This window comes from Gopherus evgoodei, chromosome 7, assembly GCF_007399415.2.
Source record: "Gopherus evgoodei ecotype Sinaloan lineage chromosome 7, rGopEvg1_v1.p, whole genome shotgun sequence".
NCBI classification, from domain to species: Eukaryota; Metazoa; Chordata; order Testudines; family Testudinidae; genus Gopherus; species Gopherus evgoodei.
The window spans coordinates 78,311,695-78,551,169 of NC_044328.1; the positions used below are offsets into that span (position 1 = coordinate 78,311,695).

The window sequence follows — 239,475 nt, forward strand, 5'->3', positions numbered from 1 at the left end:
ACATCACAGGGGCGGCACCGCTGCACTCGCACAGTCAGGAAAGCCGTGTAGGAGTTCTTAAAGATGATTTCCTGCAACTGAGACAACCCAATGTGCAGGTCACAAGCCTGCCCCATGAGGAGAGCCTGTCCTTTGCCGCCTAGACAGGCAGGTACCCACCCGGGGACAACCTGCCCTCTGCCACCTAGAAAGGCAGGTAGCAATCCACTGGGCCTCCTTTGAGTCACATCTTCAATCCACCAGTGAATCCACTCAGTTTGATGGGCAGCAGGAAAGGCATGGGGATGACCAGCCCTGCAGAGCTGGATTCTCCATCCCCAACACTGTTTAAATCCAGACTGGACTGCATTCTAACAGAGCTGCTCTAGGAATTATTCTGGGGACATCCTCTCGCCTGTGCTACGTGGGACATGTGGGTAGATGCGCACAATGGTCCCTTTGGCTTCACAACCTGTTTCTCTCCAAACGCACAACTCCTGGCTCCAGGCTTGACACAGTAAATAGAAATACAGCAGTTGAAAACCTACCTTTCCCTCAGACTCTTCGATACAAGCTGCCCACGCCTAGAAGCCTGCTTCATAGACTCATAGACTTTAGGGTCAGAAGGGACCAATATGATCATCTAGTCTGACCTCCTGCACAAAGCACGCCACAGAATCCACGTTCTGCTATTCCCGTCCGGCAGCACCCCTAGTCCCAGGGAGATGGCTGTGGCTCTGCACTACCTGCCTCTGGCCACTGCTCTGAAATCCAGCCCCTCTGCTACACTCCAGACACTGGACACACAGTGGTGCTCTCCCTCAGCATCTGCATCACTGCCATGGCTCTGGGACAGGCTGGTTCACTGGCTGGGCCTAAAACTGCCCTGCTCCCAACTCTGACCTGGGAAAGGCTAGTTATTAAGTGCTGCATAAGTTGCCCCAAGTGCCCAGCCAGTCCCCGTCCAGCTGGTTGCATGCAGAGCCTTTCCCTTGGTGGAGATGAGGTCCTCAAGTCCTCCCTCCCAGCTACTTCAGGGTGAGGCAAGCAGCATTTTTCCTTCCAAAACCCACGGGAATGTCCTCGAGCCCCAAGTGTACAATAGCTCCCCTGGCATTCAGCCACCAACTGCTGCTTTTTGGCAGGGGACCAGCATGCCCACGTGGCTTTGTTATTCCCTGTCTCTGTGGCAGTGCCCCTTCCTAGCATGCTTTGGACATGTTGCCCTGTCACTGGATGCAGTGGAAGCTGCTCAACCACACACCCAATGGCACCTGGGTCCCCATGTGTCAGATGCCCACCTGGGGTCCATCTGCCCTAAGAACCCTACCCAACCCTAGTGTCCAAATGAGCGTGCTGAGCAAGCCAGGGCTCTGACCTTAGCTTGCTGCTGCATCAGGGCACCCAACAGCATGCAGACTGGCACCCGATGGGGACCAGGGCAGCCCTGCTACTCAGGGTTTCCCCAGAGCTGCCCTATTCCTCCTGAGGGACCCTTCACATCCCAGAGCCACAGCTACCTGCCCCTGTAGACAGCGCAGCAGCTCTCCCTTGCCTTGTGACTGTCACTAAGCTCCCTCTCCCACCATGGTGCACGGGCGACACCCCCACCCCCGTAGCCCCACACGTACATCCAGGGGCTGGGCGGAGGGCAAGGCCACATCGATGACGGCCACACCAGGCCGAGCCAGGTCCGTCTTCACGTCTCCCACCTGCAGCGCCACAGGGCTGCGGACGGTGCACGGGGCTGGGCCGGTCGCCATGGGGCGGCTGTGAGAAGAGAACAGCAGGTCAGGCAGCACCGGGGGGGGGGCTGGCCAGGCCAGGGGCACCGTTCGGGGGGAACTGTGGTCGTTCGGAGGGTGAGGAGGTGTTTGGAGGGGACTGGAAACGGGGAGGGAGCTTGGCTAGCCTGGGGGATTTGGACTGGGGAGGGGCTGGGCTAGCGGGGTGTTTGGAGGGGGGCTGTGGTGGGCGGCAGGGGGACGCTCTCACCCCGCTCGGTGTCCCGCGCTCGGCGCCAGCAGTTCCATCCAACATGGCTCCGGGGCGGGGCTGGCGGAGTACAGGTCCCGCCCCCGCCTGTCTCCATGGAAACAGTTCGCTGGGGACTGCGGTTGCGGGGGTCTGGATGGTGGGGGGCTTTGGCTGGGGAACTGAGAGTCTGGCTGGGGGACGTTGGGGCCGGATGGCCGAGGGGGGGTCTGACTGGCCTGGGAGTCTGGCTGGGGGGGCAGCGGGTCTGGCTGGAGAAGCAATCGGGCTGGAAGGCCTGGGGAGTTGGCTGGGGGGGTATTTGGGCTGGCTAGGGAAGCTGAGGGGCTTGGCTGGGGGACATTGGTGCTGAGCGGGGGATGGCTGGGGGGCATTGGGGCTGGCTGGCAGGTATGGTTGGGGGGCATTGGGGCTGGCTGGGGAGCACTTGGTCTCCCCCTTGCACAGTTTTGACCCAACAAGGGAGCAGAGGCTGATCCCTGCTCGCCAGGGTGCGGGGGTCATGGGCTGCCTGGCCTACCTGCCCGGCTCTCCTCCGTGTCATGATCCCACAGGGCTTTTCTCCAGCCCCTCCCCAACTCCATCTGCTAACCTGATCCCCTTGGAAAGCCTCACACCAGCATAATTCCATTAGGCTTCAGAGTGAACTCCCAACAGCCATGACAAGGGAGTTCCTGTGCCACTTGAGCTGTGCTTGGGTTTTCTTTACAGCCAGTAGGACTAGGATGCTGTAGAGGAAAGCTCAGCTGCTGCCTGGTGTGATCTCCACAGGCGTACTGCCACTGAGCTGGGCAGAAAGAGGGTGGCGAGCAAGGCCCTTGTCAGCGGCTTGGCCTGCGCCCCGAGTACCCCCAGCTCACTACGGCAAGCTTGCCAAGCAGTGCTAGGTCTGTGTCACATGGGCATCCCTTTCTGCTTGAGGGGATTTGCCCCCTGAGGGATTATGCCCATCCAGTCTGGCCTCCTCAATCACCCAGGCCAGAGAACCTCTGGAGAATCCTGCATCCAGCCCAGTGGCTAGTGACTGAGCCAGAAAGGATCTTAGGGATCCAGAGAGCCAGAGAGACCCCTGCAGTCCCCCCACTCTGTCGCCTTCCCTTCACTGTTTCCTTTTCTAGCTGTCCTTTCCCATCTCCTCCCCTTGGCAGATAGATGTTGTGCATTCAGCTCTAAGGTTCATGCCCTGGGAGCAGTGGTTATTGGTAACACACCTGTGTGCAGTTCCTATTCCCGAGATTCTGTCTCCCACTCCCAGGGGATGGCTTGTGCCCAGATGGCCTCTTTATCCCAGATGATGATGAGATTGTGGCTCCAACTTGAGAGTCCTCACTGGGGTTCCCAACTGGAGAGTGAGTGAAGCAATGGGCACCCTCTGGAGCCACATAGAGAGAAACGCCATCTGTGCACTGACTGTGGGGGGGCGTCACAGCTGGTGTTGCATCAGAGACCCCCCACCGGATACAAACCAGCAGTCCTCTGGGCTCACGAGGCCCCGTCCCACCAGACACATTCTGCATCACATGCCGTTTGAGGCATGTGGGGTCAGCTGTGATTTGTGGGCTCGGGAGAAGGGAGCACATTCCTGGGGTGATTAATTGCTTGGGAATCATGTAATGGGAGGCATTGGGGTGAAAACCAGAGAAGAAGGATTCCTGGCTGCAACCCTGGCCTGCTGGGTGACCTTGGGCAAGTCACTGCCCTGCTCTCTGCCTCATTTTCCCTATCAGTAAAATGGAGATAATGTTACTGACCTTTGTAAAACACTTTGCGGTCTCGTGATGAAAAGCACTAGATAAGAGCTGGGTCTTATTATTTCTTTATTGATCATTGCGTAGGTGCCAGTGACTTGACTACATTTGTCATGTGCAAAGAGAATAATGTCCAAACCAGTATAATTATATCTACACTTGTGCTTTAAAAGGGCCAGTTTAACAAAGCTGGAAACAGTGGCTAGTCAAATGAGCTGGGAGAAAGGAATTTAATCAGAAAATTGTGAATGATATTTTGGAGTTGTATAAGAACAACCAAAATTCAAAAAGCCAAAATTCCCAAAGCAAGAAAGAAGGCTACACAGGTGAAAAAAAACCCAACAACCTGGCTTAGAGGAGAAGTGAAAGCAGATATAAAAAATACAGTGTGTAACATATGGGGGGAAATATAAATTAGATTCTAGGAATTGTAGAAAATTGCTAAGGGAAGCAAAAGGACACTAGGAATTATCTATGGCCAGCTGAGTTAAGGACAATAAAAACACATTGGACGGGGCTGGAAAGGGAGAGGGGTTGGGCTGAACAAGGCAGCCATTGAGCGGGGGCGAGGGGTGTTTGAAACGGGGCTGGGCTGGCTGGGGGTGTTTGGAGTGGGGCTGGAAAGGGGGGAGTTTGACACTGGTGTGACTGCTGCTGGAATCCTGTGTACAGTTGTCATGCCCACAGTTCAAGAGGATGTAGAAATACTGGAGAGATTCAGAGAAGAGCTGCCAGAATGCTGCAGATTGGTGGCTGGTCAGTTTGGTGGTGATAAGCCAACCGTCGATGTTGTGATGTTGGAGGTTTGGGAGCTGATTATTCCTGTGGTTTGCCCTCGGGTGGTGGCAATTACTAAGGGCCCTGAAATACTGGCTGGCTTTGAGCAGATGGCCTTCCCGAGTCATGTAGACCAGGGGTAGTCAATTATTTTTTGTCAAGGTCCAAATTTCTTGGTCAAGGTATAGTCAAGGTCCATACTCTAGAGAAAATGTAAAAAAAATATAACAATATTAATGATAAGTAAGTAAGTAGAAAGATTTCAGAGTCCGTTCAAAAGCATCTGACGGTCTGGATTTGGCCAGCGGTCTGCCTATTGACTGCCCCTGGAGTAGGGGCCTTTGCTGGCACTCCTCTTCTCATTGTTTGCCTCGCACAAGGGGCACAGGAATATGGCTGATGGAAAGCATTCTGCTCCCTTGTTACATAGTCTTTGGTCAACCACAGTGGGATTCACGGGCTCAGCATGAGATGCACCAGCCAGGCACATGGTGCCAGAGCATTCCAGAGATCTTGCATTTACTTGTTTGAACAAGAAGGGGCTTTTGTCCCCATCACATGATATGGCTACCGATGGGGTGTCTGTGCCCACTATTGTGTGGGTGGCCAGGACAACCCCCTGCTCTGGCTTATGAAGCTTTCTCTCACCTGGCAGCAGAAGGCTTAGTCACCCCAGCAGTTGCCGGAGGGTGGGGGAGTGCACCTGGGGCAGGCTGAAGGCAAGAGAGTGCTGCCTACAAACCCATTGCTTGTTCCCGAGGGGTGATGTGCACCATACACCAGAATGCAGGCGAGACCTGTCACCAGGGCAGGTTGATGCCTGTGCTGGATTACAGATGCAATGCAGGAAGCCTGACAATGGCCTCTGCTCAGTGGAGCTGGGTCTAGGAGATCAAGGGGTGTGGGGGACACCCTGTGTGCCCTCAGCCTTGCTCTGCAGGAGGAGATGAGATGCCATGGAGACAGTGGCTCACCTATACTGACCATAGGAATGTCTGTATCATTTATCTGAGGCTCTATTAAACTTCCCACCCTTTAGGGGATATTGAAAAGGTGTGTACCTGGAGTAAGGTGCCCTTTCTTCAAAAGAGTGTTGGGCTGGGATGCATCACCAGCCCATCACCCAGGCTCTCACCTCCCTAGGGTTAATGGTTCCTGCCAGGGGCACAATGAAGTGGAGCAGGGCAGCCCCCCTCCTTGGCCCTAGTCTCTACTACACATTCACAGTGCCAGTCTCTCTGGTGGGAGGGGAGATGGGAGACATCCCAGCTGGTCCCAGTCTCTCTGGTGGGAGGGAAGCAGGGAGATGTTTGAGATGGTTCTGGTCTTTCTCGTGGGAGGGGAGGAGGGAGACATCCTGGACGTTTCTGGTCTCTCTCTGGTGGGAGGGGAGGGGGACATATCCCGGCCAGTCCTGTCTCTCTGATGAGAGGGAAGGGGACAGACGTCCTGGCCAGTCCCAGTCTCTCTGGTGGGAGGGAATGGGGGAGACGTCCTGGCCAGTCCTGGTCTGTCTGGTGGGAGGGTGTGACGAAGTGGGAATGTTCTTAACATTTTGTCTGAATAGTGTGCGCACCTCAATTTCCCCTGTATGTTACTCAAGTATCTAGCTGTGGAACAAGGGTGTATGATCGTTGCAGAGATCCCTGGCCAGGAGATGTTACTGCCAGCTGGCTGCCAGAGCACAGACAATGGCTGACACTCTGTATCCTTGCAACAATGGCCCATCCTCTGTGAGAGTCAGCTGGAGGTCTTGGAGAACAAAGTAGGGTGACCACATGTCCCAATTTTATAGAGACAGTCCCTATTTTGGGGTCTTTTTCTTACCCTTCACCCCCTGTCCTGATTTTTCACACTTGCTGTCTGGTCACCCTAGAACAAAGCGACAGGTGGAGGCCAGGGGACCTGCTTGCCCTGGAAAGAGACAGAGGACAGAGGAGGGCAACTGGTTGCAAGTGAGGCTCAGCAGCTGGAAGCTAGTCCATCTGAGGATGGGGAACTCAAAAGGGGAGAGCTCTGGGCTCGGGATTCCCCCCTCTCCTCCCAGGATGGACTTTGTTGAATGTTCCTATTTCCTGTGCTGATGAGCTCTGCTCTACACTGTGTTCTCGACCACTAATAACCTGTCTGTGTTACCTGCTGGATGGGGTCACTGCTGCCTGCAGGGGAGGGGTACACGGCCTCTTCACAGGGGGAGGCTTCCTCAAGTGTCCCATCCACGGGGACTTCCTACGGGGATCTTACAGCATGGAGCAGGGTGCTGAGCATTCCAAGGTCAGACCCAGGAGACTGCTCTAGGCAGACTGAGCACTGAGGGGTGTCACGCTGCAAGAAGGTCCTGCCTGAACCTCATTCAGAGTGATTCTGGAGCCTGTGCACCCGTAACAGAGGGGAGGGGGGAGAGATCCTGGCCTGTGTCTGTCACCTGGGGCTGGTCCTTGGAGATGAGGAAGAACCAGCAATTGAAGCCGCCATAGACCAGCACAGCAGAAATGGGAGCAGTGGCTCCTCTTGGGGCTTCAGCCCCTGGAAGACCCCAGGCCTGGCTCCCCGCTTCCCAGAACTCTGGGTCAACATCTCCTCATACTGCCTCCTCCAGCCCTGCTGCAGCTGGGCCTGCTCTGGGAGAAGAGGCAGTGGCTTGGCAAGAGCATACATGTATCACGTGACAATGCAAAGTGGGGGACCCCTCAGGACATAACACATGCATAAAGCAAGAGCCCGCTGAGGAGATTGGGAACGTAGCACATGCAACCTGGACCTGGTCCCCAGGAAAATTCTGGATGTGCCCTGGTCTTGTTCTGCATCATGTGCCATGAACATTCCTAGGCACACACACTGCCCTCGACAGCATCTCCATGTACAGAAAGCACAGCTGGGAGCATGGAGGGCGCTGTGCCCTGGAGCTGAACTTCCCCGGCCCGGGACTCCTCAGAGGAGCTGGCGAATGCACACTGGAAGTCGGGGCCACTCGGGGAGGCAAGTGGGCCAATTTGCCCCAGGCCCTGGCTCCGCAGGGGCCCCCTAGAGAACGGCTGAGGCTCCCGCCCCAGCCCCGGCCCGACTTTGCCCCTCTCCAGGAGCCTCAGCGCATCCAGGAGCGTTCCTGCGAGCTCCAGTGGGGCCTGAGCTCCCTCCACTCAGCCTGGAGCTGGCAGCCCCGCCCCCTTACCACGCGGATCTGCACCGGGAGGAGCTCAGGCCCCGCCAGAGCCACGCTGCGTTGCTGTTCAGGGACGCTCCTGGATGCGATGCGCTGAGGCTCCGGGTGAGGAGGGAGCTGGGGGTAAGAGGCCAGGGCTGGGGTCAGGGGGGTTGGATAAGAGGCAGGGAGTCCCAGGGACAGGAAGGGGGCAGAGGTTGGGGAGGGTCAGGGGACAGGGAATGGGGGGCTGGATCGTGGGCGTTCTGGGGGTCTGTCAGGACTCAGCAGGAAGGGTGTGGATAGGGGTCGGGGCAGTCAGGGGACAGGGAGCAGGGGTTGGGTCCTGGGGTGGTGGTGGTGGGTCTCTGGGGGACTGTGAGGGGGCAAGGAGCAGGATGGGTCAGGGATTCTGAGGGGGGCAGGCAGTTGGGGGCAGGAAGTGGATGGGGGTCAGATAGGGGGCAGGGCCAGGCTGTTTGGGAGGCACAGCCTTCCCTACCCTAAAGCTCATTCAGCAGTTTGAGGCTTGCAGAAGAGCCAAGCTGTTAGCTTTTCCATTAGGGCTACCATCCCTTTCACTTCTCAAATGCCAAATTATAGTCTATATTTAATTTCAGCACCATAGGGAGATTCATGTCAAGGGAGGGTAGCTTCATTTAAAATTAGCCACTGGGGGAGGGATTACATGAGAAGAGCAATATGGTACACTACCTACCTCCTTCCTAACCCTACCAAGGGAGACCCCTCTCTTCTGCATTTCCTGAGGCTTCAGAGAGGTTAATTCAGTGGTTCTCAAACTTTTATCCTGGTGACCCCTTTCACATAGCAAACCTCCGAGTGCGACCCCCCCCTCCCTTATAAATTGAAAACACTTTTTAATATATTTAACACTATTATAAATGTTGGAGGCAAAGCGGGGTTTGAGGTGGAGGCTGACAGCTTGTGACCCCCAGTAATAACCTTGTGACCCCCTGAGGGGTCCTGACCCCCAGTTTGAGAACCCCTGGGTTAATTTAATTTTAGCACCCTGTGTCCGTTCACATGTATGTGCTATTTTGAGCATTTCAGTTTTCACAACATAGGCTCATCCCAGATTCTGGAACAAGCTCAAATGTTCAGTTCGTGGAGTAGTACATAAGCTATACTAAAGACAAACCGACAGTAACCATCTCCAGTTTGTGAGGGACCCCATGGAGCCAGTCTCTAGGAAACAGATAAATGCATGGAGGGTAAGTCCATTAATGGCTATTAGCCAGGAAGGGTAAGGAATGGTGTCCCTAGCCTTTGTTTGTCCGAGAGTGGAGACGGATGGCAGGAGAGAGATCACTTGATCATTACCTGTTAGGTTCACTCCCTCTGGGGCACTTGGCATTGGCCATTGTCGGTAGACAGGATACTGTGCTGGATGGATCTTTGGTTTGACCCAGTATGGCTGTTTTTATGTTCTAACCTAAATGAACCCAAAGTTAGGGAGATAGAAGGTACATCTTCACTACCGTCCGTATCGGCGGGTAGCTATCGATTTCTCGGGGATCGATATACTGCATCTCATCTAGACGCGATATATCGATCCCCGAATGCGCTCCTGTCGACTCTGGAACTCCATCAATGCGAACGGTGGTAGCGGAGTCGACAGGGGGAGCCGTGGACGTCAATCACGTGCTGTGAGGATGGTAGGTAACTCAGTCTAAGATACTTCAACTTCAGCTACGCTATTCACATAGCTGAAGTTGCATATCTTAGATCGATCCCCTCCCCTAGTGTAGACCAGCCCAGATATGAGTCAAGGAAGCCAGCAAAGTATCAGAAATCTGAAAAATCTCTGACTGGATGGGCTCAGGCATTTGGTCACAAGCTGAGGTGGTTCAAAAGTTTTGGATTTATTTTAAGCAGAATTTTTTTATTGTTTCTTTAAACAATCAAACACAGCAAGCAGCGAATATTTGGCCACACACTTCTGAAACCCCAAACCATATTCAGGTTTTGGCAGACTAATTTCAGCTTTTCAATTAAAAAAACCACAACAAATTTTGAAGGAAAGCAGACATTGTCCGTGATTTTTTTCTGCTTTTTAAAAACCCCTAGTTTTTGATCCAGAAAAAGTTTTGATGGAAAATATTTGTCCAAATGAGCTTTAGTGCCATTTTAATGAGCTTTAGTGCCATTTAGCACTAGCTGATGCTGAGAACCAGTGATACCTTGTAAAGAAGTTTTCTCAAAACTGGGTTTGTGCTGAGATGTGGAAGGTTTATTTTTCCCAGGGCTGCCCATGGGGGTGGGGAGCATGTGGGGCAGTTTGCCCCAGGCCCCGCAGGGGCCCCTACAAGAATATAGTATTGCAATTCTTTTTATGGAAGGGACCTCTGAAAATGCTTTGCCCCAGGCCCCCTGAATCCTCTGGAAGTGGGGGCTGCTGGAGGCAATTGCCCCCTGCACGGGCAGCAGTGCTAGTGTTACCAGATTGCTCTGTAGGGGCTGAGTCCAGGGAGGTCTCAGCACTATGCAGCCCCAGCTCTCTTTGTGGGAGTGACTCAGCAGGGGCTGCCTTTACCCAGGTGCCAGCATGCTGTTGGGTGAGCTGTGCTTCTGGGAGTGCCAAATGCCTGTGGTAGCTCATTGGGCATGATGTAGGAGCCAGAAGTGCCAGCACTACCCAGGGGCAAGGATGGGGCTGGCTCTGCACATTGTGGAGATAAACTAGGGCAGGGATTCTCACAACAAATTATTTTGGTGGCCTCAGAGTGCAGCCACTAACTCTTGCTGGTGGCCACTCTGACAGTTTTTCCAAAAATACTTAATTAATATTTGCAGACTCAATAATACAAATGCGCCGTTGTCTCTATTCTTTTGTGGACCTACACAAAATAGAAAAATAAGGTGTTTTGCATGTTCTTGTCTTTTTTGTTGTTGCTTTTTTGGTTGCCTTTTTTTTAAGACTTGCTGTCTAGTAAGTCTGCTGTGAAAAGTGATATTAACACAGAAGCGGCAAAGAGTTCTGTGACACCTTATACACTAACAAATGTATGAGCCATGCATCCGACGAAGTGGGTATTCACCCACGAAAGCTCATGCTCCAATGTGTTTGTTAGTCTATAAGGTGCCACAGGACTCTTTGCCGCTTTTACAGATCCAGACTAACACAGCTACCCCTCTGATAATTAACATACAAGCATCACTTTTCACAGCAGAAGACTTAGCCCCGGCAAGCCTAGAGACAAATTAAGCCCTGGCTGTGGATGTGAGTAGGAGACAGCGGGGTCCAGGAGCAATAGGAGGACCAGAGGCTGGGGACGGCATCCACTGCTGCATGGCCAAGGCCTGAGCCCAAAGCCTCACAGCCAGATTCCTGGGCCCGAGCCCAGGGCCTAATCCAGAGGCAAGTGTGGGGGTGAGCCTGGGGCCAGAGCCCATTGCTGCATGGCTGCAGGATGGAGCCAGAGCTCGCCACTGCATGGCTGGTGGATGGAGCCGAAAGCCCCAGGCCCAGGAGTGGGGCCCAGGAATGGAGCCCAGAGATGGAGTCTGAAGCCCCACAGCCCAAGGCCTGGGCCCTGTCACCCTAGGGGAGCTGAAGCCCAACTCCACAGGAAGGTGAGGAACTCACTAGCTTTTGACTTCTCCAGCATTTGTGTCTCCAGAGGGGGTGAGGCCCAATCACTGCTGGCAGCAGTGGGGGAGGGGCTGCTGCTTTTCCTCCTCTCCCCCCATCACCACAAAGGAGGTTGTGGTCGCACGAAACACCTGCCCCCTACCTGAGAAATGCAGAACTTGGGGATCATGATCTTTATTGTGTCTGTCAGCCAAGCTCATTGCCTGCACCTTGCACCCCTCCACCCCTTGCCAGGCTCCCGGGGGACTCCTCTGCCATCCACTCTATTTCAGGTGTAAGCAGTCAGGATGAGCGCTACCCTGACATCTGGTGGTGAATTGTAGGGAATGTGAAAAGAATTCCAAGAATTTCAAAGAATGGGGAAAGATTTGCATTGGCATCCACCCTCCACTTAGCATAAGCCCACAGCAGACTGGGATGGTTATTTTAACAGCTCTGGGATCCCCAATTTCTTTGTTATTGGGGCAGGAAAAAAAAGTTTGTCACCCTGATTGTGTGAATGGGGAGCTGTGGGATTGCTTTGTGACAGAGATGACTCAACCTCAGTTGGGTGGTACTTGGTAAACATGAGACATGGGTTCCAAAACCCCATTAAGGGAGAGAGGTTGGGGACTGGTGTGTGTACCTGATGGTATGGGCCCCTTGTGAGGGCCTGGAACACCAATTGCACATCCTCCTCTCTCCACTGTGGAATATCAGAGTTGATTTTTTTATTCCCTTAAGAATCCAGCTACAGGGGACTGAGCTGAACTCACTTTTGGCTAATGGTGCACTGGCACTAGGGGCTCCCCTGCTATGAGCTGAAATCACTAAAGAGCTGAAATTACTGAGCTGAGAGCACTGAGTACTGTGCTAACTAGTGGGGGAGCCTGAAGCTATAGTGTGGAACGGAGCAGTTTGTGGGGATGGCTGGAGTGGATCACGGGACAGCTGGTGGAGCAGAGCGGAGTAGCTGTGGGACGGATGGGGTGGCCCACAGAGGGAGTGGAGCCGAGCAGTTTGCAGGGACAACTGGAGCAGCTCGTGGGACAGCTGGTGGAGCAGAGCAGTTTGTGAGGACAGCTGGAGGAGCAGAGTGGAGCGGCTGGTAAAGCGGAGCAGTTCGTGGAGAAGGCGGGAGCAGAACCCATGGAGAGGCAGGGCAGTTGGCCCTGGACCACGTAAGGTGCCCTTTCTACCCAGGCTGGGGGGAGGGACCTCTGCAGATAGACTCTCGAACTTTGGGGCTGCACTGACCCAGGACAGAGACTTTTGGATTGTTGGTCTTTTGGGACTGTGGGTGATTTGGGGGTTGCTGGACTCAAGAGCCCAGGAAAGAGGACACAGCCCAATTTCCTGGGGTGGGTCTTTGCTCATGGTTTGGTCTATGAACTCTAGTTGAGGTGTTTTCCCAATTTAGTGTTTGTTGTTTATCTCATGTATTAAACCTTTTCTGCTACACCGAGACTCTGTGCTTGCGAGAGGGGAAGCATTGCCTCTTTGAGGTGCCTATGGGTGTGTGTAAGATTTTCCGAGGTCACTGGGTGGGGGCTCGAGCTGGTTTGGCATTGGGTTATTGAAACGGAACCCCTGGATACTGAACCGGCCCTTGTTGCTGCCAACTCAGAGGGGCAGAAGGGTTACACAGGGTTCTGTTGTCGTGACATGATGCTCCAGGGACGTCTTGCAGGATGAACCAAAGTTTCATGGTAAGGCACCCTGTCTATATAGTGATTTTTCTTCATTGGGACAATGAGCTTTGCATCATCATGCTGTATTCAATTGTTGTTTGACAAGTGCTTGTTTCTTAAATTGTTTTCTCATCCTTTATCTTGTTCTTCATAAGGTCTCTCAGGGAGTTATCCCATGGTGTTTTGGTCACAGCTATCCTGTCCCCATTGATAGGTGCTTGTCTCATCTTTAGAGTCGTCAGTTCTGTCCTCCTCTGACATTTCAATAGGGGCATGTTGCAGCCTCCTGGAGCCCTTGTGCCTGTCTTCAATTCCTCTCTAGAACATCTAGTTCGATGTTGGCCTTCATACTTATCTCTTAATACACATATTCCTCATTCACACACAAAACAGAATTGATTACACAGAACATTTTGAACAGGAACATCACGTTGCAATGCAAAAGAAAAACAATCATTGCATTTTTTATTTATTTTAAAATGCTAAGCCTACAACAAAGTAGGTGGCTATCAACAGGAAAGGGAGGGAGAGGGAGTGAAGAAGCTGCCAGGGCTGGTGTGAGACTGAATACACTGGGTTTGCTGTGAATGGGGAGCTGGCTGCTAGAAGGGGATGGTACTGTGAGTGGGGAACATGCACAAGGAGTAAGAAGGCTTTGGCGCAGATGTCACCTCAGAAGACTTCCCAGACTGGATTAGGGATGCTGGTGGCCTCAGCTGGCAGCCCCAAAGAATCATAGAAGATTAGACTGGAAGAGACCTCAGGAGATCATCTAGTCTAACCCCCTATTCAAGCACGACCAACACCAGCTAAATCATCTCAGCCAGGGCTTTGTCAGGCCAAGCCTCAGAAATCTCTACGGATGGAGATTCCAGCACCTCCCTCGGTAACCCATTCCAGTGCCTCACACCCTCCTAGTGAATAGAGTTTCCTAATATCCAACCTAGACCTCTCCCACTGCAACTTGAGACCATTGCTCCTTGTTCTGTCATCTGCCACAACTAAGAACAGCCGAGCTCCATCCTCTTTGGAACCCCCCTTCAGGTAGCTGAAGGCTACTATCAAATCCCCCCTCAATCTTCCCTTCTGCAACTAAACAAGCCCAGTTCCCTCAGCCTCTTCTTGTAAGTCATGTGCCCCATCCCCCTGATCATTTTGTTGCCGCCCGCTGGATTCTCTCCAATTTGTCCACATCCTTTCTGGAGTGGGGAGCCCAAAACTGGACGCAATATTCAGATGTGGCCTTACCAGTGCCGAATAGAGGGAAATAATAATTTCCCTTGATCTGCTGGCAATGCTTCTACTAATGCAGCCCCAATATGCCATTGGCCTTCTTGGCAACAAGGGCACACTACTGACTCATATCCAGCTTCTTATCCACTGTAATCCCCAAGTCCTTTTCTGCAGAACTGCTGCTTAGCCAGCCGGTCCCCAGCCTGTAGCAGTGTATGGGATTCTTCTGTCCTAAGTGCAGGACTCTGCACTTGTCCTTGTTGAACCTCTTTTGGCTCAATTCTCCAATTTGTCTAGGTCACTCTGGACCCTATCCCTACCCTCCAGTATATCTACCTCTCCCCGCAGCTTAGTATCATCCACAAACTTGCTGAGGGTACAATTTATCCCATCATCCAGATCATTAATAAAGATGTTGAATAAAACCGGCCCCTGGGGGTACTCTGATTGATACTGGCTGCCAACTAGACATCGAGCCATTGATCACTACCATTGAGCCCGACAATCTAGCCAGCTTTCTATCTTCCTTATAGTCCATTCATCCAGTCCATACTTTTTTAACTGCTGGCAAGATACTGTGGGAGACCATATCAGAAGATTTGCTAAAGTCAAGATATATTACATCAACTGCATTCCCCATATCCACAGAGCCAGTTACCTCATCATAGAAGGCAATCAGGTTGGTCAAGCATGACTTGACTCTCCTCCAAGTGCTTTAAAATGCTTTCCTTGAGGTCCTGCTCCATGATTTTTCCAGGGATGGAGGTGAAGCTGTAGTTCCCCGAATTTTCCTTCTTCTCTTCTTTAAAGATGGGCACATATTTGCCTTTTCCAGTTGTCCGGGATCTCCCCTAATCGCCATGAGTTTTCAAAGATAATGGCCAATGGCTCTGCAATCACATCAGCCAATTCCTTTAGCACCCTTGGATGCATTAGATCTGGATCCATGGACTTGTGCATGTCCAGCTTTTTAAAATAGTCCTTAACCCGTTCTTTCACCACTGAGGGCTGCTTGCCTCCTCCCCATACTGTGTTGCCCAGGACAGCAGTGTGGGAGCTGATCTTGTCTGTGAAGACTGAGGCAAAAAAAGCACTGAGTACTTCAGCTTTCCACCTCATCTGTGACTAGGTTGCCTCCCCCATTCATTAAAGGTCCCATACTTTCCCTGACCTTTTTCTTCTTGCTAACATACCTGTAGAAACCCTTCTTGTTACCTTTCACATCCCTTGCTAGCTGCAACTCCAGTTGTGTTTTGGCCTTTCTGATTACACGTGGAGGAAGGAATTGGGTGGAATGAATGGACAATGTGTCTCTATCTGAAACCTAGCAAGGGAGGTATGAATGGTAGGAGAATGTGACTCAATTTCCACTTCTGAGTCATGGAAGCAGCAATTGGCTTTTCATTTCCAGATTTATCTAATATTCAGAATGGGAATCTAAGTTCAGGAGTGCTCAAGTTCAATTTGGGCTATGGTCTGTTGTTACTTCATTTCTCCCAAATCAAATACTGGTCCACTGTCATTTTCTGTAGAAAAAGTAGGATAAAATTGAGCAACAAATGCTGGCATCTTCCCAATGCTAACTAGGACTGGAATTGCTATGTTCAATAACCATTACCATTTTTTTTGTTGTTTTTTTTTAAGGAAAATGATAGTAATATTGCATTGGCAGGTTCCCCACAGAAACTAAGAGTGGAACAAAAGAACAACGTCACCTCAACTTTTCCTCGTTATGTGGGACAGTCTTACAATATGGATCCAGAATCCTCTAACCAGGTGCTGTCACCTCCCTGGGCAAAGAACCCCTCCTGTCCCTGAGCTGACACCTTGTATCTGGTTCTCCTGTCCCACTTCTGCTAGAGGGGGGAACACAGAGAATAATACACCCACCCCATCCCATCCTGCAGCCACCAGGGTGATGCTGCAGAGATTCTGGGCCTGATCTAGCTCCTGGAAACCTGCAGAGAGAGGGAGACCAAGCCCAGGCTGCTGTTAGACCCTGGATGGGGGCAGCAGGGACACGGCATGAACTAAAGCAGTTCTTCCTAAACTGGGGTTTGTGAACACCTGGGGTTTCACAAAATGTTACAGGGAGTTCTCAGAAAAAAATTCCCTGATGGTGAACAAAGCTGTCCCTAGGGACCCCGGGCAGCACGGGGCCAGCAGCCCTCAGCCCCTGGACTTCCAAAAGCTAAGTAGATCAATGCAAGCATATCTATCACACTGAGGAGATTTAAACTTCAAGACTCCTTATAAGAAATGGAAAGGCAGGTGGATATTTTTTGCTGTTTTTTAAATTAAATAGGCTGCTAGTGTTTTTTTCAAATTATTATGAAGAACAAGTTTAAGCTTTATTGTAACGTGCATTGTTTGCCTGGATTGCTCAAGACCTGAATGCTTGTGTAGGAGGAACTCTTTGAGTTGGTTTCTTAAATACCTTCATACCGTTTCACATCTGATACTCCTTGATGAAACATAGGAGCCTTGTCTTATAACAGGCTTATTCAAAGTGTTACAAGCTACAAAAGTGAGATCTTGGAAGAGTGTTGCCATTTTCATAATGTAATAAAAATACTGCAATGATAAGTAATTAATAATAAATAGTGTGTAATAAGCATGTCATAAAAACAAATTTTATATTTCCAAGATCACTGCTTTTATCATTTATACTCAGGTAAAGGAGAAAATCCCTGGAAATATTCATTTTTAGGAGGGGGCTTGCAAAACTCGACATTTTAGTGAAAGGGGTTCACAGGTTGTTAAAGTTTGGAAACCACTGATCTAGAGGAGTTTAATGAGTGGAGTGTCATCTTGGGCAGAGGAGCAAATGGTCGTGTCACCACCCTCGGAGAAGCCAGACGTTGTTCCCACGGGGTGGGTCCCAACCCAGGTCCTGCTGGATAGGGGTCCCCATCTTAAAAGCTCCAACCCCACCTGTGTTTACTGCCCATCCTTGGCAGCCTCAGCAAAGCAGCACAGTATGGCCTTCTCCTCTCTGCCCAGAGTGGGTCCTCCAGGCTGGTGAGGGGAACTGGCAGAGGGTGAGGCATGAGATGTTTGATCTGCAATCAGTCCCATCCCTGGAGGTTCATCCATCCGGTGGTACTGGTCCAGTCAAGCACCCCCCTCCTGCCTCCTGCAACCTCTCCCTAGGCTGCTGTCCCAGGTCTTCTGAGCCTGCAGAGTCTGAACAGAGTACACGCTCGGAGTACATAGCCTCTATTCAGCACCCCATCCCAAGAGCTCAGGCCCTCCAGTGTCTAGGACTGTGGTCCCCAAACTTTTGAGGGTCATGCCCTCCCCATCCCCATGTTTGTGCCCCCCCAGAGCCAGGGCCAGGAGCAGGGCCAATGCTCCCAGGGGTGTGGGGGGGGAACAGACACAGACAGGTGTAAGGGGACTGAGACTTGGGGTGAGTCTGGGTCCGGAGCCACAGCCAGGGGCTGAGGCTCGAGACAAGTGCAGGACTAGGAACTGAGTCCGCGGCTGGGGGGCGGGGCTGGAGTAGTGCTGGGGGTGGGGTGAGGTAGGGTAGGCCAGGGCTGGGTGGTGCTCCCTTCCCCCTGGGGGCTTGCCTGGCCTGCTGCACCCCACGAATGTTCCTCTGTGCTCCTTGGGGGTCATGCCCCACAGTTTGGGGACCTCTGCCCTAGAACCTGTGCTGACCCCTCAGGCTGCCCCAGAGCTTAAACACACCCTCTCCCAGGATCCCACTGAAGGTGTGAGCCTGCTGGATGCCAGCTGACCTCTCTCGGGGAACCTGCTCCTCTGCTTGTCCTTCACCAAGTACCGGCTGCTGCGACTGGCTACCTTCCTCCTGGCTTGAGAAGAGCTCCTGGCTGCATGCCTCCTGGGACTCCGGGGTGTCTTCCCCCACCCCAGTACCTTCACTCTCGGTTTCCTCCTCCCGCTCCTTCTCCTCCGACTCCACCTCCCCACCCCCCGCTCTTAAATGTCCATCATGGTCCTCGGATTGGTGGTTGGGTCACCCCCAAGTATCGCGTCCAGCTCTTTGTAAAAATGGCAGGTCGTGGGGTCAGCACCAGAGCAGCAGTTTCCCTCACGGGCTTTGCAATAGGCACTCCGCAGCTCCTTCACTTTAATCCTGCACTGCACCGCATCCCCGTCATGGCCCCTTTCCAGCATGGCCCTTGATATCTGCCCATAGGTATCGTAATTCCTACGGCTGGAGTGCAGCTGTGACTGCACAGCTTCCTCCCCTCAAACTCTGATGAGGTCCAGCAACTCACCATTGCTCCATGCTGGGGCTCGTTTGGCACATGGAGGCATGGTCACCTGGAAAGATTCACTGATTGCACTCCACACCTGGCTGAGAAAACAGGAAGGGGATTTTAAAAATTCCCGGGGCATTTAAAGGGCGGGTCACCTGAGGCCAGGGCAGTAGAGTTTGAACTGATGAGCAGAGTGGCTGAGCAGGCATTCTGGGATACCTCTGAATACCTCTGGAGGACAATAACAGCGCTTTTGGTGGCCACACTGGCGGAGCAGTGCTGCATCACCGGCACAGCAGTCGTTATTCCCCAGGCAGAAGTGGAGTACATGCAGTGCTGTAGCCAGGGAGATACAGCGCTGTATGTGCCTTGCAAGTGTGGACGGTGAGTAAGTTGCAGCGCTGTAAAGTGACCACCAGCGCTCCAACTCTCCAGTGTAGCCAAGGCCTGGTGGAAAGTGATGAGGAAACAAGCTGGGAAAGGAATGTGTCGGCTGCTGGTGCATATGTATTCTCTCTGCTCTAGATGCACAGATATGGTGGAGTGCTGTGCTGGAAGTGGTCGATAATAGATCCCTAATGATATATGTTTATTAGAGAATGAAATTTCTATCCATAGAGATTCTATGGAACATGTGAATTCGCTTAAGATTTTTACTTCATTTGAATCTACATTTTCTTTCACATATAGTGCCACTCCTCCCCCCCACCCGCACGACCTGTTCTGTCCTTCCGATATATTTTGTACCCCGGAATGATTGTGTCCCATTGATTGCTCTCAGTCCACCAGGTTTCTGTGATGCCTATTACATCAATATCCTCCTTTATCACAAGGCACTCTAGTTCACCCATCTTATTATTTAGACTTCTAATCATTTGTGTACAAGCTTAAAAAACTTGTCCCTGTTTATTTGTCTGCCTTTTTCTGATGTGTCAGATTCTTTTTTATGTAACTGTTCATCATCTGATCTGGCCCTTACATTATCCTCTTCCATCCTCTGCTCCTGACTATAACCTGGAGATTCTCTATCATTAGACTCTCCCCTAAGAGATAAGTCTGCATCCGATCCACATGCTCCTCTGCAGCAGTCGGCTTTCCCCCATCTCCTAGTTTAGAAACTGCTCTACAACCTTTTTAATGTTTAGTGCCAGCAGTCTGGTTCCACTTTGATTTAGGTGGAGTCCATTCCTCCTGTATAGGCTCCCCCTATCCCAAAAGTTTCCGCAGTTCCTAATTAATGTAAACCCCTCCTCTCTACACCATCGTCTCATCCACGCATTGAAACGCTGAAGCTCTGCCTGCCTACCTGGACCAGGTAGGAAGAAGGCAAAATTGAGACCTTTCAAAGTTTTGGCCCAAGCAAGGGGACATGGGGGTGTCATTTGAGCGCCTCGCCTCAGGTGCCAAAATGTTGTGGCCTGGCCCTGGACAAAGGGCTCCTTGCTCCAGGCAGGAGTTGATGTCAGGTTTGTGAATGCACATGGGAAAGTCAACAGGTAAGGTCCCAGCCTGTCAAATGCCTCAGCATTCATTGTCCCATTATTTTAACCCCAGCCACCCTTCCCATGCTCACAAGGATGTGGGATCTGCACAGCTGGGGAAATACCATGGAAGCCTTCTATGGAGGGGAAGTGCCTGTGAGGGGAGTTGATGTGCCCCTGTTAATATACCAGCGCCACTGTTAAATGTCAATGGACTGTCTAGCTCCAACTCAGAGGGCTAAATCCAATCCCTGCACTGTGACTACTGTCCCCCCCACCTCTGGGGGCAAGTTACGACTGGGGGGCACAAGCTAACGGGGAGGACATGTGACCACCCCACGTGTCTCCCCTGCTGAATGACACTCACACACACACACCCCCGCCCAGCCTGGGGCCACCACGTTGTCCATGCCCCATGTTACCTGCAGCCTCCCAGCCAGGCTCTCTCAGACAGATGCAGTTCTGTCCTGCTTCCCACCTGGCTGAGCAGCTGATTTAGCCAAACATATGGGGGGGTGGGGAGGAGGCACAGGAAGAGAAGGTAGAGCCCCTCTCTCTCCCCACCCCCAGCAGGCCAATGGGGGGGATTTGACCCCCCCCCAATGGATCACCTCTGGGCTTGAGCCACCAACATGCAGGGAGACCAGGGAGGCCAGGCTAACCCTATCTGAGCTGGCTGGACCCAGCCGACAAGGTCACTGGTGCCATACCAACCTTCACCGCCAGATGTCACCCCTGACCAGAGATGCTGGCTGGATGGGGTGGTCTGGGCTGGAATGGCCAAAGCTGAGAGTCACCCACAGCCCTGTCTGGGGAGGGTGGGGGGGTGATGTCGTGAGGACCCCCCAGCCTGACACAGGGAGAAGGAGACTGCACGGTTCCTGCAGGCTGATCCCTAATCATTCAGCTGCTCCCCACCCTGGCTTTTGACGTGTGGCTGGCCTGACTCCCCAGCCCTGGCCAGAGAAATGCCCCCTATCCAGCAGCCTGGGGGGGGGGGGCAGATGCATGGAGCCAAGGCACTGCACCTTTGAGTCTCCCCTCTTCCACCTGCTCTTGCTAGGTGCACAGCAGCCTGGGCAGAACCCAGAACCCCAGTACAGCAACTCCAAGTCTCAGCCATGCTGCCTTCCAGAAAGGGTCTGCTACCACCATGGGCTTAGCTGGCCCATCTCAAACCACTAAACACACTGTCTCCCCACCTCCCAGAGCCAAGCAGCCAAGTATCCTGGTCTCCAGCATTCTAGTTCTGCCTAGCAAGCAGTCATGTAACCTGCTGGCAAGGTGCATGCCACATTCCTCGCTAGGGGCTGGGTCACACTGAGGATAAAAAACAGTTACTCACCTGATTGTAACTATTGTTCTTCGAGATGTGTTGCTCACATTCATTCAAATTAGATGTGTGTGCGCTGTGTGCACAGTTGTTGGGAAGTTTTTCCCTTAACAGCACCCATTGGGTCAGCTCTGGAGCCCCCTGGAGTGGTGCCTTCATGGCGCTCAAAATGGGACCCTGCCAACCTCAGTTCCTTCTTGCCAGCTACTCTGACAGAGGGGAAGGCAGGTGGGGTTGGAATGGACATGAACAATGCTTCTCAAAGAACAAGAGTTACGAGAAGGTGAGTAACATTTTTCTTCTTCGAGTGTTTGCTAATTGAGAGTCCAGTTAGGTGACTCTCAGACCTAGCTAGTGGGGTCGGAGTTATGGAATCCAAGCACACGCGCTCTATGAGGTTTAGCCATGAAGCTTCCAGGCTGTGAGATGGAGGGATCGGCGGTGGGGTGGTGAAGGCAAACCCATGGTATTGGGTGATCAGGTCCGGGAACAGTGGCAATGTAATTGCGCAGCCACCAACAGTTTCCAGCAATGTGGTTTGCTAGTGTTTACAAGCAGCACAGGAATACAGGACGGGCTGCTCCCCTGCGCCAAAGACAGCCGTTGCAACTGCTGCTAGTGGGGTGCATCCATTGCAGGAGTACCTGGCGCAGAAGTCACAGGAGACAGCACTGTCGACTTCAGTCCCTCATAAGGGAGCTGTCAAGTCCGGTGCCCCGCCGACTCTCCTGACCGAGATTGCTAGGCAGAGGAGTGAGAGCTTCCCTCCACCCTGGACACTTTCGAGGCTATGAGGGATCTGATTGCCATGATGGCACCTCAGTCCTCAGCTGGCAGAGGACAGACCTCTGGTGCCGTAGGAAGCGGCACCATCCAGAAGCAAAAGTGCCATGATGAGGCAGTCACCTTTGCTAACACAGCACCACCCCCATAGCACCGCTCCATGACTCCAGTTAAAGGCACTAGCCACTCAGCACCACTCCTCAGAGCAATATCGCTTGACATCAGCCACTTTACCTTCCGCACCTCTGGTTTACGTCTGTGTACCCACACCCCAGAAGTCCTGGCCCTGCTGGGGTTTGCTGCAGCTATGAGCTGGGCATGCCGGGCTCAGGCACATGCTGGGAGCTCTGGCCAGCCTGGCTCGTGCCACAACATCAGCTTCCTCTGGGCATCCCTCAAGAGGTGCTGTCACCCATAAAACCTCCCTGTGCTCCTGGCAGCATGTTCAACACTGCTGCCCCTGTCCGTTGGAGGGCACGGCTGGGCACTGTCCCAGGTATTGGCAGTCCCTCCCCCAGCAGGCCAGAAACATGGCTCCCAACTAGCAGGCAGTAGGGCTGCTCCTGGATTTTGCCCTTGTGATCACAGGGGCAAGGCTGTCTAGGGAGCAGTGATTATGCCAGAGCTGCCCATGCCCTGCACGTAGGCACTCCCCCTCACTGGTGCCAGCTAAGGAGGGAGCACTGGCATGCCCAGCTCTACCCATCTTCTCCCACCGCTCCCTGCCTCTACTTGGCGGGCTGTGGAGCCACCTATCCCAGCTGGGTGCACGAGCCCCAATGCAGATTTGGTAGCCAGCATGGTCCCCCGCAGCACAGCCTGGTGGAGCCTTTTGTACTCCCCCATCTGGCAAGGCGCTCTGAGGAGGGGAGCAGCTGAGATGCTCATACTGTGGCGCCTGCCCCAGGCAGGGGAGGGGAAAGACGGGCACTGGGTTAAGATCCCACCTCCGTCACACTAAGCAGGCCCGTATGGGTGGACACTGCACAGTTTGTAACACCACTTGGGGGACACACCAAGCCTCTGCCCCCTGTAGAGGCCCAGCATGCACCAGCACAGAGCAGGGCAAGCTGGTGTTGGGGGAGGAGAGCCAGGGAATCAGGGCTCCTGGCTCATCACTGCGGTCCCTGGGCCAATGGCATGCTCCTAGCTTCACTCTGGGCAGCTGGGGCAGCACAGTGGGGCCGTGTTCAGGCTCCAGCTCCCAGGGAGTGGCTGGCACTAGCAGCCATTACCCTGGCCCTAGGAAAGTAGTGGAGTTTGGCACCAAGGGCTTGACAGGTGCAAGGCTGCTCAGGGTCTGGCGCTGACAGGGCTCCAGGGAACAGTACAGCTGGTGGCGCTGCCTGAGCAGGCTGAAGCAGGGAGTAACCCTGGGCAGGGAACAGGCCAGTGCTTCTTAATCCAGTGTGGGCTCGCATTCCAGGGAGTGTTTGGCAAGAACGCGGCAGTGGGAAGCACACACCAGATGTACCAGTTCAGGACCAGTTCCAACAGCTCTGCCAATGCTCCTCACTCCTGACCTGCTGGAGAGTGGACTGTGCCTGACCTGTAGCTCCCTTCTGGCCCAGCCATGGGCTCCCCCAGCTCTGCCAGTGCCCCTCACTCCCACCCCACAAACCCTTAGGGCTCAAAGTCACAGCTTGAACACCTAGCCAACCCAGGTATCAGCTCGCACAGGAGGCCTCAGATCCACCCTTCAGACGTTCCCTCACTCCCTCAAACCCAGTGCAACTTGGGGGAAGCCTGTCCCTCCCAGTGTGCAGACCCCAGACACTGGCACCTCAGCCCCCAATGCCATCTGTCCAATGCCATCCTGCCTCCTCCCCAGCTCATGGAGAAGCATTAGCATGTTGCTCGGGGCAGCTCTTGAGGGAGAGAATGGGGATTTGTGGGGGCGGGGAGGTGTTCAGGGCTGCTGATTCAGGAACCATTGGGCAGCTTGGAACAGCAACTGGGCTGAGCCAGCGCCCTGGGACAGTGTTACATGTTCTGTCTGCCAGGAGGTGGTGCTCTTCATAACTGTCCCCATGCACAGCATCTATCTGTGGCACTCCACAGGCACCAGCTATCTAAGCCCATAGCTTGTTCTCTATCTATCCCCAGACATCCCCCCTCTCCCACTTCACTCTCAGCATGCTCACATCTCAGTCAGCGGGGTGGGCTGTCCGTGTGACAAAAAGGCAGGACTGATGGGGCGTACTGTGAAATGTGCGAATGCTGGAGCCCTGGGTGGCAAGGTCAAAGAGCCCATTGTGAACATCCAGCTCAGGCCAGCCCCACCCCTATCCCTGGGGTCCTGCACTCACCCCTGACTCCTGTGGACCCAGTGTGTCCCTCTTCAAGGTTTCCAGGGCTGGGGCCTGCAGGTAATGAACCGACAGATGATTAAAGAATCTCCCTTTAGTCACACAGGGCAGTTTCTGAAAGGCACCCTGCTCAGTGCTGAGGAGATGCTCCAGGGAATGGAGCCCTAAGTCTATCACAGGGGTGTGGTGAGAGCACATCAAACAGTCCGCACGCTTGCCCTGCCTGCCAGGACCCCACAACCCTGCTTGGGGCTGCTTCTCTAGGGGCCACAGGGCAACTAAAGACCAGAATTTCTGGCCTCTCTGCTGAGTCTGCCCTAGTAGCAAGCAGGTAGAGTGGGGAGCTGGAGCTGAGCCCTAAGACACGTGCACTGCTGTTGGGTAGGTAGGCTGTACCACTGGACTGACACACGAATGCTGTGAGATTCCTGTATCAGCTGGTCCCTGGGGAAGGACAGGGGGGGTCATGCCACATATGTACATTTACCTAATATGAAGAATCCTCACACCCACGCAGGGCCCAGAGCCAGGCACTCCAAAGCTAGGCCATGCCTGTGTGATCTTAACTCTTTCCCTGGAGCATCTGTACTGAGGGACTGGTTTTCATGACTGGATCACAGAGTATTTTTTCTCCAAGTAGTTATGCTCAGGGTTTGAGCCCTAAACTTTCAGACCCATAGCACAGTCCCCTTGTTGCAGCAGTGAATATAGGTCCCTGCCGACTCAACACCCTCCTCAGTTCCTTCTTATTGCCAGTGATAGTCATTGGAACTGCAGTCGCTTGCTTCGCAAATGCTTCCCTTAGCTTACTCTGCTTGTTACTTGTTATAGTTTAATAGTTCTTAGTTTTATGGTGTCAAGTTAGTTAATCATAGAATCACAGAATCATAGAATATCAGGGTTGGAAGAGACCTCAGGAGGACATCTAGTCCAACCCCCTGCTCAAAGCAGGACCAATTCCCAACTAAATCATCCCAGCCAGGGCTTTGTCAACCCTGACCTTAAAAACCTCTAAGGAAGGAGATTCTACCACCTCCCTAGGTAACCCATTCCAGTGCTTCACCACTCTCTGAGTGAAAAAGTTTTTTCCTAATATCCAACCTAAACCTCCCCCACTGCAGCTTGAGACCATTACTCCTTGTTCTGTCATCAGGTACCACTGAGAACAGTCTAGATCCATCCTCTTTGGAACCCCCTTTCAGGTAGTGAAAGCAGCTATCAAATCCCCCCTCATTCTTCTTTTCTGCAGACTAAACAATCCCAGTTCCCTCAGCCTCTCCTCATAAGTCATGTGCTCCAGCCCCTAATCATTTTTGTTGCCCTCCGTTGGACTCTTTCCAATTTTTCCACATCCTTCTTGTAATGTGGGGCCCAAAACTGGACACAGTACTCCAGATGAGGCCTTACCAATGTCGAATAGAGGGGAATGATCATATTGCTTGATCTGCTGGCAATGCCCCTACTTATACAGCCCAAAATGCCGTTAGCCTTCTTGGCAACAAAGGCACACTGTTGATTCATATCCAGCTTCTCGTCCACTGTAACCCCTAGGTCTTTTTCTGCAGAACTGCTTCCTAGCCATTCGGTTCCTAGTCTGTAACAGTGAATGGGATGCTTCCATCCTAAGTGCAGGACTCTGCACTTGTCCTTGTTGAACCTCATCAGAATCCTTTTGGCCCAGTCCTCTAATTTGTCTAGGTCCCTCTCTGTATCCTATCCCTACCCTCCAGCGTATCTACTACTCCTCCCAGTTTAGTGTCATCTGCAAACTTGCTGAGAGTTCAGTCTACGCCATCCTCCAGATCATTAATGAAGATATTGAACAAAATGATGAGTAGTTGGAGTGGGGTACTTTCCCCCACCCCCTATCCTTCCCCTGGGTGCCAGGATATGTCTTGGTCTCACGGGTTTAAACCCTGCAGAATCTGCCATTAGCCCATGCCAATGGGCGACCCCCACGACTCTTTCCTTAAGTGTATGGGAAAGGTGTACCAGACAGAGAGGTGCAAGATTTGCAAGGCATTCTGCCTGAGGATAAAGAAAGAGCAGGACTTCAGGCTCAAGCCGCTCTGATGGAGGAGCTCTTTGTCCTCAGCGGCCATGGGCCAGCAGGATCTGGCACTGTCTGTGCGAAGTGCCCCATCCTCTATATGTGACACTGTGCCAAGGAAGGACTCTGGCCAAAGAGACCCTCAGCACTGGCACTCCTCCAGCACCACAAACAATGGAGGCAACCCAGCACTGCTCCCACTCCCCAGTGGTTGGAGCTGGGGTGTGTGCGGGAGAGGGCTGCCCCTCAGTATCTGCACCCTTGGCAGGGCTGGCCCTTTGGTCCTGCAGTGAGACATAGCTGGCCAGGGAGAGCTGTCTATGCCAAAATTCCCCCACTGCCAGCCAGCTCCCCTGAGCTGCAGGGGCCTAGGCAGGGCTTGAACATGGGGCCAACAGCATACCAGCAGTGAAGGGCCCTTTGTGCTCCTAGCACATGGAACAGGAGCACGCACACTGCCATAGCCAGAGGGCTCCCAGCTGAGAGCTGCCTTCACCAGCACCTGTGGGCTTGATCCACAGGCCAGAACTACCCTCAGGCCGGGCTCCGTTGGGCCAGGGCTAGGCACAGACATGATCCCCCGGGAAACAGGATTAAATTCCCACCACTGTACAGAGATGCCCCCCCCCACCCCTAGACCCCTGATACCCCCCACTATAGAGACCCCACAATCCCTAGACCCCAGGTACCCCCTGTATAGATACCCCCATCTCTAGACCCCAGGTAACCCCCACTGTACAGAGATGCCTGCTCCTAGATCCCAGGTACTCCCCACTGTACAGAGATCACCCCATTCCTCCTGCCCATAGAGCCCAGGTACTCCTTGCTATACAGAGACCCCCCTACCAACTCCCCATCTCTAGACTACTGGTACCCCTGTAACAAAGTGGGGATTTTCCCTTGTTATGTTATATGTCAGTTTTATTGTTTTGCATGACTACTGTATGTGCCTCCAGTTTCCCTGTGTGCTGCACCCATACCTCGGTGGTGGGAATAAGGGTGTGTGACTTTAGCTGAGACCACTGGGGCAGGTGAGACTGTTCCAGCTGCCTGCACATATGCTATGACAGGTGCCCTTTGTAACCTGAGACTCAGGATGGGGATGCAACCAGGTGACTCTTTGCTCAGGAAGTGAGACAAAGACAAGGAGGAGAAGCAATGGGGGTGTCTGAGATAGAGTGCTGAAGCTCAAAGTCTGCTGGGGGGGATGACTCAAATAGGGGGAGTCTAAGGCTTCTGGCCCAGGACTCCCTACGATGGACTTGGCTGAAAGTCACTGATTTCTGTGCTAACAAGTTCTGTCCTACGCTGTGTTCCTGTCAACCAATAAACCTGCTGTTTACCAGCTGGCTGTAAGTCACATTTCACTGTGGAGATGGGGTGCAGGGCCCTCTGGCTTCCCCAGGAGCCCCGCCTTGGTAGACTTACTGCAGAAAGCACATGTTGTGGAATAGGATGCTGAATGCTCCAAGGTCAGACCCAGGAAGGTGAAAGATGTGCAAGCTTCTTGGTGTGGAGACAGTATGCTCAGAGACAGGAGGCTCCCCCAGAGTCCTGGCTGGCTTTGTATGCAGTAGTTCCAGAGCATTGCCTGGTGACTCCATGACAATGGGTGGCAGAAGTGGGATAAACTGCAGCCCCACAGAGCATCCTGCAATGAGTGACTGGGGAGCAGAACAAAGGGGAATTAGAGACAGGCATGCTGAAGGCTCAGAGAGGTGCGGTTCTAGGAGGCAGATGAGCCTATGGCTTAACCCTGAGAGAGTGAACCCACAATAAGGGACCATGGGGAGCTGAGAGAGCACAGACCTGTGAGCCTCCTTAAGAAGGACCTGTAGAGCTGTGCAGAGAAAGAGAGCTGCGCCTTGGAAAGCTCACCAGGGGCTTGTCTACATTACCAACTGGATCCATGGGCAGCGATGGATCCAGTGGAGGTTGATTTATCACATTAGTCTAACTCCAATACTCCATCAGGCGAGAGGGCGGGTGGTAGAGTCGGTGGGAGAGCATCAGCAGTAAGTAGATCTAAGTACATTGACTTCAGCTATGTAATTCATGTAGCTGAAGTAGCATAACTTAGATCGATTCCCCCCCCATCCCCCCCCCGAGGCCTAAAAGGCACAGCTGATTGCTCAGTTGGAAGAGGAGGATCACTGTAAGGAGCTGGCGCCTGACCGAGGTAGGGCCGTGAGAGAGGCTGGTAGCAGCTAGGGGTCCTGGAGATCCACGTCGCTGACCAGCAGGGGGTCTCCACCAGGTTCCCTGTCAGTGGATCTGAGACGGATAGAATCGGAGCTGAGATTGAAGGAGTCAGAGGACCATGAGAGACAGAGAAGTCATGAAGCAGAACAGCAGGAGAGACAGCGGCAGCATGAACTGGCGATAGTTGAGCTGAGAGGCAGAAGAACCAGTCCAGGGGTGAGTGGGGATGGATCCCAGGGTACCAATTCTGCAGGGAACCTTGACACTAAATTGCTGACCCAGGTTAAGGAGAGGGGAGAAGTAGATGCCTGTCTTGTGGCCTTTGGGAAGACTGGCAGTTGGAACCAGGCTGGCCCTGTGGAAAGGCTCCAGTGTCTAGCCTGCTTCCTGGGTCCCAAGGCCAAAGAGCCATTTAGCCAGATGGGCAGGGTGGCACATTGACTCTCACTCCTGGCCCCAGCATATGTGTCTGTGTGGACTTTCCTGGGTTCAGGCCCCTCACATCCCCAGTGGGAGTGGAAGGTGGTGGTCAATGGAGAGACATTCCTGGGGTGGCGAGATCCTGGGACAGAGAGAACTGTTGTCAGGACCCAGGTGGTGCAGCCTCACCAGATGCTGAGAGGCCATGTGACCTGGATGAAGGTCCCAGGGATAAAGCCCCTTGCTCTGTTCCCCGCCTATGGGTCAGGTCCCTGTGCAAACACAGGAGGAGTCGGGCTGGATGGTAGTTGTGGTTCTTCAACATATCAGCTGTAACCTCCTGTTGGGGGATGACTGTCTATTTAGAACAGGATCCAGGCCCTGCTCCTGTAACAGCTGAGGATTTGAATTTGAATCCAGGAAACCAATCAGCTGAGACTGAAGTGGTCAGTGAAAATGCAAATGACCTGGCTCACAGGGGGAGGAGCTGCTAAGCTCAGGATACCTGCCTGTCTGTAACCAGAGCCCTGGACAGGGCCAGCTCCAGGCACCAGCATTCCAAGGCAGCAGTCTGGTGTGTTTTTGCCCCCAAGCAGCGTGCTGAACTGCCGCCGCAGACAGAGGGGGCAGTCCGTGTGCCGTCAGGGCAGCTTGCGCGTTTCCGTGGCGGCGGCAATTCGTGCCAGCTTCTATGTTCAGCTGTCCATGGCAGCGCAGCTTCCGTCTTCCAGCTGAAGACAGAAGCTGCCTCCAAATTGCCACCACGGGGAAACGCGCATGCCGCCCTAATGGCACACGGACTGCCCCCGCCGTTCACAGCGTCAATTTGGCACGCTGCTTGGGGCGGCAAAAACAGTAGAGCCAGCCCTGGTCCTGGAGCTGAGTGGGACAGAGAGATACTCCCCACCTCCCTACACATGGGAGAGGTGGCTCACCCTGGCTCTGATGCTGAGAGCAAAGCAGGGGCTTACTGCCTGCCATCACTGGGACAGCAGGGGCAAAGCTGAGCCCAGAGACCCAGCTGAGTGTGGGGAACCACAGCCAGGGCAGGACAGCTGCCATCCAGGGCTGCCTTGTCCAGAGGTGCAAAAGGCCCAGGACAAGGGTCCAGCAGCCTTGAGATACCTGCCTGACATAGAGGAGTCTTTTCAGAAGGTGGCCATGGACATAATGGAGCCCCTCAGCATGGAGATCTGGGCAGGGAAAAAATACATTTTGGTGGGGGTACATTTTGGTACCTGTTACCCAGAGGCAGACACTGTGGTAGATATGCTGCTGACCATTTTCAGCAGAGTAGAGTTCCCCAAGGAGGTCCAGGTGTCCAACTTCAAGTCAACACTGATCCAGTGCCTGTGGGAGGCGTGTGGGGTCCGACACACCTGGTCCTCAGCATATCACCCTCAGTCCAATGGGCTGGTGGAGAGATTTAATGGGACCCTGTAGATGCTGGCCCAGGAGAGTCTTCAGCATCATCTGCAGGACTGGGACAAGTATTTACCCACCTGCTGTCGTGTACAGGGAAGTACCCCAAGAACCCATGGGGTTCTCCCCTTTGCAGTTGCTGTATGGGTAGGGAGTGAAGGGACCCCTGGACCAGGTGAGGGTTCTCATCCCAGTGAGGAAGAAGTTGCTGCCTGGGACAGGCCTTTCAAAGTCATCAAGCAGCTGAATGAGAATGATATGGTGGAACTGCCTACCTGTGCTCACAGCCACCGAGGGGACCAGGTCAACAAGATGGAGCCATACTGTGACAGGGAGAAGCTGGTACTGGCCGTGTGTGGCCAGTGGGAGAAGTGGGAAGATCCCCTAGTTGGTCTTCTCCCTGAGACAGGAGCTGGCCCCTTGCTGGAATCAGTTCTCCTCTCTGACCAGCTAACCCCTGCCCAGCAGGCAGAGATCAGAGAGGTGCTGCACTCCTACCAAGAGCTGTTTTTCAACTGGCCTGGGCTCACTAATCAAGCTGTCCACTGGGTGGAGATGGGAGCCAGCCCTTCCATCAGGTGTTCCCCATTCAGAGTAACTGGGAATACAGCCAAGGCCTTGGAGGGAGAGGTCAGAGACATGTTGGCTTTAGGGGTGATCCAGCCATCCACCAGCCCTGGGACCTCCCCCATGGTGCTGGTCCCCAGGAAAGATAGGTCAATGTGATTCTGTGTGGCCTTTTGCAAGCTCAATGCCATCATCATGTCTGGTGCCTGCCCATACCTAGGCCTGATGAGATCCTAACCAAGTTGGGGGAGACTTGGTACCCCATGACCAGGGATCTCACCAAAGGCTACTGGCAGGTGCCCTTGGATCCAGATGCCAGGTTGAAACCTGCTTTTGTCATTCCTTTGGGGTTGTACAAATCCTTCGTCCTACCTTTCAGCCTCAAGGAGGTGTTGGTCACCTACCAGCGCCAGGCAGATCAGTTACTGAGGGGGATGGAGAATTTTACCCTAGCGGACATTGATGATATTTGTGTTGTTAGCCAGACGTGGGAGGACCATGTGTCCCAGGTGAAAAGAGGAGCGGAGTTGCCTCCAGGATGCAGGGCTGACTGTAAAAGCTGGGACATGCAAGGTGGAGACCACAGAGGTGTTGTACCTGGGCCACAAGGTGGGGACCGGCTGCCTAAAATCAGAGCAGCCAAGGTGGAGGTAATCAGAGATTAACCTGCTCCCCAGACTAAGAAACAGGCCCAGGCCTTTATTGGGATGGTGATGCATTACCAGCAGGCCCTGTCAGAGGTCCAGAGAGGCCTGGGCCACTTCAAGCTTTTGAGGCCCCTAGCCATAATAAAAATAAAAAATGATGACACATGAAAACAAAATAAGACACCAAAAGAGAGACATAATTTGAATATTTTTCTATTTAACAAATACTTCTCTAGCCTTTTTCTGTGCAAATGCACTAAATATTGAGGAAAAAAAAATCTAGCTTTGTGCAATCTCACAGTTGATATTAAGCACGGCGAGCCCGTTCAAATGCTCGTCCCATAGTTGAACAGCGACAATTCTTTACCTGCTTCAACACTTTGAAGGTGCGTTCATCTGAAGCCAGTGATGCAGGCAAACTGACAAAAATACGCATTGCAATTGCGAAATTAGGAAACACCCCAGAGAGTCCAAATTCAAGTATTTCTTGAAGCAATTCCTTTGGCTTGCAATCCAATTTAAAGTTCGTGGAATATATTTGTTTGAGGAAGATGACATCGTCACTGAGCTCTTTTGAGATTTCTTTGTTGTACTGTTGCTGAAATTGTCCAGCTGCAGAAAGCAGATCTTCATTACTCAATCTGTTGAACTGCCAAAGAAACCCAAGAAGGGTACAAATTAGTCGCAGTGACTCAAATCGACATGTAAGACCTGATTGAATAGAGTCAATGATGACAAGGAAGACATTGACCTTATAATGCTGCTCTGCATCCGATTCAGTAGGTAAGTTGCGATTGGTGGAGAACTCAGATGAAATGCCAATATTCTGTGCTATTTATTTGGACTCAGTCAGGATCACATCCCATTGTTCACGAATCCGTTGAATGTCACTGGTAAGACTTTCAATGTTATACCTCTCAACATCAAGTTTACCATGTGTGCTTCAAATACCAGATTAGTTTGGTGGATCAAGTAGCTTCATCCACAAAAATGACATGAGAATGCATTCAAATTTGGACATGTGCTTCTGAATAGACTGAAGTTCAGTTCGAGCCTGTGCAGTGAGATTGAGATTTTCAAGCTCATTTAAAGCCTCCCTCACTGAATTCAAATGCTGTGCAACTGGCTGAACACCATCAATCCATGCAGACCATCTAGATTTGGACATCCCATGCAGTGAAACAGGAAGATATTGCTTCAGAATTTCCCACCTTTGTGGATTGCTACTGAAGAGATTGTACATTTGCTGAACAGTTCCAAAGTAAATAATAGCCTCCTTGAATGATTCAGCACAGTCAAAACCTACAAGGTTTAGTGTGTGGTTTCCACAGCTGGAGAATATACAGTTTGAATTATACTCAAGCAGAACTGCTTGTACAACTTTGTACTTCCCAGCCATATTAGATTAATTGTCATAGGCTTGACCAATGCAGACTTGAAAATCTAACTTAAAACCTTCTAGAATTGCTAGTACTCGAGCAGCAATTTCTTTTCCAGTTTTTCTCATGTAATTATCAAACAAAATAAACCTTTCTTCAATTGAAAATTTTGAGCTGTCTACAATCTTAACATACCTAATAACCATAGCAGACTGTTCCTTGTAAGAACAATCTGGAGTGGCATCAACAGTGATTGAAAAATACTTGGCATTTTGAATCTCATCAAGAATTGTTGTTTGTACAAATGACCCACATAGCTCAATAAACTTGTTTTGTGTGGAAAGAGAATGGACTTGCATGCACTTTTGACTCTCTTGTGATTCTCGAACACATTTAACATGCTCTGATAAAAGTGGGTCGTATTTGCTGAGGAGCTCAACTATGCCTAGAAAGTTTCCATTTGCACGATCACCAGTACGTTGACGGAACCAAAGAAAGCCAATCCCCGCTCAGAAAGAAAAAGGATGACATTCAGGATGCGCTCAAGAAGTTTTTTCCAGTTATTAGTTTCTGTAGAGAGTTCAGTTAAGAGTAAAGTCTCAACTGAACTTTCAGCTGGTGCTGCCCTGCTGGCTGATTTCCATGCAACATAGTTTTCTTTGTGTGATGTTGAACTCTCATGTGATGGTATTGGCTCTTTCAACTTCCTCCAACTTCTGTTGATGCTCCTTCCTGATGCATTTGCAGCACTTTTGTTCAAAATGAAGCAGGGTGCACAGTACAGAGATTGTTTTTCCATACTCCAGCATAACCAGGCTCTTGTGCAAGTCTCACTATTTGGAAGAGTTTTTGCCAGAAGACGAGTAAGGAAAGCGTGGTTATCAGCATCTTGTGGAATGTTACCTGGAATTTCAAAACAACTAATTTGAAGAAAAGATTGCATTTTGGGCAGCATTGCTCTTGTCAATAATTCTAATGTCAGTCACAGTCAAACCTGTAGTACTCATGAATTGCTCTTGCTGCGTAAGATCTACATCTTCCTGTTGCTGTTGAGTTTCTTGATCGTACATAGGATCTGCTGTATCTGTTAATGTTGGCACATCTCCTTCTTGACTACTGTCCCCATGTTCATTTATTGGCATTGGCATATCACCTGTTACAGTTGCAGAGTTTTCACTATCTGTAGCATTGTTTGTTGGGTAAGGTGTGTTTTCCAGTGGTTTGAGAAATGAAGTTATTGGCTTTGAGCTCTTAGCTGCTGCTTCACTCAGTTGTTTTTGCTGTCTCTTGCTTGCACCACTTTCAAATCTCTTCATAGTGATCTATCTGGTCAATATGTAGCCTATCAACACTTGAAATATTCTGCTGTAAATAAGTAGCTTATCTACACTTGAAATCTTCTACTGTAAACATGTACACAAATCCTGAATGGTACACAAATGCTGAAAAAACTTAAAATGAAGGAATACTAATTAAGAACACAAAATGACAGTCAGACAGGTTGTTATCCTTACCACTGAATCAAAACTCAAGCACGCAAAGTATAATATAACAGGCTGAGCTGAAGACAAAGGGATGACATATATATAGTAAACACAGACATGGATACAGACAGAGAGATAATGTGCAAAAATTTCAAACGTGTCCTCACAAAACTCACTGTACAAAATTGTCCTCACAGATTTTCACCTTGAATCTGGGCCTACAAACTATGAAAGCCTATGATGAATCTGATGGCTAAGCTGTGATGAAGTTTGGGATTTTTGTAATGTTTTACATGACTAGTGTATGCACTCCTCAGTTTTCCTGTGTGCTGCATGTTTAACAAGGTGGTGGGAGAGAGTTGTTGTTACAGAGGACCAGGTGTGACCTTGCCTAGTTGCTGGGACCCTAACGGGGAACCCTAACAACTGGTGACATGGAGACTAAGGGGCCCACCCCAAGTTGGCAGTCACCTGGTTCTGGCCAGTAGGAGGACAATGGGCTGAGGAGAGAGGACCCTTGTGACCTGACCAGCTGGTTCCAGACAGAGGGGAACAAAAAACGGGAGAGAGAGGGCCCTAACGACCTGTTTACCTGGGATGGAAGACAAAGGACAGGGGAGGAGCTGTTTGGGCAGGTGATATTCGATGCCAAGCTGGAAAGTGCAGGCTCTCTGGACTGCGGGGAGAGAGAAGCCGGAGCCCGCCTGGATGCAGGGGAGACTTAGTCTTACCGTGCTGAGGGAGGCCAGGCCTAAGGGCCCTGAGAGTTTCCTATGCTGTGTTCAGATGCTCAATAAACCCTCCTGTTTTACACTGGCTGAGAGTCGCTCTGGTCTAGAGAACTGGGTTGCATTATTCCCTCTAGGAGTGGAGGCCCCAGCGGGTCGATAGCTAGTGGACTCCCTGAGGGGGCCCATGGCAACAGACAGGCATGCTAAGGCTCAGAGATGTGCAGTTCCAGGAGGCAGAGGGTCTTAACCCCAGAGAGAGAGAGAGAGAGAGAGAGAGAGGATCCCTCAGAAAGGTTGTCATGCTGAAGAGGGCACAACCCCAGGTACCCCCCCTCCCCCCGTTGTACAGAGACACCCCTAGACCTCAGATATCCCTCACTGTGCACAGACCCCCCATCCCCCACCCCCAGACCGCAGGTATCCTCTGTGATACAGAGACTTCCCCACCCTCCTGCCCCTAGATCCCAGGTAACCTCCACTTCACAGAGATGTCCGCCCCCTGTTTCTAGACTGCGGTTACCCACACTGTACAGTGACCCCACCCCCAGTTTCTAGACCCCAGGAATCCCATAATCCTCCACCACTAGACCCCAGGTACACCCCACTGTGCTGAGACTCCCATCCCCCCATCCCTAGATATCCCCTGCTGTACATAGATCACCCAACCCTCTGCCAGTAGACTGCAGGTATGCCCCACTGTATAGAAATTCCTGGCCTCTGGTCCCTGGAGAACAAAGAGATCAGGTGGCCTCCTGACCCAGAAAAAAAGACAAAAGCCAGAGGAGGGGCTGGAGGGAGTTTGTTTGGAGCTGGTTGGGGAAACAGAGGGAGGCCCAGAACCAGGGTCTGGGCTCCCTACCCCACAAGATGGACCTGACTAAGGCGTCCTTTTCTCTTTACCTACAAGCTCTGTTTTAGACTGTGTTTCTGTTATCTAATAAACCTTCTGTTTTACTGCCTGGCTGAGAATCGCAGTGAATCACAGGAAGTGTGGGGTGCAGGGCCCTGACTCTCCCAAACTCCTTGAAAACTAGTGGTAGTAGTGGGATGTACTGCACCCCATGGATTGTGCTTCCTGCAGTAAGTGATTGGGGAGCAGTAAAATTAAGGGGGATTAACAAGGACCACGTGTGCTGAAGGCTCACAGAGGAGCGGTTTCAGGAGGCAGAGGAGCTATGCTTAACCCCTGGGAGTGTGTGACCAGTGAGAAGGACTGTTGCAGTAATAGGGTCCCCCTGAGGACTGCGGTGAGCGGTTCCAGAGGTGGAGTCATCTGTGGCTTGACCCTGCAAGAGAAATGGTGACCTGGAGAAGGGCTGGCACAGTAGGGGTTCTTCCTGGAAACCATGGGGAGCTGAGAACACACAGGTCTGCGAGTCCACAACAACTTGGGAACAGCTAAGTGATGGTCTATCACTATCTCCTTAAGAAAGGCATTGTAAAGCTGTGCAAAAAGAGAGGGTTACGCATTGGAAAGTTCACCAAAGCACAGTTAATCGTGCAGCTGGAGGACGATGACCACTCTAAGGGGCAGATTCCTGACCCAAATGGGGCTACAAGAGGCTCTGGGAGCAGCTGGAGCGGTAGCCAGGCATCCCCAAGACTCCTGTCCCCAAGCAGATGGGGGTCTTCATGATCGGGTTCCCCATCAAGGGATCGGAGACAGATGGGATTGGAGCTGAGTCAGAGAGAACTGGAGGACAGTGAGAAGGAGCGAGAGGGCCATGAGAGACAGCAAGAGCCTGAGAAAGACCTGCAGGAGAAGCAGCAGCAGCATGAACTGGTGATGGTGGAGTGGAGAGGCATAGGGAACATCCCAGGGGTGAGTGGGGCCTCGATATTAAATTGCTGCCCCTAGGTTAAGGAGGTGGGGATGTGAATGCCCACCTCACTGCCTTTGAGCAGGCTGGTGATTTGAACCAGGGGGACCCTGCGAAAAGGACAGTTACCTGTTCCATAACTGGCATTCTTCAAGATGTGTTGCTCAGGTGTATTCCACAGTAGGTGTGTGTGCTCACCATGTGCAACGGTGCCAGAAGTTTTTCCCTTAGCAGTACCCATATGGGAGGAGCACTGCTGCGACCCCTGGAGTGGCTCCTCTATATCACGCTATAAGGGGAACTGCGCACTCCCCGCCCCCCCTCGATTCCTTCTTGCCAGCAAACTCTGACAGAGGGGAAGGAGGGCAGGATTGGAATACACCTGAGCAACACATCTCGAAGCACGCCAGTTACGGAACAGGTAACTTCAAGTGATTGCTTATGTGTATTCCACAGTAGGTGACTCCAAGCTATATCTGTTGAAGGTGGGTAGGAGTTTAAGGGTTTCCGGGACACAGTACCGCCCTACCAAACCCAGCGTCATCCCATGCTTGGAAGACGATCGCATAATGCGAAGAAAGGGTGTGGACAGAGGACCACGTAGCAGCTCTACATATGTCCTGGATAGGGATGTGAGCTACACAGGCAGCCGATGAGGCCTGAGCCCTCGTAGAATACACCCAAATTACAGGTGGCGGGGGAAGCCCTGCCAGGTCATAACACATACGTATGCACAAGGTGATCCAGCGGGAAAGGCGCTGGGTTGAAATTGGTTGTTCCCTCATATGTTCGGCTGATGCAACAAACAGCTGCGAGGATTTCCTGAATGGCTTGGGGTTCGGCCCTGGTAAAAAGCCATCACTCTACGCATATCTAGCGTGTGTAGGCGGCGCTCCTCGTTGGAGGAATGGGGCTTAGGACAGAGTACTGATAGGAAAATGTCCTGATCCATATGGAAGGCAGAAACCACCTTTGGGAGAAATGCGAGGTGTGGGCGAAACTGGACCTTCTCCTTGTGGAACTGTATATGGGGGTTCCGAGGTCAAGGCCCTAAGCTCCAAGACATGGTGGGCTGATGTGATGGCAACAAGGAATGCTACCTTCCATGACAGGTGAGACCAGGAACACGTGGCCAAAGGTTCAAAAGGAGGACCCATGAGGCAGAACAACACAAGGTTTAGATCCCATTGCGATATGGGGAGCCTAGCATACAGGAATGAACAGTCCAGGCCCTTTAGAAAGCAGGAGGTCATATTGTGGGAAAAGACTAATTGGCCTGTACCAGCGGATGGAAGGCTGATATGGCCACCAAATACATCCTGAAGGAGGCAGGAGCTAGCCCTTGGGTCCTAAGGGACAGGAGGTAATCAAGAACGAGTTGGAGCGATGCGGATGATGGGGAGGTTCCCCACTCTCCCTCCCACCTAGAGAATCTGGACCATTTGGCCAGGTATGTCTGCTGTGTGGATGGCTTTCTGCTTTCCAACAGAATGGAGAACGTCAAACGAGAACACCTCCCCTCCTCCTCATCCAACCACGGATCATCCACACTGTCAGGTGAAGCGCGGCCAAGTTGGGATGGAGGAGGCATCCCCCTTCTTGGGAAAGGAGATCCGGGCGAAGTCGCAGCCTCCCCAGGCGAGCCGCTAAGAGTTGCAGGAGGGTCCCGTACCAGTGTTGATGGGCCCAGTCCGGGGCTATGAGGATGACTCGTGTCCTGTCCGCTTTTACTTTTTGCAGAACCTTGCCCATAAGGGGGAAAGGTGGGAAAGCATAGAAAAGCTGGCCCGACCACAGCAGGAGGAAGGTGTCCGAGATCGCTCCTCCTCCCCACCCCTCCCCTGGAGCAGAACTGGGAGCAGTGTCAGACCTGGTCGGTTGCAAAGAGGTCAACCCGGGGAACTCCCTCACTCTTGGAAGAGCTGTAGGGTGACATCCCAATGGACTGACCACTCGAACTGGTGGGAAAAAACCCTGCTGAGGTGATCGGCTCGCACATTGTAGATGCCGGGTAGGTGGAAGACTTACAGGGAGATATTGTGGGCTATACAGAACTCCCATAGGCTCAGGGCTTCCAGTCACAGGGCCAAGGAGCCTGTTTCCCCTTGCTTGTTGATGTAATACATCACAGCGGTATTGTCTGTGAGGACTCTGACCACCTTCCTGCGAAGGTGCATGCTGAAAGCTACGCACGCCAACTGTATTGCCCTGAGCTCCCTGATGTCTATGTGTAGGAACAATTCCGAGGCCGACTTTCTCCCCTGGGTTTGAATGCTCCCTATGTGGGCTCCCCAGCCCAGGTTCAAGGCATCTAACACCAGGTCTAGTGAGGGGGAGATTTCTCAGAAGGGGAACCCTTGCAGCATGTTGCACGAGAGGGACCACCATTGTAGGGCAGCAACTACCTGGGGCGGTATCATGATAACCTTATCCAGACCGTCCTGGGCCTGGGAATACTGGGAGGCCAGCCACAGCAGGAGAGGCCTCATTCTGAGCCTGGCATGGCAGACCACGTACGTGCATGCCGCCATGTGACCAAGGATCTGAAGTCATGCCCTCACCTTCATCACAGGGAAGGCTGTGACTGAGGCAATGAGACCTTTGAGGGTCTCGAACCTGTCCTGAGGAAGAGAGGCTGTGGCCTCTAATGAGTCCAATAGCGCCCTTATGAATTCTATGCGCTGAATCGGAACTAACGCAGATTTGGTCTCGTTCACCACTAGGCTGAGATCTGCGCACATGGACAGGAGAAGTTCCACATGGGCCTGCATCTGGGACTCGGAGTTGCCCTTGAGAAGCCAGTCGTCCAGGTATGGGAAGACTTGCACCCCTTTCCTTCAGAGGTAGGCTGCTACTACTGCCATGCATTTGGTGAAAACCCTGGGGGCCATGGAAAGGCCAAATGGGAGGACTGTGAACTGGTAGTGTTCCCCCATCCCTGCACCAGGAATCAGAGGAAGCGCCTGTGTCCCTCGAATATATGGATATGGAAATACGCATCCTGGAGGTCCAGGGTCGCATACCAATACCCCAGGTCCGGGGAGGGAATGATAGAGGCCAGGGATACCATGCGGCACTTGTAGCAGACCATAAAACTGTTGAGATCCCGTAGGTCTAGGATGGGTCTGAGCCCGCCTCTTCCCTTCAGGATCAGGAAATACCGAGAGTAGAAGCCCTGGCCCTGGAATTCTACCCGTACCCTTTCCACCGCCCCCAGGCGGAGCAGGTGTGCCATCTCCTGGTCTAGGCTCACCCAGGGTGGGGGATTGTGTGTGGGGGGGTGAGGATTAGGAGAACTGCAACAAGTAGCCCTTGGAGATGGTGTTGAGGACCCACTGGTCCGATGTTATACGGGACCACTCCACTTGGAAGGCACACAAATGGTTGCAGAACAAAAACTTTATTAACTGGGGTTTCCCTGGCAACAGGCCTGGTGGCCCCCCACAAAGAGTCAAAACCTCCTCTTTCCCTGCCTTTTGCCCTTTAAGGGGCCAGACCGCAGGGCCGATCGGGACTGACATTGGAACCGACGCCTCTGTTCCCTCGGTCTCTTGTGGAGGGGCTTGTATCTACTCCTAGCAGGAGAAGCCGAAGTTTGCGGTCTGGGCTTGTCCTTTGCAGGCAGGATGTGCAGGCCCAAGGTTTGCAGGGTGGTGTGGGAATCCTTCATCCCATGCAGGTGGACATCTGTTTGGTCCATGAACAATGCTTTCCCATCAAAGGGAAGGTCCTGCATCAGGGACTGGGACTCCGTGGACAGGAGGAGCCACGATGCCCTGTGCATGGATATGGCAGAGGCCATCAAGCGGGCTGCTGTGTCGGCTGTGTCTGATGCTGCCTGGAGGTTCTGCTTTTGCTGCTGCCACTCCTTCCTCTACCAGAGCCCTGAATTCCTTTTTGTCTCACTCCGGCAGGAGAGGTTCAAATTTTGGTAGGGACCTCCATAAGTTGAAATCATACCGACTCAGTAGGGCTTGATGATTGGCCACCCTGAGCTGGAAACTCGCCTAGGAATAAACTTTCCTGCCAAACATATCCAGTCTCCTGGCATCCTCATCTTTGGGGGTGAGCACAGCCTGACTGTGTCGTTCCCAGTGGTTTACTGATTTCACCACCAGGGAGTTAGGTGCCAGGTGGGAATACAGGTACTAGTGGTCCTTAGCCGGCATGAAGTATTTCCTTTCTGCTTTCTTGGAGATGGGGGTGAAGGAAGCCGGGGTTTGCCATAGGGTAGTCGAGATGTTGGCTACTCCCTGGTGGAGAGGCAGGGTCACGTGGCCCGGTGCAGAGGACGAGAGTACGTTAAAAAGAGAGTCAGACGGCTCCTCCATCTCCTCAGCCTGGAGCTGGAGATTGGACACCATCCACTTAAGGAGCTCTTGGTGTGCCTTGAAGTCCTCCTGTGGGATGGGCGGCAGTGCCGCTATGGCATCCTCCGGTGCTGGCGAGGGGACCGGTAAGGCGCCGAGGGCGTTGGGCAATACCAGTGGGTCGATCCCCAGGTCAGACCTGATCTTGGCTCTGGTGGTACACCCAGGGTGTCCAAAAGGACCATTGGGATGATGGCTGCCACTGCTGCGGCCACAGTGCTAGGTAGGGCTGGTGGCTCCAGTGGGATCTGGACTGCCTACTCCTGGACCTGCTGGAGTGATAGGAGTCCACCTCCAACTCTGAGGTCTCAGAGTATGAGGACCATGAAGAAGCAGTGCCAAGAGGCCAGGGATCAGTGCGGCTCCCTTACGTGGACGGGCTGTGCCAGGGAGAGGTGCGCCGGGGATGGAGATCAGCACACCATCAGTTTTCCCCTAGATTGGAAGTGGGGCTGCGCTAAGTACTTCTTCATCAATACGCAGTGCTCTGGTGCCAACAGTGAGTGAATGGGTGCCAACTTATCCCTCCTCTGTGCGGAGGTTGGCACAGGGAGGCGCATCAAGTCCTTGGCAGCCTCAAAAGCCTCTGGTGTCAATGGGAGCTGGAGGTGGTTGCCCTGGCGATCCGGGGACTGTGGGGGGTTTGGACTAGACTGGACCCCAGCTGGGGCAGGAGTCAACGAGACCCTACAGGGTTGCAGGGAAGAGGCGATCTGTCCCGAGGCACTCATGGACGCCACTGACCCTTTAGGCTTTGGCAGGGGGGACCGACCCCTCTCTGGCCTCTTCTTCTTTAGTGGCACCAGGGATTAAAAGCAGTGCCACACCAAGGACAGCTTCTTATGACCTGAGCCATGATGGTGCCAAGGGGACTTGGGGTCCTTAGTCGGCACCCGTTCACTCACTGTTGGCACCAGAGCACTGCGTACTGACAAAGAGGTACTTAGCACAGGTTCTGCAGATCTGGGGTCAGAGTATAGTCGTAGTGCCACCTCCATTAGCAGGATTTTAAGTCTCTGCTCCCGATCTTTAAGGTTCTGGGTTGGAAACCCTTATAGATCTTGCACCTTTCTTTCTGGTGGCTCTTTCCGAGACACCGCAGACAGGAAGAGTGAGGGTCTCTCTTGGGCATAAGCTTGCCACAGTCCTAACAGAACTTAAACCCTGGAGTCCCAGGCATACCTCAGAGGTGGGGAAACATTGTCATGGGGGGGAAGCCCCCCAAACAGAGCTAAAATACTAACACTGTATCTAACTGTAACCCTTCTGCCCCTCTGAGTTGGCAGCAACAAGAGCCGGGTTCAGTATCCAGGGGTTCCGTTTCAATAGCGCAATGCAAAACCAGCTCTAGCCCCCACCCAGTGACATGGGACAATTACATACCACCCCCCTGGGTGCCTCTAGAAGGCAATACTTCCCTCTCGCAAGCACAGTCAGAGTGTAGCAAAATCTTTTTAATGAAGGAGGGAAACAATGTGGCATCATATTGGGGAAACACCACAAACAGGATTCATAACATAAACCATGAGCAAAAGACCCACCAAGTAAGTTTTGGCAGTGTCCTTTTCCCCTTAGGGTCTTAAGTCCAATCACTCCAAAGTCCAACAACCCAAAAATCTCTGTCCCTGGTCAGTGCCTCCCCAGAGTTCAAAAGTTTATCTACAGAGTTTTACACCCCCAGCCCGGGTGAAAATGTGGGAGGCAGGGGGCACACAGGGTGTTAAGAGGCACCTTACGTGGTCCAAGGCTGACTGCCACGCCTCTCCATGGAGTTCTGCTGCAGCTTTCAGCATGAACAGCTCTGCTCCACCAGCCACTCCACTCCTCCAACCGACCCGTGAGCTGCTCCAGCAGTCCCCGCAAACCGCTCTGCTAGCTCACTGTTCCGTGGCCCGCACCAACCGTCCTGCAAACTGCTCAGCTCTGCGACACTCCAACCGCCCTGCAAACTGCTCTGCTCTGCCAACTGCTTAGTGATATGGCTTCAAGCTCTCCCACTAGTTAACACAGCACTCTTAGTAAGTTCAGCTCTTTAAGTGATTTTAGCTCTTTCAGTTATTTCAGCTTGTAGTAGGGGAGCCCCAGTCCTGGTGCACCATTAGCCCAAAGTAAATTTAGCTCAGTGGCCTCTAGCTAGACTCCTAATGGAATCAGAAACAAAATTAGCTCTACTATTCAATGGCAGAGAGAGAAGGAGGTACAACTGGTATTCCAGGCCCTCAAAAGGAGCCCATCTCATCACGTACACATACCAGTCCCCAGTCTCTCTCAATTCACTGGGTTTTGGAACCCTTGTCTAGCAAGTGCTACTTAGTGGATGGTGAGACCCTCTATCATAAAACAGTTTCATAGTCCTTCATTCACATAATCAGGGTAACAACTCTTTATTCTGCCTGCCCCAATAACAGAGAAATTGGGGATCCTACAGCTGTCAAAGTGACCATTTTGGGCTGCCGTGGAATCATGCTAGGCAGAGTGGGTGTGCCTATGCAAACAAGATCAGTCCCTGAAATTCTTTTCCACACTTGCCATAATTCACCACCAGATGTCAGGGTAGAGCTCATCCTGACTCTGCTTACAGAACTACTAACTAACTAAAGACCTATTTACACCATATGTACATGAAAACTACTGAAGACACTGCCAAAGCGCTTGCCATGAGAGCAAGCAATGTTCCAACTAGCCATTAGCAATAGTAAGAAGGAACTGAGGGAGTAGGGGGTAAGCAGGGCACTATATTGGGCGCCATGAAGGCACAACTCCAGGGGGCTCCCAGGCCAATCCTATGGATGCTGCTAAGGAAAAATCTTCGGGCTGGTGTGCATATGGCACACGCACACCTGGTTAGAATGGACATGAATGATCACTCGAAGAATAGAAGGTTTATTCGTTGACGGGAACACAGCGTAGGACAGAACTTGTTAGCACATAAATCAGTGACTTTCAGCCAATTCCATCTTGGGGGGAGGGGAGCCCAGAGCCAGGGCTCTGGTCCTCCCCGTGTCCCAAGTCAGCTGAGACTGACTCATTTCCAGCTGACTGACCCTTGCCCTGCCCATTGTTCCTACTCTTGCCTTTGTCTCGCTTCCCAGGCCAAGAGTCACCTGGTTGCATCCCTGTCCTGGGTCTCAGGTTATAAAGGAGTGGTCATAGCATTGGTGCAGGCAGCTAAAGCAGTCTCCGCAAAAGTCACACCTTATTTCCACCACCTAGACATTGGTGCAATACTCAGGGAAACTGAGGCACACACAGCCTTCATGCAAATCAGTAAGACTCACATACAACATAACGGGAAAGTCCCCACTTTGTCACATCTCTCCCACCTTCGAGACTGAACTGAGCAAGGTCACTTTAGCAAGTGACCTGAAGAAGCTCTGGCCTCCCTCTCTGGGACAAAGCATCAGCTATAACATTTGAACTCCCCTTAACATGGACCACCTCCACCCCATACTCCAGGAGGGACAGACTCCACCTCAGGGCTTGACATTGGCCCCTCTTATATGGCACAGCCATGGCAGGGTAAGTGGTCTGGGTACACAGTGAAGCACCACTCAAACAGATGTGGCTGCAGCATTTTAAAAGCCCACCCCAAGGCCAGGCATTCCTTCTCTAGGGCTGCATAGCCCTGCTCCTGGGGCAACAGCTTCCTGCTCGGGTACATGATGGGGAGTTTCTCCCACTTTGCATTGGCCTGCCTCGGCACCACGCCCAGCCTTGTATCTGGGGCATCAGTGAACACCATAAAGGGCTTGTCCAAGTGTGAGTTTCCCAGCACTGGGCCCTTAACCAGATCCTCCTTCAGTGCGCAGACAGCCCTCTGGCACTGCCCAGTCCAGACCAGCTTGTCTGGCTCACCCTTCTTGCATAGTTCAGTGATGGGAGCAGATATAGAGCTAAAGTGCGGCACAAACCTCTGGTAGTGCCTCACCATCTCAACAAAGGCCTGGGTCTGTTTCTAAGTCTGAGGAGCAGGCCAGTCTCTGACCGCCCCCACCTTGGTTGACTCTGGCTTTAGGCAGCTGGTCCCCAACTTGTGGCCCAGGTATGACACCTCTGCCATCCCCACCTTGCACGTCCCAGCTTTTAAAGTCAGCCCTGCATCCTCAAGGCAACTCAACCCCCTCCTCACCTGGGACACTTGGTCCTACCAGGCTAATGGCACAAATATCATCAATGTACACTAGAGTAAAAGTCTCCATCTCCCTCAATAACTGATCCACCTGGTGCTGGTAGGCTGAAAGGTAGGACTAGGGACTTGTACAGCCCCAAAGGGGTGACAAAAGCAGGTTTCAACCTGGCATCTTGATCCAAAGGCATCTGCCAGTAGGCTTTGGTGAAATCTCTGGTCATGGGGTACTGAGTCCCCCTGCAACTTGTCTAGGATCTCATCAGGCCTAGGCATGTGTATGCACCAGACATGGTGATGGAATTGAGCTTCTGATAGGCCAGACAGAATTGGATCGACCCATCTTTCCTGGGGACCAGCACCACGGGAGAGGTCCCCAGGACTGGAGGATGGCTGGATTACCCCTAAAGCCAGCATGTCTCTGACCTCTCCCTCCAGAGCCCGTGCTGTGTTCCCCATTACTTTGAATGGGGAACACCTGATGGGAGGGCTGGCTCCCATCTCCACCCATTGGACAGCTCAGTTAGTGAGCCCAGGCCTGTTGGAACACAGCTCTTGGTAGGAATGCAGCACCTCTCTGACCTCTGCCTGCTGGGCAAGGGTTAGCTGGTCAGAGACAGGAACTGATTACAGCAAGGGTCTGGCTCTGGTCTCAGAGAAGAGACCCAACCAGGGATCTTCCCCCTTCTCCCACTGGCCACACACAGCTAGTACCAGCCTCTCCCAGTATCTAGTCCCCTTGAAGCCTGGTTAGGAAGTTCCACCACATCGTTCTCCTCATTCCGCTGTTTGATGATATTAAAGGGCCTGTCCCAGGCAGCTTATTCTCCCTCACCGGGATGAGAACCCTCACCTGGTCCCCAGTGCCATAGGCTGAGTGGTCCGACCAGACTTTCTGACTCACTTGGGCCCTGGCCCAGTTCTCCCTGGCTGGACCCATGAGCTCAGTGAGCTTTTCCCGGAAAGTCAGTACATACTTATCCACTGATTCCCCAGCGGGGGAAGCTTTCTCCTCCCATTCATCCCTCACCAAGTCCACGGCCATCTTCTGAAAAGCTCCTCTATGACAGGCCGGTGTCCCAAGGCTGCTTTACCCTTGTCCCAGGTCTTTTGCACCTCTGGACAAGGCAGCCCTGGTTGGCAGCTGTCCTACCCTGGCTGTGGTTCCTCACACTCAGCAGGGGTCCCCGATCCCCCTGGACTCAGCTTTTCCCCTGCTGTCGCAGTGAGGGCAGGCAGGGAGCCCACTGCTTTGTTCACAGCATCAGAGCCAGCATGAGCCACCTCCCCCCTGTGTATGGGGGTGGGAAGTATCTATCTGCTCCACTCAGCTCCAGGGATCTGGGGCCAGACAGGCAGGTGTCCTGAGCTTAGCAGTTCCTCCCCCCTGCCAGCCAGGTCATTTGCATTTTCACTGACCACTTCAGTCTCAGCTGGTTGGTTCTCTGGATTCAAATTCAAATATTTCAGTTACAGGTGCAGAGCCCGGATCCTCTCCCAAATAGAGAGTTATCCCACAACAGGAGGTCACACCCAATATCTTGGAGAACCCGAACTACCAGCCAGCCCGATCCCTCCTGTGTCTGCACAGGGACCTGACCCATAGGTAGGGCACAGGGTGAGGGGCTTTATCCCTGGGACCTTCACCCAGGTCACATGGCCCCTCGGTATCTGGTGAGGCTGCACCACCCACAGCCTGACAACAGTTCTCTCTGTCCCAAGATCTCGCCACCCAAGGAATGTCTCTGCATTTACCACCACATTCCGCTCCCATTGCAGGTCTAGGGAGCCTGAGCTCAGGAGAGTCCATACAGACATATGCTGGGGCCAGGAGTGAGAGCCAGTGTGCCACCCTGCCCATCTGGCTAAACAGCTCTATGGCCTTGGGACCAAGGAAGGGGGCTAGACACCAGAGCCTTTCTGCAGGGCCAGCCTGGTTCCAATTGCCAGCCTTCCCAAAGGCCACAAGACAGGCATCTATATCTCCCCCCTCCTTAACCTGGGGCAGAAATTTAGTGTAGAGGTTCGCTGCGGAATTGGCACCTGGGGATCCATCCCCACTCACCGGTGGATGGGTCCTTCTGCCTCTCATCTCAGCCTTCACCAGTTCGTGTTGCCTCAGTCTCTCCTGCTGTTCTGCTTCATGCCTTATCTGTCTCTCATGGTCCTCTGACTCATTTGATCTCAGCTCCAATTCCATCCATCTTAGATCCACCATCAGAGAAGCTGGTGGAGAGCCCCGGCTGGTTGGGGACACAGGCCTTCAGGATACCCCGCTGCTCCCAGTCTCTCTATTGGCCCCAGCTAGGTCAGAAACCAGCTCCTTAGAGCGATCCTACTCTTCCAACTGAGCAATCAGTTGTGCCTTAGTGAGCTTTCCAAAGTACAGCCCCCTCTCTCTGAACAGCTCTACAGTGTCCTTCTTGAGATGGTTATAAGCCATCTCCACGCTATTCCCATGTGGTCATGGACTCACAGGCCTGTGCTCTCTCAGCTCCCCACGATCCCTTGGAGGAACCCCTTCAGTGTGACAGCCCTTCTCGGGGGTCCACTGTCTCTCAGGGTTAAGTCGTAGGGTCCTCTGCCTCCTGGAACTGCACCACTCAGAGCCTTCAGCATGTCTATCTCTCGTTAATCCCCCTTCATTTTACTGCTCCCCAGTCACTTTCTGCAGGATGCTCTGCAAGGCCCTGCACCCCAACTCCACAGTCAGATGTGATTCTCAACCAACCAGTAAAACAAAAAGTTTATTAGTCAACAGGAACACAGCGTAGGACAGAACTTGTTAGCACATAAGTCAGTGATTTTCAGCCAAGTCCATCTTTGGGGAATGGGAGCCCAGAGCCAGGACTCTGGTCTGCCCGCTTTGCTCCAAGCCAACTGAGACTGACTTGCTTCCAGCTGCCTGGCCCCTGCCCTGCCCGTTGCTCTTCCTCCGGCCTTTGCCTCGCTTCCCAGGTCAAGAGTCACCTGGTCGCATCCCCCTCCTGGGTCTCAGCTTATAAAGGGGTGTCTACAGCATCAGTGCAGGCAGCTGGAGCAGCCTCCGCAAAAGTCACACCTCCTTAATCCCATCGCATAGACATTGGTGCAACACACAGGGAAATTGAGGCTCACACAGCATTCATGTAGACAACATTCAACATTCACATAGACTCATATACAACATAAGGGAAAATCCTCACTTCATTGCAGTGGCACGCTCAGGTGGGGGGGCCATGAGGCTCCATGTGGCCTAGGCACAGCCCATGGATGCTGCTGTTCACAGGACCTGCAGGCGCACCCACCTTGAGGAGGGTCCCTGCCAAACATCCTGAGGAACCTTTTCTGTCTTTAGAGTGAATGACACGGAGAGCTTTGGATGCTCAACTGAGCTAATCCCACCAGAGGCTTTTGCTAGCTGGCAGTGGTGGAAGGGCACATGCCCAGTTGTGGGAAGTTCACACAAATGGCAGCATGGCCTGAAGCTCCAACAGCTGTGGGCCTTGCCCAGGGAAGCTGCCCACCATTCCTATTGCACCAACACTGTGTTGGCATGGCGTGGCATGAACCGGCCTTTGTGCTGAGCACTCAGCTTGAAGAGCAATCTCCAAGGCCAATGAATTCCTGCAGCCACATGTGAATGCAAAGGGCAGCTTGTTATCCTTCCCATCTCGTAGCAGGAAGGATCTTGGAAGAGATGCCCAGGGGACAGCACAGGCGACATACTCATCTTTCAAAGCCAAGACCAAGGCAGTGGGGGCTGCACAGACAGGACTGAGGAAAGCCAAGCTGAAGCATACAGCAGCAGCCTCTGCAGGGAGCTAGAGAGGGACATTGAGAAGCAGAGAAACTGTATCATTTGCAGTGAGTCACAGATCCCCATGCTAAGCTCTCTCTTTCTAGACCATTTTTCAAGCATGGTTTCCACAGAAGGGCTCAGAACTGGGCTGTGGAGCTAGGACATGGGAGGGGAGCCCAGGCTGGGGCAGCAGTTTTCAGTGAAAAACTCTCCACCCACAGGGCCTAAAAATGGCCTTATTCCTGCCTCTTGCAGCATCCGCCTCCCCGTAACAGGAGCCGGGGTGAGTGCCCGGGGATGCTCTTCCCACAGCCTAGAGAGAGGATTCACTGAACCCAGGGTTCAACTGAACTCAGGGAACAACAAATGAACAAAAAAGGACAGATGTGTGGGTCCCATTAAGGGATTCATAGGGGGCACTGAGCAGAGAGCACCAGACAGCACCCACTGCTCTTTAGAGAGTCCTACAAGGAGACAGTGAATGCAGCCCAGAGGAACAGCCTGGATATGTGATCATAGGGAGGAAGAGCAGTAGGCCTCATGGTCACAGAGAACCTCCCCGTGCAACATCCTCCTCCTGGTGTTATAAATGGGAACCTTGGCCCATGCCAGGAGGAGGTCGACGAGAAGGTCTCATGACTTTGTGTGGCTACGAACAGGGTGTGCAAAAATTAGGAGGTGCAGGGAAAAATGCAGACAGTACCTTAGAAGACTCTTGAGGAGCTGGAAAAGGGGCTGCAGCCTGGCATGCTGAAATGGCAGTTAAGGAACAGCCGAGAAAACTCGGCAGCAAGTTTTAGGCTTTAGAGAATTAACATGATACAATTTGGGCTTTAGGGTTGAGGTGAGGGATGCTATGAGATAGTTAACAGCTCCCAGGCGCTCTTGGACAGTGAAGGACCCTTCCCATGACGCTTCCATCTTACGGGCCCAGAGCACCTTTAAGACCATAACCTGGTCCCCTACTTTGAAGGAATGAGAAATGCTTCTTGTAAAGGATCAATAACTAGGGGAACCCTAGCTAGAATGCACTTTCCTCATGCCCTTGGCTGAGCCTAAGGAGAGGCTGCTGAGCACTGCGGTGGGAAGGCAGGGAGAGAAAGCTGAAGAAGGAAAGGGGGATCGGGCCAGCTGAGTAGTTTGCTTTTTTGAGTCTGTTTCATCCTTTCCCAGTTGTGTAGAGAAAGCTAATGAAGTGGGGCTGGGGGCTCTTAGCAGCAATGCCACCAGCTGCACAAACCACCTTCCCAAAGGAAGTGGGGCAGAAGAGCTGCTCCTCCACCTGGTTGGGCACAACAGGTAGCAGTGTTAGAGGGCTTTCCCTCAACCCTCCTGCTTCCCTGGTTCTTGTCATGCAGACAGCAAGCAGCAAAAGACCAGAAGTCCGAAGTGCAGACAATGAGATGTTTATTGGGGTTAATTTCCAAGCAAACATATTCCGAAGCCCTTCACACCAGTTGAGCTTATCTCTATATGCTGACAGTCTGTTCCCCAGTGTCCCCCTTTCCAGCTCTGATGCAGCAGAGCGTTTACCCTGTCTCCCTTCCCAGTTCTAATGCCGCAGAGCCTTGCCTGTGTCCCTGTTCCCACCTCCCTTAGCAAGCATGATTCCACTTTCCCCTTCCACTTCCTGTTTGACCCGTTTATATAGTAATATTCTCAGCTATACCTTAACCAATCATTTTACTGAAATCTAACCAATCCTAACATATTGTAGCATAATTCTCTAACCAATTATATCCCACTACCCTAATTAACTTACACCTAGCAAAATTAATTATATAGCAGACAATTAGAGAACAAGACAGATTAATAGAAAAGTGGGGATCATAAAGATGAAACCCTCCTTTCTACGTTTTAAAACAACTATTGAGAAGTGATTTCTTGCCAGACAGGATGCTATCAAACTAAGTTTTCTTTAATCATCTTTATCTGGTGGTGATGGGCACTTTTAGGACAGGATCGTATTCCTAACAGCCCAATACCATCTTATTTCAATGTGACTGGTTTGGGATGCGAGGATGCGATCGTACGCTTTCCAGCTTATGGCTGCCTCTGCTGCTTAGCCAAAGGCCTTAGCCTAAGAACCAGGATTCAGACTATCCTAGTGAGAGAAGGCCCATACACAGGTGGACTGTGATTTTGATTCCGTGTTATACCTCTGTAACTAGCTAAGTGATAAAAATACACCTAAGTTCTTAAAGAATAGGCCTTTACAGGCAGCCTTGCATATTTATATTCTAACAAGTGGGGTGCACGCATAGACAGTGGCCCTGGAGCACCCTGCTCACCCCTGTAACAGATGATGCTGAAAAGCTATTTTTTAAGTTTCCATTTTCTCTGTCTCCCTTCCCTTTCTCTGGCTGCCGCATGATTAACAGCCCACTGACCTATTTAGTACCCAGCCTCTGGGGAGAACAGGATCTATACACCTAGGAGAGGAGCAGAAAGATTCAAGCTTGCTGTGGCTCAATACAGTAGGCACCAGCTACTACCCAACTTTCCAGAGTCCATATTGTCCTCACAGGGAACAAACACCACAGGTTAAAGCCTATGTTGTGAGCCAGCTGCCCAGCAGCCAGAGAAACATCAATGCAGTGTCCTTGCAAGGCTGGGAAATTAGGCCCTGCCACAGTCTCTCCAGCTTTAATTAACCTCAACTTGGGAACCTGACAACTTATCTAGTCAGAAGTGATTCTCTCTGCCTGCTCTAATGGCAACAGCTCTCCTTTCCTCACATCTGGCTTCTTCCAGTGAAGTTTTGGGTCTACATTTCCCTGTAGTTCAGGAGAGCTGGTACCATGACACATGCAGTGGGTGGAAGCCATGTTCAGAGTACACAAGGTGGTGGGATAAGAAAAATAATGGGATGCATGGAGCTTTTGCTTCACCTCACTTGTCTGAATATAGGGCAGGGGCAGAGCTGCTCATGTGCTAGGACTTCACTGCCTCGCCAGGGCACAGCCCAGCTGCTCTGATTAGCTGAGTGTTGGGCACGGACTGTCCAGTGCTCTGGGCCTGAGATGCCAGATGCTCAGCAGCTTGAATTAGAGCTGAGTGAGTCCCTGCAAACAGTTGATTGATGCAAAAACTCATCCCCATTTTCTCAAAATTTCATTTGGTCTGTGACTAAGCATTTGAAATCTCATCTGCTTTGCTGTGATTAGTCACACAGTCTTGTTTTTGATAGGACGAGCAAGGTTTGTGCTGTGAGCACACAGGGAAAGCAAATGTACAATTCCCTGTTGAGAGCGAATGACCAACTTTCTGCGAGTGGCTGGGTTAGTGACACCAGCTGCTGTGTGAGCAGAGTCCTGCTGAACTGTGTTCAAACCTCAGCTTCACTGGAACTGGTTAAAATCTCGTTCAAACCCTGGCTAGGATTCCTATCTTCATCTAGTGGAGCCCTCAGGCCAGGGCTAAGGCCCAGCACAGCATGTGGGGAGGGGAACTGCCATCACTGTTGCCAGTGCTCTCAAGTCTCCATGGACTTGCACAGATGGATGAATGGGAGTCACACCTGTGGCTTTAAGGGTGTGTGGGGGGGTCTGATGTGTACCTAGCACCTCTCAGTAGCATGCTGCTGGCAGACTGGGATTCCCTGCAGTAACTCAAGCGCCTGTATTCTGTCTGCTTCACTCTGACCTAGAGAGCACACAAATGGGAGAGGCTCTCATCTAAACAGACAGTTACACACCCCGCCTCCTTACAGCGCCAGCCACAACTGAGGGCAAGCCAGCAGCTCTCAGTAAAAGTCCCCACACATCCCAGAATACCCTCAGAGAGCTACCCCCAAGCCTTGCTGGGCCTGGAGCTCCACCACAGCAGTTGCTCTGCAGCTCTCTGCCCCCAAAAGCCTGCTGGGTGGGTGACGCAGCACGGTTGCGGCCAGCAGCGCAGGAAGAGTGTATGAGCCCATGCTGGTGTAGTAAAGTACACGGGTTTATTTAGTTGATAGGATTCTTTACAGAATGCAGAAAACATCTTTAAAATAATCATACAAGGAATAAAAACACAGCAGTGATTGGTGAACACTTTTTTAATACAAGTCTCTCTCACCATTACAGTGTCTAGTGGCATAAACAAACAGCACTGGTGCTAAGGGGAAGGCGGCCGCTGAGAATGCCATTATTATTATTCTGTTCACTGCCCCTTCGCCTCCAGTTTCTATGGTGACAGGTAGGCCCAGGCCTGACGCATGTGCGCCTGCGCATGGCCAGTATGGAGTGGCTGTGGTTGCTAGGGACAACGACACTGTTTGGGAGCCTGTTCTAACTTGCGTGTGTGGGGATAACTTCAGGCCTGCTGGAGAGGCACCCGAAATGCACCGCTGCCAGTTCAGCACTTGCAATCTACTCCCAGCTGCAACGGGCTTCCAGACACAGCTCTAGGTGCAGCACCAAGCCAACAGAGCATCTGAGTGACGAAACTCCCACTCCCTCCACAGCCAAACAGGACAACATGGGCCAGTGCTCTCCTAGGAAGCCTGCTCAGTTCCAGCACTCCTGCAGGGGGGGGAGGGGGAGTTACAATTGGTGTGTGGGGTAAAGCCAGCACCAATAAAATCCTGCCTGAGGTGCACTTTGCAGCCACCCCAACCTCACTCTTCCCACCCCCTTGCAGATGCAGAAGCAGACCCTACCGAGCTAAGGCCCTAATAAGATTAGGCTAGTGTTTGCTTTTGACAGGCAAACTCCCTTGAAGTCAAGAAAAGGGTTGATGGGAAATGCCACTCTAGCAGTTAAGAGGTGTAGGTCATTTTCTCCAGTCACCTACTGCTGTGTAACTTGGCCACGTCAGCACACAAACATACTTTGCAAAACAGTCAATATGGCTTAAAGTGTCTGCTTGGTGTGCAAAGTCAGCCAGAACCTGCCTAGCCAGCCCCAGCCAGGGCAGGGCCACATTATTGCAAAGGGTTTTTCCTCCCTCTAAATGTACCAAAAATAGTTCTCAAACGGTCCAGAAAAATCCATGCTTAAAATGATTTAGTTCAAAGGAAAAAAGCACAGGAGCAGCCTACAGGGCAACGCCAACCTCGCAGGAGAGAAGATGAAAGTTCATTTTAAAAAGGCAAGAAACCTAGACATGGCTCTAATATTTAACAATGACTAAGAGACAGAACTCAAAGTGAGCAACGCAGTCAGTCCCATGGAGCTGATACTAGGAAGCTAAGCTCGTACAAACTGCTGTCAGCGTTACCATTTTTAATGATTTTTTAATAAAACAATCTGAAGCTGTATCAAAAATTTAGTAAAAAATTAGATTTGAGAGTTTTACTCTGAGCCATTTCTGGCACTTCGGAGGTCCCAACCACCAGTGTAATGTGCACGTGAGCGTGAGGGTAGCACAGCACAAGTGGGTTGGGACAGCAAAAGGGGATGGATGAGAAGTTGTGTCAGTACTATGCTCAAGGAGAAGTGAGGAGATAGCAACATACTACATAAAAATATTGCATCTTCGCCAAAATACCTCAAAGTGCGTCAAACCCCAGCGCGCGCTACTTACATGGAGAATTGAGGCAGTATAAAACCTTCTCCCATTCCTGGCAGAGCCCCCCCACACCGCTGGCCTGCACACACCACAGCCATGCAGCCCACCGTGGAGATACTGCTCCTCTGAGCCTGACTGAGCCCCCCTCGGTTATCCAATGGCTGTTTTCCAGTTCTGAGGCACCTCCGAGTTCTGTTCTCCAGCAGCATGGGGACTGGCAGGGCGATCCTGGCAGGCCAGCAATGGCCTATGCAGGGGCAGGGAGTTTCCTGGGCGCTTGGCAATGGGTGCCCACACTCAGGCTGACGACAATTTTACAATACGTGAAAAATAGGATTCCTCTGATAAAAACACTGGCTAGGTCCATCCTCTAACTGGGTTTGAAACACCTCTGGAGCTGATTTTTTAGCAAGGTACTTCCCCTCCCCCTGTCCCCAAAGCTACACAGACAACTTCAGGTAGACAGCAGATTAAATGTAAAACTCAGCCTTGACTTCAGAAAGTCCCTTGAATGTCATTATTTGTAGCTACCTTTCATATTACGTCCCTGTTGCTAGACACACGTGAATAGAAAAACAGTACAGTTAGTGTTAAAGGCAACAGCAGAGCCTCAGAGTGCCACCCCTAGTGCTGCCTGTACGTCCAGCCATCTCTCTCCCTTTTCACCAGTCCGCGGACGCGTTGAGAAGCCTGCCGTTAGAAATACGTTTGAGCCAAGAATTTTCTATGAATAAATAAAATAAAAGCTGTTAGGCAAAAATAAAATCAGTGTTCCAAGTCTCCCCAGCACTCTGGTGAGCGAACATTTCCGGAGAGGGGCTGGCTGCGGTTTGGGATTCTAAGTGGTGTTTCTGGTTGGCAATGGATTGCAGGCCATCAGTCCCTACAGACAACCCTGGCACGGGACTAGAGGCCCCTACTCCGCAAAGAATCTTTTGTTCATTAAGGGGGAACGTATGGAGGTGGAGATCTGTAGGGGTCATGTTCTTCGGGCGGGAGCCTTTAGCCTCCATGGGTGCTGTGAAAGGTGGGGGAGGCTGGTATGGAGGTGCATTAGGGTCTTCATCCCGCAATGGAGTATATTCCCCGATGGTATCCTGGTTCAAGGGGGTGGTCTCTGGCATGTTCTGGTTTGGGGTACTCTGGAGGGGGAAGAGGGGCTTTCTCCTCCTGAAGGATCAGGGGCATGCTGGAGGAAGGGGGAGGCTTGGAGTCATCCAGCTCATCTGCGAATATGATCGGCACTCCCTTTCTTGATGAAGGTGGCCTGATCTTCAATGGTGAGTTGCCCTTTCTCTTCTTGCGATAACAGATCATGGCGATGATGCCAGCGATCAGCAGGATAGCACAACCACCACAGCAGGGATCAACAGTATGCAGGTACAACGTCATCCTCACTGCTCTTCTCGGGGTCTTTACCTGCCAGCAATGTTGGGGTGGCTTCAGAGATAATCCTGCCATCTCTAGCCGCTGGAATAAATTGAATGTGCCTGCAGCTTCCGGAGCCAACCACAGAAATATTTATGGGCCTGAACTCTGGCTCTAAGGCATTGGAGAAGGCTGGGCTAGGACCACCCGAGTCATCAGAGATTCTTTTGCTTAAGACTCTGATCTGTTCTTTCGGGCATGGGTCCAGAGGCAGAGTGTTGTTTGTCCACTCCACTACAGTGGAGCCCTTGGTGATGTTTTGTAAGGTAATTGTGCTGCTGTTCCGGTCACCAAATGCAAAAGCCAGCTTCTTTACCAACTGAATCTTTTTACTGATGTCATTGGCCACTGCATTGTGGTCTCCATGGAATCTGGCTTGAATTTAACTGGAGACTTATCCCCATGTGGCCGTTTGTGAACATGTATTTCAAAAGCATCCACGGCAGAGAGGCCACCTTTGTCCGGGCGTACATGAAATACTCATGCTTCCCTATGTGGCTGTGATCAGGCATTCCATACATTAGTTGACTAGTGCTATTGAACTGGACCCAGGAGTTTCTTCTCCACCATTTTCTGCTCTTTCAGCTTTAGAGTTAATTGCAGTTTATCGGTGGTGGTGTCTTCTTTGTCATAGAATGTATCAGAAGGTATTTTAACCTCAAAGTAAGTGCCTTCCCATGCATCTACCCTGTCAATGTGGTTTGTCAGCCTTGGTGGCTCATTTGGCTCCCACACATGGGAAGGACCACTAATAGTAGTGCGTATGCGGGTTGGTGGAGAGGGGGTTTCCAACTTAGTGATTGGTGATCTGGTCGTGCAGGGGGCTTGGTAGGTCGAGGAGTTTTGGGTCTTCTGGTAGGCCTTCGAGTTGTAGCTGTAGAGGTAATCTGGTTGTTGATGGTGTGCCTAGTTTCAGAGTGGTCACTCTTGGTTTCTTAGTAGTGGTTGTGGGTGGTGTAACCACAGCAGTAGGCTCTACATATCCAGTCATTGTTGGACGAATTTGCCCAGGGATAGTACTGATGGCTTCTACTACTCTGGTTGGTTGAATTGGTCCTAGAGTTGGTGTCTGAACAATGGCTCCTCTTGTTCTAATAGTAACTGTAGGTTTCCTAGGTAATGGTATGGGCTCTCTTACTGGAGGAGCTGTTGTTTCTGTGGGCGGTGTAATGGCTGGGGATGTGGGGGTGGGAACAATTCTGGTTGGTGGTTCCTGGATAGCAGTTGTAGGTGGCCCAATGGCAGTGACAGGTGTAGGGGTGGCATTGATCTGCCGCCTTATCCTCTTAGGAAGATGAGGTTTCTTGTTAGCAATATGCCAGCCAACAACAGGGTAGCCAAGATGGGCAGACATGGCACCTTCTTTAGCAGGAGCTTCAACATTGCTGATGTTGGGAACACTATTTGGCTCAAAGAACATCCCAATTTCCATGAGAGTAAGGCCCATTTTCCACCACCTTCTTTGCATTTCCTGGCCCAGCCATGAAGGCTGACATGTCAAAGAGTCTATTATTACAAACAGGAACCAACTTCATGTTATGAAGGTCCACCTCTGAAAAACGTTTCATTCGGTTTAAAAGTTCAATCCTTTGCTTTGGTGTCATTTTTGTTAAGTCAGCATCCAAAATTACAGTCAGGATTGTGACTGGTTCCTCTGTGCCACACATGAATGGTGCTGCCTCATTCTGGTCTTGGGAAGCCACTTGTACTGACTGAGGTTCATTGTGGTCTTCAGGGTGAACCTCAATGGAAAAGACATTGGTGGTCTGGGGCACATAACTTCCATTGGGCTCCAGCTGTCCTGCATTCACTGAGATGTAATGCACACCCTTGTCAGTATCCAGGGGCAGACCTTCCAAGGTGCTACTCTTCGGTTCCCAATGCAGCCAAGAAGGCAAGGAGTCTCTCCCCACTTCAGATATCTACGGAAGACAAGGAGAGGTATGGTAAGGTACTGTTGCCTTCTAGAAATTAGTAAAGAGACCAGTCTGATCAGAATTAATGTTGACATTACAGGCTTTCAACAACTGATCTTGCAAGCACAACAGGTGGTAAAAGATAAATTCTAGCCAGAAATACCAAAATTGATTTTTATTGCATGCATCTGCTCCCAAAACATGAGTGGCCTGAACAGAGGAGCAAAGCAAGTGGGTATTTAAAAATACTTTGTCAAAGGGCTCGTCTCCATGATGTAAGCTCCCAAAGACCAGTAGATACCACTATATGGGATAAGTATGATATTCTCTGCTAAGGCACAAGTGCAATTCCAGGGTGTAGTTACACAGAAAGACATCCAGAGCTGGCCCGTGACAATCAACTCGGGCTCATGGGGCTTGGGCTATTCCCTTGCTGTGTAAACTTCTGGGCACAGGCTGGAGCCTGATCATAGAATATTAGGGTTAGAAGAGACCTCAGTCCAATCCCCTGCTCAAAGCAGGACTAACACCAACTAAATCATCCCAGCCAGGGCTTTGTCAAGCTGGGCTTTAAAAAGCTCTAAGGACAGAGATTCCACCACCTCCCTACGTAATCCATGCCAGTGCTTCACCAGCCTCCCAGTGAAATAGTTTTTCCCTAATATCCAACATAGACCTCTCCCACTGCAACTTGAGACCATTGCTTCTTGTTCTGTCATCTGCCACCACTGAGAACAGCCTAGCTCCATCCTCTTTGGAACCCCCCCTTCAGGTAGCTGAAGCCTGCTATCAAATCACACCTCACTCTTCTCTTCTGCAGACTAAATAACCCATTCCCTCAGGCTCTCCTCGTAAGTCATGTGCCCCAGCCCCCTAATCATTTTCATTGCCTTCTGCTGAACTCTCTCCAATTTCTCCACATCCTTTCTGTAGCGGGGGAATCAAACTGGATGCCCAGGTATGGCCTCACCAGTGGCGAATAGAGGGGAATAATCACTTCCCTCGATCTGCTGGCAATGCTCCTATTAATACAGACCAATATGCCGTTGGCCTTCTTGGCAACGAGGGTACACTGTTGACTCATATCCAGCTTCTCGTCCACTATAATCCCCAGGTCCTTTTCTGCAGAACTGCTGCTTAGCCAGTCGGTCCCCAGCCCATAGCGGTGCATGGGAGTCTTTCTTCCTAAGTGCAGGACTCGGCACTTCTCCTTGTTAAACCTCATCAGATTTCTTTTGGCCCAGTCCTCTAATTTGTCTAGGTCCCTCTCTGTATCCTATCCTTACCCTCCAGTGTATCTACCTCTCCTCCCAGTTTAGTGTCATCTCCGAACTTGCTGATGGTGAAATTAATCCCATCATCCAGATCATTAATAAAGATGTTCAACAAAATCTCTGGGACCCTTCCACCTTGCAGAGCCCCGGAGCCTGGAAGTCTACACAGCAATGACACAACCCTGCAGCCCAAGACCAGCAAGCCTGAGTTGGCTGGCAAAGGTCAGCCAAAAGTGTCTAGTTGCTGTGTAGGCATACCCTAAGTCATAAGAACTATGAAGCTGAAATATTTTATTATCCCAGCACTATCTGAGCTACATATACCTACTAGAGCCACAAATTCAGATACCAGCATTTAAGATAAAGATCTTCCTCACAATAGTACTGATTAAGCTAGTAAGTTTTTCTGGCTTTGTCACAATTCATCTTCTTTCTGAAGTCTTCTACAAACCTAAGATGCCCAGAAGGAAATGATGGCATATCCACTTAGCTCAGGCTCTCATCTGAGGCTCATAAGGATCTCCTGTCACTGGGGCGATTAACATGCTAGTTGGCCTTTTCACATTTAGCTCTTGATAACAGCAGAAATGAATCATTAAAGCCATGCTGCTATTTCCAGTGAAAGGGTTCTGCCCTTGGCTTTCCATCCTCCCGAGAGGACCAGAGGCCTGATTCTCCACTGCCTCCCCATACTCCTTGTGTGGCCATTTACACTAGGACAAAGTAAGGGCCACCAGATCAGCATGGCAGCACTTACCTCTGAGGTGCAGAGGCACATGGCAGTGGAGAATGAAACCGGGTGGAATGACTGATCACTGTTAACCTGTACTTGACAATCACTAGCTTGTACAAAAGGTTCAAATCATTTGATAGGAGTCAGTCCTATTCAAAATGAGACCACTGTTCAGGAGTTTGACTTTCCTAGAACAGAAAAAAGGTGTGCTCCAGCCTGGCCCCTTGCACCAAGAATTTGGAATATTTCATTTGTTGCTTTCCTTTAAATTAATATTGGACGTTATTTTGTTATTTGTTGACTGACTTGGGGCCATGGTTAGTGGATCACTAACCTGAGTCTTTCCTTGAAATCCCGTTGTCTAATTTAGGAGTGGAAAGTTAATGTAAGTGAAGATGGAACTGCCATGCGCTGAGAAGGAAGATCAAGTTAAAGGTAAGTGCACCTAATCCCTCCAGCTCTTTTCCAATGTACTTTCAATGTGATTCATACCAGTCTTCCACCCCCATTCTCCCAGCACACACTTGCCCTGCAGCTCTCAGATAACCCTGACCATACACGCATCTCTATGTGGGGCACAGGCGGGGAGGAGACTAAATAAAGCTATTTCCCCCAACCTCTCTCCTAGCCATTTTGGTTCATTTAGTGAGAAGTTCTGAGTTCATTCTGAAATGTCAGCCAGCAGACAGCATGCCTCAATTTGCCAATCATTCTGGTTACAGGGACTTGCTTTCACTGCAAGCTGTTTGTCATCAGCACAGCTGACAGTCCTGGAGAGATGCCAAGGTGCTTTCCCCTCCCCCCACATATAAGAAAAACATGTGAACATGTGCAAAGCCACAGTATCTACTTCTGTGCCCATTCCTGCCTGCTCCGAAGCCCAGGTACTGGATTCCCACTACAGGACACCAACTGCACCTGCCAGGTGGCAGCTGTATGCTTCCAGTGCCCACTTAAGTTGTGGCAGCTCATGTTCTGTGTGTTATGTCCACTTCCCTACATTCACAACAAAGAGCAGGTCTGACATACTGTGACAACACTGTTTTACAAAGCCACTGCCACCACAGCAGGGCTTCCCAGTTTCTGACTATATAGCAAGCCCTGGAGTTCTGCAGCAAAGTGGCAGTTTGCAGTGACTTAGATAAGGAAGTGGCTACTTTGGTGCCATTTCCCTCTCATTTATTTCGATATTAAGTGGATTAAATCCCATAGTTACACTGCAAGCTCTCTGGGCAGTTGAGCACACCATCCCTTCCTATGCTGGTACATAGCCTTGCACGCAATGCTGGCTTTACACTGGCAGTTGTGAAGGAGTCATTCACTTCTGGAAGGACAAGAATGTAGCTTTGAAGATGCCAACACAGATGCTGAAACATGACTCTGCAGTAAGTGGTGGATTCTATTGTTGAAGAACTGAGAACCACATGGGGCCCCCAGCTACAATTCATAGTGGATCCCCTTCCCAAGCAGCACTTAAACACCTCAGCAAAGCTAAAGGTTTGCCCTGTGAAGGGGCCTACACTAGAGCTCAATGAGAACTGGGAGGCAGCAGAGTGATACAAGAATAACTCACAGCTCCCACTGCTCTAGCCTGCAATTTCTAATGCTACAAGCAGCTTCCTCTTGCCACTGCAAGGTGTCCCCATGCACAGGGAGATACTCAGGTTCCCTCAAGCCTGCTGGGTTTGCTGCAGCCTAATGCAGTGCTGTGATTAAGCTCTTTCCAAGAAGGCCATTTTCATATCTCTGCAATTCTGTAGAGCTCAAACAAACATATTTCATAATCTGCCAGACCATTAAGCTGGACAAGGTGGCCTTGACATGGAACCAGACTGTAGGAACGCACATGAGATTTGAGAGCAGTTGAAAAGAGAGGGTTGGAATGCTGGAGCTGCCTACCCAGCACAGGGTCTCTGCTTTAGGATAGCTGAATGAAAAAGCACCAAGATCAGTCATTACTCACTGACTATATTAGGTGCTGCAATCATGGCTTCTGCCTTCTCCAACCTTCTCAGCTCCTCCCCCTCTCATCTGCAGTGGGATTTAGGGTCAGGGCAGACAGAGTTGGCCTAGTCACCAGACCAGAAGGAAGACTTTGTGGCTAAAGCACTGGACTGGAACTCAGGAGGTGTGTTCAATTCAGGGCTTGACCAGACTCACTGTGTGACCTTTGACCACTCTGGGCCTCAGCTCTCCATCTGTATGACAAGGAGAATACCTAGTACCTTACCAGGCCGGTGAGTGACAATTCCCTTTGTGTTTGACAAGAGCAGACATGACATGTACCACAGAAAAATCCTAGAGACTGCAGCAAGCAAAGACTGTAGATGATTAGCAGCTAGACTAACAGAAATCCTTTCCCATTTGCAATTCAAACCAATGGGTCTGACCAGCCACTCTTGCTACCTCTGAGTTTTCGCAGCTCTTTACTCTGCTGCTCAACTAACAGTGAAATTATGCACATTGCTGTGTACCCTACTGTGAGCAGAGAAAGCGCAGTACCCCAGTGACAGTGCTGGGCCTGCTCTAACAGGCCTCGTCTCCTGCTGACCTACATTTTCTACCTAGTTTTAGAATGTGGATACATGTTCTGGTGGCTAGCTGCAAAGTGCCGTCCCCTGAGAGCAGATCTGACATATGAAGTCAAGTCTTCAAATACAAAGCTGAGTCTTAACATAACATTTTATTTGCATGTATTATTTTCCACAGAATTTACCTAGCCAAGATGGGCAGGGATGCCCATGAGAGTCTAGTGGAGGGCAATGAAAATGATTAGGAGGCTGGGGTGCATGACTTACAAGAGAGGCTGAGGGAACTGGACTTACTTAGCCTGCAGAGGGAAGAGTGAGGGGGATTTGACAGCAGCCTTCAACTTCCTGAAGGGGAGTTCCGTGCAGCTTAGTGGGAACTTAGTTCCCAAGCCTGTTCATGCAGACCAACAGGACAGGACTTAAAACCATATAGTGGTCATGCATTGAGAATGCAGAGATACCAGGGTGGGGAGAACAGGCACATCACAACCCTGAGAAGCCTCTCAGGGCTTTCAGTGAGGATGACAAGCAAGCTAGGAAGGCAGAGGCCATCTCACAAACAGGCTTCCTAGTCAAAGGGACAGAGAAGACATTGCTTCTCCATCATAACCACAGCCTGTACCCTGTCTCAATTAATGGGCTGAGCCACAGTTTGGGAGATGGGCTGGAGATAGTATGCTCTACTTTAATGCTCTACTTGCATTAAATCGTTTCAGCAGCCATTAAGTTCCCACTGCTAGAACCTTTTCAAACAATGGATACATTTCCTCACGTAGGTGCAGATTAGATTGCCCCAGGCAAGGTTAGACACCATAGTGATGCTATTGCTCTGTCACCACTAGAGCTCTTCTTATAGACTCAGACTTTAAGGTCAGAAGGGCACATCGCAACCTAGTCTGACCTCCTGCCCACTGCAGGTCACAGATCTCACCCACCCACTCTTGTAATAGACCCCTAACCTCTGGCTGCCTTGAAAAGCAGGTACACAAGCACCCTTGTGCAAGGTGATACCAGCTGACCCAATATAAGGAAGTACACCCGTCTCTGGTCCTTCTCCCTAACCACAGTCGTTCTGAGGCAGACAGGAAGAAGGATGGAGAGCTGGAGTGCAGAGAGTAACTTTACAAGAATAGTTCATAGAGTCACAGAGTTGAAGACCAGAAGGGACCACTGGCTCATCGACTGACTTCCTGTGGGATGTCACCAACTACCCCTAACTGAGCCTGTAACTGTAGGCTAGAGCATCTCTGCCAGACAGGCATACAGTCTGGATTTGAAGTAATCAAGAGATTTAGAATCCATCATCACTTCCCCTGGTAGTTTGTTCCAACGGTCAATCACCCTCTCTATTAAAGTGTAACCAGTGCTGTCTGAGAGCCTTTGTAGATCAGAAGGGACATGGTAATCATCTAATCTAATGTCTAGAATAACAGGCCAAAGAACTGCCCTGAATTGAACTAGAGCCGATCTTTCAGAAAAAACATCCACTCTTGATGTAACAATGGCCAGTGATGGAGAATCCACCACATCCCTTGGTAAATTGTTCCAGTGCTTTATTATCCTCACCGTAAAAAAAGTGCCCCATTTGCAGTCTAAGTTTGTCCAGCTTCAAATTCCAGCCACTGGAATTTGTTATACCTTTGTCTGCTAGATTGGAGAACCCTCTCCAATGTATCAACATCCTTCTTGAACTGTAGACACCAGAACTGTAGACACCCAGGATTCCAGCAGTAGTCTCAGCATTTTCCTGTTTATGGATCTAATGACCGCATTAGCCCTTTTGGCCACAGCATTGTACTGGGAGCTCCTGTTCAGTTGATTATCCACAATGTCTCCCATGTCTTTTTCAGAGGACTATCTTCCCACGATATAGTCCTCCATCCTGTAAGTGTCTTACATTCTTTGTTCCTAGGTGTATACATTTAACCGTATTAAACTGCATACTGATGGCTTGTGTCCAGTTTAGCAAGTTATCCAGATTGCTCTGTATCAGTGACCTGTCCTCTTCATTATCATCTGCAAATTTCATCAGTGATGATTTTGTTTTCTTCAAGATCATTGATAAAACTATTAATTAGCATAAAGCTAAGAACAGATCCCAATCTCTTCAAAGTCCTCACAGCTCAGAGAGTATGAAGGGGGTGGTGGTACTTTTCTTCTGTTAATGCCCTTCTTGTGGGGACATGTGCTTCCTCCTTCTACCCAGACAGACCTCTAAGTGGGTTTGCAGTGCCAAGACAAACCTGGCATCACAGAACAGGTTTGAAGTCTGTGTGAAGGACAATGGCGCCAGGTGAGGTAAGAAGTGCTAAGGTGGGTGCTCCCTGCATCCCCACCAAGGTTACTGAAGCCTCAATAGTCAGTGCTGAGTGAAGAATTCACTCCCAGTATAGGGCAGAGGAGAGTCTGGTCTCCAGGCTGTAATAGAGGATGGCACTAAAGCCAGAGCGGCGCAGTGCATCTTGGTCCTCTGATGCAGGCCTTATGACATGGAGGCTGGTCTTGGTACCATTGACAGACCCAGTATCAGACTGATGAGCCTGGTATCTCAAAGGTTACCAAGTGGGTCTGGCCCCGGCACAGAAGGCACTGAATGTAAGCATCTGTCTTTATGACTGCTGGCAGGAAGTGCAGTTCCTGAAACCTTACAGGCTCCCGACCAGCTCTGTCTCACTAAGTGGCCCAAGGGAAGGGCTATCTATACTAAGCTATCCTGTAGTACTCTGAACTAACCATTTACAAGAAAATCTTAAGCAAGACTAAGAAAAGGTCTAGTATGAGGATATGATGGTGAGTTCTGTTCACAATCTATGAGGGCGTAGAAAGAAGTATGGTTGGGGGTCCCCTTCCTGACACAGAATAGGACAATGTCACTCACATCATAAGAAATCTTATGCACTCTGCCCCAAATGGACCTGGCTCTTCTCGGCAGTTCTACAGCTCCAGGCTGGGGCACCATATCCCACAAATGAAACATGCCCAGAGACCCCCTGGAAAATGAACAAGCTTTCATACAAAAATTCATCCTCTCCCCTCAGATCTACAGATGGCCAAAAGATTTCACCAGTTCTCAGAAGTACACTTCACCTCAGTGTCATAATATAATTCCCAATTCTGAACCTTAGCGTCCAAAATATGGGTACTAGCATGAATTCCCCTAAGCTTAATTACCAGCTTAGATCCTGTAGTGCTGCCATCAATCAGGACTTAGAGTAGAGTGCCTGATAAACTCTGGTCTCCCCCAAAACCTTCCCTGGGGATCCCAAGACCCAAATTCCTTGAGTCTCACACAACAAAGGGGAATAAACCATTTCCCTTCCCTCTCCTTTCTTCCTCCCAGCTCCTTTCCGCCCTGGCTACACTAGGAGATCACCGTGATTCAAACTCCTTGAATTACCACACAGAGAGGAATGATACCTTCCCCCCTCCTCTTTTCCCTCCACCCAGAGGCAATCCAGATTCAAACTCCATGGATCTAAAACAAAGAGGAAATTCACTTTCCCCTTCTCCCCCCTGCTCTCTTTCCTTTCTCCCCACCAATTCCCTGGTGTACACAGACTCAGTTTCTTTGAGCCTTAACTAGGAGAAAAAAATCAGACAGGTCTTAAAGCAAAGCTTTTAATAAAAAGAAAGAAAAAAGGTAAAAGTTTATCTCTGGAATTTAGATGGTAAAAAGTTACAGGGTCTGTCAGCTTATAGAAACTAGAAAGAAGCCTCCCCTCCCAACAAAATACAATTTAAAATACTTCCAGCAAACTACACATTTGCAAATAAAGGAAAACAAATAAAAAGACTATACCGCCTTTCTACCTTTGTACTCACAAAATTGGAATAAAGATTAGAGAGCCTGTAGGTACGTGTGGTCACTCTCAGAGCCCAGAGACAACAAAGCAAAACCCAAAAGACACAAACAAAGGCTTCCCTCCACCAAGATTTGAAAGTATCTTGTCTCCTGATTGGTCCCCTGGTCAGGTGTTTGGTTCCCTGTTTGTTAACCCTTTACAGGTAAAAGAGACATTAACCCTTAACTATCTGTTTATGACACTCAGTCATACAGGCCTTCATCAAACTTTAGGGCTTGACTACCTCTACCCCAGGCTTTCTAGCAGCTCCAGCTAGTGCAGAAGAGTTACTTTTCTTGTGAGTAGGAAGAGCTGGGAGCATCTTCAGATCTGTGCTAGCCATGACAACCCTGAAAGGGCCTCCTTGCTCACTCCACAAACTGAAGTCACGGCCCCATGAAGAAAACCTGCTGGTAAGAAAGCTGAGTTCTCAGAAGCCAAAGGGCTCAAAGAAGACCATCCACCAGTTCTAAGGACCAAATTACTAGCACTGGAACTAGAAGCTTTTTAAGTGAGGGAAGGGACTTCAAATGCAGCAAGTCCCTCATTAACCAAACAATTAAGGCAGCCTAAAGCAACTGCCTTACCTTCACACATTCATGGCAAGATGAAATAGCAGCCACATGCCTGCTATTCAACAACTCACCACCCATGGAAGGGAATCACCCTTTTACAGATGTCAGTGGGACACTTCATTGTGTCCACACCTCTCTTCGGTGTGCAGGGAGCATTGGGTTTTGTTTTTTTGTTTTTTTAAATACAAACTTCCTGTCAGACAGCTCTGCTTCACAATTGAATAGGCAAAATTCTGAAATAGATGTGCCCCAGTGAACGCTATTCTCACCCACTCCCACTAGGACACCTTCATTTTCCAGCTGTGCTCATGTTTCCTGCAAGGGAACTATTCAGAGTACAAAGATTCCCTCTGCCAGGACGGCTGTTTCACAGGGAGGTCACTACGACACACTGAGTGTCCCCAAAAAGACTCCCTTCAGTAGCTCACACTGCCAACTTGAAAAGGGTTTGTTCAGTCGCATTGTTCTGACTGGAACAAGCTGCATGCCTGCGTGAAGTTCAAATCCCTGCCCACACCCTGATTCTTCTCATTCACATAGAAACAGCACAGGAAAAGCCCTGAACAGCTTTCAGAAAGGGAAGTTTGTCTCTCCTCTACTCATGGCCTTTTAATAAGCCAAAGGCCCGAGGTGAGCAGAACTACTCCACAATGCTTGTGCCAAATTCTGTGATCTCACAGCTAACCCCCAGTTACTACAAGCTCAGCAGATATGCAGCAGGCTGATGTGTGAGCTGGCAGTAGGGTTAGCTAAGCCTAAACCAGTGACCTTCAGCCAGCCTGTGTACTAGGACGTTCTACTCCTCACTGGCCACCCTCTCATCCTCCCAAACACTGGAGGAAGGAATCCATAACAGCAGTGCTGAGACAAAACAAGGAACTTCCAGGCCTGCCCAAGAAGCTGGTTATAATTAGACTGAGTCACACTTTCCAGCCCTTCAAATCCAGAGCTCGTTACTGAGAGTTCACTGAAAATGCCCAATTCCCTCACCCTGGCTCACTACAGAAAAACAGACAATGAACCACTATCAACAAATCTTATCTTAGGGATCGCAGCATTAGAGTAAGGCAGATCCCTTCCCAAGAGCTCCTATGACCGGCTCCAACCAGAGACTGCTGTTGAGCCCAAGATATACAGGAGTAAACAGCCATAGGTGCTCTTAAAGCTACTGCAGCACTGCTCTTTACATCTGAGTCAGGGAGAATTATTCCGCTGGTCCCAGGTGTCCCTAACTCTAAAGCCACCATTACTTAGCACAACACCTGCCCAGTGCTCCAACTGGCAATGCTTTTTGTCCTGTACCAAACCTCCTCCAAGAAATGCTGGCTCATGGGTCACATTCAGTTAGCAATCCCTGCACTAGGCTCCTTAGAGGGAAAACAGAATGATTCCAGACTTTTCTTTCAAGGAATTCAGCAGAACTCGCACCCACCAAGTCTAAATGCTTCAGAAGTCTGCCTCTCTCAGTGAAACTGTTATATTACCAGGGACAGGCAAGGGACCTGTGCACACACCACACTTACAGCAGATAATAAATCTAGTATGGTTTCTGCAAATCAGTCCCTATAGATCCTACTTAAGAGAATGAACTCTCTAATATCTGATAAGAACAAACCCGTTACATATAAGTCCTTTCACCAGATGGCAAAGGGAGTGCTCACTGGGCTTGTCAAAAGCAGCCTCCTGTTTAAGGAGCAAAGCTGCTTTGCACACATTTATATCCAAATGCTCCAACAGCCATGAAAACACCATTTAACAGAATCAAGTAAATTAACCCAGGAAATTAAAGGAGACATTGTCATCCTGAGTGACTCACTGGCACGAAGCTGTGAGTGGCTGTCTCAGGGTATGTCTACAATACGGGATTATTCCGATTTTACATAAACCGGTTTTGTAAAAAACAGATTGTATAAAGTCGAGTGCACGCGGCCACACTAAGCACATTAATTCGGCGGTGTGCGTCCATGTACTGAGGCTAGCATCGATTTCCAGAGCATTGCACTGTGGGTAGTTATCCCGTAGCTATCCTATAGTTCCCACAGTCTCCCCCGCCCATTGGAATTCTGGGTTGAGATCCCAATGCAAAAACAGCGTAGTGGGTGGTTCTGGGCAAATGTCGTCACTCAATCCTTCCTCCGTGAAAGCAACGGCAGACAATCATTTCGCGCCCTTTTTCCCTGTATTACCCTGGCAGATGCCATAGCATGGCAATCATGGAGCCCGTTTTGACTTTTGTCACTGTCACCGTATGTGTACTGGATGCTGCTGACAGACGTGGTACTGCAGTGCTACACAGCAGCATTCATTTGCCTTTGCAAGGTAGCAGAGACGGTTACCATCCCTATTGCACCGTCTGCCATGCCACTGTAAATTGGCGATGAGATGACAGTTATCAGTCATTCTGTACCATCTACTGCTGTCATGGGTGCTCCTGGCTGGCCTCACTGAGGTTGGCCGGGGGCGCATGGACAAAAATGGGAATGACTCCCCCGATCATCCCCTTCTTTAGGTTTTGTCTAAAAATAGAGTCAGTACTGCCTAGAATATGGGGAAAGTGTGCTAGAGAACCAGAGAGCACAGCTGCTGTGTCAGAGCCCCGGAGATCCTGCAGAAATGATGAGCTGCACGCCATTCTAGGGGGTGCCCCTGCAACAACTCCACCTGTTGCTTCCCTCCTCCCCCAACCCTCCTGGGCTACTGTGGCAGTGTCCCCCAATTTGTGTGATGAAGTAATAAAGAATGCAGAAATAAGAAACACTGACTTTTTAGTCAGATAAAATGAGGGGGAGGAAGCCTCCAGCTGCTATGATAGTCCAGGCAGGACATTAAAGGGTGGTGGGGGGAGGAGCCCAGCCTCCCGCTGCTATGCATAGTCCAGGCAGTACACAATCTTTTCTTCAGACATGAACTGGTGGGGGGAGGGGGGGCTGATAGAACTCAGCCTCCAGTTGCTATGATGAAGACGGTTACCAGCCGTTCTGTACCATCTGCTGGGAATGACATTTTTACCCAGGCGCCCCCGACCGATCTCACCGAGGCCAGCCAGGAGCACTCACAGGCTGATGATGACAATGGATAGCAGTCATATTGTACCATCTGCCACTGGGAAGGGGATGCTGGTGTTCAGCGCTGCAGCACTGCACCAGCATGCAGTAGACATAGGGTGACATTGAAAAAAGGCGAGAAGTGTTTTTTTTCCCTTTTCTTTCGGGGGGGGGGAAGAGAAGAAGAGGGTGTAAATTGATGACATATACCCTGAAACACCCGGGAAAATGTTTTTGACCCTTCAGGCATTGGGAGCTCAGCCAAGAATGCAAATACTTTTCAGAGACTGCGGGGACTGTGGGATAGCTGGAGTCCTCAGTACCCCCTCCCTCCCTCCATGAGCGTTCATTTGATTCTTTGGCTTTCCGTTACACTTGTCACACAGCACTATGCCGTGGAGTCTGTCTACCATAGCCTGGAGATTTTTTCAAATGCTTTGGCATTTCGTCTTCTGTAACAGAGCTCTGATAGAACAGATTTGACTCATAGACTCATAGACTCTAGGACTGGAAGGGACCTCAAGAGGTCATCGAGTCCAGTCCCCTGCCCTCATGGCAGGACCAAATACTGTCTAGACCATCCCTGATAGACATTTATCTAACCTACTCTTAAATATCTCCAGCGATGGAGATTCCACAACTTCCCTAGGCAATCTATTCCAGTGTTTAACTACCCTGACAGTTAGGAACTTTTTCCTAATGTCCAACCTAAATCTCCCTTGCTGCAGTTTAAGCCCATTGTTTCTTGTTCTGTCATTGGAGGCTAAGGTGAACAAGTTTTCTCCCTCCTCCTGATGACACCCTTTTAGATACCTGAAAACTGCTATCATGTCCCCTCTCAGTCTTCTCTTTTCCAAACTAAACAAACCCAATTCCTTCAGCCTTCCTTCATAGGTCATGTTCTCAAGACCTTTAATCATTCTTGTTGCTCTTCTCTGGACCCTCTCCAATTTCTCCACATCTTTCTTGAAATGCGGTGCCCAGAACTGGACACAATACTCCAGTTGAGGCCTAACCAGCTCAGAGTAAAGCGGAAGAATGACTTCTCGTGTCTTGTTTACAACACACCTGTTAATGCATCCCAGAATCATGTTTGCTTTTTTTGCAACAGTATCACACTGTTCACTCATATTAAACTTGTGGTCCACTATGACCCCTAGATCTCTTTCTGCCATACTCCTTCCTAGACAGTCTCTTCCCATTCTGTATGTGTGAAACTGATTGTTCCTTCCTAAGTGGAGCAATTTGCATTTATCTTTATTGAACTTCATCCTGTTTACCTCAGACCATTTCTCCAATTTGTCCAGATCATTTTGAATTTTGACCCTGTCCTCCAGAGCAGTTGCAATCCCTCCCAGTTTGGTATCGTCCGCAAACTTAGAAAGTATGCTTATTATGCCAACATCTAAATTGTTGATGAAGATATTGAACAGAACCGGTCCCAAACAGACCCCTGCGGAACCCCACTTGTTATACCTTTCCAGCAGGATTGGGAGCCATTAACAACTACTCTCTGAGTACGGTTATCCAGCCAGTTATGCACCCACCTTATAGTAGCCCCATCTAAATTGTACTTTCCTAGCTTATCTATAAGAATATCATGCGAAACTGTATCAAATGCCTTACTAAAGTCTAGGTATATCACATCCACTGCTTCTCCCTTATCCACAAGGCTCGTTATCCTATCAAAGAACGTTATCAGATTAGTTTGACACGATTTGTTCTTTACAAATCCATGCTGGCTATTCCCTATCACCTTACCACCTTCCAAGTGTTTGCAGATGATTTCTTTGATTACCTGCTCCATTATCTTCCCTGGCACAGAAGTTAAACTAACTGGTCTGTAGTTTCCTGGGTTGTTTTTATTTCCCTTTTTATAGATGGGAACTATATTTGCCCCCTTCCAGTCTTCTGGAATCTCCCCCGTCTCCCATGATTTCCCAAAGATAATAGCTAGAGGCTCAGATACCTCTTCCATTAACTCCTTGAGTATTCTAGGATGCATTCCATCAGGCCCTGGTGACTTGCAGGCATCTAACTTTTCTAAGTGATTTTTTACTTGCTCTTTCCTTATTTTCTCTTCTAAACCTACCCTCTTCCCGTAAGCATTCACTATACTAGACATTCCTTCCGACTTCTCAGTGAAGACCGAAACAAAGAAGTCATTAAGCATCTCTGCCATTTCCAAGTCTCCCGTTACTGTTACCCCCTCCTCATTGAGCAGTGGGCCTACCCTGTCCTTAGTCTTCCTCTTGCTTCTAATGTATTGATAAAAAGTCTTCTTGTTTCCCTTTATTCCCATAGCTAGTTTGAGTTCATTTTGTGCCTTTGCTTTTCTAATCTTGCCTCTGCATTCCTGTGTTATTTGCCTATATTCATCCCTTGTGATCTGACCTAGTTTCCATTTTTTATATGACGCCTTTTTATTTTGTAGGTCACGCAAGATCTCAAGGGTAAGCCAACGTGGTCTTTTGCCACATTTTCTATCTTTCCTAACCATCGGAATAACTTGCTTTTGGGCCCTTAATAGCGTCCCTTTGAAAAACTGCCAACTTTCCTCAGTTGTTTTTCCCCTCAGTCTTAATTCCCATGGGACCTTGCCTATCAGCTCTCTGAGCTTACCAAAATCCGCCTTCCTGAAATCCATTGTCTCTATTCTGCTGTACTCCCTTCTACCTTTCCTTAGAATTGCAAATTCTATGATTTCATGATCACTTTCACCAAGCTTCCTTCTACTTTTAAATTCTCAACAAGTTCCTCCCTATTGGTTAAAATCAAGTCTAGAACAGCTTCCCCCCTAGTAGCTTTTTCAACTTTCTGAAATAAAAAGTTGTCTGCAATGCAGTCCAGGAACTTATTGGATAGTCTGTGCCCCGCGGTGTTATTTTCCCAACATATATCTGGATAGTTGAAGTCCCCCATCACCACCAAATCTTGGGCTTTGGATGATTTTGTTAGTTGTTTGAAAAAAGCCTCATCCACTTCTTCCGCCTGATTAGGTGGCCTGTAGTAGACTCCCAGCACGACATCACCTGTGTTTTTTACCCCTTTTAGCCTAACCCAGAGACTCTCCACCATATGACTTTCAGTCTCCCCATACAGCAATCAGATCCAGTATCTCCCGTACGGTCCACGCTGGAGCTCTTTTTGGATTTGGGACTGCATCGCCACCCGTGCTGATCAGAGCTCCACGCTGGACAAACAGGAAATGAAATTCAGAAGTTCGCGGGGCTTTTCCTGTCTAGCTGGCCAGTGCATCCGAGTTCAGATTGCTTTCCAGAGCGGTCACAATGGTGCACTGTGAGATACCGCCCGGAGGCCAATACCGTCTATTTGCGGCCACACTAACCCTAATCCGACATGGCAATACCAATTTCAGCACTACTCCTCTCGTCGGGGAGGAGTACAGAAATTGGTTTAAAAAGCCCTTTATATCGATATAAAGGGCCTCGTCGTGTGGACAGGTTAAATCGGTTTAACGCTAAATTCAGTTTAAATGCGTAGTGTAGACCAGGCCTCACTGTGCACCAATAGGACCCTTCTCAGAGTGCTGCTGATCCTATGCACTTTGGAAAGGACCTTATACCAGGAGCTACAGACTGGGCAACAGAAGATAGAAAAACCAATCCATACTTGTGGTCATTTCCTTTCTACTAATAGGACAGTCTATAGAACCAGAATATTATGCTAGGTCTGCAGTCTCACTGCCATGCCAGAGCCTGCCAGCAAAGACTACCTTGATCAATATTCAGATTATAGTACTAAAGAGATGCAACATTTCTGTTGATAGCAACAAACTGTAGTACACAAACTTGTCTGTTACAGGACCTACAGATTACTTCTCCACCACACTGACTATAGACTATTTCACCCAGCCTATGCTATGCTGTATCTGTGCAACTTCCTACCAGAACATCATTTTGGTTAAGCACAGAAATTCTCCTATTCTGCTGAGAACAAAGGGCCACCAATCTCTGCAGTGGGATTGCGAATCAGCAGCAAATATGACACTGTGGAGATTGTTAAATATTTATCTGTTTAGTCTCACTGCACACAACAGCCTACTGTTGCTCACATGTCCTGCTTGCAGACCTTCATGCTGGTACAGAGAGAAAGCCAGGAAGCTGCCTCACATCTTGTTGTACAAAACATACATGCTTTCAGCCCACATTGTGGACACTGCTCTCAGCAAATGTGCACTGGCATTGGTAGGTTGAGTTAAATCTTGGACTATCCATCCAGCGTGCTCTATCTGATCCATCTTGAATGAGAGGCCTTGAAACCTTCATGTATTTCCCCACAGGGAAGAGTGGAGTTAGGGTATTGCTTTGTCAGAGACAGGTGATCAGGATATCTCTTGGAGATCCTGCGGCATCAGCATCTTTCCAGTAGGTGTAAAGGTTTAGGACAGAATGGGGAAACATAATCTCCCTGCAGTTTGAGGAAGAATCTGTATCTGGAGAACAATGCCAGGTTCATTAGAAGAACCAGCCTTTTCTTTGAAGGACATACAATAGTGGGGTTCAATGTACAGAGCTCCCACCTACAGCTCTTCTGAGGTGGCCACTCATTAAGAATGCCAGAGACTGAAAGAAGAGAATTTCCTCCTTCAGTGACTCAGATGCATGTTTGTGAGAACATTTAACATTCGGATGTGATCCCAGGGCTCTGCTCCACATACTGCAGGGTAAGCTGATGAGTGAGGCTGGTTTACAAAGCCATCTGATGTCCAGCTTTCTCCTATTTACTTCTACCAAAATGTTAGTGAGAATGACCGTTTAGAGCCATCGATAACCCTCCCTGTAGGAGCCCAGGAGGTGTCACATTCTGGCTGAAGAAAGCATTTGAGGGTGGTCTCTACACTAATGCAAAAATCCCAACCAAGTCAGATTAAACACTGGGACATCTTGAAGCTAGACTTGAGTGAATACCCTGTCTTTTGTAAGAAGATTTCCTCTGAAAGCTCAGGTAGCTAGGATCAACTTTCCTGCATTGTGATGGAATACCAGTCCCTGAGAGAGGGCTATAGTCATGCTAACTAGGTCTGAAAGTCATAGCCCCAAACATTGCCAGAGAAGGCCATCCGTATGACTGCTGTCTTCTCCTTGATCTTCTGAACTGTTCTGGACAGCAACGGGACAAGAAAAAACAGTTACCCACTTTTCAGTAACTCTTGTTCTTAGAGATGTGTTGTTCATGTCCATTCCAAGCAGGTGCGCGCGCGCTGCGTGCACACCAGCCGGAAGATTTTCCCCTAGCAGCGTCCGTAGGGTCGGCCCTGGCCCCCCCAGGAGTGGCGCCACTATGGCGCCCTATAAAGGGGCCCGACGACCCTCCACTCCCTCAGTTCCTTCTTGCCAGCACTCCGACAGAAGGCAGGAGGGTGGATATTGGAATGGACATGAACACCACATCTCGAAGAACAACAGTTACTAAAAGGTGGGTAACCGTTTTTTCTTCGAGTGGTTGTTCATGTCCATTCCAAGCAGGTGACTCACAAGCCTAAACCTGGGTGGTGGGGTCGGAGGTCACTGCTGACTGGAGTACTGCACGACTGAAGGCTGCATCATCCCTAGCCTGATGAGTGATGGCATAGTGCGACGTGAATGTGTGGATAGAGGACCACGTAGCAGCTCTACAAATCTCCTGAGCCAGCATCTGAGCCAGGAATGCCGAGGCGGAGGCCTACACCCCGGTGGAGTGGGCCGTGACCGGAGGAATAGGGGTTTTAGCTATACGATAGCATTCCCGGATGCAGGCCACGATCCACGAAGAGATCCGCTGAGAGGAGACCGGGAGTCCCTTCATCCTATCTGCCACCACGATGAAGAGCTGGGTCAACTGTCTACATGGCTTGGTCCGTTCAGTATAAAAGGCTAGGGCCCTGCGGACATCCAGGGAATGCAGCCTCCGCTCAGTACCTGAAGAGTGTGGTTTTGGATAAAACACCGTTAGGAAGATATTTTGTCCCATGTGGAATTGAGAGATGACCTTGAGGAGGAAAGCTGAGTGAGGTCTAAGTTGGACCTTGTCCTTATAGAAGACAGTGTACGGGGGCTCAGATGTCAGCGCCCTGAGCTCCGATACCCTCCTGGCTGAGGTGATCACTATGAGGAAAGCAACCTTGTATGACAGGTACAGCAGAGAGCATGAAGCCAGGGGCTCGAAGGGAGGCCCCGTGAGGGCGGAGAGGACCAGGTAGGAGCTGGTTGATGAATATGCGGAAACAGCCTGTCCATGCCCTTGAGGAAACGACCGATCAGCAGGTTTGCGAACACTGAGGTACCCCTCTCTCCCGGGTGGAAAGCCAAGATGGCCGCTAAGTGAACTCGAACCGAGGAGAGGGAAAGGCCCAGCTGTCTTAGGTGGAGCAAATAGTCTAAGAATAATGGGAATCGGGGCCCGCAATGCTCCTGCCTTTGCTGACCGGACCAGATGGAGAAGAGTTTCCATGACTAGGTAGGTGGCCCTGGTCGATGGTTTCCTACTATCGAGCAGCACTTGTCTGACCTGTTGGGAGCACTGCATCTCCACCGGGTTCAACCATGGAGCATCCAGGCTGTGAGGTGGAGTGATTGCAAGTTCGGGTGGCGGAGACAACCCTGGTTGTGCGTGATCAGGCCCGGCAGCAGGGGCACCGTCAGGGACACTCGAGTGGACATGTGCAGGAGCGATGTGTACCAATGTTGGTGCGGCCATGCCGGAGCTATCAGGATTACACGGGCGCGTTCCCTAAGGATCTTGAGAATTACCCTGTGTATCAAGGGAATCAGAGGAAAGGCGTAGAGCAGTCCTTCCCTCCAGGGCAGAAGGAAGGCATCCAACAGAGACCCCGGACTGTGGCCCTGGAGGGAGCAGAACTGCCGAAACTTCCTGTTTTCCTTTGAAGCGAACAGGTCTAACTGGGGATAGCCCCAGAGCCAGAAGACTGAGCGCACTACGTCCCGACGAAGGGACCATTCGTGACCCAGAAAGAGTGGCTGAGGGCGTCCGCCAGGCCGTTCTGTTCCCCTGGAAGGTAGAACGCCGTCAGGTGAGTAGCATTCTGAACGCAAAAGTCCCACAGCGCGAGGGCTTCCCTGCACAGGGGAGAGGAGCGTGCACCCCCGTTTGTTGATATAGAAGACTGCTGATGTGTTGTCCGTGAGGACTGAGACTTCTGCCGACCAGGTGGGATTGGAAGGTAAGACAAGCCAGGCGTACCGCTCTCAGCTCCCTGACGTTGATATGTAACTTGAGGTCCTCCGGCGACCACAAACCCTGCGTCCTGAGATCCCCCAGGTGCGCTCCCCATCCCCAATCCGAGGCATCCATCACCAGGGAGAGGGAGGGTTGAGGGGTGGCAAAGGGAACACCCATGCACATCTTCTGTGGGTCAAGCCACCACCATAGAGAGCTCAGCATCACCTGGGGAAGAGTCACCACTGAGTCCAGGGGATCCCTGGCCGGGTGGTATACCGTCGCCAACCAGGACTGTAGTGGGCGAAGCCGCAGTCTGGCATGGCTCACCACGTAGGCGCACGTCGCCATGTGGCCCAACAGCTTGAGACAGCTCTGTGCCGCTGCAGACCGAGGATGAGCTGGACATTGATCGGAACCTGGACTCCAAAGATATGCTCTGGCGTGGGTCGAGTCCAGGAACGCTCCTATAAATTCTATCCTCTGAATAGGAGATAGGGTGGACTTGGCCTAGTTCAAGAAGAGGCCAAGCTCGAGGAAGGTCCACCTGACGAAAAGCACCTGAGCCTCCACCTGCTCCTTGGTGCAGCCCTTTTTGAGCCAATCGTCCAAGTAGGGGAATACCTAGATACCCCACCTGCGCAGGAAGGCCACCACACTTAGTGCCACACGCAGGAAGTGCCATGCACTTAGTGAAAACCCTTGGGGCCACTGACAGGCCAAACAGAAGCACTGTGAACTGCAGATGGGCGTCGGCCACAACAAATCTGAGGTACCGACGGTGTGAGGGGATTATGGCAATATGGAAATATGCGTCCTTTAAGTCGAGGGCAGCATACCAATCCCCTGGATCCAACGAGGGAATGATCGAAGACAGGGAAACCATGTGGAACTTGAGCTTTTTCACAAACTTGTTCAGCTGCCACAAGTCCAGGATGGATCTGAGGCCCCCTTTCGCCTTCAGTATTAGGAAATAACGGGAAGAGAAGCCTCTGCCCCTGAGCTCCTGAGGAACTGCCACCACTGCGAGGAGGGACCACATTTCCTCAATTAGAAGTTGCTCGTGAGAGGGGTCTCTGAAGAAGGATGAGGAGGGGGGCTGGTGGGGCGAGAGGGAGGAGAACTGGATAGACTATCCTCTCTCTACTATGTGAAGCACCCAACTGTCCGACGTGATTTGGGACCAGGCATGGCAGAAGGGGGACAGACGTGACCCAGAAGGTAGGAACAGAAGTATCCAGAGTCCTGATCGGTAGGCCGTCCTCGACTGTACCATCAAATAGGGAGCCTAGGCCCTGATGTCGGTCTCGGTTGGCCAGATGCCTGGCTGGAGGGGTGGTGTTGGTGGCGCCTCCTGCGGTTTCTGCCCCACCTGCGCTCAACCTCTTGGTGATTCTGAGGCTGATAAGGGTGCAGGGCCGCCTGGGGCCTAAACTGCCTATGCTGGGTTGCTGGGGTATGCAGGCCCAGCGAGCGAAGCATAGCCCTCGAGTCCTTTAGGCTATTCAGATGCCTGTCCATTTTGTCCGAGAACAGCATCTGCCCCTCGAAGGGGAGGTCCTGGATAGTCTGCTGGATTCCATAGGGAAGGCCCGAGACCTGGAGCCAGGCTCCTCGCCTCATGACCTGGCCTGTTGCCATGGTGCGTAAGACTGAGTCTGCCGCATCCAGGACTGCCTGAAGGAAGGCTTGGGAGATCAGCTTTCCCTCTTCCACCAAGGCCAAAAACTCTGACCTCAAGTCCTGGGGAAGGAGCTCGGTAAACTTCGACATGGCCGAACATGTGTTATCACCGTATCGGCTTACGACAGCCTGTTGGTTGGCTATTCGTAGTTGTAGGCCTGCCGTGGAGTACACTTTTCTACCAAAGAGATTGAGCCTTTTCGCGTCTCTGTTCTTTGAAGTCGACCCTTGAAACCCTTGACGCTCCCTTTGGTTGGCCGCGTCTACCACCAGGAAATCTGGGGAAGGGTGGGTGTACAGATGTTCATGCCCCTTAGAGGGTACAAAATAACTCGTCTCTGATTTCTTGGCAGTAGGGGCCAATGAGGCTGGCGTTTGCCATAAGGTGCAGGACGTGTCCTCTATAGTCTTGATCAACGGTAGGGCCACCCTGGATGGTCCCAAGGGAGCCAGGATGTCCACTACCGGATCTACGTCCACCTCAATTTCCTCAGCCTGGATTGCGAGGCTTTGAGCTGCTCACCGGAGCAGTTGCTGGAAGATCCTAGTGTCTTCCAGGGCCTGTACCGTGACCGTGCCCGAGACTGCCTCATCCGGGGAGGAAGAGGAGGAAATCACTTGAATCGGCCTGTTCTCAGGCACGTCCAGCCCTTCGGGGTCCGGCGGCACACGGTACTGAGGTTGCGGAGCTGGTGCCAGTTCCAAATGCAGCACCGCGACCGGTACCGGGGTCGCCAATGAGCAGCTTGGCATGTCTGGCGGCACCTGCTGAGCCTAAACCGTGGTCACCAGCGGCCGGGGCCATCGATGTCGAGGAGACCGAGGCCGACCTGGAGTGAGAACCAAACGCCTGGCCCACCGACTGGTGGTAGGACCAGGGGGTCCAAAACGGCCACTGGGAGGGCGGTTGCCATTGCTGCTGCAACTATGGTGGGTACCGCTGGTGGTTCACCCGTGAAGCCGACCTCCTGCTCTGCAACCGGCTGGAGCGGTAGGAGTCCGCCTCTGAGTCTGAGGTCTCTGAGTAAGAGGACCTGGGGGGAGTGGCATCCGCTGTCGCCGGAGAGCAGTGCTGAGGCGAGGGGGAGCTGTGTCTCTGGTCCAGTGCTGCCCAGGTGTCACGGGGTAGAGAGGGAGGCAACATCATGGCCGGCTTGTCCCTTGACTGTACTGGGGGATGGGCTATGGTTGGCAACTCCCTGCCACGACGCGGGGAGGCTGGTACTGGGAGTCTCAGCAAGTCTGAGGCCGCCTCGAATGCCTTCGGCATTGAGGGGAGACGCACATCTCCGCTGAGGTTCAGGGATCTTGGTCGCTCTGGACTCGACCACCCTCTCTCCGGTGAGGCAGTAGACAGAGCAGCCAGGGGCTGCAGCCCAGCCTGTCCGCTTGTATCGGCGGACAGCCTGGGCCTCTGGAGCTCCTGGCGGGGTGACTGCTCCCTCACTGGCCTCTCCTTCTTAGAGGGCACCAGGGAGGGCAAGTGGTGCTGCACTGAGGCCGACTTCCTATGACCCGACTCTCTCCAGTGCCGGGTTTTGGAGGATTTGGGCTGGGCCCTAAGACCTGATGCTGGTGCCGGGGCTCTCCGCACTGACGATGATGTGCTGGGCACCGCATCGGCCGGCTCCGGGTCCTAAGGTGGCCACAAGGCAGCCTCCATCAGAAGAACTCTAAGTCTTTGTGCTCTGTCTTTAAGAGTTCTGGGATGGAAGCCCCTGCAAATAGTGCACCCGTCCCTTTGGTGGCTCTCTCCGAGGCACCTCAAACAAGCAGAGTGCGGGTCAATCTTTGGCATGAACTTCCAGCAGACCTTGCAGAGTTTAAACCTGGGAGACCCGGGCATGCCTCAGTAGGGCGACAAGAACATGGGGGGAGACCTCCCCAACAGCTAAAAACTATGTACAACTGATCTAGATAGACTAACTATATACACGGACTATACACACAAGGATGGGACACTGCTAAACTTGCTATCAGCAAGAGAAGTTCCAGCTAGCTGTTACCGGCAGTAAGAAGGAACTGAGGGGGTGGAGGGTTGGCAGGCCCCTTTATAGGGTGCCACAGTGGCACCACTCCAGGGGGCACCAGGGCCAACCCTACAGTCGCTGATAGGGAAAAATCTTCCGGCTGGCGTGCATGTGGCGCGCACAAACTTGCTTGGAATGGATGTGAACAACCACTCGAAGAAGAAGAAGAAAGGTATGCGGGAGGCACTCTGGGTACATTTTCAGGAAAGATCCTTTGGTATTGGTTTGGTCCCTCTCAGGAGAAAGGGAGAGTGTGGGGTCTTACGGTTAAATCGGAGTAAAAGTCCATTGGCGGTTTGCTGAGGTGTGCAGTTAGGTGGGGGAAAGTCTCAAAATAGAGACCCTCCCACCCCCAGCCAGCTCTACTAGTGTCCTGTTAGTCTGCTCCAGTGCTTAGCTCTCCTTTAGCATGAAGTGCACACAGGGATGAGATATTCTCCTGCCTAGGAAAGTAAGACTTGTAAGGAAGGGGATCAGGTCCCGGCATTTAATATTCATCATGGTGGATGTGATGCTCATCATTACTAGGACACTCTTGGTGCATTCAGGGGAGGCTGTGCTTTGAGACCATGTCACATATTCTGCTCCAGCCAGCTGATGCTGTGCTCTCCTCCCTGTGACAATGTTTCCTTGATCACCCTTCTGCTGGTAATGTGTTCCCAGCCCTCTAGACACATGCCTAGAAGTCACTGATTCTTTCCAGTTCAAAAATTCTGCAGCCTGCTCTTCTACTGACCTACACCCATCAGGAGAGAGTGACCTCAACGACAGCACACAAGAGCAGCTTGGAGTGAAGACAGGAGGAAGAGGTTAATCTGAACTTCTTCCTGTGAGTGCTACTGGGACAATGGCTAGCCCAGAGTGTAGGAACAGTGGAAGTATTGACCACAACAAACACAGCTATGGACTATTCAGGGGGAAGGATGGGAAGGCGTAGAACAGGCAGCCCGACCATGGGATTAGGAATGTGTCCGATATCGCCCCTTCGCCCTCTCCCGCCTTGGAGCAGAATCGTGCACATAGGCAATTCTGGACGGTGGCTAACAGATCTACCTGGGGAGTGCCCCACTGTAGGAAGAGCTGCCTGGCCACCTCCCTGTTTAGAGACCACTTGTGTTGTTGGAAGAAGAACCTGCTTAGCCAATCTGCAAGCATATTGTGCCTGCCAGGCAGGTGAAAAACCCTCAGAAGGATGGCGTGGGCTATACAGAACTCCCACAGGAGCTGGGTTTCCTGGCACAAGGCCACGGAAAGCGTGCCCCCTTGCCTGTTGATATAATACATCGTGGTCGTATTGTCTGTGAGGACTCTGACCACCTTCCCCCCTAGGTGCTAGCTGAAGGCTACACATGTCAGGTGTACCGCCCTGAGCTCCCTGACATTTATGTGCAGATACAATTCCGAGGGTGACCATCTGCCCTGGGTTTTGAAGATCCCCATGTGGGCTCCCCATCTCAGGTCCAAGGCATCCGACGCCAGAGCTAGTGAGCGAGGGGGTTCCCAGAAGGGGATGCTCTGAAGCATGTTGCTTGGGAGGGGCCACCATTGCAGGTTGGCTACTACATTGGGTGGCAACATGACAACGCGGTCCAGGTTGTCCCTGGCCTGGGAATACGGGAGGCCAGCCAGAGTTGGAGGGGCCTCATCCTGAGCCTGGCATGTCACACCACGGAGATCCATGCTGCCATATGGCCTAGGATTTGAAGGCACACCCATGTCGTCGTCACTGGGAAAGGCCGTGACCAAGGGTGATGAGACCTTTGAGCGTCTCGAACCTGTCCGGGCGGCGAGGGAGGCCGTGGCTACCAGGGAATCTAACAGCGCCCTAAAGAAGTGTATGTGCTGAACCGGGACTACGTGGACTCTTCCTTGTTCACCACTAGGCCTAGACTCGTGCAGGTATCTAGCAGGAATTCCATCTGCGCCTGCAACCGAGACTTGCCTTGAGCAGCCAGTCGTCCAGGCAGAGGAAGATCTGCAGCCTGTTCCTCCTGAGGTGGGCTGCCACCACCGCCATGCATTTGGTAAAAACCCTGGGGGCCGGGTAAAGGCCAAAGGGAAGGACCGTAAACTAGTAATGGTCTGTCCCTACCAGAAAGCAGAGGAAGCACCTGTGACCCTCGAAAATGTGGCTATAGAAATACGCACCCTGGAGGTCCAGAGATGCGAACCAATCCCCTGGGTCCAGGGACAGAATAATAGAGGTCGGGGACACCACATGGAATTTGCAGAGAACCAGAAACTGGTTGAGATTCCGCAGGTCGAGGATGGGCCTGAGCCTGCCTTTTGCCTTCGGGATCAGGAAATACTGGGAGGTAAAACCCTTTGCCCTGCAATTCCCAAGGTATCCTGTCACCACGCCTAGGGTGAGAAGGTGCGTCACCTCCTGATTAAAAGGAGGGCGTGTTCCGGGTCCCCGGGGACACCCCAGGACGGAGGATGATGTGGTGGGGTTGCACTGAATGGTAGCCTGTACCCACCGGTCCGATGTTATACGGGACCAATGCACTCTGAAGACCCATGAACAGTTGCCAAAAACCAATTCTATTAATTGGGGGGGTTTCCCTGGCAAAAGGCCAGGTGGCCCCCCGCAAAGAGTCAAAAATGCCTCTTCCCTTGCCTCTTTCCCTTTGAGGGGCCGAATGTGCTGTGACCTGCGCTGTGACCTGCGCCTCTGATCCCTAGGCCTTTTAGGCGAGGGCTCGTATCTGCCCCTTACAGGGGGAGACGAGAGCTGCGACCTGGGTTTGTCCTTGGCTGGCAGGATATACAGGCTGAGAGTCTGCAAGATGGTGTGGAAATCTTTCACCCTGTGCAGACGCGTATCCGTTTGGTCCGCAAATAATGTTTTGCTGTCAAACAGCAGGACTGGGATTCCACGGACAGCGAAAGCCACGATGCCCGTCGCATGGAGATAACCGAGGCCATCGAACGTGCTGTTGTGTCAGCTGCATCCGAGGCCACCTGGAGAGCTGCTTTCGCCGCTGCCGCACCCTCAACTAGAGCCTTGAATTCCTTCCTGTCCTTCTGTTGGAGGGAGAGCTCGAAATTAGGCAGAGAGCCCCACACGTTAAAGTCATACCTGTTCAGGAGTGCCTGATGGTTTGCCACCCTGAGCTGGAAACTCGCAGAGGAATAAACCTTTTTCCCAAAGGTATCCAACCTCCTCACATCCTAGTCCTTGGGGGTGGGTGCGGGCTGGCTGTGTCTTTCACGGTGGTTGACCAACTCCACCACCAGTGAGCTCGGGGTAGGGAGAGTGTACAGATACTCATGTCCCCTTGTTGGGGCAAAGTACTTCCACTCTGCCTTCTTAGAAATGGGCAGCAGAGAGGCCGGGGTTTACCACAGAGCGATTGAAATGTTGGTTACCCCTTGGTGAAGCAGTAGGGCCACGCGGACCAGTGCCGAGGAGGACAGGACTTTAAACAAATTGCCCCACGGCTCCTCCATCTCCTCTGCCTGGAGCTGGAGGTTGGTGGCCACATGCCAGAGAAGCTACTGATGAGCTTTGAAATCCTCCTGAGAAGGAGGGGATGGTGCCACTATGGACTCGTCCGGTGCCGACGAGATGACCAGTACCACGCCTAGGGCATCGGGCACTGCCAGTAGGTCGCACTCCATGTCCGGGTCCGGGTGTGGTGCCAGTGGTTTGGCGCCCGAGGACTGCTCTCGGTACCGAGGCAGAGACACTGAGGGCACCTGGGATGCCCCAGCCACGGAGCGGGGCCCCGGCAGTGCAGGCGCCTGGGGCCACGGTGCCCACTGGCACTACTGTTCTTGCCATGGTGCCCCTTGCCATTGCGCCGGCTGAGGCCCAACCAGGGTTACACGTTCCCGAGGGACGGTGCGGCCTGGGGAAGGGCGGCTGGAAGTCAAGGCTGAAGTGACTGAGGATCGCACGGCATCGTAGGAGTGGCTCGATTGGTCTTGTCTATGTCGGATCCAGCCCCGGGATTTAGACCTCGACGACGATGAGACAAACGTCAGAGGTGCTATCTCTGGACTCCCGTCGGTGACCACGGCTACAACGTCAGTGCCGGTGACTGTTGGGATGCACTCCAAGCATGGCGTGCGCCATGGTATGATTGGCGGTGCCGATGGCATCGTGACCTGCTATCATGGCGACTGGACAAGGAGCATCGACACTTTCTGTCCTGGCACCTGCGTCCCCTAGGGGTGGAGGAAGACTCCAGCGACTCGCTCCCAAGCAACCCTGACAATGGAGTGGAAACCTGACGTGGGCTACGGGAGGGCCCCGCAGATCAAGCAGAGACCTCAACATCTGACATGGCCGGTGAGGGCTCGTGGGCACCCGGCGGCAGTTTTCTTCGGGACCGGGACCCCAACTTGGGTGGCCAGCTCAGTACTAGCATGACGAGCATGCTACCTGAGCTGCCTCCAGCATTGACTGAATCCTCATCGTCGCGGAGGCAAGTGCTGACGGGGTCGGACTACTCCGCTCCATGCGAGTCGGAGGTCTGGGTCCCCAGAATGATCGAGGGCTACCCAACTTGGGTCCAGCCTCACCTCTGTTCTTGTCTTGGCGCCGCTAGGTCGTCTTGCTTCTTGGCAGGGGAGCGGTGCCGACTGGTGGATAGGGCTTCGCTCTGCACCGAGGATGCAGTGCCCAGCACCGGGTCGGCGCTGGGGCCAGAGCAGACTCCATAAGCAGAGCCCGGAGTCGGATTTCATATTTGCGTTTAGTCCAGGGCTTGAAGGACTTACAGATTTTACAGCGCTCACTTATATGAGCCTTGCCCAGACAGTGAAGACACTCGGAGTGTGGATCACTTCTGGGCATGGAATTGCAACAGGAGTCGCACGACTTGAAGCCTGGGGCTCGGGGCATGCCCTGAGCCAGGCTACTAACTGGAGAAACTACTAACGGTCGAAGATCATACTACTAAGGAAGACACTACAGCAAAGCTGGAGCACAAGTTCCGTCTACCTTCACTGGCGGCAAGAAGAAACTGAGGGTGGGGGGAGTGCGCAGCCCCCTTTATGGCGTGATATAGAGGCACCGCTCCAGGGGCCGCAGTGGGGCTCCCCACTACGGGTACTGCTAAGGGAAAAACTTCCGGCACCAGTTCACATGGCAAGCACACACACCTACTGTGGAATACACATGAGCAATCACTCGAAGAACAACACGTAATTCTCTCAGGTTTAGACTGGGAAATGGTCCAGCCCCAGCTGTCAGTGAATCTAGAAAAGCATGGGGCACAGGAGCAGTCTTCCCTGCACCCAGCCTGGAGAGGACTCCTCACCAGTAGTGAATAGTGACATCCTCATTGTCTCTCACTATCCTTTCCTAGCCAGTGTCATTTTCACACTTTCATTTCTCACAGCTACAGCACCTGCAAGTTCTGAAGGCAATAGACTCAACACTTGAGGACAAGCAGATAGTTTGATCATAGCTCCTCTCAGACAAGGAGAAGTGTCCCCAGCTTTCCCCATGGGACACAGGGCAAGGGGGAGGACACACTGTGTCAAATGGACTCAAGAGCCACAGCCATAGAACAGAGTCTGGGCTATGGCACCACACCAGCGCTCAATATTTTGTCCCCATGGTAAAACAAGTCACCCCATTGTGCCAGAGGATCAGTCAAGGACTTGGGCTAGGGGAGGCTGAGGGTCACTGTCCTTCAGTGATTCATGTGCCCCTTGCTTGGGCATCTGGGTGCATGACAGGTTAAATGCAGCCAGACATTGAACCAAACTAGCTCCTACAGAGTGGATCAGACCTCCTCTACTCTTCACTCTGGGATAAAGGAGTTCAATTCAGTAAGAAAAACAGTTGTAACCCCCAAGGAGATTACCTAGATTCCTGGGGCTCTGTCTGCTGCAGCTCAGGGAGAGGGAGCCAAGGCAGACTCAGAGTCTGCCCAGCAACCAATAGGGAGTTCAGGAAAGGGGAGAAGCCATTTTTGAGTCAGTTTGAGCCAGACAGGGCAAGGGCAGGATTGGCTGTGTGGGGAGTTGGGGAGTCCCAGGCCTGCATGCAGGGTTCCCCCTGAGAACTAGTCTCTAGAGACCTGAAAGCAAGATAACTCAGCTGGGCTTTCCCCTCTTCACTGATGACTCCCAGTTTGTAGAGTTTTGCTGGGAAACTTCCCCAGCCAGGCTGCGTTAGCCCTCCAGCTCCCTAGGTGAGACCAGTCACCACATGGTCAGCTCTGCTCTGGCTGCTAGTCCAAGGCTGCTGCCTGCTGTGAGTGTGTCTGGATGCTGGGCTACGAAACTACAGTTTGGATTTTAGTATAGTCGTGTAATCTGCACCTTGAGCCCTGCACCCTTTTGTGGTGAGGGGAAATTCTGGGACCAGAAGCAGCCTGACTCCTGTCTGAAGAGGATCCCTGCCAGCGGAGATCTGCCTCTCTGCAGTGACTGAGGAGTCTAGAGTCATCTCTGCATCTGAGGATCATTCATGGAGTTTGTGAGTGCACCATCTTTTAGTCAGTCAGATAACTTGTTTTGGGGACATCCTACTCTCTGGACTGTGTCCTCAAGCCAGGGAGTAAGGGTTTGGGGATTTTATAACCTGATGCATATTAAACCTGTGGAGGGACTTACCACCACCTCCTACTTGTGATTCCTTTGGGCTGTACTGAACCCAGTCAGCCACACTGCTAGACCATTGCAGAGAAGAATTTTGTGGTCATAGATCATCAAGGACCCCAGCAAAGTACATGTACCAATGGGACACTAATCTTATATTTGCTACATCAGGTCATGTGACTGGGGAAAGTCACAGGTATTATCAGTGTGGGCACCGGTGACCCTAACAATAGTGTTTTACCCTGTAATATTTGTCTCCTGTTTAATACAATTATTGTGTTGAATATATTGTATGTATTTGTGTTATTTCTTGGAAGTCTCCAACTACCAGGTAAGTAAGTGGGGATTACCCTGTAATTAGAATTTTCCTCCCAAGCTGCCCTGGTGACCCTGCCAGGAAGGAGGGAGGGAGGGAAGCACCACCAAATACATTTATAGGAAATAATAAAGAAGATACACCCTGCTGAGTGAGTTGCGGCATCCAGAAGAACCCAGACCTGTCCATCAACACCTGTAAGCAGACTGACATTAAAGAAGGTAACTGGGAGGAGAGGGGGTGCTACACAGTGAATTTCCAGAAGAGGGAAATGGAAGTTTCTTCCACCCACCTATCACCAAACCCAACAGCCTTTCCCTTTCTTCCATCTGAATCATGACCACCTATGACCTATCCGTCCAAACCCATGTGTCACACTAGTGCGGAGACAGGCCCAGTCCCTCCCAAGGGCACGCCTGCAAGGAAGGAGATTGTGAGATGAGGCAGGCTGATGCATTTCTCACCTGCACCATTTCTCCATTGGAAGCAATTAAATCTGTGGGGATGGTGACTCTGAAGGAGCGTCCCACCACAGCAGAGCTGTCTGGAATCCCGACCACTGCTGGGACTGTCTCACGGAGATCTGACAGCACAAAATGCATGGAGGCCTCTAACTGGTTTTCCCAGTCCTGTACAACTTCGGAAGGTTCACTGGGCCAATGGCATTGAACAAAGGCAGCCACCACCAGCAGCGTAAGCCAAGTCCTCCCCAGCAGAGGAGGAAGCAGTACAAATCCCACAGTCATTTTTCCTGCAGACTCCAATACTGTATTCCACTCAGAAAGGGAGCCCTGAAAGCCTGTGTGCTGACTCCTCAAGCTTCTCACAGCAGCTTCATCCTGGGAGTCTCCTGAACCTGAGAGAGAAAGAAGAGGCCAGGTCAGCAAATGAAAGATGCCCATTTAAGAGCACTGAAGAATAGCTGAGAAGCCCACTTGCCTAATGCCTCCGCCCTCCCTCCCTTTCAGCTCTGCTGTGCAAATGCAAGAGGCCCATTCCCAGTGGAGAGCAAGTGCCTTTAGCAGCCCATGCTCACACTGGAGTACAACCACTCAATGGAAACAAGGACCTTTCAGCCCTCAGTTGGTGACCCTCAGCCCTCAGTTGGTGACCAACTGCTGGAGCCTGTGCACTCAGTGATTCAGTAAGGAACACCCCAGGGTGTGAGCAGGAGGAACTGATGCAGTGACAAAAGCTACAATGGAACTAGGTGACCTTTCCAGGAAAGCTGCAGTCAAGCTAAGACATCAATGAATTTAAATGCTAATTACACAGAACCAGTCCCTGAAGAGATGTACTCCAGTGTGAGCAGGAAGCTGCCACCTTGACAGCCTGAGGCAGGACAAATGATTCTGCTCCGAAGGCCCATGAGTCCCCTCAACCAGACCTGCCCCCAACTCTAGCTTTCAGTGTTAGGCATGTGTACAGAACAGACCCTCTTGGCTAGCAAGAGGGGGACCTGCCATGAGGGCAGGGGATTGGACTCGATGACCTCTCGAGGTCTCTTCCAGTCCTAGAGTCTATGAGCAATGCACAGCCAAATCTGGTGTGGGGCAATAAGCATGCACTGGGCCCTGCAGCACACCTCCCTACACATGCAGGACACTCCCCTCCCTATCATACCCCCCCCCCCCAGTCCCCACTCCACTCCTCCTCGTATACTGTCCTGCCCCTCTCCCCACATAGGGTGGGCACCACCGCTCTTTCCCAGCACTGTGCCAGGATCAGGTGCTGTCCATTCCTTGTTCATAGACCTGCCTTCAATGTCTCTTATTTAGCTGCTTGTTCTTTCTCCCTCCGCCTCTGCGGTCCCTTCTCTTCCCTTTGGTGCCCCAACTCCCATCTTTTGCTCTCCTCCTCCTTCCTAGTTCATTCCCTCCCTTTGTTCCTTCCCCTTTCCCCTCAGTGCTCATAGCTTGTGTAGGCCCAGAGTGATAGCCAGAGATCTGCAATGCAGCTCCCCATGCCATGAATTGTGTCTATCCAATAAGTTTCTCCACCCAGGGCCGGCTCAAGGCACCAGCTCAGCAAGCAGGAAGATGCATGGTATGCAGCGTGACCCCGTGCTTGATGCACCAGTTCTAGAGGTAGACAGCCACTGCACAGAGAGGGTAACCTGGTGCCACCTTGCTTGTTGATATACACAACTGCCGACATGTCTGACAGCAACTGAAAGTGCCGTGATCTTATGAGTAGGAGGAGCACCTGACAGACAAAGCAGGCAGCTTGGAGTTCCAAGAAGCTGATGTGTATCCTCACCTCTTGTGGTGTGCAGAGGTCCTGGGTCATGTGACCATCCAGATGGACATCCCATCCTATAAGGGAGGTGTCTGTGGTGAGAGCGGAGCAGGGAGCGGGAAGGGTGACTGGAATGCAGACCAAGATGTTGGACAGATCGGACCACCACGTGAAGGAAGCCAGGAAAAATCGGATAAGCAGGACCAACTTGTCCAAACAATCTGTCTGAGGTCTGCAGATTGACTGGAGACAAAGTTGAAAGCACTGCATATGGAGGTGTGCCTGGGGCATTACAGAGGTGCAGGCCAAAATGTGGTCATGGAGGCAAAGGCATTAGCAGATAGGCATGCATGGATTGTGGCGTAGCGGTGTTACGAAAGATGAGGGTGGCAAAGCGGTCCATCAGGAGGAAAGTGCAGCCTATGATAGAGTCCACATGCAACCGAATAGTGATCTCTTGGGTAGGGATGAGGACTGACTTTTCCTTGTTAATACAGATACACAGGCTGGTGAGTAGATCGTGAAGGGTCTAGATAAGTGGAAAGGAGGCAGGTGCATGACGTTGCAATGAGGAGCCAATCATCCAGGTAGGGAAATACCGAGTGGCTGAAGGGTTGCATGTGGGCTGCAACAACAGTGAAAACTTTGGTGAACACGCAGGGAGCGGCGGTGATACCGAAGGAGAGGACCCAGAACTGATAATGGGAATGTCCCACTGTAAAATGGAGAAATTTCTGATGAGCCGTGTGGATGCTGATGCGGAAATATGCATCTTTAATATTGAGAGCCATGAACCACGAGCCCTGGAGGAGGGATGAAATAATGACAGTGAGCATTACCATCCAGAACTGGAATTTGCATATGAACTTGTTGAGCAAGCAGAGGTCCAGAATGAGGTGGCAGCCATCCTCCTTTTTTGGAACAACGAAATAAGAGGAATAGAATCCTTGGACCCGGTAACGGGGGAAACCTACTTTATGGTGCCCTTCCAGAGGAAGGCATCCACTTCCTCTCAGAGAAGATCACAATGAGAGGGATCTCCACATCACCATAGGGTGAGTGATGAAGGAGGAAGGAGAGGAACTCTACTGAGTACCCTGGTGAATGATGTCCAGCGCCCAGCAATCGGTGGTGATCTTGCCCCAAATGTGGGCGAACAGGGTGAGACAGCCCTCAAGACTGACCAGGGGAGGAGGTTTGCAGGTCTCAATGGAAGAGTCAAGTGGCTATTTGGAGTGATGCTGCAGAAGAGTTGAGGGAGCAGAAGTAGTAGCGGTGGGGTAATGAAGTCGGTAAGTGCATGGACATTGGCAAGACTACTCCTGCAGTCATTGAAAACAGGGCTGGTAGGGCACAGGATGACAGTTGCTGCCTGCAGGTCAGGGCCGGAGTGTAGATACCAAGTGACCACAGCGTGATGTGGGAATCCTCAAGGGAGTGGGAAGATCTGTCCACCTTGTCACTGAAGTGTTTCTGATTGTCAAAGGAAAGGTCCTTAAGAGTGGTCTGGACCTCCTTAGGAAATCTGGAGGATTGAAACCAGGAGTCTTGGCAGAGTATGACGCTGGTAACTAGGCAGCAGGACACAGTGTCAGTAGCACCAACCACTTCCTGGAGGATGAGCTTGCCCTCATCCAGCAGCACTTGGAGATTCTGCTGTTTGTCCGCCCAGAGAAAGGTCTGAGAGTCAATAAGCTTAAAGTCTCGTAATTGGCAATATGGAGCTGAAGTCCCACAGAGGAATAAACCTTTTACCCTAAAAGGTCCAGCTTCTTTGCCACCCTGTACAGGAGTGTTGTGTAGCCTTAAGGTGTAGCTGTTGAGCCTGTTCAGTCGCTGGGTGTACCACAAAGACGTTGAGGGGCAGTTGTGTGTAAGCATGAAATCCGTACCCTGGGATGGGACAAAGTACTGCTGCTCAATGTGCTTCAGAGTAGGGGCATAAGAGGCCTGCATGTGCCAGACCAACTATGCCAGTTGTAGGATGGCCGTGTGGATAGGGAGGACAGTTTGGGGGGTGGAGGGGTGGGCAGCGGTTGGAGAATATCAAGTAGCTGGTTTTGCGGGGCCTGGACTTCTTCCACCATGAGGTTGAGAGCCTTTGCTACATGCCTAAGTAGGTTGTGGTACTGCTTATGGTCATCCAGAGGGAAGAGGGAAGGTGGAATTAATGCCTTGTCTGAGATGACAAGGCTGGGACAGGTGTTACTCGCAGTGCTGGCTGCATGATGATCATGGAAGATATGGGTTGGAAGGGACCTCAGGAGATCTAGTCTAATCCCCTGCTCAAAGCAGGACCAACACCAACTAAGTCATCCCAGTCAGGGCTTTGACAAGCCTGGCCTTAAAAACCTCTAAGGATGGAAATTCCACAACCTCCCTAGGTAACCCATTCCAGTGCTTTGTCACTCTCATAGTGTAATAGTATTTCCTAATATCCAACCTCGACCTCCCCCACTGCAACTTGAGACCAATGCTTCTTGTTCTGTCATCTGCCACCACTGAACAGCCTAGCTCCATCCTCTTTGGAACCCCCCTTAAGGTAGTTGAAGGCTGCTATCAAATCCCCCCCTCACTCTTCTCTTCTGCAGACTAAATAACCCCAGTTCCCTCAGCCTCTCCTCGTACATCATGTGCCCCAGCCCCCTGATCATTTTTGTTGCCCTCCACTGGACGCTCTCCAATTTATCCACATCCCTTCTGTAGTGGGGGGACCAAAACTGGACACAATAGTCCAGGTGTGGCCTCACCAGTGCTGAATAGAGGGGAATAATCACTTCCCTCGATCTGCTGGCAATGCTCCTATTAATACAGACCAATATGCCAGTGGCCTTCTTGGCAACAAGGGCACACTGCTGACTCATATCCAGCTTCTCATCCACTATAATCCTCAGGTCCTTTTCTGCAGAACTGCTGCTTAGCCAGTCGGTCCCCAGCCTGTAGTGGTGCATAGAATTCTTCCATCTTAAGTGCAGGACTCTGCACTTGTTCTTGCTGAACTCATCAGATTTCTTTTGGCCCAATCCTCCAATTTGTCTAGATCACTCTGGACCCTGTCCCTACTCTACAGAGTATCTACCTCTCCCCCCAAGTTTAGTGTCATCTGCAAGCTTGCTGAGGGTGTAATCCATCCCATCATCCTGATTATTAATAAAGATGTTGAACAAAACCAGCCCCAGGGCACACCCCTGGGGCACTCCACTTGATACCGGCTGCCAGCTAGACACTGAGCCGCTGATCACTACCTGTTGAGCCCGACAATCTAGCCAGCTTTCTTTCCTCCTTATCGTCCATTCATCCAATTCCTAACTTGCTGGCAAGAATACTGTGGGAGACAGTATCAAAAGCTTTGCTGAAGTCAAGATATATCATGTCCACTGCTTTCCCCATATCCACAGAGCCAATTATCTCATCATAGAAGGCAATCAGGTTGGTCAGGTATGACTTGCCCTTGGTGAATCCATACTGACTGTTCCTGATCACCCTCCTCTTCTCCAAGTGCTTCAAAATGGTTTCCTTGAGGACCTGCTCCAGCGACTGAAGTGAGGCTGACCTATCTGTAGTTCCCCGGCTTCTCCTTTTTTAAAGATGGGCACTATATCTGCCTTTTTTCCAATTGTCCAGGACCTCTCCCAATCATCACAAGTTTTCAAAGATAATGTCCAATGGCTCTGCTATCACATCAGCCAATTCATTCAGCACCCTCGGATGCATTAGATCTGGACCCATGGACTTGGGCATGTCCAGCTTTTCTAAATAGTCCTTAACCTGTTTTCACCACTGAGGGCTGCTCCCCACCTCCCCAAACTGTGTTGCCCAGGAGAGATGTTTTCTTCTGGCTCCTCATATCCAGAAGGGGCACCCCATGATCCTGGCAGAGTCAAATGGAGGCCAGTAGGGCCAGGCGTAGTGGTCACTGGGCATCAGTGGGCTACATGGGGAATGGAACTACAGCTCAGGGTCCTACGTGGGTGGATAGGTTGAGTATTGCCAGGGATATGGACTGCGAGAGAGTGCGGGTGTCAAGGATTGGTCTGGCATGGAAAACTACTTAGACTCAGGACAGGTCTGGCAGAGGCAGAACCGTCGGCACTGGTGGTGCGCAGATGAAAGTTGTTCCACTCCGGGAGTGTAGGAAAGATTCATCTGCCATAGTGGAAAGCAGCAAGGTGTTCAGAGGACTGGAGTGAGGTGGTGAACTGGTGTATGGGACCATCAGCTTTGCCATGGACATCAACTGTATCAGGTGAGCTGGCATGCAGGGAACCGGGCATGACAGTCCGGAGTGCCCCACTGGCGTTGACGGTGGTGGACCAGCAACCGTGATGGTAAGTGGTACCTGTGGCTCACAGCAGTGTTTCACCTTATGCTCCTTCCGGGGATTAGCAGAGCTATGAGCACCAAGGAATAGGGGTTCCGACTCTGGCCATGCAACGGGTAAGAGGACACTGGAAGTGGTGCTGACCTGCTGGCCTCCTATAGCTTCGGACACAGACACGCAGATGAAGCAAATAACGCGGTGTCAACAGACACTGCAAAACTCATTCGGGTCTGGCGCATGGCATGCATGCACACCCATATTTGTAATACATATATGGGGACCGTCCACTGGAAGAACCACGCTGATGCACGCGAGCACCACTCACTTCAACCCACATCTCATTTCGACAGAGATACAAAGAGCCCTGTGCTCTGCAGCAGTATGATAAGCTGGAGAGCAGAACTGCTGAAGGCTACCACATAAATGCCCGCTCACTGCCGTGGAATGGCTTGAGTCAGCCGATGGCCCTGTCAACACGGGGTCTGAACCAGACTAGTTTCCTTGCTGCAGTACTCAGTACAATCCATACATTGCATTGGGAGTGGTTCCACAGCCCTATCAATAAGCTAGCATGGTAGCTTTAAGTTTCTCACAGCCTTGAGCTCTGTAAGCTAGGTCGACCTACCCCCCATGCAGAGCAGGGCTAAGGCCAGAGCTGCCCCAAGAACCTCTTCCCTTGCTACTGACTACATGGCTGTTCCTGCAACACCCAGAGGGTGACAGGCCAGCTCCAGCCCTGCATTCAAACCATTTGCCCAGGTGCAGAATTCACATAAGTGGGCTGCAGTAACTGATAGCTGTCAGCAGATTCACGTCACTGAGCTCGAGGCATAGCACCCCCAGGAGACTGGACCTGAATTCTCTACTCTGAAGAGGAGGCGTGACTGCAGTTGGGATTAGTTCTATACTGAAGCCCAGGGCCGGTGCTTCCATTTAGGCGGCCTAGGCAATCGCCTAGGGCGCCAGGATTATTGGGGGGCGGCATTTTGCCGGGGGAGGGGGACGGTAGGCGGCTCCAGTGGACCAGCCGCAGTCGTGCCTGCGGAGAGTCCCCTGGTCCCGCGGCTCTAGTGGAGCTGCCGCAGGCATTCCTGCGGATGGTCCGCTGCTCCCACGGCTCCGGTGGACCTCCCGCAGGCAAGGCTGCGGCAGCTCCACCGGAAGCCGCAGACCAGCAGACCCTCTCCGCAGGCACGACCTGCGGCAGGTCCACTGGAGCCGAGAGACCAGCGTGCGTGGGGCAGCAAACTGGTCATGCGCCTAGGGCACTAAAAACACTAACGCCAGTCCTGCTGACGTGTGGAGGTGCCAGAATTCCTAGTTACCCCACAAAACTGGCTAAAAGCATTACATGTAGCTGCTACCAGAACTCCTGTGAAATGGCCACCAGCAGTGGCTAAAGGGAGAAGAAGCTTTTGTGTCTGTGAGAAACAACCCTCTGGGGCTCCACAAGAGGACCCTGGCAGACATCTCTTTCTAGCTGAATGGTCAGAACAGCTTAGCTGACCAATCTTAGTCTTACAGCCACACACAGACTACAGGAATCCATGTGGATGGCAGCTCCTCCAGGGTCAGGTGCACTAATATCTACTGCCATGAGCTCTGCATTCTTCTGGGTTGTTTCATTTCTCTGGATTCAAGATCAGCAGGTAGAATCACAGCTGAGTCCAGTGCCATAAAAGTTAGGTTCCATGGATACTCACTCTTGAAATGCAGCGGCAGCTGGGAGCTCAAGAATCCGCCCACCCCAACTGACCAGAGTGAACTGGCTGAGTTTACAAGTTAAACCCTGATTTGTTGTTCTCCAATCATTGCAAGCTCAGCTTGGATCCCGCAAGCCAAGCTGTGCTCTGCCTGCTTCATTTGCCTCCCGTACTGGATTTCAATGTGCTCTTCAACAGCTGTGTGGCTCTGCAGTGCTGACAAAGTACACACCTAGCATCAAACTAAGCAGATATATGCAGTAGTACAAGGTGCCCTTTTCACAGTCACTTCCCTGGTCAAACCACACTTTAGTCATTTCACACTGCTGGATTCCAGCACATCCATACCAACAACAGGAAAATCTGACCGCTGGGAACAAATCTAGAAAGAAAATTACCATCCCGGCTTAATGACATGCCCCAGACAGGTAAACAGGCAGTTACTGAAACCCCTTGCTGCTTATGTGAAACCCAGTCAAACTCTAAATCACTACCTTCTATGCCTAACATTCTGTACACAGCGTGCTAGCAGCATCAGCTTCATGCAAATGTGTGATGACGAAGAAGTGGTCAGACATAAAAGGATATCAGCAGCTCAAAATGGATGTTTACTCCACAAGGACTGAGTTGACTCTTACAGGTTGGCCCTGAAACCATCTCTAACAAACTGTCTAGGTTCTACATCCCTGTGAAGGACAGCAGTAGCCTGGCTGAAGCAGCTCTATTCAGGTTTAACCAAGAAGCAGCAAGGATATAAATCACCACAACAAGGGGTTGCTTGTTGCATTTGCTCTGCACACACCAGCAGCCAAGCTCCCCTCTCCTGGCCTGCTTCTCCCTCCCCCTGCCAAGCACACTGCATCCCTGATCCTCCCCCACCCTCCCTCCACTTCCTGCCCTCCCGCCCCCCCCCAGCTGCCCAACAGCTGTTTGGCTGCGCTTAGGACTTTCCAGGATGGAGGGGGAGGAGCAGGGGTACGCGGCTCGCTCAGGGGAGGAGGCAAAGCGGCAGGGCAGGGGCAGAGGCTTGGGGACAGGAAGTGGGTAGGAAAAGACAGGGTGGAGCAGGGACTTTGGTGAAGGGGTGTAATGGGGGTGGAGTGAGGACGGGGCAGGAAGAGGCAAGCACCCACTGGGCAGAAGGTAAGTTGGTGCCTATGCTTCTAGCTCTGAAAGCTGAAGAAATCTTTCCAACAGGACCAAGTGTGTACTGAAGTCAAGTCTTCCTGAATCTGCAGAGAGACAGCGTCATTCATCACGGCTCTTTGCTGGTGGAATGGGAGCATAAAAGGTCAGCCAAAAGGCAGCTGGGAACTTTGGGCCAAAGCAGCAGGAGCTTTCTTGCCAAACACAGACCAAGGAAAAGGGGTATGGGTTGGAGCACTGCTGTATTTTGGCTTGGTGAGACATTTTGGGTACATATGAGGCTTTGGGTACATTTTCCAAATCCTGATCACGATTCATCACCTTTTACTGCTGTTCCCACACCACAGCTGTGTATAATGTCTTTCACAGGGACTGTATCCTCAAATGCTGTGAGTTAATGAAAAAACACTGCTATTCTCCTCCCAGACTTAGTCTAGGTAGATAAATAAGTCAAACCCTACACACAAATATTTAGATACCTCTCATAACTGTGGGCACTAAGCTTATTCCATGGAGGCCACCACTTCCCTGCCAACTTGCAGGAAGTAGAGAAATTAGGACACAGAAAAACTCATTCTAAACATAGCACTGCACTCAGAATACTATGTTAACGTGAAAGTCTATTCTATTGCCAGACAGTGCAAAAGAACTTCTATTTCTCATGCCTGAGTTCTGTCTGGTAACAAAAGGGAAAAGTTAAACTGAAATACATTTTTCAAAAGTCAAGTTAAATATAGTATTTTTAGAGGATGGCAAGCAGAGGCAAGTATTAAAGTACATCAGTGGACAGCAACAACTATGAGATTCAAATACAAAAATACAAAGTAATTTGGGTATGAGAATTATTCACACAACAGCTCTAAGAACACCACAAATTCAAAGTTAGGACTGAAGGATACAGACTTTCTGGCTTGGAGGCACATGCAAGCCTTGGTGAAAAATCAAATAATCAACAGTGCCCACATAGCAAGAAATATACTTCTAGCCAGTAAGTTTTTCTGTTGTAAGGATGCCTCATACATTACTGAACCTGCTTGATACAAATTAATTCTGAAATAGAAAAACACTGGTGTTTTCCTTCCAATAAAGAGAATTAAAAGGCAAAGGCAAGGAAGGGAAGATTTTTCAGGTGATGTCAGGAACAGTGGTTCCCAAACTTGTTCTGCCGCTTGTGCAATGAAAGTCACCGGGCCGGTTTGTTTACCTGACGGGTCCGCAGGTTCAGCCAATCGCAGCTCCCAGTTGCCGCGGTTCGCTGCTCCAGGCCAATGGGAGCTGCTGCCAGCATGTCCCTTGGCCTGGAGCAGTGAACCGTGGCCACTGGGAGCCGCAATCGGCCGAACCTGCGGACGCAGCAGGTAAACAAACCAGCCCGGCCCGTCAGGGGCTTTCCCTGCACAAGCGGTGGAACAAGTTTGGGAACCACTGGTTTAGAAAAAGGCAAAGAGTCAATAAGCTAGACATATGGGAAGGCTATGCTAGATGCAGTGTGCAGCACAGGAGAAGGCTCTTGCACCCACAGTGCTAAAACTATGAGTGGGCAGAGTGGAGGCCACTGGTATAGACTTCAGTTTTACCTGCACGGCTATGTCAGTTAGAAGTATAAAAAAAAACAGAACCAAAAAAATCATCCCTCCAACTTCTATAGCTTTGCTGGCAAAAGCCTAGTGTAGATGCAGTTATAGTCTTTTGCCAATATCAGCTACATCTCCACTAGGTACACATATCCTAGCAAATCCTTTCTAACGTAGACAGGTGCAAGTCCACTATTCTTAAAAAAAAAAGGAAGGGCAATTTCAAATAGGGTCATGAAGTAATTGGGGAGCCAGCAGTGTTATGGTCTCATGTCCCAGTGCCCAGGAGAAGACAGGCATGCAGAATACTACACATACACTGTAAGCTATAAGCAGTATTTCTAGCATCTAGCGCAAGGTACTGGAGACAGGACTACTGGGTTGTATTCTCAACAACTCAAACTTGCCACATAGGCAACAGTGGCCAAGTCACTTAAGGTGGGTCTACACAGCTGCACCTGTTTAAAGATATTATTTTACACTGATGATGTTAAATCGGTATGGCTTCATGTAGAAACATTCTTAAATCAATTTAAATGTGACTTGTATCCATTTCCTTTGACCGTATCAATTTACAGGGAGTAAACGAGTTCTAAACAAGTATAAATGTCCACACAGGAGTTTGCACTGGTTTAACTAAACCAGAGCATGTTTGTGTGTAGACAAACGCAGAGGTGATGGGTCTTGCTCACTTTATCCATCTGGGAAAAATTAATAGGTCCCTACTCAGCGTGGCTGCAAGGATTAACGTTTAAGTGATTTGAAATCTTCAGATGTCACATTGGTGGTGTTGCTGTGTCGGTTCCAGGATATTAGAGACACAGGGTGGATGAGGGAATAACTTCTATTGGACTAACTCACCAACAGACGAAGATATTATTGAGTTTCTCAAATATGTTTGACAAAGCATTACAGGCAGGAGAGCTGCTTGAGGATGCTGCCAGGGATATGCAACCAGGCAAGGCAAGAGGAGATGAAGATGAAGGCCTGATGGAGAAGAAACCCAAGAACAATATAGCAAGTCACTTATGATTGCTCCTTGAAGGGGCCTGACTGGGGATTACACAACATCAGGGCATGGCTCTTCTAGTCGCCTAGTGCTTCTCACCAGGTAAGTATTTTCCTAAAGCACCTGGACACAACCGCAAGATCAGAAGGCATGGAAATCATTACACTGCAGCTCCTTTCTCCACTACTCCGTAGCCTAAATCCTACCCTTCAGGTGTCTGGGGAGTCAAATGCTGCTTCATGCATGCTGCTCAGGCTGCGCCTGTGCTATGGTCAAAACCAGGTGGTTTCTGAGCCAGGTTACCTGGCCAGTAGAGCCAGGGACTGCATTTACTGTAGTACAGGGGTCGGCAACCTACAGCACGTGAGCCAATTTCTAATGGCACGCTGGAGCCTGCCAGGACTCCAGCATGCCATTAAAAATCCTGCCCAGCCCAGCCCAGCCCACTCTCCTCTGCCCTCCGCTCGGGCAGGGAGCAGAAGCATAGCTGTGTGCACGGGGTGGGCAAGTGGCCCCACTCTCCCGGCGCGGCAAGCCGCGGGGTCCACACTCCCGGGCCGGAGCACTGGCCGAGCGCAGCGCTTTGGGGGTCAGGGCTGCATGCTCTCGCAGGGCAGCGTTTGGCTCTGCGGGGAGACAGAAATGCTCCCACCTCCCCTGGAGCCATGCCGCCCTGTGCGCTCCCGCGGGGCAGTGTTTGGCTCTGCAGGGAGGGAAAAGACGCTCCCTGCTCAACTGGAGCTCTGTCGCCACGTGCGCAGCACTCTGAGTGGCGGGGCTGTGTACTCCCGCGGGGCAGCATATCTGGCTCTGCGTGGAGCCTCATGGTAAGGGGTCCAAGGCTGGGGGGGTTGGATAAGGGGTGGGGGCAGTCAGAGGGGTGGGGAAAGGGTGGGTTGGGATTGCAGGGGGGGTGGTGGTTGGGGCGGGGGGTTTCTGGAGGGGGCAGTAAGGGAGTGGGGGTGAGGTTAGATGGGGCATGGGAGTCCCGGGGTCTGTCAGGGGGCGGGGGACGGATATGGGTCAGGGCAGTCAGGGGACCGGGAGCAAGGAGGGTTGGGGGGGGCAGTATGAGTCGGGAGTTCTGGGGGGGGTGTCAGGAGGCAGGGATGTGGAGATGGGGTGGGGCAGGCAGGGAGCGGGGGTGGGTTGGATGGGTCGGGAGTTCTGGGGGTCCTGTCAGGGGGCAGGGAGTGGTTGGATAGGCATGGGAGTCCTGGGGATATGGCTGGGTGTGGGTGTGTGGATAAGGGTCGGGGCAGTCAGGGGACAGGTACGGGGCAATCAGGGGACAAGCAACAGGGAGGCTTAGATATGGGGTGGGGTCCTGGGAGGCAGTTGGGGGCGCAGTCCCAGGAGGGGGTATTCAGGGAACAAGGAGCAGGGGGGTTGAGAGTTTGCAGGGGGGCAGTCACCTAGCCCTCTCCTCTGAGCCCTGACCCCCCACACACACACTCCCTTCCCTCTGCCCCGCACACCCCCCAGGTCCCTGCCCTGAGCCCCGTACCTCCCTCATACACACCCAGCCCTCTGCTTGACTCCTTCATTCCCCCTCTCCCTCAACAACCCTAGCCCTGACTCTGGCACCCCCCTACATACCCAGCCCCCAGCCCTGACTCCAGCCCTCTGCCCTGACTTGCATCCCCACACATCCCCAGTCCCCCCACACCCCAGTCACTCGCCACATCCCCACCCCCACTCAGAGCACCAAACGGGAGCTTCTGCACTCCACCCCCACATTCTCACCGGCACCCCTCGCATCAAATGGGAGCTGCCCAGGTAAGTGCCCCACACTCGAACCTCCTGCCCCAACCCTGAGCCCCCTCCCTCATTCTATCTCCTGGCCAGACCCTTCACCCCCAGCCCTGTGCTCAGTGCACTCCCACTCTCAGCTCAGTGCAGAGAGAAGAAGAGAATGGGCCAGAACCATGGAGAAGGTAGGTACCCACTGTATGTGGGCAGGGCTGGGACCCCAGACTGGCAGCGGGCTGAGTGGATCTGGCAGCCGGGATCCCAGCTGGCAGGAGCCGGAGGATGGAACCCCTGAGTGGCAGTGGGCTGAGCCGCTCAGCCCACTGCCGGTCTGGGGTCCCAGCTGCTGGCCCGCACAGCCCGCTGCTGGTCTGGGGTTCTGGCTGCCCGACCCTTGCCAGCCGGGGTTCTGGTCACAGGCCTCATTCAGCCCACTACCAGCCTAGATGAACAGAACCCCAGACCAGCAGCAGGCTGAGTGGGGCAGCAGCATAAGATCAACATTTTAATTTCCTTTTAAATTAAGCTTCTTAAACATTTGGAAAATCTTGGTTTAATTTTACAATACAACACTAGTTTAATTAAATAATATATAGAGTTATAGAGAGAGACCTCCTAAAAACATTAAAATGTATTACCAGCACGCAAAACCTTACATTAGGGTGAATAAATGAAGACTCAGCACACCGCTTCTGAAAGGTTGCTGACCCCTGCTGTAGTATTACAGAACCACAGTAGAGACTATGAGAAGCTCCTGAAAGGAGCACTCTTCCAAGTGTCCCCAGAATGTTGGGGAGTGTGGGAGAAGAGGCTGCCAGCAGCAACGACAAGCCATTGCTAGGTGCACGAAGCTGCTATTTGCACTGGCAGTAAGGGCTTGCAGGAGTCAGAAGCAGATAGAGTATCTGGAAGCACAGAGGCATCTTTGTTTAGATAATGTTACTATGGGTATGGCTACACTTACATTTATGCAGTGCTGGGAGTTACAGCTGTGTTCGTACAGCTGTGTAGGGCCAGCGCTGCAGTGTGGCCACACTGACAGCTACCAGTGCTGCAGTGTGGCCACATTTGCAGCGCTGTTGGGAATGGTGCATTGTGGGCAGCTATCCCACAGAGCACCTCGTCCCATTTTGGCGCTGTGACTTGTGGGAAGGGGACGGAAGGGTGCGGGTCTTTCCGCTTCCTGTTCCAACGCCTCGTTGTGCTTTGCTACACATTCCAAGCAGTTTGGCGGCACTGTGAGTCTGCAGTGCAATTTCTGTTACAAATGGAGCCCAAGCTGCTGAGGACCTTGCTGATGAATGTTGCCAGCACATCACACATGGCAGTGGAGCTATTCCTTCAGCTCCAAAGTGACAGTGAGGAGTCAGACGATGATATTGATTCGCCTGACGCTCAAGACACTAAATTGCTTGTGGAAGTAACGGACGTGCTCAGCACCGTGGAACGCCGCCTTTGGGCTCGGGAAACGAGCACTGAGTGGTGGGATCACATCGTCCTGCAAGCCTGGGATGACGAGCAGTGGCTGCAGAACTTTCAGATGAGAAAAGCCACTTTCATGGGACTGTGTGATGAGCTCGACCCTACCCTGCAGCGCAGGGACATGAGATTGAGAGCTGCCCTGCCAGTGGAGAAGCGGGTGGCTATTGCAATCTGGAAGCTGGCAACTCCAGACAGCTACCGATCGGTGGCGAACCAGTTTGGAGTGGGAAAGTCGACCGTTGGAATAGTGTTGATGCAAGTTTGCACAGCCATTAATCACACCCTGCTAAGAAGAACTGTGACTCTTGGGAACGTGCAGGACATTGTGGATGGCTTTGCACAAATGGGTTTCCCTAACTGTGGAGGGGCAATAGATGGGACGCATATTCCTATTCTGGCATATTCCTATTCATATTCCCACCTGGCATCAGAGTACATTAATTGCAAGGGGTATTTCTCTGTGGTTCTCCAAGCGCTTGTGGATCACCGTGGACGTTTCACTGACATTTACTCAGGATGGCCTGGAAAGGTGCATGATGCACGCATCTTTCGGAACAGTGGCCTGTTCAGGAAGCTGATGGCCGGAACTTTTTTCCCAGACCGCAAGATCACAGTAGGGGATGTTGAAATGCCCACTGTGATTCTTGGACACCCCGCTTACTCCTTAATGCCATGGCTCATGAAACCGTATACAGGGAAGCTTGACAGGAGCAAGGACCGGTTCAACTACAGGCTGAGCCGGTGCAGAATGACTGTGGAGTGTGCTTTTGGCCGTTTAAAGGCGCGCTGGAGGTGTCTCTACGGGAAGCTAGATTTGGGGGAAAGCAGCATCTCCGCGTTATATCCGCGTGCTGTACCCTCCATAATATTTGTGAAGGGAAGGGTGAAAGATTCAGTGAGGAATGGGCCTCCGAGGTTCGACGCCTAGAGGCTGAATTTGCACAGCCAGAGAGCAGGGCTACTAGAGAGGCCCAGCAAAGGGCTTCAAGGATTAGGGATGCCTTAAGGGAGCAATTTGATGTTGAAAGCCAACAGTAATGTTTGGTGCCTTTGCTGTGCCCGTTTTTCCCTTGGGGTACAGTAATTATCACTTTCTTCAATAATAAAAAATGTTTTATAAGCCAAGAAATCATTTATTCAAAATACAGTACATAAAAGGGCAGGGGGCTAGGGTGGTGGACTGTACATTCAGAGGTATGAATATGTCCTGCTTGGATTGCTGTTCAAAGCCTGCTGCACTTCAGGATTAATATGCTGCATCGTGATGGGGGTTGAGTGCATAGGGTAAGGGTTGTAGTTATCAGGGCTGGTAGGTGATCGTACAGGTGTTGGGGGCAGCTGGGGGTGGTAAGAAACAGGCTGCTGGAGAAAGGTGTTTTGTGCAAATACTGGGGAACAAGAGAGAAAGAGCTTTGGGAGGGGTGGGGGTTACCACGGTACTGATCTGCCTGCATGGCTACGAGAGACTGCATACGGTCAGTTTAGCGAGCCAGGAGGCTTATCAGCTGCTTCGTGCTTTTCTTGGTAGCCAATTCCTTTCTCCTGCTTTGTGTTTGCCTCCACTCATGCATTTTCTCTCTCCATTCCTGCATCTTCTTACTCTCTCTGGCGTACTGATTCATAACTGCTTTGATCAAATCTTCTTTTGATTTTCAAGGATTTTTCCTCAAGTTCTGTAACCATCGGGCAGGCGGTGATAGTGCTGGATTATTCAAGGTCACTTAAAAAAACAAATAGAAACATTTAATACACAGAGGCTACATTGTTTATTATCACACAGTGAAGGAGTTTGTAGACTTTTTGTAGCATCATTCCCACATACCTAACATAGCACAGAGAGGCCACGGCTGCGAAGGCATGGCAAGCAATGGGGTGAGTGTTTCTTCTGCGACTTCACCTGGGAAGGGGAACTGCCTGAGGGCTCACTGGGGTTTCTGTGCACTGGGGAAAGCAAAGAGCAGGGACCTGGGGACCTGCACTGGGGAAAGCAGAGAGCAGGGACTTTGGGAACTGCACTGGGGAAAGCAGAGAGCAGGGACCTGCACTGAACACTATCCCTACATTCTCAACAGGGTTTTCTACTGCCAGATATATCACTGCTGCGTGTTACCTGGCAAGAGAGGGAGGATCTTCTACAGAAATGTGGATTCTGCCCTGGTCCCTATGCAGCTTCCCTGTGTGCAGCAATGGTCCCCCCACCCCTCGCGGCACAGTGGCGCGGACGAGTTAGCCTGACCGGGACAAGGACCACGGTGGCTCTCCTATAAACTTGCGCTAGCACATTGCCCACACTGGCTGCAACTTTTCAAGAGATTACCGAGGCCGATTACAGAGACGTGATAGACCAAATCAATGGGCTATTCCACATTTAGGCATGCATGCAGGCAGCCGTAACCCCCACCCTCCTCTCCCAAAACATTTCCATCCTAAAAATAAAATCTGCTTACCGGGAACACACTCCTCTGCTTCTTCTTCACCAACAAGTTCCAGCTGCTGCGACTGGCTAGCCTCCTCCTGGCTTGAGAAGAGCTCCTGGCTGCATGACTCCTGGGACTCCGGGGTGTCTCCCTCCACCCCAGTAGCCTCACTCTCGGCTTCCTCTACACCCTCCCCCACTTCTCCCTGCTCTGAACTCTCCATCGTGCTCCTCGGATTGGCAGTGGGGTCACACCCAAGTATGGCATCCAGCTCCTTGTAAAAATGGCAGGTCGTGGGGGCAGCTCCTGAGCGGCGATTTCCCTCATGGGCTTTGCAATAGGCACTGCGCAGCTCTTTTACTTTTACCCTGCACTGCAACCCGTCCCGTTCATGGCCCCTTAGCAGCAAGGACTTCGATATCTGCCCATAGGTATCATTATTTCTACGGCTGGAGCGCAGCTGTGATTGGGGTGAGGAAGCTGTGCAAACACTGATGAGGTCCTGCAGCTCTGAAGTGTTCCATGCTGGGGCTCGTTTGGGGCGTGGAGGCATGGTCACTGATTAATTGATTGCACTCCACACCTGGCTGAGCAAACAGGAAGGGGATTTTTAAAATTCCTGGGGCATTTAAAGGGGGGGGGGGTCACCTGAGCCCAGGGCAGTGGAGTGTGAAATGATGAGCAGAGTGGCTGAAAAGGTATGCTGGGATACCTCCTAATACCCTGGAGGCCAATAAAAGCGCTGTTGGTGTCCACACTTGATGACCAGTGCTGCATCACCAGCGCTGGAATCGCTACACCCGAGGCAGACCAGGTGTACAGCCAGCGCTGCAACCAGGGAGTTGCAGCGCTGGCTGTGCTTTGCAAGTGTGAACACAGACTGAGTTGCAGCGCTGTAACTCCATCACCAGCGCTGCAACTCTACAGTGTAGCCATGGCCTATGTCCCCAGCCAGGACAATCCACTTAGTGAATGGAGCAGTTCTAGCCCTCAGCAAAGCTGAAGGAAGACTCTCCTAGAGTGGAAGAGGTTTAGGCTCTCTTTATAGTCTCTAGAGGGTGTCTGATGCAGATACTACAAGGAATGACAGATCAGGAAGGCGGCTTGGGAAGAAGTTTTGTCCCACGCTTTGTCCCTGGGGATCAAACTCCACTCTGCAGAGCTGTCATGGCTAGAGCCCAGAACAGCGCTCTAAAGCCACGACTGCTAGTGACATCAATACACTCCTTCTGAAACAGCTAGGGACTCTCCTGCCCCTGAAGGGAATGTTTGCTGCTCAAAAACTTCTACCTTTGCCCCAAAGGGAACAACTCAAGCCTTCAGATATCAGCTCCAGCGCTGCCTACAAGCCATCCGTAATGGCTCAACACAAATAACTTTAGCTCTCTTCTGGGTCCAGCCCTCCAGGAACAGATGTAAACAAAGTACTTAAGATTTCCAGACCAGAGTTATGCATCCTGGGAACTGTATACAAAACTTCCCTGGGATGTTTTAGAGCTGGGATCACTGTGCAAACATAAACTTTGCTAATCTTAGTTCTAAGTAAAGTATGAACCTGACCAAAGGAAACAAGAGGACCTGAGGGGGTGAAAGATTGTACTTGCATATTCAGGCAGGCACCTTATGTCTATGGTAAGAGCAACAGTGTGAGCAGCAAAAGGAGTCTTGGTTAAGGTTTTGCACGCAAAACAGCAAGTTTACTAAGACAAATCTACAAGTATTAAATGTGGTCCTGGAAGAGTTCTGAGCACCATCCCACAGGCATTTCATTGCTGCATGGACATACCTTAAGTGACTACACGAAGCCTAATACAACTTGAGGCAGGAAGACCAAATGAAACACTAAACACTGGCAAATACAGACGTGGCATCATTTATACACTTTTTGCCAGATTAATTAGATAAGCTGTTAGCAAGTACATTCTGATTGGAGAAAACAACTATGTGATGATGTGACGAAGTGGTCTTTAATTCATCTTGTTATGTTGCATTAGAGTCTTACTATCCTATACTAACACTATGTGTACCTCTGTTTCCCTGTGTACTGCACCAATATTTCAGTGGTGGGAATTGGGTATGTGATTTTTACTGACACCCTTGGGGCAGGTGAGGCTGCCCAGCAGTCTTCACACGTGCTATGGTGGTGCCCTTTGTAACCTGAGACCCAGGAGAGGGGTTCACCCAGGTTACAACTTTTGCCCAGGAAGCAGGACAAAGAGGAGAAGAAGAGCAACGGGCATGTCGGGAGGCAGATCGCTGGAAGTTGGGCAGTCTGCTTGGGGGACTGGAAAAGGGGGAGTCCAGGCCATCTGGCCAAAGACTCCCCAAGATGGACTTGGCTGAAAGTCACCGACTTATGTGCTAACAAGTTCTGTCCTATGCTGTGTTCCTGTCAACTAATAAACCTTCTGTTCTACATGCTGGATGAGAGACACTGCTGACTGCAGGAGTTAGAGTGCAGGGCCTTCTGGCTTCCCCAGGAGCCCTGCCCAGGTGGACTCGCTGTGGGAAGTGCACAGTGTGGAAAGGGATGCTGAATGCTCCAAGGTCAGACCCAGGACGGTGGAAGCTGGGTAAGCTTCTTGCCCTGGAAACCGTACGCTCAGAAAGAGGAGGCATGCTTCCCCAGAGTCCTGACCAGCTTCACATGGAGTAGTTCCAGAGCATTGCCGCGGTGACTCTGTGACAACTAGTGAAAGCTGAGGGATAAACTGTGCCCCGTGGACAAAGCATCCTGCAGTGACTGGGGAGCAGTAGAATGAAGGGGGATTAGCAAGAGCCAGGTATGCTGAAGGCTCAGAGAAGTGCAGTTCCAGGAGGTGGAGGAGCTATGACTTAACCCCAAGAGTGGATCCCCGAGAAGGGCTGTCGCACTGAAGGGCTTCCAGCTGGGGGAGCTGAGAGAGCACAGGTCTACAAGTCCGTGACCACTTGGGAACAGTGTGGAGATGGCCTATCATCTCCTCCTTAAGAATGACATTGTAAAACTGTGCAGAGAGAGAGAGAGGCAGGCCCGTGCACTGGGAGATTCACCAAGGCACAGCTGATTGCTCGGCTGGAAGAGAATGATCACTCTAAGGAGCAGGTTTGTGACTGGGCTGGGAGCAGCCAGGCAGCCCCAGGGGTCACCCCAGCCACTGACCCAACCAGGGCCACAGGAGGGGCTGAAAGCAGCCAGGCGATCCCAGGACCCACCTACCCGACCAGCAGGGGATCTTCACAGCCGTGTTCCCCATCGGTGCAGCTGAAATGGTTGGAGTTGGAAATGGAACTGACACTGAAAGAGCTGGAGGACCATGAGAAGGAACAGGAGAACCATGAGAGACAGACAGAGGCAGCATGAACTGGTGATGGAGGAACTGAGAAGCAAGGGGACCCCTGCTGGAGTGAGTGGAGATGGGCCCAAGGTAGCTAAGCCCGCAGGGAACTCAGATATAAAAGTGCTGCCTCAGTTTAAGGAGAGAGATGATATAGATGCCTTCCTCACTGCCTTTGAGAAGGCCTGCAATGTGCACCAGGTTGACCCTGCAGACAGACTTAGACATCTCACCCCCTTACTGGGTCCCAAGGACATAAGGATATTCAGCCAGATGGATGGAGTGATAGCAGGGGACTATGAACTGTTCAAACAAGCCCTGCTCTGCAAGTTTGAGCTGATCCCCAAGGCATACAGGAAAAGGATCTGGAGCAAGCAGAAGACCCAGGGGATGACCTTTCTGGAACTGGCCACCCTGATGGGGGAATACATCCACAAGTGGGTGAATGGGGCCAGGGCCCAGACAAAGGAGGACGTGATTGAACTGGTGGGGCTGGAGCAACTATATTAACTCTGTCCCCCTGACCTGAGGATATGACTGGTGTACAAGAGGCTGAAGGACCTGCACTGCACAGGGCTGCTAGCTTACAAGCTTGTAGATGGCAGGTTGGGATATGGAATGGAATGCTAGGGGGACAGGCCCACATCAGTGCAGAAGGGGGGGTCACCCAGGAGCTTCCCACAAGGGGGACTCTGATAAATCTCTCCCAAGAGGCACAGCCAATACCAGAGCTGGCTGACCAATCCCAGGGGACCAACAGGACCTGAGGTATAGTTACTGTGGACAGAGGCCACAGATGGGCCCAGTGCCAAAAGCTCAGGGACAGGATGAGCAAACCGAACCCCGAAAGGGTTAACTAGGCAGGAGCCCAGCTGGAGGAGGGGCTGGTTCCCCAGGCAGGAGGAGCTGGCAGTTTACCAATGGCCCAAGAAGGAGGAGTCTCCCAGGCCAGCTCCTCGGGGAGGCTTAATGCTCTGGATTCAAAGTTCTTAGTCTACAGGGTGGGTGTGGGACAGCCCCTGAAGAGCGAGTGCCTCATTCCCCTGGAGGTGGATGGAAGCAGGTCATTGGGTACGGGGACACAGGCGCTGAGGTGATGCTGGCCCAAGGTGGTGGCCCCAGACGAGGTGGTGCCCAACATCTACCTGACCCTGACAGGGATGTGCGGGCCCCCTGTTTAAGGTACTCGTGGTGAGGGTACGTCTGAAATGGGGGGCCAAGGAGGACCTCAAATATGTGGGGGTGCACCATCACTTGCCAACTGAGATGCTGAAGGGGGGTGATCTGGAAGATTGGCCGGGCAGCCCCGAAAGCATGCTAGTCATTACCCCTGGCCAGAGCCAGCAAAGGGCACTCTTCCCTGACACCAGGGGAGAGGGGGTACCTTGCAGGGGGCCCAGGACCCTACCCTGGCAAGAAGGGAGCCCACTGAGGACAGGACTTGGCAGGGCTATGGCCTCGGACCCAGATAGTGAGAGAGAGGAGGTCCCCATCCCTTCCCCAGTCACTGAATTCCAGGCCGAGCTGCAGAAGGATCTCTCCTTAGAGAAGCTGAGGGAATTTGCTGGCCATAGCACAGCAAAACCCCTGGGGGAAGGCTGCCGGGAAAGATTCCTGTGGGAGATGGGATTCTTGTACCCAGAATGGACTCCCCAAGGAGAAGTGGAACATTGGGGAATCAGAAGGCAGCTGGTGGTCCCTCAGAAGAACTGCTGGAGGCTACTGTATCCGGCCCATGATGCCCCTTTCTCGGGACACCAGGGAACCCAGCACACCAGACAGAGGCTGTTACAGAACTTTAATTATCCTGGGGTCTTTGATACCATCCAGCAGTACTGCAGGTCCTGCAACTCCTGCCAGAAGGTGGGGAAAGGTCCGGGACAAGGGGAAAGCAGCTTTGAAGCCCCTGCCCATCATAGAAGAGCTTTTCAGAAGGTGGCCATGGACACAGTGGGGCCCCCCTCAGCAAGACAACTCAGACAGGGAAAAAATACATTCTCGCAGTGGTAGATTTCGCTACTCGCTATCCCAAGGCAGTGACTCTGTGCTCTGTTGAGGCAGACACCTGTGGCAGACGCACTGCTAAACATTTCAGCAGCAGGTTCTCCAATGAGGTCCTTAAGACCAGAGCTCCAATTTGATGTCAACCCTGCTCCGATACTTGTGGCAGAAAGTGTGGGGTCGAACACACCTGGGCCGTGGTATATCACCCTCGGTCCAACAGACTGGTGGAGAGATTCAATGGAATTCTAAAGATGATGCTGAAACTTTTATGAACCAGCACCTGCAGGACCGGGACAAGTATTTAACCCACCTGCTGTTTGCATACCAGGAAGTGCCCCAGGAATCTACAGGGTCCTCTACTTTTGAGTTGCTGTATGGGAGGAGTGTGATGGGACCCCTGGACTTGATGAGGGCACAGTGGAAGGCGTCTCCCAATGGAGATTCAGAGTGGAAGTATGTACTGATTCCCAGAAAAAGCTCACTGAGCTCATGGACTTGGCCAGGGAGAATTAGCCAGGGCCCAAGGGCAGCAGAAGGTCTGGTATGACTGCTCAGCACATGCCCGCTCCTATGCCACCACGGACCAGGTGATGGTTCTCATTCTATGACGAAGGACAAACTACAAGCTGGCCTGGGATGGGCCCTTTAAGGTCATCAGGCAGCTGAATGAGGTGAACTATGTGGTGGAACTGTCTAATCGGGCTCACAGCCACCGGGTGTACCATGTCAACATGATGAAGCTGTAGCTTGACAAGGAGAATTTGGTTCTGGTTGTGTGTGGCCAGTGGGAGGAGCAGGGAGATGATCCTTCGGTGGATCTATTCCCTGAGACAGGCGCCGGCCCCTTGCTGGAATCAATTCCCTTCTCTAACAGCTAACCTCTGCCCAGCAGGCAGAGATCCAAGAGGTGCTGGTTCAAACCAGCAGCTGTCTCCAACCAATCTGAGCTCGCTAGCCTTGCTGTCCACCAGGTGGAGACAGAAGCACACCCTCCTGTAAGATGCTCCCTCTTCTAGATCACTGGAAAAACAGCCTAGGACCTGGAGAAAGAGAGGTCAAGGACATGCTGGCTTAGGGGGTGAACCAGCCGTCCTCCAGCCCTTGGGCCTCTCCCATAGTGTTGGTCCCCAAGAACAGGTCAATCCGGTTGTGTGGTGGACTACAGGAGCTTAATGCCATCACCAAGTTCGATGCTACCCATGCCTAGGCCTGACAAGCTAGGAGGGCTCATTATCTCACTACTATGGATCTCACCAAGGGCTACTGGCAAATACCTTTGGATCCGGAGACAGGCTGAAATCTGCTTTTATCCCCTCTCTGGGGCTTTAAGGTTCCTGGTCCAACCTTTCTGCGTAAAGAAGCACCTGCCACCTTCCAGTGCATGGTGGACAGTTACTCAAGGGGATGGAGAATTTTGCCCTAGTGTATATTGATGATATCAGTGTTTTTAGCTAGACCTGGGAGGACCACGTGTCCAGGTTAAACAAGTGCTCAACCGGCTCCAGGATGCAGCACTGACTATAAAAGCTGGGAAGTTCAAGAGGGGGCTGGCAGAAGTATCATACCTGGGCCACAAGGTGGGGAGCAACTGCCTAAAGCCAGAGCTGGCCAAGGTGGAGGCAATCAGAGATCGGCCCACTCCCCAACTAAGAAATAGGTCCAGGCTTTTATTGAGATGGCAGGCTACTACCAGAGGTTTGTGCCTCACTTTAGCTCCATAGGTGCCCCCATCACTGAGCTATGCAAGAAGGGTAAGCCAGATAAGGTGGTCTAGGACCAAGCAGTGCCAGAGGGCTCTCTGTGCTCTGAAGGTCAAGGATCCAGTGCTGGTAAACCAGACTTTGACAAGCCCTTTATGGTGCTGACTGACGCCTCAGACACTGGACTGGGTGCAGTGCTGATGCAAAGTTAATGAGAAGGGGGAGAGTATACCCCATCATATACCTGAGCAAGATGATGCTTTCCTGGGAGCAGAACTATGTGGACATAGAGAAGGAATGCCTGGTCATGGTGTGGGCCCTTAAAAGCTGCAGGCCAATATCTATTTGGGCCAGCGCTTCACTGTGTACACTGACCACTAACCCAGATGAAAGGGACTAATGACAAGCTCCTGAGGTGGAGTCTCCAGCTTCAGGATTATGACATGGAGGTGGTCCATGTTAAGGGGAGTGCCAACTTTATAGCAGATGTTTTGTCCTGGAGAGCGGGGTCAGAACTTCCCCAGGCCACTGGACCTGCCGGGGGAGGGCGCGGCTAACCTTGCAGCCACCAGCCTCGGAGCTGCTGCAGCAAGGAGAGGCACCCTTACCCCCAGCCCAGGTGCTGCTGCGGGGGGAGAACACCGAGGGAAGTCCTCTCTCCCCGCAGTAGCCCCAAAACACCCTTCTGCACCCAAACGTCTCATCCCCAGCCCCACAGCAGAGCCTGCACCCCCAGCCGGAGGCCTCATACCACAGCACCCCAACCCTCTGCCTCACCCCAGAGCCAGCACTATCAGCCAGAGCCCTCACACCCCTGAACCCAAACCCTCTGGCCCAGCCCTGAGTCCCCTCTCCACACTCCAAACCCCTTGGCCCCTCCTCTAGCACATGAATTTTGCTATGTGCACCAGTATGAAGATGATGCGTCACACATCACCTCCATATTGGTGCACATAAAATTCATTCTGCACATGGGTGGGAAAAGTTAGAGGGAACACTGATCCCAACCCCACACCCAGATCCCTCTGTGGAGCATTATCCCCCAAACACTCAGACCCCCGTTGCTGTGCCCCAACCACCTTCACCTGGACCCCCCTGCAGAGTCCCAATACCGTTGCACCCAGAACCTCCCAACAAGCCCCTGTGCATCCAGATCCCCCCTACACACAATCCCCCACTGAGCCGTCCGCACCCAGATTGCTCCACACAGAACCTCAACTCACACCTTGTCTCCCCCCACACTAAGCCCTCCACACTTAGATCTTGCCTTGCTGAGCCAGCCTGCCAACATCTGGTGCACCTGACGGGACTTTGGGTATTTCTGGGAAAGGTCTGGTCCTTGCTCTGTGTCAGGGTTGGGTGCAGCCTTGCCACTGAGTCCATGTTGGATGGAGCTATAGAGTGATCTTCCACCTCTGTGCAGCCTGTGCCCTGTGCTTCCCAATACCATGCTGGAGACTCCACATTTATTTGATAAATAAAATTTGCAGAATTTTAAAGCATTGTGCACAGAATTTTTAATTTTTGGTGCAGAATACCCTCATGTGTATCTAACAATATGGCCTTCAACAGCAGATATCAGCATAGGTGAAGCATGCTCCTTGGCTACCAGTAAGTGGACTAGAGTGAGATGCTATGAGCATACCAGCAATTGGAACACAGGGGGAGTCTCCAGTGTCTAGTGGCTATAGCTCCCCACTTGGTTGAACAGGCAGTTGGAGGGGGAAGATCCAGAGGTTAACAAGTGAGTCTCTCTGGTCTTAGACAAAGAGCCTCCAAAACTCATACCTCAATAGCACATGTAAGAAGCCAGGCAGTCACCCACACAGCTAATAGCATTGAGAAGCAACCTAGACAGCACTCAACTCTTCTGACACAATAAGTGCCACAGTCACTGCTGCTGCCTCTCTAAAGCATTAGCCAGGGCAATCTAAACCCTCTGCTTGTAGACTATGCATGTAGCCAGCATCCTGGAAAGTCTCAGGGTGCCCCAGCTACCACAAGTGTTTATCTGGGATTACTGGCTTACTGAAATCAGGAAAGCTTGTGAGTAGTTTGGCATTCATGGTGCTCATGTAATTAACAAGATCTAGCTCATTCGTGCAGCATTAACCTCCTAATGGAGTTCAATTATGCAGTGCAGGGAAGTAAGATCATTTAAAAGTAATTTTAATCTGTTCCCGCCTAAGGCTTCTTCCAGGCAGTTGATGGCATCAGCCATGTCAGCAAGACATGTGCCCGTTCAGGGAAGGCTGGGGCAGCCACTATGAGTGCATGATTTCAGTTACGTGCCTGACCATCTTCATCCTCACTCAGAGGTATTTATAAATTTGAGAGCTTAGAGTCCTTTCAAGGATGCATCATTCAGATTTGTTAGGGAATGTCAGCGGTGGTTCGGCCTCCTCTCCACTAAGAGCATCTTGCCTCAGCCATACATGTCTAAGAACCATTAATGCAAGTGCCCTAGCACCGTGGCTCTTAACCTTTCCAGACTACTGTACCCCTTTCGAGAGTCTGATTTGTCTTGCTTACCCAAACGTTTCACCTCACTTAGGCCAGGGTCCACACTACAGCGCACTTAAAATCGATTTTAAGGGGTCTTAAAATCGATTTCTGTACTCCAGCTAAATGAAAGGAGTAACCCTAAAATCAATATTACTAAATCGATTAGGGTTAGTGTGGACGGATATCGAAGTTATTGGTCCTATTCTTTTACTGAGCTACCCAGAGTGCACCGCTCCGGAAATCGATGGTACCCTGGGACCATGGACGCACACCACCGAAGTAATGTGCCCTAGTGTGGACACGTAAAATCGATTTTATAAAACCTGTTTTATAAAATCGATTTACTAATATCGATTTAAAGCTGTAGTGTGGACGTAGGCTTAGAAACTACTTGCTTACAAAATCAGACATAAAAATACAAAAAAGTACCACAACACACTATTCCTGAAAATGCTTACTTTCTCATTATCACATAATTATAAATTAAATCAATTGGAATATAAATATTCTACTTACTTTTCAGTGTATAGTATATAGAGCAGTATAAACACGTAATTGTCTGCATGAAATTTTAGATTGTACTGACTTCACTAGTGCTTTTTATGTAGCCTGTTGTAAAATCTCTCAATGAGCTGATATACCCCCCTGGAAGACCTCTGCATACTGCAGGTTGAGAACCACTGCTCTAGCGCACCTCAAATAGCAGAGGGCGCATTCTCAGGCACACAGGACTCAAGCTATAAAGGGCTTTGCTTCACAGGCCAAAGCCAGCACCTTGAAATTGTACTTGGAAATACACCGGAAGCCAACAATCTAGGACAGGGTTGGGCAAACTCTGGCCCCCCAGATGTTTTAATCCAGCCCTTGAGCTCCTGCCAGGGAGCGGGGTTCGGGGCTTGCCCCACTCCGTGTGGCTCCCAGAACAGTGGCATGCCCCCCTCTGGCTATTATTGTATAGGGGCAGCCAGGGGCTTCCGCATACTGCCCCACCCCAAGCGCTGCCCCTGTGCAGGCAGCATGCAGAGCCACACATAGGAGCTGGAGGGGAGACGTCCTGCTGCTTCCGAGTGCTGCTTGAGGTAGCCGCTGCCTGGAACCTGCACTTCTGACCCCTTCCCGCACCTCAACTTCCTGCCCCAGCCCTGATCCCCCTCCCACCCTCCAAACCCCTCAGTCCCAGCCTGGGACACCCTCTTGCACTCCCAACCCCTCATCCGCAGCCCCACATCCCTAGCCAGAGCCCTCCCCCAACCCCCAATTTTGTGAGCATTCGTGGCCCACCATACAGTTTCCAAACCCAGATGTAGCCCTCGGGCCAAAAAGTTTTCCCATCCCTAATGTAGGAGCATGTTACAGCATAATGTGGCCCCTGTTAGGAAAGCAACTCAACAACTGCTGAAGGTTTCAGCTGGTCTTCCAGGGTCACTTCAGGCAAAGCATATTGCAGCAACTCAAACATGAGAGTGCACTCATGCCACTGCTGCTACCTGGACACCAACAAGCAGGAAGAGCAAACAAGCAAGGCTTGAAAAATTTTGATTATGGGCCTCAACTATAAATTTCCGCAAAATTTAAGTTTCCATTTAAAAATAAATTAAGTTCCAGCCCTTCCATATGGTAGCAAACAGTCTACCGAACAGAAACAGATTGGTCAGCTTCCACCCTACTACTGAGAAATCTGTGAGCAGCAGGAAACTGACATGAATAAAGGTCAGTATCACATCCAGCAGCCTGACAAAGTCCTGAAAAGCAGAGGTACAGGACAATTCACAGGGAGGACCCAGAAATGGATGCTTGATGAGAAGCCCCCACACATTTCAACATTAGGAATCTCTGGGATGAAGGAGGAAGAGAGCAGGCTCACCCTTGTCAGCAGCCAGAGAGCTTAGCTGATTTTATACCTTTTGGACAGCTTCTACCTAGGGTCCAACTCAAAACATGGAGCCTAAAGCCAAGTCCAGGGACCATATAAAGCCATGAAGCTTTGCACCCTCCCTCTTCCCAGAAGCTTTCCTATTAGCCTCACATATTCTGGTAGACTTTTCAAGCCCTGCAATACGACCTCGAGCTTGTCAACTTCAGTAATAAAAGGCAGGTAAATCTCTTGCATCTGGAGGCCACTGGAAGAACAGCTATCACCTGCATCACCATGCGCACTACCCCAACCTCCTAACATTCTCAGCCTTCTCTGAGTTGCCCCTCACAAAGCTCACTCTCATCCATTAAATGGAATAAAAACTGGCTGACATGTCTCAAAGGGCAGCTGTAAAAGGGGAATCACCACCAAGCATGTCTGTTTCCATCGGCATTGGCCCTACACTATTTAATATCCTTTCAATGACCTGGAAGAAAGCAAAATCACCACTGAAAGTTTGCAGATGATGCAGAAAATTGAGAGACTGATAAATAATGAAGAGGACTGGTCAGTGACTCAGCAATCTGGATTGCTTAGTAAACTGGGTGCAAGCAAACAATATGCATTTTAACATGGCTAAATGTAAATGTATACATCTAAGAACACAGAACGTAGGCCATGCTTACTGTTTCCCATGATAAAGTCCATCATCCTGAGACTCTGAAAAAGATTTTGGAGTCATGGCAAATAATCAGCTAAATACATGCTGTCCATGTGACGCGGTGGCCAAGAGGGCTAATGCAATCCTGGGATGCAACTCTTGGGTAGGAGTAGGGGTTATTTTACCTGTGTATTTGGCTCTGGTGAGACAGCTGCTGGAATACTGTGTCCAGTTGTGGGGCTCACGGTTCCAAAAGAGTGTTAATAAATCAAGAGGGTTCAGAGAAGAAGCCACAAGACTTAAAGGATTAGAAAAATCAGCCTTCTAGTGATAGCTCAAGGTGCCCAATCTATTTAGCTTAACAAAGGGTAAGAGACGACTTGGTCAGCACTGTCTTGTCCATATGAGGAACAAATATTTAAAGATGGCTCTTCAGTATAGTAGAAAAAGGTCTAACACAATCCAATGGCTGGGAGCCGAAGCTAGACAAATTTAGACTGAAAATAAGGCCTAAATTAACAGAGAGTAATTAACCACTGGAAAAAATTACCACAGGCTGCTGTGGATTCTCCATCACTGACAATTTTTAAACTCAAGATTGGACATTTTTCTAAAAGATCTGCCCCAGGAAATGGGCTGGGGATGTTCTCTGGCCTGGGTTATACAGTCAGACTAAATGATCATGATGGTCCCTTCTGGCCTTGGGATCTAGGACTCCAAACCCTGTTCTCCGATAGACAATAGGGAAGCTAATGAACTGCAACCTCAGGGTACAATAAAATATCACTGTAGCGCTATTCATGGACATCACCACAGCCTCTACAGCCTCAAACACACTGAGTGAACCTCCCGCAGGATGCAGCACTTCCCTTTGATTCCTTTCCAAGAACAGAGCCACTCAAGCATAAAGCCTGTCCACATGAATATTACCTGGTAGCTGTGGAGCTGCACACAACTGACAGATTCAATACTTGGCTGAGGAGACAGCTTGAATTAAACAGGTTGTTCACCACCAAGAACAGTTCCACAGAGAGGATTCATGTGGATGCTGGTGGGGGTAAAAAACCTCCTCACACACAGCCGCAAGAGGTTTCAGTAACTGATGGGCTGGGCTGACTGGTGTGTACACTGGCACTGTCGCCTCTAACTGTTCGGTGACTATAGGCTTCTTGTGTACCAGGGAGACTACATGGATGACTGAGCCAAAGAAGGTGCTCAGGCACTAACAAGTCGCCTTCCTCAGCACAGTCTAAAGCCCAACCAGTTCCATTAGCCTATTAACATTAGAAGGTGAATGTCTGTGGTTGGAGACTGTTACTCTGCTTTACTTCAGCACTTTAGCTCAGTGGTACACCTAAGAGACTATGAAGACAGAAGGTGAGGTCCACCTGCAGGGCAAGAGACAATTATAAAACTCCTTCAGGATATTATCTCCCAGTCTCACCCAATCTCTGCTGGAGGGGCAAGAAGGGGTTAGTAACATCTCCACAGAGGGGAGCTCTGTCCAGAAAGATTTCCAGCAGGAGAAATAAGGCTGACAAGTCAGAAGACCGAGTGTTCCAACAGTTCTAGTAAAGACTAGTGCTGGAGGTTTTAATCTATGCTGAGGGCACAATACGGTGCCACTGGACCTTGATATCAAACTGTGATCTTCCTAGAGAACTCTGGGAGGAGAGTCAGACTTTCATGAAAGAGTAGATAATTTACTCCCCACCATCCACATATGCACTACTATGCTGTTAATTCCTCATTCATGTTGGTCCCAAAGCAGAAAGCTGTGACAAGACAGCAGGCAGGAAACAGGACTCAGATCTTCTGACCATATGCAGGACGGGAGCAGCTGTCTCTTCTCCCTGGTCAGAGAGCTGCTCCAACTCAGGCTCTACCTGATTAAAGCACGGACTTCTTTTAAGGGTGGGAAGGAGGATAATGGGCAGAGAGGTGATGGATGCATTGAGTACAAACTAACTTCTCCACCCAACACTGAGACAGAATGAAATTAAGCATCTGACAACTTTCCTTCGCGTCTAATGTGCCATCCCGAGGACTGTAAGAGAAGTCACAAGACCGCTCCCCACTATCCAAGATCAAGGAGGAGGGCACAATTTCCAAGCTACACCGTAAGATTAGGGTATGTCTTCTCTACCCGCCGTATCGGCGGGTAGCAATCGATTGCTCGGGGATCAATATATCACGTCTCATCTAGACGCGATATATCGATCCCCGAACGCGCTTGTATCGATTCAGTAACTCCACCAACCTGAACGGAGTTGCGGAATCTATAGGGGGAGCCGTGGACATCGATCCCGCGCCTTGAGGATAGTGAGTAATTCGATCTTAGATACTTCGACTTCAGCTACGTTATTCATGTAGCTGAAGTTGCGTATCTAAGATCAATTTTCCCCCATAGTGTAGACCAGCCCGAAGTTTCTACTGCCAGCCAGCCTAGATTTTTCTTTATGCAATTTTATCCTGTCACTTCCAGTCAGACCATTCCCTAGCCCTTTCCAAGCTCTGTTTACATACTTCAAATACTTTTAGGCTCGTGACCATCCACCCCCCCCAACCCCCGCCCACCTAGTGTTTTAGCACAGTTCTACATATTTAGGTCTTTAAATCTCTCCTCATAAGTCACTCCTCCTCCCATAGCCCCCTTACAGCTGTTGCTCTTCTTTAAATTATTTTAGTTTAGCTGCCATATTTTTGGTACTGAGGCAAACAACAAAACACAGCAATCCTAATTATCATCCTTGGGTGCATATACTCCAAACACAATGAGGAGCTGTGTCCACAAGCACTTCAGGTTTCTCTCAGCACTGCTGCCCTCCAGGTTTCTTCTTTACTCATTGTTTATTGCCCTCACAGGTTTGTTAGTTCATCTCCCCCTTCCCCACACCATCCCAAATTTAGTCTTACTTTGCTTCCTACTTATTTCTAAACTGCCCGGCACTGTGTTCTGTCCTTGTTGGTCACAACATTACAAATCTACGATGTTGCTTCTCTTCCTCTCCCCCAACCATTCACTTAGAGGAAACCTCTTTTACCAGCAACCTCCCCACTGGTCTTCACCCTGTGTTTATATTCCTACCACCACCAGTTTTTGGCCCATGTGACAGTGCTCATAGTTAAGTCAATTTGAATAAGTCTTGAAGCACTTCTGTCTAATGTTATTTTCAATGGTGCAACGTGGTGACAGAAGCAAACTAGACATTCAAAGAGTATGCAGACCTGACTATACAGGCACCCTCTAGGTGCTCAGGAAAACTCACAGGAAGAATACAACTACAGATGGAGAAGGGCAAGCATTAGAGAAGAAACTAACAACCACTTACGGCCTATTTAGCTTGCTTTCCTTTTATAACTCCCTTCTGCATATGCATCAAACCAAAAGAACCTGTTTACTGCACTCTGGTCCATTCTGGTTTTGCAGTGCTGGAGTGGGATTCCAAACCCCCAGGGGGGCAGCAGCAGGAATTTGGTACTCATTAAGCACACTGAGATTCGCAGGTTACCCTTCTTTCCTCCAATAGTTGTGCAGTGTTTCCCCAGCTTGCTGGCATTACAAGATTTGCAGGTACAGGCAAGAGCTACAGTATTTCCAGCTAGATCGCTCCTGTCCTGTAGGGCAGTCTTGACCTCTGCACTGCTGAGTGTGGTAGATCCAGCCATGAACACTGAATTGCATGATGGAGAACTATGCAGTATGTTGTACAGACAAAACTACACAGGATCTTTTCAAGGGACAAGACAAAGATACCACATTTATTATGATAATTTGATTTACGACTAATAACTAATATCTTAATTCTTATACACACACATATACCTAATACCTATACACACACACACACACACACACTCCCATCAGATGTTCTGCAGCTGTTGCATAGTTACCAGTCCTGAAGATAGCTTAAGTTCATAGCTTGATTTTGTAGCTTGGGTTCGTAGCTTGTGGCGGCTAACTGGCCAGGAAAGCCGGGCACAAGGCTGAGCTGGATCTCTGCTGGGCAGGCACTGATGTCCTTCCATGTTGGCAGCAGAATGTTACCCAGAGTGTCTCATCTCACTTTTCTTTTTTATAGGCTTTTAGTTTGGATTCAAAGTCTATAGGTCTTGCTGTGTCACGCTGCCTCTGGGTTTGGATAGATCACCCATCAATTGCAGGCGTGACTTTCAGCCTTGAACCTGGCTTTGATCTTCCTTCTGTTGTCCTTTTCTTTTTAGGGTGGATGCTTCTTACTTTGTTTAGGGCTGTTGTCTAGGTCTTCAGCCGTTGGTATTTGAACTTTATCTCATCAGGACAGGCTGGGGCTGGAGGTTGATTCCATCATCCATACATACCTCATTCGCACATCTAAACTAAACTAATCAGATTACAGCAGAGTTTGCAAAAATAAAGGTTGGAGGAAGCTTTTACAAAATGGAGTGGAGTGTTTTAAATGGGGTTTGAATTACAATATGGAACAGAAGTCACAGTGTAGGCAAGTGTAGTGCGGATGGTGAACAGAAGTTACATTAATAAATTAAAAAATTTCATTTATCAGTTCTACAAGTATAACTAGTTCAGCAAACTATAAAACTGGGTCTTCACCTAAGAACCTATTTCTCCTCAAAACTCTGGGATGATGCTTTAGCCATTTCCAGTTTTGGTCTAACAACTGGTTCCATAATCAGGAAATCCCTCTCCCTCCACATCCCCTAACGTGACAGAGGATGTTGCACTATTGGGACTTCTCACATCTAATCACAAGTTAGCGTGAAGCCTGGTCATCAAAGAAACAGCAATTGAACAGCAGAGTCAAGTCTACAGCAACTACAGCCAGGACAGATCCACGGACCTTCCTCAAACAGAGGGCAGAAAACGAAACCAAAAGCAACCACAGCGCTTCTCCCAGCAAGAGCACCCAGGGATGAGGAAATGGAGCTCATTTCCTCAGAGCCTTTATTGAAGGTCTCAAACATCTAATTCCTCCTTCCCACAAAGGAGCCTTTAAAGCAGTCTCATGAGGACATATTGAGAGATCTAATACAACCACCGTTGAAAAGTGGACATTAAGATTGCAAAGTCAGGACTCAACAGTTCAGAAATGCTAGAATTAAGGTTGCCCATGCAACCTGCTGCAATAGCCACGTGCTGCCTGTTTTCAACAACCTGCACCCTTTGTCACAAATTCACTCCCCTTCATTGCCATCAGTCTGGCTCCTGCCCTCTCTACATTCAAATCAGGCTGTTTCCTCCTCCATGCTACCTGGGCACCAGCTCTATGAGCACCGAGAGAACATGAGAGAACCTCCCTGCTCTCAGTTCAGTGCATGGTGCCAAAAGACTCCCAAGCTGCCATGAGCAGCAACTGTAAGGAAAGTCCTGCTCAGCCTATGCAACCCCAGGCTGGAGAACGTCCAATGCAGAGAATTCAGCTGCCTTACTAACAAGTCTATGATGAGCATGTGCAAACTCAAATTTTCAAATGCTTATAACTTGGCCAAATTTGGTGAGTTTTCATGGGGCTGGCAAAAGGCACATCCCTGACACCAAGGCTATCCAACTGCCAAATTTCAAGCATGGAGCTGCTACAGCTTCTCCACAAAACTGTTGTAAGACTTCTTTTTTTTATGCCTGGGCAAAATAATATATTTTTCCCTAATTCTTGGAAATGACTTAACAGTATTTGATGAAAAACTCAGCCAGAGGTAGATGCCCAGCAGAGGAAATTCCAGCCCAAACTGTTACAGTTTGCAAAGTTAGAAGCAACAGAAAGCAGGGTCTTAAATGAGAAGTGTTAGACAGACTTAACTACAAGTGGTGCTACCAGCTTCCCCTCTAATACAAATTGCAAATCAGAAGATAAAACTTCTGTATCTGTTTAAATAACTGAGCTAGGATACCCATCAATAGATGCTGTAGCATAGCCAAGGTTTAACTTTGGACTGGTCTGGGTTTGGCTCATTAGAACAACATGGTTAGGTTCTGTCTACATTAACTTACAAGGCCCCCTGACCTCAGCGCTATATACAGGGGGCCTTCGAGGGAGCTCTGTGACAGAGTAGGGAGTATTAAAATTTAATGTTGCATGAGAGTTTTACTAATTTATTGTCTTCTGCTAACACAAGGTGTGCCTCTGTTTCCCTGGGGTACTGCACCAAGACTAGATGGTGATGAGAAATAAGGGTGTGACTCCACTGAGGGATAATACTTGATGGCCAGCACGTAAACACTGGCGGCTATCCTTTGGAACCTAAGTCCAGAAGGGGGTTGGGGCCACATGACACCTTCTGCCCAGGAAACTGGACAAAGGCTGGAGGAGGGGCTGGTGGTGGGGGTGGGGGCATGTCTGGGGGCGGCAGCAGAAAGGGTTTCAGTTCGGAGCTGCCTGGGGAAATGGGAAGCTTGGGTCTGGGCTCCTCACACCCCAAGAGGGACCTCACAGAGGGGTCCTGTTTTCTGTACCCACAAGCTCTGTTTTTGACTCTGTTCCTGTCATCTAATAAACATTCTGCTTTACTGGCTGGCTGAGAGTCACAGTGAATTGCAGGAAGTGGGGGGTGCAGGGCCCAGACTCCCCCACACTCTGTAATATGCAACAGATTAGTGTTAGAGCTAAGTAGTTTAAGAACAAGATTGAAAAAAGTTTACCAGACAATTCAATTATTTCCCTACCATTGCAGTGGCCTTTGACACTGGTCCCTGCCTCTGGTACAATCTCCTGTAGTCTGTAATACCATGGTCTCATTTCAGTTATTGGATGTAGCGTGCGAGGGCTGGGTGCAGTGTTGGTGGTCTATGATATACAGGAGGTCAGACTAGATGATCTGGTGATCCCTTCTGGCCTTACATACTATGACGATGACTTACTAGTCAGAAGCCAATAGAACAGCTCCTATTAGTGAGCTCAAGGGAGCAAATCAACACCCTGGTGAGATGTCTAGATTCCAATCTGGTGCTGAGAATATTCTCTGGGCCCTGCCTGGCAGCTATAGCTAAACCTCTGAACAGGTGGCCCTGCTGGAACGGCAACTGCTATTCCACTTCCCAGCTTCCATTTGATGGATCGTGTCCTGAAAATAGCTCTGTGTGGGCCTCTCTGCTCATCCTCAGCACTTTCCCTAGCAGCAGGACAATGAAACTGATGATTTTGCAGTGTCACTACTGATCACAGCAGTTGTGAAACTGAGCAGTTTTGTTAATTTCCTTCTGCTGCTGATTAACAACTCTGAGCAGGGCATGAAATATAATGGATAAGGTGGGTAACAGGGAAAATGGCAGTATGATTACCCTTACCTTTTAAATTGCTGCCCAACTGTGCTCCACAAGAAACCAGGCAGCAGCTCTGAACAGAGATCCTAGAGCAGCCTGCCTGCGGACTCAAGGGCAGTGCTGCATAAGGGCACTTTTGAAAAGCTCTTGGCAACCTTAAGGGCTAAAAACTTTTTCAAATGAAAGTTTGCAGGGTCACCATCTCAAACAAATTGGAGCCCTGAAAATGCTTTCGATCTGCTGCTGTTGTGAGTTACCCTACTATTTTTGTCCTTGTGTTTATATGCTGCATTTGACAGCACTGTTTACTTCATTGCTTCCCCTGCTGCATGGGAAAATTAGTCTCCTCTGTTCTAGGGGTCTTCCACACATGAGATGTTTTTACAAAAAATAATAATAAATAAAATTTAAAAAAAAATAAGAAAACATGATTGCAAAGGCACAAAAGTTGATAGAGGGACTTGGAACAGATGTGGCGACTGAAACTACCTTGAACTGTTTAAAAAAAAAAAGACTAGATTTCAAGTTGTCAGTGCCCCTTTCACTTCTACAGATGTTGATTGCTTTCAAAGGATAGTCAAGTTTCCTTCCAATACTGCAGCAAGTACTCAGGAGAGACTTCTGGCTAGACAGGCTAAAGCGGCCTACATGTAGAAAGTTATCTAAAAGGAGAGAATTCTTCTAGTCACATCATCTGTAAGTCTGTAGCTCACTCTGGCTTGTCACAGAAGTTTAGTTTTACAGGGCTTCACTTTGATCAGAGACTCATTCAGCATCTAGTACCAGCAAATAAGTCAGAGTGGATGTTGAGAGGGCAGGAACAAAGTTTCCAGAATCACTTGTCCTTTAGCTTTGTTCCATACATACTATGACGATGACTTACTAGTCAGAAGCCAATAGAACAGCTCCCATTAGTGAGCTCAAGGGAGCAATTAACCTAGCAAAGGGTGTGCTTTGGTGGTTTCCACAATGGGAGAAGGCAAAAAGGACAGGCCAGGCCGGTCCCACAATATTTCCAGCCCCCACAGGACTTCCAGGGTAGGCTGAAGTCCCCTGGGATTTGGCACAAGATATTGAGCCATCTGCGCGCGGCCACTTCCTGTTTGCTGATTTCCAGCAATAAACCCACCCTTTCCCCCTCTCTCATATAGGTTTTTGCAGGCTATGCTAATCACTGTGTTGGGGCTGGGAAGAATTTTTCCGCATACCACCAGAGTGGCTACAGCTGGTTGGTTTTTTTCGCCTTTCTCGCAGTGAAACCTAGGGATTGGGAAACTAGAAAGCTGGAATTCTCCCCCACCCAGATATCACAGTTTGGACCTGAGTTGTTTAGTTGTCGCACCTTTGGCAGTGCCCAGTGCAGGAGCCTGCTGATTTAGGTTCCAGATCCTAAAAGGTAACATAATGGGTATCTCCTTACAAGACAGTGCTGTCTGGGATGGTGAGATCCCCCTCTCACCTCCTCCCCCCAAAGGGGGGACGTATGCTAGCAGTCAAGTGGAAGTACCCAGAGACCCTCCTAGTGTAATGGCTGACTTCTCCTGTGGTGGAAGATCCAAGAATTGGCAAATAATCACACAAGTGCAGCGACTGTGCTGGGCTGCCCCTCAATGGAAACTTTGGATGTAATTTAACTAATAAAGTTGGTTAAAACCCATACCACGTATCTGTGCCGCCTTCCGCGCGATAAGCACACCTATATACATTGCTAACAAACATAAGAAAGCTGCCCACAAATCAGCAAACATCCACTTTCTCTCATCCAACCAGTGTTTGTATTTCATTTAAATCATTCCCACCTTCCAGTGCCAAGCTCAAGGTGCTCAGAAATCAGTAGTGGCAGCACCAAGAGCATGAATTAGCCAAGAAGTTGTACTGCAGTCATCTACCTTTCAACTGTGTTGGGTGAAACAGCTCTGTACCCTACTGCAGACTGCAGCTTTTAAAATGCTCTCGTCAATGCAAAATCTGTTTTGACAAAGTACCTTGTCACTGAAAAAAACAGGGCACCTTGTAGGAAAAGTTTACTTGGGATTGCTAACCACTGTGAAACTGTTTTAAGTGACAAAGATAGTCCAGTGAGCTCAGTTCACTGCACTGTAAATTGCTTCACAGCAGAATTTCTTTCCTCCTACATTGCTGTTCTGGAAGGCAAGACTTTCCCATAACCTGCTTCCAACATCTACCACATTATTTGCTTTCAAGTAAACATGCTATTAAGACGTGCCAGATGTGGTGAGAGAGGTCTGCGGGACACAGGCTGAGCAAAGTAGAAGTATGCTCACCAAATCCTTCTTTTCACCTAGTCTCCTTTAGTAGGTGAACCCTGGAAGCTCACCTTCAGATGGGAGGCACCGCAATACAGTGCCTTTCATTCTGAACCCCCAGTATATGCTAAAAAGGATTGAGAGGCCCTGGATAAACTATGCCAGAGGCAAAACAGTAGCCGTTTAATAAATAAACCACTCTGTAACCAAGTCTGTAGTGATTGATAAGCACATCTGTCAGTCCCCACCTGCTATCTGCATTCCTGACATTTCTTTCTGCAGCATTTTCCCTGACAGAGAAGAGACAAACTGCTTATCAACTGCTGCAGAAGAGATTTAAGGAGAAGAAGCAGGCCCAGCTTACAAAAAATTAAGCAATTCCAGGTCACAAGTGTGCCAAACAAAGTTCCTTTCCATCAGGCTGGAAGAGCTGCTGAATTGGATTTATTCCAGGGGGCCTAATAGGCTCTTGAACAGCTGCCTTTTGTGTGCTCTTATGTCCCTGCCAAGAAGTCATAATAAGAGTTAAATGTCATTCCCACCCCCACCCTGATCATTCTTTTCCATGATACCTGTTTAAAATCCCTGCAGACAGGGCAAGGAGCAGCCTCTCCACTCTCCAGCTGCTAGTCTGATGTCAATTTCTGCACTGTTCAACCACACCCTTGAACAAAAGGAGATAAACATGAAAAAAATCACTCCATTCCCAAGGAGGGTGTGAAGGCATCTCAGCATGAAGGGGCCAATTTGCCCAACAGCTGGGAGAGCAGAAGGGCCTGCTGCAGAGAGCCCACTCCAACAGGCGGTGACCTTCCTGAGGGTATTGGCTACACTGGAGAGTTGCAGCACTGGTGGTGGGTTTACAGCACTGCAACTTAGTAACTGTTCACACCTGCAAGGCACATCCAGTGCTGCAACTCCCTGGGCTGCAGAACTGGCTGTTACACCTAGTCTGCTTGGGGTGTAATGATTGCAGCGCTGGTGATGCAGCTAGTGTGCCACCAAAAGCGCTGTTATTGGCCTCCAGGGTTATTAGGAGGTATTCCCAGAATTCCTGTCCACAACAAACCGGAAGCATTTGCTGAACTCCAAGCTGCCCGGAGCTACTTATCTAAAAAACAAACACAGCTACTCTTTGCTCAGCGAGTGACGAGCAGAGGCAGGGGAATTGCTTTGGAATGTTCACAGCTGTTTGCTTGAGGAGAGAGGGGAGTCTGTGTTGAGCAGCTGCTTATCTGGTCTGAAGGCTATTTAGGAGTGCATAATTGCATTTTAGTGAATAAAGAGAGGGGTGGGGGAAGGGGGTCAAAACTTTTAAAATGATTGAAAGTTAGTGCTGTGTATCTTCCAGTCCTTAGAAAGGCAGGGAGCTGAGAACAGTGTTAGCTCCAAAAATCCACTCTCTCGTGTCACCCACACTCCCTGTCACACTCCCACCCCACCCCCGTTTTGAAAAGCACGTTGCAGTTGCAGCCACTTGAACGCTGAGATAGCTGCCCACAATGCACCACTCCCAACAGCGCTGCAAATGCGGCCACACTGCAGTGCTGGTAGCTGTCAGTGTGGCCACACTGCAGCGCTTTCCCTACACAGCTGTACGAAGACAGCTGTAACTCCCAGCACTGTACAACTGTAAGTGTAGCATACCCTGAATCTGTAGCAGCTTTGGACTCTGCTGGAAGCTGCAGTTTAGATTCTTGACAAGATAAGTCAGAAATTCACAGCATCTCAACATTTGCATCTGCTTTGTTATTCTCCATCCAGCTCTGAAGGGTGGAGACCTTAAAAAGCACACTCCTGTCTAAAACATTTTGACAAATAGCCTACAAGATTCCTGTGACTGAAAGAGAGCAGAGAAACCGCTTTCTTTTTTCAGTTTGTTAACTCTGGAGATAGTCTGCAAGGAAAACTATAAAACCTCAAACTGGTACTGAGGGCTTGTCTACATCAGAAAGTTGCAGCGCTGGTGAGGGAGTTACAGCGCTGCAACTTTGAAGGTGTACACATCTGCAGGGCATCACCAGCGCTGCAACTCCCTGTTTGCAGCGCTGGCCGTACTCCCGTTTTGTCTCGGGTGTAGAGGATCCAGCGCTGGTGATCCAGCGCTGGTAATCCAATGTAGACACTTACCAGCGCTTTCTTGACCTCCGTGGAAGGAGGAAGCCTCTGGTAATCAAGCTGGTCTCCTTTCCCGGTTTGCTCTCTCGTTCCCGGAACCCCGAGCAAGCAGGTCTCCTTCCCTGCGGTTTGCAGGGGGGTTCGGGGAACGCGAGAGCAAACCGCGGCGAAGCGGGTCTCCTTTCCTAGTTTGCTCTCTCGTTCCCGGAACCCCGAGCAAGCAGGTCTCCTTCCTGCGGTTTGCAGGGTGGGCTCCGGGAACGCGAGAGCAAACCGCGGCGAAGCGGGTCTCCTTTTCCCGGTTTGCTCTCTCGTTCCCGGAACCCCGAGCAAGCAGGTCTCCTTCCCTGCGGTTTGCTGGGTGGCTCCGGGAACGCGAGAGCAAACCGCGGCGAAGCGGGTCTCCTTTCCCGGTTTGCTCTCTCGTTCCCGGAACCCCGAGCAAGCAGGTCTCCTCCCTGCGGTTTGCTGGGTGGCTCCGGGACGCGAGAGCAAACCGCGGCGTAGCGGGTCTCCTTTCCCGGTTTGCTCTCTCGTTCCCGGAACCCCGAGCAAGCAGGTCTCCTTCCCTGCGGTTTGCTGGGTGGCTCCGGGAACGCGAGAGCAAACCGCGGCGAAGCGGATCTCCTTTCCCGGTTTGCTCTCTCGTTCCCGGAACCCCCCTTGAAGCCGCCCAACAGCGCTGCAGTGTGGCCACATCTAACACCACTTGCAGCGCTGGTTGCTGTAAGTGTGGCCACTCTGCAGCGCTGGCCCTATACAACTGTACTAATACAGCTGTAACAACCAGCGCTGCAAAATTTAGATGTAGACATGGCCTGAGTGTTCAGGGACACAGGGAGAACTATTTTTGACTATTAAAAAAAGATTAACTAGATTTCAAGTTGGTGCCTTTTAAGACAATTGCTCCCTTAGACCCAGATACTTTTGATACTGCTTTCCTGTAAAGTGAAATTAAGGCTTTGGGCTTGTCTACATCACAAAGTTGCAGTGCTGGTGAGGGGGTTACAGCGCTGCAACTTAGGTGGTGTACACATCTGCAGAGCATCACCAGCGCTGCAACTCCCTGTTTGCAGCGCTGGCCGTACTCCCGTTTTGTCTCGGGTGTAGAGGATCCAGCGCTGGTGATCCAGCGCTGGTAATCAAGTGTAGACACTTACCAGCGCTTTTCTGACCTCCGTGGAATAAGCAGGTATCCCAGCATACCTGAGGAAGCCTCTGGTAATCAAGCAGGTCTCCTTCCCCGGTTTGCTCTCGCGTTCCCCGAACCCCCGAGCAAGCAGGTCTCCTTCCTGCGGTTTGCTCTCGCGTTCCCCGAACCCCCGTGCAAGCAGGTCTCCTTCCCTGCGGTTTGCTCTTGCGTTCCCCGAATCCCCGAGCAAGCAGGTCTCCTTCCCTGCGGTTTGCAGGGGGGTTCGGGGAACGCGAGAGCAAACCGCGGCGAAGCTGGTCTCCTTCCCGGTTTGCTCTCGTGTTCCCCGAACCCCCGCTACAAGCAGGTCTCCTTCCCTGCGGTTTGCAGGGGGGTTCGGGGAACGCGAGAGCAAACCGCGGCGAAGCTGGTCTCCTTCCCCGGTTTGCTCTCGCGTTCCCCGAACCCCCGTGCAAGCAGGTCTCCTTCCCTGTGGTTTCCTCTCGCGTTCCCCGAATCCCCGAGCAAGCAGGTTTCCTTCCCTGCGGTCTGCAGGGGGGTTAGGGGAACGCGAGAGCAAACCGCGGCAAAGCTGGTCTCCTTCCCCGGTTTGCTCTCGCGTTCCCCGAACCCCCCTTGAAGCCGCCCAACAGTGCTGCAGTGTGGCCACATCTAACACCACTTGCAGCGCTGGTTGCTGTAAGTGTGGCCACTCTGCAGCGCTGGCCCTATACAGCTGTACTAATACAGCTGTAACAACCAGCGCTGCAAAATTGTAGATGTAGACATACCCTCAGTCTATACTACTGGGGTAAGTTGACCTAAGTTATACTACTTTAGGCCTTGGTTACACTCACACTTCACAGCGCTGCAACTGGGGTGTGAAAAAACACCCCCCTGAGCGCTGCAAGATACAGCGCTGTAAAGCGTCAATGTAATCAGGGCAGCAGCGCTGGGAGCGCGGCTCCCAGCGCTGCACGCTACACCAGTAAGGGATGTGGTTTACTTGCAGCGCTGGGAGAGCTCTCTCCCAGCGCTGCCGCTCTGACTACACTCACACTTCGCAGCGCTTTGAAATTCCAAATGTAGCCATACCCCCAGCTATGTGAATAATGTAGCTGGACTCAATGTAGCTTAGGTCAACTTGATGCAGAGTACACCGCACAGAGTCAACGGGAGAGCTTCTCTCATTCTGGTGAAGTACTGGAGTCAACTGGAGTGTGCTCTGCAGTCAATTTAGTGGGTCTTCACTAGACCAGACCAGACCCGCTAAATCGACCCCTGGCTGCATCGATCACAGAAGTGTAGATATGGCCTAACAAATGTATTACCTGAAGTGGGCTAGCTGTTGTGTTTCGGCCATGCAGATGCATATCTCTCTCTACCTGGAAGATGAGCAAGCAGCAGATCCCAGAGGAAGATGATGCCAGTGAATTGGTCTGTGTGCAATCTTTCTCCCTGAGCCAGGGAGACTCTGATAAGCAGCAGCAGAAGTCAGGCACAAAGGTTGCATAGCCTATTTTACTAATTCCCAGCCTTGGATTCATTTACGAGTCTGGAAGAAGCAGTCCAATCACAGCAGCACGCTTAACAAGCAGGTTCCCAGTTCATTCATACAAAACCCCAGAATCAGATATTAGTCTCAATACTAGAGATACAATTTGTTCACAGCAGCTTTCCAGTCAGCTCTGACTACATTTCTTCTGCATAATCCACATGTTCATTAGGGAGATGCCGTTACCTGGGATGCGGGGGGGGGGGGGGCTGGAGGGGGGGCAGCGCGGGAGGAGAAGAGGAGAACACTCATTAGTCAGTTAGCAAAATTTGATTAGCTAGCTGATGTGAGACTATGGTTTTATGGCTACTGGAGGAAATTTAATCAGGAACTTTCTCTACATTAACTATTCACAAAATGAGTGTCATCTCGGTGCTCCGGAAGGTCAGGAAAGGTCTCCCTGTACCCTGGGACCATGGGGCTAGGAACTGCCTCAAGAGCTCTCTGCACTTGCATTTAGGGAACTATGCTGCTAAAAGAAAAAGGTGAGGCCCTTTAGGATTAAATCTGTGCCAAGTCACAGGCCAGTGCTACCAGCCTCTCCAGGCAACCCGTCATTCTCAGTCCATAGCAAGCAAGTTGACATTTTGCCCGCACAATAGCCCCATTATAATCCAAAATGTCTAAACAGTCACTACCCACAAAGCACAGCATCCAATGACTTCAGGAGAGCCACAGACCTACTCACTGAGGCCCCTTGGAAGTCTGTTTATTCTGTCATGGCTGCATAGGCATCAATTCCAGCTGCTTCCAGACCACCATAAACTGGGTTTCTGCTCCAGGTTCTGGAGTCCCTACAGCAGAACATGCTGTCTCTAAGGGCAGACCCAGGCCCACCACTTGTTACTGGGTCTTGGCTCCTTCAGAACAGGCATTTGGGGGATTGCTGTTATGCAAGGGCTGGGAGCCGTGGGCTACAAACAATGCATGGTGGGGAAGCAAGCAGTGCTTCCTTTTGCAGCACAGGATGAGACACTGGGAGGGAACAGCAGCCTGCTGGCCAGAATCTCCAGGGACTGGAACAAGCCAGCGGGGCTCACAGATGAAAGGGAGCCAAGGAAGGAACCTGGGAGGGTCTGGGCTTTAGCCACCGGTAGCAGATCTCCTGTGCCCAAGAGACAAGCACAGGAAGTAGCTCCGAGGGAAGAACAGGCAAACATCAGAGGCTGAAGTGGCTGCCCACTTCCCTGTTCGGGCCTTCAGGCTGGAGGCTGTGGTAGAGGGAGGGCATGGGCTCTCCCACAGGAATTGTGCTTACCAGCTTACACCGCAAAAGGTGAACTCCTGAAGGCTGCAGCCCAGGGGGTGAGGAGTTGGGGAAGGACCGTTTTACTGGAGCAGTTTGCTTTTGAGACTCGTTTTACACAGAAAGGGAGGACTTTGGACGGATGCCTACATTACTCTACAGCAGAGGGAGACCAAGGGCAGCAGCTGCACCTGAGGCTGGAGGGGTAAAGCAAGTGCTTCACATCATATACAGCCTGCAGCCCATAGAGAGATGAGTTAATCTGCTCCAGAGCCAGTCAGCAGGACATCCTGCCCCTATCCTCCTGGAGATCTGCCACCCCACATCTGCAATTGGGTGCTGGACTGGAGAGGGTGTTGCCGTGGTGCAGCTCTTTGGGTGGACAAGAATAAAATGTGAAGCCTCAGTTTGTCTCCACTCAGGCCACAGTTTGTCCTGACCCCAACTCATCACTGCAGCAGCCATGAGGGGCTAACCACCATCCACTCCAGCAGAGAACACGACTATTTGGGGCAGTGGAGGATGTCTGCTGGGATGTGTGTGTGGAAAGTTGAAGCTTCCGAAATCCTGGCCTGGACCCCCATCTACCTGAAGACAGGGAGCCTTTGACTTGCTTGCTTCCCTGACAGAAGTTTGTCCTGATGACCCTTGCTACCACCACCCTAAAGAGAGGCTGTGGCAGGAGTCAAGACTACAGAACCACTTTGTGGAAGCGCATCTAGCATTGCAGATTATCTTAATCCAGCCCTGTTCAATTCATGCTGACACCCAACTTCCACTGCTCCGTGACAATTCTCACCCGCCCCCAAGAAACGCCACATGCTGAATAAGGACAGGCTTCAAAGAATCCCTGAAAGCAGTGGACAGGCTCAATCGCTCAGTGCAATGCAAACTTATGAGAGGGGGTAAACTTGTGAGCAGACAAAGTATCCACACCAGTGGTCAGTTTCCCCAGCTGGCTATCCCATCGCACTGGAAATGGAGTGCTCGAAACAAGTTCTGCTCTTCACTACATGCATGCTGCTATGTTATTGCAAAGTAGAGATACAGATGAATGCATCTTAACCTTAGGAATGTTGGTTTCTATAGGCAATTCACACTACATATGTAGTAATATTTACAATTAAATCCAGACCGCCTTAATCCAAAACACAGCAGATTTATTTGGAGCCAACCATAAATTTTAATCTAATCTGTTGCTCGAACAAACACTTGGAGCCTGGTAGCCTTACACATTTCTGAAGGACAGGCTTCAGAGTCAACTGCACACAGGTTAACCAAGCTGAAAGACTTCCAGTCCTGCAATCGTCACCACAAAGTCTCTGCTCTTCAAGCTCTAGGCTAGTATTAAAGGCACAAGAATAAAAATCTAGGTGCACACATCAGGCTATGTCTATACACACAGCGCTGCAGCTGCACCAAGACAGCAGTGCTGCTGCAGTGCATCTGGTGAAGATGCTCTATGCCCACAGGTGAGATCTCTCCTGTGAGGTTAAGTGTAATAAATCATCTTATTGAAAGGTGACAGGGCCAAAAAGAGTTAAATTAACTCGCAGACTGACATGATCCATGGCAGAACTTTAAAGACTTGTTTGGAAGATATGTGAATGAATAGAGCTTTGAAATGCAAGCCCGCATTGTTAGAGATAAAAGGGTAGCTGTTTGCTCAGGTCTTGAGATGTAAGCAAACAAGTTTTGTCTATTATGACTGATTCAAAGATCAAAAAAAGGAGTATTAACATGTAGGAAGACACTTGAGTGAAATAGTATTATTGTCTCTGTGTCTCTTTGAAGGTTGAGGTAACCTATTTCTGAACTGTTTAATGGATAAATTACCCTATGCTAATTGCCATGATGTTTGGGAGACTGAAAGGTAAGTCTATTGTTTCCTCAGGCCAAGAGGCTGCTGGAAATGTATAAAAGCCCTGGGACATGATTCTTCTTCATCTCAGATCACTTTGGGTTTCACTGAGACCCCGAGACACCGACTGGAGTCACCCTGAATATAGATATTGGACTATAACCTCTGAACTATTTCTAAAAACTTTTGGCAACTACAAACTCACTATCTCTGCTATGTAACTGGACCTCAAGAAATTGAACTCAAGTCTCAGGACTCTTTGCTGCTTCTGTATGTATATTGATCTTTCAACCAACTCTCTCTCTCTCCCTCTTAATAAAATGTTAGTTAATAAGAATTGGCTATAAGATTTTAACCAAAATACATGCTAAGTTATCATTTGACCTGGGTCTGCAGCTTGGTCCTTTGGGATCAGGAGAACTCATTTCTTTTACTGGGTTATTTCATGACCAGTCATCCCCATGACGAGTGGCACTGCTGGTGATACTGGGAAACTGGAGTGTCTAAGGGAATTGCTTGTATGACTTATGGTTAGTCAGTGGGTAAAACCGAAGTCTTCTCTGTTTGGCTGGTTTGGCGTGCCTTAATAATAAAGGACACCCAGCCTTGGGCTGTGACTGCCCTGCTCTAAGCAATTTGTCCTGAATTGATACTCTCAGTTGTGTCCCACCAACGGCAGCATTGTTACAGCTCTCCCATCAGCATAAAAAACCCACCTCTGCAAATGGCAGAAGCTATGTCAGCAGGAGACTATTCACACCCCTAAGGTTTGCAAACATAGGCTGTACTGCAGACATAGCCTCAGTCTGCTCACATCTCGTTTCTTCCATGAAGAAATGTTCAGCACAGACCTAACATTAGTTGGGGTTGATGGTTCATCTTGCAACAATGCAATTTAGACTGTAAGCTCCATGGGGCAGGGACCATCTCTGTTCCATATCTGTAAAGCGCCTAGTACAGTGAAGTCCTGAATCTATGGGTCCCTCGGCACTACTGCAATATTAACTGCAGACCTGTAGTTGCCAGGATCAAAGTGTTAAAAGGAAATTTGGAGAGCATTTGAGAGAGGCAGCGTAAGCCTTAAATTTACAAGATACCACTTGCCAGGGCAATACACATGAAGGAAAATTCCCAACTGGTGATATCCAAAGGCAATATCCAGGAGATCTGTTTCTGAGTCCTCCCGACTTAGCCAAGCAGCAGGGTAAAACTGACTTGATAGTCACACTGCCTACAGGGTTCTCAATAGTAGCAGTTAAATGGATTAACTCTCCTGCTGTCTGGCAAAGCTCTAAGCTGCAGCAGAGACACTGATGTGTCAGGTTCCAGAGTGGTAGCCCTGATAGTCTGTATCAGCAAAAAGAACAAGGAGTACTTGTGGCACTGTAGGCCTTGGCTACACTTGCGAGTTACAGCGCAATAAGAGAGCCTGGGCGCACCAGAATCATAGAAAATCAGGGTTGGAAGGATCTCGGGAGGTCATCCAGTCCAACTCCCTGCTCAAAGCAGGACCAATCCCCAGACAGATTTTTATCTCAGTTCCCTAAATGACCCCCTCAAGAATTGAACTGACAACCCTGGGTTTAGAAGGCCAATGTTCAAACCACGCTATCCCTCCCACCTTTTTAAACAAGCACCTACCTAGCTCACTACCCATCCATGCTGGCAAGGCACGTATAGCGCTCTGACTCCATGGCTACAGCACTGCTGGTACTCCACCTCGGCAAATGGAATAACGTTTGCTGCGCCCCCACTGGAGCGCCATGGCGTCAGTGTGGACGCCCTGGTCCTATAGTATGCTCTGATCAGCCTCCAGAAGTGTCCCACAATGCCTGTGCTAGCCACTCTGGTCATCAGTTTGAACTCCACTGCCCTGCCCTCAAAGGTGACCAACCATCAGACCAACCCTTTAAATTCTCTGGGAATTTTGAAAAATCCCTTCCTGTTTGCTCAGCTAGGCATGGAGTGCTCTCAGAGAATCTTTCCAGGTGATCATGCCTCCACATGACAGGCGAGCCCCAGTATGGAGCTCCCAGTATGGCGAGTTTCTTGACCTCAGTGTTTGGGGGGAGGAAGCTGTCCAGTCCCAGATGCGCTCCAGCCGTAGGAATTACAATACCTTCGGGTAGATATAAAGGGATATGATGGAAAAGAGCCATGACTGGGACACACTGCAGTGCAGGATTAAAGTGAAGGAGCTGCGGAATATGTCTATCACAAAGCTTGTGAGGAAAACCGCCGCTCCGGTGCTGCCCCCGCGACCTGCCATTTGTACAAAAAGCTGGAGGCAATACTTGGGGGCGACCCCCCCTCCACTCTGGGGACCACTATGGACACTTCAGAGCCCAGAGCAACAACGCAGGAGGAGGAGCAGCAGCAAAGCAGGAGCAAGAGTGCTGATGCGGAGGAAGACACCCTCAAATCCCTAGATGCATGCAGTTAAGAGCTGTTCTCAAGACAGAAAGAAGGTAGCCAGTCACGGCAGCCGATACTTGGGGAAGGACAAACACTAGAGGAGGTTCCTGGTAGGCAGCTTTTATTTTTGTGAAGGAAGTTATTTGGTATGGGCTCTTGGGGTGAGGAGGGTTAGGGCTGCCCTGCATGCATGCCCAGATGTGGAAATAGGGTGTTGATGTGCTCTCTCACATCACGGTAATCTGCCTCAGTGATCTCTTCAAAAGTCTCAGCCAGAACTTCGGCAATGTGCATGCGCAGGTTTCTCAGGAGAGCCACTGTGGACAGGGTCCTTGTCCCTGTCAGGACAACTGAGGGGCAGGGGGACCATTGCTGCACACAGGCAAGCTGCATATGGGCCAGGGTGGAAGCCACATTGCAGTAGAACAGTGTTTCCCAAACTGTGTTCCGCATGATGTGAATAGGTGTTCCGTGAAAGAATCGTTATTTTAAAAAATGATGTTTACATTTTTTTAATTTTAAATTTGGCATATCTGAAGCATAGTTTACAACTCTTTTTGAAACACTAATTTAACATAAAACTCTTCTTCCAGTTATTGATAGATCTCGTATTGAATATCATGGCATAAATTGAACACGGCACACAAGCACGTTGACGTCTACCCCTTTTGGGCACGCTTCAGTTAGTGACATCGTACCCCTTCCGCTCGAGGCTGCGCGAACTACAGCTGTATGCACACATCGTTCTCTTTATGCCAAGTTGAATATAACATTCAAGCAATACATTCAAACCTGTGGGTCTTTACCGTGTGCGCAATAAGCACAACTAAACTAGCTTCACTCGAAACAATATAAATATTGGTGACAAACAAAATTTGACAAAAATCAGTATTTCTAAATATTGTGACTAAACCTAATCACCATGGATCTGTGGCTAAAAGAAGGAACTTTGAAATGAAAAGCAAGCTCTTTTGGTACTCCAACTATGGCCGAAATAAACGAGCAAAATATTGTGACACTTCAAAATGAGGATGAATAATCACAGTCTTTTGTTACCGAAAAATCTGTTAGTACTAGTGAGTTATCCAAGGTGAAAGAATTTCCACCGAAGTATATGAAAAAAGAAGAAGTAGGTGTTAAAAGACTGAAATGAAAGTATGATGAAAGTTATTTGTCTTTCAGTTTTACATGTGTTGGAAATAAAGATGTTCATCATGTGCAGTGCGTCGTGTGCAACACAATACTAGCAAACAGTTCATTGGCTCCTGCTAAACTTTGTAGGCATCTGGAAACCAAGCATGCTGAAGACAAAGACAAAGATATGAGTTTTTTCAAGAGGCAGCGCGACTCACTTGGAAATTGTAAACTTTTGATGATTAAAATTGCTAAAACAGACAACAAAATGCAACAGAAGCATCTTACCGAATAAATTACCATATAGCGCTTGCTGGAAAAGCTCACACTATAGGAGAAACGCTTATCAAGCCTTGCACGAAAGATACTGTAACATGCATATAGAGCGAGCAGTCTGGTAAAAAAAATTGATGCTGAACAGTTGTGAAATAACTCTTTTAAAGATCTTGCTGATGACATAGAAAAAGAGCTAGTGTGCCAACTGAAAATTTGCAATGGGCATTCATTGCAGCTAGATGAGTCCACTGACGTTTCAAGACTTGCTGTGCTACTAGTATTTGTCTGATATAGATTTAATAATATTATTGAAGAGGATCTGCTCTTATATGAATCCCTGCAAAGCAACATGACTGGAGAAGAAATATTCAACCGCATCAACAATTTTATCAGAAAGCATTAAATTAGTTGGGGAAAACGTATTGATGTATGTACTGATGGTGCTCAGGCAATGATTGGGAAGATGAAGGAAGCTGTAAACGCGAATCATAAGTGTGGCACGAGAAAGCACTAAGAGCCATTGTGTTCTACACAGACAAGCACTTGCAGTTAAAAATAACAGCATATCTGAAAATTGTGCTTGATGAAGCAGTACAAAGTACCAATTTTGTCAAATCTCGACCACTTCAATCCAGGTTATTTAAAATTTTGTGCAAGGAAATGGGTAGTCAGCACAAAACGCTTTTTACATATGGAAGTGAGGTGGCTATCCAGAAGAAAAGTGCTTGTGAGGCTTTTTGAGCTTCGTAGTAAACTACTGGTATTCTTCACTTCAGATAATTCAGGATGAAAATTTTAATGACTGAAATTCCTCGTGGCTAGTGAGACTTGCGTATCTTGCAGATATTTTTGCAAAATTAAATGAAATTAATCTGTCGCTGCAAGGAAAGAATATGACAATTTACACTACAATAGATAACATTTTGTCATTAAAAAAACTGGAATTCTGGGCATCTTCTGTAAAACAGAATAACTTTGACTCCTTCCCTACAGCACATGAATTTCTGACTGAAATTAATTCTACAGGCCATGAAGAAATTTCCAGCACCATTTACAGCACTTACGTGATTTGCAGGCCTCTTTTTTAGAATATTTTCCTACAACTACTCATGATAATGCTTGGGTTCAAAATCCGTTTGTAATTACAGCCAAACCAGTTGGCATTACTGAGCATGATTATGAAAGCCTAATTGACTTAACTTCTGACTCTGATTTGAAACAAAAGTTTAAGGATCTTCCGCTGAATAATTTTTGGAGCATCCTAACAGAAGAGTACCCTAATGTGACTAAACGTGCAGTTTGAGTGCTCCTTCCTTTTGCTGCAACTTATTTTGTGAGAGATGGGATTTTCATATTATACTGCAACAAAAAGCAAATATAGGAATAGACTTGATGCTGCGCCTGACATGAGGATTCAACTTTCCAGCATTATTCCTAATATTAAGCGAATTTGTGATAGAAAAACGCAGAAACACCAATCCCATTAAATCCAAATTTCTATTTCTGTTTATAAAAATAGATTTTCCTAGTAAAATTCTAATTTGTTTGGTGTTTGTGTATATATAAAAACCGGTTGTTGTTGTTGTTTTTTTAAGTAGAACACTGTTTTTAATTTTGACTCTTGCACTTGATTTTTGTACTACTTTATACGCGCTTTCCAGTAAGAAATTACTAGTTCAAGTTATTTTAAATTTGTATTTTTGCTTTGCTTTATAAAATAAAATATATTTGAGCATAAAGAATGCAACTTTTTATTTTAAAACCAAATGACTACAAAGTAATATTATCAGTGCTCCATAATAGGCTAAAAAGTGTTCCGTGGCCAAAAAAGTTTGGGCAACACTGCAGTAGAAGATCCTCCCTTGCTTCCCAGGTCACACTCAGCAGCAAGATATCTTCCAGGATGAACTCCTGTGGAAATTGTGGGGATAGCATTCAGTATAGGGGCCTCCCTGCTGCTGTTGGCTCTCCCCAACCAGTCACACTTGACCCTGTGCTTATTCACCATTTTGGGGCTCCCCTGGGTTACGTGCACACCTTTTGGGATGGACAAATTATGCTATTGTGTAGACTGTGCTTGCCCTCCTTAAGTACAGGGGAATCCTTGCTCTGTCTGGTGTGAACAATGCTGCCTCTGTTAAGTGTTGCATTTTGTCTTTACAGATGCAACCTTGAGATCTCAGCCGTGCGAGTTATCACCGGCTGAAAGACTCCAAAGAATCAGAAATAGGCCACGTAGAAGCAAGGAAGACATGTTGCATGAAGTAATGCAGCATTCAAGTAATGAAAATCAAAAAGTGCAGGAGTGGCGGGAGAGTGAAAGGAGGGTCCACCAGTAGAATGCGGATCGCCGACACCAAAGCACAGAGCAGTTACTCAGCATCATGAAGCGTCAAGCGGAGTTGATAAAGGCACTTGTAGCAATGCAGGTGGAGCACTGATGCACCTCCCCCCCCCCCACAGGTCTTGTCCCAAAACTGTTTCCCTTGTGCCTCCATGTCACCTCCAACCCACTTTCCCCAACATCTGGGTTCTTATCGCCACCAACTGCCTCCAACACCTGTACCTTCACCACCCTGAAAACTATGACCCATACCCACTGCACTCAATCCCCATCACCATGCAGTATGGGCATCCTGAAGTGCAGCACTCATTGCACAGCACTCCAGACAGGAAGGCTGAGTACCAACAAGACTCAGACTACAAGGTCAGAAGGGACCATTATGATCTTCTAGTCTGACCTTCTGCACAATGCAGGCCACAGAATCTCACTCATCCACTCCTGTAACAAAGCCCTGACCTATGTCTGAGCTATTGAAGTCCTCAACTTGTGGTTTAAAGATTTCATGATGCAGAGAATCTTCCAGCAAGTGATCCATGCCCCATGCTGCATAGGAAGGCGAAAAACCCCCAGGACCTCTGCCAATCTGCCCTGGAGGAAAATTCCTTCCCGACCCCAAATATGGCGATCAGCTAAATCCTGTGCATGTTGGAAGACTCACTAGCGAGACACTCAGGAAAGAATTCTCTGTAGTAACTCAGATCCCACCACGCCTAGTGTCCCATCACAGGACATGGGCATATTTACCGCTAATAGTCAAAGATCAATTAATTGCCAAAATTAGGCTATTCTATCATACCATCCCCTCCATAAACTTATCAAGCTTAGTCTTGAAGCCAGATATGTCTTTCGCCTCTACTGCTCCCCTTGGAAGGCTGTTCCAGAACTTCACTCCTCTGATGGTTAGAAACCTTCGGCTAATTTCAAGTCTAAACTTCCTGATGGCCAGTTAATATCCATTTGTTCTTGTGTCTACATTGGTACTGACCTTAAATTCCTCTCCCTCCCTAGTATTTATCCCCCCTGATATATTAATAGAGAACAATCATATCTCCCCTCAGCCTTCTTTTGGTTAGGCTAAACAAGCCAAGCTCTTTGAGTATCCTTTCATATGGCAGGTTTTCCATTCCCCAGATCATCCTAGTAGCCCTTCTCTGTACCTGTTCCAGTTTGAATTCATCCTTCTTAAACGTGGGAGACCAGAACTGCACACAATATTCCAGATGAGGTCTCACCAGTGCCTTGTATAACGGAACTAACACCTTCTTATTTCTACTGGAAATACCTTGCCTGATGCATCTCAAGACCGCATTAGCTTTTTTCACAGCCATATCACGTTGGCGGCTCAGTCATCCTGTGATCAACCAATACTCTCAGGTCCTCCTCCTCCTCCTGTTACTTCCAACTGATTTGTCCCCAGTTTAAAACAAAAAAATTTGTTATTAATCCCTAAATGCATGACCTTGCACTTTTCGCTATTAAGTTTCATCCTATTACTATTACTCCAGTTTACACGGTCATCTAGATCTTCCTGTAGGCTATCCCAGTCCCTCTCTGTATTGGCAATACTTCCCAGCTTTGGGTCATCTGCAAACTTTATTAGCACACTTTTTATGCCAAGGTCAGTAATAAAAAGATTAAATAAGATTGGTCCAAAAACTGATCCCTGAGGAACTCCACTAGTAACCTCCTTCCAGCCTGACAGTTCACCTTTCAGTATGAATGACCATTGTAGTCTCCTCTTTAACCAGTTCCTTATCCACTTTTCAATTTTCATATTGACCCCCATCTTTTCCGGTTTAGCTAATAATTCCCCATGTGGAACTATATCAAATGACTTACTGAAATCAAAGTAAATTAGATCCACTGCCTTTCCTTTGTCTAAAAAAATCTATTACCTTCTCAAAGAAGGAGATTGGGTTGGTTTGGCACGATCTACCTTCTGTAAAACCATGTTGTATTTTGTCCCAATTACCACTGACCTCAATGTCCTTGACTACTTTCTCCTTCAAAAATTTTTCCAAGACTTTCCAAACTACAGACGTCAAACTAACAGGCCTATAGTTACCTGGATCACCTTTTTGTCCTTTCTTAAAAATAGGAACTATGTTAGCAATTTTCCAGTCATACGGTACAACCCCTGAGTTTACTGATTCATTAAAAATTCTTGCTAATGGGCTTGAAGTTTCATGCGCCAGTTCCTTTAATATTCTTGGATGAAGATTATCTGGGCCCCCCGATTCAGTCCCATTAAGCTGTTTGACTTCTACCTCGGATGTGGTAATAGCTACCTCCACATCCTCATTCCCATTTGTCATCCTACCATTATCCCTAAGCGCCTCATTAAAGACTAAGGCAAACTATTTGTTTAGATATTGGGCCATAACTAAATTATCCCTAACCTCCACTCCATCCTCAGTGTTTAGCGGTCCCACTTCTTTCTTTGTTTTCTTCTTATTTATATGGCTATAGAACCTTTTACTCTTGGTTTTAATTCCCTTTGCAAGGTCCAACTCTACATAGCTTTTGGCCTTTCTCACTTTATCCCTACATGTTCTGACCTCAATAAGGTAGCTTTCCTTGCTGATCCCTCCCATCTTCCATGCCTTGTAGCCCTTCTGCTTTTTCTTAATCACTTCTGAGATCCTTGGTCATCCAGCTTGGTCTACAACCACTGCCTATGAGTTTTTCCCCCCTTTCTTGGGATGCAGGCTTCTGATAGTTTTTGCAACCTGGACTTGAAAAAATCCGGGCCTCCTCCGCCTTTAGATCCACAAGTTCTTCAGTCCAATCCACTTCCACAAGCAATCTCATGTCATATGCATTACTCGAGTCGATATCAGAGCTCTCACTGTCACTTTGGATCATAAGGAATAACTCGACTGTCAAATGTGACGTGCTGGCGAGACTCTTCAGCATACTCAGCAGTTCGCGCTCCATTCCCGCAGACTAAAAGGGAACACAGAGGGCGCAGTACAAAATACATTGAAAGATGGCACCAAATGTGGATGGAAGTAAAGGGAATGCTGGGATGCGAACCAATGAATCATAGGGCATTGGGACAGGACCCAGAATGCCCCGCACTCCACGCCCCCTTCCCACAAGCCACAGCGCCAGAATGGAAAGATGTGTACTGTGGGATAGCTGCCCATAATGCACCACTCCCAATGCCGCTGTAAATGCCACAAATGTGGCCACACTAGTGTGCTTGCAGCTGGCAGTGTGAACAGACTGCAGCGCTTTCTCTACTGCGCTCTCCGAAGGTGGGTTTAACTCACAGCACTTTACATGTGCAAGTGTAGCCATGCTCTTAGGGTATGTCTACACTACCTGCCGATTCGGCGGGTAGTGATCTATCGGGGATTGATGTATCGCGTTTAGACGACACACGATACATCGATCCTGTACACGCTCCCCGTCAACTCTGGAACTCCACCAGGGTGAGAGGCGGAAGCGGAGCGACGAGGGAGTGGCGGCTGTCAATCCTGTGCCACGAGGACGCAAAGTTCATCTAAGTCTATCTAAAATACTTAGACTTCAGCTAGGTATTCTCGTAGCTGCAGTTGCATATCTTAGATTGATTTCCCCCTCCCTCCCCCAGTGTAGACCAGGCCTTAGATTTGTTAGTCTCCAAGGTGCCACAAGTAATCCTCATTCTTTTTGCTGAAATGTGTGAAGACTCAGGGAGCCAGCACTACATCAGATCACATTTGGACACTTTTCTTTAGAACCCAGAACTAGGAACTTTAGAAGTGAAAGTTTAAATTCTGCAGAAGTGGTAGCCAACCTCCCCCCTTTTTCTATGCACTACAGAAAGTGTACTTACTTGTCACTAGCAAATGGATTTTTAAGTCCTATTGCAGTGTATCACTGCAGTCCTTCTCCGCAAGGAGGAGTGCATCGTGGAAATGCAAATATATGCACATATACAAAGCATAACTGACATCAAGGCCAGCTATCTGGCAGAGGAGCCCTTAATGAGCCAGGGACATGAGAGTGCTACACACAATACAGAAGAATGCAAAAGTATCATTTAACTACTGTTCCCTTCTGCAGTCTCCATCCAGGGGCTCTTCACTACAACAGGACACAGTACTTCAGCTTCCATGAGTGGCAAAGATTTTCTTCTCCTTCCCAGTGTTTTTATAATATATATTTAGCAACAGTAGGAGAATATAAAAACTTCACACTGGACTGAGTGACTCCAGAGGCTAAAATAAACATGGCAAGCCATGTTTGTGTTACAGTAAAAATAGTTTGGTTTCCTCCCTTCCCAGGACCTTTACTTTTCAGACAAAAGCTTCATAGGTTAGCTTTAAAAATACCTAAAGCACAGCAGAAACAGGTGGTGTGTTTTGTTTGGAGAATTGTTAGTTTTTCTAGGAAATCCCAAGCCTGCCTCAAGGGTATGTCTACACAGCATACACAGAAGCGAGCCTCTCAGCCCGAGTTGGCACACTGGAGCAAGCAGGGCTCCTGCTAATGCTCTAAAAATAGCTGTATAGACAGAACTTTGAAGTTGCAGTTGGGGCTGGAGCTTGGGCTCTGAAGTCCACCCGAGTTTGTTGACCCAGGCTGGGAAGCTTGCTTCTGCAAGCTGTATAGACATAAAGAAAGTCAGAATGCTGGATTTTTAGGGCATGGCTGCAGATGTAGAGTGCTGAGAGTTAAACCCACCTTCGGAGAGCACAGTAGGGAAAGTGCTGCAGTCTGTCCACACTGACAGCTTCAAGCACACTGGCGTGGCCACATTTGCAGCACTTACAGCGGCACTGGGAGCTGTGCATTATGGGCAGCTATCCCAGCATACAAGTGACTGCAATATGCTTTTCAAATGGGGGGGGGGAGATGGGTGTATGTGTGACAGGGAGTGTGTTGTGTGTATGTGGGGGGAGAGAGTGTGTGTTATTCGGGTGCTCAGAGTGTGTCAGAATGCTGTCTTGTAAGTTTAGACCCCCCCCACACCCGCCTTTCTCTCACTCACTCAAAACAATCAGTAAATATTTGCTTTTTCTTGGAGCTGATAAGCAGCTGGCTTCTCCGAAACAAAGCTTTGAAAGGGCATTTCTGCAGCTGATTTCACAACAAGAAGAGTGGCCACTTGACTTAAGGGGATTATGGTACGTTTCCGGAGGTTGATCACACCACAGTAACGCAACACCTCATTCACACTGGTGCCGCAGCACTCCAGCGGGGGCACAGCAAACATTATTCCACTCGCCGAGGTGGAGTACCGGCATCCCTGTAGCTGAGGAGTCAGAGTGCTTTACGTGCCTTGCCAGTGTGGAGAGGGAGTGAGCTACGGTGCCCAGGGCTACTTTATTGTGCTGTAACTTGCACGTGTAGCCAAGGCCTTAGGCTCAGTTTTCCCCCTCTGGGCAAAGGGCCAGGCACTGTAACTGTCCCATTAAACAAGGGTGCTTTGATTTACATCAAAGCAATTCAGATCAATTTTAATCACAACTTAAATAAGCAAGCAGGAAACCTTGATTTATTTATTCTCCTTGGTTGATAATCATTAAAACATATTCATTTGCAACTAAATACAGCATTTACACTAAATTTGATGCTTCTTTTTGCTAACCAGGAGAATACACTACATCTATGCACATTTATATAACTTAACTTACATCTATGCAGATTTTTATTTTTTTATATTTTGTATTGTTAGAAAATGGTGAATGATGCATTTCTTATTTACTGAGATTAATATTTTTACTGATGATTTGTGTCAAATTATTTGGATGGAAATTCAAATTCAATTTAAATGCACAAACCAGCTTTTTTTTAAGTAAGTAAAACTACCTTAAGTGTGTTGGATACATTAAAAAACTACCTGATTTATTAAACAGAGGAGGTATTATTGTAGTTAGTTAACTGAACTGATTCTTTCTGGTCACCATGTCCACCCTTCTCATCTAAAATCTTGATTTCATCCTCTCACATGAAGTTTTTATTCATGGATTGAAAGAGGAAAAACAAGCGCTTCTTGACTGTGAATGAGCTAGTCACTGAACTGAACTAGTTGGATAAACTGAAATGAAGAAAATAGTATCTTTGCACCTGCAGGAGCGCTGTCAAAAGCTAGTTTAGCACTTAAACTCAGATTCCAGGGTTAGCTAGTGACTACCACGAGTTAAGTGGTTTGACTCTTTTAAACTTGTTAGCAAGCATGTTGTTTTTTAATTCAATTTAAATGTTTGCAATAGCTTATGGTAAGTTTAGGCCTTAAAATAGGTTGCTTAATTTCAAATTTAATTTTAAGCAAGTTTATTTTTAACACACCCTGTATTTAATTTAAATAAAAAATCCAATTTAAATAAGATCAGATTTTATTTATTTTTAAATCGATTTTTATCCACCCGCCTTATATTAGAAGCGAGGCAGTTTCTGTTTAAATCAAGTCTGAAGTTCTTACTTGGCTGGTTAGTTTTCAGAAGTGTAACTCATCCCAAAAGGGTGTTTACTGATAAAACTAGTGCTAAATAATGTTGCAGTCACAACAAACTCATGGGAAGACAAAGCAAACTTGGCAGACTTCTTACTACACAGATGGTAATGAACTTTGAAATTAGTTTTTTGATTGAGTCACACCAAACAAGAATCCCTTCCTATGAAGTCCCATCTAATTAACTTTTTTGGTGTCCAAACGTAGCACCTGCCTCTTGATTCTACATTAGTTAAAACAAGCATCTGGAGTAAAAAATCTTGCTGTAAATTTAATCACAACATAACTTTCAAACATAGATCAACCTGACCCATAAGAAAATGATAACCTATTTATGTCCACACTCTGAGGGTATGGTTACACTTGAAATTTTGGAGCGCTGCCGCGGCAGCACTTTGAAGTGTGAGTGTGGTCGGAGCACCAGCGCTGGGAGAGAGCTCTTCCAGCGCTGCACGTAAACCACATCCCTTACGGGTGTAGCTTGCAGCGCTGGGAGCTGCGCTCCCAGTGCTGCGGCACTGATTACACTGAGGCTTTACAGCGCTGTATCTTGCAGCGCTCAGGGGGGTGTTTTTTCACACCCCTGAGCGCAAAAGTTGCAGCGCTGTAAAGTGCCAGTATAGCTTATGTCATAGCATTCCCTCTCAGATCTGAACCTTAGAGTTCAGAAAATGAGATACTAGCACCTGAATCCTCTAAGCTTAATTACCAGCTTAGATCTGATAGCACTGCCACCATTCACTTGGATCTCCATCAGGTGAGACTTCTTCTGCCGCAGTGGAAGCAAACGCATCTGAGTGTGAGCTATGACCCAGATAACCTGGCAGTACTTCTTCATGCTACTGAAATCCTTCTCTAGCTGCTTTTTGCCCTCCTCATCCTGCCACGTCTTGCAATACTTGGTGAAGGCCTTCTTCTTGGACTTGTGCCAGTTCTTGTAGAAGCGTCTCTTGCACTCATCACTGATGTGCTCAGCGAAGATGGTCTTGAAGGTGCGGAGGCCACGGGGAGTCTGCACGTAGCCCACGATGCCCACAATGACCATGGGAGGAGTCTCTACCACAGTGACTGCCTCTACAACTTCCTTCTTGTTGACCTTAGATCCAGGTCTGTCCACTTCCCGGACAATGTGGGTCATGCCAGACTTGTACCCAAGAAAGGCAGTGAGGTGGATGGGTTTGCTGGGGTCATCCTTGGGAAAACTCTTCACTTTGCCCCGATGTCGACGGCTGCGTTTGCGGGGCAGAAAGCCAAGGGATCCATGTCTTGGAGCTGAGAACTTACGGTGCGACATCTCGGCTGGCTGCCGCACCGAACTAGTAGACAAGAGGAGAGTTTCCAATAAGCCAGAGTAGTAAAGGACAAGAGGAGAGTTTCCAATAAGCCTGAAAACTGCTGGCATTTACTTAAGGTGCGCTAAAAACGTGCCTGGGCTAAAATGCCAGCAAACAGCCACCACAGCACAGTCCAGCACACAAAATGCACATGAACATGCTCAAGGAACCTTGCCACTCACAACAACAAAGGAAAGCCCTCAGGACAAAGTTACCCCTCCCATTAGAGATTCCTAGCCCATTTGTTATGTGCTTAGAAGGAACTCCCGACAGTGATAAGAAACACTCTCTTCAATCTGACATTCTCCTAAACATTTATAGTATCAGAGCTGAGTGATCAACAATGCTCTAACAAGATTTTAACATACCCATGCAGAGGTATGTTTCTCATGGAGTGTCCTGACTCCACGATAGTCACAACAGTGCATCTGTCCAGCTACAAAGGTTGTTTTCCTCTGACTCCCACATTCCTGCTCTAAAGTTCAGCTAAATCTAGGCTAAAATTAAAAGCAAGATCATTAACTTCGGGGAATTCTAATTTAGGTGAGAAATGCACCAGCATATCAGAAAAGCTGTTAACTTCCCAAGCCCACACTAGATCCCAGCTCATAGCCCTGACATATCAGGCTCACTCATTATCTTTGTAGTTCTCAACATCCTTTGAAGATATGAACACCAGAAACAGTACACAGAATTACAGTACTGGTTGCACACAATGCCATATGCAGAGTAAAATCACCTCTCCTTGCTCCTACTACCTTCCCCCGTTATTACATCCTACAATTGCATTAGCCCTTTTTGCCACAGCATTGCACTGGGAGCTCATAGAATCATAGAAGAATCACACAAGATTAGGGTTGGCAATCAGAGTGATCCAGCCCCTGTTGCCCATTCCCAGCTTCCAGCAAGCAGACTTAGGGCCACCCAGAGCATGGGGTTACATCATAGAAGATTTGGAAAAAACCTCAGGAGCTCCTCTAATCCAACCCCATGCTCAAAGCAGGACCAACCCCAACTAAAACATCCCAGTCAGGACTTTGTCAAGCCGGGCCTTAAAAACCTTTAAGGATGGAAAATTCACCACAGGTTTGGTCACAGAGACCAACCTTGGGACTGTCACTTGATTTGCTGAAACTATCTGAGCGTTTTCTTTCCCAGCTTGGGACTCCAGAACCCTGTCCTGTTGAGATAGACACGCTAGTCTGCTGCAACACAGACCCAGGGTCTGAACTATGCCCCCAAAGCTGCAGACTTAACTGAAAACAGCTCAGCAAGTACTCCTGTCTCTAGCACCCAGACACCCAGCTCCGAATGGGATCCAAACCCCAAATAAAGCTTATACAGGGTAAACTCATACATTGTCCACCCTCTATAACACTGATAGAGAGATATGCAAATCTGTTTGCTCCACCAGGTATTAATCACTTACTCTGGATTTGTTAATGAACAAAAGTGATTTTAATAAGTATAAAAAGTAGGATTTAAGTGGTTTCAAGTGATAGATAGAACAAAGTCAGTCACCAAGCAAAAACGAAGCAAAAATATGCAAGTCTAAGCTTAATACATTAAGAGACTGAACACAGGTAAATCTCACCCTCAGAGATATTCCAATAAGCTTATTTCACAGACTAGACTCCTTCCTAGTCTGGGCCCAATCCTTTCCCCGGTACAGTCCTTGTTAGTTCCAGCTCAAGTTGTAAATAGGGGATCTCTCACGACTGACAGTCCCCTTTGTTCTGTTCCAACCCCTTCTATAGTTTTGGCACAAGATGGGAATCTTTGTCTTTTTGGATCCTCACTCCTCCTTCTAAATGGAAAAGCATCAGGTTTAAGGTGGATTCCAGTTCAGGTGACATGATCACATGTCACTGTAAGACCTACTTCATTACCTAGTAGCTGGAAAACACCTACATAGGAAGGCTTCCAGGTAAACAAACCCATTCACAGTTCATTGATTCTGAAGCTCCCATAATAGCTTTCATTTAACATGTTTACATCAAGTATCAGAGGGTAGCCGTGTTAGTCTGGATCTGTAAAAGCAGCAAAGAATCCTGTGGCACCTTATAGACTAACAGAGGTTTTGGAGCATGAGCTTTCGTGGGTGAATACCCACTTCTTCAGATGCATCTGAAGAAGTGGGTATTCACCCACGAAAGCTCATGCTCCAAAACCTCTGTTAGTCTATAAGGTGCCACAGGATTCTTTGCTATGTTTACATCAGTAATACAAGTTTATATCTTAGGGTATGGGTACACTTGCACTTCAGCGCTTTGAAGCTCCCAGCGCTGCACGTACTCCACATCCTCTACAGGTGTAGCTTGCAGCGCTGGGAGCCATGCTCCCAGCGCTGCGGCACTGTTTACACTGAGGCTTTACAGCACTGTATCTTGCAGCGCTCAGGGGGGTGTTTTTTGCACACCCCTGAGCGAGAAAGTTGCAGTGCTGTATAGCGCCAGTGTAGCCATGACCTTCTTCTCCTAACTCCAGACATATAAATAGTACATGCAAACAAATGGAATGAACACATTCAGTAGATCATAAGCTTTGTAATGATACCTTACAAGAGACATTTTGCATGAAGTATACTCCAGTTACATCATATCACACTTATAAACATATTTCCATAAAACATATGGAGTATACTGTCACAACTACCTCCCTAGGTAACCCATTCCAATGCTTCACCACCCTCTTACTGAAATAGCTTTTCCTGATATCCAACCAAGACCTCCCTCACTGCAACTTGAGACCACTGCTCCTTGTTCTGTCATCTGCCACCACTAAGAACAGCCTAACTCCACTCTTTAGAAATCCCCTTCAGGTAGTTGAAGGCTGCTATGAAATCCCCACTCACTCTTCTCTTCTGCAGACTAAATAAGCCCAGTTCCCCCAGCCTTTCCTCATAAGTCATGCCCTCCATCCCCAATCCTTTTCATTGCCCTTCACTGAACTCTCTCCAATTTGTCAACATCCTTTTTAGGGTGTGTGTGTGGGGGGGCAGTTGCAAAATTGGACGCAATACTCCAGATGTGGCCTCACCAGTGCCGGATAGAGGAAAATAATCACTTCCCTCAATCTGCTGGCAACACTTCTACTAATGCAGCCTAATATGCCCTTAGCCTTCTTGGCAACAAGGGCACACTGACTCATATCCAGCTTCTCATCCTCTGTAATCACCAGGTCCTTTTCTGTAGAACTGCCACTTGGCCAGTCGGTCCCCAGTCTGTAGCAGTGCATAGGATTATTCGATCCTAAGTACAGGACTCTGCACTTGTCCTTGTTGAACTTCATCAGATCTCTTTTGGCCCAATCCTCCAATTTCTCTAGTTCACTCTGAACCCTATCCCTACCCTCCAGTGTATCTACCTCTCCCCCGCAGATGTGTCATCTGCAAACTTACTGAGTGTGCAATCCATTCCATCATCCAGATCATTAATGAAGATGTTGAACAAAGCCAGCCCCAGGATAGACTCCTAGGGCACTCTGTTTGATACCAGCTGCCAACTAGATATTGAGCCATTGATCACTGGCCATTGAGCCTGAAGAGCTAGCCAGCTTTCTATCCACCTTATAGTCCATTCATCCAATCCATATTACTGTAACTTGCTGGCAAGAATACTGTGGAAGACCAAATTAAACGCTTGCTAAAGTCAAGATCTCTCTCTCGTCCACCAGTTTTCCCAGATCCACAGAACCAGTTATCTCAACATAGAAGGTAATCAGGTTGGTCAGGCATGACTTGCCCTTGGTGAATCCATGTTGACTGTTCCTGATCTCCATCTCCTCCAAGCGCTTCAAAATGGATTCCTTGAGGACCTGCCCCATGATTTTTCCAGGGACTGAGGTGAGGCTGTAGTCCCTGGATTCTCCTCCTTTCCTCTTTTAAAGATGGGCACTATATTTGCTTATCATCATCCGGGACCTCCCCCGATTACCATGAGTTTTCAAAGATAAATCGCCAATGGCTCTGCAATCACATTTGCCAACTCCCTCGGATGCATTATATGGACTTGTGCATGTCCAGCTTTTCTAAATAGTCCTTAACCTGTTCTTTCATACTGAGGGTTGCTCACCTCCTCCCCATACTATGCTGTCCAGTGCAGCAATCTGGCAGCTGACCCTATCTGTGAAGACAGAGGCCCAAAAAAAAAAAAAAAAAAAAAGCATTGAGTACTTCAGCTTTTTCCACATTATCTGTCCCTAGGTTGTCTCTCCCATCCAGTAATGGTCCCACACTTTCCCTGATCGTCTTCTTGTTGCTAACATGCCTGTAGAAACCCTTCTTGTTACCCTTTGCATCCCTTGCTAGCTGCAACTCCAATTGTGCTTAGGCCTTCCTGATTACACCCCTGCATGCTCGAGCAATATTTTTATACTCCTCCCTAGTCATCCAAGTTTCGACTTCGTATAAACTTCCTTTTCACGTTTAAATTCACCGAAGATTTCTCTGTTAAGCCAAGCTGGTCTTCTGCCATATTTGCTATTCTTTCTGCACACTGGGATGGTTTGCCCCGGCGCTCTCAATAAGGCTTCTTTAAAATACAGCCAGCGCCCCTGGACTCCTCTCCCCCTCATATTAGCCTCACAGGGGATCTTGCCCATCAGTTTCCTGAGGGAGTCAAAGTCTGCTTTTCTTCAGTCCAGAGTCCGTATTATTCTGCTCTCCTTTCTTCCTTTTGTCAGGATCCTGAACTCGACCATCACCTGCTGCCCAGGTTGCTACCCACCTCTACTTCCCCTACCAATTCTTCCCTGTTCGTGAGCAGCAGTCAAGAGGAGCATAGCCCTTAGTTGGTTTCTCCAGCACCTGCAACAGGAAGTTGTCCCTAACACTCTCCAAAAAACTTCCTGGATTGTCTGTGCACAGCTGTACTGCTCTCCTAGAAGATCTCAGGGTGATTCAAGTCCCCCATGAGAACCAGGGCCTGTGATCTGGAAACTTGTGTTCATTGTCCAAAGAAAGCCTCATCTACCTCATCCTCCTGGTCTGGTGGTCTATAGCAGATGCCCACCATGACATCACCCTTGTTGCTCTCACCTCTTTTCTCCAGTTTCATACTGAAGCACTGAGTAATCTTATTGCTCTCTTACATACAGTGCAACTCCTCTACCTTTTCTCCCCCGCCTGTCCTTCCTGAAGGAGTTTATACTCATCCATGACAGTGCTCCAGTCATCTGAATTACCCCACCAAGTCTGTTATTCCAATCACATTATAGCTCCTTGACTGTGCCATGACTTCCAATTCTTCCTGCTTGTTTCCTAGACTTGTTGCATTTGGATACAAGCACCTAAGATAACCAGCCAGCTGCCCTACTTTGTCAGGATGAATCAAGATGCCTTCCCCTGTTGCACTCTCCTCCTTGTGTTTCCTCCTGGTATCCCACTTACCTCAGGGCTTAGATCTCCATTACCCAGAGAACCTAGTTTAAAGCCCTTCTCACTAGGTTAGCAAGCCTGCTTCATTTTCACTTGTTTGTGCAAAATCCTTTCAGAGTCGGTGTGCTCCAGGATCCAGCCCTCTATTCTGTATGTATGACCTGCCTTCCTGGTTCCTAGATGTATAACTTTGCATTTCCTAGTGTTACAAAGCATCTGGTTCACATGGGTCCAACATATCAAGCAATCCAGATGGCTCTGTATGACTATCCTGTGCTCATTTTTTACTGTTCTCCTCCAATCCCGTTAAAATTTTAAAATCAACAGTGATTTTATATTTATTTCCAGATCACTGATGGAAAAGTTGAATAGTCAGGCCTCATACCAATCCTCACTAGAAAACCTCCTATTTGGGGATGATTCCCCAATGACTACCACTTTGAGATGTCAGTCAGTTCTTAATCCATTTAACGGTTGACATATTGATGATATAGTGCTAATTTTTTAATCAGAGTGCTGTGTGGTACTAAGTCTTTCAAAAGCTTATGCACGTTACATCTATGCACTCACTTTTATCAACCCAACTTGATACCTAACGTAGTCACCATCTCGCTCATGGAGGTTGCAAATATACCCACACCAGCTTATTTTTGTAGCCCTCATCTTTCCCTTTATGCCAATCTCACATTTTGTTTTCACAGTATGTTAAATCTTATTCTGATTTCTCAGAGCACAGCAGAGCATGACTCATTTTTACCAGTCCAAAAGAGACCTCGCACTCTTTTGAGCCCTGTATAAATGTTAGTACTGTAATCTAAGGTAGAATCTTGAACATAACTTGCATGACGACTGTTTCAGCCTATTTTGTAGAGTCTTCCAAAATCTACAGCCAAAATTGCTTTAGTTAGAAAGTTTCATGAGAGGAATCAAGAAATTTAAGAAGGCTTCCCCTCTCCCCCGAGGTGATGAGCTACATGAAGGTAAAGCTGCCGTTTTCCCTGTCTACACTAGGATCTTACAACATGTAGATGTTCCATAAGCACATCTATTCTTCCTAGCACCAACATGGCATTACAAGAACCTCTTGTCATAAGTCCTCCATACACCTCTGCCTCCACCACCTCTCAGTCCTTTCATGGCACTTCTGAAAGGCTAGGCATTTGGAAGTCAGCCCAAGCCCACCCCAACCCAGTGAACTGGGAACAGTGATATCCTTTTTCTTAAGGAACAACTCTCCCTACCAAATACACAGCTTTGAATTGTCCCATACATGTTAAGTCTGGGAATTAAGCAGATACTTCCACAGTAGCCTTACTTTTTCCCCTTTAATAGATGAATTACAGTACAATTAGGTCCTTCATACCACAGCATAACATGCTTCCTCCCACCTTCTAATGTGGCCCATTGCCACAGCTTATGAGATCACATAACAGGCACTTGCACAGACTAGGAGACTCCAAGTGGGGAGGCTTCTCCCTCCCCTGTGTTGCAGCACCTAGATCACTTGAGACCTCTGCAGATGGCCAAGGAAAGTCTGCTCCCTCACCTCACAACAAACTTCCCTTTGGGGGAGATGTCCTATTACATGGTGCCCAGCAGCAAGAGTAAGTACTAGGCTTGCGGCTGCCATCTGCAGGAGCCCTAGTGCACACAAGATTTGGACCTTCCTAGAAACTACTTACAGGAGAGATTCAGGAAGGATGCTCCACACTGCTAGGGAAGCCCTGGCAGCAACATGCAGAGAATCTATCCCCAAAAGGGAAAGGAAATTAACACAATTGGTCCCAAGACTCAAAGGTGTTGGTTCAGCTTGCATTGCCACACTTAGTCCTCCCAGAGCTGCAAAAGGAAAAGAGTTAAGGCACTGCCCTCATTTCTATTAGGAAAATCAGAACAGACAAGGGATTCAGAGACAAAATGGATAACAAAGAAAAAGTGAGCCATTTTCCCAGTGCAGAAGGCTATCACAACTAGATACAGACACCCGAACACTTTTGCTACTTTTCCAAGTAGGCAGCTGCTGATGGGCCACAGAGACGTTACACACAGGGTAGATAAAATTCAATTTTTTTTTAATTTAAATCAGATTTTTTGATAAATGCTTTTTGAGGAAAAACCCAGCTAAAGATCGTTTTAATTAAGATGTATCTGAGCTATAATGTCTCATCATGGAATAGGAATTATAAATTCTAATTCTATAGCATGAGACAATATATTCATGTAAATGTTTAAGAAAAGTTTTGTAAATGAGTTCCAATAGTTCATGGATTAGGGACCCAATTTACAGGGTTCCGTGGGCTTCTATATAGATTATTTAGGTTAATCTTTATATCTACTCAATGAGACTCATTGCTCAGTCTAGAAGATACCGTCAGAGATGCTTAGTTTTGCAGTTCTCAAACTGTGGATTTGTGTCTCCAAAGAGAACATGCTTGTTAACAGCAAAAATCTTTTTAAATAAATAAATAATATATAGAGGTGGAAAATAAGAGACTTCAACCCTATTGTCCCTCGGCAAAATTTGTGTACAGAGTCAGTCCCTTACCTCTCTCTAAAACTGCAAAGTTTCAAAAAATTCAATTAATTGAAGATTGTGGGCAGAATAGATCTGGACAAGGAGAAGAAGTCTGGTACTATCGTTTTAGATGAGGTTGTGATAAAAAATAAATAGCTGAAATAGGCAAATCTTGCTTTTACAATTTCACCTTTAAAGTAGTAGTGAGTGTCAGTGAATGCAACAAGTATGAGCAGTATGGTGATAATAATTAAATAACTGCACTGACTTATTTTGTTTAGGAGAATCCATCCTCAACATACAAGATTCTGAAGACTATCCACCTTCAAGATCACTATCATTTTCTATAGTTTCAGAGTTCTGCCAATGATAGTGTTTCAATCAGATAATGTATTTCACACAGCCACAGTATATCACCTGTAGCAAAAAGAAAAAAAATCTCTAGCATCCAGAAACAACCATAGATAAGTTTGTGATAAGAACCAGCAGATTACAAAAAGAGGTAACTGATGAAAAAATTACCCAGTTTGTTTATGCAACAAACCCTCCTTTCCCTATGACTGAGAACCCACACTTCATAACCATGGTTCAGTCATTAAGACCAGGATACAGTCCACCCAACAGAGCAGATGTCGCAGGCAAATTGCTTGATAAAGTGTATGAAAGAGAAATTGAGCAGTATGCAAAAGGTCTAGAGGGTAAAATTGTTAACCTGAGTCTTGATGGGTGAAGCAATGTCCACAATGATCCTGTTGTATGTCCTTGTGTGACAACAGAAGAAGGGAATGTCTTCCTTTCGGAAACAATTGATATCAGGAAATGCATACACAGCAGAATATTTACAAGAAAGAATTAGCAGTAAAAGCTACTGTGAAAAAAAATTCAAATGTCTAGTACGCAGCTTGGTCACAGAATGCTGCAAATGTCTCCAAGATGAGAAGAAATTTAGAAGAGAGTCCCAAGCTAATAGCATACAGTTGCAGTGCTCATTTGATGCACCTCCTAGCCAAAGACTTCAGTGTTCCAGAAATAAAGGATAATGTTGAAATTGCAGAATACATCCGTAACAACAACAACTTTGCAGCAGCTGCTCTGAAAAAAGTGGGAGGAACCAAGCTAACTCTCCCATAAAATGTGCGATGGAACTCAGTAGTGGACTGTTTTGAGCACTATATCAAAAACTGACCTAATCTGATGACAGTTTGTGAACAAAATCGTGAAAAAGTAGATGGCACTGTCACAGCCAAAGTTCTCAACATTGGGTTTAAGAGAAATGTTGAACAAATGCTGAGTACCCTGAAGCCTATTTCTGTAGCCCTGAAAAAAATGCAGGAAAATAGCTGTTTTATTGCTGGCACCGTTGAAATTTGGAAGGAACTGAGTGAGATCTTAAAGAGAGAAATATGCAATGACAGAGTTAAATTTAATAATAATTGGAGATATACCTATCTCCTAGAACTGGAAGGGACCTTGAAAGGTCATTGAGTCCAGCCCCCTGCCCTCACTAGCAGGACCAAGAATTGATTTTTGCCCCAGATCCCTAAGTGGCCACCTCAGGGATTGAACTCATACCCCTGGGTTTAGCAGGCCAGTTCTCAAACCACTGAGCTATCCCTCCTCCCAAATTACAAGCATTAAAAATACATATAGGACAAGCACTATCTCCAGCTCATCTTCTTGCAAATATTCTCAATACTCAGTACCAGGGTCAAACCTTAACTGCTGAAGAAGAGTTGGTTATGACATGGACATCCATCAATCAACCCTCCATAATGCCAATTATAATAAGTTTCAGAGCTAAGGGTGAACCATTCAAAATATATGTTTGCTGATGATATTTTAAAGAAAGTCACACCAGTGAACTGTTGGCAGTCTTTTAATCATTTGGATTCAGAGACTTTTGAAGTGACCATCTCACTTAACAGCAGCAGTAGCTTCTTCTGCCGGTATAGAAAGAATATTTTCTTCCTTTGGACTAATTCATTCCAAACTGAGAAATCATTTGGGACCTGCAAAAGCAGGAAAGCTCATTTTTCTTTTCCAGATTATGAACAAACAGGAAAATGAAGGTGAAGACAACTGAGTTAGCTGCAGAAGCCAATATTTTAAGTTTCTCGTGTTGACCTGGCTGCCAGTCGATTTAATTTTATTTTTTTTAAATATTTCATTTAACTATTTTAGTTAAAAACAACAAAAACAAACCTGATTTTAAAAAACTTGAATGTTTAACTAAATTCAAATGCTTGTTTTGTTAAAATATTGTGTTTGTTGTTGAAGAAAAAAATCCAGAATACATAATGTTGTTTCAGTTACATAAAACAGTTTAAATGTCTGTCTGGTGATGTTCTCCTCCTAATACAGCATGGCAAGAAAATCCTCCAAATATTAATCTGTTGAATTGGAGATCGTTCACCTCTCAATTACTTCATAAATATCTGCTTCACTTACCTTTGGTAAATGAAATAACCAATCATCCATTTTCTGATATAGCTATAAAACCAATCCGAAAAGTTTTAAAAATAAATTTACTTTAAAAATGTATAGTGTACCTTCTAAAATGAAACCTACATCTATCTCTGAGTTGTGAAGAATACGTACTAAGGTTATAACAACCAACAAGAATGCACTTTTATGTAGAAATCCATAATTAAATCAAGTCTTCCTGACTAGTGATTTAAATCATGACTTAAATCAAATCCACCCTGCTTACACAGCAGAGACTGAGGGGCCAGAGGGCGGCGTGGCCCAAGCTATCCCAGAGTTTGCAATCCCCTGCCCAGAAACTCCTGGTTAAAGGCAAAGAAAGGGCGTATTGTTAGTGATATGCACAAACCAGCCCATAAAGCATCTCATGAGGAGAATTTTAAAGGTCAGCTAACTGCTTTCCAGTGTCCCTGCTATGTCCACCTGAACATATCTGCTTCTGGAGCTCTAACTCACTCACAATTTTAAAGCCAACAATAGAGGCAGGCTGGCAACTCCATGCTCTGAAATTCTCCCATTGGGAGAGACTATTATTAAAAAGTGTGATGGCTCCATAAAGCTAATATACTGGTACCACTAACTTATTTTCAGTCATATTGGCTTAAGAGGCACCATAAGCACCTTCCACAAAAGCATCCATCATGCACTGCTCATCTCAGGAGCAGAGATGAACGCAAGCACCCTGAACAATCACTGTACTTTAAAGCCCCAAAACATTTCCAGACAAGTGGACATGCCTCCCCTCTACCAAAAAACCCACTCAACACGGCACCCGTGCTGGCACTGCGCACATGTCTCAATAAAATATGGGTAGCTCAGAAGGTCAGATGACTTGACTAGAGCACATACACTGGATGACAGTAGTGTCATAACTATGCAGCAGAGAGAGAGCCCATTACTGCTGGGAAACACCAGCTAATAACTGGCTTTGGAAGCCACCATTCAGCCTGGCTAGCCCAAGTGCACAGCTACTTACCATCTGGACAATTTATTTTCTGTCAGGTGCCATTCACATGGCAAAGAGCACCATCAAAGCAATAGCTGTTCTGGCTCTGACGGAGCTTCTGGCAGCTCAGAACTGTCTGATTTTTGAACCATCACCTGAATTACAAGTTGCCACGCTCAGAATAATCAAAAAGGGTTTCAGATGCAAAATAAATATGGCAAAAAGATCAGCATAAAATCAAGCAACTGTAGAACCTCAGGGGTAGTGATCTTGTTATATCTCAAGCTAAGCAGACACAGGCCTACAAGATAGTTGGATGGGAGTCTGCCCAAGAAAACTAAATATCAGAGGGGTAGCCGTGTTAGTCTGGATCTATAAAAGCAGCAGAGTCCTGTGGCACCTTATATACTAACACATGCATTGGAGCATGAGCTTTTGTGGGTGAATACCCACTTCGTTGGATGCATGTAGTGGAAATTTCCAGAGGCAGGTATATATATGCAAGCAAGAATCAGGCTGGAAATAATGAGGTTAGTTCAATCAGGGAGGATGAGGCCCTCTTCTAGCAGTTGAGGTGTGAAAACCAAGGGAGGAGAAATTGCTTTTGCAGCTGGCTAGCCATTCACAGTCTTTGTTTAATCCTGAGCTGATGGGGTCAAATTCTCTACCGAAGAGAATAATGTTCCTATCCACCAGTACAAGCTAATTTCTTTCCAGTAAGGGGGTGCAGGAGGGGAGTACTGTAAATGGGACAATTGTTCGCCTTTGAAAGCTTTTGGAAACCAGTTCCGTTTGCCTATTGCTTCAAAGCCAACCCAGCAAAACATTACCCTGGGTATAAATACTTTGATTTGACCCTGACCCTCACCCGCATCTCTTTAGAAAGCAAATTCTCTTCACCTTCATTTAGTCATGGCTCCTCAGAGCAATGCCTTTGTAGAGGGTCCTCTCCTCTCACGCCCCAAGTTGAGATTCAGCCATCTTTTGTGCCTGTGTTTTATTAATTTAAAAGTTGCTAATGATATGCTCATAAGCCTCTCCGTGTGTTTGGGGTCAGTTCAGAGGCAGAAAGGAGGTGCCTACCTGATGGCCAAACAAGCTTGTTAGCATCAAGTTCAAGCCTTCAAGGTACACTGTGGATGGAACCTTCACAGCCACTTTCTCAACCTGGGACTGACTTGCCTGGAGACGGAGAAGAGAACACACCTCCCCTTTCCTCCTAAGCATCACTTAGGACTGCAGAGCAGAACCATCTTTTCAGCACCAAAAAGAAGATTCTGCTCTTCAACATGAAGGAGGCAAGCCAGCTGCCCTGTCCATAAGTTCATAGTTCTTGAAGCCACTCCACTTGGCAACTGCCTTGAAGATGCTGTGTGTGTGTGTGGAAATGGCTTAAGTGATTTAGCAGCACAAATCCCATTGACTTGAATGAGAACTGTACTCCTAACTTAAGCACTGTTGAAAATCCCATTGTTATACACCTAAATCTAGTCTTACGAGCCCGCCTTTCCACTGTTTTTGAATATTTTGGCCAATGCTACTGCAAACTGAGAAGGCAGTTTAGGTACCAATGCAACCTTCCTTTGAAGTTCTACTTTTGGATCACATTCAATATGGAGGAGCTCCTTCCTATCTAGGACCTAGGTTATTCTTCATCAAACCCTCCCAAATGCTAAATTAACCAACAAAACCATAAGGAGCTCATTTCTATATATCAAAGTAAATAGTTGTACCAACTCCATCTACTACCACAATAGACAGCTTGGACCTACAGTTAAACATGGGTAAAAGTTACATTATACTGGAGTGATGGATTCCTTCCCACATCCAATGGGTATAAGGGGCATTTTCCATGCAAGAAAGCACAATTTCACAAGAGTGCTGTTTAAGGCTTCTTAAGAACATAAGAATGCTCATAATGGATCAGACCAATGGTCCATCTAGCCCAGTATCCTATGTTCTGACAGAGGCCAGTGCCAGATGCTTCAGAGAGAATGAACAGAACAGGACAATTATTAAGTGATCCATCCCCTGTTGTCCAGTCCCAGCTTCTGGCAGTCAGAGGTTTAAGAATACCCAGAGTATGGGGCTGCATCCCCTAGCAGCATGCACTCCTGGAAAGGATTTATATTTATTGCCAGTAGCAATTATTTCTTTAAAAAGATTAGACTTTTTATCTTTAAAGTCAAGAGCAGGAGTAGCCAATAGGCGGGCCATGGCCAAATCCAGACCACCACACACTTTTGAATAGACCACAGAAATTGTATTTACTTATCGTTATTGATGTTGCAGCATGAAAAATGTTTCTTTGGGAGTCTGGACCTTAACTATACCTTGACCAAGAAATTTGGACCTTGATAAAAAAAAAAATTGACTACCCCTAGTCTAGGCCCTGCTATTCAAGACAAATTTTACCCAACGATGCACTATCAAAGCACGAACCTTCTGAAAGAAGTCAATGACAATAGAAGGGTCTATACACCTGGAGCCCTAACACAAAACAAGAGATTGCATATAAAAATTACATTAAGATAATGCTGAAGTTACACATTCAGCACCTGAGAACTAGGAATGACCAGTTAGTATCAGATTATATGGGTTGGAAGGGAACTCAGGAGGTCATCTAGTCCAGGCCCCTGCTCAAAGCAGGACCAATCCCCAGACAGATTTTTACCCCAGTTCCCGAAATGGCCCCCTCAAGGATTGAGCTAACAACCCTGGGTTTAGTAGGCCAATGCTCAAACCACTGAGCTATCTCTCACCTTTGTCACTTGTGCAACCTTAATTCTGCCTCCATGTGTTATGTAGAAGTTCTCAACCTTTTTCTTTCTGAGCCCCCCGCCCCCCACCCCCAAACATGCTATAAAAACTCCATAACCCACCTGTGCCACAATAACTGATTTTCTGCATATAAAAGCCCGGGCCAGTGGTAGGAGGTAGCAAGCAGGGCAATTGCCTGGGGCCCCCACAAAGCTACATTGCTCAGGCTTCAGCTTCAGCCCTGCGTGGCAGGGCTCAGGGACCTGGGCTTTGGCCCCAAGTGGTGGGGCTTTGGCTTTCTGCCTTTGGCCCCAGTGAGTCTAATGCTAGCCCTGCTTGGGGCCCCCCAGACTCTTGGTTGAGAACCACTGTTTTAGACAGCAAGGGAAAAGTCTTTCCACCCTCTCTTCATCTAAATCACTTTTAAATCTAACTTCTACAGCCCCACCTACAAGAAATTAGGTGTGCACACAGGAAAAAACCCTGAACCAACCTGGAAGTACACTTGCCTAAAAGGAGTAACCATTCATATTACTACAGCCTGGGTTCTTTCCCCCATCCCATTCCTAACCTATCTGTGAAATCCATCCTTTGTGCAAGAGCTCTCCAGGGCAGGCAGGGGCATACACGTATCGTCTGCAGTATTTAGTACTCATCTGAGCATTACAAAATAATCCACTAGGCATTACACTACACATTATGTTAAACAAACAATAGTGCAAGTTTGCTGGCATATAAAGAAGTAGATTTAGGTAGCCTAGATTAGCTTTGTAGTGATTTAATTCACCCCTGAACTGCCCCTAACTACAGCAGTGTTACTGGCTGTGAAGAAACTGTACCATGAAGTGTATTCTGCGGCAAGGTATTCTGCAAAACTGGTGGGGCAGACTGGAAATTCTCATTCTCTCATGCACAAAGTTTATATATCCAATCACAATGGATTTTCAGAGCAGTGTGTTTTCAGTCCGTTCTTCACAGATTACAAGGCCTTGTGATCATCTAGTCCAGTGTTTCTCAAATGTGTCTACCAGTGGGTTTTCCTGTGGCCACAACAGCCTTCTAGGCAACGATGGGGACAGGGCAAAGCAATGGCTGCTTCCTGCAGCACCCAGGTTCTCCACGGAAGGACTTTAGCCTTCCCCTCCAGCTTTAGGGCTCCGGGCTTTAGCTCCCCCCCGCAATCCCCTGGCTTCAGCAGCGCCGGCTTTATCAGGCACCATGGTCAAGAAGCAAGGAGTAAGATGCGAAGCCATGAAAGGGATCTCAGGGCAATGAGGTGAAGCAGCAGGGCCACAGGAGCAATGGGAAGCTCAGGAGGGTTGGGGGAGTATAGACGAGTGGATTCACCCCAGCACCTCCTCCTGGTGTCTTCTGGGAATTAACTCAGTTCCAGCTTCGGAGCGCCCTCTGCAGGCTGGTGATCCACCTGTCCTCTGGCCCCCGTGTCCCTCCCTGGACCCAGTGCCCTTTTACGTGGGGTGTTGCCCCCTGACAGTAATCTCTTTCTCTTAGGGTCTCCCCTCTCCAGGGAACCCCTACCCACTATCCCCACCTTGCCTCAGTATATGCTACTGCCAGTCATTGTCTAGCCCCACACCCTGGGGCAGACTGCAGTATCAGCCTACTCATCACTGGCAAGGTTGGGTTTGGACCTGCTGCCTTGGCCTACCCCTGGGCTGCCCTCTTTAACCCCCGATACCTTTAAGCCCAATGCTAGGCCACAGCCTGGGGCTTCCCAGACTAGAGCTCCTCAGCCCTGCTTCACTCAAGTACCCTGTGCCCAGCTCCCTACAGGCAGAGGGAGACTGTTTGGGCTCATGGCTCACAGCCTCTTATGGGGGCCAGCTGGGCCTGATTGGAGCATGGCCACAGCTAAGCCTACTTTCCCCAATCAGCCCAGGCTTCTTGCCCCAGCCACAGCCCTCTTCTGGGCTGTTTTAAGCCCTTCAGGGCAGGAGCAGGGGACCACCTTGCTACAGGGAGGCAGAAAGGGCCCAGAGGCAATGGGTACGGGGCCAGGGGAGGTAGTGGGGGCCAGGACATCAAAATACAACTTTACATTATTATTGCCTCCAAAAAATAGCTCCGTAAATAATGATTTTCACATGTATGTGTGCATATTTGTTTGTTTTCCCCTAAAGTTAATTAAGTATTTCAGCAAAATTTGTCAGAGCAGTCACCAGCAACAGTTGGTGGCTGCACACTCAGGCCACCAAAAGTTTTGTTCCAATACTTGATTACTTTCACTGTTAAAAATTTAAACCCTATTGTCCTGTCCCCAAATGTAGTCGGACCTCCTGTATAGCCAAAAAACTTCCTATGACAAAAGTGGGAATTATCTGTAATATTTGTATGAATACTAGGCATACCTCAAGTTTCCCTCTGTACACTCTTTTATTATTCAGTGGGTGCAAAAGTGGGCACACTGCCCCTGGACAGGTGTGTGTCATCTGGGTGGAATAAACAGAGTACTTAAAGAACTGTCTCAAATCAACAGAGGGTCCAGCAAGACAAAGTCGATTGTTTAGTTGTTGAGGTGACATCTGGCAGCAGGAAACCCTCAGGCTGGCCTTGTGAAGCAGGCTTGGGAACAAGGTGTCAAGTGATTGGAGGGGAGGGACTCAGAAGCCCACAGCTGGGAGACAAAGGGAAACTAAGGAGAGAGCAAGAGATGAAGTCCATTACCGATTGGCTGGCTCACCATGGCACTGGCTTGGCCAAGGTGGACTATGGCTTAACTTCTGCCTCACTTTGCTAAGCTAGGGACTACAAGATTCTTTAGCAAGGTGACTAATAAATGGTTCACTTGTTCTCAAAAGGCTGCCTGTGTCATTGCAAATACTGAGGCTTTGGCTACACTGGCACTTTACAGCGCTGCAACTTTCTCACTCAGGGGTGTGAAAAAAATAACCCCCTGAGCTCTGCAAGATACAGCGCTGTAAAGCACCAGTGTAAACAGTGCTGCAGCGCTGGGAGCGCAGCTCCCAGTGCTGCAAGCTAATCCCCATGAGGAGGTGGAGTACGTGCAGCGCTGGGAGAGAGCTCTCCCAGCGCTGGCGCTGCGACCACACTCACTTCAAAGCGCTCCCGCGGCAGCACTTTGAAGTTTCGAGTGTAGCCAAACCTTGAGAGCATTGTGCCCTGAAGGGCTACAGTAAAAGCATCCTTCAGGATTATGGGTTGGCTGGATTCGCAGCAGGGAGCCATGGAGTGAGATAATGTCCACTAGTGTCAAAGGCTCAGTCTTGAAGGCCATGGGCCTGCCCCTGCGGACCTGTGGCGGTTGCTGGGGTCCAGCACAATAAGGGGTCACTCCCAAGAGACTGGTTACAGAGTGAAGCTTAAACCAGACACCGTGACTCCATGACACTTCCCCAAAATAGTTCCTAGGGCAGATCTTTTTAGAAAAATATCCAATCTTGATTTAAAAGTTATCTGTGACAAATCTGACATCAGGAATCATAACATTCAAAAACCAGCAGGAGAACACTTCAATCTCTCTGGTCACTCAACAACAGACCTCAAAGTGGCAATTCTTCAACAAAAAAAATTCAAAAGAGACTCCAATGTGAAGCTGCAGAATTGGAATTAATTTGCAAACTAGATACCATCAGATTAGGCCTGAATAAAGACCGGGAGTGGTTGGGTCATTACAAAACCTAAACTTAATTTCCCCAATACTAATTTCTCCCTACTGTTACTCACACCTTCTTGTCAACTGTCTGTAATAGGCCACTCTCTTACCACTTCAAAAGGTATTTTTCCTCCCTTGGTATACTGCTGTTAATTGATTTATCTTGTTAGACCTGCGGTCTCAAACTCAAATGACCACGAAGGACACATGAGAACTAGTACGTTGGCTCAAGGGCCACATTTACTGACACCTCCCAGCTGCTGCCCTCGGTCCCACCCCCACTCCACCCCTTCCACGAGGCCCTGCCTCTGCCCTGCCTCTTCCCACCCTTTCCTTGCCCCCATTCCAACCCTTTCCCCAAAATCCCCACCCCAACTCTGCCCCCTCCCTACCCCCAGGGGGTGCAGGAGGACTGTGGGGTATGGCAGGGGCTCAGGGCAGTGAGTTGGGGTGTGCGGTGCAGGAGGGGGCTCAGGGCAGGGGGATCGGATGCAAGAGGGGTGCAGCAGAAGGTTCAGGGCAGGGGGTTGGGGTGCATGAGAGGTGCAGGGGGTTCAGCTGCAAGATGGGTTCGGGGTGTGTGCTCCAGCCCAACACACACCAGGGCAGGGCAAGCTCCCTACCTGCCTGCCCGCCCTGCCCCTGCTCACTCCAGAAAGCGGCTAGAACCTGGGGAAGGAGAGGCGCAGGGGAGTGTGTGGCTGTTGCTTCAGGTGCTGCTCCCAGCAGCTCCCATTGGCCAAGGATGGGGAATCGCAGCCAATAGGAGCTGCTGGGGGCGATGCCTGAAGCAATAGCCACACACATCCCTGCACCCCTCCTTCCCCAGATTCCATCCGCTTCCTGGAGCAGCGTGGGGACAGAGCAGGCAGGCAGGCAGGGAGCCTGCCCTGCCCCCACTGCGGGTCGGGCCGGAGCCGCTCTAGGTCGCTCTCACTTCACAGATGGGGAAACTGAAACAGAGTTGTTAGCCCATGGTCAGGCAGCAGATAAGTGACAGAGCTGTGACTAGAACTCAAGTCTCCTGATTCTTAGTTCAATGCACTAGTGTGATGAAGTGGGAATTTTCTTAATGTTTTGCATGAATACTGTGTGCGCCTCAGTTTCCCCTATGTGTTGCACACATATCTAGGTGGTGGAACAAGGGTGTGTAGTTGTTGCAGTGACCCCTAGAGGGAAGGTGTGACTGCTGTCTAGCTCCCTGGGCCCAGACGATGGCCTGACACTCTGTAATCTGGCAACTAATGGCTGGGGCCCCATCCTCTGCAAGAGACAGCTAGAAGAGTTAGAGAACAAAGAGAGAGAGGGAGACATAGCTCAGTGGTTTGAGTTATTGGCCTGCTAAACCCAGGGTTGTGAGCTCAATCCTTGAGGGGGCCATTTAGGGAACTGGGGTAAAAATCTGTCTGGGGATTGGTCCTGCTTTGAGCAGGGGGTTGGACTAGATGACCTCCTGAGGTGCCTTCCAACTCTGATATTCTATGATTCTAAACACTGGAGGAGGGCAGGGGGGGCCTGCAGAAAATAACCCCACAGGCCGCATGTTTGAGACCCCTGTGCTAGACTGACCTCTAACACTTGATAAAGCACCCACATCCTTTCATCTGCTCCTGTATTTTTTACTTCATACATCTGATGAAGTGGGTTCTAGCCCACAAAAATGTATGCCCAAATAAATTTGTTAGTCTCTAAGGTGCCACAAGGACTCATTGGTTTTTTCCACAGGAAAGAGACTCACTTGTGTGATGATACCTATAAAGTTGGGCTGGGCCTCTTCCCAGACTACCAGGTCTAGCATAGAGAATTTTAGAAAAGTTTCCATTAGTACTACCAGGAGCTCAGCTGCACCTGTGTTAGGTAACACAGTGAAGTGTCTAGCATCTTATGGTATTTTTAACACATGATGTGTTAATTAGACCCACTCCTCAAAAGGTTTAACTGATATGATGGTAAAAACCATCTTCAGCTGTAGGAAACTCGTCTACACTGCATCTCCTAATGCAGCAGCAGAACTGGTGTAGTATCACTTGGAATTTCTCAAAAACTTCCTACTGTGCACAAGGTATTAGGTTTGGATTCTTGACTCTGCCTCAGATTGACTGAAGTGACCACGAGTAAGACACACATAGAGGAAACAGAGACTGAGTCTTCAAATTCCTTGAGAAGGAAAGAGTATTTAATACAGCCTGTGTACTAGCAAATCAGGAGTCACTTATGATTATGCAATAAACCGACAGGTTTAAATACAGCAAAAAACATTAGGTACATGAGACCGCAACACATTCCAACAAAGAAAGCTTTTCTTCCATCACTAATGTGAAGGTTTACAGCAGTGGTCCCCAACTTTTTTGTGGCCAGTAGCACATTCATGTTTTAAGAAGTGTGGCGGGCGTCAACAATTTTTCATGGCTTATTTTGTATTTGTACATTAAATATGAAAATCATATTTAATATTACATAATATATGAATCCAGAGAGAAGCTGGAGAGAGACAGAGGACAGAGAACACTGGAGCCCACAGCACTCTGTCCCCAGCAGGTGCAAGGCCACAGCTTCTCTCCCCTGCTGGGCACTAGGCGGGCATCCATAAATGCTCCGGAGGGCACCATGGCACCCACAGGCATCGCGTCGGGGACCACTGGCTTAGAGTATGTCTACACTACGAAATTAGGTCAATTTTATAGAAGTTGATTTTTAGAAATCTATTTTATACAGTGGATTATGTATGTCCACACTAAGCGCATTAAGTCAGCGGCATGCGTCCTCACTACCATGGCTAGCATCAACTTACGGAGTGGTGCACTGTGGGGAGCTATCCCACAGTTCCTGCAGTCTCCGTTGTCCATTGGAATTCTGGATTAAGCTCCCAATGCCTGATGGGGCAAAACCATTGTTGTGGGTGGTTTTGGGTACATGTCGTCAGTTGCCCTTCCCTCCATGAAAGCAATGGCAGACAATCATTTCGCACCAGACACCAGGGCGATTAGAAGAGCACAGCAAGGCATGCTGAGCATCAGAGAGGCTTTGAAAAAACAGTTTTCATGACTAGCCAAGGTTGTGTGTGACAGTTGTGTGTGTGTTTCTCTTGGATGCAAACCCAACCCCTTTGTTGATTTTAATTCCCTGTAAGCCAGCCACCCTCCCACCTTCAAAATAAAGTAACTATTGTTTTGAAACCATGCACTCTTTCTTCATTAATTTTAAAAAATGAGATAACAGACAAGATAGCCGAAGTAGGGTGGGGGAGGAGGGAAGGACAAGGCCACATTGCTTATTGTAACCATACTAAAAATCATACTGTTTGAATGACAGCTTTCTGTTGCTTCGGCCATCCTCTGGAGTGGAGTGGCAGGTGCCCAGAGCCTGCCTCCCTCCCCCGTGTTCTTGGGCATCTGGGTGAGGAGGCTATGGAACATGGGGAAGAGGGTAGATAGTTATACAGTGGATACAGTGGGGGTCTACTCTTGTTGGCTTTCCAGCAGCTCCAACAGATGCTTGACCATGTCCATTTGCTCCTCCATTAGCCTCAGCATCGCATCCTGCCTCTGCTCTTCAAGCTCACTTTCTTTCTTTCCTGGCCTCTGCCACTGAATGCCTCCATGCATTAAGCTGTGCCCTATCAGTGCAGGAGGACGTCATGAGCTCAGAAAACATGTCATCGCTAGGGCGTTTTTTTTTCGCTTTCTAATTTGTGATAACCTCAGGGATGCAGGTGATGGGGGAAACATAGAAACATTTTACACTCTACGATTCTGAAGGGATTGCATGGTCACCTGTGCTGCTGAGTTTGCCACGCTGACCAAACAGGAAATGAAATTCAAAAGTTCCTGGGGCTTTTCCTGTGTACCTGGTTAATGCATCAGAGTTCAAAGTGCTGTCCAGAGCAGTCACAATGGAGCACTCTGGGATAGCTCCTGGAGGCCAATATCATCAATTTGCATCCGCACTACCCCAATTCAACTCAGCAAAGTCAATTTTAGCACTACTCCCCTCATCGGGAAGGTGTACAGAGGTCAATTTTAAGAGCCCTTTAGGTCGACAGAACAGGGTTGGTTGTGTGGACACATTCATTTTTAAAATCGACCTAATGCGGCTAAATTTAACCTAACCCTGTAGTGTAGACCAGGCCTTAGGAGGTCAAACATTCAGGTTTTATTCTGGGATTCTTTATACTTTAAGTCAATATTACTGAATTTTCTATCAGCAGTTTAGAATTTTGATCCATAAAGTCAGAACTAGAGTTCATCTGAGCCAAAGCACAAACCCACAAGGAAAAGATATGAGAGCTACAGAATAGAATTAGAATAGCATTACTGTCATAAGACACCTAGACAGGAGAAGTTGAGTGTTGTTAGGAGCATTAACATACAAGTAGCTTGCTGGAAACTTATCCTTTGTCACAGAAACTAGGGAAGGCATAGCTCAGTGATTTGAGCATTGGCCTGCTAAACCTAGGGTTGTGAGTTCAATCCTTGAGGGGGCCACTTAGGGATCTGGGGCAAAAACTGGTCCTGCCACTGAAGGCAGGGGGCTGGACTCGATGACCTTTCATGGTCCCTTCCAGTTCTAGGAGATTGGTATATCTCCAATTATTACCTAGAATCCAAGCTTTAAGGAATTGTTATTTTTCCCAGTCTAAGGGATGATGAAGAAATTTATGAACTATGTGTAATACACAAAGCTCTCCACACTGAGCAACCAGCATAAGCAGAACTTACCCTTTCAGCATCTCAAGGCCTTGGATATGCTATGTCAATCTGATTACCCATAGATTTGTGTTCTTCCACACTGTCATTCAGAGTTCCCAGAACTCAACAAGGGACTACTATTTGGCATCAGAGCACAAGACCAAAGCAGCCTGTATTGCACAAACCAGATAGTGTGGAAAGCTTTAGGAAGCAGACGAAGTTTAAAGCTCTGGAATCTGAACAGATTCCACAACATACTCTGAAATTTCAGATTAATCACTCGTCTATAATGAAGCACAGTTTAGGAACAGAATGTAAGTTGTAGTGTAGATCAGGGTGCCTAACTCTGTTTCATGCTAGCTTTTGTTAGGGTCAAGAGTGCCTGAGCCCTGTTTGCACTGCCATCCCCACCATTAATACACAGATGGACCACCACCACAGGAGAATTACAGGCCTGCATTTTCCTGTGTAGATTCACCCTTACAGGAGTTCATTCTGTTAATCCAGAAATTCCTCACAAGGCTATTGCTCCTGTATCTAACTGAGCGCAGGAAAGTCTACCCCATGCCACTTATCCCCAGGAGCACTAATGATTCTGCCAGGTGACTACAGGGCTCTGGAAGCCAGGGTGAAAGGGGGCACAGGTTGTGTTTTTGTCCATCCTTCCGGTTGAGGGTAACAGCCCAGGCAGAGACGCCTACACCCTGGAGACAAATACATGGCTGAGCAGATAGTGTCACAATGGAAGGGTTTTGGCTTCCTCAATCATGGGATGCTGTTCTGGGAAGGGCGAATGCTAGGATGAGATAGGGTCTGTGACTGGTTCAGTCACAGAGAACCCCCCCCCCTTGGGATTGTCACCTGATGTGCTGGAATTACCTCTGATCCCGTTTTTCATTGCCAGCTTGGGACTCCAGAACCCTGCCTTGTTGAGCCAGGTCTGGTCCAAGCCCCCGAAGCTACAGACTTTAACCAAAAACAGCACAGCAAGTCACCTATCTCCAGCACCCAGACTGCAATGGAATCCAAACCGCAAATAAATCTGTTTTACTCTGTATAAGCCTTATACAGAGTAAAACTCAAATTGTCCGCCCTCTATAACACTGATAGAGAAATATGCACAGCTGTTTGCTCATCCAGATATTAATCACTTACTCTGGGTTTACTAATCAACAAAAGTGATTTAATTCAGCATAAAAAGTAGGATTTCAATGGTTTTAAGTGATTACAGGACAAAATAAGTTATCAAAACAAAACAAAAACACACAAATCTAAACCAAATATATTAAGAAACTGAAAACAGGTAAATCTCACCCTCCAATAAGCTTCTTTCACAGACTAGACTCCTTCTTAGTCTGGGCCCAATCCTTTCCCTGGTACAGTTCTTTTTAATTTCAGCATGCATCTTAGGTGAAAAGCAGGGGATTTCACATGACTGGGACCCCCCTTGTTCTGTTCCATCCCCTTTTATATCTTTGGAATAAGGCGGGAATCTTTTGTGTCTCTGGGTCCCCAGACCTCCTTCTAAATGGAAAAGCACCAGGTTTAAGATGGATTCCAGTACCAGGTGACATGATCATGTCACTGTAAGACCTCATTCTCCATTCTTTCAGGATTGGCCTGCACATACCCAGGACGGTTTGTGAGTAAACAGAGCCATTCACAACTAATTGTCCTAGTTAATGGGAGCCATCAAGATTCCAAGCTCACACTTTGCATAATTACAACAGGTCTTCAGAGTTAACATTATATTTCTAGTTTTAGATACAGGAATGACACATACATAAAAACAGAATGAACATAAAAATAGGATGAACACATTCAGATTATAAGCCTTGTAATGATACCTTACAAGAGACCTTTTGCATAAAGCGTATTACAGTTACATTATATTCACATTCCAAGCATACTTTTCTGAAGCATATGGAGTGCAATGTCACAGGGTCCACCTGACTAAGGCCTTGGTTACACTGGCGCTTTACAGCACTGCAACTTTCTGGCTCAGGGGTGTGAAAAAAACACCCCCGAGTGCTGCAAGATACAGCGCTGTAAAGCGCCAGTGTAAACAGTGCCGCAGCGCTGGGAGCGCGGCTCCCAGGGCTGCAAGCTCATCCCCATGAGGAGGTGGAGTACATGCAGCGCTGGCTGGGGGAGAGCTCTCTCCCAGCGCTGGCGCTGCGACCACACTCACGCTTCAAAGTGCTGCTGCGGAAGCGCTTTGAAGTTTCGAGTGTAGCCAAGCCCAAAGAAAGAAAAGAGCATCTTTGCACACTAACTCACCAACCTAGTTAGGAGGGCTTTAAACTAGGTTCAAATGGGGCATGTGACAGAAGCCCACAGGTAAGCACAAAAACACAACTTTAACAAAGGGCTACATGTTGGGGGGAGGGGGAGACACGTGGAAAATTACAATTGGGTCATCGTAGCAACAAGAGGAAAATCAGTGGGGCAATCTGCTCAGCATCTTAGCTGCCTGTACATAAAAACAGGACATAAGTACATACGCTAAATTACAACTTAACTGGCAACACAGACTTCGTGGGATAAATCTCATCATTGGAACACTGGTATCGAGAGGTGTAACTTGTTCATTAAGGATAGGCAGGGTAAAAAGGGAAGCAGTATATCTATATCTCAAGTATATACACACACTTGTTCTGAGGTCCAGAAGATGAGAGGCAGACAGTTGACAGTCCCTAGGTAAAGATAAAGGGGAAAAAAAACAGAGATGATGTCATGGAAGGTCTCCTATAAACAATCCAATCAAAAAGAGGTGGAGGATGAGGCATTTCCAGAACAGAAATAACCAAAACACAAGACCTGGTAGTAAAGGGGGACTCGCTACCATCTGTTGAAAAAGAAATATGGCAAAACAAAGCTTCCAACAAGTTCGTAATGTACTGGGAATAACTCTGTATCAGAAAATGGGGGGAAATAACCAGTGGTATAGCCATTTTAGACGTGATTCCAGAGGAATGGGTTGTGATTCTGAAAGTGTTAAGACAATTTGGATGAAGTAATCATGAATGATAGATTTTTCGAGATTTCATGATTCCAAAGAAGTGAAAGCTGTAAAATAAAGACACTGTACTTCAAAAAAAATGTAAAAAAAAAGCAAATTTACAAACCCAGAGAACTGGTAGGTAAAGTCCCACAGGAAGAAAATCTAAGGGATAAAGCTGTTCAGGAGAGCTCGCAGTTTCTCAAAGAGACACTGTTAAAGGCACAACATCAAACTATCCTAATGCAAAGGAAAGATAGTAAGAGGCCAATAGGGTTTCATCAGGAGCTTTTTAATGACCTGAAAAATCAAAAAGGAATCCTAGAAAAAGTAGAAACATGGATAAAATCTACAGATGAGTACCAAAGAATAGCACGAGCATGTAGGGACAAAATCAGAAAAGCTAAGGCACAAAGTTACACCTAGCAAGGAACATAAAAGGCAATAAGAGGTTCTTTAAACACATCAGAAGCAAGAGAAAGATTATGGAAAGTGTAGGTCCTCTGCTTAGCAGGGAAGGAAAGCTAATAAATGACTATATCAAGAAGGCTGAGGTGTTCAATGCCTATCTCGCTTCAGTCTTCAATAAAAAGGTTAATGGTGACCTGACACTTAGCACAACTAATAGTAACAAGAGGGACTGAAGCCAACTCAAAACAACAGGTTAAAGAACATTGAGATAAGTTAGCTGTATTCAAGTCAGCAGGGTCTGACTGAATTCACTGTAAGGTGCTTAAGGAACTAGCTGAAGCAATATTGGAATTGTTACAAATTATCTTCAAAAACTCATGGACAACAGGTGATGTCTCAGAGGACTGGAGAAGGGCAAACATAGTACCTGTCATTAAAAAGAGGAACTATAAACCAGTCAGCCTGACTTCGGTATTTGGAAACATATTGGAACAAATCATTAAACAATCAATTTATAAGCAACCGGGAGATAATAAGGTTATAAAGAATAACCCAGCATGGATTTATCAAGAACAAATAATGCCAAACCAACATAATTTCCTTCTTTGAAAGGTTTCTGGCCTACCGGACAGAAGGGGAAACAGTAGATATGATGTATCTTGATTTTAGTAAATTAAATAAAGACAAGTGCAAAATTCTACACATAGGAAGGAAAAATCAAATGCTCAACTACAAAATGGGAAATAACTGGCTAGGTGGTAGTGCTGCTGAAATGGATCTGATGGTACAGGGGATGACAAATTAAATGAGTCAACAATATGATGTAGTCACAAAAAAAAGCTGATATTCTTGGGTGTATTAACAGCAATATCATGTAAGATGCTGGAGGTAATTGCCCCACTCTACTTGGCAGTGGTGAGGCCTCAGCTGGAGTACTGTGTCAAATTCTGGATGCTATACTTTAGGAAGATGTGGACAAACTGGAGAGAGTCCAGAGAGCAAAAAAAATGATAAAAGGTTTAAACACTTGACCTATGAGGAAAAGTTTAAAAAACGGGCATGTTTAGTCTTAAGAAAAGGTGACTGAAGGGGACCGGATAAGTCTTCAAAAATGTTAAGGGTGTTACAAACAAGACAGAGATCAATTGTTCTCCATGTCCACTGACAGTAGGACAAGAAGTAATGGGCTTAATCTGCAATGAAAGCAGGCCATTTCTTGGGCCAATTAAGTGCCAACATTTCAAAAATTCCATACAAAATCTATATCACAAAATTTAGAGCAGAAATGCTGATGTATCAGCCCACTGGGACATGTTTTTCCAGCTCAACAGTGAGTCCAATGCTGTTACCAAGAATTTATTACAAACATTTATACACTGATTATCAGAGAGATGTGCATTTTTCAAACTGACATGCTCCCGCACAAAATTTCTCTCTAATGCAAGAGTAGTTCAGACACCTACAGGAATCTAAGGGCAAATTCCTGCACCAAGAAAAAGTAAAATCCAAAACCCAGTAAGGTAGCTTTGCTGATTATTTCTCTAAGTAGTGGCATTCCAAACACTTCATCTTACTATCAGGCTTTTTTTTTTTTTTTTTTTTTTGGACTGGCACACTACCCTATATTTAGGATAGGAGAGTGCAATGATGAGTATCAGGAAGAATGAATAAGTGGTTTAGCATGCTTGCAATAGAAGGAGCAGGAGACACTTTGTAAAGAAACCTACAGTTAGAGACTATTAAACTGAGGGCCCTGGAGGCAGGAAGGAATACATCAAACTAAAACTTTTTAAAAATAGCACGATATATAAACTAAAAAATATAAACAAGAGCAGCAGCATGTCTGGGGCAAGAAGCACTGGAGGTCATATTACACAGGGGGCACCTGAGAAGAAGCAGGGCCTCTTGCCAGGAAGGGTTGAGGTGAACTAGATAAGTGCTTGGTATTTACCATAGAAAAAGGGGTTCTGTCATGCTTTAAGGAGAGGAAATGTCTGTCAGCACCAGTTCTCACCGCTACAGTCCAAGGACACTGTTCAGCCAGTATGTAGGGAGCATACTACTGTCCAGAGGTCACACTCCCTGGACCACCAGCAGGAGGTCATTGGCAGCAAAGCTCAGGGTAATCACTACTCATTTACACAGAATTCTGCTATCTGCCTTAGGCCAATTCCGAAAGAGCAGTGCTATTCTGAAAAGAAACTACACAGAAGTAGCACCTCCTTGATCCACAATTGCCCCATGCACATACACCACCAGAGTCAGGTCTGCTGATTTGAAGGGTCTAGAGATTAGCTTTAGGGGCTACAGATTTAGACTTTGCTGACTAGCTATTAGTTTTATTGCTCTTTACTTCTGATGAGCCAGCACACCTAAAGAGAACATTGGAATCTATTCCTTCTTGTGCAACAGAATTGTTTACTAAGATCCAATCAGTTACATCTGTGCCAACCAAATGAAGACAAAGGGTCTAATACAGTTTGCAGAGCCTTGATTACTAGTCATGCACAACATGAAAAGACTCCCTGCAAACTCGCCTCCCCCAAGGCTCTGAGAATTAAGCCAAGTTCTTTCCTTGTCCAATAAACCCTTTTTATCTCACACACAAAACAATGACTTCTGTAGAGTCACTTTTCAGAATAGTGTCAGAGGGGTAGCCGTGATAGTCTGGATCTGTAAAAGCAGCAAAGAATCCTGTGGCACATTATAGACTAACAGACGTTTTGGAGCATGAGCTTTCGTGGGTGAATACCCTCATGCATCTGATGAAGCCCAACCTACCTGTACCCCACCCCTCAATTCCCTGCCCTGAGCCCCCTCATACACCTAGCTCCCCTCCTGCACCCCAACGCCCTGCTGCACCCCATACCCCTGCCCTGAGCCCCCTCCCAGTCTGCACCCCTTCTCTGAGCCCCCTCCTACACCCCACACCCCTTCTCTGCCCCAATGCCTTGCCCTGAGCCCCTTCCTGCACACCACAACCCCTCCCACACTCCCTCCTGCACACAATTTCCCCACCCAGATGTGGCCCTCGGCCTAAAAAAGTTTGCCCACCCCTGTGCTAGGCTAACAAAGCTGGCTATATAGATCACCACAGGGCCATAAACATATCTCTGGACTGATCTACGAGGAGACCCTTGTAGAGTGCTAAAGGTTTTCTTGGAGAACTCGATCTGTGATGGGGTAGACTTTCCTGCGCTCAGTTAGACACAGGAGCAATAGCCTTGTACTGTAAGACACAGTATTTGGCTTTCAGTCCTTTCAAGTCCTCAAGAACATCTGCTGCCACCACACACCCTACAGCAACTTATTATTAATACAATCTGCGGCTCAGCAACTGACAAGTAAAAACCTTCTTACAAACCAATTTTGGACAGGTTCATACAACAAAATCTTCCATGAAGAATAACCAGGAAGAGGGCAAGATCTACTTTGGGGCTGGAGGGCCAGGACTCTCTTCCTCTCTGTTTATAAACATCAAGAGAAGCCTTGTAACAAGGGATAGGGTAGGGGTGGGAAGCTTCTCCTCTCAGTTAGTAGCTCTCAGCTAGGCACCAGTGGGCACTGGAGTACAAGTGTAACACCACTAACCAGAACATGGCATTGGACAATGTGTCCCCAGACAGAAATAAAGATGTCAACCCTTGAGAAAACTACTAGGTTAGGAGCCAACCACCCTACTCGCCGAGTTGCACTAGCACAGCTCTACCATAATCAGGAGCAGACAGATTCTAACAGCATTTGTTAGTGTGAACAGGACTATATGATTCTACAAACATGATGAGAAGAACTATAACTATTGTCCCTACAGAGAAACCTTGCCATAGTCACAACCAAACCAGAGAACAGTAAGCATAGCGGACTGTGTACAAACCATAGGGCCCTGCCACACTACAATCAGCCTTGGCAGAATTCATTTCTTATTTTTTATAATTTTGATAATTAATGTTTACTTTTAAGATTTCTTTTTCAAATTTTATTCATTTAAATGTTAAGTTTCAGGAAATTATGGTGGGATAGACAATAATTATTTAATGACAGGAGATGCTGAGTTTCAAGAAGTTTTATAACAGTTATAACACAAATTGTTAACATCATGAGTCAGAACACAAAGCAAATATCCATAAAGAAAACTCTAATAAATTCTCAAGCAGCATTTTTCTTAATTTCACCTACTATTGAGGGAAATATTTTGGCATGCATGGTGAAATCAATGTTTGCAGACACACCAGTAAAAAAACTAATCCTTCCAACCCTAACTACAACACACCACTAGAAGGACAACAACTGCAAACAAGAGCATGATAACTTGTCACAAGAACTGGAAAATGGGATTTCCAGCTCAATACCAAATAAGACCACTAAGTATGTCTACCACGCCCATCTCCAGGGTATCCAAATGCAGAGGTGACCTCAGAGCCCAGTCACTCAAGCCAAATGCAGCCCAAGCCACTTCAAGTTAAGTACAAAAGGGTGAATTTTATGCCTGGACTCAAAAAGAGGGCATGTGCAGGGCAACGCAACGTGGGCTGCCCCCTAAGCGACAGGGACAAAAGATGGGAGAGGATGGGAATGTAGGAGACACTTGGGACCCTAATCCTGCTTCAGACGAGACAGGATGTGAAGGAGTATCTGCTAAGAGCCAGGGAAGAGGGATAGAATCCCCCACCACCAATCGTGAGCCCTCCCGTTCAGGTGACTGCCCTCGCAACAGTGTTAATCCCCCCACTACAAGGCATAGCGCTAATGATAGCACCCCACTGGCGAGGGAGGCGGAGAGCACTATCCCCCGGCGTGTACGGCCCAACCCCCGCCCAGAGCCGAAACGGGGAAGAGCAACTCCCCACCCCCGGGGCAAGCACAGCCCCAGCCAGGGACCCCAGACACACCCCACGAGATAGGGCGAGCACAGCCCCAGCCATCCCCCCCGGAGCCCGACATCCGCGCCCCGGGGGAGCACAGCCCCAGCCACCCCACCGGGCCCAGCCCTTCACTGCAGCTGCAGGCCCCGCCACAAATGTCCGAGCCACCTCCTCGCCTCAGGCCCGGCACGCGCGGAACCCTCACCAGAGCGGCAGGCGTACGCGAAGAAGGACGCTCCCTCCCGGGGACCGGACACCACCGGCACCAACCCGAGCGAACGCGACCTCTCGTAAGCACGTACCTAGGGGAGGGGCGGCGCTCGGAACCTAGCAACCGACGGAACGAGCGCGCCACATCCAATCACAGCGCGGCACTAGATCCAACCGCATAGCAGCCAAGCCGCGTCCGCCCGCCGGGCGCCCAACTGCCCAGCCCTACGACGAGATACGCCCCCGGCCCCGCCCAATGTGCGGCCTCACCTCACAGGCTCCGCCCAACCCGCGGGAACCCGCTCCCGGCCCCACCCATCGCTCTACCCGACCGGGGTGACACGCCCACCGCCGGCCCCTCCCCCATCACAGCCACACTCCACGCCCACTACCGCCTCCGTAACCCCGTCGTACCGAGGCCCGTCTGCCTCCTGGGCACACACCAAACCCGACTCCCCCCGCACCACCCCAAACGGAAAACCCAGGGAGCACACTGATCCCTCCGCGCTGCGATATGATGGGTGATGGGGTCAGTACGGAGGAGGCGCCAGACCCCCCTGCAACGTGTGGGGCAATGTGATCAATGCGGTGGAGGGGCCAGACCGCCACACGATGTGTGGGATAATGGGCTTACTGCAGGGAAGAGGCCAGACCCACCTGGAATGTGTGGAGTGAAGGACTCAGTGTGCAGGAGGGGCCAGAAGGGGAGATGGGGTCTATGCGATGGAGGAGCCAATGCCCCCCCCCCATGTGTGGAGTAATGGGCTCAGTGCGACGGTAGGGCCAGACCCCCCCTTCTGGACATGTGGGGTGAAGGGGTCAGTGTGGGTGAGGGGCCAGAACCCCCACTGTGTGTGGGGTGATGGGGTTAATGTGGGGGAGGGCCAGACCTTCCTGCTATGTGTGGAGTTATGGGGTCAGTGCAGGAGAGGATTCAGACCCCCCTGGGATGTGTGGAGTGATGGCGTCGGTGGGGGAGGAGGCGACAGACCCCCTTTGATGTGTGGGCTGATGGGGTCAGTGTGGCTTAGGAGACAGACCGCCCCCTGCAATGGGTGGTGCAATGGGGTCAGTGTGGGGGAGGGGCCAGAACCCTGAAATGTGTGGGCTGTTTTAGTCAATAAGGGGAAGTGGCCAGACCCCGCTGTGATGAGTGAGGAGATGGGGACAATACACGGGAGGGCGAGGTACCCCAGCAATGTGTGGGGAGATGAGGTCAGTGTGTGGGAGGGGTCAGATCCTTCTCTGACGTCTAGGGTGATGGGGTCAGTGCAGTAGAGGCGCCAGGCCCCCTACAATGTGTGGAGTTATAGGGTCAATGTGGGGGCAGTGCCAGACCCCCCTGCAATGTGTGGCGTGATGAGGTCATTGCGGGGGAGGAACCAGCCCCCGCCACCATGTGTGGGGTGATGGGGTCAGTACATGGGGGGGACCAGATGTCCTCAAGAGGAATAGGGTGAGAGGGTCAGTTCAGGGGAGTGTCCAGACACCCTTGCTATGTGGAGGGTAATGGGTTTTGTGTGTTGGAGGGGCCAGACCCTCCCACGATGTCTGGGGTGATGCGGTCAGTTCAGGGGAAATGCCAGAACCCCGTGCGATGTGTGCAGTGATGGGGTCATTGCAGGGGAGAGGCCAGAACCCCTTACGATGTGTAGTGTGAAGGGGTCATTCTTGGGAAGGGACCAGACCCCCTCATTATGTGTAGGTATGTGAGGTGATGCAGTCAGGGCTAGGGAGGGGCCAGACCCCTTTGAAAGATGTGGGGTATTGGGGTCAGTGCAGGAGAGGGGCCACACCTCCCTCTGATGTGTGGGGGATTGGGATCAGCATGACAGAGGGGCCAGACCTCCCTGTGATTTGTGGGGTGATAGGGTGTGACAAAGTGGGGATTTTCCCTTGTTATGTTGTATAGGAGTCTTATTGTATTGCACGAATCAAGAAGAGGCCATGTAGAAGCAAAGAAGACATGCTGTATGAAGTAATGTAGCAATCACTTAACAAGAATCTAAAAGCGCAGAAGTGGAGGGAGAGTGAAAGGAGGATCCGCCAGCAGAATGCGGATCACTGGCACAAAAGTGCGGAGCTCCGGCAGCAAAGCACGGATTGGCTGATAAGAATCATGGAGCGCCAAGTGGACTCGATCCAGGCACTCGTAGCCATGCAGGCAGAGAACTACCACACCCACCCCCCGTTACAGTCCTTGTCCCAAAACTCTTTCCCTTGTGCCCTCATGTCACCTCCAACTCACTTTTCCCAACATCCAGGTTCTTATAGCCACCAACTGCCTCCAACACCTATAGCTCACCCAGCCCTGAAAACTACGACCCTTACCAACTGCACTCAACCCCCATCACCATGCAGTATAACCATCCTGAAGTGCAGCACTCATTGCACAGCACTCCAGACAGGAAGGCTGAGTATGATAACAGAACGTATGCAAATCTGTGATTGTACCATTCCCCACCCCATCCCCTTGACCTTTCTGTTTCCCAAGCAGTGGTGTTTCTTTTCTATAAATTAATTTTATTTTCAATAAATGGATGTTTTTGGCTTTGGAATCATTCTTTATTATTGCATAAAATAAAAGATACCTTAGCCCAGGAAAGCAACAGGCTCTGCAAGTCAGCGTAGCAAACACAGATTCCTACTAACATTGGAACCACTGCACTTCACTCCCGTGCAGGGTACCAGACATTATTGGTGGCTTTCAGCCTTAAATTGCTCCCCCAAGGCATCTCTAATCCTTGCAGCCCCTCTAATAGCCCAGCTCTCTGGCTGTTCAAATTCAACCTCCAGATGTTGAACCTCCGAGTTCCATGCTTCAGTGAAGCTTTCACCCTTCCCTTCACAAGTGTTATGGAGGGTACAGCATGCGGATATAACCATGGGGATGCTGTCATCAGCCAGGTCCTGCTTCCCATACAGAGAGCGCCAGTGGCCCTTTAAAAGGCCAAACACACACTCCACAGTCATTCTGCACTGGCTCAGACTGTTGTTGAACTGCTCCTTGCTGTCAAGGCTCCCTGTGTAGGGTTTCATGAGCTACGCCATTAAAGGGTCTTCAAGGATCACAGTGGGCATTTCGACTTCACCTACGGTAATCATCTGGTCTGGGGGAAAAGTCCCGGCTTGCAGCTTCCTGAACAGGCCAGTGTTCCGAAAGATGTAAGTCATGCACCTTTCCAGGACAGCCTGAGTTAATGTCAACGAAACGCCCATGGTGATCCAAAAGCGCCTGGAAAACCATAGAGAAATACCCCTTCCAATTAATGTACTCGGAGGCTAGGTGGACTGGTTCCAGAATTGGAATATGCGTCCCATCTATCGCCCCTCCACAGATAGGGAAACTCATTTGTGGAAAGTCAACCACAATGTCATGCATGTTACCCAGAGTCATTGTTCTTCTGAGCAGGATGTGATTAATGGCCCTGCAAACTTGCATCAACACAATTCCAACGGTTGACTTTACCACTCCAAACTGGGACCAATGGGTAGCTGTCTGGAGTTGCCAGCTTCCAGACTGCAGTAGCTACCCGCTTCTCCACCATCAGAGCAGCTCTCAATCTGGTGTCCTTGCGCCATAGGGTGCGGGTGACCCCCTTAACACAGTCCCATAAAAGTGGCTTTTCTCATCCAAAAGTTCTGCAGCCACTGCTCGTCATCCCAGACTTGCATGACAATGTGATCCCACCACTCAGTGCTTGTTTCATGAGCCCAAAAGCGGGGTTCCACGGTGGTGAGCATGTCCGTGAATGCCACAAGCAATCTCATGTCATATGCATTACTCAAGTCAATATCGTCGGAGTCCTCGCTGTCAGTTTGGATCTTGAGTAACTCAACTGCCAAACGTGACGTGGTGGCGAGACTCATCAGCATGTTCCTCAGCAGTTCAGGCTCCATTCCCACTGACTAAAAGGGAAGACAGAGTGCCCAGCACAAAACATGTTGAAAGATGGCGCCAAATGCGGATGGAAGCAGAGGAATTGTTGGATGCGGACCGATGCATCACGGGGCATTGGACAGGACCCAGAATGCCCTGCATCCCCCACCCCCTTCCCACAAGCCCCAGTGCCGGAATGGGAAGAGGTGCTCTGTGGGATACCTGCCCATAATGCACCTCTCCCAATGCCGCTGCAAGTGCCGCAAATGTGGCACACCAGTGCGCTTGCAGCTGTCAGTGTGGACAGACTGCAGCGCTTTCTGTACTGCACCATCCAAAGGATGGTTTAACTCAAAGCGCTCTACATCTGCAAGTGTAACCATGCCCTAAGGCACAGCTGATTGCTCACTTGGAAGGGGAGGATTGCTCTAAGGAGCTGATTCCTGACCTAGCTGGGGCCACAAGAAAGGCTGGGAGCAGCCAGGCAGCCCCAGGGCTCACACCGGTTCCTGACCCAGCTGGGGCCATGAGAGAGGCTGGGAGCAGCTGGGTGTCCTGGAGACCCATGTCCCCAACCAGCCAGGAGTCTCCACTGGGTTCCCCATCAGTGGATCTGAGACAGATGGAATTAGAGCTGAGATCAAAGGAATATGAGGACCATGAGAGACAGAGAAGGCATGAAGCAGAACAGTAGGAGAGACAGAGGCAGCAGGAACTGGTGATGGCTGAGCTCCGAAGCAGAAGGGAGGTGAGTGGGGATGGACCCTGGGGTGCAAATTCCACAGGGAACCTCAACACTAAATTGCTGCCCCAGGGTAAGTAGAGGGAAGATATAGATGCCTGTCCCGCGACCTTTGAGGAGTCTGGCAATTGGAACCAGGCTGACCCCGCAGAAAGGCTCTGGTGTCTAGCCCCTTCCTGGGTCCCAAGGCCAGAGAGCTGTTTTGCCAAGTGAGCAGGGTGGCAGACTGGCCCTCACTCCTGGCCCCAGAATATATGTCTGCATGGACTCTCCTGGGATTAGGCCCCTCGGACCTCCAGTGGGAGCAGAAGGTGACAGTCAATGGGAAGACATTCCTTGGGTGGAAAGACCCTGGGACAGAGATAACTGTTGTCAGGCCCCAGGTGGTACAGCCTCACCAGATGCTGCAGGGCTGTGTGACCTGGGTGAAGGTCCCAGGGATGAAGCCCCTTGCTGTGCCAATGGCCCAGATCTCTGTGCAGAGAGGAGGAGTCGTGCTGGTTGCTAGTTGGGGTTCTCCAAGATATCGACTGTGAAGTCCTATTGGGGGATGACTGGCTCTCTTTCGGACAGGTCCAGGCCCTGCTCCTGTAATGGCTGAGGATTTGAATTTGAATCCAGGGAACCAATCTGCTGAGACTGAAGCAGTCAGTGAAAATGCAAATGACCTGGTTGGCTGGGGGCAGGAGCTGCTAAGATCAGGATACCTGCCTGTCTGTAACCAGAGCCCTGGAGCTGAGTGGGACAGAGAGATGCTCCCCACCCCCCTGCACACAGGAAGGTGGCTCATGCTGTCTCTGATGCTGTGAGCAAAGCAGCGGGCTCGCTGCTTGCTCTCACTGGGACAGCAGGGGCAAAGCTGAGCCCGGGGGATCGGGGACCCCAGCTGAGTATGGGGAACCACAGCCAGAGCAGGACAGCTGCCAACCAGGACTGCCTTGTCCAGAGGTGCAAATGGCCTGGGACAAGGGTAAAGCAGCCTTGGGACACCTGCCTGTCATAGCGGAGCCTTTTCAGAAGGTGGCCCTGGACTTGGTGAGGAATGAATGAGAGGGGAAGGCTTCACTTGATGGAGAATCAGTGATGGAATATGTACTGACTCCGGGAAAAGCTCACTGAGCTCTTGGATCCGGACAGGGATAACCTAGCCAGGGCCCAAAGGAGTGGGGGAAGCCTGGTACGACCGCTCAGCCTGTGGCACCGAGGACCAGGTGAAGGGTCTCATCCTGATGAGGAAGAATAAACTGCAAGCTGCCTGGGATGGGCCCTTCAAGGTCATCAAGCAGCTGAATGAGGAGAGCCATGTGGTGGAACTTCGCAGCCAGGCTCACAGCCACCGAGGGGACCTGGTCAACATGATGAAGCCGTACTGTGAGAGGGAGAGGCTGGCACTGACCATGTGTGGCCTGTGGGAGAAGGAGCAAAATCCCCTGGTGGGTCTCTTCCCTGAGACTGGAGCTGGCCCCTTGCTGGAATCAATTCCCATCTCTGTCCAGCTAACCCCTGCCCAGCAGGCAGAGATCAGAGAGACGCTACATTCCTACCAAGAGCTGTTTTCCAGCCAGCCTGGGCTCACTAACAAAGCTGTCCACTGTGTGGAGACAGGAGACAGCTCTCCCATCAGATGTTCCCCATTCAGAGTAATGGGGAACACAGCCCAGGCCCTGGAGGGAGAAATCAGAGACATGTTGGCTTTAGGGGTGATCCAGCCATCCACCAGCCCTGGGGGCCTCGCCTTTGGTTCTGGTCCCCAGGAAAGATGTGTCAATCCAATTCTGTGTGGCCTGTCAGAAGCTCCATGCCATCATCATGTCTGGTGCCTGCCCATACCTAGGCCTGATGAGATCCTAGACAAGTTAGGGGGACTTGGTACCCCATGACCAGGGATTTCACCAAAGGTTAATAAGTTCTGCCCTATGCTGTGTTCCCCTCGACTAATAAAAATTTTGTTTTACTGGCTGGCTAAGAGTCACATCTGATTGCGGAGTTGGGGTGTAGGGCCCTCTGACTTCCCCAGGATCCCCTCCTGGGTGGACTAGCTGCTGGAAACACATGGTATGGAAAGTATCAGAGGGTAGCCGTGTTAGTCTGGATCTGTAAAAGCAGCAAAGAATCCTGTGGCACCTTATAGACTAACAGACGTTTTTGAGCATGAGCTTTCGTGGGTGAATACCCACTTCCTCAGATGCATGTAATGGAAATATCCAGGGGCAGGTATATATATGTGTGCTAGCAAGCAAGCTAGAGATAACGAGGTCAGTTCAATCAGGGAGGATGAGGCCCTGTTCTAGCAGTTGAGGTGTGAAAACCAAGAGAGGAGAAACTGGTTCTGTAATTGGCAAGCCATTCACAGTCTTTGTTCAATCCTGAGCTGATGGTGTCAAATTTGCAGATGAACTGAAGCTCAGCAGTTTCTCTTTGAAGTCTGGTCCTGAAGTTTTTTTGCTGCAGGATGGCCACCTTAAGGTCTGCTATAGTGTGGCCAGGGAGGTTGAAGTGCTCTCCTACAGGTTTTTGTATACATTAGGAATGGCAATATACAAAAACCTGTAGGAGAGCACTTCAACCTCCCTGGCCACACTATAGCAGACCTTAAGGTGGCCATCCTGCAGCAAAAAAACTTCAGGACCAGACTTCAAAGAGAAACTGCTGAGCTTCAGTTCATCTGCAAATTTGACACCATCAGCTCAGGATTGAACAAAGACTGTGAATGGCTTGCCAATTACAGAACCAGTTTCTCCTCTCTTGGTTTTCACACCTCAACTGCTAGAACAGGGCCTCATCCTCCCTGATTGAACTGACCTCGTTATCTCTAGCTTGCTTGCTAGCACACATATATATACCTGCCCCTGGATATTTCCATTACATGCATCTGAGGAAGTGGGTATTCACCCACGAAAGCTCATGCTCAAAAACGTCTGTTAGTCTATAAGGTGCCACAGGATTCTTTGCTGCTTTTATGGTATGGAAAGGGATGCTGAATGCTCCAAGGTCAGAGCTAGGAAGGTTGAAGCTCTGTAAACTTCTTGCCCTGGAGACAGTATGCTCAGAGGAGGGGCCAGACCCTCCTGTGATGTGAGGGGTGATGAGATCAGTGCAGGGGAGGCCCAGACCACCCTGTGATTTTTGGGATGATGGGGTCATTGTGGGAGAGGGGTCAGACCTCCTGTCAAGGCTGATCCCCACTCTGGCTCTTGGCATACAGAAGGTGGGGGCCTGCAAGGACTCTAAAAATTAATAGTTGCCACTCCAGACTTGTATTAAACTCCCAAGGTTACAGCTTTTATTTGACCTTGGATTAGTAAATGCCACCACCCAAGTGGAAAACCCCTTTGAGAACCTAGGAAGGTGCACTTGGAAATTCCTTCCTGTGGGGTACCTTGAAGCCCCTTCATGCCCCTTCCAGGGAAGAGCTGAGAAAGACAAAAAAAAATAAAAAAAAATAGGAAATCGGATGTTGCCACCAGCTAATTAAACATGTGCACAAACCTCTTCAGACACAAAAATTCAATTCTGTTCTTAAAAAAAGCTAAATTTTATTAATAATAATTTAAAAAAAGAAAATACATCTGGGAACATAGACTTTTGCTAGATTTAAAACAAAAACAACTACAAGGAGTAAGCATCAAGAATAGCTCTCTTGAGATCCAGCTTAAAGGTTAAAAGCTAAACAAAAGCACGTGGGGTTAGCACAGAGGATTCCACAAGCCATAAGGAAATAAAAGGGATAAACCTAACTCTGTCTTCCTAGACATTTCCTGATCTACTTACATAGCTGGGGGTTTAGATGAGTAGTTTCTAGGTTTGATACTGATGATTTTTCATCCTTGGTCCAAGCTTCTCACAGCATAACTGCTCCCTGTCTGACTCTCCCCGAGAACAACAACAGACAGACAAAGGGGGGAGGGTCTTGTTTCAATCTTAAAAAGTTCTAGCCTTCCCATTGGCTTTTTTGGCCAGGTGCCCACTCACATCCTTTTACCTATGCATAGCAGTGAGACTTTTTAACCCTTTACAGGTAGAGCAATTAGAGACCGGCTACTAAGAGGGATTTTATAGCTACTGGCTGGCTGGGTGTCCATAAAAGGGAGTTTCCTCCACCCCCTTCATTAATCACACACACCCCAAATCACAGACGGTGTTGGCTAGCCTGGTTCAGGTCAAGTCCACACCAGCTGGGACTTCTTCCTGAAGGTTTAGGAAAACAGAGTTAATATGATACATGCACCTCTAATTTTACTACTAATTACATGAAGAACTAAACAATATTTTTTACGTTATAAAGACTACAAGGACTTAGATTATAACAACATTTTTACTCTGCAGATTCTGGGAAACCTGCCCAGGAGAGCACATCAGCCACTTTGTTAGAGGTTTCTGAAATGTGTTGTATTTCAAAATCAAAGTCTTGAAAAGCTAAACTCCACTGAAGAAGTTTTTTGTTAGTCTCTTTGACTGTGTGAAGCCACTTCAGTGCAGCATGGTCAGTCTGCAGGTGGAGCGCCGTCCCCAAATTTATGGGCATAGCTTTTCGAGAACATACACAATGGCGTAACATTCTTTTTCTGAGACTGGCCAGTGGCTTTCTCTCTCAGAAAGTTTTTTGCTGAGAAACACAACATGATGGAATAGTTGATCTGGTCCTTCCTGCATTAAAACTGCTCCTATACCACGCTCAGACGCATCTGTGGTTACGACGAAAGGTTGCTCAAAGTCCGGGGCCCTCAATACAGGGTAAGCCTAGCAGAGGAAGCTCCGCCCCTGAGGCTCTACTGGGTATGCTCCAACTGTATAAAAGCCTGCAAATCTGCTCAGTCAGTGCTGACTGCTGAGGAGGAAGGTTGCTTGGCAGAGGTTCCAGCCCAGGAGCCGCTACAGCCCTTAACGATGATAGCTGAAGAACCAGAAACTTGGACCAGAGGCCCGACGCTGTCAGAAGCCCACAGCGTGTTGGGTGCTGAGGAGCCTGAAGATCCCAGAGCTAAAGAGCCAGAAACTTGGACCAAAAGCTTGCAGCTATCAGAACCCCAGAGAATGTCTGGTGCTGGGGAACCTGGAGACCCCAATGGTCCATAGACTATTGCTGTCAGAGAACTGATAGAAAGTGACCCAGGGAAGGTAATGGAGTGGTACCTCCCACCATTATGAGGTCAGCGGGTTTCAGTAGCATTCTCTGCTGATCCTGTGGCAGACTGCTCCACCACTAGCAGGGCCCTGGGTCAGGGCCTGGTGGAGTCAGGTGTGCCTGGGCCCCTCTACCAGGAGTCACCACCCGTTGCAATGGCCCCAGTTACCTGATCCCTGTTTTGCCTCCAAAAGGGACAACGTGGACTCCACCTGTGAGGTCGAGCTAGCCCACTGAGGGAGGGGGAATTAGGTGGACTCTGGACATTGGGCCGCACTGCCCTCAGGGCACATTGCATGGACTCCGGATGTTAGGCTGCATTACCCTACTCGGGGAGAGGAAGTATACGGACCCTGGCCATTGGGCCACACTATGCTGACTACTGGAGGGATGTAAAAGTAGGTGTAGAGAGGTGGGGTTACCACTCACCTCCCCCCAATTCAAGGGGTTGATGAGGTACAAAACCCGCCACAGGGGGTAAAAGCAGATGTAGGCATAGAGAGGTGGGGTTACCACTCGCCCCTGTGTCTGAAGGGTTGGAAAGGCACAAAACCCACCACAGGCTGCCTTAAGCTGATTAAAGGCTTTTTGACACATCTCAGTCCACTGAACTGCATTTGGCTGTTTTTTCCTGGTTTGGTCGGTCAGTGGGGTAGCAAATTGGCTGTAGTGTAGTACTAATCATCCATAATACCTGGCCAAGGCCAAGAAGGATTGGACCTGCTTCTTTGACTTAGGAACAGTCCAATTTTGGATAGCATTTACCTGTAAGGGATTGATAGTTCCTTGACCCACCTGTTGTCCAAGGTTACCCTGTTGAGGCGTATATGACATTTTTTTGACCTTAATAGTTAATCCTGCCTCCCATATGTGCCAGAAGACAGCTTGGAGGTGTTCCAGGTGTTCTGCCCATGAATCTGAGAATATGGCACATCATCAAGGTAGGTGACTGCAAATTCCCCAAATCCAGCCAGAAGGTAGATACCAGTCTCTGGAAGGTGGCGGGTGCATTTTGCAGACCAAAAGGGAGCACGTTAAATTCATACAGCCCTACATGGGTGATGAAGGCTGACCTTTCCTTGGTGGAGTGATTTAGTGGCACTTGCCAGTACCCCTTAGTTAAGTCTAAGGTGGAGATTAATTAGGCTCGTCCCAGTTTTTCTGTTAGCTCATCTATGTGTGGCATTGGATAGTTCTCTGGGGAAGTTACAGCATTTAGCTTACGGCAGTCCACACAAAAGTGGATTTCCCTATCTGGTTTGGGAACCAGAACCACTGGAAAGGCCCAAGCACTCTGAGGGGCAGATTACACCCATCTGTAACATGTCCTTTCTATTGTGGTTTTGGCTTGAGGAGCCATCTGGTAGGATTGGGCTCTAATTGGGAGAGCATCATCTGTGTCAATGGAGTGGTACACCCATTCTGTCCATCCTGGGGTGGCTGAAAACATGGACACGAAGCTGGTGCACAGCTCCTGGATTTGCTGTCGCTGCTTATGCCGAAGGGTCATGGAAAGGCTCACCTCTTCTACACCACCGTTGCTTTTTCCTTTATAGTAGACTTCTTCAGGCCACTCAGCATCATCTCTCTCCTGAGCTGTAAACTGGAGAACCTTGATTTCTCAGGAATAAAAGGGCTTTAGACAATTAAATACTTTAGATTTTAGGGTAGGGTCTGGGAATGTTAATTAACAGCTCCCAGGCACTCTTGGACCATAAATGCCCCTCCCACAATGCTTCCATCTTATTGGCCTGGAGCGCTTTCAAGACTATGACTTGGTCACCTACTCTGAAGGAACACACTCTGGCATGTTTATCATAGCAGGCCTTTTGCTCTTGCTGAGCATCCTGTAGGTTTTCTCAAGCAAGGACTAGAGAGTCTTTAAGGGTGTTTTGCAGGTTGGTTACAAAGTCCAAATGTTGTTTCCTGGAGAAGATGTAACCCCCTCCCATTGCAGCTTTACGAACTGTAATGGCCCTGTGACGTTGCATTCCATACGTTTATGGAAATATGCTTATGAGTGTAAATATGACATAACTGGAATATGCTTTATGCTAGATATGCCATGTGACCTCCTTTGCAAAGGTTATGGTCTGCTGAATATATTCATCCTATTTGTATACACATATCATTTTTATATCTAAAGTTATGAGTGTTGGCTTTATGCTTGTATTTGAAGTGTTTGCTGTAGGAAACAGATAAGGGAGGTTTGGCAAACTTTTATGATGGGGCTATTAAAGTAATTGGGCATACTTAACTAACAATGGACTTTCAGAGACGCCAATCCACATCTTAGCTTTCCTGGGAATGCTCAAACTAACATGTAAACAATGGCGCTGGCATGCAAAAAGCTCAATCATTCATGGACATTTGGCTTGCTGAGGTGGCTACAAACTCCTTCTTGTTGCTGTGATTTTGCACAGAAAAACAAAAGGGTTTCCGCCCACAAGAGAGAGAATATAAGAGATCCTGGAAGCCAATCCATTTTTTACTTCAGCTGGCTCAAGAGATTGTCTCCGCACCCCAAATTGATGCCTGAAAGAAACTGGAACAAAGGACTGTAACTACGGGGATGTGAGTGATAGCTCGACCCAGGCCATAAACTACAACTTTGGTTTACCTGTGTCATAACTATAAAGGGAATGGAACAGCCCTCCTGTGTACAATACTATAAAATCCCTTATGGACAGAGACACCAAAATCCTTTTACCTGTAAAGGGTTAAAAAGCTCAGGAAACCTGGCTGACACCTGACCCAAAGGACCAATAAGGTGACAAGATTTCAAATCTTGGTGGGGGGAAGGCTTTTGTTTGTGTGCTCTTTGTTTTGGGGGTTGTTCGCTCTTGGGACTAAGAGAGACCAGACATCAATCCAGGCTCTCCAAATCTTTCTGAACCAGTCTCTCATATTTCAAACTTGTAAGTAACAGCCAGGCAAGACTGTTAGTTTATTTTTGTTTTCTCAACTTGTAAATTTTCTTTTCTGCTGAGAGGATTTACCTCTGTTTCCTGTAACTTTGATCCTAAGGCTAGAGGGGGTTCCTCTGGGCTCTATGAATCTGATTATCCTATAAAGTTATTTTCCATCCTGATTTTACAGAGATGATTTTTACCGTTCTTTCTTTAATTAAAAGCCTTCTTTTTAGGAACCTGATAGATTTTTCCTTGTTTTAAGATCCAAGGGGATTGGATCTGGACTCACCAGGAATTGGTGAGGGAAAGGAGGGGGGATGGTTAAATTCTCCTTATGTTAAGATCCAAGGGGTTAGATCGGTGTTCACCAGGGACTTGGTGAAGAAGTGTTTGAAGACTATCCAGAAAAGGGAGCTAGTATTTGAGAGTGGTGGCAGCAAGACCAGATCTAAGCTGGTAGTTAAGCTTAGAGGTGTTCATGCAGGTCACCACATCTGTACTCTAAAGTTCAGAGTGGGGAAGGAACCTTAACAACCTGAAATAACATCTAGGGTGAGAAGTTAGTGTTTGTAACTAGATCCTTATTGTATTAAGTTAGCCTTGCATGTTTTGTTTAATTTTGCTTAGTAACTTACTTTGTTCTGTCTGTTATTACTTGAAACCACTTAAATCCTACTTATAGACTTATAGACTTTAAGGTCAGAAGGGACCAATGTGATCATCTAGTCTGACCTCCTGCACAAAGCAGGTCACAGAACCCTACCCATCCACTTCTGTAACAAACCCCTAACCTATGTCCGAGTTATTGAAGTCCTCAAATTGTGGTTTGAAGACCTCAAGCTGCAGAGAATCCACCAGCAAGTGACCCATGCCCCACACTGCAGGGGAAGGCGAAAAACCTCCAGGGCCTTTGCCAATCTGCCCTGGAGGATAATTCCTTCCTGACCCCAAATATGGTGATCAGCTAAACCCTGAGCATGTGGGCAAGACTCACCAGCCAGCAGGAAAGAATTCTCTGCAGTAACTCAGATCCTATCCCATCCAACATCCCATCACCGGCCACATGGCATACTTATCTGCTGATAATCAAAGATCAATTGCCAAAATTAAGCTATCCCATCATACTATCCCTTCCATAAACTTATCAAGCTTAGTCTTAAAGACAGATATGTCTTTTGCCCCCACTACTCCCCTTGGAAGGCTGTTCCAGAACTTCACTCCTCTAATGGGTAGAAACCTTCATCTAATTTCAAGTCTAAACTTCCTAGTGTCCAGTTTATACCCATTTGTTCTTGTGTCTACATTGGTACTAAGCTTAAATAATTCCTCTCCCTCCCTAATATTAATCCCTCTGATATATTTATAAAGAGCAAGCATATCCCCCCTCAGCCTTCTTTTGGTTAGACTAAACAAGCCAAGCTCTTTGAGTCTCCTTTCATATGACAGGTTTTCCATTCCTCGGATCATCCTAGTAGCCCGTCTCTGAACCTGTTCCAGTTTGAATTCATCCTTCTTAAACATGGGAGACCAGAACTGCACACAGTATTCCAGGTGAGGTCTCACCAGCGCCTTATATAACGGTACTAACACCTCCTTATCTTTGCTGGAAATACCTCGCCTGATGCATCCTAAAACCGCATTAGTTTTTTTAACGGCCATATCACATTGGCGGCTCATAGTCATCCTGTGATCAACCAATACTGCAAGGTCCTTCTCCTCCTCTGTTGCTTCCAACTGATGCGTCCCCAATGTATATCTAAAATTCTTGTTATTAATCCCTAAGTGCATGGCCTTGCACTTTTCACTATTAAATTTCATCCTACTACTATTACTCCAGTTTACAAGGTCATCCAGATCTTCCTGTATGATATCCCAGTCCTTCTCTGTGTTAGCAATACCCCCCAGCTTAAAACTTGAAAATGATTTTATTGTTTATTAATTAACCCAGAGTAAGTAAGTAATACCTGGGGGAGCAAACAGCTCTGCTTACATAGAGGGCAGACAATTTATGAGTTCACCTGTATAAGCTTTATACAGAGTAAAATGGATTTATTTGGGGTTTGGATCCCATTGGGAGCTGGGTATCTGGGTGCTGGAAACAGGAGCACTTCCTAAGCAATCTTCAGTTAAGTCTGCAGCTTTGGTGGCGTGGTTCAGACTCTGGGTCTGTGTTGCAGCATGCTTGCATGCCTGGTTCGAGAAAACAGTGTTCTGAAGGCCCAAACTGGCAGATAAAATGGGCTCAGAGGTAGTCTCAGGTGACAGTCCAAAGGGGTCTCTGTGACCGAACCCATAATAGGCCCCTTAACTTCGTGGCCACAAAATGGAGGGAGTTCTGTTGGAGGAGCAGGTTTTTATATTTTGTGTCTTGTATTTTGTAGTTTGTATGTGTGGAGGCTGCTAGGGGCAGTGTGCTGGGAGAGAAGCTGAGCACTGCTTAGCCAGTCAGGCAGGCAGCAGCACAGCAGCCAGCAAACAGAGCTGTAAACGGGAGTTTCAGGGGGAGTTTGCAGGGGAGACTTAAAGACCTAGGCAGAGGAACTGACAGGCTAGGGAAGGAAGTGGGTGGTGGTCTGCCTCTGTTCTGATGCCTGTTGGGGGTTTGTTTGTTTTTTTGTTTTCCAAACTAACAGGTTTTAGGTGGGACGGCTATGACCGATACAGAGGCAGCAGTGAAAGACACAATGAGGATGACTGGATGTGGAAGCTGCGGCATGTATATGATCCTGGAGGGGGTACCAGAAAAGAGTTTTGTCTGCATGAAGTGCCGCCTGATAGAGCTGATGGAAGAAAAGATCCGAGAACTGGAGATGCAGGTGGTAACTCCGATAGAGTTTAAAAGGGAGTCCGAGCAGATGATGGAGCAAAGATATGAGGAGGCTGAAGGGAAAAGCTCAGACTTGCCGATGGAAGCAGGACCAAAGAACTCTGAGGGGAGACTGCTGGGTGAGGAAAGTGGTGGGTGGAAGCATGTGACTAAGAGAACCAGGCAGAGGAAAAGACGAGCCAGTGAAGGAGAAATAGAGCTCAGGAACAGGTTTGCAGAGTTGGAAAATGAAGAAGGGGCACAGCAGGTGGTCGCTGAAGGTGAGAGGGCAAGGAAAAAGAGAAGTGCTGCTAGTCCTACAGGAAGAGGGGAAGAGTCAATGGAGACAACACCAAGTATGAACCCCAGGAGGATACAAGATGGGTTGCGGAGGATTGCAAGGGACAATAGAAATCGAGAGGACCTCAGCCCGTGGGAGCAGGGGATAGACCAGAGGACCACATTGTCACCAGGAAAAGGCAGGTCTACATGACTGGGGACTCCTTACTGAGAAGAATAGACAGGCCTGTAACTAGAGCTGATCCGGAGAACAGAAGGGTGTGCTGTCTGCCGGGTGCTAAGATACGGGATGTGGACCTGAGGCTGAAAAGGATCCTAACAGGAGTGGGAAAGAATCCGCTGATTGTCCTTCATGTGGGAACGAACAATACAGCTAGATTCTCACTGGAACGTATCAAGGGAGACTATGCCAGACTGGGGAAGATGCTTCAGGAAATTGAGGCTCAGGTGATCTTCAGTGGGATTCTGCCTGTTCCTAGAGAAGGGCAACAAATATGTGACAAGATTATGGCTATCGACAGATGGCTCAGGCAGAGGTGCTATAAGGAGGGCTTTGGGATGTACGGCCACTGGGAAGCATTCATGGACAGAGGACTGTTCTCTCGGGATGGACTTCACCTGAGTAAAGAGGGAAATAGACTTCTAAGATGGAGGCTGGTACAACTGATTAAGGGTATGTCTACACTACGGGATTATTCCGATTTTACATAAACCGATTTTGTAAAACAGATTGTATAAAGTCGAGTGCACGCAGCCACACTAAGCACATTAATTCGGCGGTGTGCGTCCATGTACCGAGGCTAGCATCGATTTCTGGAGCGTTGCACTGTGGGTAGCTATCCCATAGCTATCCCATAGTTCCCGCAGTCTCCTCCGCCCACTGGATATCTGGGTTGAGATCCCAATGCAAAAACAGTGTCGCGGGAGATTCTGGGTAAATGTCGTCACTCAATCCTTCCTCCGTGAAAGCAACAGTAGACAATCATTTCATGCCCTTTTTCCCTGGATTGCCCTGGCAGATGCCATAGCATGGCAACCATGGAGCCCGTTTTGCCTGGTCACTGTCACCATATGTGTACTGGATGCTGCTGACAGACGCGGTACTGCAGTACTACACAGCAGCATTCATTTGCCTTTGCAAGGTAGCAGAGACGGTTACCATCCCTATTGCACCGTCTGCCATTGTAAATTGGCAATGAGATGACGGTTATCAGTCGTTTTGTACCATCTGCTGCTGTCATGAGTGCTCCTAGCTGGCCTCGCTGAGGTCAGTTGAGGGCACGTGGACAAAAATGGGAATGACTCCTCTGGTCATTCCCTTCTTTATGTTTTGTCTAAAAACAGAGTCAGTCCTGCCTAGTATATGGGGCAAGTGTACTAGAGAACCAGAGAGCGCAGCCGCTCTGTGTCAGAGCCCCCGAGATCCCGCAGAAATGATGAGCTGCATGCCATTCTAGGGAGTGCCCCTGCAACAACCCCACCCGTTGCTTCCCTCCTCCCCCAACCCTCCTGGGCTACCGTGGCGGTGTCCCCCCATTTGTGAGATGAAGTAATAAAGAATGCAGGAATAAGAAACACTGACTTTTTAGTGAGATAAAATGAGGGGGAGGAAGCCTCCAGCTGCTATGATAGTCCAGGCAGGACATTAAAGGGTCAGAGGGGGAGAGGAGCGCAGCCTCCCACTGCTATGATAGTCCAGGCAGTACAGAATCTTTTCTTTAGACATGAAAGAGGAGGGCTGATAGAGCTCAGCCTCCAGTTGCTATGATGAGGACGGATACCAGCCATTCTGTACCATCTGCCTGGAATGACCGGGAGTCATTCTCATTTTTACCGAGGCCAGCCAGGAGCACTCACGGGCTGATGATGACGATGGATAGCAGTCATATTGTACCGTCTGCCACCGGGAAGGGGATGCTGGTGTTCAGCACTGCAGCACCCTGTCTACCAGCAGCATGCAGTAGATATAGGCTGACATTGAAAAAAGGTGAGAAATTTTATTTTCCCTTTTCTTTTGGGGGGGGAAGGGTGTAAATTGACGACACATACCCTGAAACACCCAGGAAAATATTTTTGACCCTTCAGGCATTGGGAGCTCAGCCAAGAATGCAAATGCTTTTCAGAGACTGTGGGGACTGGAGTCCTCAGTACCCCCTCCCTCCCTCCATGAGTGTCCATTTTATTCTTTGGCTTTCCGTTACACTTGTCACACAGCACTGTGCTGTGGACTCTGTATCATAGCCTGGAGATTTTTTCAAATGCTTTGGCATTTCGTCTTCTGTAACAGAGCTCTGATAGAACAGATTTGTCTCCCCATACAGCAATCAGATCCAGTATCTCCCGTACGGTCCACGCTGGAGCTCTTTTTGGATTTGGGACTGCATCGCCACCCGTGCTGATCAGAGCTCCACGCTGGACAAACAGGAAATGAAATTCAAAATTTCGCGGGGCTTTTCCTGTCTACCTGGCCAGTGCATCCGAGTTCAGATTGCTTTCCAGAGCGGTCATAATGGTGCACTGTGGCATACCACCCGGAGGCCCATACCGTCTATTTGCGGCCACACTAACCCCAATCTGACATGGCGATACCGATTTCAGCGCTACTCCCCTCGTCGGGGAGGAGTACAGAAATCGGTTTAAAGAGCCCTTCATATCGATATAAAGGGCTTAGTTGTGCGGACGGGTGCAAGATTAAATCGGTTTAACGCTGCTAAATTCAGTTTAAACGCATAGTGTAGACCAGGCCTAAGAGAGCTTTAAACTAGGAATTTGGGGGAGATGGTTAGGAGATGTCCAGGTAATCGCCATGCCGGAATTTAACATTGAGAGGGAAGAAGACAAAGTAAGAGAGGATACCACTGTGGGCAGAAGAATGGACATAATGAGGAAGGGTAGTGCAGATACGTCTAATTGGTGATACTGGTGGTAGAATCTCTGTGCCTAACTGGGTAAAGAATGTCAATGAAGCCCAACGGCAAAAATTAAGATGTCTGTACACTAATGCGAGGAGCCTAGGTAACAAAATGGAGGAACTAGAGCTACTGGTGCAGGAAGTGAAACCAGATATTATAGGGATAAGAGAAACATAGTGGAACAGTAGTAATGACTGGAGTACAGGTATTGAAGGTTATGTGCTGTTTAGGAAAGACAGAAATAAAGGCAAAGGTGGTGGAGTAGCATTGTATATCAATGATGAGGTAGACTGTAAAGAAATAAGAAGGGATAGAATAGATAAGATAGAGTCTGTCTAGGCAAAAATCACTTTGGGAAAGAAAGCTACTAGAGCCTCCCCTGAGATAGTGCTTGGGGTGTGCTACAGACTGCCGGGATCTGATCTGGATACGGACAGAGACCTCTTTAATGTTTTTAATGAAGTAAACACTAATGGGAATTGTTTAATTATGGGAGACTTTAACTTCCCAGATATAGACTTGAGGACAAGTGGTAGTAGTAATAATAGGGCTCAGATTTTTCTGGATGTGATAGCTGATGGATTCCTTCACCAAGTAGTTGAAGAACCAACAAGAGGGGATGCCATTTTAGATTTGGTTTTGGTGAGTAGTGAGGACCTCATAGAAGAAATCATTGTAGGGGACAACCTGGTTCAAGCAATCATGAGCTAATTCGGTTCAAACTAGATGGAAGGATTAACAAAAATAGATCTGGGACTAGGGTTTTTTATTTCAAAAGGGCTAACTTTAAAGAATTAAGGAAATTAGTTAGGGAAGTAGATTGGACTGAAGAACTTGTGGATCTAAAGACGGAGGAGGCCTGTAATTACTTCAAGTCAAAGTTGCAGAAACTATCAGAAGCCTGCATCCCAAGAAAGGGGAAAAAACTCATAGGCAGGACATAGGCAGGAGTTGTAGACCAAGCTGGATGAGCAAGCATCTTAGAGAGGTGATTAAGAAAAAGCAGAAAGCCTACAAAGAGTGGAAGATGGGAGGGATTAGCAAGGAAAGCTACCTTATTGAGGTCAGAACATGTAGGGATAAAGTGAGAAAGGCCAAAAGCTAAGTAGAGTTGGACCTTGCAAAGGGAATTAAAGCCAATAGTAAAAGGTTCTATAACCATATAAATAAGAAGAAATCAAAGAAAGAAGAAGTAGGACCGCTAAACCCTGAGGATGGAATGGAGGTTAAAGATAATCTAGGCATGGCCCAATAGCTAAACAAATACTTTGCCTCAGTCTTTAATGAGGCTAATGAGGGAGAATGGTAGGATGACAAATGGGAATGAGGATATGGAGGTAGATATTACCACATCCAAGGTAGAAGCCAGACTTGAACAGCTTAATGGGACTAAATCGGAGGGCCCAGATAAACTTCATCTAAGAATATTAAAGGAACTGGCACATGAAATTTCAAGCCCATTAGCAAGAATTTTTAATGAATCAGTAAACTCAGGGGTTGTACCGTATGATTGGAGAATTGATAACATAGTTCCTATTTTTAAGAAAGGACAAAAAGCGATCCTGGTAACTATAGGCCTGTTAGTTTGACATCTTTAGTATGTAAGGTCTTGGAAAAAATTTTGAAGGAGAAAGTAGTTAAGGACATTGAGGTCAATGGTAATTGGGACAAAATACAACATGGTTTTACAGAAGGTAGATCGTGCCAAACCAACCCGATCTCCTTCTTTGAGAAGGTAACGGATTTTTTAGACAAAGGAAAGGGAGTGGATGTAATTTACCTTTATTTCAGTAAGGTATTTGATACGGTTCCACATGGGGAATTACTAGTTAAATTGTAAAAGATGGGGATCAATATGAAAATTGAAAAGTGGATAAGAAACTGGTTAAAGGAGAGACTACAACGGGTCGTACTGAAAGGTGAACTGTCAGGCTGGAAGGAGGTTACTAGTGGAGTTCCTCAGGGATCAGTTTTGGGACCAATCTTATTTAATCTCTTTATTACTGATCTTGGCACAAAAAGTGGGAATGCGCTAATAAAGTTTGCAGATGACACAAAGCTGGGAGGTATTGCTGACACAGAGAAGGACTGGGATATCATGCAGGAAGCTCTGGATGACCTTGTAAACTGGAGTAATAGGGAGTGGCTGGAGAGGGGCCTGGACCTTGGGATGGGGCTTAAAGAAATGCTGTCTGTACCTTTAAGCAAAATTGCTGGAATGCTGAAGTCCAGATGTCAGGAATACAGACATTAACATAGAACAATTGCACCATTTAAGGGCAATTGGGGAAGTATTAGCCAGATCGATAAGAGTTAGTAAGGAAGTAGGATATGCATGCTGTGCCCCAGGTGAGATGTTACTGTTTTGCTTTCTTTGTCCCTTTGTCTAATTCCTGCTCTTTTATCTGTATACATAAGACTGTTTGGGTCTTGCATGGCCACTCACATTATCTGGGTGTTATTGGCAGAGCGCTGTGCTAATAAAACAGAGTGGTCTGACAAATTGTGAGTCCTGATTCTAACTTTGACAAGGGAATGTTTAGATAGACACAATCAAGTTTATTTTTTTATTTTGGCTTGTGGATTTCCTCTGTGCTAAAATCCCGGTATTTTTGTTTTCTTTTGTAACAGTTAAGCCAGACCCCAGGGAGCCATTCCTGATGTTTAACCCCATTTTCATCTAGCAGTAGCTTGATTTTCCAGATATTTCTTTTCTTCTTTTTCTAGTAAAATTTATCTTTTAAAAAAAAAACCTGATTGGTTTTGTGTCTTAAAATGTCTGTGCATATGGTTTTAATTAGCTGGTGGCAACACCTGGGTTTCCCTTTTGTTTTGTTTTCTTTCTCAGCTTTCCTGAAGGTAGGGTGGAAAAGCCGAGGAGCCTCAGGGAAAACTTCCCAAGTGAGTTTTTCCAGGATTTGCAAGAGGCAGTTTTTCACTTGGGTGGTGGCAACATTTACCAAGCCAATGTCAGAGAAAAGCTGTTACCTTGGGAGTTCAATACAAGCCTGGAGTGGCCAGTATTAATTTTTAGAATGCTTGCGGGCCCCCACCTTCTGCTCTCGAAGTGCCAGAATGGTGAATCAGTCTTGATGGGGTGACGGAGTCAATGTGGTGGAGGTTCCCTGAGAACAGCTGCTGCTGCCTCCCTCCCACCCCCCACACCTCCAATCCTGACTGAGGACTTGTCTCACCCCAAAGTGCCCAGTGTCGCTGACTCTGGAAATCTGCCCCAAGTAGGAGCCAGCCATCCCGCCATTTCCTGGCTTTGGCTTGTTGCTGAATTCAGCTCAGTTGTCCACTGGGCTGAGGTGGCCCCAGCAGCTGTTATTGCGTGTAAGGACCTCACCCCTTCACCTTCTTCCCAGCCTTTAGCTAAGGGCTATGGAACCACTAATGGGCTGGCCTAGACAGTGGGACCCAGTCCCTCCTCTGCCCCTGGAGCCCTGAAGCAGAGATGGGGTGCTAATGGCTGTAAGGGTACTATCTCTAGTGGAGGCCAGCTGGCACACTAATGGCATGCTCACCCCACCAGCCTGCCCCATACAGCCAGCCAGCAAGAGGGACCAACTCTCTAGTACTTGTGTAAACAGCCTCTGTCTGTAGGGAGTGTCCACCAGGAGAGAACCCACCACCTATCTCTGAGTGCTGTGCTGGATTGGATGATAGGGACAGGTTACGCTTCCTGGCTTGAGGAATTTGGGGAGCATCTTTCCCCTCCAAAGAGTCTGGGGGGATTGTGCCTTGGAATGGAGCTGAGGGAGCTGCTGGCATGAGATTAGGCCCTCCCAGGACATCAGGGTTGCACTGGGACAGAGCACTCCACCTCAGGGCTGCTAATGTCCATGAGCATAGGGCCTGCCCCATCAAGGTGGGGCTAAGGGTGGGGATGGGGCCCTGATCCATGGGGCAAGAGGGCAGGGCTGGGGAGTGGGGCCTGTCCCTTGGGGTTAAGGCTGGGGAGCCTGTCCCATGGGGTTCAGGCTGGGGCATGGGCATCCTCCATGGGGCTGGTTGGGACTGGAACATACTCTGACCCCTTTCTGGCATGCAGAGTGATTGGCAACTTTGAAAAGGCTTTTTTCCCCTACAGTCAAAGCAGCATCTTTTTGACCTGGTCCAGTGACCCCTGCCCCGCTCTGTGACCCTGGCCCTGCCCTCAGCCCTGCCCTGTGCCCTCGTCTCTTCCCTGTGACCCTGGCCCGATTCTGTCCTCAGCCACACCCTGTGTCCTTGGCCCCACCCTGTGACCCCAGCCCTGCACTGAGAGCAGCGCCAAGGGCTTTCTTTCATTATTTACCCAGCCCTGCTGGGCCCGAGGCCCCACTGCAGCAGACACTCGGGGCTCGTGCTTGGCTCTCCTGGATTGTCTTCATACACTTGGCTACCTTTAGCAAATGCCTGGGTCCTGGTGTGTGGCCCAGCTGGAACCCCTGGTCCATGAGTTCCCTTCATGGTACCGCCAGGGCTTTAATTCAGACAAAAGGCACCTGCCCTGTATTGTCCAGGAGCCTCCTTTTCCTCCAGACACAGTGCCAATACCCACCCTCCATCCATATACTGCTTGGGCACAGGCACCCAGGTCTATATAGGCACATGCTCTGAGTAAGCAACCCAGTCCCAGGGAGGTGCATGCCCCCAAAGGTGCCCAATCCACTCACTAACAACATGCCTGCCTCCCCAGCCTGTTCCCTCCAGCCCTGCCCACCCACACACTCCTCATCCAGGTCTTGTGTTCTCTTAGCCAGCTTCTCCAGACAGAGTGTTGGGGGTAGCAGGGAGTTGGTCAGAGGGGGCAGGGCTCCCAGGTGCCTGAGCGGTGCTATCTGGCAGCCCCAGGCTAGGTGCAGGGCCTTCTGAGCACATTGCACCAGGTTCCAGCCATTCTTCTGGAAGTGCTCAACCCCAGTGGAACTGGGGACATGGGCATCCTAATATGGTTTTGAAATCCTCTGTGGGCCCAGACATGCTGAGCCCCCTTGGCAGTGGCCATTTGCCACCACACAACTTTTAGACAATTGCAGCAGGAATTCCTCAGCTAGGAAGAATCCCCCATCTTTTCCCACCCCCAGCAAGCCTGGCTTGGTGCAGGGCTGTCTGTCTGGGTCTGCAGAGAAACAGCCTGAAAGAACAGCAGAGAGAGATTTGAACCACTCCCATGTAGCTCAATGGAAAGTGCCTCCAGCCGAATAAGAATGGTTTACGTGACCACCGGTTACCTACTATGTTGTTCTAGCAGATATGTTCAGCTGAGACTCTGTCCTCTGTGAGCTGGAAGTGCCCTTGGAGAAGTCTGTGAATCAGACTGAGTCGGAAATGCTATCAGCTGGGAGAGTCACAGAGTTAAGGCCAGAGGACCACGTAGTCTATGCCCCCCAGCTAGCACAGGCCCCAGCCCCCATTAGGGTGACCAGATGTCCCAATTTTATAGGGACAGTCCAAATTTTGGGGTCTTTTTCTAATGTAGGCTCCTATTACCCCCTACCCCGTCCCAGTTTTTCATACTTGCTGTCTGGTCACCCTAGCCCCCACACTAAACCCAACAACCAAAATGAGACCAAAGTCTCATAGCCCACAGGAGACCAGACTGGTATGTGCCAAAGGGGCACCTAATGCACAGTGCCAGAGGCCCCTGTAAGCAGGGAAATGATGATGCAAGACAAACCCAGTTGTTTCAACCCTCCAGAGACACAGTCCTTTCTCCCTGGGCTCCCAGCAGAGAACTGAACTCCTCCGCCCTGTAGCTCCCTTTTTATATAGCCCTGCTTGGCCTGACTGGCTGCTCCCTTTAGCCGTTCTCTGATTAGCTGTCTCTTGGACAGCCTCCTTAGGGCTGTTTTTAACCTCTTTCTGGCAAGTGAGGGGCAGCCACCCAATCACAGTGGCCACCCCCCTCAGATGCCAAGGAGGGGTACCCTTTACCATCACCACCACCCCTCTTTCAAAGACACTGGTTGCACCCACGTGAGGGACAGGGTTGAGCATGTACCTGGCCCAACTCCACAAATGTGGAACTTGGTCCTAAAGGACATGAGTCGATTAGGGTGACCAGATAGAAAGTGTGAAATATCAGGGATAGGGGGTTGGGGTAATAGGCACCTATGTAAGAGAAAGCTCCGCATATCAGGACTATCCCTATAAAATCAGGACATCTGGTCACCCTAGAGATGACACAGAAGCATTCTGGGATGGCTAGCGATCAGAGTCCCTTGTAATTGGAAATTTGCTTGTGATTAGAAGACATTCCAGCCTGCTCTGAAGATTCCACCTGCAGAGCCATATCTGCCATGGCACAAGTAACCGGGTATCTGGCCTGCAGTTACGGCCATGGCAGAAACACCAGGGAGGTGCCTCAGTGGCCCACCAGTAGAATTTAGCAGACTTCCTAAGCTGACAACTTCTGAAGAGTTCTGACATGCCCTGGTACGTCGCAGGGGGAAATCCCATGGCTGACTTTTTTGCCACCAAAGAAAATCCAAAGCTTTTTGGATCAGCCCAGGAGCATTGTAAGCCACCATCCTCACACTGGGATCAAGTCTTGGGAACATGCTTCCTTCAATAATCAGTGTAATGTGACACCTCAGCCGGGGTGCAGACACTCTGCTCCTGGTAGCTCTGTAGTGGCTGAGACAGCTCTGGGTAACAGCTGTTGTCTGCTTGGTGACAAGGTGGTGTGCCCTACTGTGTAGAACATTGGACTGGCACTCTGGGTTCTAGTCCTGGCTCTGCCACTGGCCTAATGGGTGACCTCTGGCAAATTATGTCCATCCTCTTTGCTTCAGTTTCCCCAAATGCAAAATACTGCCCTACATTGTTAGGTGCTTTGAAAACTACGGGTGAAAAGCGCTACCTGAGAGCCTGGGTTTGTTAATATTATTACTGAGCCTCTGACAGCACTTCCCGACTAACCAGACATAATAGATCAGAACCCAACGTCAAATACTTCGTTCAGATCCAAAATCACAGGTCCTGACAGCGAAGATGTTGGATGCTTAACAGCTACTGATAGATAGAGGCTGTTCACTGCAAGTACAAGAATTCTACACCTCCTTCCACAAGCAAACACGTGCACACTCACCATACAACCTTCTTCCACAAGCAAACAAATGCACATGCTACCTGTACACCTTCTTCCACAAGCAAACACACACGGACTCCCCATATACCTCCTTCCACAGCTGCATGCAGTATTCAAGATGTGGGAATATCACGGATTTATATAGACACAATATGATGTTTTCTGTCTTATCTTTTCCTTTCTTAATGATTCCCAACATTCTGTTAACTTTTCTGACTGCCGCTGCACGTTGCATGGATGTTTTCGGAGAACTATCCATAATGACTCCAAGATCTCTTTCTTGAGTGGGAACAGCTAATTTAGACTCTATAATTTTATATGTATACTTGAGATTATATTTTTCAATATGCATTATTTTGCATTGATCAACATTGAATTTCATTTGCCATTTTGTTGCCCAGTCACCCAGTTTTGTGAGATCCCTTAGTAGACCTTCACAGTCTGCTTTGGATTTAACTATCTTGAGTAGTTTTGTATCATCTGCAGTGTCCTTTGCTTCTGTTCTCACCTTGAGGTGTGAAAGTCCGACAAACAAATGTCCCTCCAACTCATTAATCCCCTCTCCCTCCACCACACCCCACTCACAGCTGCTGTCCTGGGTCAGCAGAGATTCAGAGGCCGGAGGTGCATTCACATGAGCTCACCTGCCATTCAGGGATGAGGGGCTGGGGAAAGAAACCTCAAGCAATGCTTTCACTGCTGCTACCCCATTCACTCTGTGGCGCTGCCACCTGTCATTCACTGGAAGAAGGTATATAGGCAGGAGGTGTATGGGTAAGCTGTCATGGGATAAGAAGGAAGGTCCTCTCCTGGATCAGTATATGTCTTTCCACAAGCAGACACACATGCAAGCAGCCTGTACACCTCCATCCACAAGCAAACACACATATAGCCCCTGTACACCTCCTTCCACAAGCGAACGTATGTGCACTGCCTATACATCACCTTCCACAAGCAAACACACAGATGCACATGCCCCTGTACACCCCCTTCTACAAGGAAACACATGCACACCTCCTTCCACAAGCAAACGCATGCACATGCCCCTGTATACCTCCTACAAGCAAACACACACACACACACACACACACCCCGCTTGTACACCTCCTTCCACAAGCAGGGTCAGCCTTACGGGTGAGTGACCATCCAGGGCGCTGTGGAATCAGACTGAGGTGGAAACGCTATCATATGGGAGAGTCACAGAGTTAAGGCCAGAGGATCACATAGTCTGCCCTTTCAGCTAGCACAGGCCACCAGCTCCACCCCACCCCCGCCTCCACACTAAACCCAATAACCAAAATGAGACCAAAGTCTCACCGCCCACAGGACAGCAGACTCATATATGCCACAGGTTGAGAACAGGGGCACCTAGTGCACAGTGCCAGAGGCCCCTGTAATCAGGGAAATGATGAAGCAAGATAAACCCAGATAATCCTGGCCAGTGACCTGCACCCCACATTGCAAAGGAAGGTGCCAACATGGTCCCTACCAGTCTGTCCTGCGGGAAATGCCTTCCTGACCCTGCAGTGCAAGGCCAGAAGGGCCTGGCCTGGTCCTCACAGCCCAGGCCAGCCCCCGGTGCTCCACGGCGTCTCCCAGACCAGAACTACTGGCTGAGTTGTAGCAGGCCTCTACCCTGATTTCAGAGGGTAGTGGTTCCGATGGTCAGTAACCTGTAATGTTAACAACATGGGCCAGATTTCCCAGCCAGACAGGTTGGGTCTAGTCCCTATGGTGACTTTCCAGCCTAGCCATAAAAGTCCCAAGTGACAAGACAAGACTTGCCCGCAGTCCACCATATCCCACTGCCAGAACGTTTTCAGTCAGTCATGGTCCCTTTTTACATTTTATTCCCTTGCTTCTCCTTTGGGCTGTATTAACTAACGCTCCTCTCCCTGGGGTTCACATTCCTAGGAAATCTGTACTCTTCTCATGCCCCCTGGCCATCACTTAGCTGAGTATGCAGCATGCCCTTAGCTAAGATATGCATACTTGACTCTTAATCTCTCCAACCAATCATTTCTTTGTGGCTCTTTTCTGACTGCTCCCCTCCCTCATCACTCTCTGTTGATGTCATGCCTGGAATGGGATGCAATATTTCAGGGGCTTTCACCCCAGAGCGGTATGAAGAGACCCTGTTGCCTCTTTGCTTTGTGATCAGAGGCCTTTGCACATACCGCCCCAGATTGCACTGACTGTCCCAGCTCCATGGATGGGAAGCAGAAGTATAGGAAAAGCTCACAGGTTTTTACCCTGGTGATCTCCCACTGCTCAGTACTATCCCAGCATAGCAGTTCTGGTTGGGAATGGTGGCATCGTACTTCCTTGGGCAGACACAGGCCCTGAGGTAGAGGTGCTGTCTCTCCATATGAATTAGTCACAGGTTTCCCAGCTGCATTTCACTAGACTTGTGACAGGATCCTATCTTAGGCAACTTATCTCGTGTATGCACACTGCCTGCTCTCACACAGCACACTCCATCTTGGGGCTCTAACCTCCAAATGGCCCCTCTGCCATATACATTGGCCAAACCAGACAGTCTCTACACAAGAGAACAAATGGACACAAATCAGACGTCAAGAATTTAACATTCAAAAACCAGTCGGAGAACACTTCAACCTCTCTGGTCTCTCGATTACATACCTCAAAGGCATGATACTCCAACAAAAAAACTTCAGAAACAGACTCCAATGAGAAACTGCTGAATTGGAATTAATTTGCAAACTGGACACCGTTAAATTAGGCTTGAATAAAGACTGGGCATGGATGGGTCATTACACAAAGTAAAACCTATTTCCCCATGCTAATTTTTTCCCCTACTGTTACTCATACCTTCTTGTCAACTGTTGGAAATGGGCCATCTTGATTATCACTACAAAAGTTTTTTTTTCCTCGTGATGATAATAGCCCATCTTAACTGATTATTCTCGTTGTAGTTATTATGGCAACAACCATTTTTTCATGTCCTCTGTGTATATATATCTTCTTACTGTATTTTCCACTGCATGCATCCAGAGAAGTGGGTTTTAGCCCACAAAAGCTTATGCTCAAATAAATTTGTTAGTGTCTAAGGTGCCACAAGTACTCCTTGTTCTTTTTGCTGTTACAGACTAACTCAGCTACCACTCTGAAATCTATTGCCCAGTTAACGGGCAAGGCTTCCTTCTCAATTGTGGAACAGTATGTTTCCTTGGAGAACAGCTTGCAACACAGGCCTGGTCTACACTGGAGGGGTGTCGATGTAAGATACGCAACTTCAGCTACGGGAATACCGTGGCTGAAGTCGAAGCATCTCCCACCCTCACCACGTGGGATCGACATCCGCAGCTCCCCTGCCGACTCCGCTACTGCTGCTCACTCTGGTGGAGTTCCGGAGTTGACGGGGAGCACGTTCAGGGATCGATATATCGCATCTGGACGTACCCTTAGGTATAGTACAGGGTATTCTTTCCCATCAACTTCCTGTGAAAATAAGGCCCTGAGGCCATTTCTGAAGCATCCATATGTAAAATGAAGGATTTCTGGAAGTGCATCAGGACTGGTCTTCTTGTCAGTCGTTCTTTCAAGGTCCGCAAGCTTGTCTCACACTTGACGGCCATTGGACTCTCCAGGGTTGTGAGTTTGTAGTTAGGTCTGTCAGGGGGGCTGCCAATTTTACAAAGTCTGGAATGAAATGCCAGTAATATCCTGCCAAGCCAAGGAATTGCAGCATCTGCCTCCTCATTGTAGAGGTGGGTCAATCTCACAGGACCTGTATCTTGTTGACTGGGGCTTTAGTTGTCCTCCTCTCATGGTGTATCCTAAGTATGTGTCAAGGCTGATTCCCCACTCTGGCACTTGGAGTGCAGAAGGTGGGGCCCACAAGGATTCTAAAAATTAATATTGGCCACTCCAGACTTGTATTAAACTCCCAAGCTAACAGTTTCTCTCTGACCTTGCATGGGCAGATGCTTCCGCCACCCAAATGCAAAATCCCCTTTGAAACCAGAAAGGCACACTTGGGAATTCCTTCCTGTGGGGTACACTCAAGCCCTTTCACCCCCCCCCGGGGATGAGCTGAGAAAGAAAACAAAGGAAATCAGCTGTTGCCACCAGCTAATTTAACAATATATGCACAAACCTCTTAGGACACCAAAAATCCAATCCTGTTCTTAAAAAAGATAAAATTTATTAAAAACAAAAAGAAAGAAAATACATCTGGAACGTAGGCTTTTGCTAGATTTAAAAAACCCACTTACAAAATTTAAACATCAAGAATAACCTTCTTGAGGTCAAGGTTACAAGCAAAACAAAAAGCATTTGGAGTTAGCACAGAGGAGTCCACAAGCCAATAAGAAATAAACAGAAATAACCTAATCGCATCTTTCTAAACATTCCTGATCTACTTACTTATTTGAGTTGTTAAAAGTAGTTCTAGATATGATCTGATGATTTTCATATCTGGCTTAAAGCTTCTCACAGCTTAACTGCTCCCTGTTTCTCCCTTTCTGGAGAACCATAACACACAGAAAAAGGGAAGTTTTCCCCCCAATTTTAAAAAGTTCTAGCCCTTCCATTAGCTCTTTTGCTCAGGTGCCCACTCCTTCCCTTTTATCTGGGGGCTTGTTAACACTTCACAGGTAAAACAAGTAGAGAACAACCGCCAAGAGGGATTCTATAGTCAACTGGCTGTCCACAAAAGGGAGCTATCCCCCCCTTCTCATTTATCACACACACCCTACAAATCATGAGCCTGGTTCAGGTCAGGTCCACGCTGGCTGGGATTTCTTCCTGGAGGTTTAGGAAAACAGAGTTAATAAGATACATGCGCCTCTAATTTTTCTATTAATTACATAAGGAACTAAACCGTGTTTTTCACATTCCAAGGACTACAATGACTTAGAATGCAGGGACATTTTAACCCGGCTGATTCTGGGGAACCTTCCCAGGAGAGTGCATCAACCACTTTGTTAGAGGCTCCTGAAATGTATTTTATTTCAAAATCCAAGTCTTGAAGAGCTAAACTCTACCAAAGAAGTTTTTTATTAGTCTCTTTGACTGTGTGAAGCCACTTCAGTGCAGCATGGTCAGTCCGCAGGTGGAAACGCCATCCCCAAATGTATGGGCGTAACTTCTCCAGAGCATACATAATAGCATAACCACTGAGCAGTGGCTTTCCTGCTCAGAAAGTTGCTGAGAAACACAACAGGATGGAATTGTTGATCTGGTCCTTCCTGCATTAAAACTGCTCCTACACCATGCTCAGACACATCCGTGGTTACGATGAACAGTTGGTTGAAGTCAGATGTAAGGGCCGCATTAAGCTGGTTAAAGGCTTTCGGACACTTCTCAGTCCACTAAATTGCATTTGGCTGTTTTTTCCTGGTCAGGTCTGTGAGTGGGGTGGCAATTTGGCTGTAGTCTGGTACAAATTGTTGGTAATACTTGGCCAAGCCCAAGAAGGATTGGACCTGTTTCTTTGACTTAGGGTGTGACGTTATTGACATAAACTCTGACCGTATAGATCACTGTTGCAACCACTGTTATATATTTGCAGCAAATATTATACAAAGTTTGTCATGTGAGGTGTCTATAAAAAGGTTATGATTTGTTGATTATTATGCTATCTGTATGTGTGTATCATTTTTGTAGTTGAAGTTATGAATATTGGCTATGTATTTGTATCTCAATGTGTTTGATTCTAAGTAGCAATAGTGAAGCATTTGGTCAGCTTGTTGATAAAGGAATTTGCAGATTAAGTGACCAGTCAAGAAACACTTAACTGACAATGGCCGTTGGGAGACTCCAATCCACATGAGAAGTCTTCCTGGGAATGTTCAAGGTAGCATGTGAGCAATGGCTGCTCTCCCTGTAAAAGAACAGAGTCATGCATGGACATGTGACTTGTCCCTGTGACTCCAAACTCCATCTTGCTGCTGTGATTTTCCACAGTACGAACAAAGGGGTGTCCTTCCACATGGCAGAGGATATAGAAGACCCTGGAAACACCTCCATTTTGTCTTAAATCCTGCTTCTTACCTCTGGAGGAACTTTGCTACAAACTGAAGCTCTGAACAAAGGACTGAATGACCTATTCAAGCTGTGGATGAACTCCAGAGACTTGATTTGAACCTGAAGTTTATTCCATCTCTGCTACAAGCCTGAACTAAGAACTTTGCCATTACTGTATGTAATTGATTACATTTAACCAATTTTAGCTCTCATCTATATTTTTTTCTTTTATAACCTTTAGATTCTAAAGGATTGGCAACAGCGTGATTTGTGAGTAAGATCTGACTTGTATATTGACCTGGGTCTGGGGCTTGGTCCTTGGGGATTGAGAGAACCCTTTTTTTCTTTGGTACTGATTTTCATAACCCTTCATCCCCATAACAAGTGGCACTGGTGGTGATACTGGGAAACTGGAGTGTCTAAGGGAATTACTTATATGACTTATGGTTAGCCGGTGAGCTGAGACAGAAGTCCTCTCTGTTTGGCTGGTTTGGTGTGCCTTAGTAGTAAAGGAAACCCAGTTTGGGGCTGTAACTGCCCTGCTTTGTCCTGAATTGATACTCTCAGTTGTGTCCTGCCAAAGCCCGCATCGTTACATAGGGACAGGCCAATTTTGGATAACATTTACTTTTGCCTGTAGGGGGTTGATAGTTCCTTGACCCACCTGTTTAGGCCTATTTGACACTTCTTGGCCTTAATGGTTAATTCTGCCTCCCTTATGTGCCAGAAGACAGCTTGGAGGTGTTCTAGGTATTCTGCCCATTAATCTGAGAGTATAGCCACATCATCAAGGTAGGCAACTGCAAATTCCCAAATCCTTGAAGGTGGCGGGTGCATTTTGCAGTCTGAAAGGGAGCACATTAAATTCATACAGCCCTACATGGTGATGAAGACTGACCTTTCCTTGGCTGGTACTTGCCAGTACTCCTTAGTTAAATCTAAGGTGGAGATGAACTCAACATGTCCCAGTTTCTTCAATAGCTCATCTGTGCATGGCATTGGATAGTTCCCTGGGCAAGTTACAGCATTTATCTTACCGTAGTCCACAAAAGCAGATTTCTCCATCTGGTTTGGGCAGGAGCAGCAAGTTGTATGGGCCTGTGGTGCCCGAGTTCCACCAATATGAGAGCACAGGGGCCCACCTCCACCAAAGTTCAGGGCCGGGTCTCTCCACTGGCAGCACAACAGGGCTAAGGCAGCTTCCTGCCTGCCCACTCCGCTTCCGGAAGTGGCCGGCCTGTCTCTGCAGCCTCTGAGGGAAGCATGTCTCTGTACGCTGCCCCAGCCTCAAGCTGCGGCCAATGGGAGCTGCGGGAGCAGCGCCTGTGGGAAGTGGTGCATGGAAACCCTCCAGCTCCCTGCCTAGGAGTTTCTGCCAGATGGGGGTGCAGGTCGCTTTCAGGAGCCACCCAAGGTAAGCGCTGCACCCTCATCCTCTCCTGCACCCTCAACCCCCTGTCCCAGTCCAGACTCCACACCCTACACCCAAACTGCCTCCCAGAGCTTGCCCCCTGCACCTCAACCCCCTGCACCCTAACTCCCTCCCACAGCTTGTCCTCTGCACCCCCTCCTGCACCCCAATCCCCTGCCCCAGCCCAGACCCTGCACCATAACTCCCTCCCAGAACCAACTCCCTGCCCCCCATCCTGCACTCCTACCCCAGCCCAGAGCCTGCATCCAAACTCCCTTCCAGAGCCCAACCCCTCCCCCGCTTCCTGCACCCAACTCCCTCCCAGAACCTTAGGTGGTAGGGGGGAGAGGGCGGAACTTGGACCCATTCTGGGCATCACCAAAAATTATACAGACCTGCCATCCGTGGGTTTGGGAACCAGAACCACTGGAGAGGCCCATGTGCTCTCAGAGGGGTGGATTACACCCATCTGTAACATGTCTTTGATCTCCCTTTCTATTTTGGTTTTGGCTTGAGGAGCCATCTGGTAGGGTTAGGCTGTAATTGGGAGAGCATCACCTGTGTCAATGGAGTGGTACGCCCATTCTGTCCATCCTGGGGTGGCTGAAAACATTGGCGCAAAGCTGGTGCACAGCTCCAGGATTTGCTGTCACTGCTTATGCCCAAGAATGAGGGAAAGGCTCACCTCTTCTACGCCACCAATGTTTTTTCCTTCATAGTAGACTCCTTCAGGCCATTCAGCATCATCTCTCTCCTGGGCTGTAAACTGGAGAACCTTGATTTCTCAGGAATAAGAGGGCTTTAGAGAATTAACATGATATACTTTAGGTTTTAGGGTAGGATCTGGGAACGCTATGAGGTAATTAACAGCTCCTAGGCGCTCTCGGACCATAAATGGCCCCTTCCACGACACTTCCATCTTATTGGCCTGGAGCGCTTTCAGGAGCATGACTTGGTGACCTGCTTTGAAGGAATGCTCTCTGGCATGTTTATCATAGCAGGCCTTTTGCTCTTGTTTAGCATCCTGTAGGTTTTCTCGAGCAAGGGCTAGAGAGTCTCTGAAGGTGTTTTGCAGGTTGGTTACAAAGTCCAAAATGTTGTTTCCTGGGGAAGATGTCACCCCCTCCCATTGCTGCTTCACCAACTGTAATGGTCCCTTAACTTCGTGGCCATAAACGAGTTCCAAGGGTGAAAACCCCAGACTGGAATGTGGTACAGCCCTGTAGGTAAAGAGCAACTGTTGCAACACTAGGTCTCAGTCTTTGGAGTGCTCATTCACAAATTTACGTGTCATGGCCTCCAAAGTCCCATTCAACTTCTCCACTAGCCTATTTGTTTGATGGTGGTAAGCGGTGGCAGTCAAGTAGTTCACCCCATGAGCTTCCCAAAGACGTTTCATGGTCCCTGCCAGGAAGTTAGTTCCCAAATCAATAAGGATGTCAGAAGGCCAACCTACCCTGGCAAAAATGTTTGCCAATGCCTGGCTCACGCTTTTAGTCCTGGTGCTGCTTAGAGCTACTGCTTCCACCAAAATCCATGAAGGTTAGTATATAGAGCTTTCTTCTGGGTGTCTTCTTAGGGAAAGGACTCAGAATATCCACAGCTACATGCTGAAATGGAACCTCACTTATGGGGAGTGGCTGGAGACGGGCCTTGACCTGGTTTGAGGCTTTCCAACCCTCTGGCACATCTCACACCTTCCCAGTGAAATGACTTCCCCAAATAGTCTTTGGTCCTGTTCACCCCAGCATGGCCATATGGTGATTGTTGGCTAAACTCAAGCGCTTTTCCCTATAGTTAGTTGGAACTACCAACTGTCTCTGAGGATGCCAATATTCTTTGTGCCCACCAGAAAGGGTTCACAACCCTCTCTGCACTGCTTCCCACATCTTCCAAGCAGGGACTGTGGAAAAGTGTACTCTCTGACCAGGTATGGTGGCAATGTGATGGTTCGTAATCATTGCCTGCCCTGGATGGGCTGACAGAACGTTGGGGAAGGCCCAAAGTGTATCCTACAGTTGCTCCCATTGGGTCTGAGTTAGCCTCTCTCCCATTACCACTGGTCTGGCCTTGAGGGGGCCATCGACAAGCGGTCCAAGCTCTCGTTGGATATGAGTTGATGAGTAGGGCTTCCCTGGCCTTCCATGCCTTCAGCAGACTGACATGATACCTGCACATTGCCCACCTTCGTCCTGGCAGATGGACTTCATAATCAACCAGTCTAACCTACTGATTGACCTCGAAAGGGCCTTGCCATTTTGCCAGGAGCTTGGATTCAGCCAAGCATAATAGGAGCAGAACCCAGTCTCCAGGTTTGAAATTCTGTAACCAGGCCCCTTTGTTATATTGCTGCACCTGGGTCTGCTGTGCTTACATCAGATTCTCTCTCACAAAGTTCCCCAATATTTGGAATAATTCTCACAAATGCAGCATGTGATGGAATACTCCCTTCACCCAAGTCTCCTGTTCTTCCCCTCCCTCTCTGAGGAGGTCAAGGATGCCCCAGGGTTGTCTTCCACAGAGAAGTTTGAAAGAGGAGAGCCTCGTTGATGCTTGGGGTAGTGCGGTGGGAGTAAAGTATCCCAGTGGCAGTGATCTTCTTCCATAAATTTCACAACATGGTTTTCAGTTTCTCATTAAACCTTTCCACCAAACCATCCATTTGGGGATGGTACATGGATGTTTGGAGGGCTCAGATGCTTAAGAGGTGGTTCAACTTGGCCATTAAATCGGAGATCACATTTTCACTCTGATCAGTTAGGATTTCATGGGGGATTCCTACACGGGCAAGAACCTTCACAAGTCTGATGCAATTTTAGGGGTGGTGGCAGACCATAAAGGGACAGTTTCAGGATATCAAGTTGCAGAGTCCACAATAACCAGGATGTAGCAGTTGCCAGTCATGTTCTTCTCCAGGGGACATACCAAATCTAGCCCTATACTTCAAAGGGCACCCCAAGTCCAACAATGGGGAGTTGGTAGAGTGGGGCTTTCGGCACCCCCTTTTGTCCAGTCCACTGGCATTCTGGACATGAGTTGCAATAGTCCCTTTCCTCTCAGTGGATGCCTGGCCAGAAGAACTGCCTTGCCACCCTCTGGAGGGCTTTTTCCCTTCCCAGGTGTCCAGCCCAGGGCACTAAGTGAGCTAGATGTAAGAGGCCCCCGTGTAACTTTTGGGGATCTAACAGTTATCGGATCACTTCACATGTCTGAGGTGCTTCAACTACTCAATAGCATGAGCCTCTCCTGCAGGACTTGATGTTGGGTGACAAATTTGCACGTCATCTGCTGTTGTTGATTGGCAATTTGCTGCAACATCTGTGCCTGTTGCTGCTGTTGTGTTTGTTATTGTTGGCTTTCCAGGAGCCACTTCAAGACTTTATCTCATTCCACCTTGTGGTCGGATATTCCTTAGGCAGCAAAGTACAACTACCTGTAGAGGGAAAAACCGTTTCCCTTCCCCCACCCTACCCTCTGGGAATCTAAGTACAGGCCTCTCAGTAGGCCTTGATTGGTGCCCACATTCTCCACCATGTGTCACAGGTTGGGGGGAAGCCCATCCAGTATGGGGTGAGTGCACCCAAATACTTCAAGATGCCCTCTATATCCAGGCAGTGATGCCTAAGGGCTAAAGTCCAAAGAGTGGTCCTATTCTGCAGGGTTGTAAGGCCTAGAGGCCGGAGTCAATAAGGTTACCCTGGTTCACCAGGCAGCCAGGCCTAGTGGCCAGAGTCAATAGAGATACCCTGTTTAGCAGGGCGGCATGGCCTGATGGCCTGAAGAAGGACCCCGGTAGCAGCAAGTGAGTTTGCTACCAAGTCAGCAGGGTTCCAACTGCAAAACACCAATTTAAGGTTGGGACTATGGTTAATCCCTCCCCTGGGCTACTTCCTACCATGATTGCTGCATTCGTGGTCTGAGTGACTTCAGGGTTCCCAAATTTCTCTGCCTGGGCTGATCCTGGTGGCCCTAAAGTCCCTGGGGTGTCTGCAGGTATCAGGGCATCTGCGTGGGTCTGGGCACCTCTGTTTTCTGCATTCGTGGGTGGCCACTGCTCCAAAGCGGGAACCTGCAATGGACATTCCTCCGTGGCAGTCCTCTCTGACTGAGATCAGGCCTGGGCTGCTCCCTTTTATACTTGTACTGCATTTGTTGCAAGCCCAGTAGGACTTCCTCACCCACAATGAGGAGTTAACCTTTTCCAGTCCAGTGTGGGGTGAGTGCACCCCATCACAGGCACCAAGAACGATCCAGGGCCTGGAGAAACTCCCTAATGAAGAGATATTACCCTAGGGAGGTGGTGGGAGTATTACCCTAGGGAGGTGGCGAACAAGAGGGGACATAAGAACCTCTACAGAAGAGGTAAGTCAGTAGGAGGCGAGGACTCAGCCCCTCATGTGATTGGACTCTGACCAATATCACACTTATTTATCACAGCAATGGGAGGGGGAGGTCTGTGGTCTGCAAATGCAGGAGGTCAGACAAGATGATCATGATGGGCCATTTGGACCTTGTAGTCTATAAGTCTAGAGAAGGGAGATGGGAGAAGAAATGCTCACTGTCTCCAAACACAAGACTAGGGGGACACGCAGTGAAATAGAAAGGGGGAGATTAAAATTGAGAAAAAGAAACTGTTATAGCCAGGTTATGGGCAGTCAGACCCAGTAGTCGGAGCCAGCGTCCACAGTCACTAGACAGGAGTTGGCTGAGTCGGGATACCAGGAGATCAGAAGTAGGAGACAAACTGGAGATCAGAAACATGCGTCAGGAACCAGAGTCAGGCCAGGTCAGGTTACCAGGAGGACAGAGGCAGAAGACAACTGGAGGTCCACAACAAGAAGTCCAATGCCAGGCATCACTCCAGGTCAGAATGCCACAAAATCAAGCCACCGGAACAGGAAGCACAAGGCATAGTGCAGAGCAAGGTGGCAGACAGTTGTTCAGACGACAACTTCCTATTCCTGCTGCTGGCTTAAGTAGAGCTTCATGGGTCAGACAAACCATTGTCAGCAGGCTGTTAGGTGGAGGGCTGAAGTGTGATTGCTTCTGTGACTAAGGTTCAAGACAGAAACACTTGTTCACATAACAAGTAATTAGCCTGTGGAACTCACTGCTACAGGAAGTCACTGAGGCCAAGAATTTAGCAAGATTCCAAAAGGGACAGGAGGTTTCTACTGATAACAATAATATCTGAGTTATTGTCATTATTGATGGTCACACTGTTGGCAGGAATATTCAACCTCTGGCATCAGCCAGTCGCTATCTTGGAAGAGGGATCAGGAGGAGACCCAATGTGGAGACAAATTATTCCCCCCCTCCCCTTCTCCTGCTGGTTCTTACACCTTTCCCTGCAGCACCTGGTGCTGGCCACTACCAGAGATACACTCTGGGCTAGATGGATGCTGAGTTTGATCTCATCTGGCAATGCCTGGGCTGTGTTCCCATGCAACTGTCACAAAGGAATGACAGGCCTGGGCACATCAGAGCACTGTGCTGGGATGGAAGATTGCTCTGTCACAGCTGCACCCTGTCTGCTTTGGCACTGAGTCCCCCGACGTTCAGAGATTCCAAGGCCAGAGGAGACAAGTGTGACCCTCTGTGAGTAGGCAGGGCAATGGCCCAATCAGCAGCCATACCCCTGCAGTCTTCACCTTGGCCCAGCTGGGCATGCTGAGGATCTCCACCTGGGTCATCCAGAAGCTGATCTCCCTCCTACCGGCCAGGAACACAGATGGTCACGTTCCCTACTGCTTCAGTTGCCTGACCCTGGCTCCAGACAGAGAGGGAGAACTTGCAGATCTTGAGCCAACTGAACACCCTTCATCCTCTCCCAGAGAGGCAGTCTCACCTTCTCCTGAGCAGGCTGTGTATGTGCCTCCTGCACCAGCGCATGGAGATTTACAGCTACCCTGTGTCACTGAGACCCTTGACATGGAGAAAGCTCACAAGTCATTCAACATACTACATCCTGCCACAGGAGCATGGCCAGGTGGCGTCTGTGAATCAGCTAACCCTGCAGCAGGCAACAGCCACTCTACCCCTGACTGCTAAAAGACCAGAACAAAGTACCAAGTTCCCCAAAAGGGGGTTGAGCAGTTTTATACCCACCCCCAGGGTTATTTGTCTCTCTGTCGCTCATCCCCAGGGTTATTTGTTCTGATCTTGAGAACATTAAACTCCTGCAGATGAGGGCCCAAAGGATGAGCTCTCTTCAGGAGTGTGAACGTGTGGGACCGCGGCTTGACCCTCTCCAAGGGGCGGAGGGGAGCCACACTGGCTCGCTACACGTTCTCTGGCCGGGCAGGCCCCCTGGCTCCGGTTCTGGGGCGACAAACACAAAGTCACAAGGCTCGGGTCCCTGGGTTCGGGGCAGAGTAACACTACAGAGTAAAGAGGGGGGCTCAGGCCCTCTGCTTCAGGGCTGAGCAACAATACAGAGTTAAAGGGGGGGTTCAGGCCCTCTGCTTCAGGGCTGAGCAACAATACAGAGACCAACAGGGGCTCAGCCCCTCTGTTTCAGAGCTGAGCAACAATACAGAGTCAAAGGGGGGCTCAGGCCCTCTGCTTCAGGGCTGAGCAACAATACAGAGTCAAAGGGGGGCTCAGGTCCTCTGCTTCAGGCTTGAGCAACAATACAGAGTTAAAAGGGGCCCAGCCCTAAGTTCGGGCAGGGCACCAAATAGAATCACAAAGCTCAGACCCTTTTAGCTCAGGGCTGAGCAAAGCAAAGCACTCAGTCTATAAGCCCAGGCCCGTAGGCCTGAGCACCACTGAGAGGGGGAGACTGCCACCCGTAAGTGGGGTGGCGGGGGGGCGCAGGCCCATCCACTCCACTGCATCCCAGCCCGGGGCCCTAACAGCAGCAGATGGTCCACTGTTGCGTCAGTGGGGATCCTGCCCGCAACACACTGACATGGGCTCAGATATGGTTGCAGCCTGACCAGAGTCGGCTGCCTCCGGGCTACTTCCGACCTCCCCCTCAGGGCCTACCTGGTCCGTGGGGTTGCCCCTCGGGAAGTCCAGCAGCATGGGCTCCTCGTGGCCAGGGCTGGGTGGCAGGTCTGGTAGTTCCTCAGGGAAGTCCGGGCTGGCTTGCTCCGGTGGTTCCTCCGGGTAACAGCAGGGCCGGGGAGGCTCCAGCGGCTCCTCCGGGTAGCGGGCACAGGGAAGCTCTGACGGTTCCCCCGGGTAGTGGGCACGGGGAAGTTCTGGCCAGTCGAGGCGGGTGTCCTGGGTCCCAGAGGGCTCCCAGTCTCGAAATCCTTGCTGTGCGTCTGCTCCCTCCGGTGTCTAGGGCCTGACTGAGCTCTGACGGCCGGCTTTTGTACTTCCAGGTCATCACCTGACCCTCTGAGGGGCGGGCTCACCGCCCCTTAGCCCCGTCCACTCAGGCTTCTGGCTGGGCGCTCCCTCTCCTGGGCAGGAGGGGAGCCACACCAATTCGCTACACGCCCCTCCCACGTCTGGCTCCCGCTCGTCGGGGCCAGGCTCTTCCATCCCCCCGAGGCAGGATAGGAAGTCCGTGTTGGCATGGTCTTTACCTGCCCGATGTTGAATGGTAAACACATAGGGCTGTAAGGCCAGGTACCAGCGCATGAGACGGGCGTTGTTGTTCTTCATGCACATCAACCATTGGAGGGGGGCATGGTCCATGACCAGTGTGAACGGGGCGCTGAGGAGGAAAAACCGGAGGGCATTGCAGGCCCATTTCACAGTGAGGGTCTCCTTTTCTATCACGGCGTAGTTCCGCTCCCGAGGGAATAATTTCCGGCTAAGGTACAGCACCGGGTAGTCTCTTCCATCCACTTCTTGGGACAGGACAGCGCCCAAACCCACCTCTGATGCGTCCGTTTGAAGGATAAACCTCCGGCTGAAGTCTGGGCTGTACAGGACCGGCTCCTGACACAGGCATCTCTGGAGCATCCCGAACGCTGCTTTGCACTCCGGGGTCCACCATACCTGTCAGGGGTTATTCTTGGTCAGCAGCTCGGTTAGGGGCGCTGGTATGGGAGCGAACTGCGGGATGAATCACCGATAATATCCAACGAGGCCCAGGAATTGCCATACATGGCGTTTCGTCGTCGGCATCAGGCAGTCCGCAAGGGCTTGCACCTTTCCCACAATGGGTTTTACTCGTCCTCCTCCAACGGTATAGCCAAGGTACATAGTCTCCTGCCAGGCTATACGGCATTTCTTGGGGTTGGCCGTCAAACCTGCCTGCCACAGAGACCTTAGGACCTCGGCGACCCGGTTTAGGTGGTCTTCCCAGTGACGGCTGTAGATTACCATGTCATCCAGGTAAGCAGCCGCATAATCACAATGTGACCGTAATAGGTGGTCCATTAGTAGCTGGAAGGTCGCCGGGGCCCCATGGAGACCGAAAGGCATTCAGGTGAACTGGTAGAGTCCCGTCGGGGTGGCAAAGGCTGTCTTTTCCTTCGAGGACTCATCGAGTGGGATCTGCCAGTAGCCTTTGCTGAGGTCCAGGGTGATAATAAACTGGGTTTCCCCAAGGTGGCCCAGCAGCTCGTCCACGCGGGCCATCGGGTAGGCGTTGAAGTGAGAGATGGCATTCACCCTCCGGAAGTCGATACAGAACCAGCGGGTGCCATCTGGTTTGGGCACCAAGACCACCGGACTGCGCCACTCACTTGGGGACGGCTCGATAACCCCTAAGGCCAACATGGCCTGGACCTCCTCCTCGACCTCTTGGCGCATCCGGTATGGCAATGGCCAGGTTGTTTCTCGGATGACCTTCCCCGGCTCGGTCTGGATTGTGTGGCAGGCCAGAGTCGAGTATCCCAGAAGCGCCATAAAGGTTCTCCAGAAAGCCCGCAGGAGACAGTTGGCCTGCTTGCGCTGCTCCTCCGTGAGCAAGCAGCCAAGTGGGGGTGCCTCGGGGTCTTCCATCTGGGGCACCTGGGGACCCAGCTCCAGCTCGGGCGGGTAAGGGTTGATTAGCAGACCCTCCCGGTCGCGCCAGGGCTTTAGCAGGTTGACATGGTAGAGTTGTGTCTTTTTATGTCTGTCCGGTTGGCGAACCTCGTAGGTGACGGGCCCCACCTTCCGGGTGACTTCGTAAGGTCCCTGCCAGTGGGCCAATAACTTTGACTCGCTCAAGGGCAGGAGGAGGAGGACCCGGTCCCCGGGAGCAAACTCCCGTACCTGCGCTTCCTGGTTGTAGGCTCGCCCCTGTCGCTCCTGGGCTGTCCTTAAGTTCTCGCGCGCCAGGGCCCCCGCCCGAGCGAGATACTCCCGTAGTTGGAGGACGTACTTCAGGAGGCCCTGGGTCGGGGAAGCAGACCGTTCCCAGGTCTCCCGCATTAGGTCCAGGAGGCCCCGCGGCCTGCACCCATACAGCAGTTCAAATGGAGTCAACTTCGTCGATGACTGGGGGACCTCCCGGACGGCTAATAGCAGGGGTGGAAGGAACTGATCCGAATGGCATAGCTCCTCTGGGGGGAACTTCCGCAGCATCTCCTTGAGGGTTCGGTTAAACCGCTCCACCAGCCCGTCTGTCTGCAGGTGGTATACGGAGGTGCGGAGCTGTTTAACCCCTTTAGCAGCCAGGAGGTAAAATTGGTACCTTGGTCGGTCAAGATCTCTTTGGGTAACCCCACCCGCACAAAGATCTTCACCAGCTCCCCCACGATAGCCCAGGCCGTGATGCTCCTCAGTGGAATGGTCTCCGGGAAGCGGGAGGCATAGTTCACGAGAACCAAGATGTACTGAAAGCCAGCAGCGCTCTTCGGGAGTGGGCCCATCAGGTCCATGGCCACCCGTTCGAACGGCGTCTCCATCAAGGGCATGGGGACCAAGGGTGCCTTGGGTTCCCGGGGTGGAGCGGCTAGCTGACACTCTGGGCAGGAGTTGCAGTAACGCTTCACGTCCTGGTAGATCCTGGGCCAAAAGAACCTTGCCAAGATCCGGGCAAGGGTTTTTTCAAGTCCTAAGTGGGCCAATGTCATCACAGCCCGGTGGTGACACCGTGGCACCAGCAGCTGCGTCAGAGGTTCCCGCGTGCGGGGGTCCTGGTCGACCCGGTAGAGGCGGTCCCGGCGCAGCTCGAAGTGGGGCCACTGAGTTGCTCATTGCGGATCCAGAATGGCCCCATCAACTGCCATGAGTTGCTCATAGGCCTGACTAAGGGTAGGGTCCACCTGCTGGTCCCGGCAGAAGTCAGTGTCAAGGCAGAGGTCGGGTATGGGCTTCCTCCGTGGCTCACCAGCTGCCTCCTTCATGGTTTTGGTCCCCTCATCCACCTCCACGGTCTCTGGCAGGGGCCCCCGGGGGTCGGCTTCTAACGCTGGCATCGACCGGAGGACCTCCTAGAAGGCGGGCCAGTCCCACCCCAGGATTACTGGGTACACTAGTCGAGGAGCTAAACTGACCACCAGCTGTTGGGTGACGCCAGCTTCCATTAGCGGGATCCGGGCGCTCGGGTAGAGCCGGACGTCCCCATGAATACACTGCAAGTGGATCAGCCCCAAGTGGGGGTCGGCTGGGGGTCCCAATGCCTGGCGGACCAACGTTTGGCCGCAGCCAGAGTCAATCAAGGCCTGTGAGCTTGAGTCAATCACCGGGACTGTGAGCTTGGGGGTCTGTGGCAGTCAGGCCCGAGCGTCCCCCGCACAGACTTGCCCGAAACTACAATCCATCTCTGGGCAGTCTTGCTGGAGGTGCCCTGTCTTTCCACAGACAAAGCAGGGGCCGAGCTTGGGGCACCCGCCCCGGGAGGCTGCCATCCTCGGGCTTCAGAGGAGGCTCCGACGGGCCCTCGGTGGCCCCTGGCCGGGGGCATTGCTGCAGGCCGAGGGGTCTAATCCTGGCACCAGACCCGGGATCCCAGCTGGGTGTCTGGTCCACGACCCGGGTGTTGTGGTCCGGTCAGGGTATTCCCCTTCCTCTCACCGTTGGGGCGCTTGGGTCCCGAGCTGAGAGGCCGGAAGGTGGGTCCCACGCAGGCTTCCACGGCGAGGAGGCCCTCCATAAGCGAGACGGCCGTAGCCAACGTCGCCGGCCGGTGGCAGAGCACCCAGGCCCTTCCCCGGGCAGGCAGAGTGTGGATAAACTGCTCCAGGACAACCTGTTCAGTTACCTCCTCAGCCGTCCTGGCTTCTAGCTGCAGCCATCACCGACACGCCTCCTTCAAAGTTTGGGCCACCAACTGCGGTCGGGCGCCTGCAGGGTATGCCTGGCTCCGGAACCGCTGCCGAAAGGTCTCGGGGCTGACGTCCAGGGTGTCCAGGATCACGGCTTTTACCCGGTCATAGTCTCTGGCTTCCTCCGCCGACAGTCCACGGTAGGCGGTCTGGGCCGTTCCGGTCAAGTATGGGGCCAAAAGAGTGGCCCATTGGTCTCAGGCCCACCCCTCGACGAGGGCCACGCGTTCAAAGGTGACCAAGAAGGCCTCGGGGTCATCGTCCGGGCCCATCTTGGTAAGTCGTAGGGGGGTGGCCGAGCGCGGCCCCCCAGCGCCCTCCCCCACTGGCCCATGTGCGGGGCAGGGTAAGGTGACCATGAGCTGCTGCAGCTGGCTTCCAAGTTGCTGCACCAGCTACTGCTGTTGCTTGAGCTGAGTGGCGGGTTGCTGCTGCTGCTGTAGGAGATGGGCGGCATCTCGCTGTTGCTGCTGCTCGAGTTGGGCTGCATGCTGCTGCTACTGCTGCTGCAGCTGGGCCACCTGGTGCCGCTCTTGGCTCTCTGCCAGCAGCTGGAACAACTGCTCCGTGTCCATGCTCTGTGCTGGGAGCAGGTGGACAGCCGCCCCCTTTCCGGCCCCTTCTCACTGGGGCAAGGGTTCTAGGTCCCTGGTCAGGTGCCACGTGTGAATGTGTGGGACCGGGGCTCAACCCTCTCCGAGGGGCGGAGGGAAGCCACACCGGCTTGCTACACGTTCTCTAGCTGGGCAGGCCCCCTGGCTCCAATCCTGGGGTGACAAACACAAAGTCACAAGGCTCGGGTTCCCAGGTTTGGGGCAGAGCAACACTACAGAGTCAAAGGGGGGCTCAGGCCCTCTGCTTCAGGGCTGAGCAACAATACAGAGTCAAAGGGGGGCTCAGGCCCTCTGCTTCAGGGCTGAGCAACAATACAGAGTCAAAGGGAGGCTCAGGCCCTCTGCTTCAGGGCTGAGCAACAATACAGAGTCAAAAGGGGCCCAGCCCTAAGTTCGGGCGGGGCACCAAATAGAGTCACAAAGCTCAGACCCTTTTGGCTCAGGGCTGAGCAAAGCACTCAGTCTATAAGCCCAGGCCCGTAGGCCTGAGCACCAGTGAGAGGGGGAGACTGCCACCCGTGAGTGGGGTGGTGGTGGGGCACAGGCCCATCCACTCCACTGCATCCCAGCCCGGGGCTCTAATAGCGGCAGGGGGTTCGCTGCTGCGTCAGTGAGGATCCTGCCCGCAACACACTGACATAGGCTCAGATATGGTTGCAGCCTGACCGGAGTCGGCTGCCTCCGGGCTACTTCCAACCTCCCCCTCAGGGCCTACCAGGTCCGTGGAGTCGCCCCCCGGGAAGTCCAGCAGCATGGGCTCCTCGTGGCCAGGGCTGGGTGGAAGGTCTGGTAGTTCCTCAGGGAAGTCCGGGCTGGCTTGCTCTGGTGGTTCCTCCGGGTAACAGCAGGGCTGGGGAGGCTCCAGTGGCTCCTCCGGGTAGTAGGCACAGGGAAGCTCTGGCAGTTCCCCCAGATAGTAGGCACGGGGAAGCTCTGGCCGTTTCCCCGGGTAGTAGGCATGGGGAAGCTCTGGCCGTTTCCCCGGGTAGTAGGCACGGGGAAGCTCCAGCCAGTCGGGGTGGGTGTCCTGGGTCCTAGAGGGCTCCCAGTCTCAAACTCCCTGTGGCGCATCTGCTCCCTCCGGCGGCTGGGGCCTCACTGAGCTCTGACAGCCGGCTTTTGTACTTCTAGGTCGTCGCCTGACCCTCTGAGGGGCGGGCTCACCGCCCCTTAGCCCTGTCCACTCAGGCTTCTGGCTGGGCGCTCCCTCTCCTGGGCAGGAGGGGAGCCACACTGACTCGCTACAAGGAGAAAGGCTTGTTTGGCTGTGTCACTTCAGCTTCAAATGGGGAGCTATCCAGCCTTGCTTGCAGAATGTCTGTGCTGAGGCTAGGTGTGCCCTTGGGGGCTGAGATGGGGTTCACTCACCACTCTGGCACTCCTGCTGGCTATCTTGGGAATTAGTGCTGCATGTTAGTGTGCCCTCTTCAGGTGGTGCCTCAGCACTGTCACTTCTGCTCTAGGACCCATGTTTCTCCAAGGACTGCCGCATCCTCTTCAGTGACACTGTCCTCCAGCCATGCCACACACTGTGCTTCCTGTAATCCGCTGTTGAGCCACTTCCCTTAGTGGCTACTGCAGCAAGTTGTCTGGCCACTTCCTTGTGCCCCAGCAACCTCTTTGCCCTTGCCTCAGCCTGCAAACCCCAGCAGCCAACCTGGAGCTGTCTCTTGCTCCCCTGGTTCCTGCTAGCAGCACTGCTCTGTCCAGGATGCTGGGCATTCTCTCAACCCTCCAGAGATATAGTCCTTCTTCTCTGGGCTCCCAGCAGAGAACTGAACTCCTCTGCCCTGCAGCTCCCTTTTTATATGGGCCTGCTTGGCCCTGATTGGCTGCTCCCTTCAGCCCTTCTCTGATTAGCTGCCTCTGGCACAGCCTCCCTAGGGCTGCTTTTAACCCCTTTTCTGAAAGTGAGGGGCAGCCGCCCCATCACAGTGTCCAACCCCCTCAGATGCCAGGGAGGGGTACCCTTTGCCACCACCATCCCTCCTCCAAAGACGTTGATTGCACCCGCATCAGGGACAGGGTCAGGTGCACACCTGGCCCAACTCCACGTACATGGAACTTTGTTCTAAAGGACGAGTCGAGATGGAAGCATATTGGGATGGCAAACAATCAGAGTCTGTTGTAATTGGAAATTTACATTCCAGTCTGCTCTGAAGAGTCCACCTGCAGATCCATATCTGCCATGGCACAAGTAACTGGGTATCTGGCCTGCAGTTACGGCCATGGCAAAAACACCAGGGAGGTGCCTCAATGGCTCACCAGTAGAATTTAACAGACTTCCTAAGCTGACAACTTCTGAAGAGTTCTGATATGCCCTGGTATGTCGCAGGGGGAAATTCCATGGCTGACTTTTTTGCCACCAAAGAAAAAACAAAGCTTTTTGGATCAGCCCAGGAGCATTGTAAGGCACCATCCTCACACTGGGATCAAGGTCTTGGGAACACGCTTCCCCCAATAACCAGTGTGATGTGACATCTCAGCCAGGGTGCAGATGCTCTGCTCCTAATAGCTCTGTAGTGGCCAAGACAGCTCTGGTTAACAGCTGTCATCTGCTTGGTGACAAGGTAGCATGCCCTACTGTGTAGAACATTGGACTGGCACTCTGGGTTCTAGTCCTGGCTCTGCCACTGGCCTGATGGGTGACCTCTGGCAAATTATGCCCATCCTTTGTGCCTCAGTTTCCCCATATGCAAAATACTGCCCTACATTGTAAGGTGCTTTGAAAACTACAGGTGAAAAGCGCTGCCTGGGTTTGTTAATATTATTACTGAGCCTCTGACAGCACTTCCCGACTAACCAGACATAATAGATCAGAACCCAATGTCAAATACTTCGCTCAGATCCAAAATCACAGGTCCTGACAGCGCAGATGTTGGATGTTTAACAGCTACTGTAGAGGCTGTTCACTACAAGTACAAGAATTTTACACCTCCTTCCACAAGCAAAAACATGCACACTCACCGTACAACCTCCTTCCACAACCAAACAAATTCACATGCCACCTGTACACCTTCCAAAAGCAAACACATGCACACTCCCAGAGAGGAAAGTAAGTCGGTCCAGTCCGGTATGGTGTACGGGCAAGAGCTGGTATGCCATGCCGGACTGGACCGGCTTCCCCAACAGTGGTTTAAAGGGCCCAGGGCTCCAGCCGCTGCGGGGAGCCCCAGGCCCTTTAAATCACCACTGGAGCCTGGCTGCCGGGCTCAGGCAGGAATGTAAAGGACCTGGCACTCCTGCTGCTGCAGAGAGCCCCGGGACCCTTAAATCACCAGCGGATCTCCAGCAGTGGGGCTTGGGTAGTGCTTTAAAAGCCCCGACCCCTTTATTTCACCCTGGGGCTCCCAGCCGCCTCTGCAGCTGGTAGCTCCGGGGTGATTTAAAGGTCCTGGGGCTCCCAGCCACAGCCGGAGTCCCAAGGCCTTTAAATCTCGAAAGGCCCTGCCTCTTCCAGTTGAGGCTATGCCTCTTCAAGTTGAGGTCATGCCCCTACTCAGGACTCCGGCATACCGGTAAGTCCTTTCAGTTACTTTCACCCCTGCGCACTCCTCATATACCTCCTTCCACATCTGCATGCAGTATTCAAGGTGTGGGAAGACCTTGGTGTGGGATTTATATAGATGCAATATGATATTTTCTGTCTTCTTATCTATCCCGAACTGTTCGCTTTTCTGCCATGATTCTGTTCACTTTTCTGACTGCTGTTGCACATTGAGTTGATGTTTTCAGAGAACTATCCACAATGACTCCAAAATCTCTTTCTTGAGTGGGAACAGCTAATTTAGACTCTATAATTTTATATGTATACTTGGGATTATGTTTTCCAATATGCATTATTTTGCATTGATCAACATTGAATTTCATCTGCCATTTTGTTGCCCAGTCACCCAGTTTTGTGAGATCCCTTAGTAGACCTTCACAGTCTGCTTTGGATTTAACTATCTTAAGTAGTTTGGTATGATCTGCAGTGTCCTTTGCCTCTGTTCTCACCTTGAGATGTGAAAGTCTGACAAACAAATGTCCCTCCAACTCACTACTCCCTCTCCCTCCACCACACCCCACTCACAGCTGCTGTCCTCATCTACCTACTTGACGGATTGGTGGGTAGTGATCGCTCTATCAGGGATCGATTTATTGTGTCTAGTGTAGACACAATAAATCGATCCCCAATTGCTCTGCCATCGACTCCTGTACTTCACCATGGCGAGAGGCAGACGCGGAGTCAACGAGGGAGTAGCGGCAGTCAACCCCACGCTGTGAGGATGTGAGGTAAGTGAACCTAACATACGTTGATTTTAACTACACTATCCTCATAGCTGAAGTTGCATATCTTAGGTCGATCCCCCCCAGTGCAGACGAGGCCTCAGAGGCTAGAGGTGCATTCACATGAGCTCATCTGCCACTCGGGGTGAGGGGGTGGGGAAAGAAACCTCGAGCAATGCTTTCACTGCTGCTGCCCCATTCACTGCGGCGCTGCCACCTGTCATTCACTGAAAGAAGGTATATAGGCAGGAGGTGTATGGGTAAGCTGTCATGGGATAAGAAGGAAGGTCCTCTCCTGGATCAGTATATGTCTTTCCACAAGCAAACACACATGCATGCAGCCTGTGCACCTCCTTCCACAAGCAAACACATGTGCACCACCTGTACACCTCCTTCCACAAGCAAATATATATGCACAGCCTGTACACCTCCTTCCACAAGCAAACACACAGAGACGCACATGCTCCTGTACACCCCTGTCTACAAGCAAACACATGCACACTTCCTTCCACAAGCAAACACATGCACGTGCCCCTGTACACCTCCTACAAGCAAACACATGCACACTTCTTATACACCTCCTTCCACAAGCAGGGCTGGCCTTATGGGTGGGCTGCCACCCAGGGTGCTGTGGTTAGGGGGTACAGGGCTACCAGCCTGAGCTCCACCATCCATGGCTGAACTCAAAGAATGGGCGCCAAAATACAAGTTCACCCAGTGCAACATTTTCCCTATGTCTGGCTCTGTCCACAAACAAACCCATGCTCCCCATGCATGCCCACCTAGGGGTACAGTCAGCAAAGTCTTCGTCCAGCCTGCAGCAATCCAGTCCCTGGGGGCATGGTGCCTGACCACAGCAGTGCCCAGTTACAGACCATGAGTGGCTGGGGCACGGTGCGTCTGTGCCGTAGCTGGTGGGGCAAGCTGTGCTGGGTGCAGTCTGCTCAGGCCTGCTGACAGCAGCACCAGCCTCTGCCTACAGCCATGCCCACAGGCTTGCTGGGGTGGCTTGGCCCTGGCAAGCTCCAGGCTGGGCATGTGAGTGGCAGTTACAGCACGGTGACCCTCCCTTAGGGTTGCCAACTTTCTAATTGCACAAAACCAAACCCTGCCCGTTCTCCAAGGCCCTGCCCCCACTCACTCCATCCCCCCTCCCGCTGTCGCTTGCTCTCCCCCACTCTCCAGGGGGCACAGGTAAGGGGTTTGGCTGGGGGAGTGGGCTGGGTTGGGGCCAGAAATGAGGGGTTCAGGGTGCAGGAGGGGGCTCCAGGGTGGGGCAGATAGTTGGGATGTGGGAAGGGTGAGTGATCCAGCTGGGGGTGGAGGCTCTGGGGTGGAGCTGGGGATAAGGGGTTTGGGGTGTAGGAGGGGGCTCTGGGCTGGGCCGAGGGATTCAGAGGGTGGGAGTGGGCTCAGGGCTGAGGCAGGGGGTTGGGAGGGTGGGAGGGCTCTGGCTGGGGTTGCAGGGTTTGGGGTGGGGCTGGGGATGAAGGGTGTGGGGTGCATGATGGGGCTCAGGGCTGGGGCAGTGGTGCAGTGGTGCAGACTGTGAGTGAGAGTTAGAGTGCAGAAGGGGTTTCCAACTTGGGGCAAGGAGGGCTTGGGGTGCGGACTCCGGCCAGGCAATGCTTACCTTACCGCAGTGGTGCAGCAGGGCTAAGGCAGGCTCCCTGCCTGCCATGGCTCCGTGCAGCTGCCAGAATGGCTAGCATGTCCCTGTGGCCCCTAGTCAGAGGGGGCAGGGGGCTCTGCTCGAAGCTTGGGTCCACAAGAGCTGCCCCTGTGGCTCACATTGGTTGCGGTTTTCAGCCAATGCTGGGAGCGGGGGCAGCGTGCAGAGCTTCCCTGATTGCCCCTGTGCCTAGGGCCACAGGACATGCTGGCCATTTCTGGGGAGCTGTGTGGAGCCAGGACAGGCAGGCAGGCACGCCAGGCAGGGAGTCCTGGGTGGGCCGCGGGGCTCCAGCACATTCCTGAAGTGTCTGCTATCAACACTATGTTTGTGCCCTGGCCCAGCGGGTGCAGCTGCCACCAGCCCACAGCCCCAAGAATGCTGTGTGATTCACCATGCCAGTGCTGACTCTGAGATTCTCCAAGCCTTTGCAAGGCTGCCCTTTGCCAGGTTCATTCCTGTGATCTCTGGGGTCCTGGCTCTGGGACAGACCGAGCACCGAAGGAGGGCAGCTGCCACAGGGTGAGCAGTGTCTCTCAGGTGCTGAAATAGCTGGGAAGGGTGCCAAGAGGCCATACTGAGCTGTCAGCCTGGAGGCAGTGCTTGGCCGGAAAGATCTCCTTGACGTGGGGAGTCCAGGGAGGCTGTCTGGGCAGAGAGTCTGGTCTCCTTCCTGGATGCCTTGGCCTGCACCCAGCCCTTTGAGCTGGGGTCAATGGCGAAGGGCTGTGGGGAGCTAATGGAGGAGAATCAGATTCACGGGTTCAGAGCGGTGAAGAGCAGAAGCGACCATTCACTCAACTAGTCTGACACCTAGGTGGCACATAGAATGACCTGATCAGATGTCCCGATTTTATAGGACAGTTCTGATATTTGGGGCTTTTTCTTACATAGGCATCTGTTACCCCCCACGCTCTGTCCTGCTTTTTCACACTTGCTATTTGGTCACCCTAATGGCACAGGCCCTTGCATCTCCCCCAGCTCCCCAGACTGCACCCAGGGATGCCTATTTACCTAAAGCACTGCCAAGAAAGGCAGCCAGGTTTGATGTGAAGACACCAAGGCCTGGTTTACACTAAACAGTTAGGTCGACCCAGTCACATCGCTCAGGGTGTGAAAAGTCCGCAGACAGCACTAGCTGGATGGATAAATTTCTTTCATTGACCCAGCTACTGCCTCTTGGGGAGGTCGATTGCCTGCCCCGCTGGGAGAACTCTCGTTGGCGTAAGTCTTGTGTATACTGAAGTGTTGCAACAGCACCAAGAGATGGAGAATCCACCCCGTCCTTTGGCAGTTTGTTCCAGTGGCTAATCACCTCCCTGGCAACCATTGGGTCTTGTTTCTAACTGGAATTTGTCTGGCTCCAGCTTCCAGCCGGTGGGTCTTTGCTGTCTTTCTCTGCTGGGCGAAAGAGCCTGCTAATAGCTGGTCACTTCCCCATGAAGGTGCTCATGCATCGTGAACGTGTCACCCCTCAGCCTGCTCTGATCCGCTGAACAGATCACACTGTCAGTGCCTCAGTCCTTTCCTCCAGCTGGTGAATCATTTCTGTGGCTCTTGTCTGCACCCTCCAATTTTTTAATTTCCTTTTTAAAGAGAACTGGATGCGGCATCCGCTGTCGGTCCCACCCAGGCCATTGCCAGCATTCCCAGCCCCACTCTCTCCCCCTGTTTTTATATCCAAGAGTCACATTGGACACTTTGCCGCACCATGGCCCTGGCAGCTCACCTACCTTGGCACTTGGCTGTATTAACGCACTTCTCATTTGATAGGCCCAACTTACCAAGTGATCCAATGGGGCTGTACAGCTGCCCTGTCCTCAGCAATGTTCACCATCCACCAGTCTCCATGCCATCTGCACGTTATCAGCAATGACAGTGCTGACAAGTGTGGGGCCAGGACTGATCCCTGGGAACCCCACCAGAAATACCCATTTGCCGATGGTTCCCCAGGGGATTTCTTTGAACTCTATCAGTTTGCCATTTAGTGTGTGCGCTATTGCATGGTACTAATATTTTGATCAGAATGTCGTGGTACTCTTACAAAAGCCTATGTAGTTGACATCTATGCACTTAACTTTATCAGATCAACCCTCATCTCACCAAAGCATGAACTCAGGTTCATTGGACATGACCTATTTTTCTATAAATATCCCCTTGGGGATTCCAGGGGTGCCATGGGGTACCAGGGGAGGAAGGAGCCAGGCAGGGGAGATGGCAGGGAGGGCACTGGGAGCTAGTAGGGGAGGGGGATGCAGAGGAATGCTGGGTGGTTGTGGCTGAGGCTGTGGATAGGCGGTGCCTGGCCCAGGTATCTTTTGGCAGAGCAATATGCTTTTCTCTGGCTGCATTCTATGTTCGGGTGGCTTGGGGGTATTTTTAGCTGAGCTCTGAACTGCCACATGCCTCTGGGGTGAGTCAGTGGAACCAGGCCTGAACAGGGCTCGGCTTACAGGCTAGGTCCTCCTGTGGGACGTGCTGTCCTGTGGGCAGCCTGTGTGCCAGGCAGGCAGCTGGGGTGGGGCAGGCTGGGGTCCCCCTGAGCCTGCAGCCTGGCAGGTTCAGTAGGGAGTAAGTGCTGTTGGCGTGGGATGGGAGCACTGAAGTGAGAGCCTGTGGCTGCAGTGCCTCCTGCTTGGAACAAGGCTCGTGCAGGTGCATGATAGTGGGGCCCATGTAGAGGGGTCTGCACTAACACCCTTTGTCCTGGCTCTGATCCCACCCCAGGCTCTGTCCTGTGCCTCCTCTTCTTCTCTCAACAGAAGCTGTCCCTGCCCTGGGGTTCCCACAACCCCCACACTGGCAAGTCAGTAACTCCTGCGCAGCGCCCTGCTCCTGCAGCTCATGGATGAGCAAGAGACAAGGGCAGGATAAAGGAGGGAGTCTTGGCCACCCCAGGAGAGCACCCCTTGCTCTTGTGGGAGTAGCTGGTATCCTGACCCTCATATGGCTGCTGTATGGCTGCAGCAGGGCAGGCCCAGCCAGGGACCCCACGTGGGTGATAGGCACCTTTTTAACAGCACAGCTGGAGTGATAGATGGCACCGAGAACCATGTCAGCCAGCCAGTCAGACTGTTGATGAATACATGTGGAGGAATACATTTAGAAAAGCTGGACGAGCACAAGGCGATGGAGTTGGCTAAAGGAGTTGGCAGATGTGATTGCAGAGCCATTGGCCATTATCTTTGAGAACTCATGGTGATCGGGGGAGGTCCCGGATGACTGGAAAAAGGCAAATATAGTGCCCATCTTTAAAAAAGGGAAGAAGGCGATTCGGAGGAATTACAGACCAGTCAGCCTCACTTTAGTCCCTGGAAAAATCATGGAGCAGCTCCTCAAGGAATCAATTTTGAAGCATTTAGAGGAGAAGAAAGTGATCAAGAATAGTCAGCATGGACTCACCAAGGGCAAGTCATGCCTGACTAACCTAATTGCTTTCTATGATGACATAACTGGCTCTGTGGATGAGGGGAAAGCAGTGAATGCGTTATTCTTTGACTTTAGCAAAGCTTTTGATACTGTCTCCCACAGTATTCTTGCCAGCAACTTAAAGAACCATGGCCTGGACGAATGAACAATAAGATTGATAGAAAGCTGTCTAGATCATCAGGCTCAACGGGTAGTGATCAATGGCTCCATGTGTCATAAACAGATAGTTAAGGGTTAATGTCTCTTTTACCTGTAAAGGGTTAACAAACAGGGAACCAAACACCTGACCAGGGGACCAATCAGGAGACAAGATACTTTCAAATCCGGTGGAGGGAAGCCTTTGTTTGTGTTTTTTGGGTTTTGCTTTGTTCTCTCTGGGCTCTGAGAGTGACCACATGTACCTACAGGCTCTCTAATCTTCTATTCCAATTTTGTGAGTACAAAGGTAGAAAGGCGGTATAGTCTTTTTATTTGTTTTCCTTTATTTGCAAATGTGTAGTTTGCTGGAAGTATTTTAAATTGTATTTTGCTGGGGGGGGAGGCTTCTTTCTAGTTTCTATAAGCTGACAGACCCTGTAACTTTTTACCATCTAAATTCCAGAGATAAACTTTTACCTTTTTTATTTCTTTTTATTAAAAGTTTTGCTTTAAGACCTGTCTGATTTTTTTCTCCTAGTTAAGGCTCAAAGGAACTGAGTCTATGTACAGGGAATTGGTGGGGAGAAGGGAAAGAGAGCAGGGGGGAGAAGGGAAAGAGAGCAGGGGGGAGAAGGGAAAAGTGAATTTCCTCTTTGTTTTAAATTCACGGAGTTTGAATCTGGATTGCCTCTGGGTGAAGGGAAAAGAGGAGGGGGGAAAGTATTATTCCTCTCTGTGTGGTGATTCAAGGAGTTTGAATCACGGTGATCTCCTAGTGTACCCAGGGCGGAAAGGAGCTGGGAGGAAGAAAGGAGGGGGAAGGGAAATGGTTTATTCCCCTTTGTTGTGAGACTCAAGGAATTTGGGTCTTGGGGTCCCCAGGGAAGGTTTTGGGGGAGACCAGAGTTTATCAGGCACTCTACTCTAAGTCTTGATTGGTGGCAGCACTACAGGATCTAAGCTGGTAATTAAGCTTAGGGGAATTCATGCTAGTACCCATATTTTGGACACTAAGGTTCAGAATTGGGAATTATATTATGACGCCATGTCTAGTTGGCAGAGTGCCCCAAGAGTCAGTCCTGGGGTCGGTTTTGTTCAATATATTCATTAATGATCTGGAGGATGGAGTGGATTGCACCCTCAGCAAGTTTGCAGATGACACTAAACTGGGAGGAGTGGTAAATACACTGGAGGGTAGGGATAGGATACAGAGAGACCTAGACAAATTAGAGAATTGAGACAAGAGAAATCTGATGAGGTTCAACAAGGGAAGAGCAGAGTCCTGCACTTAGGATGGAAGAATCCCATGCATTGCTACAGACTAGGGACCGAGTGGCTAGGCAGCAGTTTTGCAGAAAAGGACCTAGGGGTTACAGTGGACAAGAAGCTGGATATGAATCAACAATGTGCCTTGTTGCCAAGAAGGCTAACAGTATTTTGAGCTGTACAAGTAGGAGCATTGCCAGGCAGATCGAGGGACATGATCATTCCCCTCTATTTGGCATTGGTGAGGCCTCATCTGGAGTACTCTGTCCAGTTTTTGGGCCCCACACTACAAGAAGGATGTGGAAAAATTGGCAAGAGTCCAGCAGAGAGTAACAAAAATGATTAGCACATGGCTTATGAAGAGAGGCTGAGGGAATGGGAATTATTTAGTCTGCAGAAGAGAAGAATGAGGGGGGATTTGATAGCTGCTTTCAACTACCTGAAAGGGGGTTCCAAAGAGGATGGATCTAGACTGTTCTCAGTGGTACCAGATGACAGAACAAGGAGTAATGGTCTCAAGTTGCAGTGGGAGAGGTTTAGGTTAGATATTAGGAAAATCTTTTTCACTAGGAGGATGGTGAAGCACTAGAATGGGTTACCTCGGGAGGTGGTGGAATCTCCTTCCTTAGAGGTTTTTGAAGGTCAGGCTTGACAAAGCCCTGGCTGGGATGATTTGATTGGGGACTGATCCTGCTTTGAGCAGGGGGTTGGACTAGTTGCCCTCTTGAAGTCCCTTCCAACCCTAATATTCTATGATTCTATGGAGGGCCACAGGAGCTGGAATCTCTGCACTGGCTGCCCCCCTACACACAACATTCAGAACATGTGATTTACAGACACCCTGGAATCTGAGACATGTTTTTCCAAGACAAGCTAGAAAAAAGTGGCCAGAGCAGGTGTAAGGATGGGCCATGGAAGGTGAAGCTAGACCTTTGTTTTTCAAATTTTCCTTCAGGGAAACTGTATCTGTAAGTATTTGTTACCTACAATGAACGCATCAATTTCTTCCACAGAGGAGTTGTCAGCAAATGAGGTAGGAGGTGACAACATGTTTGCCTCTCTTCCTCAGCAACTTCTTTTCCAGAGCATGCTCTGTCACCTACAAGTGTTTCTGTTGCAGTCTACAGTCTACAGGTTGGCTACTCTAGTGATTTCATCAGTTGTCAGATAACCTTTCCAAAGCGCTCATTTGTCCTGCTCTCCGTTTGATCACAGACACCACCAGGGATTAGAGTGCTTACCGTGTGCTGGGCTCGCTCCAGTGACAGGCAGGCCAGTCTGATGGCTTGGATCCGCTGTGGGATTTTACGAAGGCCAAAAGAATCAAAGGCTTCAAAAGAGGGACCTTTCCTCCCCAGTGCTGGGAATGGATTCGGTTCCTGATCTGAGAGCATAGACTGGTGGGAACTGGACTCTGGCAGCACAAGGGATGCCTGTTGGGCCAAGGGCTGAGCCCCCTGCACCTAAAGAAAGAGGAACCTTTCTACCCTCTTCAGTGGGAGGCACTTCAGGTTGCAGAGGCAACTTGAGCTATAACTGGAGCATTGCCCCGAACACACACCAGTGTGCTAGTGCTCTGAACTCGAGCTGGCTGACCTGTCAGGGAGTACAGCCCATAACTCATCAGCTGCTGACACCGACACTTGGGAGTGTAGATACAGACTAACTCCACTTGGGTGCTGCCAATCCTCTAAACACCTTCCCACAGTTCCTTCTGTGTGCCAGGAAAGGTCAGGCAAGGTCTCCCACAATGCACTGAGAATTAATAGAGCAGCTCAGCATACTGAACTGCAAAGAACCATAGGCTGTGCCTCCACAAACCTTAATGCCATACCGAGAGGGGTGCAGCTCCAGTGTGGTTAGTGCGGTTTGAGTGCCATTTTGCACGGGAGCTAGGCCGATTCAGGGGAGTAACTCAAGTGAGGGGTCTATGCCAGACCAGATCAGGAGATATGGCCCATCCGCGACAGCTAGTTGCAAATATCTCCAATGGCCGGAGATGGGACACTAAATATGGAGGGCTCTGAGTTACTACAAATAATCCTTTCCCGTGTGTCTGGCTGCTGGGTCTCCCCCGCATGCTCAGGGTCTAACCATATTTGGGGTCACAGAGTTTTGCTGCAGGTCAGACTGGCAGAGACCCTGGGTTTTTTGGCTTTTCTCTGCAGTGTGGGGTGCAGGTCACTGGCTGGTTTGAACTAGAGTAAATGGTGGATTCTCTGTAACTTGAAGCCTTTAAATCAGGATTTGAGAACATCAGTAACTCAGCCAAAGGTTGTGGGCCTACTACAGGAGTGGGTGGGGTAGGTTCTGTGGTCTATGATTTAAAGGAGGTCAGACTAGATGGTCACGATGGTCCCTTCTGGCCTTAAAGTCCATGAGTCTAGGAGGTGGATGAGGCATTTCAAGAACAAATAACAGAAGTATCCAAAAGACATGCCCTGGGAGTAATGGGGGACTTCAACTACCCAGCCATCTGCTGGAAAAAAGACACAGCAACACACAAAATGTCCAGTTAAAGTTCTTGGAATGTGTTGGGGACAACTTATTTCAGAAGGTGGGGAAAGTAACAAGGAGGACAGACTTAATTCTGACAGACAAGGAGGAACTGGTTGCAAATCTGAAGGTGGAAGGAAATGTGGGGGAAAGTGATCATGACTAAGGCTATGTTTATGTCACGCAGGTCATGGAAGTCTGGGAATCTGTGACATTCTCTGCTTCAGCCCCAGGGGCTGCGGGACTCTGGAGCTGGCAGCCAGCAGGGCCCTGGCAGGGTTCCAGCAACAGGCAACAGCAGCAACAGGGGGCCCCCTGCAAGGTTCCAGCGACAGGTGACAGACTCCTGAGGGGGCCCTCCTCAGGGTTCCAGCAATGGGCAGTAGGGGGGAGGGGGAGAGGGCACCTCAGGCGAGCATCTGGGGGTGTCCCGTTTGCTCTTTGGGCAGTATGGTTACCCTGCAGCTCCCAGCTGCCACAGGCAGAGGGGTACCCCACAGCTCTCAGCCACCAGGTGGCAGGGAAAATCATGGAGCTGCAGCAGCAAAAGTCACAGACAGGTCACGGCTTCTGTGAATTTTTGTTTATTGCCCGTGACCTGTCCATGACTTTTACTACAAATAACCATAACAAAATCTTAGCCTTAATCATGAATGTTAGCTTTCATGATTCTAAGGAACTGAAGGTAGAGAAAAGCTGTGAGGGGGTGAGGAGATAGGCCAGGCACCATGGGGGAGGTGTGCTAGGAGGGGTGAAGGGCAGAGCTCTGCACAGGGGGTTTCTGTGCTGTGGAACAGGGCTGTGGGGGGCAGATCATGCAAAGTGAGGCTAGCCGGAGTCCCATGGGGGGTGGAAGCATCTCCACAGCCTGCTGGAACTGTGTCTGTCTTGCTTCCAGGATAGGGCCCCCCAACCAATGCGTGTGCTCTGCGTTATTTGTCCCCAGCCATCATATTTCCATTTTGTTGTATTCAAATGTGGCCTGTTTGCATGCACTCATCTTACCAAGCGATCAAGATTGCTCTGTGCCACTGACCTAACCTCTCGTTATTCACCATGCCCCAATTTGTGTGGCAGCTGCCAACTTTAGCAGTGACATTTTTCTCTGGGTCATTATACACACGTTAAATAGCGTAGGGCCAAGAACATAGCCCTGTGGGATCAACTGGAAACACATGCACTCAATAACGATTCCCAATTCACGGTTTCATTTTGAGCCCTATCTGCCAGCCAGCATTTAATCCATTCATCATGTGCCCTGTTAATTTTATATCATTCTAGTTTTTTACTCAAAGTGTCGTTCTGTCCCAAGTCAAAGGTCTTGCATGCATCTAAGAACCTTATATCATCACTGTGACCTTTAGCAGCCAAACCTGTCACCTTGTCACACAGACTCTTGGGAAGGTACAGGCAGAGGTG

At 49.6% G+C, this 239,475-nt stretch overlaps 3 protein-coding genes across 3 annotated transcripts in view; all 3 read right to left on the reverse strand.

The window, feature by feature from the left end:
* The window catches only part of NICN1 (nicolin 1), a 9,495-nt gene extending 7,468 nt beyond the window's left edge, over window positions 1–2,027 (reverse strand). Inside the window, exons 1-3 of the mRNA XM_030569850.1 lie at window positions 1,975–2,027; window positions 1,611–1,749; window positions 1–77 (exon numbers count right to left, since the gene is read on the reverse strand). The exon at window positions 1–77 is cut by the window's left edge and continues 112 nt beyond it. Coding sequence (XP_030425710.1) covers window positions 1–77; window positions 1,611–1,749; window positions 1,975–2,012 — 254 coding nt within the window. The 5' untranslated portion in view covers window positions 2,013–2,027. The remainder of the gene's footprint in view (window positions 78–1,610; window positions 1,750–1,974) is intronic.
* A 51,290-nt stretch (window positions 2,028–53,317) lies between these two features.
* Window positions 53,318–179,935, reverse strand: DAG1 (dystroglycan 1). The gene is given in 13 exon segments (XM_030569879.1): window positions 53,318–55,767; window positions 55,770–55,923; window positions 55,925–56,170; window positions 56,172–56,590; window positions 56,593–56,679; window positions 56,682–56,769; window positions 56,771–57,040; window positions 57,043–57,099; window positions 57,102–57,622; window positions 57,625–57,657; window positions 57,660–58,137; window positions 88,364–88,755; window positions 179,849–179,935. Coding segments are annotated over 12 exon segments (2,673 nt in total). The 5' UTR covers window positions 88,646–88,755; window positions 179,849–179,935; the 3' UTR covers window positions 53,318–55,729.
* Window positions 126,576–148,958, reverse strand: LOC115655218 (60S ribosomal protein L3-like). The gene is made up of 4 exons (XM_030570464.1): window positions 148,361–148,958; window positions 136,845–136,849; window positions 132,445–132,448; window positions 126,576–126,595 (listed from the first exon to the last, which is right to left on the reverse strand). The coding sequence occupies exons 1-4, from the start codon at window positions 148,923–148,925 to the stop codon at window positions 126,576–126,578; spliced, it is 594 nt and encodes a 197-aa protein (XP_030426324.1). The 5' UTR covers window positions 148,926–148,958.
* Window positions 179,936–239,475: the final 59,540 nt, after the last annotated feature.

Bases quoted from the DNA above. Each gene is read 5' to 3' on its own strand.
- LOC115655218 (XM_030570464.1), bottom strand. From the start codon at position 148,925: ATGTCGCACCGTAAGTTCTCAGCTCCAAGACATGGATCCCTTGGCTTT.